The sequence below is a fragment of the Sebastes umbrosus genome, chromosome 11, assembly GCF_015220745.1.
Source record: "Sebastes umbrosus isolate fSebUmb1 chromosome 11, fSebUmb1.pri, whole genome shotgun sequence".
Taxonomy (NCBI): domain Eukaryota; kingdom Metazoa; phylum Chordata; class Actinopteri; order Perciformes; family Sebastidae; genus Sebastes; species Sebastes umbrosus.
The window spans coordinates 14,553,894-14,821,435 of record NC_051279.1 but is presented as its reverse complement, the minus strand read 5'-3'; the positions used below and the strand labels follow the sequence as shown (position 1 = coordinate 14,821,435).

At 42.0% G+C, this 267,542-nt stretch overlaps 11 protein-coding genes and 1 long non-coding RNA gene across 35 annotated transcripts in view; 7 read left to right on the top strand and 5 right to left on the bottom strand.

The window, feature by feature from the left end:
• Nucleotides 1–5,561: 5,561 nt before the first annotated feature.
• si:dkeyp-69b9.3 (myocardin) lies at nt 5,562–19,581 on the top strand. Of its 2 annotated transcripts, XM_037785128.1 has the most exons (16): nt 5,562–5,867; nt 6,704–6,851; nt 9,598–9,651; nt 10,716–10,771; nt 11,832–11,898; nt 12,613–12,738; nt 12,862–13,058; nt 13,737–13,877; nt 14,492–14,657; nt 14,778–14,946; nt 15,056–15,200; nt 15,307–15,891; nt 16,001–16,099; nt 16,239–16,376; nt 16,464–16,518; nt 16,598–19,581. In XM_037785128.1, exons 2-16 carry the CDS (start codon nt 6,797–6,799, stop codon nt 17,023–17,025), a joined length of 2,481 nt encoding a protein of 826 aa, XP_037641056.1. In that variant the 5' UTR covers nt 5,562–5,867; nt 6,704–6,796; the 3' UTR covers nt 17,026–19,581. The 2 variants fall into 2 exon arrangements, with proteins under 2 accessions (XP_037641056.1, XP_037641057.1); XM_037785129.1 differs by lacking the exon at nt 13,737–13,877.
• A 27,071-nt stretch (nt 19,582–46,652) lies between these two features.
• On the top strand, nt 46,653–136,608 carry LOC119497380 (glutamate receptor ionotropic, NMDA 2D). Of its 3 annotated transcripts, none has more exons than XM_037785468.1 (16): nt 46,653–46,765; nt 100,056–100,396; nt 100,730–100,936; nt 101,931–102,197; nt 107,026–107,354; nt 108,485–108,599; nt 114,144–114,349; nt 114,889–115,057; nt 116,396–116,549; nt 117,009–117,134; nt 117,984–118,213; nt 118,568–118,728; nt 121,666–121,735; nt 121,839–121,956; nt 126,030–126,265; nt 127,880–136,608. In XM_037785468.1, the coding sequence occupies exons 2-16, from the start codon at nt 100,109–100,111 to the stop codon at nt 131,075–131,077; spliced, it is 5,874 nt and encodes a 1,957-aa protein (XP_037641396.1). In that variant the 5' UTR covers nt 46,653–46,765; nt 100,056–100,108; the 3' UTR covers nt 131,078–136,608. The 3 variants fall into 3 exon arrangements, with proteins under 3 accessions (XP_037641396.1, XP_037641395.1, XP_037641397.1); XM_037785467.1 differs by lacking the exon at nt 46,653–46,765 and adding an exon at nt 80,925–81,160; XM_037785469.1 differs by lacking the exon at nt 46,653–46,765 and having other exon boundaries at nt 100,259–100,573.
• Nucleotides 48,374–65,683, bottom strand: pitpnc1b (phosphatidylinositol transfer protein cytoplasmic 1b). The gene is made up of 10 exons (XM_037785531.1): nt 65,049–65,683; nt 59,125–59,273; nt 56,244–56,332; nt 55,987–55,994; nt 55,761–55,832; nt 53,389–53,481; nt 51,831–51,986; nt 50,792–50,855; nt 50,544–50,630; nt 48,374–48,930 (listed from the first exon to the last, which is right to left on the bottom strand). The coding sequence occupies exons 1-10, from the start codon at nt 65,094–65,096 to the stop codon at nt 48,773–48,775; spliced, it is 924 nt and encodes a 307-aa protein (XP_037641459.1). The 5' UTR covers nt 65,097–65,683; the 3' UTR covers nt 48,374–48,772.
• prkcg (protein kinase C, gamma) lies at nt 131,395–167,065 on the top strand. 3 transcript variants are annotated; one of them, XM_037785486.1, is made up of 18 exons: nt 131,395–131,513; nt 147,760–147,850; nt 148,830–149,064; nt 153,534–153,565; nt 153,680–153,762; nt 154,667–154,778; nt 156,275–156,403; nt 156,518–156,674; nt 157,028–157,229; nt 157,703–157,900; nt 160,336–160,509; nt 160,777–160,868; nt 161,315–161,377; nt 161,527–161,665; nt 162,758–162,838; nt 162,989–163,096; nt 164,427–164,567; nt 165,351–165,512. In XM_037785486.1, the coding sequence occupies exons 3-18, from the start codon at nt 148,835–148,837 to the stop codon at nt 165,510–165,512; spliced, it is 2,103 nt and encodes a 700-aa protein (XP_037641414.1). In that variant the 5' UTR covers nt 131,395–131,513; nt 147,760–147,850; nt 148,830–148,834. The 3 variants fall into 3 exon arrangements, with proteins under 3 accessions (XP_037641414.1, XP_037641415.1, XP_037641416.1); XM_037785487.1 differs by lacking the exon at nt 147,760–147,850 and having other exon boundaries at nt 131,406–131,513; XM_037785488.1 differs by lacking the exons at nt 131,395–131,513; nt 147,760–147,850 and having other exon boundaries at nt 148,835–149,064; nt 165,351–167,065.
• Nucleotides 167,066–169,649: 2,584 nt separating this feature from the next.
• On the top strand, nt 169,650–186,798 carry cacng7b (calcium channel, voltage-dependent, gamma subunit 7b). The gene is made up of 6 exons (XM_037785530.1): nt 169,650–169,965; nt 175,084–175,279; nt 175,648–175,734; nt 179,062–179,202; nt 182,549–182,694; nt 183,358–186,798. The coding sequence occupies exons 2-6, from the start codon at nt 175,084–175,086 to the stop codon at nt 183,802–183,804; spliced, it is 1,017 nt and encodes a 338-aa protein (XP_037641458.1). The 5' UTR covers nt 169,650–169,965; the 3' UTR covers nt 183,805–186,798.
• A 2,013-nt stretch (nt 186,799–188,811) lies between these two features.
• cacng8b (calcium channel, voltage-dependent, gamma subunit 8b) lies at nt 188,812–211,358 on the top strand. 4 transcript variants are annotated; one of them, XM_037785517.1, is made up of 7 exons: nt 188,812–189,310; nt 189,572–189,699; nt 199,889–200,183; nt 200,851–201,075; nt 206,386–206,469; nt 208,307–208,447; nt 208,726–211,358. In XM_037785517.1, exons 4-7 carry the CDS (start codon nt 200,853–200,855, stop codon nt 209,520–209,522), a joined length of 1,245 nt encoding a protein of 414 aa, XP_037641445.1. In that variant the 5' UTR covers nt 188,812–189,310; nt 189,572–189,699; nt 199,889–200,183; nt 200,851–200,852; the 3' UTR covers nt 209,523–211,358. The 4 variants fall into 4 exon arrangements, with proteins under 4 accessions (XP_037641445.1, XP_037641446.1, XP_037641447.1 ...); XM_037785518.1 differs by having other exon boundaries at nt 188,812–189,699; nt 199,892–200,183; XM_037785519.1 differs by lacking the exons at nt 188,812–189,310; nt 189,572–189,699; nt 199,889–200,183 and adding an exon at nt 205,870–206,072 and having other exon boundaries at nt 200,929–201,075.
• A 4,096-nt stretch (nt 211,359–215,454) lies between these two features.
• On the bottom strand, nt 215,455–226,856 carry cacng6b (calcium channel, voltage-dependent, gamma subunit 6b). Of its 6 annotated transcripts, none has more exons than XM_037785524.1 (6): nt 226,744–226,856; nt 223,946–224,044; nt 223,285–223,697; nt 220,649–220,723; nt 217,852–217,989; nt 215,455–217,700 (listed from the first exon to the last, which is right to left on the bottom strand). In XM_037785524.1, the coding sequence occupies exons 1-6, from the start codon at nt 226,839–226,841 to the stop codon at nt 217,480–217,482; spliced, it is 1,044 nt and encodes a 347-aa protein (XP_037641452.1). In that variant the 5' UTR covers nt 226,842–226,856; the 3' UTR covers nt 215,455–217,479. The 6 variants fall into 6 exon arrangements, with proteins under 6 accessions (XP_037641452.1, XP_037641457.1, XP_037641454.1 ...); XM_037785529.1 differs by lacking the exon at nt 223,946–224,044 and adding an exon at nt 226,433–226,497 and having other exon boundaries at nt 226,744–226,800; XM_037785526.1 differs by adding an exon at nt 226,433–226,497 and having other exon boundaries at nt 223,285–224,044; nt 226,744–226,796.
• A 4,493-nt stretch (nt 226,857–231,349) lies between these two features.
• LOC119497423 lies at nt 231,350–238,854 on the top strand. 2 transcript variants are annotated; one of them, XR_005208916.1, is made up of 4 exons: nt 231,350–231,765; nt 231,867–231,935; nt 238,326–238,378; nt 238,589–238,854. It is a non-coding gene; the product is annotated as an uncharacterized LOC119497423 (long non-coding RNA). The 2 variants fall into 2 exon arrangements; XR_005208915.1 differs by having other exon boundaries at nt 231,350–231,935.
• On the bottom strand, nt 233,547–247,370 carry u2af2a (U2 small nuclear RNA auxiliary factor 2a). Of its 8 annotated transcripts, none has more exons than XM_037785508.1 (13): nt 246,737–247,369; nt 246,293–246,322; nt 244,708–244,849; nt 241,824–241,859; nt 241,403–241,509; nt 241,040–241,191; nt 239,935–240,051; nt 239,692–239,848; nt 239,488–239,567; nt 238,892–239,014; nt 238,655–238,741; nt 236,708–236,956; nt 233,547–235,643 (listed from the first exon to the last, which is right to left on the bottom strand). In XM_037785508.1, the coding sequence occupies exons 1-13, from the start codon at nt 246,783–246,785 to the stop codon at nt 235,509–235,511; spliced, it is 1,464 nt and encodes a 487-aa protein (XP_037641436.1). In that variant the 5' UTR covers nt 246,786–247,369; the 3' UTR covers nt 233,547–235,508. The 8 variants fall into 8 exon arrangements, with proteins under 8 accessions (XP_037641436.1, XP_037641437.1, XP_037641439.1 ...); XM_037785509.1 differs by having other exon boundaries at nt 239,710–239,848; XM_037785513.1 differs by lacking the exon at nt 233,547–235,643 and adding an exon at nt 236,590–236,652 and having other exon boundaries at nt 236,684–236,956; nt 246,737–247,370.
• Nucleotides 247,371–249,986: 2,616 nt separating this feature from the next.
• ccdc106a (coiled-coil domain containing 106a) lies at nt 249,987–255,853 on the bottom strand. The gene is made up of 8 exons (XM_037785520.1): nt 255,684–255,853; nt 254,816–254,885; nt 254,628–254,726; nt 253,476–253,697; nt 253,278–253,334; nt 252,839–253,111; nt 251,969–252,136; nt 249,987–251,862 (listed from the first exon to the last, which is right to left on the bottom strand). The coding sequence occupies exons 2-8, from the start codon at nt 254,883–254,885 to the stop codon at nt 251,546–251,548; spliced, it is 1,206 nt and encodes a 401-aa protein (XP_037641448.1). The 5' UTR covers nt 255,684–255,853; the 3' UTR covers nt 249,987–251,545.
• Nucleotides 255,854–256,567: 714 nt separating this feature from the next.
• LOC119497419 (transmembrane protein 238-like) lies at nt 256,568–257,693 on the top strand. Its single transcript, XM_037785549.1, has 2 exons — nt 256,568–256,711; nt 257,067–257,693. Exon 2 carries the CDS (start codon nt 257,074–257,076, stop codon nt 257,404–257,406), a length of 333 nt encoding a protein of 110 aa, XP_037641477.1. The 5' UTR covers nt 256,568–256,711; nt 257,067–257,073; the 3' UTR covers nt 257,407–257,693.
• Nucleotides 257,694–257,766: 73 nt separating this feature from the next.
• The window catches only part of si:dkey-17m8.1 (C-Jun-amino-terminal kinase-interacting protein 4), a 16,392-nt gene continuing 6,616 nt past the window's right edge, over nt 257,767–267,542 (bottom strand). For 2 of the 3 annotated variants that reach the window (XM_037785479.1, XM_037785480.1), the window contains 18 exons: nt 266,044–266,196; nt 265,897–265,939; nt 265,604–265,731; nt 265,368–265,421; nt 264,074–264,208; nt 263,811–263,943; nt 263,461–263,547; nt 263,309–263,356; nt 263,016–263,157; nt 262,854–262,896; nt 262,635–262,715; nt 262,419–262,486; nt 261,664–261,812; nt 260,773–260,944; nt 260,070–260,183; nt 259,265–259,363; nt 259,053–259,142; nt 257,767–258,892 (listed from right to left, as the gene is read on the bottom strand). In XM_037785479.1, the coding sequence (XP_037641407.1) occupies nt 258,774–258,892; nt 259,053–259,142; nt 259,265–259,363; nt 260,070–260,183; nt 260,773–260,944; nt 261,664–261,812; nt 262,419–262,486; nt 262,635–262,715; nt 262,854–262,896; nt 263,016–263,157; nt 263,309–263,356; nt 263,461–263,547; nt 263,811–263,943; nt 264,074–264,208; nt 265,368–265,421; nt 265,604–265,731; nt 265,897–265,939; nt 266,044–266,196 (1,858 nt within the window). In that variant the 3' untranslated portion in view covers nt 257,767–258,773. The remainder of the gene's footprint in view (nt 258,893–259,052; nt 259,143–259,264; nt 259,364–260,069; nt 260,184–260,772; nt 260,945–261,663; nt 261,813–262,418; nt 262,487–262,634; nt 262,716–262,853; nt 262,897–263,015; nt 263,158–263,308; nt 263,357–263,460; nt 263,548–263,810; nt 263,944–264,073; nt 264,209–265,367; nt 265,422–265,603; nt 265,732–265,896; nt 265,940–266,043; nt 266,197–267,542) is intronic. The other variant, XM_037785481.1, reaches the window with a different exon arrangement.

Here is a 267,542-nt window from a genome sequence, read left to right as displayed (position 1 = left end):
TTTTTCAAGTCCGTCTTAAAACAACACTTACATGCAATTACACTAATGTATAGTTCTGAGTTACTGGTCAATGTAATTATTCCTCTTATCAACACTGGCTGTAATAGGATCCCTTCCTAATGCAATTTTAATGTACGAGATGAAGGAACAATCATGGTCCAGTTCAGCTGAAGCTAATGTGAATCTTGAGTTTCTCTTTTAAAGTTGCACTCTCTTGCAGCACAAAATCCCCTCGTTGTTTTATATCATTACACCACAACTCAACAAGGAAACACTGTTTGAACAAAAAAAGGGGATTTTGTGCAAAAGGACTGTAACTGTAACAAATTCCCACTTGATTTGGCTTAAATCAGACGGTTGAACCTCATATTAGCTTCAGCTGAATTGTAGACATCATTTTTGCACAAAAAAGGGACTGTGTTTTATGCCCCATCTATCCCACTGGAGATGTGTTAAGAAGGGATCTTTTCATTACTTTTTCAGTGAGTCATATTTTGGATGTACTCGTGGGCAAAGTTGCAAATAAATGAGCAGGTCTGCTTTATGGTGACATTGGATTTACCGGATCGTGGCATCAATTTGATGAAATACCAGAGACCAGGTTCATTTTGGTTATTTTTTTGCTGATTTTCTATGATACATTTTTGTCTTTGTTTAGCACTTTCAAACTGTCCTCACCCCACATCCATGGTATCCTTATTTTCAGCACAAACTCAACTGTCAGTCTAACATATCATATAGTCAATTTAACAACATATAAAGCTGCCAGGAACCCAAAGTACAAGAAAAATAATGCACGGCTATAAAAATTTGCAATTTTTTGTGATAATCACATTAACCTTCATCCTACCAACCTATTTAACATACAAGGACTACCGACTGGGGCCCCTGGGGACCCCATAATAAACTACTGTCAGAAACAACCATTATAACAAAATATTAACTTATTTCTTCTAAAAACGTTATTAGTTAGGCTATGAAAATAGACAGAGTGCCCCTACCCCATACTTTAAATTAGGGCTCATGGAAAACATGTTATCTATTTATTATATTTTAAATATTTTAACTCCATTGACTGCAATTGGGTGCTACTGACTGGGGTCACCCAGGACCCCAATACATTGGTCTTTTTAAAAAGCACTAATTAAAACAGAAAATAATGATATGAAGTCAATAGGAACAAATTGATTGATAAAGTCATGACAAATTGGAATGATACAATAAAGCAACAGTGAGATATAACAAAAAGTAGACCCCAGTTGGTAGGATGAGTTCAAGACTATAAACTAGATTTGCTGCCAACCAGTCAAGTTCCAGTTTACGTCCATGTCTGTCCAAAATGTCATGACCTCATCATTTCATCCTATTAAACATTTGTGCGAAATTGTCATAATTAGCAAATGAATTCTTCAGTTATGGCCAAAAGCATGTTTTGTGAAGTCACAGTGACCTTTGACCACCAAATTGTAATCAGTTCATCCTTGAGTCAAAGTGGATTTTTGTGCCAGATAAAACGAAATTCCCTCCAGGTGTTCCTGAGATATCGCTTTCACGAGAAAGGGATGGATGTACTGTAAGGTCACAGTGACCTTGACCTTTGACCAAGAAAATCTAATCAGTTCATCCTTGATTCCAAGTGGAGGTTTGCGCAGAATTTGAAGAATTTTGCTCAAGTTGTTTTGGAGATATCACGAGAATGAGACGGACGTAAGGTCACATTGACCTTGATCTTTGACCTTTGACTACTAAAATCTAATAAGTTCATCTTTGAGTCCAAGTGGAGGTTTGTACCAAATTTGAAGAAATTCGCTCCAGGTGTTCCTGAGATATCTCATTCACGAAAATTGTACAGACAACCTGAAAACATAATGCCTCCGGCCACGGTTGTCAGCGGCGCGGAGGCATAAAAATATGGTTTCACTATGTATACACACAAATACAGCAGAAAAATGTAAGAAGCAAAACTACATTACAATCTATTTACATGTAAAGTGAGTTTATCCCAACTGCATGCCATCGTAAATCACTGAAAATATGAATAATTCAAAGTTTAAAAATTTTCGTTCTATAAAACATTTATGATCTACAGACATAAATGAGAGCGTGAAAGCCCCACATCGGCACTTTTTCATTGGTTTTCTCAGCTTGTCTCTACACGATGTATAAATAAAGTTATGCAGCTATAATTAAAACACACTCTGTATTTACTGATGAATAGAAATACTCCAGAAGGAGTACATTCACATGTGGTAATTTTGCCAATAAATAAATTACTGTATCACTATATTCTGTATGTTGCTATGTTATAAAATTAGTAGGGCTGTCAGTCGTTTAATTGCATGATTGTGGATCATTAATCGCGACCTTGAAGGGAGATTTTTTCAAGTATTTAATCCTCTTATCAACACGGGAGTGGGCAAATAGGCTTGCTTTATGCAAATGTAGGTATATATTTATTATTGGAAATCAATTAACAACACAAAACAATGACAGATATTGTCCAGAAACCCTCACAGGTACTGCATTTAGCATAAAAAATATGCTCCAAACATAACATGGCAAACTCAAGCCCAACAGGCAACAACAGCTGTCAGTGTGTCAGTGTGCTGACTTGACTATGACTCAACCCCAAACTGCATGTGATTGAAGGGGAGACTCGTGGGTACCCATATGTTGAGGTCAAAGGTCATGGGACCTCTTTGAAAATGGCCATGCCAGATTTTCCTCGCCAGAATTTAGCTTAAGTTTGGAGCGTTATTTAACCTCCTCCTAATCGACGAGCTAGTAGACATGGTTGGTACCAATGGATTCTTTAGGTTTTCTAGTTTCACATGACGCCAGTATCTTCATTCTAGCTTTAAAACTGAGCCTGCTACAACCTCCGAAAGACCGAGTGCGTTAAAGAAATTAGTGGCGTGAAAACGAATTTGCGTTCACGCGTTACTATCACCTTAACTTTGACAGCCCTAAAAATGACATGTACCTCAATAGGAGATTTTATCCATATTTTCGCACCCATTACACTCATTCATTTCTAACTTTCTTACACTTACAGTACTCTCCTCCTCCTCTATTACATCAAAGATGGCGCCCTAACTAACAATCGCTCCTCGCCGTCTTGTTGTGGAAGCTCATTGAAGTGCTGCGTCCATGTTGTTAAGGTCACTCTGAGGCTTCGGTCTTTAAATCAATGCTGCTCTGTCAGTAACGCACAACAGATTCTGGTCCCCTAATTGACACCACTGGGCTGTTGCATCGCTGAGCCCACAAGCTCCTCAGTGCATGATGATGATGAATATTCAACCGGGCCGAGTGTGTGAGATCAGCAGTCCAGCTGCAGACGCGTGTGTACAGTACAGTATAGTGTGTGTGTGTGTGTGTGTGTGTGTTGGTAGCTATCCAAATTGCACACAGCTTCAAAGTGCAGTGACTGACAGACAGATGGATGATGGACAGAGGGCGGACAGATATCTGTGTGGTCTGTGTGTGTTTGAAATCGGCCCGTGTGTGTGTTTGTGTTGCGTGAAGTGGAACGGGCAGCAGGGCTTCAGAGTGGCACGAGGCTCATGGCCAAGTGATTGAAGTGATAAAGGTAGAGGAGGGGAGCAGAGAGGGACGAGAATAGAGCCGGTGATGAACGAGCAGGGAGAGGCAGCAGATGTAATGAAGTGTGTTCGGCTGGTACGTTTTTACTCTCTTTGATACATTCGCCACTTTGATACGTTTGCTGTACATCCGCTCTGGTGCATCACAGACGTCCCATTATTGCCACTGGGAGCCAAAATGATGGAAAGTTAAACTAACCATGGATGGATTTTTTTTTTTGTCATTGCACAGTTTACCCATGTGAGGGCACACTCTCACTTATGATGTGTTGCATGTGCTGGCTCATTCCCTATGCTGCTGTCTCTCAGCTCTCTCAAATGGTGGAGGGATTCTCACGCCAGGGTGAAAGGCAGAAGACAGCCTGGGGGAGAGCTGGATCTACATTGAAACTCTGCAGTTTCAGCAGCGAAGGAGGCAGCTTTGACATAAATATGAAATCGCCCATGAATATACTTGTACTCCTGATGCTTCTTGGCGTGTGTGTTGCACAAAAAGATCCAGAATTAAACAGAGACATATGATATTTCACAAGGGAAAGGGTTACAGCGTGCAAACCTCCTCGCTCACCAGACACAGTGCAGGATTAACACTATGGAGTATATGTGTGTGTGTGAGTGAGAGTGGGAGAGAGGGAGGGTAACAGGTGTTAATCAGAGAGGGAGCCCAGGCTGTAGAGGAGAGGGTGTAGCTGTGGAGGAATAAGCAATTACATCACCTTTCCCTCAATAATGTGCCAGTGTTTGTAGGTGTGTGTTACGTGTGTGTTTGTGTGAAATGCATTTACAGTGCATGAGAGGAAAAGCTGTCAAAGGTGAGCTTCTATAATGACGCAAAAAACACAGGCGCACTGTGCAAATGGCGCCTGAAAGAGCCGCCCGTGGTCCATAACCATGTATTAAGGTTCCCATTCATTTTGTTTTCCATTAGTTGTGCCATGGCAACCGTAATTGGCCCGTGCAGTGCTATCTCTCTGCTCTCCGATTAGAAGTCTTTCTTTCCACATCAGATAAAATGGCAGCAACTCCCTTTCCCCCATCTAGTTTCCCCTGTATCGGCTCTCTTCCTGTCCCCGTAGTAAAGACTTCCCCAAGTGTTGAGCCCTCCCCTTCCTCTCCAACTTTTTCTCCTCTGCCTCCCCCTCTCTACCTCCCCTCTCTGTCTCCCACTCTCTACGACCTGCTGAACCAGCACACGCCAGCCTGTCCGTCAAATCGACTGAACAGGTGCTCCAGCTACAACCTCACTTCCCCCACTTCCCCCCCCCTTCTGCAGCCCTAAAGGCACACACACACACACACACACACACACACACACACACACACACACACACACACACATGTAGAGAGCATGCACACACACTCTCTCTCATGTTCACCCAAGCTGGAAGCTTGAGGTGAAACCCGGGTGAATTAGCCTGGCACCGTCCGGCGCTGATACATACTGTAAAGTATATGCTGACAGACACTGACTTACTGACCTGTGACTCTCAGTGGTGTCACACACACGCGTGCACGCAATACACACACACACGCAAACAGTGCTAAATCACTTTAAGAGGCTGACCCAAAGGTGTCTTGACAGGAGCATATGAGCCTGCAGTTCTGCTGCAGTACATGATTTGATGCCAGTCCAAAACACTCCGGGGCTTTTCCTCGCTGCCGTGTAATAAACTGTCTCTTTATCCTGCCTTCACTTTTCTATATCCATCACATTATGTGGCAATTCAGCTTCCTCACATTAAGGAACTGCACTAGCGTCATCAGTGAGTCGACTTTTTTTCGCCGAAGTCAAACAAGCACAAAAGTGCTTATTGTCTCTGAATCTGTTCTTTAATCAATCAGTCAGCAGATGTCAGGGAGGGTGGGTGGGGGAGTGGATGGCTGCTAAAAGGGAGGGAGGGGGGAGACGAGGCCATGGAGGGGGGAAGGGGTAAAGTTTGACAGTCGCTCACAGTTGGCACCAAGGATCCAGGATGCTTTGGGGCGGATGGGGAGAGAGGGGGGCAGAGAGAGCGAGGCAGAGGTAGAGAGGGTGAGTTTCTATCGCAAGGGGACGAGGGAACCACTGATCCTCTTTCTCTTAGCATTTCACCTTTAGGGGAAGTGTAGAAGGATATGAAAAGAACATGAAAGAAAGAAATCGTCATTAAACGCACCACGAAGTCCTCTCTTTTTCCTCTCTTCCTCCATCTTGCTCCTCTCTCAATTTAATCTTAAATCCACTCCAATTTCCCCCCAAGGGACTCAATTCTCTCTCTTCCTGTAAGTATTCTCTTTCATTCTCTTGCTTTTATTCTCTCGCAGTGCCTTCTTGTGTGAAATAATACCTGTGTCAGCCAGACATCTCAATCAATTGCTTGTTATTTGCTTGCACTAATGAGTGAGTGGCCTTCTTTTTTTGACTGTAAATAAGTGAGGTGTGTGTGCATTTTGGGAATAGGAAGAGCACTGTGGTGATTTAGTATGCATAACCTCAGCTATACAGCATGTGTGTGTGTGTGTTTGTTTGTGTCCCTTCAAACAGGCCTCCTTTGGGTCTTCTGTAGCAGTTCAAATCAATATTGTTAATAGGTTGTATGTGTGTGTGTACCAACGCAGCTTATGTAGATCCCAAGCTCTCTCTTCTTTTAGTGCATGACACATTTGCTGTCACAGAGTAAGTGTGTGTGCTGTACTGTAGGTGTTGCGAGTTCATGTTTGTCCGTCACAATCAGCGTCCTCCAGCCCTGACGTCTAAGAGTATCTGCTGGGGCTCTTGTCTCCGTCGCTCTCCTCCTCTTCCTCCTCGCTCTGTCTCTCTAAAAGCCTCCTTGTCTGTTTAATTCTCTGTGTCGTTAGTTGTGTCTCTGTGGGTGGGCCTCTGTGACTCTCTGTGTGATTATGACAGGCCGTCTATAGGGAGGCCTGCCGATGCCAGAGCAGCTCACCGCAGTGCTCAGTCCGCCTGTAGGTCTGAGAGGCTTTGCGTCTCTATTTCCCCCCTCCATCTATCTCCTCTGTGCTTTGTGTGCCTCTATCAATATCGGTTTGTGTCTATCAGTGGATTAACAAGCATCTGTCTCTCTTGCTCCCCTGCTTCCTCTGCTCCCCTGCACCAGCGAGAGACACAAGGAGAGGGGTCCATTCCTCCTGGTCGAGTGACACCAGGAATTTCCTCTCTCTACTCCCCCCCGCCGCCCTCCTCCTCCACCATGACACTACTGGCCTCCGAGAGGTCGCTTCTCATCCGGAACAAGTTCCGCTCAGGTGAGGAAATCCTGCAGGAGTCTCAGCTCCAATTAAAGGAGAGAAAGATTTACCCTCCCCACAACAATGGCTTTACATCTCGGGGCATAATTGGCAACATTAGCATCGATATGTAGAGGCGAAGTGTTTATGAGGCTTATTGGCTGGTCAGTCACGTTGTCTATCATGTGATCAATAGAGTGAAGGTATTGATCATGGTGAATGGATTTAGTGATTGATACTCAGAGATGTCTTGAATAGAGGCTAAAGATCTATGCATGTTGCCGTGTGACACTTCAACCATGACGTGTTTGTTGATATGCATGGGAAAACAGACAGTGGGCCTTTATCAGGAAGCGCCTTTTTATTGAAACCCTTCTAAATATCATGCCGCCCGAGTGAGTGACAGCCCCCTCATTTGCATAATGAAGCAGAAATGCATAAAGAAATGTGTAAAGGAAATAATACAGAAATAAATAAGTTTGGGGAATAAATAAGGAGTGAAATGCTATGGGAAAATCCTGCAGAAATAAATAAATAAATACATTTAAAAATAAATATAAAATAAATAAAAAACTAATGCAAAAATGAATAAGTAAATATAAATTAAAAAAAATAATTAAAATTGAATAAAAATAAATACATAAATAAAAGGTAAAATTAAACAGAAGAGTAAATAAATAAGGGAATTAATACAAAGATAAATAAATAAAGAAGCAAATTAAAACAGAAATATCAATTTATGTCACATTTTATCAATTAATTAATGGCTACATTTATTTTAAATGTTATTTTGCTGCATTTTAATGTTATATTTATTTATTTATCGAGTCATTTATTTATTCATTTGTTTATGTTTTTTGGTTCCGTCCTCCATAGTGAACATGTTCTAGTACAAACCTAAACTACAAGTATAAACTTGGAAATGAGCATGATATGTCCCCTTTAAATCCCTTCTTAAATGTCTATAGCATTAAATAAGCATGTCTAAAAAAGCAACAATCAAAGTTAAAGTTTGGAAAAAAGATCCTGAGTTATTGATGATGATATCCTCTCACAGTCTTAAGATGTCGAGGGCAAAAATAGACAAAGAATAGCTGAAAATAATTCTAAATGATATCACAGATCTTAATAATCTGCTGTATTATTTGTACTGATTACACCTTTCAGGAGGCAACTGGCATTTTGTGACAAACAGCATTGAACAACCTTCCTATTTAACTGCATAATTCAAGTTTCCCTACAAGTTGTAGCGGCTGCTGTTGTGTTCCCAGGCAGCTGTCGTTAACGGCTGGTAAAATAGAGAGGCGGGGAAATGACACAGACGCAGTCCCCTAGGTGTGCAAACACCTGCTGGAAAACGTGATTCCTCAGGGCAGCTGCTCTGTTTGACATCATGTATGTACATAGCTGAGAGTCTCTGCTCGGCTATAAAGTCTGCCGCTACATCAAACTGATGCTGATCCTTTGTGGAAAAACCAGCAGCCATTGTATGATATGAGTTCTTATTCATTGTTTAATTGTTAACAATTGTATCTGTTTTTGTTGACCATTGACATGAAGTGTTTCCAATGTCACAGAGTAGACACATGCTAGATGTGAAGGGTCAATCTTATAGAAATGTGGTAATCCTTATGTTAAAATAACGTACAGCTGCAACGATTAATCGATTAGTTGTCAACTATTAAGTTAATCGCCAACTATTTTGATAATCGATTAATCGGCTTGAGTCATTTTTTTAAAGAAAAAAGTCAAAACTCTTCCATTTCAGCTTCTTAAATGTGATTTTTTTTCTGGTATCTTTACTCCTCTATGACAGTAAACTGAATATCTTTTTAGTTGTGGACAAAATAAGACATTTGACGACGTCATCTTGGGCTTTGGGAAATACTGATGGACATTTTTCACCATTTTCTGACATTTTATAAACCAAACAACTAATCGATTAATCGAGAAAACAATCATCAGATTAATCAATAATGAAAATAATCGTCAGTTGCAGTCCTTCCCAACCCTAATAGAAAAATCTACTTGCAACACCTCATCACATCTGAGTTTTAAGAAGCCTGAGGAGGTGAAAAATTCATAAAACATGAAATATTAATGACTTGTATCGGGCCTCCGGTTCAAATACAAAACAATCTACACACACTAAAATCAAACTGTGATAATCACTGCTTCCCTAACCTGTTAAGACGACAGAGCACGGAGCGTTAATCTGCTTTAAATCCAGATTTTAACAACGTTGAACTTTTGTTTTGGGTCGTCAGAGAGGGTAGTATAGTAAGCAGCACAAATGAGGATGACGTGAGGAAGACGGGATGTGAGAGGCTTGTGGAGAGAGCGGGACAGCTGAAGGGGGGATGGGACCAACAGAAATAGACATACTGAGAGATAAATAGTTACTGCCCCCCCTCCCACCTCCCTCAGCCCTCCCCTTCCCTCATCAGGTCTCTCAGGTCTCAAAACTCACTGAAATGTATCATGCCCTACCCTGCTTCACCTGTCTGTGTATGTACTGAATGCTAATGTGTGCGGTGTGTAGATGTGTGCAGGCATGCTGGGAGATATATAATCTATAAGCCTTGCAAAGTCATGGGGTGATATGAGTTACACAGCCATATCATTTAACAGTGACCGTGCAATGCTCAACTCTTACCTTTCTGTGTCTGCCACTTCTTTTTCCCGGATCATTTGTCCTTCAAATCAAACATCAGTGTAACTTTAATATTTCATCATTTTTTGAATCTGTACTCTTGTCTTTCAGTCCTGCAGCTGAGGATTCAGAACCGGAGGCAGAGTGAAATCAATGCAGACTCTGGTTAGTCTATGATGTGTATCATTTACAGTGAGATTGATCCATGTACACTATGACTGCAGGGAGGATTTCATATTAATCATCTTCAGGTCACTTCTTTCCACTGGCACATGATTTGTAAAAGGTTTTTCTATATTGATCAGCTTTTACTTTCCCTTGATTTCACTGTTTGGGTGTCTACATTTTGTCTTTAATTACATTTTGACTTATTACTGCATATCTAATTCCATAATTCCAGCAATAACCAAACAACGTTAATAAACTTGAACATTTATGCCACGAACATGATGCAAAATTCTCATTATATTCACATTAATAAGTCTGCACACATACAGCAGGTATCAGAGATGTAAATGTATGCATCCTTTCATTATTATTATTATCGTGAGTTTTGAATTGCAGATAACATGCATTGATTTTGCCAAGATAATTTATGTCCAAAACTTGGAAAGAGAGTATAATGGTTGCTCAACCGTAAAGCAAAAACGTGTTAGGTGCTCTTGGAAAACGGAGGAAAAAACAGGAAAGACAGGAAGGCAATTCAGGCACTCAAAAATATTAAAACAAGTGGCAAACGAAGAAGGAAATATATTAAAAAGCCTTTATTATAGTGACTAAATCATTAAAAAAGCAAACATGTTTTGACCACTGTAGGTCTTCAACAAAACTAACAATATGTTCTGAATATTAAGCAGATAACAAATTGTGCTATACACATAAAATACACATGAATTTATCCAGATCTGTGCTGCAATTGTGATAAAGACTAGTCTAGAGTGTAGACATACAAAAAAAAACTATCTTTGTAGACAGGCTGTGCACCTTGGTTCAGTTCCCTCCTCGCTGTCTGAGGTTGAAGCAGGTTGCACAAGAAGCGCTGCACATTCGGATGCCTGCCAACACAAAAGAGCGCCTCAGATGCTCCATGCTGTAACTTGGAGAGATGAGCTGAAGTCTGAAAGGGCTTTGTTGATGCACTGGTTCACCTGAGTTGTTCCTCTACTATGCTAGCATCCTCTGCTGCATTGTCATTTCATCATCTAACCACTTCTTGTCTGTTTTCGCAGGGTTGAAATCTGCTTGTCCCCCTAAAAAAGCAGAGAAAAACCAGAGTGAAGCTCTGGTGAGTAGCATCCAGTTTCTCAAAGATATACAGCAGCATGACATTTAGATCAAATACTGATTTTGATGCAGTATAGCTGCCATATAAAGACATTTTTCCCGACACAAATGTTTTTTTTAAAATTTATATTCATTTGTATAGTTGATTATATTTGATAGAACAGGATGAGACCACATTTATGAATTGTGAGAAATGACTAAGTATAGGTCAGTGTTTCATCCACCATTAAATGGGTTAATGGTCTTCTGTGTAGACCCATTTGTACTGCCCTTACGAAAAAACTGTATACTTCAAGTTTATTTTATCAAGTAAACTGAAGTAAAGTTCAAGTATATTTCCCAAGTATACTTTATATAATGTATACTAATATCAATGTACTAGTAGTATACTTGTAAGTGTACTACTTCAATACGTCTTGGGGCTAAAGTGGCCCACTTTTGTTTTTCTTTAAGTGTAAGAATATTAAACTTTAAGAAGACAACTAGTTTACATCTAAGTTGTATTTTGTACTGCAACTATACTATGAAGTGAACTATACTACGAGTGAACTTATAGGTATACTGTTAGTTTACTAGTTATATACTTGTAGCCCACTTTTTAGTTTATGAAAGTTCACTTTAAAGTATACTCTCAGTAAACTACTAGTTTAAAAGTTTTTACTGCAAGTATACTTGTAAGTTTTCTTTAACTTATATTATATATATACTTTATCAGTATGAGCCAAGTTTACGTACTTTTCTGTATACTTGTCAGTATAAGCCAAGTATACTTAAGTTTAATTTTGTTAAGTATATCTCAGATAGGTACATAAAAGGTATGTACTCTCTTATTTTAAGTTTAAAAGAGGTATACTAATAGCACACTTGAATAAACTTATTTTTGGTAAGGGTGGTTTCAGTGGTGAATCTTCAAAGACCTTGGAAATGTTCTGGGGGAAACACTGCTGTACATTAGTATTTCATCAGACTATACTGAAGTTTTATGTAGCTTTCCCCTGAATGAACTGCATTGTAATCTGTGGGCCCTGGCTGTTGGTTTGACCTGCTGTTTCCTGTTGCAGCGTCTAACTGTTGACGGTCCCGCTCAGAAGTTGCCCCCTTGTGGTCTGAATACTGAAACTGCACAAGGTGATGCCCTGCCTACAGTAATGTTGCTGTCTCCTTCCTGCTTTACCCTGTTTGCTCCCAGCAAAGTGACACATCTCCCTGCCTCTCTCTCTTTCTTTGTGTCTGTATCTTATCTGCTCTCCGCTCCCTGTACAGTACAGTGCGAGGAAATGAAGTGTGTAAATCTGGCAATGGGCTCGGTGTTTCATCAGCTGTCAGTTAAATATATATTGCCCGCACTCTAACTCTGCATTTTAAGCAGCCTGCAAACATATCAGTGATTGACAGCGCATGATAAACCCGCCCCTCCAGCGATCAGAGTCATCATTTAGCCTACTGACATCTTTCTCTCTTTATCTCTCTCCCTTTAACCTTCCTTTTAATTTGAAAAGATTATTATTATAATATCAGGCCTTTCAAACTATCTGATTTTCCTTTCTGCCCTTTAAAAAATGTTGTGTGAATGTGTTTCTACGTGTGTTCATATCCAAGGGAGCACATCTCCCTGTGGACAGGAGTGTTTAATATTTGTTGTTGCTTCTGCTGGTTTGAATTGGGACTGACTGCCTGTGGCAACACTGTTGTGCATGCTCACATCACATATGTTCTGAAATCCTGTTGCTTCTCTCTCTTTCCAATTTCCTCTCCTCCCTCTCTCTGCTGATCTCCCATCTGTCCCCCCATCTCTCCACTTATCTGCGCCATTCGTCCGTCCTTCTCCTTCTCCCCCTGTAGAGAGGACTGTGTGTGGCGCCCAGAGGCAGAAGAAGGCTCGCCAGACGCAGGACCTCACTGAGAGGATCCAACGTCCGCCCGGGCCCTCGGAGCAACAGCACGAACGCACGCTGCCCCTGGAGAACCGTGAGTCAACACGCATCTGCATGCACCGGCACACACAGAACAAAGTCACACACATTCTATTTCCCATCCAATCTCGCCTCCTCCTCTTTTGACCTTACCTCCTTTCACTTCTCATTTCCTCAGGCCCTGCCTCTTTCCCTCTGTCCGCTGATGTCTTCGAAGATGACATTTCCTCCTGCCCCTCCTCCTCGCCCGCTGAGCAATGTGGCGTTCACCAATCACCAGCCTTTTCTTCATTGACAGGGCTCTCGGGTGACCAACTACTGAGCGACTTCTCAGCTTTGGGCCCGCCCCTTAACCACAGCCCTGGTCATGCTCAGGTGAGGAAACGGCACTGAGATTTAGTTTTGATTAAAGAGGACCTATTATGCTTTTGTGCTTTTTCCCTTTCCTTTTGTGTTTTATATCGTTTTATGTGCATGTAAAAGGTCTGCAAAGTTACAAAGCCCAAAGTCCACGCCAAAGGGAGTTACTCTCCCCTACAGAAACACTGTTCCTGCCTTTTTTTCCGTACTGTGGTGATGTCACCAAGTAACACATTTACATAATACCTGCCTGGCGGCTAGTTTGGCACGCCCTCAAACAAAGCTAGTTAGAGCGGAGCTGGAGTGGAGTCTGAAGAGTTTGGTTTGGTTGACCAACGACAACAGAGTGGGCTAGCTGACCAATCAGAGCAGACTGGGCTTTTCAGGGGGGGTCAAACAGAGCGTTTCAGACAGAGGGTGAAAAGGTGTTGCACCACAGCCGGTATGAGAAAAATGAAGTGTTTTTTTAACATTAAAGCATGTAAACATGTTCTAGTAGAAACCCAAAATACAAGTATGCACCTGAAAATGAGCATAATAGGTCCTCTTTAAGACTCTTGTTTTTTGGGAGCAACAAGGAAATAATTCACACCAATAAGCTCAGATAAAGACATTAAAGTGAATATTAACAAACTCATGAGTTTATAAATAGCCTCATATGTCAACTCTGATAATCTGATATTCTGCCTTCAGTCTGGTTTGGCGTTGCTCCCGGCAACCGAGGGCATCAGGCAACCTATGAGTGTAACACTGAGTGAATCAAACTCCATGGCAACAACTGGGAGACCAAATGGGATGTATCTGACCTCTCAGACCACACCCCTGCTGCCAAAGGTAATGTGGGGTTAGTGCCTACTAATGCTGTCACATACAAATCCCCATTGCTTTGACTTTTCAATTTGTGGCTCATTTAAATTTCAGAAGGGTTTCTATTGTTTGGAATATTTTCATGACTCCTCAAAATAACATTATAATGTCAAAAATGCAAACAAATTACATGTGGCAATACGACATTTTCAGCAAGAAAAGCAACATTTAGATAGTGTATGTGCTTGCTACAGCATAAAAATTAAAGAGCACTGCAGAGGTCTTCAACCTAACAGGGTGGTCACTCGTCTGTTTTGTCAAACACAATGCTCCGCTCTAAGCTGCTCTGCATTCATTACTGTCAATTTGCACTTCTGGGGGAGCTCAGTATTTGCCCTGTAGGTTAACACATTCACACACAGGCAGCATGGCTGTATGTCAGAACCAGCACATGCTGTCATCTGGAGATTTGTGAGGCATTTGTATATTTCATGTTAGAGTTTAACCTTGACACGGGGCAAATACTGTCAAACGGCGTGAAACGACTTGGCATTTTCTCTGCGATATTTTATACGCCACTCTTGGAATTACTCACTCGAACCTGGTTACAGTTAAAATGTGAGTAATGTGTGTCTTTACAGACAGCTCGGCCTCCCAGTCCCACCTGCTCCTCCTCCCTGCCCCCCTCCCTCAACTTCAACCATCTCCCCCGCCCACGGAAACCGCGGGACACCAAACCCAAAATGAGGAAACTCAAATATCACCAGTACATTCCTCCAGACCAGAGAGGAGGGTCTGGGACTGGAGGTACCAATATAATGCTTTTACTTTCCTACATTTATTCAAAAAATTCCTCTCATTTGTCAAATCAAGTTCGCTCTTGTGGAGATGTGTTTGAATTTAGCCTAAACAACTGTTTATTTCCAGGAGGAGCCAAACAGAAGAGCCCTACTCCGACCCAGTCTTTAGACCCAGCCTACTCCCATATCTTGAAGCAGCAGCAGGTCTTCCTCCAGCTGCAAATCCTCCAGAACCAGCAGCAACAGCAACAGCAGCAACAGCTACAGCCACAACAACAGCTCACTGTTGTGCCCAGGTATGCAAACAGATGAGCCAACTAGTAAACTAAGCAGATATCTGCTTTATCAATGAGATATTATTCCTCAGATAGTTTGGGTGAGTTAATATTTCTGTAATTCCTCCAGCGGAGATCACAATGATCTTGTGAAGTCCTCTGGAGCCATGCCCCTGAATCCCCAACCTGTTCCCGCCACAACAAACCACACCCCTACAGACACAAACCCCGCGTCCAAGCCTGAGCCTCTCCCTGCAAATCTTGTTGATCTAACAGTAAGAAAAGCACTGAAAGAATGATAACTATTATTTACAATTCATGGTGAAGACAAACTCTTAAGCGTCCTTTGCCCCTCCACCTTCACCTCTTCCGTTTCTTCAGGTGTCAGAGTTGCGGCAGCAGCTGCGTAAGCGAGGCCTCCCTGTCTCCGGCACCAAGCCTGCTCTGTTGCAGCGTCTCCGCCCGTTCCAGCTTCCCCAGTCTTGCCTCGCCCCTGCTCCCCTCTGCCAGCTGGGTACCAGCCTGGAGCCCCTCGCCTCCTGCCCCCCGCTGCCGCCCAGCCAGAGCCCCGGCTCCAGCTCGAGCTCTGGACGAGACTCGCCCAGCAGCAGCCCGAACCAACAGGTGTACATCCCGGACAGGGGAGTTCCTAACGGGATTCTCAGTGACGCTCAAAACGGAATTCTGAACAACGTGCCGAATGGTTTCTCGAATGCCGCGTCAGTCAGTTTGGCGGGCGAACAGTGTCTTTCCAACGCCGTGTTCCTGGCTCCTGCCAGCACCGCCTCAGGAACTCCAAGTCCCAGTCTACCCATGTCGTCCTCCTCGCCCCTGCAGTGTGGGACTCCCTGGAGAACGGAGAACGAGCAGCAGCAGCAGCAGCAGCAGGAGCTGAGTGTGGAGCTGGAGATGAGGGAGAGGTTACGGAGCAGGCCCAGGGACCGCTCCACCAATGCCGGCAACGAGGTGAGCAAAGACAGGCTTGGATCTTTGGTCTATGATGAGTTGGAGATTAACAGGATGACTGCTTTCCAGAATTACAATCATTCATGTTTTTTTTTAATTATTCCTCCAGTCTTGTGGAGGATCCCTTCATCCGTTCCTGCAACAGGATCCTGGATGCTCCAGAGGGAAGCCAGAAACGGACGCACAGACAGAGGTGTTGTTTACGCAGGTAAACACACAAATCAATACACACGTATCGTGGATAATCGCTTTTCAAGGGCACGCTGCATGGCCTTCAATCTAGAAAACTGGTCAAACATGTGAGCATCACCCGCCTGTCAACTCATTTACCCCTGCTTTCTAATCAGGTGTTTTGCTGCCAGCCGTGTGATATGATTGGCCAGGATTTTGAGCTGCCGGTGCAGATTACAGCAAGTCCAGTTCAGACCTTGCCCGGTGTTCGTAGCTTGGAGGAGGAACTGCAGGAGGCTATCCAGAAAGCACAGGTTAGAGTCAGTAGATGAACAGGAAGAGATGACCAAGAGTTTATTTTTTGCACAGTGGGATCATTTAAGTGTTTCTTTTGGCCACAGATGGACCCTCGGCAGTCCATAGATGACATCCTGGATGAGCCCATGACATGTGTTGGTGAGTAATAGTTAACAACTTAAATGGCACTCATATTTCTCTCAGTGTCCTGTGTCAATCTTTACTATCTCTCTTCCAGGCTCTGTCAGTGTCTGCGATCATAAATCCCCTGCCCACTCAGTCCCCGGCCCTTCGCCGCCGCCTCCTCCTCCTCAAGCCGATCAGCCCCAGGCCTCCCAGCAGCACAAGGACGACAGCTTCCTGCCCTCGCCTCTTTGCTCCTCCCTCTTGCTGGAGCTCCCTCCATCTCCCGCTGTAATAAACCCCAGCCAGGTGATCCCAGCTCCTCCCCCACCCCTCATCTGCACTTCCCCTCCGCCTTCCACCGGGAAGTCACGGAAACGTCGGGCCCCTACGTCGTTCGACGCCGCTGACTGGCTTGAAACGCTGACCTCTGGTCTCCGCCCTCTTACTCCACCGACAGCGCCTTTTGTTGAGTCAGACTTCAGTCTGGATTCAGACCTGAATGTCAGTCGAGTGTTGGATCTAATGATAGAGCAGTGGTGAGGGTTTGTGTGCATATATCTGTTTGTATGTACAGTAGGTGTGTTGATGGTCATGAATGGGGCAAACATGCATCCCACTGAGGGCACAAGATTGTGAATAATGGCCTACATCTGTCCGTCCATCCATCATTGAAAGGCTGTCAGAGTCCTTGGCTCCACGCAATGTCGAGAGCTGGATTCATTGCAGCGAACAGATTAAACATGACTTCAACGAGGCAACGAGAGCACAAACACACACGCACACGTAGACACGGTTTAAAAGCAATTGGGCTCAGCCAGAAACGGCAAACAAGCAACACATCTGTGGATTGACACACTCCGCAGCACAATGTTTGCAGTGCAAAATAAAAGAAAACCTGGTGGCATATTAATTTAAACATGCTTCCTGGCTGCGCTGGGAAAATGTTGTTTCTGACTTATCTCCAAAACCCGTTGTCGGATTGGGTCGAGTGTGGCCCCTGGTGTTGACTCAGTCATTGAGTCCTAGCCATTCATAAAGCCCATTTAGAGAGTGTAAAAGCCAGACAGAGCACGCAGCTTGTGTGTGGCTCCAGACTTTAACCCCGGTGCCAGACACACAGTCGGCATGCAGAGGGAGAAAGCTGGCAGAAGCTGCAAACAAGCGGTGTGTGTGTGTGTGAAAGCTTGTGTGTTAAGTATGTGTGTGTTCAGTATGTCTGACTGTGTGTGACTGAGCACACAAGGCTGCTTCTGTTTTGTATGTGTCAACACCCAACTGCTTCCATGTACATTTATTAGCATTAATGCCAAATGCACTTGTAGTTATTTGCTTATAATTAAGTGTGCGTGTGTGTGGTATGATTGAACTGTGAAGGGATACGAAAGACACAGAGAAAAGAAAAAAAAGCTGTGGATTTCTGTGTCCACATTTCAGACCAGACATTTCATTGTAGGCTCATTGCCAGCGGGCAATAACTCCAGTGTAGTTATCCAAGTGTAATCATCAGAACAGCCACATTACCTTGTTCAAGTCACCGTTCTCCAGGAGAGCAATCAGGCAACTGCCCCAAAAATAGTCCCCTGTACAAATGTGCCAATCAGACAACTGAGAGTTTCCTCATCGCTTTGCAAAAACAGGTGGTCATTTTGTTCCCTGATTAACCCCCAACCGTGTCTGGCCCGCCGCACGGTGCTTACCCTGCTACTAGCAAAGCCAGATTTAGCACAATTTATAACCCAACTCCAAGGCCACACCTGTTCACTTAGTCTGAATTAATTCCACACATGTATTATTTGACATTGTCAAATCTTTGCTGTACATTTTAATACACAAAACGACCATTTATATTAAAAAGAAAATGCACTGTAGAATTAGCACAAAATGTTTGGAGGATATGTAGCATGACCGGAGGTGAGCTCGTCAGTTGAAGCTGATGCAGTAAAAACTGCCCATTTTCTTAATAGTGACTTTTATATTCTACATGATTTACTGGTCCTACAAAAATGAGCACATTATTTGTTTGCATAATATACTTTCAGTGAGTTATGTTCATTCTCAACCCCACTTAACATAATGACATTAATGTAAAAAAATCTGACAGAGGTTAGCTGCCATTAACCTCTGATAAATGTAATTTAGATACAAGATCTCATCTACATGAGGTTATATTCTGCCCTTAATTGGCTGTGTCCCATCAATCATTTTGGAGAGCTCTGATTGGCTCATTCCTATCTGGAACACTTGTAGAATTTGATATCTAACTGGACGTCCTTCTGTAAGACCAGTATATTTTGAAAAAATGTCCTCAGTCTCCAAAGTATTGTGTTAAGATAAAGGTTAAGTGCTGAGTGCAATATGATTCGTGTAAAGGGCACATAAACTGGCAGATCTGAGGTCATCATGTCATGTTTTTTTTTGTACGCTAACGTGTTGCTGCCGGCCAGTTCCTTGTTCTGATGATAAACCGGTGTCTTACTAAGCAAGACAGCCTTGGTAAATTATCGGAAGAAGATATCTGTGCATAGGCAAACCTTCAACACACAGCTTTATGTTGAAGCAATTCTTGTACAGCTTTCAGTACAGAGACTATGAAAAATGCAGCTGAATGTGGACGGATGGCTATGATAATCATAGCGATCAATAAACATTGCCTGCTGCATGAATAAAAAAAAGAAAATTGATTGGCAGGAGAGTAAGATGCTACCTCTTGTGACTTCCAGTGCTTTAGGGCCGACACCAGTGTTATTCTTGTTTCTTATTTAATTTCCAAACACTGGTGCAGAGGTTCCTGGAAAGCCCCTGAGACAGTTTCACAGGTTTGACTAAACCCCAGGTTTACTACTTCTGTTTTAAACTGGGTTTAAAAGTGTCCTGAACTAGATTTGAAGCTGGTTAGGATGGACGTCAACTGGAAACACTCGGAGTTTCAGGTAACCGAGACTCTGTCGGCCACTTCTGCTGCTATAAATGCCTTATTGTGAAAATAACATGTTTGCTTTTATTTATTATGTAACTTATTCATGCAAAAGATATCAACCACTGTCCAAAAATGTATTTAAAAGCATTAAGAAAATTAAAGTCTTAATAGATTTTCTATTTGGTTCCTCTTTGTTGTTTTTCTTCATTGCTGTAATATGGTACATTGAAAGGATTAACAAGTGGATTGCTTCATCAAGAAAATAACTGATACATTTCACAAGAAACTGTCCTAAATGATGTCTTATCAAATATTGATGATCATAAAGTAAAATTAAATATTAATCTGCACCAATATGCTGCTTAAATATCCATGAAGCAGAACTAAAATCCACATGGCTTGATGGTTAATCTTCATAATGACACAGTATTGTAATGTGGAGAGAACGAGGATAATCTACTCCAGTCAATGATCATCATAAGGCAAAGGACCATCAAATGAAACTAAAAAGATATTTTATTTTTCCTTGAAATACTTCATATTAAAACCTACATCCCATCAACAATACCATATTACTATTATATGCACTCAGTAGACAGTGTATTAGGTCGTACAGTATCTCAGAATCAGCTGACCCCCTAGGCTTTTCACACACAACAATATCTGGTGATAACCAGGAAGAGTGCAACGAATGAAAACCATCCAGTGAAGTTGAGGGGAAATGGGAGAATCATGGAAGCTAAAATACAGACCAAAATGTGCAAATAATATGCATAAGCATAAACCAACATCCCTAAGAGACATCTTCAACACCACGTATAATCCTTGCCCTGAAAATGCTGGTTGTTCTGGAGGCCAAGGGCACCTTAGGACACATTATTAGGTGCTGTCAGTCTGCATAATAATGTAAAAAAAACTGGCAAAAAGACCTGAGTACCCCCGAAGCACCTTCTGAAAATTTCTTCTAATTTTTAAAACATTTTTTTTTTTTTTAACTTAGCGCTTATATGTACAATGGAGTGTTAGGGCCACATTGAGGGAAAAAAATCTGAGATTTCGAGAATGAAGTCATAATATTACGAGAATAAAGTCATAACTTTACGAGAAAAAAAAGTCGTAAAATTACGAGAATAAAGTCATAAATTTACAAGAAAAAAGTCTTAATATTACGAGAATAAAGTCGTAATTTTATGAGAAAAGTCGTAATATTCCGAGAATAAAGTTGTAATTTTATGGGAAAAAAGTCATAATGTTACGAGAATAAAGTCATATTTTTACGGGAAAAAAGTTGTAATGTTACAAGAATAAAGTCGTAATTTTACAAGAAAAAAGTCGTAATATTACGAGAATAAAGTCGTAATTTTACAAGAAAAAAGTCGTATAATAAAATCTCAGATTTTTTTTCCCTCAATGTGGCCCTAATACTCCGTCGTATATATGAGAGTGAATCTAAGGAGATTAATTCATATTAAAACCTAAATAATTGTAGTAATTTCTCCCATCGACCTCAGTTGATCCCGTCTTCTGATTGGTTGCTCAGAGGTCACGTGTCAGAGGTTTGTTTTTGACGTGACGTCACTAACGTCAAGTTGGATGAATTAGTTAGCTGTAAAATAAGCTACACGTCAGCCGAGAGGTAATAAAAATAACCTTTTGCGCTTTATTTGCTGGTCAGTTAAAGCGAGCGAGGGTGGAAGTTATCTGTGACGCAGGAAAATGTGATGATATTAATGTGTCTGCTGAACTTCACCTGGTGAAGCGCCATGTTGAAAGAATCAGAAGCCAACCGCCAAAAAACACCAGAGAAGAAGAAGAAGAAGAAGAGCGAAACAGAAGGGGATTTAACGCCATTTGTGTTATTAAGGCCACATCACGACGCTTTCCCAGACTTATTCAAGCTAGTGCGTATCTCTTAGACATCGTAGGCCACCTCAGCTGCGTGCTAACGGGAGGTTTCCTGCCTACATCGGCTACAGATACCTGAGAACCATAAACCTGGCTCTACTGGCAGTTAGCTCCATGACAACTAACGGGCAGTCATTTCCATGACAACTAACGGTAAAGCGCTGGCAGTGTTCTTCTGTGACTGGTGAGTTAACATTAAACTGCATTAATATACTTTTGTCTTATTGTTTTTGGACAGTTTGTGTATTTTGTCATTGTTAAAATTAGTTCCAGCTCATGTCCCATACAGTATTTGTTCTTTTTGACCGTTGGTGATGGACGGTTAGTGCAGTTTGAGTGTTATGTCCAATAGTGTTCCTATATTATATGCTTCTTCTTCTTCATTTTACAATTTATTTTAAATAATTAATTGATCAATTAATTAATGTTTATTTCTGATTTATGAAACAACTTGGCACACAGTGCTGAGCTACATCTCAAATGAATTGGTTCTCAGCTTTCAGATGATGTACACCACTTATATGTGACATCTACTGTTGACCTGCTATCTCCAACGAAAGACCCCCTGTACCCCCTTAAAAAAGACAAACGTGTCTATTGGTGGTCTCAGAGGGTTAATGTTGTGAGCCTAGCGTATTGTTTTATGTTCCGTAACGCATATGAAAATATTTTGTGTGACTTCGGACTATAAAATATGATATCGGCAACTTTGCATGGCTATATAGTGTTGTGTTATTGTAGTTATGTCTGTACAATCATAATGAGGTATTAATACAATCTTCTGCTCACATGTGCATGCATATTTGATCAAACAGACTTCCCCAGATCCTCATTTTATGGCAGTAAAAGGGGCATCATAATAAAAACACACTTGTTATTATTATTTATTGTAATCTTAATCAGTAATTTGTTTTTCAGGGCAAAGTATTTAGCACCTGCTATTACTAATTAAGCTCCCCCACCCACAATTATCTGTTGCTGCTGCTAAGTATCTCTACCAAATGTCATGGCAATCCATTCAATATTTGTTGAGACAGGCAGGAAGGCAATCCAGGCACTCCAAACTACTAAAACAAGATGCAACGAGGGAGGAAATATATTAAAAAGCTTTTATTGTAGTGGCTTAATCATTAAAAAAGCCAACATGTTTCGACCACTGTAGGTCTTCGTCAGGGCATTCAAAAAACAGGCAAAGCGGCTGTGGCCTCACCTATATGGTATTGGCAACCGATGGGAGGCAATCACATGATCACCATAATACTAGAAAATATTACAAAATATCATGAAGAAATATCACAGAAACAAGTAATTTATGTACATCATCAAATAAAAAAATACTCCTTAGTTTTTAACATAGGCTGTAAAACAAACTTCGGAACTTATACAGAGAGAATAAAAAATAAATACACTTTACTTATTTACGGAAAAAATGTAAAATCTATATCCTCCTTAAGACCAGAATACTTTAAGGCATCCAAGCGATGGATCCAAAAAGTCACCCTCTGGTAAAGTTTTTGTAACCCGTCACCTCCCCCTGACCAACGGACCAATTTGTTGAGACATTTTACTCAGAACCATAAAAATCAACCTCATTGTGGCTCTAGAGGAAAAGTTAGATGATTCATCCTCTAGGACGTCTGTACAAAATTCCATAACAATCCATCAAACAGCTGTTGAGATATTTCAGTCTTGAATAACGTGGTGGACTGACCGATGGACGTTCATTGCCATCCACAAAGCCATGGCTAAAAAAATAGTTAATATGTCATTATTAAATGTGATGGTTGTTTTTCTTACTTGTTGTGTTGCCAGTGTATTTTATAATCCATGTTTTTTTTTTACATTTCTCAATATATTCCTGCTGCAAACTGCTCTACTGTAAACTGCATCTCCTAATGAATGGAGAAACTTGGCTTAATAGAGCCACATGCATCTGATGGATGAGTCAGGATGTTTTTCCTCTCTGATGTCTTGCCAAACAACTCCTATTACTCTGCAATGCAAAAAGACGCCTAAAGGAAGTCTCCTTTTTCCTCATCTGGCTTCATAGTCTTCTGTAGTGGGAAAGGCGCTGTTGGTGCAAATGAGCTACCCCTATAAAAGCAGGTGGGTTGATTAATTAATTGATTGATTGATCACAGACCAAGATGTGCTGTGAGGATCCATCTCCATTCCTATCAAAGACAGGAATATAAAGATACAACAGACAATTCTTTGGATTTGCGTACAGCTCAGAGAGATCTAAACCAGCCTGTCTGTTGGTTCTACAGTGAGCCAAAGCTGCACATGTTGACAAGTTTAACCCTACGATACCTGTCTAGAGACCAGGCACAAAGGGAAGAAATAAGATGAGACAATCTACTCTCTTTGACTTATCCACCCAGGGGTGAGAGTGTGTTTTCACAGGGGTAATACTCCAAAGCTGTGACCAGGGTGTAATGAGGGATTCTCTGTAATGGCCCCTCTAGCCGTTCCACATCACTTCCTCCCCCTTTGCAATAACCGCTTCCTGTGCGATTTCATGGGAATTAAAGGGAGAAAGGTGTGTTTCATATGTAAAGCAGGTAGCTCTGGCTGAGACGTGAGATGGTTTGTGTGGATTCCCTCCCTCCCTCCATCTTTCCCTCTCTCTTCCTCACTCTCTCTTGGGTCCGGGTTGGTGGTGGTGGTGGTGGTGGTGGGGGGGGGGGGGGCTGGTTGAGGTAGGCTTTGATCACTGGCAGAAGGTCGCTATGGTTCGATTTCTGTGGCGCTCCTCTGAGAGGTTTGCTCTGCAATTATAAACCATGTGAGAGAAGGCAGAGGGATGTTAATTTCTCAGCAGCTACTGTAGTCCGTGTGTCAGTTAGCCAACAGCGAACATGAATCACGTTTACAGTATGAGGCAGAAAAAAGGCATTTGGTACCACAGCAGCCAGTACATGGGATGTAAAATCCATTTAATAATCTCTTTACTATGTGAGCTGTGTGGTTATAAGAGACTGAATGAAGGACTGCAAAAGTACGATGCCTTGAACTTCTGCTGGCTCCCCATCCACAGCCTCATACATACTGTAGATACCATAAAGTACTTACTTAAACCTGCAATAACGGATTTTTTGGCCACTTGGAGGCAGCGGAAACGAGCTGTGAACACAACATTTATATATTATCACCTATTATCACAGTTGCTATGGCTAACGTCTTAGCAAACCATTTACACATCCAGCAGATACAGAGCAACATAAGTATTGCTTGGTGTTTCTGCAATAGTGTTATAATTCATAGGGGTGTAAGAAAATATTGATTGACACGAGTATCACGATATTATGTTTTGCGATACTGTATTGATCAACTTTAAATAAACCTCTATAACCCGGCCGCTACTCTGTCTTTCAGAGGTTGTAGCGGGCTCAGGTACCAACCTCGTCATATTTGCATGTCGCGAAAGAGAATAAATAATGCTGCAAAGTTACGGTAAATTCTAGCGAAACTCTTAAAACTTGTATGGCCATTTTCAAAAGGTTCCTCACCTCAAGATACAGTATGTGAATGGAAATGGGTTCTATGGGTACCCACAAGTCTCCCCTTTACAGATATGCCCACTTTATGATAATCACCAGCAGTTTTGAGCAAAAACCATGCATTTTTTTTTGCATGCAGTACAAATGTCTTATTTTCACTTATTCTAAATGGTGTAATTGAATATTTCTGCATACTGTGGTCCCTTAACAGTCAGAACAGACAGAATTGCATAAAATGGGTATGACTGTAAAGCTGAGACTCTTGTGGATCCAATTAGTCCAATTGTATACATGTGTAATGATGTTAGTCTCCATTGGTTTGGATTTAGATTTGAAAAAAACACAATATATAGCCTTGCTTACAATATCTCAATATATTGAATTGTTACCCCTGTATCATGATATATATCGTATCGGCAGATTCTTGCCAATACACAGCCCTAATAATTCAGTGTTTGCTATAACTGTGGTTACACAACGTCACAGTTTCATAACTGAAAGAACTGTAGAAGCTACGATATCTGTGGTGTCCTGATTCCTGCATTGTTGCCCTGTGAAATCTCCTCTTGCGCGAGTCACTTAATATGTATGTGTGTGCCGGTTTGTTTTGTGTGTGTGAGTGTTGTGCCACTCACTTGAAGCGTTGAGAAAAGCTGTAAAAACGTCAGAGGGAACTGACTTACTATGCGCGGGGGCCACTGTGACGCGGGAAAGCTGTCAATCTCTAAGACAACTGACAGATTCCCTCACTCAATTTATCAACCATTAAAACAGAAAAAAGAACAAAAGCAGAACAGTCTTGGTTTTAGATGTATCTTTATAATACAGTGTTGTACTGTGATATGGACCCTCAGGCACTGATCAGACAGAGCATGTTTTGCAGTTTGCTGCGTCTTTATTTCTGTATTGTTGCTAGGCAACCACCGAATGAGTGCTGAGGTTAACACAAACCATGAACTGTAATGGTTAATAGTACAGTTTAAATGAATGAAAACAACTTACCTGAAATCTCAAGTACTGCACTAATTTGCCTCCAGGCCTGCTGCTTTCTGTTCATATGATGGTAACTATTGGTGCCTTCAAATGGGGTTGTGTTTACCATCATTACGAGAAGAGTCCATATGAACGTCCCCCTCTTGTGGTATTCATAACCTCGTAGGTGGAAAGTTTCTGAAAGCTCTGAGTTCATGAGTTGTGACGTGTTTGTTGACGTTGTCAGAAATGGCGGAGGCAATGGAAGTTCATTGTTCGGTACATAATAAGTGAATATATTGTAAATTTAGTTGTATATTGTAATTCTTTCTAATTGTATAATATGTCTGAGGAAAATGTTGATATTCCCAACGGCCTCATCTTTTTCCTCTGTCATTATGCCTTTGCATTTCCTGCATTATGTTACCCACTTGCTACCTTGCTAAATTGTCAGCCTCTGTGGCTTCTAGATGCTGACAGTAACGTTAATATTGCCGTTGCTTAGCAGCGGTGTTCTCACGACTTAACCACTTGAACGCCAAGCATATCGCGTACACGACTTCCCATGTTGTAAACACAAGCTCACCAGTTTCATTTGAAGGCACAAATTGTTTGGTAAAGTCATAAAGCTCCAGGTATCCAGCAAAAGTCACCACAATGAGAAGAAACGCTAATGCTGTTCCGAGTTGAATTTTTGTCAACTCGCGGCGTTCAGGGCGCTCCTGCTTCACTCAAAAATTGCAATATGCCACCTTGCTTACAGTATCACAATATAGTGAATCGTAACCGCTGTATCCTGATATGTATCGTATCGCCACATAGCCCTACAATGAAACCACTACAGAAATCTTGTTTTCTGCTGCAGAAACTGGTGAATTATTACTGCTGCTCTGCCTCAAGGAGGACATATTTGAAAAATTCAAATGTTCTCTCTTGTTTTTCTCTCTGCCGTTAGAAGGTAGAGTGATTTGTATAATTTGTGTTTATAAAAGAGAAATAATTGAAAGAAGATGGGGGTTGATTCATGATGATAAACTTCTTTTGTAAAGAGGCTGTTGTTGAGGAATGATTAATTATTCTCCTTATGTTCAGAATAACTAATTTCCTTGTAGTTCTCTGTTCAACTGTATCTAACTGGTTCATTTACACCTCCTCATGAAATCTGTTATCACACAGTGCACGTGGCCAATATGGAACGTGCCCTTCAGCATTGCTAATCATGAAATTACGGCTGTGGGAATTTTACCTCCTCACTGCAGTCTGACTCCTACTGCACAAAACCACGTTTCTGTGCTGAAATCTTGCTAAAGGGACATCCAGAGACTATTTCAAAAGACGTGGAAGGGTGCAGTTTTATCCTGTGAAGGAAGGATGCCCTGAAACTGTTTAAAGTAGCCTTCGTCTGCGTCTGTAACTAGAGGCTCCTGCAGCGTTCCAGCGCTACCACACATCAAACTGAAGGGCTGGTTAAGCTGAGCATAGCCGCTGCTCGTCTTTGTTTAAAACTGTGTGAGATGGGGGGAAGGCTAATTGGACTAATTAGCACCAAAACAAGGCTTGACTGAACACTCTTTCTGTACCACAGATGTTTTGCCTCTTTCTAGTTGGGGAAAAAAACGATGCAGGGAGAAAAGAGACTCATTTTCAATGCTAACCCAGTTAGGCATTATTAGGCTGTGTGCAGTCACAAAGCAGGCGGGTAGACATGTTTCTGATGTGCTGGTGCTTTTATTGACCTTTGCCACAGTAGCGGGAGCCTCAACAACTCCAACCGAGCTTCTTGACAGTCTGTAGTTGAGGCGCACTTCCCTGTGGGATGAAAGCTTAACCAACTTTACACATTTCTTGTCTGAACTGTATTTTTTTCTGGGCTTAGTGCTACCTTAAAAAATGTTTGAAGTTTCCAACAGTAATCCCGAGACCCCAAGACTTCATGAAGACTTCATAAAGACTTCATAAAGACTACAGCGCTCTACCTCAATATAGACACATAAAGTGAAGTTTGAGCAAATACAGCATGCAATGCCTTGAATTCTATGAGCAGTATTTTATTTTCTATGTACAGTATGCATGTGAAGGCTACTCTCTACTCTCTGATACATCGAGTGTTTGCCTGAACTCTGTTCAGGATCTGCTGAGGAACATGAGGAAGATTTTTTTGCCTCATTTTCATCATTTTCTGCTACAGTGCTTCATATTATCAGCCCAAAATGACTCCACTGTGCAGCGCACACATTGCCTTGTACCAACAAAAAAAAAAAGTAACCCAGAGGGTTTTTGGTAAGCATCCCTATCTTGAAAATCTTACTAGCATGCTGTGGGCTTAGCGTGAGATAAATATAGACAGTATTTTCCATTATAGTGGTTTATTATAATATAAAAGCTTTCGTGGATCCTGTGAATATTTTAATATGAAATTTAGCCTGGAAATTGTCTCTTCAGGACATTGCTTCAATGACAACCAATAATAGGCTATAGCATAGTATGTTAATTAGAGTATCAATGTATATGTAGTGGTGTAACATAAAGCTACTATCTGTTTCTGTTTATTTTATAAACATATCGGTATTTGGATTTATTATACCGAAAGTTGTTTAATCTTCTCTTTTCAATCATTTTCTACTGCTATTAAATACTCCTCATATAATATATGTATAATTGTAACTATCCACACAATAGGACGAGGACAGAGCTGCTATTGTTACTCTAACTCTGAAATGTAAACACACAGTTGGTGTGAAAAGGTATTTTTCTAAAGTAAAGTGTAACCCCGAATAATAATATAGTTGGCTAATGACATGCCCTTTTTCTTTTGGAAAGGTTACTACTGTGGCTGGTTATCCGGGCATGTTTACATTTGCAGATTACATTACAGCAGATAATGTAAGTCTCTCTCTCTCGCTCTCTCTTAGCTTCGATTAGCTTGCTGTGGTAACCTACATCGCTGCTTTTTACAACAGCTGAGTGGACGTTTCCATTTGAAAAAAACATAAAAGAAAAACTAAATTAAGTTTTGTGATGAAGTTTGTGCAAATTAAAATTTTGACACAGATTTTAATTTTTTACTGCAAATGTATATCTGTTCCAAACATCGGTTATTGGGCTCCTTGATTATTGGTAATAATTGGTATCTGTATCGGCTCTGAAAAAACATGTAAGTAGACCCCTCCTCATTAGAGCCCTGTGCACACCGTTTTGGCATGTGGAGAAATCCAAAGCATGGCAGGCCTGCTGTGCCTTGTTACAGTTGCTAAGCTACTCTTGAACAACCGCTGTATGGTGGCAGTGTTTAGCGGTGAATTGTGTCAATCAGATGACAGTGTAAGGAGGGGGCACATGATGAATATCACTGCAAGTATTTGCATGCTGTTCTTATCTGTTCATATCCAAATAATGTATTCGTATTTGTTTACATCCCAAGTCTCTGTGATGTGAGACCATATACTCTCACCTAACCAACCGAAATCTTGTCAAATGACCAGCCATCCAACAAGCTGAACCGGTTACAACTTGCACTATCTGTGTTTAAAAGACCCAAATCTCTTTAAACCTGTGAGAAAGAAGGTCCATGAGCAGAGTGACAGAAGGATGAGTGATGTGATTTTTGAATCAAACCATTTATATGAGTCTTGGGTGAAAAAAAAAGACTCACAAATGCACAACTAATTTCAGCTGTGTTGAAATGAATGACCTCGGTCTTCAACAGCCAGATAAAAAGCATGTTTATAAAGAAACAAACAAACAGGTTGGGCCATTTTTTATTTAGTTTTTAGCAGTGCAGACGGGAAGAAAGATGACAGCTGGGATTCGTTCTTACACAATCACTACTTTAGGACTGTCTGTGTATCCTCAAAGGTGATTTTGCCTTCATTTCAGTGTTGAAGTTCTTCTTTTCAAGGTGCTCTGCATAACAATGATGTTAATTTTAGAAACTTGACCGCGAGTGTCAATTTGGTCCAAATTGAAATCCAACTTTAATATTGCAGTTTTTTAATCTTTTATAATAAAATCTTCAGAAATCACATAAAGGAGTGTTCAGACCCAACCTTCCCTTGGAGGTGTGTGTGTGTGTGTGTGTGTGTGTGTGTGTGTGTGTGTGTGTGTGTGTGTGTGTGTGTGTGTGTGTGTGTGTGTGTGTGTGTGTGTGTCTGTGTCTGTGTCTGTGTGTGTCAGTTTTTGTGTGTGAGGAGCTGAGCTGGATGTCAGTGACCCACAGGATGTCTAAAGAATAGGGGTAAGGGAAAAATTTATACAATACAGCATAGTATCGTGATATTTTGCGTGGCAATATCGATACACGGACATCAAGTATCGATCTTTTATTATTAGGGCTGTCCACGTCAATGCGATAATAACGCGTTAACGCCAAATTGTTTTAACGCCACTAATTTCTTTAACGCATTAATGCAATTGATCTTTCGGAGGTTGTAGCGGGCTCTGTTTTTAAGCTAGAGTGAAGATACTGGTATCATATGAAACTAAAAAAACTAAGGAATCCATTAGTATCATACCAGCTTGTCGCAAAGGAGGCTAATTAAAATATACAAAGTAAAGTATTCAAAGTTTCGCTAAATTTTGGTGCGTCAGTTTTATAACTAGAGTGCTATCATATGACTAGAAGACCTAAGGAATCCATTGGTACCATGTCATACTAGTTTGTTAACAATCTGACAGCCGCTATTCTGTTTTCAGAGGTTGTAGTGGGCTCAGTCTAAAAGCTAGAGTGAAGATACTGGTATCATATAAAACTAGAAAACCTCTCACCCCTACTAAAGAAGTGTTATACTTTTCAAATAATGCAACCATGTAAATAATCAGTACTTGCTCCAGTTCTTTATGACACATGGTATATGATGGTATTATTGCCAGAAGTTTATTTTATGTTCCAGAAGTCTGATCTTCCTGTAATTTGACAGCAGATTAGATCATTTTGTGTCCTGTCTTCTCTAATTGACTGTGTTGTCCTGTTTGTTAATGGATGTCTAACATTAATAGGTGCTGTTGTTTTGATAGTCTTGAGATGTCACATCTGTGTGTAAATTTAGCACAAGCAAATCTTTCTAAGCTGTTTTCTACACTTGATATTTTAGACTTTCAGGGCATCCAATATATGTCCTGTTACAGTTAATCAGATACGTTTTCCTTTCTTTTAGTTTATGTACATGACAGAACATAAAGGACATATTACTGCACAATGTCAACAGTCAACTGATAAAACATGGACCTCTTCATACAGGACAAGACTTGAAATTACACAGGACAGGACATTGTGCAGGACGTGAGCTGATCCCAGCTGTGCACTTTGCTAAACTGCCTGCACCTGAACTGTAGATTCATCCTCTTGAGAGTTATTGTCTCGTAGAAGCAAGATTGCATCCAAATACAGAGCCACAAGCCTGTCTTGTGTGTGTTTGAGTGTGTATCGTGTGTGTATTTGTGCCTGTAGAGGACACAGCTGAGTTCCAGCGCAGGATGTGTGTACCAGACTACACTGTTCGCTGCTCCCTTTCTGCTCCCCGCTGGGTCTTTCCTGTACTTTTTAGCACCGACTCATGTTTGAGGCCGAGTGTCAATGACAGCCCACCTCACGCACTCAGCGTCTGTACAGCTGCAGCGCAACATAGCCCAACCTTGCCTCCAGCTGATAGCATTGTAATAATGAAAAATAGATGCTGGGGGGTTGTGCATGCCTGGCTGCTCGCTCAAGTGTGTGTACATGTATGCATGTGCTGGTGTTACCTCCTCAATTAGTTTGCTGGGAACCAGGGTGAGCCGGTAGGTGTGTTCACCCTGTGGCCATCCATGTTAATGAGGATATAAGGGCTCCCATCTCTCCAAGGTCATACACACTGTAGTACTGTAGAGATTAACTACCCCCTGCTTCCTTATTCCGTATGCTCTGAAAACAACCACGGGCACACGCAGATTTGGCTGACCTCGTCACGCGCGGGTTTCTGTCTATGCAAACATGTATACATGTAAATCGTAATCTACGTGTGTGCTCAAGGTGTGCCAATCACTCTCACCCATATCATCAGCAGTGCTGTTTTTACAGGGATTAAACTCAGATTTTACCCCACTGAACATCACATTGAGTTGAGATATCTGTCCTCAGCATGACCTTGCACACTGTCAATAGCAGATATGTTACTGAGATCCTCTTTCTAAACAGCATACCCTTAAAGCTGCTGTCAGTCACTTTGAGCAAATATGATAAAAAGTTATTTTTATAAAACTGTCACTATATCCTGACAGTAGTGCATGAGACAGTGGACAAGGAATCTCTCTCATATTTTAGTGTACCGTTTAGCTGTAAAATGAGAAAGTTTGTGCCGCCATGTTGAGAAAAGTCGAGCCAAAGCCAAGCACCGCTCACCGGCCGCCTCAAACTTTCTCATTTTACAGCTAAACAGTACACTAAAATATGAGAGACTCCTTGTCCACTGCTTTTCGCCTCAACACCAAATCCTCCGCCATCGTCTTATCTGTTAACTCTCTCTCGTCATGTGTGTGAAATCTGACTCCTGCTGCTCTGTGCTCAGAATGTTAATTCATTATGTCCTAAAAGTTGTAACCTGCACTAATAGCCGAATCCAAAGTTATTTCACTTCCTCCGTTCATGTGAATGAGCCCTAGACCGAGGCTGGACCGAGGGCTGGGAGGCGGGGTTAAAGGAAACACTACTGAGCCTGCTCTATGGGCCCAATAGATGCGGAAGATCACCGTAAGATCCGGGTACTTTATGTGGAAGATCGCCGGATGATATGGGTACTTTATCTTTCCTCAGTCAAGCCAGTTTGGCTTCATGCGCCACTGAGCTACTTTCGAAGGAATGAACGGGAGCTCGCCTCCAACGCTGTATCCAGTTCTCTTTATACATCCATGGTGTCCCCCTGTTTCCAGGTTTTATGGTAAGCTAACAGCTGCTGTTTGTATCTTTATATTAACTGTAGATATGACAATGGTATTGATCATCTCATCTAACTCTGAAAGAAGTATTTCCCAAAATGTTGTACTATTCCTTTAAGCACCAGACTATATGGCCATGCAGCAACAATCATACGACATTGTTACTATGCAGCATTGCCAATTCTATGTTTGTGCAAAAAAAAGTCCTGGCATGGCTCTGTCCTTTCCACAGTTGTGTTGCTGCTCTATGGCTGCCTCTTTAAGCCCTCCAGAATGCTTCCAAGGAGAGATTGCCATGCTTGAGCTAATCTCAGGACCCAGAACCAAATCTTGCTCTGTGGCAAGCTACTGGTTGTCTGTCAGGAGAGATTCTGCTCCCTCTACCTTAACAACCAAGCCAACCAAGCATGACCACCTCTCTTTCAATGGAAGACCCATGTATGCCAACACACTCTCCTCGTGTCTGTCTTTGTCATTCAGTCTCTTCGAAAACTCTGTAATCCAAATTGATAGGAGGGATGAGGGATGCAACACGAGTCATAAAATGGGGCTCAAAACCTATTCCAGCTTTTCAATTGTTTTTCCTCTAAGCTCTCTCAGTTTCTTGTGGGTATAGCTGGAGCAGAGGCTGTTCGACGAGGAAAAGTGTCCAGCGGTGCTGCTGTCAAAGCTGTGCGTTTGTTACATGTATATTCTCTGTTCAGTAGCTGTCTCTCTGCAGGTACGACAGACTGCACACCATCTCTGGATGTTTTAGGGATTCATTGCATTGCCCAAGGGCACTTCAGCGGAACAAGCTCTATGTAGTAGCTAGAATCTCTGCGCTTTGCGGTTGAAGGGTGTTTTCCCTCGTCAGTGTGACAACCTGATTAGGAAGTACTGGATACATTTGTTCAGGAGCTGTTCTGCTTCGGTTTATCCTGTTAAGAGGAGGTGAGCAGGATTGATGGAAGGGAGGTAACCAGTGGACAGCCAGTTGCTCTCCCACAGATGGAGCCACTATACCAGGCTTAAGAATCCCGTTGCATGCAGACGGAACAAGAAATGTAGTCCATAAATGGTCCTAATGTGTTCATATTACTGACTTACTGACTTCCAGTTGCATTAATTCATATGTATCCAGAGTCTGCAGGAGAGGGAGGAATGCATGCAGAGACATTATATGGGCAGCATTATTTCTCAACACTGGATAACAGAGTCTATTTCACAGAAGCAGATCTTAGGTGTTGAGTAACGGGCCCTGCAGAGATGCAGATTACGTGAACTGAAGGCTTCGACGCATCCCTTCCCCCTTTGCTCCCCACATGCTCACATGATGCACACGCTGCCCGCTGCCCTCCTCTACCACAGCATTTATTTTTCTGTCCATCCCACGCGACTCGAGCACGGCTCACTTTTTCTCGCCTCCCCCCGTTCGCCCTATCATCAGTGTAAAATACCTCACCCCTGCAGACAGAGACAGATGGAGAGAGCAGCACCAGCCCCCTGCTCAGCTCCAGTGATTTATGCCACGGTAGCACAGACCCACACGCACGCAGACACACACCACGCACACACCTATACATCCATGCATACAGTATGCATGCGATCATACATCAGCGGATGAGATTGCATGCATAAATACGCGAGGACTCGCTGGTGACACAGAGCTGAATGCATGACGGCACCTGTCTTGTGTTAATGTTAAATGCCAGCGCTCCAGGGCTTTTTAAAAGGACATGTGCATCTTTGAAGCAGTGGCAACAGAGTCTGACATCATTTGTCCCTTTCTATGACAGTTAAAGAGGAACAGGCTGCGGGCACATTCTTCCTCCTTATTCCACCTGACTGAGGTGTCAGACCTAAAAAAGCGATGTTATACTCAGCTGCAGCACTTTGCTACAAGAATGGAATATCGGTTGTACTATTTATTAAATGCCAACCAAGCGAACTGAGTGGATTTTTAAGGGTACATAATGAGCATACAACACTGCTGCAGAGAAAAAGACTGTCAGTAGACATGTTGGTGTGTGTGTTTGTTTATGCCGCGTTGTGGTCTGAGGCTGTTGTGGTGTTGCAACAAGGACATGCTTGGTGTACATGAGGCAAAGATTTGCGAGTAAGGTCATTGTACACGCTGTCCTCCACTCATCACCCCCTCCTTCTGACCACACAGACACACACACACACAGCCACCTTTTTAATATTAATTCTGTTGTATAGAGGGGTGTGGAGGATGGATGGGGCACAGAGATGGGGTTGGGATGGGGAGAAGTGTGGGCAGGAAAGGGGAAAGAGGACGGAAAGAAGTAGTCAGATGGCAGATGGGTAGAAGAGAGGAGAGGAGGGCTGTTGGAGGAGTGAATGGAGGGATGAAGGTAGAAGGAAAGAGAGAAAATAAGGGAGGTAGAGCTGCGGTGGAGGGGAAATCGTTTATCCTGCAGCCCAGGTAAGGGTGACCTGTTTGTCTCTGTCGGCCTCTGCTACTCCCCTGATGTCTCTATAATAGGCCTGTGAAGCAGGTAGACACGACAACACAAAGCAGCGGCCCACAGTAACAGAGGCTCACAGGCGCGCTTAAGCTCCATTCCACCTCAGGAACTTCAGGGAATTCACAGAAATTTCAGTTAATGAATTAAATTGCACCATTTGTTATTTCCAATGACTTGATTTTAGCTAATGCAGCTTAAAGACAAAAAAAACAAAACTCTTTAGGGCAGCTTTTGCAGCTGCAACCTGCATTTCTGAGTATTTGTAGTTTAGTGGAGTATTTTGCCATCCCTAGAGCCATGCCGCTAGCATGGCTCTAAGAATGGCAGTGTCGGTCAGTGTCAGTGTCTGGTTGGTTTGTCGACCACTTTGGCGCGGACTGGAATATCTACTGAATGGATTGGCACAAAATTTTGTACAGACATTTGTGACATTCATGGTTTTGAGTGAGATGTCTAAACAACTATTGGATGCATTGTCAATAATTTGGTACACACATTCATGTTCTCCCTCAATATGATTGGTTATAACTTATTATAACCATCACCAGGTCTAAATTTCAGTGAGGGGAGTGACACGAGAGGGTGGAGCTAAGCACAACCGAACGCTGAATAAGACATTTTGAGGCGACCAAAAAGTTAACTTCCATGAACTGAAAACACACTGTGAAAGGGTTAAAGGAGACAAAAACATGGACAACTCCCAGACCGGACAATGCTGTGATAGCTTTCTGTCAATCACAAGGTAGCCACGCCCTAAAGCATACCCTGCTTTATGGTCTATTTGACTCTAAATGGGACCATAATTTGCTAAATGAACATCATGCTGTATTGAAGAAGACTTGAAACTAGTGATTGAGACCATAAACTCATGTTTACAACGTTTACTGAGGTAATAAATCAAGAGAGAAGTAGTCTCATTTTTCCCGTAGACTTCTATACAATCAGACTTCTTTTTGCAACCAGAAGAGTCGCCTCCTGCTGGATATTAGAAAGAATGCAAGTTTAAGACACTTCCTCATTTCAACACATGACATACCAATTTTTATAAATTTGGCAAGAAATGTCAATATTAACACCAGCGTTGATGTGTTTCATCACAGTACAGACATATCATTTAGTTTACAGCTCAAAAAACACATTTAGGTGTGCAGTACCTCTTTAAGTACAGCCTCATAGAGCTGCTAGCGTGACTGTGGAGTCTTGTTAGTTTTGCTTCCCCACAAAGGACTGTCCAAACACAGCTGATGTGACGTCACGTCAAAATATTTCTAGCTACTTCAATAGCAGAGAAAAGTATTTTTTTTTAAACATCAGTGCGTTTTGGCAACAGCAACTCCGAATCAAAGAAAAGCAGCTTCTTTCTAGATGTACGATTTTGCACCACTGTTCAGCAACCACACAGGGAGAAATCCATTGTAGAGTAAAAATGTCAACACTCCATGACAAACGAACTCCTGCAATCCACTGAACGCCACAGACTGATGACTTATAACACTGTAACAGTATTCAAGGGAAGATTTTTCCTTAAGGCAGCAGCTATAGATCTAACTGGCACTTGAAATAAAAGTAAGCCAGGCAGCCGGGTCTCTTTGATTCGTCTCTGCTGCTCACTTCCTCCTCCTGTTTTTCATTTCACTCATCGTCCCATCCGCATGATGCAGTAATGACGGCCCCCTCTTCGCTTGCTACGAAATCACCTCAGCGAAGAAGATCCATTTCATTACTTTGATTTGGAAATAAAACAAGAGTGCGCTGGCAAAGTTGGAAATGAGTGCAGATGAGAGGGAGAGAAAGACAGAGTGAGAAGAAAGAGAGGCGAGAGGAAAGCTTGGCCTAGAGCTATGGAAAGTTGTAATAGATGTTATGTGAGCAGCAGGAGAATAAAAAGCATGTGGGCGTTTATATGGAATTAAGACTTGGCTCGTCATTACCATATTGTCTGAGACTTTTCAGTTTTTCAGAGGATTGCATTGGTTTTTCTCAAATTACACTCCCAAATAATACACAGATCCAGTTCCACACATTTAAAACAGTGTGAGCACTGTATCAAGTAGGCTGATTAAAAAGCTTTACTTTGACTCAACAACAGTTAAAGCACAGAAAGGATGATGTGAGAAATAAAAGTCTTTATATTCTCAATTTAAATTCATAGCGCCAGAAAGAGCCAAAAAGACATCAAACTCTTGACTGGATCTTACTTTATTAACATTTAAAAAGAAACTTCTTTAAAAAAACAAAACATAAGGGAGGAATCATAAAATGATATTATAGAATAAATAATAAACAGTCTAGCCAAAGTGCAAACAGTCTTGAAGAGGAATCCAGCTAGCTTTTTACTGTAAAAGGAAACCAAAAAAGTACCAGTCTGCCCAACAACAGGTCAAAGTGAACAGAAAGACAAGCCAACAAAAGACATAGTCTCTGTTAACAAGCCAGGGTGCTCAATGAGCAAAGACAATGAGCCTACAAAAGTGCAAACTGCAATCGCAGGCTACTCCTAGTAATAATAGAGACAACAGTGACAGGTGAGCCGGGATAAGTGAAAGGATACTTCTGTTCCAATGTGCAACTGGACTGGCACCTCGCTGTCATCCTACTGTCACTGAAGAGCCAATCACCTGTTGACATGTGTCCCACCTTACAGTCCGTCAGCAGCGACCTGTCAACACGGCCTGTGAGTCAGACTCTACAGACGCTCATAGAGAAAAGAGTACAGTACAGACTCTGGTCATAACAACAATATCATAATCATAACAGTCATGGCAACAGTCTCATCAAAAAAAGGCCTTCACCATGTAAATTATGTAAACTGAAGAAGTGCCTTAGTGAGGTCACTATGTAACAAACTGTGGAATGCCTACAGTGTGAACCCTACAGGCACCACCAGGTAAATGATGTGCAATTTGTTGGAACAGTTTTAATCTGATATTTTACAAAAAAAACAAACCTTTACTAAAGGCCCACTTACTGGCTTGGTGCAGAGCTTTTAATTAGAGATGCACCCGGGGAGGAAAAACATTTGGAACAACTTTGGGATTAGTTTGAGTGAGAGTGAGAGAAGGTCCTGTAACTTGGTGCGGTTTTGGAGAAAATGTAAGTTATTATAAACATATAATTGAATTTCAATATCCCATGAAAGAAAAATTACAAAAATGTTTGTCAATAATACTTTTTAGAAAGGAAGAAAATCGGAATCTGAAAAAATCGGAATCGGAAGGTGAGACATTTAAAAAATCTGAACCGGCAAGAAGATCGCAACGGGTGCATCTCTACTTTTAACCAGATCCAATGGTCTTCATCAGTGGATTGAATCAAATGCCTTTGCATCCTAATCCTATCCTAATGCATCTGTCCACTGAACAAAATCAACAAAACAATAATAGCACAGACAATGTGAATAATTGTCAGCATTTTAAGGATCCAAATGCCACATGTGACGGCCTAGTTGCCTTAAGTGTGATTTATGCTTGCCGCATCTGTGAAGGTCACGGGTGTCCGCACGGCCAAAGTGACGTCACGCCATCAGACACGACCCTTCGCAGGGGGTCCGTGCGGTAGTTTTTTTGCCTGTCCGTGCACATTCAAAATTTCTCAGAAGAGCTTGTCGTTTTGCTGCGAGGAGAAAAAGTATAAAAGATCCAAATGTTTCCTCGTCACAATTCCACGTCAGCTCAACGTCTTTGTGGAAAGTATAACCGAGGCTTAACAGTGATCGACCTTGTGACTGCAAGGTCACTAGTTTGTTGTGAAATCTGCTCACACACGGTGACTCTTGTGCTTTAAAAGTTGTTTAATCCATATATGTAAAAACAATGTGCTTGGACGCTGCTTACAGATGTATTTGTTATTTTTGTAAAGAAAGACGTTTTGTAAATTTATTTTTTTACATTATAGATTAACATTTTTTTCAAGGTATTGTCTATTGGGATCAGTTTTGTTGAAGAATTACATAGGCTCCTGGTAAATTTAAAACTCCGTCCTGCTGGAAGCACCAAACACTAAGAGATTGAGCGCTATAAGTGCAAAAATGTAGCCTTCCTTATAGAAATGTTAACAGAAACTTTATCTTATTATAGTTTTTTCTACAATGAAAACAATGATCAATCCCTGGAGAGTTATAGGTTTATAGGGCCCTATGAAATTTCCCCTCAACCCGTGTCTTGCCCTCTCATTGGCAGTAGCTCCCTGACAAGCCCCACATTAAGCCTGCTAGGTGATGCATCGGCGAGCCTCTCAGCTCACATCTTTGAACAGCGAGAACAGAGTTAACGCCAATTTGCGTCTGATCTGGGGGCTTTTTTTTTGGTGCAAATTCCGCAATATTCCACATTTTACAACAGATTTGTTTGCCTTCACTAATGTGCTGTATTAATGTAAGTAGTACAGTAGATGCAAGTACTCCAGGAAGCTTTTCCCAACCCATGTGTGAGATGAAACTGGCTGCCAATCAAATGAGCTACATTATGTAATCTTGTGTTATCCCTATTGTATATGTTGTCCCTTCAGAAAGTTTTAGAACAATACGCAGCATTGTCCCTGCAGCATCTGAAGCATCCTTTGTTTACCGTAAAATGGTACTTTGTCCCTACAGCTCAAGTATCTCTTGTTTTACAGTAATCTTGTCTCACGAAGCTTCTTTACAATAATGCGGCACATTGTTCGTTCAGCTTATGATGCGTCTCCTGCCATTTGTTTAATGTCGTTCTTTGGAGCTTGTGAGGGAATATACGCCGCTGTTTGTATGTATATCCTGGAGGGGAAATGTAATTCCACCTTTGTAGATCAATAAAGAAAACATTGTATTCTAATATATTCCATTCACTATCCTAATCCATCCTCTCCTATTAGCAAACATATGGGCATGCTGGCTGCAATGGCTGTTATGTAATTAATAGTCATGGTGGGGCAATTAAAATGGGGAGGCTTTATGGGCTTGCTGATTAAGATATCTAAAGCATGAAGTACCCACGGCTCTTATTTTTGTGCAAGTTTCTGCGTATCTTCTTGTTTATACTCAATTTCTTTTTGTTTCCTCTAACAAATGTGTGTTTGTGTGAAAAATGAGCACTGCCTTTTGTGTTTGTGTGCGATTTGAGAGTGCGTACACGACGAGGAACAGTTTTAACACTTATCCTTGACTTTTCCTTTACCCGCATGCAATTAATTACTGCCCGGAATAGCAGCCCTGGGATCAGCTGCTAAGGAAATGAAAAACACATCAGTGTAAACGCAAAGCCAGCCAACTCTGAGAGTTTTGTTGTGCAGCACGCTCAGACCCTGCACCGCACCGCCATCCATTTGGAATGACAATCATTATCGCGTGAAAGCAGTGGTCTCCAACTCTATTCCAGAGGGGATGTGTGTGTTCACAGTCCCACAGTAATCCATATTCACTCTCTTAATTGGTTCAATTAGTTCTCTCAGATACTGTATGAATTTTACACTCTGCCTGTCCCCAGATAAAGTCCAGTTAACGTATTACTGGGCAGAGGTTACAAATTGGGTTCCCAGTGGTGAGGCTTAATACACAGAGGATTTGAAGTCATTTATGTGGTTGAGTGGGCTAAAAACTGTATTGCTGACACTGTAATGAGGGAACACAAGCATTCTTGGCCTCATCGTGTAGTCTTATGCAAGACTTACACTCGTGGGAATTCACACACACATGCCATATCAGACACAGATTACTAACTGCACAATGGGAGGTAAATATTCGTACAATCCTATCGCTTTATAAACACTAAGTCGCCCTTTAATGCGCTTAACACTCTGTAAGGGTTGTGTGTCTGTACAACCAGATACCAGGGCAACAGTTGCTCGACATTGTTGCAGTGAAATGTCAAAGTACATTAACTGAGGTCATTGACTTCACCAGTGATGACATCACTGAAAAGGATTTAATTTGTTGCACAAAGGTTTTTTTTTTGTCCAAGGTCACTGACCAGGCAGCGGAAAAAGCAAATCAAATCAACAGGCAGTGTGCTTACTGCTTTATATCGCTTGTGTAATTTCCATCTACATCATGCGTAATGTAACATTCTCCCTGATCAAACACAAGAAGTCTGCAGACACAGAGGGGTGATTTCACAAAAGGACTGTGTAGCCTTTGCGCCCGCTAAGGGTGAAATGCACCGACAACTGCGCTGCCAAGCAAATAGCGTATCGGTGCTCTTGTGCTATTTGCACGTACCGTAAAACTTAAATTAAAAGTCAAGCGCCAGTTACACACTGAATTCTGACCGATGTCCAAATGTGTCCACTCCTCTGTTATTTATATTCCTTTAGTCCATAAGGGCACACCGATCAAATAAATCAAAATGCTTTTTCATAAAAATGTCATGTGTCATGTGAAGTCCATTGCTCGCTGTCTAACTTTTTAGTCAAATGAATACCGCACTTAAACGCACAAACAATATTTTCTCTACTTCTTGCACCCTGTTGTTTGGTAATAATTATATGGAAAGAGACAATCTTCTCACTGATGGTCTCGTTTGCTTATTTAGGTCATAGAGAAGCATCAGTATTAAACTGAGACTGTTTCATAACCAGTTAAAAGTTACTCACAGTAACTTTGAATCTACTTGGTTAATTAAGTAACTTCTAGTCTTTCTAAATTAACCTTTCATCCCAATACTTTGCATTAAATGTTATTTGGTGGTGGTGGTGTGTGTGTGTGTGTGTGTGTGTGTGTGTGTGTGTGTGTGTGTGTTAGGGGCTGGTTGGGATGGCTGGGAGAGTAGGGCCAAGCTTTAATCAGTAAAATGCACAACCCCCCCAACACAATTTACATTTGTATACAGGGGGGCTTCTTGAAGGGCAACACTTTCACCTTCTTCTCCAGAGCCTCACATGTGGAAGAACCTCACCAGCATTTCAACAGAAATCATATAAAACAAACAAAAAACAAGCAGCTTATTGGGAATCTTTATTCATATTTATTTAGATAGTTTAGAGAGAACAACATATACAGAAGTAGCTTTTCCGATTCAAATCGATCTTCATGTGAATGATCCGATATCGATTCATAAAATCCAGAGATCGATCTTTTAATATGCCTTTTAATACAAGCAGCTGTGCAGTTGTCTCAATAGGAAGCACATATTGACAGAACACCGATGTCATTTCAGAAGTCGGGGGGCCAAAAAGTTTGTGTTTGTGTGCGTGTGTGTGTGTGCGTGTGTGTGCGTGTGTGTGCGTGTGAGTCTGTACGTTTAATAACACAAAACAAGTTGTTTTCAAAGTCAATTTTGAGTTGTTTGCATTTGTATAAATGCCCCCCCAAGGGACGGGCATTGCAGATATCTTAGTCTATAAATGCTGTGACATTGGTTCATGCTTTGTTCTTGTCCCTATAAAGAAACACAAAATAAATTCAGAACTTTCCAGAGTTGTAAAATCCTGTCTCATAGTATTTTATCTGTGCAGTGTTCGGGCATTTAATAAGCCTTCAAATTCATTGAAGTATGACTCAGACTGTACCATTAGTCACATGCCCATACCAACACAGCCCCTTGGATTTTTTAATGTATTGCGGATTTTGGTCTGAACGCCTTCTAATTTTACGTAACTTCTAGGGGTGGGAATCACCAGAGAGCCCACGATATGATATCGTCACGATACTTAAGTCACGACCTTATTACGATTTTCTTTTGCAGTTTGACAACATCTGATTTATCTAATAAGATACAGTTTTCAATCTGTTCATCTCAGAGTTTTCATTCACATATCTTGAGGTCAGAGGTCAAGGGACCCCTTTGAAAATGGCCATGCCAGTTTTTCTTCGCCAAAATTTAGCGTAAATTTGGGGCATTATAATAAAAGATCGATACTTGACGCCCGTGTATTGATACAATATTGCCACACAAAATATTGCGATACTATGCTGTATCTCTTTTTTTCCTCCCCCCTAGTAACTTCTATCATCGTGTGTCAAGATGTCACCCATGTCAATCTGAAGATAGAACTAATAACTAATAACATGTAAATATTACAGTAGAACAAATGATGTTGCATGCGTTTTATTCCCCTGCCTTCTTGTTAGACCTTCAGTTTAATACAATGTGAAGCTCGGAATTAGTTCAGATCTACACAAAAATTTAGCCTTTTAAAAGAAAAAAGAATCCCCAAAAAGATAAAAATAAAATCATGTTTAAAGCTGAAATAGGTGAGATTGGAGCAATTATGGTTAAAAAAAGTTATTTTAATAAAACGGTCGCTATATCATGACAGTTGTACATGAAACGGGTAACCGGAAAAAAAATAATGTGCCTCTGTGTCCTTTGGTATCCTTTGGTGTCCTCCGGTGTCCTCCGGTGTCCTCCGGTGTCCTCCGGTGCTCCTAACGGCATCTGCAAGATTTCACAGACTGGAGGAAAAACAAGCAGTAAGAGCTGATCTGAGGTCCGCTGTCCATCTGATGCCTATGAGAGCCGGCTGTCAATCACTCGCGAACTCCGACCAAACGGTCAAACTAGGCCGCGCTGATCAAATATGAATCAATATTCTGTTACTGTAATGCCTATTTCTCGCCTCAAATGTTTTCAGAATCATCTTGTAGTGTACTGTTTAGCTGTAAAATGAGAAAGTTTGTGACACGGCCGCCATTGTAAAATCTGTTGAAAGAACGCCAAGTTCCGGCACAGCCAATAGGAACGCTCTCTCAATGAAATGACCTGTGATTGTTTAAAGCCTGAAAACAGAGCCATGATGAGGTGCAGAAGTCTAGTTATCTCTCAGAACACTTGAATTACAATATGCTGAAAGGTTATTATGGAATTTTTGCCCAATGATGCCAAAAATATACTGCCTACTGCCACTTTAAGGAGACTGGTGCCATCAGCATGTGGCCTGTTAAATAGCCCCATTGTCTGAAAGCCTGCCAGAGGGTAGGAGCCATTCACACTATGGAGGAGTGTGAAAAAATGTGTTTAGTTAGTGAGTCTTTAAAGTCCCTGCTCCAGCCTACAGGGGCAGCACGGCATATGAACTTTAAAGGGGCGGCTGTGGCTCAGAATCCACCAATCGGAAGGTTGGTGGTTTGATCTCCTGCTCCTCCGGTCACAATTGTCCTTGAGCAAGATACTTAACCCAAAATTGCTCCCGAAGCCGTAGCCATCGGTGTGTGAATGTGTATTGAAATTAGATCTGATGGGCAAAGTTGGCACGTTGTATGACAGCCTCTGCCATCAGTGTATGAATGTGCGTGTGAATGGGTGTAAATGTGAATGCTGACATGTAGTGTAAAGCGCTTTAAGTGGTCGGAAGACTAGAAAAGCGCTATATAAATGCAAGTCCATTTGCCATTTACCATAACCCGACATCAAAGAACTAGTAGCGATGAAGGCTGACTGTTGCGTTGCATTACGTTGCCTTTGTCTTGGCCGACAAGTTGCACTTGAACACACCGCAAAGACTACAGCCAAAGGCCAGTTAGCACGGATGTTCTGCGCCTGCATGAGACGAAATAACTCTCCACACCAGCATGTCATTCAAAAGGGGAAACTAGAAGACCAAGGACGGCAGATACACAAGCTGTTGTTACAATACATCCATGAAACAAAGCGCCGTTTGCCGAGCATTTTCACACCACTCTCACTCACCACTTAGCTTCCTTTCAGATGGCCATGTCGTTGTGAAAATATTTGTGTATTGGAACAATCAGATGAGAGAAAGATGAAAAATGAGAAGTGCCTTCTGTGTTTTTCCACTTGACTTTACTCATTGACTTGCTTTCCTCACTTTTGTTTCTTTTCTTGTGCTCTAATTTGTTTAAGCTGAACAGCCAATCAGAGTGATATCTTTCACCACCGAGCTCCGCTGCCGATTCAACATGCTGAATCGGCCAAAAAACCTCCCGAATAGAGCTGACGGTGCCGGATACACCGGAAAAACTAGGTCGACAGACGCTCACCAACGGACCCAAACTGTCCGAAGGCCGACCGTTGGCTTGGTGTGCCAGGGCCTTAACACTCACAAAGCTTGATTTAAAGCATGACCAACAGTGGACCTCCTAAATGTCCCCTTTTAGCTCGCCCGTCCTCTGTTGGTGAATGTGTAACAGTGCCAAGTTCCACTGTTGGATTGGACCGCAAGTACACACCCTAAACCTTTATTACATCAATGTTGGCATGTGAAATAAGCGATCAAGGTAGTGACATGCTAAACTATGTGGCTTAATGGTCACTCTCCTTTAACGACTGAGTTAAAGATGCCGCACAGCCAGGAAATGGGGAACAGTTCGAAAGCCACCAACACACACTCACACATGCACGTGCACACATCGTCAAACAAATGAGGCGGTTGCATTAGTGTCTGCCTAGTGAATGGAGAGCGCATATTGATCTGGAGGAGAAGCTCGTACATCAGTGTGGTTTGGCAAAATGCCATTAAGGTGGAGGAGAAATTATGTACAGACATACACACGCTTTTTTAATCTTTTCTTTCCCAGAATAAATTGGCTCAACTTCCTGCCTGTTAAAACTATCTAAATGTTCTTCTTTATTACTCGCTTCTTTCCTTGATCTCCCGTTTCTCTTTTTTCTTTCTTTTCCCTGTTGCCTTTCCTTCATCCTCTCTCCCTCTGTTGTGCACCCATAGGTGTCCAGCTCAAGGTTTCACATGAAAGGGACTGTACAGTCGAGTATAGTGCCGGCGACGGCGGTGAAGCCGGCTGGTTGCGGCTCTGGAGAGCGTCCCCTCTATCGTGCTATTTGTGGGGTCTGACGGGCGAACTGGGAATAGCAGGATGATTCAGCGCTACAGGGTTAGGATCTATGATAATGTACCACGGGGAACATTTCCATATAATGAACACTACATCTTGTTTAGAGGCCCTCTTGAGGAACGAAGATGAGGGCACACAGATGAAGAGAGAAGGGGAGATCAAGGGAGATTTTAAGAATGAGAGAGGGAGAATGAAGGAGGAGGACAGAAAGAGAAAGGAGAAGCAGTATAGTGGAGACGGCAATAATGAGAGAGAAAATTTAATGGGAGAGACAAAAAAGTAAGAGAGAAAGAGGTAATGTTAATGCAGTGCAGCCAGCAGTTTGTGCTCCCTCTGCAGCACTTGTGAACACTCCTGGCTGCGTTGAGCGCTCGCTCTTTCATATCAACCTCCTGCTGCTACTGTAAAAAGACACATTGAGAGAAAGAGTTTTGCGTGCATTTATTTATGTTTGTGTGTGTGTATGCGAATGCACGTCTTCAAGCCCTTTGTCGGGAAGCTAATAACAAATTGTCATGCTGGCTCTTGATTTGTATGGATAAAAGAAGCCATAATGAGCCCCATAATGCGAGCTATTTAGTTCCCCATTTGAAGCAAGCTGCCATGTCTGTCAGTCACTCCAAGTCTCTCCGTGACAAGCCTGGGCTTTTGTCCTGAAGTCTTGAACAATAACGTGATACAGCGATGACAGACATGCACACACACGCCCATCTCACAAACCCCGCATCTGTTAAACATTCATTATTCTCCTCTGCATTGTTCTTGCAGAGAGAAAACGGCCATGAGCTACAGAGCCAAACCAGGCTGGACCAAGTGGCTGCCTCTTCTCATGTCCACTGCTGCTGGCGCCGGTTCCACATGGCACACAAGTGTGAAATTGGTGAGTAGATTACATGTGAGTGCTATGATGTGAGAGCAGCTGGTCCATCTTTACAGGTCGATACTGATCAAACATGGCTGATAGTGTGTGCAGTGAGTCTATTTTTCGCTTATCTAGGCAGATATCAGGACACCAGTGGATCCTCTCATTGGATAGAAATTGTATTTATTGATAAAAATCCATTACAAAAGACTATACAGTGTGATTTCCACATACATCTTCCACTTGATTCATTTATATACTACATTCAAACTAAATGGTTTTACAAATAAGGACAACAAAGTATTATTTCATCGTTGTTCATTGATATCTGATGATGAAAACCCCATTCTCTTCTAAATGTACATAAAAAGATTAAGCTAATAGTCATATAAATGCTCATATCATCGACTCATAGTTGAAGTTTAGCCCTGGCTTGACCCATTTGCAGCGCTCAGCTAAGTGATCAAGGAACCAATACAACGCCTCACTGCCCTCCGTCAATACACCTGGTCTGACCTATCGGCTGAGGTGGAGAGGGGAGCAGATCTATAGCATTGACAGCCTCCCCCATTCTCCTCTTCTCTCTCATTAGATCCACTCTATTAAACTCCTTATGCATCTGTCTGTAGGCTGCTGGGCGGGGGTTGGGAAATAATCGGAGAGCCCCGCTGGTGGTCGCTGAGCTCCGCCATGGTGGAGGAGCTGACAGAAAGCTAGAAATGCACCACGTTTACAGGTTGTCAAAGACACTGGAAGGATTTTTGATTGCAGTAGAAATGTTCTTCGAGTAGGCACATAGTGTTTGTGTGTTATTGTGCATAAGAATAGAGAAATACTGCTACTATTAAAACTATCACAACCTTCTAAGTGGAAAGTTTCTGAAAGCTTCACGAGTTGTGACATGTTTATTGACGTTGTCAGAAATGGCGGATGCCATGGAAGGTACTTTTTCGTTGCATAATAAGTCATTTTGGTCGTATATTTCTTTTCTTCTTAAATTGTAAAATATGTTTGAGGAAAATGTTGATATTCCCAACGGCCTCCTCTTTCCTCTTTTTCCTCTTTTTCTTGCGACTTAACCACTTGAACGCCAAGCATATTGTGTACATGACTTCCCAAGTTGTAAACACGAGCTCACAAGTTTCATTGCAAGGCACGATATATATCTGCTGGAAAATTAGATTAGAAGATCGATTCAGTTTTCATATCTGTACAGTAAATATGGAGCCAGCTGCCATTTCTCTAGCTTAGCTTAACTTATCTCAGCTTAGCACAAAGACTGGAAACGGGAAACCAGCTTTACCCTGACAAATCGTTCCAAAGTCCGCCTACCAGCGCATCTAAAGATTATTTATTAACGTGTTATATAGGGCTGCAACTAACGATTATTTTCATTGTCGACTAATATGCCGATTATTTTCTCGATTAATCGATTAGTTTGTTTTAGAAAATGTCAGAAAATGTGGAAATTGTCATGAAATCAGTGTTTCCCAAAGCCCAAGGTGACGTCCTCAAATGTCTTGTTTTGTCCGTAACTCAAAGATATCCAGTTTACTGTCATAGAGGAGTAAAGAAACCAGAACATATTCACATTTAGGACCATGGAATCAGAGGATTTGGATTTTCTTTTTTTTTTTAATTACTCAAACTGATTAATTGATTATCCAAATAGTTGCCGAATAATTTAATATTTGAGAACTTATCGATTAATCATTGCAGCTCTAATGTTATATCGTACTTATATCGTACGTATTTAGTGTTTTACAGTTATATACTAACACATGTCATTTTCATACTTTGGTTTTTGTACGGATTAAACAAACAGGATGTTAATAAGTGATCTTTAGAAGTGCTGGTAAGCAGATTTTGTGACCTTTGGACAGGCTAGCAGTTTCCCCCTGTTCCCAGTCTTTATGCTAAGCTAAGCTAACCAGCTGCTCGCTTTAGCATTATATTTTGGAACATTGTTTTCTGTGTGTATGCGCTGTACAGTAAATGTGTGAGCGTGCGTCTGTATGAGAGGCATCATTCAGGGGTTGAGTTGAGGCGAATGGAACTGTGAGGCACAGAGGAGGCAGGGGGGTCAGACATGGCCGCAGTCGTCACTCCCATCTTCTTGAGGGAACGTTCATCTGTCACTGAGATGGAGCGAGAGAACACAGGACGAGAGGCAGCCGGTGGGCCTGAGAGATAAAGATATATATAGAGAGAGAGAGATAGAGAGAGGGACACTTTTTAAAATTGTTCCTTTTTCATTTATCCATGATTATCCTTCTCTGTTTGCTTTGACAACACAAATGCTTGTTATGCCAATAAAGCAGATTGAATTTGAAGTTGGCAGACTACTGAGAGATGGAGCGAGAAGGAGATACACATGACATGAAAGAAAACAACAGTACAGAGCTAAAAGAGGAAGAAAAGCAAAAGAGGCGCTGAGAAGAAGAGAAACAGAGGGACAACTGTTTGAGTTTTCCATTTATTTAAGTATACTTAAGATCTGTGTCGTACATTTAGATTCCCATTAGTTAAATCCCTTATTGGTATTCAACCCACACACCCGGCTTTTTATTAGATTCTCTAGAATAAATGACATCCATTTACTTTTATTACGGCAGATGAATGAAATGAAAACTATCATTCGGTCTGTGCAGAGACAAACGCAGTGGCGGCGTTCGGCCTGTAGGGGGTCATGGCGGTGCAGCAAGCTGCAGCAGGTTGAGCAATGACTGCAGATTTGTTGCAGCTTGATGTCTCTCATCATCACACAGAGAGAGAGAGAGAGAGAGAGAGAGAGAGAGAGAGAGAGCGCAGGCAGCAAGAAGCTACAGGCCATACTGGGAATTCTACCTTTGATATCTCTCACATCCAGCTGAGGTTCACCAGACTAACCAGCAGGGGGCAGGGTGACCACATACACACACACATGCACACACACACACAACACACACGCACACAACACACAACACACACGACACATATGCCCAGACACAGACCCCCACCAGGGCTGACATTTGCAGCTAAGTGCTGCAATGGCTGGTTATTTATGTTGAGAGGGCTGTTGATGGGGAAAGTTCAGCAGGTGGCTGCATTACACTGTTTATCAGACCGACGCAGTGGCATTATCACTTCATGAGCCAGCGTACACTCTTCTCCCCCCCCTTACATCTGTCTTTCTGTCGTGCTTTTCTGGGCATGCACCCTCTGTCTCTCCCTCCTCACTGCTCCTTGTGTAGTGAAATGCCTCCTGACTGCTCTTCCCTCTCCTTTTTCTCTCCCACAGATGTGCACCAGCCATCTGGGTACTTGTAGGGCACAGCTAAGGCACTACTAGTGGTGCAACCAGCCTCTGTTCAAGCCTGTTAGCATTACAGTTATTCATTCATACTATTTTGCAGTCTGTTGACAGCAATGGATAACATGGTGGGCTAAATAAATACAAAATACCTGCTCAGATTTATTGTAGAATCTAAAAATGTGTGTCTCCCTGTACTTCCTCTACATCTCCTGCTGTATGCGCTGCTTATTAGGCTGAAATTAAATGCAGGAATAATTACCGCGGAGCACAAATATACATTTCCACCTTACTGCTCTTTTCATCTAGTCCTCTCTCTCTCTCTCTCTCTCTCTCTCTCTCTCTCTCTCTCTCTCTCTCTCTCTCTCTCTCTCTCTCTCTCTCTTTCTCTCCCTTCACTGGTCTCACATCCAGCTGTATTCTCTCTCCTCTCCCCCCGTTCTGTCCCCCCTCCCATCATCTGTGGTATTTCAGTACAGTGCAGGTCAGGAGCTGCAACCTCACCTGTGTTGTTCTGGCTGGATTTGACTTTGCTGTTGGTCTTCTCTTGCATCGCTAGCTCGTACTCTCTCACCTCCTCCAAACTCAGCCCTGTGGGGAAAGCAAAGTACACACACACACACACACAAAGCGTCAGAAATAGAGTATGAAATATGTATTAAATTTCACGGGGTGCGTATTCAAAAATACAACTCTTTCTGTTGCGTTTTATCTTGTATCTGTAATATGTAAAATTTTGCATCGTGACCCACCGTGCCATTCGTCTATCCACGTTACGGCTTGCCTGTGGCCAACCAGAAGAATGTCTCGGATGTTCTAAAATAACACAAGAAACAAAAACATAGCAGGAAGAAGAAAATGTCAACAAACATGTTTCATAGTGCTTTGAATTTAGACGTGTGACATGTGTGTCTGAAATGCTTCATAGTGCGTCATTAAATACACATATTGTTAGAATAATGGTGACACCTTTGTGTAATCACTTTAAATGAATGAGATCATGGTTGAGATAAGGGGTAACTTATCTGAGATAAGTGGAAACTTACATCTCACTTACATCTTATCTCAGTGGTGTTATTTGCTTAAAACTACTTACTTAAAGCTTAGTCAAAACTGAAACAGCATTCCTGTAAACGTTCTTTCTTTGCAGTAACAATGTTGGAGGAAGGGCGTTGCTAGTTTGTTCTTAGTGCTTTCGGTTTATCCTTCACGCGTAATTGCTTTGCTTCATTGCTTTGATTCATTGTGGGGGATAAATGTGTGGAAAGTTTTTATCAGCTCTTTGACTTGTTCCACCAACTTCCACTGTGAGAAACTTTGAAAACGTTTGCTTTGCTTGTGCCAGAACAACAGAGGCCCTCTTATGGTTCTTGTTGTACAAAACAATACAGCAAGTTTTCCAATAAATCGGATCTAATGTTGGATTACATAAAGCTCAGGTCATCTGAGGCAAAGAGCCTTCTTGGCGATGGTCTTTGTAATTATACTAATGTCTGGAAATTAATGTCGTAATGATTTATTTGTGTCAATATGCAACACATGGCACATTCAAATAACAAATAAGCAATAAGGATGGTAGAGGATCATCATTTTACTGTAGGTGTATAAAGAATCCAACATGCAGAAATCAATGCATGAATGAAGCACAGCTCTTTATTAAATCCAAATAGCTGTAAATTCTAATTTTGGCACTTTGTATTACACCTATATGGGCTTGTAACATTAGTTGCAGATTGTGTCTCTTGATCCAGGGAAAAGGCATGATTGGGGAAAAAAACAAAGCTGTCTCACTCTGTGTACGAAATCCTCCGTCCTGGTCTGGAAGCCGTACACCTCGAAGCTGCACTGCACCCTCTTATAGGAGCACATAATAGGCTTGTGGTCGTCTCTCCAGCCTTCCTCCAGAGGCCCTCGGCCAGTTTTACTTGACTGCCAGCGACTCGGGTCCTGCACAGAGTAAACAGTGGCTCTATATGTTACTTGCTGATTCTGCAGAAACTTTGGCCCTGTGAGGCGTCTTTCAGGGGGGGGAGGGGAGAACTATGGGTGTGTATGTGTGATATGTGTTTGTGGAAGTGCAAGCAGATTGTTGCTCAACACAGCCCATAGGAGGAAAGTGTGATAACACACATTGTGAAGTTTATGTGTTTGCGATTTTACGTTTTCACCCTGTCACTTAATCTATGAGATTGTTGCTTTTTTTTTGTTTGTGTGTGAATGCATGTGTGTATATGCTTCTGTGTTGATGGGTGCTTGTCTGCATGGTTCTGTGTACACAGGGCTGTGAATTGACCCTTGTCTCTAAGGACTTGAAGGGAGTAAAGAAGTGTTAAACCACGGTGGAGAGGGAATGGAGGCGTGTGGGTGTATTACTGATTTATGCTCTTTCAAAAGCAAAAAGGCAAGCCAGTAAAGCAAAGTCGATATGAAAAAAGGTGTGTTTTTTTTGCATTTGTATGTCATCATTTATGTGCCGGTGTCTACATATGTGCATTACGAGCCATTATTTCTAGAGATGCACTAATTGTAATTTTCTTGGCCGATTCCGAGTTTCTTTCTAAGAACTATAATTGACAGCAAGGCTTCAGACTAACTCTTTTCACCACCGTTGTGGAACCGCCCCGAAAAATCATTTCTTGTTGCTGGGAGCATAGGAAAGCACATTGCTATCGCCAGATGAGAGATCACTTTGTTCTGCTCATTTTCTGTAACCACCAGTGTAGCATTAAAGCATGGTGGAATTAGCATTAGCATTAGCATTAGGAACAAAAGGTCAGGGAATCCTGTAATCTTGGTTTCTATATTGCTTGTATTTCTCCCAGATTTTGGAACAGATTCCTGCTGGAGAGTGTACTGTGTGAAGTTATTAGTTTAGAAACTTTGGTTATTTTTTCACGGTAGAAGTACCGCTAAACTCTGTGTAGTTGACACACACAGTGAGTCCCTGGCTCCAGTGACGCTGTCAAGACAGCGACAGTGCAGATGTGGGAGACCCGGAAACGCCGACCAATCAGAGCAGACTGGGCTTTTTCGGGAGAGGGGCTTAAAGAGACGTGTGCTAAAACGGAGTGTTTCAGACAGAGGGTAAATACAGGTATATTCATGCTGACAGTATGAGAAAAGTAAAGTGTTTTTTGAACAATAAAACATGTAAGCATGTTCTAGTAGAAACCCAAAATGCAAGTATGAACCTGAAAAGGAGCATAATAGGTCCCCTTTAATGCGATTATGCAGCTTTTCCTTGGCAAAAACCTCAATAGGTTCATAATAGTTTTTTCTATCATTTGTTTTTGCCTTTATGTGACTGCACATTCACATGTTTGTGTGCATGTATCCGAACAATGCGTACCTCTGACTCTTTGTAGTGCTTTTCAGGGATGGGGTCACTCAGGATATCCAGGAAACTCACATCCTCTGCTGGAGTCGGCGTGTCCCCGAACACCTACATCCAAACAGATGGGGGAGGTCATTCAGTATAATTAGAGCAGACGCACATACACACACACACACACACACACACACTCACCACCCATACTCTCACACACATGCAGTCACTCATTCAGTGGAGAGGGGGGATGAGAGTGGATGAGTAACTGTGTAGAAAACTGAGGTCACACACCATAACACCCCTCACTATATCCCACCCTTAGGCCCTTGGAGCAAATCACACTGGAGCAAACAGAGGAGAGAACAGACAGAGGAGGGGGAGATGGGGGAGAAAAAAAACAAGGACGTGTGAGAGATATTAAAAGAGAGGGGAAAAAGAAGAGTTATGAGAGCAGAATACACTTTTCCTTGAGAGAGAATCGAGGGAATCGAGGGAAGCGAGGGAGAGAGAGGGGGGGGGGACTGCACTTTTATCTGACCTTGTTCAAAATGTGTTCTAATGCCCCGCTGAAGTTGTTCATTTCACAGTTGAAAACTAACAAATAAGAAAAACATGCCGTTAGATAATAGCCCGCCACGCTCTTGTGGTGCTGTTGTTGGTCTGTGTCTACCCAAGGTCTTGCTCCCTCTTATGGAATGAGTTGCATTAGCTGGTTGTATTGTGTTGTTTTTTTTTACAATGTGCTCAGGGCATGAAGCTCTCACGGTTTCCTCGTCATTGTCTCTCCCTTTTCTGTAGATATTCATACAGAGACCTATACAGCCTTGACAGTGCTGGTAGTAATCATATCCATTACTCATCTAAAAGTACTAATACCACACTATAAAAATACTCCATTACAAGTAAAACTCTTGCAGTGAAAATACTTAAGTAAAAGTATATAAGTAAAACCAGGAAAATGTATTTAAAGTATCAAAAGCTTAAATATTCAATATGCAGAAAAACAGCCCCTGTGACTGTTATACTATTATATACTATTTCATTAGATTATTATTACTCATGATTTAATGTATAAGCAGCATTTTACTGTTTTGCTTGGTTGATGTGGAGCACATTTTTTTAAACTTTTCTATATAAGGCTGCAATTGAAGATTAGTTTCATTCAAAGTGAAAAAATAAAATAAAATAATTAAAGTAATGACAAAAGAGGAGTAAATCCTCACATTTGAGAAACTGGAGGAATGAAATGTTTGTTGTTTTTGCAAGAAAAAGAACGTAAAAAATGATCAAATAGAGTAATTGTTTCAGCTCTAATTGTATAAACTGTTGGGTAGTTAAATGTATAACAAATAGGGCTGACCCGAATGCTTCGAAGCTTCGACCGTTGCCATGGTAATCAACCTCCAAATCAGTATTTGAATGCTTTGTTTTTTCTTTTTATGTTTTATAAATATATATATATATACATATATATATATATATATATAAGTATGTAATAATAATCCCATATTATATATCATTCATATTCAACATTAATTATTATTAGTTATTCTTAGATGGATTTCGCTGTTTGTTATGTGTAGAGGTGCGTGAGTGTGTGTGTACAGTAGTGAGGTAGCGGCACTGTCCCAAAGCTTCGAATACCTTCCAATATTTCTCACCGGAGCTTCGAAGCCCAAAAAATGGTATTTGGGACAGCTCTTATAACAAGGAATCATAATTTATAAGTAATTCATAAACTTTTGTATGTGTTACCTAATTTGTAAAGTAACTAGTAACTACAGCTGTCACATACATAAATATAGTGGAGTAGAGATATTAGTAGCATCAAAAGAAAATACTTAAGGAAAGTAAAAATACCTCAGATTTGTTCTTAAATACAATTCTTAGCTTAAATAATGATGTGCGTAGTTCATGCACAACTTTATGAATTTGTGTTTGTTTGGAATAAAACTTATGTAACCTGTAACTTTGTGACATGAAACAAGATTCCACACATTTTTCTCCACAAGCTGAACTGTAGATCTCCATATTTTGACATGTTGGTTCTTGTTACTTGACTGTTTCCTTGATTACAGAGCACAAACACAAGGGCCAGACAGAGCTTCAATTGTCTCTGACTTTCTGTGTGTGTTTATGTGCGTTCGCCTTTGATAAAATGCAGCATGGCAGCGGTGCTCACCGCCGCTGCATGTCTGGTTAATAGATCTGCCAATACTGCATTTTGTGTTTTGCTTGTTTTCCTCGTAATGGGCACATCAATGTGATGAACATTTTCTTTGTGCTGCAGCGAAAATTGCAATTTCTCTCCTTCCCCCCCCCTTGTCTTTCTCCTCCCCCTCTCTTCCCTAATCACTCCATCTTTCTCACCTCTCGCTCCCTCTCATACTCACATTGCTGTTATCGCCGTTGTTGTTCTCGAATCTCGTCTCAATGCGGATGCTGAACTTGGGGAGGAATGATACCTGCGGGGTGACAAGAGGTAAAAATGGAGGAAAAAGGGGGTTGAGGGCAGAGATAGAGAGAGTGGAAGCAAGCTGCAGATTAGATCCACAGATACTGGAAAGAGATGAGCTCTGTTGCATTCACGTACAGTAAATGATGTGTGAGAATACTTACTGAGTACTCTGCAGCACCAGGGACGTTCAATATGGAAAGGGAGAAACAGCATTAGTTACTCATACATGCATGAGCACGCAATTGCTCCCACACACATACACGTTACCATGGGGGAATACATGCATACATAGTGATGAATATTTGATGGCACTTGGAAAACCAGCTGTTAAAAGTAAATAAGTTTTGTATAATGCATTGGGGTGAAAGTAAGCTGATGTTTAACACAAACAAAGGCACTCAAACACAAACACACAAACCTGTGATGGTGTACGGGTAGAAGTTCCAGGCCTTTTCTGTCACATAGAAGAACCGCGGGACGAATGCGCTCACCCAGGACGGCAGTTTGCTGAACGCAAAACAGGAAGAAAGAAGACTCACAGTGAGAGAGTGGAAGAGGGGAATAGCAGGAGGTAGAGATTATGGAGGGAGACAGAGAGATCCTAAGTGGTTTTTGTGCCATTTATAGCCAGATTACCTGTAGGCTACTCTCACCACTGCGTTCATTTTTATGACTCATTCCCAATTACACCTGTGGTGATGAATTGCTACTGTAGCTTCTAGGTCACATGTCAGAACATGATGATTGAGGTAAAATACATTTTGCACTCACTGTACGTGTGACACACTATGTGTGTGTGTGTGTGTGTGTGTGTGTGTTCCAGCATATCTTTACTAATGAAGACCAAACGTCCCACAAGCACAGAAAGATTAGGAAAATCCTCCACAGTGAGAACATTTCTTTACTTCTGTAAGAGTTTATTTTAGGATTAGGCTTTGGGTTTATAGTGGTGATTAGAATAAAGAGTTGAGGTTACATTAGGGTAATGAGTGAGGTTAGCTTAGGGTTAGGGAAGGAATTTTGAGTTAAAAGAGAACTCTGGTTGGGTTTTTTTAGACTGAGCGTTCACTGTAATCACAATTCATCGAGTAATGGACTGTCACCCTGAACACAAAGCAAACAAAACGCTTCCTTTCAGCACGTAAACATAGACACTGCCGTTATGTATAGATCCACATGCCAGCAGTTTGAAAAATAATTGCAGCATGTCAGTCCTGAAATTTCTCACATACTTCCTTGTTTACTTTGACGATTGTAGCTTGAAGCACTTTCTTTTAACACACCCTATTTAAAGCCTATAAGCGCTATGTAAACACATGAATGGTTGATAACACACTCTAACATAGTTGTAATTAGCTATATGGACATTTGTAAGTGTTTATTAATGTATTCACAGACAGCTTTAAAACTGTTTAGCCTCAGCTTTTAGAAATATTTATAAATAAAAAAAATATATATATAATCATGCACCTGGTTAATAAATCACAATAGTTGTTCAAAAACGCATTAAAGCAATGGTTTGATATTTTGGGAAATACACTTTTGATTTTTGATTTTTGGCGAGAGAGTTAGATGAGATTTCATGTCTGTACGGTAGATATGAAGCTACAGCTGGTTAGCCTAGCTTAGCATAAACACTGAAAACAGTAGGAAACAGCTAGCCTGACTGTGTGAAGGTAACAAAATCCACCTATCAGCACCTCTGAAGTTCACTAATAAATACGTCGTAATTGTCACAAAAGAGAAGTGTAAAAACAATCTGCTGTTTTATGGAGGGTTATGTGCTGGACGTTATCTAAGGTCGAAGCAGTAACTTCCTGGAGTGTCCGCTGGTTGCCTGACAACCGCTCCCAGCCAACAAATAACCCCCCATAAAACAACAGATGGTTGTTTTTGTCACTTTTTGTATGGATTAAATCAGAGAGATATAACATGTTATTTAGTGAGCTTTAGCGGTGCTGGTAGGCAGATTTTGTCACCTTTGGACAGCGGTTTCCCCTGTATTCAGTCTTTATGCTAAGCTAAGCTAAGCTGTTGGCTCCAGGTACATATTTAACATACAGATGTAAGTATTCCTGTATCAATCTTCTCATCTAACTCGCCGTCGTAAAGCAAATAAGCATATCTAACTAAAATGGAAGGAGTCTCTGTATGTCCTTCGATTTTCTCGACAGCCGTTCATCCGATCGACTTCACACTTGTATCGCTGAGGACTCAAGGAAGCGCAGTGTCGAATGCAAGCTCTTGAGATCTATAGGACGTATTTATTAGTAGTGCGTTACACTGTGTAGTGTATTGAGAGGGGACCCTTATTAGATGTTAAACCGCCGAACGGCATGCTGGGTACAGCTTGCTCTCTGTTGATCCTAAATGACGCACATACTCTAGCATACGCAGGATGCAACTATATCATTGCAGGAGTATTGCTCAGGACCCGAGGAAGCGCAGGGTCGAGTGTGAGGTTGTTTATATGAGCGGTTCTCCAGAAAGCTGCAAACAATCGGCCCGTTTCGAACGGGCACTGCACTAGTTTAAAAAATGGCGAACTGTTCTTCAGTAATCTTTTCAAACGTCCTTATATGAGCTTACAGCTACATTAGTGTGTTATAAAACATTGATTTAGTGTTTATACACTGTTTGTAAATACCTATTAAATGTGTGTTGAAGAAAAGTGTAACCATTAGAGATGTTCTGATACCATTTTTTCCTTCCCGATACTGATTCCGACAAGCGTGATAAAAAAATATATTATTATTATTATTATTATTATTATTATTATTATTATTATTATTGATTTTTTAATTATTATTATTATTATTATTATTATTATTATTATTATTATTAAATGTGAGCACACATTTTGGCAGTGTGACCAGCCTTGATTTGCCAACAGAGATAGTTTTTATGAATCAGGATGACGTGTTTTTCCCTCAGCTGAGAGCCTGTACTTACACAATCAGAATACTTGTATAATGACCTCATGGTACAATTACAGGTCTACTGTAATTGCACAGTATAGGCCTCAACATGTTTCAGGTAGTAGGTACTTGGACTTTGAATGTGGGCAGGTTACACTGCAGTGAGGGTGTTACTGTGTTGAAATGATGTTTTATTGCTTGTCAGTAGTGATACCTGCAAAGTGGATCTATAGAGCGTAAAGCTTTACAGTAAAGTGAGAGGTCAAAGATTGAACACAATCAGTTATCGTAATAACAGAGCTGACAACTCGAGGATATGGCTCAGCTTGCAAATCACCAGAGTTATACGTGTTGGTGCAACGCAGTCAAGGTGCACTCTACCTGCTAAGGTAGATTCGCTTCTCTGTTAGCTGTCCCGGGCCATGCTGGGGGTGCGTATCTGCCTCATTCCTCACCACCTCCACCCCTTCTCCACCACCACTCTGCTCACAGCTGTGCTTACTGATCATGTACAGCTGACCAATCCTGTACTGGAGCCCGAGGAGAGGTTTAGGATCAGGTGTATGGAGGTGAGGATAGAGAGGGGGTGAAAAGAGAGAGAGAAAAAAAACTGGTGAGAAAACGTGACGCTCAAAGCAAAATCATCAAAAGCCATCCAAATTGACAAAATTTGAGTGCAGTGTTAGTTTCATTCACAAAGTGTTTGTTGATTGTAGCATTAGGGCTGTGTATCGGCAAGAATCTGGCGATATGATACGTATCATGTTACTGGGCTAACGATTCAATATATTGCAATTTCTTTAATTTAATTTTAGGAAAGTTGTCATAGTATAAAGAACATGGTGTCTTTTGTGTTCAGTTCAGCGTTTAATTTGTTCAATAAATGAATGTTGGAATTAATTTCCTTTCACTTCTCTAATTCAACAAGCAATTTGTTGTTTCTTAATAGTATACTGAAAAAGGCAGAAGTGAGTACATTTCAATATCTGTTTATTTATCACAAGTAATATTGTTATCGCGATATTCAGCAATATTATCGCATATCACATATTTTCCTTATATCGTGCAGCCCTAGTTTTTGCCCTAAACTACATGGGATTAGCATAAATTGGGCATATCTTTAAAGGGGAGACTCGTGGATACCCATAGCACCAATTTTCATTCACATATCTTGAGGTCAGAGGTCAAGGGACCCCTATGAAAATGGCCATGACAGTTAAAAGTTTGCATAACTTTGGAGCGTTATTTAGCTTCTTTCACGACAAGCTAGTAGTTGGTAACAATGGATTCCTTAGGTTTTCTAGTTTCATATGTTGCCAATAACTTCACTAGATTTAAAACTGAGCCCGCTACATCCTCCAAAAGATCAAAAAGCCGTGCCCGACGGAGGGCTGTCTGATTTCTAAGAGGATAATTAAAAAATCAATACAGTGTTTTGGAGAGTCGATACAGTATCACACAACATAATGTCGCGATACTCGTGTATTAATATTTTCTTACACCACTGCCTAGCACGCAACAAGGAAAATTTAAATTGAGCAGGTTTTCAGATGTCTTAAAATAATACTATGTAACATTTGAAAGAACTCATATTTTTCATCTTACAAATAAAAAGTTGAATTCATTAGCAAAAAAAGGCACCGTTGCTGATTTCATGTCTCTCAGAGGTTTTGCGGTTACAGCCTCTCTTGGTTTGGCAAGACTATTAGCTTTTGGAGGCCAATGCTAGCTAATGTTATAGCAGACTTTAGGTAGATATTACAGTTCTGACATCACAGTGAGACTCTTCTCCATGTGTGCTACTGTTATACTACATTTTAGCATTCAGCATTATCCCATAGGCTAATGTTGTTGTAGCCACAGTAGTTATACAATCTCAATTTAAATTTTGGAGCTTGTACACAACTTTATTTCATTATTTCTTTCTAGATAATATATTAATAGATACAATATATCTATTGCACATCTGTCAGTCCTCTGTTGCTCCTCCCGAGGTCGTCCCCCCCCAATTAAAAGTTGTTTGGGAGTTTTCTTTATCTAAACAGTGTTGAAAGATTGACTAAACCCCAGAGTTTTGGCTGAAGTGCCTCTACCCTGGAAATTAAAAAAAATGTGCCCAATCGCGTCTATTGTCGGCCCATTTTCCGTAACTAGTGTAGCATTATAATAACAGCACGGCACAAGCCTTTTCTTTGTTTTCTGTGGACTGGAAATTAAGCCTTCAGCACATTACAAAATCTGGTGAATCAGTCTTAATGACTGATGATTATCTGGCGACAGCAATGTGCTTTCCTACACTGTGACAAGAGTGTGTGGACGAAGCATTAAGTTGTTAAATTTGACTTGAAGTTGCTGACTAGTTAGCGAGCTAGCTTGCGAATTCCACCGTGCTTTCATGCTACAGTTATAGAACATAAAAAACACCACATGAACTGCTGGGTTTAGTCTACGTTACTTTAACATTCAGCTGGACTTCACTGTTTTTAAATTACAGTGAAAGCCGTTACCCTTTCAATTGGCTTATTCTTATCGCTAGCACTAATCGCTGATGCTAATCGCTAGTATGCTGACTATTGTTATGATTATGATTGGATAAGAGTGCTGTAAATGGTCTCTTATGGTGACAAAATACAGTATAGGGAACGGGAATGTGATGTCACCGACAGCAAGTCCACCATTTTTGGAGGTTAAAGGGTAAGTGTGGCTGTTTAACGCAAGTGCCACTGCACAGTGAAAAAAATCCAAAAGCCAAAATGTAGTATATATAGTAAAGGCTACAGTCAGACACAAAGGAACGCTAACATTATGGCTTTCATTTTGCAAGATACCGGCAGATTAAATATGCACTATTAGCCGATGTTTTGTTAGTATTCCGTCCGTTAGTATATCCTCTCAAAAATGGCGACGCGCCCCAGAATGCACCGCGGTTGCCGTTCCCTATACACTCATAAATATTTGTGAATTGAGTTTACATGCAAGGCTGGGATATGTGTATGCTAGTGATTAGCATTAGCGCTATCTGTGTGAATGCCAAGGCTTATTGAAAGAGGCTTGAACACGGTCTTGAGCAGCGGGGTATGACGCATGCGTAGTGTAACTGGAGCTGCGGTCGTGCGTTGCTATTGGCTCAATTTTGGTGCGTGCAGACCAGATTTCACTGCGCATGTGTTGTACGTATGTACCCCCAATGATATGACGCTCCTCTTTTTACCCTCCTTGGTGTATGCTAGTGATTAGCATTAACGCTAGCAATTAGCATATGCGATTCACAGGCTAAGTCAAAGGATAACCGTTACTCTTCACTTATACCTTTGCTAATACTCCTTTCTCCATAGTCTGCACTCTGCAGAGTCGGGACACTTTGGTTTTATAGGAGGGGGCAGGGGGTTAACAGAAGTTGCCTCCATACATGTCATCTGCCTCCGGAATTGGCCAATAGCAAAATTCAATTGCAATAGCCAGGTTTCAACCAGTAGAGGGCAGTTGCTATGCATATTTTCAATATGTAGAATTCAATTAATTTGCTCTAAAAAGTCATATATATATTGGTTTTCAGCTGAAAAAGTGTCTTGGGGGTTTAGTTACTCTTGAAGGATAGTGCGTGATGTATGCTGTACATATTTTAAAGCCCCTTGAGGCAAATTTGTGATTTGAGGCTATGTAAATACAATTATTCGACTTGACATTTAAGAAGGATTCAACTGAAATATACCTGAAAGATGTTTCTCACATTGGTGGCCTCAAGGTCATAAGGAATTTTGAGGACTTCAATAACCAGTCAATACAGTAATACCACTACTACTAATCAATGAACTGCACACTCCATTGAGAAAATTATAATAACCATCAGGCACTAAGAGGAAGTAGCTGGTGGGAGTGATGACAGAAAAATGTCCTGGCAGCAGGTTCGGCAATATAGTTGCTGAGTCCGACTTTGTCCCGACAGCCACTTACTCAGTGCTGCTTAGGAGCACGCTTTGTTATTTGCGCTTCATTTTTTAAATAGTCACTTGCTGTGTATGAAGATTTCCCTCAAGTGACCATATCTGACATCAAAATTTAATTTGGCCAGTGAGGGTGAATGCATGGGAGTCTAAATTAAGGGGAAGGGAGTGGTGGGGGGACTTTGTTCTCTGCTGCAGCACCAGTTTGTGCTCGATGCTGATGAGGCGGGAGTATTTTCTGTTAGCGAGTCTAAAGAGGACGAGGCCTTTGGGCATCTCGATGAGCTCAGCCTGACAGATTCAGTGTTTCCTTTTGAACAATTTACACAGTAATACTTCAGTTTCTGCACTGATGCTGCTATCTGTCTTTTCCTCCTTAACATTGTTTCTCTGTGCAGCATTGTGTTCGCTTTAATTGCAAATCACTTTGGTGAACTTTGTTTTTAAAGTTAATATGAAAAAAGCCATAAAATCGTAGCACAAACAACTAAACTGTTCTGCTGTGGCCACCGTAATGTAATTCATTCTGTTGCCCTATATTGGTGTGCCACTAAAGCATTATTTTAATTAAAAGTAGAAACAGAGAACGATGGGGAGGAAGAGAGAAAGAGGAGGGCAGATCTGTTTGCTATCCTTCAGTGTACTCTGCTGACATCAATGTGGCACTCCTCCTTTTTGTTCCAATTACGGTGGAATGTCAACGTTCAATATTTACTTATTAGGTATTCATGGGACTTAATTAATCACGAAAATGGGTGCGTTTACACCGTCTTACGTCTGACAGACTACAGAGCAGTGAGCTCCTCCCATGCAGGTTGTGAATCTCTTTCACCTTCTAAAAAAAATAATCTAAAAAGGAAGTTGCAAAGACTTATCTGTCCTTAAATCAATAATATTATTATGCACTTGAATGGCTGGGATGAATTATGTGTTGAGAGACTCATCCTTTGACGGCTCTTGGCATGTATTTTCCTCCTACTGTCTTTTTAAAAAAAAGGTAAGGATTGTTTACAAGCTGTGCATTTGTCATAAATTCCTGATTGTAAATATAGCTCATCATTGTGGGGCGGAGAGTGAGAGTGTCAGTGTGACGGGAACTAGAAATGAAAGAATTTACGATCAAAGCAAAGCTCATGGCAACTTTTTTTTCCCAGTGATGAAATGCTAAGAGCAAAGACTTTGTTATGTAACTCTGGATCTGTCTGCTGACAATGACAATGAGACAAAAATAAATACAAAAACCTTATCTTAATATTTGTAATTGATTGTGTATTCAGCTCCAGCGTATGGAAAGAGTATGACACAGCTGTAAATCTGTCTTGGGAGAGGTTGGATGATTGGATTAATTTGGCAATTGCTTCTATGCAAAATTACACCCACAGGGAGCCTCAAGGACGCAGTCAGCATGTGATCGAACCGCCAACCGTACTACTAACCCACTCTGCCACCTGAACTGCAGCCACCACCAGTCAGCAGAACACAATAGTGAACATTCCTCAACACACGCTGAGCCGTATTGTGTTACAAAAGTACTAGAGGATATGTCACACCCGCAAATCAACACCATTCCCCTTTAAAAATGAAGCAAGGGTAAGGACGTTGTAAATGGCTTGGACTGAGGAAACTGTCACGATTTGATACTGCCTCAAATAAGCTGCACTTAAACTTACATTACATTCAGGCGAAAGAGGATTTGCTGCCAGCTCAAGTTTCTGTGTGCCCTGAACTGATACTGTAAATCCTATTTTGGACTGCTATTTGTCACTGTCATTGTTGTGGTAACAGGTAGAATTGAAGGGGGAGGGAGGACGGTATAGGAGGTGACGAGGACGTTTCCTTTTGAAGGGCACTTTGACGCATAACTCCCTCGTCCGTCCACGTTTTACTCTCTAGCCGGATCGCCTTTGTTTACAAACCTGCAGGCCTTTTGTTTGAGTTTAGGTCTTGCAAAGCAGTAACCAGTCCAACTAGTTTTGTGTGCTGCTGCTAGGTGTGCTGAAGCAAGCGGAGGAAGTGGAGAAGCCGACAGATGGGGAGATAATTTAGACACAACAGCAGCGCTATGATGCTGCCGGCCAGGTGTTGTGCTTTGGCTCCATCAGATTGGCCCGCCGGTGCTGAACATTCTTCGCTATACCCCCCCCGTGTGCCAGCGAGCCCACAGAGCAGCCGCGGGAGGTCTGTGTGCTCTGTTGGCACTTTTCTTATCAGCACATTAACACTTTCAAGATTACAAGTTGAAACAACACTTTTAGAAACAAAAACCCCTCTCTAGTCTTTTCAATTTCAAGTTGTTGGAGGGTTGTGTGTGTGTGTGTGTGTGTGTGTGTGTGTGAGCGTGGGAAAGACAAACACACTTACCTCATCCACAGTCAGTGGCATACATATGCGGTACTCTTTCATCAACATGGTGCTGTTACAGAGAGGACTGTCTGTGTGAACTGTGTCTGTCTCAGCTGTCTTGCATAGTAGACAGGCTCAGGCAAGCTATACACTGCCGCTGGACCAGAGTGACCTCTTTTCTGACGCTCTTCTTCCTTTGTTTTGCTGATGTCAGTAATCCATTGAGATTAGTCCAGTGCTCTCTGTCAATGAGTATCTGCTGTTTTCTTACTTATTCCCTCCCTTGCTCACTCCTTACAGCCTAATGTTTTGTTTCTCTTCCTCAATTAATCTCCCGGACCCGACTTTATAAACTGCCGTCTCTCTCTCCTTTTCTTGTTACTTCTGCTTTCTCGTCTCCTGCCTTCAACTGCCCTTTTCTGTTTGCTGTTTTCTCACTTTAGTTTCTGTTTGCTTTCCTTGAGTGTGGTAATTAGCCATGAGGCAAGATTGAGAGCCAACCGACTCTACCTGTTCTGTCCCTTCTCTGCCTCTCTGTGCTTTCTTTAATTCCGCCTCGGATTTCTCATGCGTAACCTTGGTGTCTGCTCGGCGCTCCTCCCTTTTCCCCTCAACTGCCCTTCGCTGCTTTCAGTTCCTCAAAAAATTCCTTTGCCTGTTCCCTTCTTATCTGTTTTTTTCTCTCCCTCCCATAGTATCCACTCCCCGCCCACTGTACTATACTACCTCCTCACCTGTGTCACCTCCCCCCCACTTCTCCCTCCCTCTCTCTGATCTTTATCTGTTCTTTCCTCTCTGTCGCCAACACTGTTTTCACTCTATCATCTTTCTATATTTGGCAACATTAAGTAGCACAGCTTGTTGACAGCACATTCCTTAGACAGGACCCCCAACACTCAGGTTATGACAGCACTCAGGGTATATGAATGGCTGACACATGGGGGTAGTCAGGGTGGGCCATTGGATTAAATATTACCAGAGCCATGAGAACTTCCATTAAGCACAGCGCCAGTCTCGCTTACGTTGTATTACCTCACGACCTTCAGCCGGGGTTTAATTGAATCCGTGTTTAGTCAATGAGTAGAGGAATCGAAGCAGTCATAATTTCTCGCCCGTGTCCGTCCTTGAGTCACAGCACCGCTCTCCTTTTGTGTGAGCGAGAGCCGACAGCGGCTGCCAAGCACATATTGTTGCCTGCTCATCAAATAAGAGAAGCAGATGTTTGGCTTCTCCGGGTCACTCTGACGGGGGCCAAAACCAATAACCGGCCCTGGATTCTTACTCTCCGGTGGAATTCACTTGCTTTACTAAAGCCCCTTTTCCCACTGGTGAAAAAAAACGCACTAACATCTGGCTTTTGTCTTTATTGGAAAAGGTTACAATCGGCATTCATTCCCGGGACAAATGACTCAGGCAGTTGTCACGGGTATTTATCGGCTCCAGCTCCGATCGGCAATGATGGAAACATAACACCCGGATGGACACTAGGGCTGTCTCGAATAACACTTTTTGGGTAATATTTGAATGTATTCAAAGCTTCGGTACAGTGCCGCTGCCGCACTAATGTACACACACAAACCTCTACACATAAAAAACATTGATATTCCTCTGAGAATAACTGATAATAATTAATGTTCAATATGAATAGTGTTGTGGAATTATTCCTTATTTCATGGGCTATTTTCAGGGATTTATACATTATTTCTACGTACTACATATATACAAATTTGAATACTGATTTGGAGGTCGATTACCATGGCAACGGTCAAAGCCTCGAAGCATTCGAGTAAGCCCTAGTGGACACGCTAATTTTCGCTTCTATTCTTGAAGTGAATATATAATAGCTAAAATCAACACGGATTTGGACAATTATTCAAATTTATTAATGTACAAAACATACAATAAAGCCACCAGACTCCAGTCAGACAACAGTCATTTTACCTCCCTGATCTTCGAAACACACTTCATTCCATTCCACTGTTCTAACAATCACCAACTCTGGTTTGGTCGAAATAAATCCCTAATTCACAGAGTTAGATGTGAAAAGAAACAGCTGTTATATGCTCTCCTCAAAGCTACCAGACTCCATTGACAGAAGCAGTAATTTTACCTCGCTGATTTTTGTAAAACACACTTCATTCAAACTACACAGAAACAAAATAAAACTAATCAAAACCAACAATCACCAACTCTGGTTTGAGAGTTTATAAGAGAGACTGAATACATAACAGATATAAAAAAAGAAGTAAGCACCGTAACATTTTCACTGTTTACTAATCCTGTTTTCCGGCGTGTTCGTGACGTTGAACATGACACACGAGAAAAAAAACATGAAGGCATACTTGTTCACTGGCAGTGGGAAAGGAGCTGAAAGGAGCAGATATCACCCATTTTTAGTGGGTTTCCCGTGTTTAAAAAACCCTTCATATGCACACGCTAATATTGGTGGAAAAGGGATATTAGTGCAGCTTTGAGACGGGGGCCAAAGTGGCTGTCCTCTCCATGTGTCTTTGCTATCGTCCGTTCCGCAGTGAAAGAGTTGTGAAAACAAATTCCTGGTGGGGTTTGCTCCTATCTTATCAGATCAGTGTTTAGAGAAGGGAAGCCACTTTAGAGAGCTGAGGTGTGCTTTGCTCGTCTCTGCCTCCATTTTCCCTGGACTCGACGCACACAGAGCTCCGACAGCACACGCATCGCCGCAGCGCAAAGGATAGTTGGTGGAGATTTAGATGTGTATCCAACAGTTGATCGGGTCATTGATTGCTTTGATTGATTATTTAATTGTTGTTTGAGGGTTGGTTAACGGTAACCATGGTGAGGAATGGCAGTGCTCTCGGATCACTGATCCTGCAAATTATGGAGCTGATCAAAAGATTGGTTTCTTGATTGATGGATGAAATAGATGTTTACTGTAAGTTTATCCTGTGCCTTCTTTAAAAGATCAAACATTATTTTGAAATGTCTGTAATCTTTTTTATTTATAAAGTATTTGCACAGCTTAATTAGAGATTCGACAGTAGAGAGATGAGAGGAAATTAGGGGAGATAGATGGGGAAAGAGGGGCTGCACGGTGGTGCAGTGGTTAGCACTGGCACCTCACAGCTAGAGGGTCGCAGGTTCAAATCCAGCTTGGGGCCCTTCTGTGTGGAGTTTGCATGTTCTTCCCGTGTTAGCGTGGGTTTTCTCCGGGTACTCCGGTTTCCTCCCACAGTCCAAAGACATGCAGGTTAGGTTAATTGTGGACTCTAAATTGCCCGTAGGTGTGAGTGTGAGCGTGAATGGTTGTCTGTCTCTATGTGTTAGCCCTGCGATGGACTGGCGACCTGTCCAGGGTGTACCCCGCCTTCGCCCAATGTCGGCTGGGATCGGCTCCAGCCCCCCCCCCCGCGACCCCTAACGGGATAAGCGGTTGCAGATGGATGGATGAAGATGGGGAAAGAGAAGGCCCCATTTACACCTGGTACCAACATGTGATCTGTGTCTGCATACATTAGCTGGATAATTACATCTGATCAACAGGACCTGGTATTGATGAGTGTTCTCATTATCTTGATTCTACCAGCTCTAGTACTAATCGGCTGATGGACTTGCTAGATACTGCTACTTGTAGCTTTTTGGCAGGTAGCTCGCTTGTTAGCAGAAAGAGGCAGAGTTGGGTGACCGTTCAACTTGGTGGGTGAATTGTTCTGTTAAGAATGTGGTCAAGCTGCATTTACATCCGGCTGAAAGTTCCTCCAAATGTAGTCTAGCTAATTACATTCAAATATGCTCTTCATGCAGTTACACAACGCATAAACATTTGTTTTTCCTGATCCGGGTAAGATTGCCAGAAGATATCATTGTAAATGCCTGGTGTAAATGGGGTCATTGAGAAAATGAGCCTACTTCTCATTTGATGTATTACCTCAGTAAACATTGTAAACATGAGCTTATGGTCTCAATCACTAGTTTCAAGCCTTCTTCAATACAGCATGATGCTCATTTAGTAAATTATGGTCCCATTTAGAGCCAAATAGACCATAAAGCAGGGTATGCTTTAGGGCGTAGATACCTTGTGATTGACAGGTTGCTACCATGGCGTTGTCCAGTCTGGGAGTTGCCCCTGTTTTTGTCTTAGGTCGCCTAAAAATGTATTATTCAGCGTTCGGTTGTACTTAGCTCCACCCTCTCGTGTCATTTCTGGTTGCAAAAAAACAAGATGAGACCAAAATGCCAAACTCGAGGCTTCAAAACAGCAGTCCACAAACCAATGGGCGTCTTGGTGACTACGTCCACTTCTTATATACAGCCTGTGTTCGCAACTGTAGAAAATCTAATTTAGTCTATGCAGTCATAGACTTTTGTTCAAGATCTAGTTAGTCTTTGACAGAAATGTTACATTTTCAATAAACTTAACGCTGACAATGTACTGGACTTCAGAAATTCAAAAAAATAAAATACAAATATTCTTGCAAGTTAAAAAATGATGATTGCTGTGATTGTGAAATCTTCTTCACCTTCATCTTTTCAATGACTAAAACTCAGCCAAGGAAGCAGTGCAGTGCTTCCACCTGAGTGAAACATTTTGAAACTCTACTTCTGGTCAGAGCTGCACGTCCTTATTTCATGTCCTGCAGGACGGAGGAACAGGCGGTGATGGAATTGGAGGGGACTTCATCACGGTGCTTACACCTATCACATCCCCTCACATCATCAAATGAAAAATGAATGGGTGCACTTAAAAAACTGGTGAGGCGTTCTTTGACCTCTATGTTTCCTGCTCTGATTGTGTTCATACGCGTGTGTGTCTTTGATGGAAAGACAGTGTGTGCGTGTGCATGTGGCTATGTGTCAGTGCTGCGATGGTGGTGAGCAGTACGGGTCTGTAGCTGGAAAAAGGAAGGAACAGATCATTAACTGGTGGGCTGCCTGCCATTGCTGCATTACTGGCTCTCCAATCTCAAGATGTGGTCACAAGCCAAGGTCAAAGGTTCTCTGGTGTCCCCTCCGAGCGTGTGAATGATGGACCCCTCCCGCCCGGGCCTGGATTAGCGGTGGCTTGGTGGAGGGCACACAGTTGATACGCTGCAGCTTTTTCATCTCACGGTAGGGCGAAAGGTAAGGCTTTGAGTAAGATTTAAGATGATGAATTCAGCAGTCTGCGCGGATAAGGTTTGACTGGTTTATGAGCTTCGTGTTGTACAGTTATGAAGTGTGGTAAGTCGCAGCATCTCACTGTGAGTGTGTCCGGATCCTCAGCCTCCCTCCATTCCCTCCACTATCACGACAAGCCCGCTGGACGCCTCTGATCTCTGTTTTGGTCCAATCATCAAAAACCTCAAGTATTTAGGTCAGACTTTAGCCTAGCAAAGGGAGAGACAAGAGGGGAGAAAAATAACAGTGAGAGAAAGAGAAAGTACACATTCCATTATTGTCCTCCGTTCATGGAGTGTCTCAGAGCACAAATGCCGCCAGATACAACTGCAGCAGACAAAAAAGGAGGCTGGTTGTTGTGCTAACATCTCTGTGTGGTGTGTTGTGATGTGTAATATGTTGTGAGTGGGGGGTCTTTGTATGTATGTTTGTGTGGCTGTCTCCTCTGTGTTAAGATGTAAGCTTAGTCTTAATCTTCTTGTAGTGGAGTATCAGGCTTGTGCTAAGACATTGATTGGACCGGCTCCTTAATTGATACCACTGGAGGACCGCCCGCCAGGGGGAATGTGTTTCCTCTGTGGTGTGTATGTGTGCTTTTTGGTGTGTTAGAAGTTAGAAGTGAATCCCCCGGTGACCTGGATGAAACAGAGCGCTCACTTATCCTTATCGAATCCCAATCTCGTGTTGTCAAACTGTGTCCCGTTGGGACGACACACACGCACGACCAGTGAGGAAGTTGAGGTCTTATCCGACATCGTTAGGGGCTCCAGAAAGCGTTCCAAGCCACGCCAATCAGCGCGGCACCCAAACATGACAACTTGACGCAAGAGAAAGTGCAACTGCCTTCATTAATTCCTCCAAACACACACGCATACTTACCCCCCACATGTGCATCACATATTAACACATGCTATTACACCCACACCAGCTTCTTGCTCTAGTAATCAAGTCCTGAGACTCCAATTATAAAAAAGAATAATTCATTTGCAGCTTTTCTCCATATTCATGAGCTCAGCAATATAGACTGAACTCCATACATTGTCGTACGCATGTTCCCAGATGAATTATAGATGTTATTTGAAATTGTTCAGTGTTCTTAAATGTCATCATTAATCTGAACAAGGAACAACAGCGTCAGCTGAGATCCACAGAGAGCGAAAATGTGTTTTTGTCTCTGCAGAGTTTGTGTGTGCAAAGGAAAAGATAAAGGATCCAGATCTATTCTATAGCTTGCATTATTCCTTTGTATATCTGTGAGTCTGAGAGAGAGCGGAGGGTGAGGGAAGGAGAGAGAGTCCTTATGTGCATTGGAGGCAGCCAGAAGCCAGTGTGTATCTAAAGGCGTTCAGAGCAGGGATGATCAGAGGGTGTGAGCCCAACACATTCATCAGGGCTCTCCATAGGGACAGAAGTTAAGGCGCACCACAGAGACGAATAAAAATGCTGCGGACCGAAAAGAAATTAAATAATTTATTCAGGAATGGAGTGGAGGGGATTTGGAGACAAGTATGTGGGAAGGGGAAGGGCAGAGGAATGGATTTGGCCTGCTTTCAGTGTCTGCGTGAGATAGAGGCTAGCACTGTGGCCCTGAACTTTTTCCTATTCCACACACCGCCACTGAAAGGAAATTCAATTGCCACTTTCCCTCACTCTCTGCCCTGTGTGTGAGAGAGCGGGAGTAAAAGGGAAAGAGAGATAGACTCAGTGACTGAATGCAAAGTAAATGCACACATATAGTGTAGTGTGCCAGGTGGAGGAATTTAAAGAAAGTTGAAATCTCTAGCTCTTTTAAAAACATGGCAGTGCTCTGTGGCCTCTTTTTTTTTACCGAACCCCTTCCCTACTTTCTGTCTCCATCTCATCTAACCAGCTCCCCAACATACCGTCAAGCTCCATGTCTTTCATGTTAATACCACATAGTCCATTCAGGCTCAGAAAGTCATCCCAGTAGCTTTAAGGTGAGTACTATTCTCCAAAAGAAACACAATTTGAGTGAGTTGACAAACGGCTCTTTAATGCAGCACCGTGCGGAAATCTCAGGATATTCCCTGCGGCTCGAGGTCTGTTTGTTTAACAACAGCCACGCCAGATGGAGGAACTTAGCAGTCACAGTGAGAGGAAACAACAGACCTGGAAATCCTAAATACAAAAAATACATGACGTGTATCAAAGAAACGGGGTGTATTTCAACAAGTTCAGCAGACCAGCTTTCACACGCTGCAGGGATCAAAACCGCCATTTGACCTGTGTGAACATGCCAAATTCTATTTCAGGTGGAGCAGACTGTCAGTCAGACACCACTCCTCTGAGACACTAGACGTGTTCTCACAACCCTGCAATCTCTCAATCCTTGTGGTCTTTCTATCTGTCTTTTTCTTTTTCAGTGGGACCTAACAAACGTACTGCAGAAACGGCAGGAATCTAGCGACATTAAAATGATCTTTTCTTTGTCTTAATCAGCTTCATTAACTGCACTTTGAATTGTAGTTAAATCAATTTGAATTGCTTGTGTACCAGTGTTAATTTTGTCAACGAACATTTCGATGAAAAGGATTCATTGACATCCTTTTATTTCAAGACTAAATTGCAAGGACAATGTAAATGGAAAAGAACAAAAACAAACACACGCACAGCCTAAGTTAGATCCATAGACTGTATACAAGAAGTAGACTTAGTCACTGTGACATCACCCATTGGTTTATGGACTGCCCTTTTGAAGCCTCGAGGCCGTCGCCATGTTGGCTTTTTGCAACCAGAAAAGACACGAGAGGGTGGAGCTAAGTACAACTGAACGCCGGATAAGACATTTTTAGGCGATCAACATGTTACAATTAACTTTCATTTAATCAACAGAAAACACACTGTGAAAGGGTTAATGTTCTAAGACGAAATCATGGACAACACCCAAACCGGACAACTAAATCACAAGGTGGCCACACCCTAAAGCATCCCCTGCTTTATGGTCTATTTTACTCTAATGGGACCATAATTTACTAAATGAACATCATGCTGTATTGAAGAAGACTTGGAACTAGCGATTGAGACCATAAACTCATGTTTACAATGTTTACTGAGGTAATAAATCAAGTGAGAAGTAGGCTCATTTTCTCATAGACTTCAATACAATCAGACTTCTTTTTGCAACCAGAGGAGTCGCCCCCTGCTGGCTGTTAGAGAGAATGCAAGATTATCATTTGGGTATCTGGAGTGCCTATCAACCCAGTCAGTTATTTTGTGGGCTGTGTAGATCAGAAAACATGTGATTCAACAAGCCATTCAGATGTGGCTCCTCTTCCTATGTCACATGCAAGCTCATTACAATATATCCCATACAACTTGAGAACTACCTTTGCAAAGGTGCACCATATTTTTCTTGCGCTAAAACAGAGCGTTTCAGATAGAGGGTGAATACAGGTACATTCAGACAGACAGTATGAGAACAATTATGTTTTTTTTTTTACATTTAAGTATGTAAATATGTTCTAGTAGAAACCCAAAGTACAAGAATTAACTTGAAAACGAACATGATATGTCCCCTTTAAGGTTAAGTGGTGGTATTGTTTAATATTTGCTAAATATTGTTATAGTGGGAAATATAAATATTCCTTAATTTACTGTAAATATTAATTTGTACTATATTCCTGTTTCTCCTGCTTCTCCCCGCATTCAATTTTCATTTCTTTAGAAAACAAACCAAATCTCCTTCGTGGGAAAATCAACAACAATTAACCGTCTTACCAAGCCAGAAAATCCACATTTAATTTCACTCCAAAGAAAAAAACAACAACTCTTGTATGAACATGCACTGTTATTATGTGTGTGGGTATTGTCAGAGTCTTAAGTAGCATTTGTTTAGTTTATTGTGTCAGCTGTTTCAGCTGCAGGCCATCCGTTTTTCTTAATCATTTGTCTTATGAGTTGGATTTCTCAATAAAATAGAAAGTGAAAACAAAGCTATTACAGTAAGCAGCAAAGTTGCAGATGGTGGGCCTTCTCAGTAGCACATGAATGCAGCGTCAGAGTCTTTAGGTAAGTAAAAGTAGCAATACCCTTCTGTAAAAATACTCTATTGGTAAGTGCTGCTGGACAGTTCCTCTATGATAATGCATCATATTTTATAAGATCATTTGTTTTGTATGAAAAATCTGAATTTCTAAAGTAATTGAGTTGTAATGGAGTAGATGTATGGAGTGTTATCAAATGGAAATGCTCAAATTGTACTCAAATACAGTGTTTGAGTAAATGTAGTTAGTGCAAGGTCTGTCAGTGATCAAATGTGTTCTGCAGAGAAAATGAGAAACACCACATTCTCAGTGAGCTTCATCAACAGGTGTCTTATTGACCAGTGAATTTAGAGCTGTCGATTAGTAGATTGATCAATTAGTTGATGGACAGAAAATTAGCTATCAACTATTTTGATAATAAAGTTATTTTTACTCAACAATTCCAAACTCTCTGCTTCCATCTTCTCCAATGTGAGGATATAGGCTCCTGCTTTACTTTGTTCTGTATTATTGTAAACTGCATCTCTTTGGTTTGACATTTGAAGACGTCACCTCGGGCTCTGGGAAATTGTCATGGGCATTCTTCCCTATTTTTGGAGATTTAGAGAAAATAATCAACAGATTAATCATGGATGGAAATAATCCTTAGTTGCTGCACTGGGTAAATTAGTTTTTTAACACTACAAGAGAAGTTTTCCCATAGAAATTAAGTCAGTAACAAGATTTATCAACCACTGTTATCGTATTACTTGTCATTATTTCAGCATCTGGAACTTAATTGTGCATTGGTGGAATGTAAGTACATTTACTGAAGTATCGTAAGTACAAATTTGTGGTACTTGTACTTTACTCAAGTATTTGACAGCTTACATTAACATTACAATTTTTGCATACAAAACATATGAAGAGTTTATAAAATATGATGCTTTGTTATAGATTTAACTATGATTAATCGACTGCTGCATCGATCGGTTAGTTAGTTTGTGTTATTGTGTGACTATCGGATGCAAACTAACGTAACGTCCACAGCAGTACATTGCTTAGCTTCCATGCCGGTACTCCTGTCTGCTTCTCAAAACTGGGAACATGCCAGCCTCCATCTAAGTAATAGTACTAGGGACCCCTTTGAAAATGGTCATGCCAGTTTTTCCTTGCCAAAATGTATCATAAGTTTGGAGTATTATTTAACCTCCTTCCCGACAAGCTGGTATGACATGGCCAATGGATTCCTTAGGTTTTCTAGTTCCATAGGATACCAGTATCGTCTCTCTAGCTTTAAATTGATTCTGCTACAAGCTAAAGAACACAAATTGCGTTAATGCATTAAAACAATTTGTGCCGTTAAAACAAATTTTCGTCAACGCGTTATTATCGCGTTAACTTTGACAGCCCTAGTATATATACGTATATGTATACATATATATATATATATATATATATATATATATATATATATATATATATATATATATGTGTATATATATATATATATACATATATATATATGTTTTTAGAAGGGTTTGCGGGGAAAATAGCATTTTGACGCTAAAACATACATGCTTCAACCGAAAGTTGAATGTTCGGATTTGAATACATAAGGAACCCCACTGGGAAGCTAGAGAATGATATAAAAACCTCAACAAACAAATAATGGACCCGCCCTTTTAAGTAAAGGATCTGAATACTTTCTCCACAACTGTCTGCAGGATAATTCTTATAAAAACAAGAAATATTAATTTACGAATTTAGATTTACATTTGTTATTTAAAATATTATTTCAACAACATCAAATGTTTCTGTGTACACAGTATATGTGTAATTGTGTATGTGTGTGTTAGAGAGAGAGGAACCCTTATTGTTTGATTGTTAGCTCAGCGCTAAACAGATGCGTAAATAGAGATAGGGGAGCCCAGTCACATCAGATTAGACCAAACAACAAAAATCAAACTGTCTGTCTCACTCACTCCCTCTCCCACACACAAACACACATATGCTCTCACAGACTGGAGGTGGAAACTGGGAAAACAAACAAGACATGAGCAAAGCAATGTGCCTCAATAATACAGCCAACCTTTATTAACCACTACAGGAAAACACATTCCTGCACTGTAACTATCATGTAAATGTACTCAGGTCTTTGTGTGCTACAAAAGCATACTGACACACACTGTGGAGTAAATACAGTGATGACGCATACCATCACATGCCTCATAAACCCTAATGTTACCACTCCAATATCTCCATAGGCCCCAGGCAAAACGGAGAGACCGCCATAGAGACAGGAAGGAAGAGAGAGAGAGGGGAGCACGCAGGCGAGCTGTGATGATGAATTGATTGATGAATGCAAATGAAGATGAATGCATGTGGCAAATACAGATAACAAGAGGAATATGAAGAGTACGGCGGCTGGTTCACCTTTTTCCTGTAGCAGAAAATATGAATAGCTGATGTGTATCTGGCCTATTAATACCCCGGCAGCGACAGTGAACGCACCACTGAACCAGATATGGATCCCTTATCACGAATCGTACGGCCCGGAAACAGCGGCCACCCGTCTTTCTATACCATCTGGAGCCTAATCGCCGGGCCGGGATGCGCAGATCGGCCTAATCGCCCTACATCCTATAACCTTTATTGCCATATGGGCCGAGTCCTAAAACTGACCATAGATCAGTGTGCATGTAGAGTAGCAGCAGTTTGTGTTCTTAATTGTTTGTTGTTTGTTAGTGCAGCATCATGCCATGACAAAAAATCCAGGGGGGAAACCGGTGTGGGTGGTAAAACAAGTGGCTTTTTGTGTGTGTGTGTGTGTGTGTGTGTGTGTGTGTGTGTGTGTGTGTGTTTGTGTTTGTGCAACCATTTTAATAATTCATTAATCGTTTCTGTCAGTTTTCATGCAAAAATTCTAAACATTCTCTCGTTTTCAAATCTTTTCTCCGTCTTGCATCATTGTACTGTAAACTGAATATCTTTGGGTTTTGAACTGTTGGTTGGGCAAAACTAGCGAGACAGCTTCTTGGGATGTAGGGAGCTGTGATGAACACCTTTCCACAATTAGTTGGTTCTTTGAAAAAATAATCAGTAGATTAATCAATAATGAAAGTAATCCTTAGTTGCTGCCCTATCTGTGCACCCAGCCCGTTCTCATTCCCAGGGCGTCAAATACCGAGGCTTTGTCACGGCCATTGGTGTTCGATACCGCCGGACGAGGCACCCTTTAGCGTCGGTATGAGAAGCACCAGGCTTTCCATTAACTACAATGTAAACCCATCCGCAGGAACAGTAAACGCACAGGGAAAGTGCGCCGGGAGTGTGGTGAAGCGAAAGAGACATAAATTGGGGCGGGAGGGGAGGTGGACGGGTCCCGTGCGTTACATTTCACTTTACAATCAGCTGTTCGTTCGTGTTCCATGTTAACAACATGGAACTAAAAACGTAGTAATTTTAAGCCAAACCATGTTGTTTTTTCCTAAACCTAACTAAGTGGTTTTGTTGCCTAAACCTAAGCAAGTGTTTTTGTTTAATTCACAACATTAAGGACGTGTTTACAGAGACCGAAAAAGTGACGCCGAGGGGTCTGACAAAGCGTCAGTATGTGACGAGTTAGGATGAGAACGTGTTGGTGCCCCTGTATGTGCAAAGTGAAGCCTACATGTTAAGACTGGGTGTACGTGTGTGTAACTTTTCCTCAATTTCACATGTAGAATCCCACTTTATGATAGATTAAAGGATCAGTTCACTAAAACTTCTTCCCTAAAAACAATATTTTTCTCTACTGATATTAAGTTATACAGATAGTTTAGTTTTATCTGCCTGGTTTTGAGGTATCCATCTCTGAGATTTCCACCTCGCTGTCAAGAGTTTTTATTGGAACTACTTTCTACCAAGGAAATATGAAAACTATATGACAATTGTTGACAGCTTTTCCTCTGGATTATCCGGAGTAATGAGGACACTGATTTTGGAAAGAGATTGCTGTTGAATTTTTTAGGTCTAATTTTTCAATGCCGTGAGAAGCACATACAAAAGAGCATTCAGCTCTTTTGCTTCCACCCTACAAAAGAGCATTAAGCTCTTTTGTAGGGTGGAAGCAGATGATACTCTATCTCAAAACCAGGGCACATAAAAACCCAAACTATGTGTATCGGCTGTAGTGTCATTATCTAGAGGCAAAGCCTAATAATGACTGTGTTTGGGAGATGGATGTGGTGATGGTTCCACAGGACAGATCTTTCAAAGCCTGGTAACTGGGATATCTGCCTCTAGACATTGATCCCAGTTCACACACACACACACACACACACACACATATATACAGTATATATACACAATACTGCAGCTTGTGTATTGCTTGGAGTCAATCTCCTATTGATGATTGTTCAATTAGATTGAGCTGAGGTGTGCGTCCATCATTTACCAAACCTCCGGGGGCAAAAGACACATTTCTATCAATACAGTGAGACCTTTGCCCTGCTTGTCCTAAAGCAGTTGTTACATTTAAGCACTGGATCTATCTATCTCTCTCTATGTGTGCGTATATGTGTGAAATTTCTCTACGTGTGATCACGAAAGACAACCATGATGAAAAGGTTAAATACCACCACCTTTTACTGAGTCTCCTGGTGAACAGTCTGCTGGTGATCTGAGGTTAACTATTGCTCAATTGATTAGTGATGATCCTAGATTACACACACAGAGGAAAGGAAGATAACAAATTGAATGTACTTTCTGAGCCCGACCCCCAGAGATTCACCTTCCGATAAAAGTAGATAAAGATAAAAAAATATATAATCTAGTACAGCCTACTGTAGCGTTTCTATTAAACAAATGGTTATTTAAAAGTTACTTAATTATTAGGGCTGGGAAAAAAAAAATTGATTCACCTGTGTATCGTGATTTTTTTCATGCCAGAATCGATATATTTGCTTCATTTGATTTGAGTCTATGCATAGGTAAAAGGGAGTTACAATTTGTATTGTTGTAGTCCGAGTAACGTGACGTCATATCCATTCTGTATCTGTCATATCCATTCTGTATCCGTCAACCAAAACAAACTGCAGCCCGCTGCCACAAGCCAAAACGGAAAAGTAGAAAACGTTGGAGGGTCCACGTGGATACGACCTGCATCCTCACATATTAAATCCAATGTGGTAAACACTACACATACAGTAATGGAAACACTTTGTGTTTCACACATTGTCAGGAAAAGCAGAGCAAGACATCACGGTAAAGCTGCATGCTAACTGCGTCATGGACAGGAAACATTATCGTATCGTAACGTGCCGTCAAGCCAGCCGCCACTCGCATCTCCGTGGTCAAATCAGCCGCCGCTACAACTGTAGAGCACCCATATACTGACATTTATGTTAAATGCAAATGATGGATGGAGCTAGATGGAGCTGACCATTGATGTAGAGAACGGAGCTGACGAGGAAAGCCAGCGGCTGACTCGGCGAAGTTAGCGGAAGTATACACGTGTGACTACATCCGATTTTCAAAATAAGGTGTTAACAAAGGGAACTCTATATACTAAATACATATATGGAAATAAGGTTGATTGTATTATATTCACCAGAAGTTTAAAACATTACACGTCACTTATAAATTTAAAAGAAAACACAAAAAAATTGTGATGGAATTGTCTTTATTCTTTGATTTTTGGATTGCTGGAAAAATGTAATAAATTATTCCTGACAATGACTGATACATTTGACTTCAAGACATCTCTGACCAAATCAAACATTTTTACTCTATTAATTTAGATATTTTCCAAAGTAAAAGTCACAAGAAGTGTATATGATTCAACTTTTTCCCATAGTCTAGTGTTAAAAAAGTTAACAAAAATTGCAATAGATCGCAGTATCGAATGGCAACACTTGTAGAATCGCAATACTTAAAAAATCGCAATACGTATCGAATCGGCACCTAAAGTATCTGGAGATAGGTGTATCGTCCCAGCCCTATTAATTATAAATAATACAGTTCAGCCAAAAAGAGTTCACTACAACTGCAGCTGCAGTGTTATGTGATGATAACTGTACTGCATGTTCCTCCACTATCTGCAAGCTGCTCACACACATGGTCACTGACATGCTACTGTAGTTTCTCATCCGCACGCGCGCACCCACACACACACACAAACACACGCACGCTCTCCATGCAAAGACGCACCGGGCAGGGTGACACTCACATGTGGATCCACAGACAGACGCTGGTGGTGTGGCGCCTCCGTTTTGCTTGGAGAAGCAGAAAGAGGTGATAGGAGGCGAGGAGAGAAAAGGCAGGACGGCGAGGGAGGGAGCCGGAGATGGATGGATGGATGGATGGAGGGGGAGGAAGGGGAGGGAGGGAGGGGAGATGCGGATGGACGCAAGGGAGGAGGGGGTGAGGGGGGGGCAATGAGAGGGCTGAGTGGTTCTAGTAAATATTTATATTGCAGTATGATACGCGCAGGAGTGAAAGAGAGAGAGAGAGAGAGGCAGAGAAGAGGGAGATATAGAGCGTCCATCCCTTTTATTAATTTTATTCCGGACCGCTAAGTTTAGCATTCAACACGTGTCGCCAGTGATGGAGAGAGGGAGGGAGGGGGGAGAGAGAGAGAGGAGGAGAGAGAGAGGTTGACGGTTGCTAGGTGACGGGGCGCATATACTGAATTTTAACAAAAGAACAGGGAAAGAGGGAGAGAGAGAGGGAGAGAGAGAGAGAGAGAGAGAGAGAGAGGAGAGGAGAGAGGGAGGGAGAGAGGTAAAGAGAGAGATCGGAGAGAAATTGAATACATGTAGAACATATATATATATTTAGATATATATATTTTCCCAGCGCGTGTGTGTGTGCGTGTGTGTGCGCGTGTGTGTGCGTGTGTGTGTATGTGTGTGTGTGTGGTGGTGGTGTTGGTGGGGGGGGACACCCGCAAAACGGATACCTCAAAAAGGAAGGATGTGAAAAAGGATGGAGGGACGCAGGAAAAGAGGGGGGAAAGGCTGGTGAAAAACAGTAAGTACATTTTTATTCTCACTGATCATTTGCAGTGCGGAGGCATTTTTTTTTTCTTCCACACAGTAGACTCTCTCTCTGTGTGTGATGCTGCTGCTGCTTAGATTAATTGCGGCTCGGGCAGTGAGAGGGGTGCTCAGCGTCATTGAGACGCGGGAATAAGGGGCTCGGGTGTCGGCATCTGGTGATGGAGAGATGGATGGATGGATGGCCGAGGATGGAGAGGTGGAAGGCGGCCGAAGCACCGGGGCTTTGACCCCTCTGTCATTGCTGCAGCTGGGAACTCACCAGCGTCTTTAGCCCCTTAACGCATACCTTCCTCTCACACACACACACACACACACCGGTAGTTCAATTAATCATATAGACTGAACCTTTAGGCTATGATTTTGTCTGCCAGGAATTTTCCATGCATTATTAATAAAGACAGAGTTTGGGTTCCGTTTAAGTCTTTAAACACTGGGCGCAGTTCTCTCCTCCTCACTCTCTCTGCTGCGGATGTATTAATTGAGGTGATCATATCTGTTGATGCTCATTTTCTCAGGCTGCGTGGTCAAATGTTTGGTGCGCGAGTGTGTGTGTGTGTGCGTGTCTTATGTATAGCCACCGCTAAGCCCGCAAGATTGCCGATCAGTTTTTTCCCCTCTTGATCTATTTATATCCCGATACGCTGAATATTTGGGCGTATATATGGCAGCACACAGTTTCTCCCTCTCTGTTGCCACCGAGGAATCTTCCTCCCAACGGGCTGACTTGCCTCAAACACTCTCAGACAGCTGGAACAAGGAGTTTTTTTTTTTTTTTTTTTTCCCCACAAGGAGGAGTGTGTGTGTGAGAGATTTCACTTTGTAGGTAGATTTCTAAATTTGCACCCCCTGTGGGTGCCCAGATAACTTTTTTGTTTTTGCCTTGCAGTACTTTAATACAGAGGAGGAGAAGTGAACAACAGGCGTAAACACAAACCACCACTCCTTTTCTGGGGAAAAAAACAAAATAAGGGCCTTGCTTGGGCCGCCATGGGTCCATGTTGACCTGTAAAATGGAGAGGCACAGTGTTGCTTCTCTTACAGATTTGCTGCAGTGCAAGATCAAATTTATTGGCCTCCACTGCGAGGCCACTGAATGCATTTATCCAGATGGAAATTGGAATTAATGTGTTTGTTTTTTTCCATTTCTGTGGGGTGTTGTTGGCATATCTCTCCTCTCTCAGCTGAATTCTATCCATTTCAATCAGCTCTTTCACCCACAGGTGACATGCTCTGTTCAGTTTTATCAACCCCCCCCCCCCCTTGCAAGCCCTGTGAAATGTATACACAGGCATTACTGCAGCGGCGTGCCGCATGCACTGCTGCTGCTGCTGCCCATAAAGTGTTGCCTTCAGTGTCAGCCCTCTCTGCCGATCTGTCGTACAGTTGCCCAGAGAGATCTGTACTGTACCAGCTGTGAGTAGGGGTAGACAGGAGGGGAGGGGAGAGGTGATGAGAGAGCCAGAAGGTGAGGAGGGAGAGAGAGAAGGTGTGAGGAGGAGGAGGAGGAGGAGGTGGAGAGAAGGCATGAGGGGAGAGCCGGGTGAGAGATTGGAAGAAGCAGCAGAACGAAGGGGAGAGTAAGAGAGGGCTGGTTGGGGTTGGATATCAGAGGGGGGACATGGTTGCAAGGCAGAGGGAGAAGAGATGAGAGGGATAGAGTCAACATTCGTGGGCTTGTTTTCTCCAACCCCCTGCTCTTCATCAATTTCACCTCATTGATTCATTGACTTTTTGCACAGAAAACCTTCAAGCTTAGCTCAATCCCCCCCCTCGCTTGTCTCTTTTCTTCCGCCAATCCCCCTGTCTCTTCTTGCCTCAATCCTTTCCGTCTCTTCTCTCACCCCTCGCAACCTGTGACTTCCTCTGCACAGTTTCCTTTTCCCCCTCTCTTTCTCCCGCCTCCCCTTTCATCATTTGTTTGATGCAACATTAGTGGATAGTTTCCTCAATCCTGCCGCCCACCCGAACCCCCTCTCCCACCCTCTCCACACGTTGCACCCAGTGTTCTTTTTAATACCACTAATTAAGGTAAAGCTCGTTAACATAGAACATCAATTAGTGTTTAACGAGATCAGAGGCTGGTGTTTTGGAGCGATTACAGTACTCCCTCTCCCAGTGTTCCTCTCCGGACTCTACTCCAGGTTGTGTTGATGAACGTGTTGCATATTCACCGTGGCCTGGAGCGGTGGCGAGACATACCTTTGACACATGTGGTGGCAGTGAGGTGTCATGTGACGTGGGATGATCAATTATTGTAATATTATGTTCAAATTCTCGAAGGAAAATCAAAAAGTCAAACTCATGAACTGCAAGTCTATATTTTCCCCAATAACAACTCTGACAAGTGCTCGTTAAATAAATCCATATAATTTCAGGAAAGAATGCCCTCCATTGAAATCAGCAGGGGACACAATTCATCAGATTCTCTAAAATTAAGTACTAGTCTAAATTGCACGCTGTAGTCTTATTTAATGACCAAACTGACTGATTCAGGCTTTTAAACATTAAATTAGCGCTGCAACTAACAATTACTTCCATTGTCGATTAATCTGTTGATTATTTTCTTGATGAATCAGTTAGTTATCTGGTCTATAAAAGGTCAGAAAATGGTGAAAAAGGTCAATCAGTGTTTCCCAAAGCCCAAGACGACGTCCTCAACTGTCTTGTTTTGTCCACAACTAAAATATATTCAGTTTACGGTCATAGAGGAGTAAAGAAACCAGGAAATATTCACATTTAAGAAGCTGGGATCAGAGAATTTAGACTTTTTTTTCTTAAAACAATTACTCAAACCAATTAATCAATTATCAAATTGTTGATTATTTTAATAGTTGACAAATAACGATTAATTGTTGCAGCTCCACATTAAGTGATAGCAGACAGTTATGAGGGCAATAGTTATGCCTTAAACCTAAACTTTTATCAGTTAGTATCACACATCTGCAGTTGAACATACAGTTTGAAATAAATGTTGACAGTATATTCTGTCTGTTTTAAAGACTGAAGAAATAACAATTCAGTTCTCTAAATGTGTAAAAACTCAGAAATGACAAAGGTTGCTGATGTGTGTCAAGCGCATGAGACCTTTTGAAGCCACCTGGGTTGTATTAGTCGATTAATTGATCGTTCGATCAACAGAAAAATAATTAGCGACTATTTTGCTATTCGATTAATCCTTTCGAAACATTTTTCCAGCAAAAACTGTGGGAAAAAAAGCCAAATATTCCCTGGATCCAGATTTTCCAATGTGAGGATTTCACTATAAACTGAATATCTTTGAGTTTTGAACTGTTGGACAGAAAAAAACAAGACATTTGAAAACATCACCTTGGACCCGTGTTGTAGTACTTGAGATCGGTCTTGGTCTCTAGACGGGTCTCAAGACCACTTTTTGAAGGTCTCGTCTCGGAATCGACTTTGTTTTTACTCGGTCTTGTCTCAGACGAAGGATTTTATTTCAGGACCGGTCAAGACCACAACTGCGGTGATATCACTAAATTGCCTCTACATTGTCGGATTTAATTGTTAACATCATTACTGTGTTTGCTGATAGAAAACAAAGGAAAATTCCCACACATAATATTCACCTCTGCAATGCCTTTTGCGTATTTTATCAAGACATTTCTCATGGTACACTTACTGTATACACACACACACACATACAGTATATGGCAATAACAGAGGTGAATGAAGAGGAATCTTCATTTGTTTTCTTTGAGTGTTTTTATGGGGATGTGGATATTTCAGATCAATGTGAGGAGTGCCTATGGTTTGCATGTTCCACATTTTGTCGTAAGTGTGTCATGCAGTGTGGGACTCCCATGGGTCTGGTCTTGGTCTTGAGGTGGTCTCAACCCCTCAAATCTTGTCTTGGTCTCTAAACACGCTGGTCTTGGTCATGACTTGGTCTCGGTTTTGGTGACTACAAGACGGCCTTGGACTCTGGGAAGTTGTGATGCCGTGTCTTTACTATTTTTGACATTTCAGTGACTAAGCGATGAATTACCTGCAGATTGATCGGTAATGAATAAAAGGTCAGTTTCAGCCCTACATATAGGTAAGAGTTTGTAGAGAAGACTTGTTAACTCCTTTATTTACTGCATGTATTTAAATGTCAAGTTCAAATCGTGCAGAATCAAGAAAGTAATGTTTGATTTAGCAATAGTTGTATTTATTAGCTCTAATACATTCTGATTTGAACAGTATCTGCTAGTCAACACAAGCAAAGCACTTTCATGGTAACATTAGTGAAGGTACAGCAAATCTCTGCTGATGGGTTCTGTCACAGCTGCCAAGCTATCAGTGACAACTCAAAGTATCCACCACTAATTAGATGTAATAGTGACATTATGATGTATTTCATGATGACAAGTTGCAGGAAAAACAAAAACCATCTAGTTCCATGATGGGAAACCGGGCGTCATTTGCGAGTGTCTCTCAGCAGGCTGTTCTCATACACCGTTTGTAGCTATACCTATGAAAAGTAATGCACTGTGATTCATATCCAAGAAATCACTTTGTATGTAATCCACATAATTGTGAACCAGGAAGTATAAAGAGCGCCAAACACCGCATTGGGAGGAGGACAGGGTGGACGGGTGGGGCAAAAAATACTTGACTTTCCGCTGTTTGTTCCTTATTGTATGAAAGCAGAAGTCAACGTTGATTTATTTGTCCCATAAATTCCGTACTTCAAGCAGCAGTAGCTAAAAATGGAGCAGATATGATTAGAAAAAGGTATTTTTATAAAACGGTCACTATATCCTGACAGTAGGGCATGAGACAGGCCTCTGTGTCCTCCGGTGCTCCTAATGGCATCTGCAAGATTTCACAGACCGGAGGAAAAAAACCCATCAGAGCCGAGCTGGAGCCTGCCGTCTCTGAGCAGCTGTCAATCACTCGTGAACTCCGATCAAACAGTCAAACTAGGCAGCGCTGATCAAATATGAATCAATATTCTGTTACTGTAATGCCTATTTCTCACCTCAAATGTTTTCAGAAAAGTACACTACAAGATGTTTCTGAAAACAACAGTAACAGAATATTGATTCCTTTTTGATCAGTGCTGCCTAGTTTGACCGTTTGATCGGAGTTCACGAGTGATTGACAGCTGCCTACGTTGAATGAACAGACTACAGGAGTGCTCTCTCTCTGAAATGACCTGTGATTGGCTAAAGTCTCCCCTCATGGGCTGGATTTTTTAAAGCCTGAAAACAGATCCATGAGGAGGTGCAGAAGTCTAGTTTTCTCTCAGAACGCTTGAATTACAATATGCTGAAAGGTTTTGATGTAATTTTTGCCCAATGATGCCAAAAACATTCTGCCTACTGCAGGTTTAAGTCACTTCTGTTGTTATTTTAACCCAAACCACAATCTTTTCCCGAACCTACCTAAGTAGTTGTGTTGCCTAAACCTTACCAAGTTGTTTGCTGTGAAGACGGAGGTTTATTTTGAAAAGACTGGAGCACAAATTGACACATACGTCACGTGTTGCTGGACATTCGTAGGTAAACGCAGTGAAGGTGTAATAACTTTTCGTAAGAAATCATACGAACTGTTGTATGAAGATACGTTGCTCTCAGAGAGAGAGAAGAGCTATATTCACATACTGAATTACAGTAGTAACCAATTGTGGGTGTGATTTAAAATGCAATTTTTCAGAATGAAGTACGGTACAGTACGACAATAATGAATATGGAAACAAACTTATTATGCGGTAGAAAGTTAGAAATAACTTTAATATCATCTGAACTCCCTATGTGAGTTTTTTTTTTCAGTAAGGTGGCAGCTGCTGTAGTTTAGCAGCCCTGAGGTGCCGCCCCCGGCCCAGTTACAGTTACAGCCCAACTCTGGACTGGGACTAGCATAGACAGTCACACACTCATACTGTAGATGGAATGACAGGAAGTCATTTAACAAACAGGTGGAGATGGAAACAGACAGACAGACAGATGGACAGGCTGGCAGAGAGACACACAGCAATCACACAGACAGACAGGTACTCGAACAGTGGGAGAGAATTTAGCGTGCACTGCTTGCACACAAACTGCCACTATCAAACAGGTACACACACACACACACACACATACACACACACACACACACACACACACACACACACACACCAGACACACACACAATCACACACAAACCTGAGCCAAAGCCCTGCAGCTTGTTTTGGGAATACAAGTCTGGAGGCAGCTAGCAGGCACACAGCTTCACATGGCTGCATGCAATACACAGTCACACACACACTCTCAAAAAGTACGTTCAGGCAAGATACCCATGGGTATGCAGTCAGACACACACACACGCAACAACAAGAGCATCCAAAAATACACACACATTGAATAGCATATTGCACACAAACACACACCAGTCGCAGTTTTGGATGAGAGAGAGGACCTTGGGACCTTGCCCATGGGATCCACACACTTACAGACACTGTATATATACATTTAAGTGCATACACACACACACACACACAACAGTGGAAAGGAGGATGAAGAGAAATAATGAAAGCGGATGGAGAAGATGTGCAGGAATGTTTTGCGGCACGCAGCGTTTTTGCAGCAGTGCGGTGCGGTCCTTCATGATGATGGATGGGGCAGGAAATGACAGCATAAGTGGTTATTAAAAAGAGGAAATGGGGGCATTTATAAAAACTATGTTAGCCCGTGTCTGCGGCCCATGTCGCATGTCACCCTGGGCTGCTGTGTCATGCCTCCTGATCTGTGAGACTTCCCTGCGCTGCATGAGGACCAGCTTTGTTAAAACCCTTTGTCATTCTCTTCTCAAAGATCCCAGGCGCTGGCGTTTATAGCGGGCTTTGTACTGGAGTCACTGTGCCGGATTTACCAGGCGCAGGTACCAGGTGCGAAAGTTGAACCCGTTTTATTGCCTTATCACTTCATATAAAAATAGCTTTGCTCCATTTTCTTTCAAGTTTGAATGTGGAATTCCTTCATAAACAGGTGCCGACTATACAGCTGTTACAAATGCAAATATGTGCGTTTTGCACCTGAATGGAATTTGCACAGTGTGTTATCTACAGTACAGCAAGGAGGGGAAGACAAGGGAGGAAGAGCAGAGAACGTCAGCGTCAGAGATGGAAGAAAGCCTCAGATGAAGATAGTTTGATGTTCCTGGGCTTGTTTTAATGTGCTTCATGTCTGCGTGTAAATAGCTCCAGCTTCTAAAACTGGCCTCGCGATTTGAAACAGTCTCGCAGATCCTCTCAGGGTTTTTGACACTGAAAAGAACGAAATGTACAATATATGCTCGGGATGCAGATGTAGTCTGACTCAGGGTCGGGATTAATTTGTCCTCAATGCAGGTTGTGATGTTTCATTATTCAAATTGGACATTTTTTGACACATCAAAGCCTTCTTTAGTCTATCTCCCGAAAGGTGATTAGGAGTGAACGCTCTCTTTTCAATTATGCAAGAGCAATTTCAATCTCATTTTTTTTGAATGAGCCAATAAATGACCCCGACCTTTGTCTGGTGCTGATCGGGCTCATCAAGTTGATTGTTATGTGATATGTTCAGTGTGGCGTATTCTCCGTCAAAGGCTGCAGCTTTGGGAAATAAGAGGCTCTCATTCACACATTTTGCACCGAGCAGTGATGGGAAATAGCAGGCAGATCAATTGTTGGCACTGGATGCTCTGTGTCGTCTATACCCAAATATTAAGACTGCTGATTACCTTTCCCATCACACAACTGTCCAGAGGTAGTGTCTCTTTGTGAAGATGCACTATTTTTTGAGTCTGTATTCATGTATCATGCTCATGTGTGTTGTTTGCCGATATGATGAGTCAGCATTATCAAGTGTCGGAAATCACAGAAAAGGGCAGAGTGGTAAGAACGGGAAAACCTCTCGTTATTGTGACTCGGGAGCGTTCACGCATTATTGCAAGATGGTTAGTTGCACCATGGTTAGTTGCTCTATACGATATGCAGAGCAATAATATAGCAGTAAACAACTATTTGCTATGTAAAGTTATGGAGGAGTAATGTCTACCTGAGCAGATAATGAAGTCACTATCTCTCTGTGTGTGTTGTAATCGGAGCTTCTCTGTGCTTTGTTGACATCGCTGGGCTGGGCTGGTTTGTGCATGTGAGCGCGCCTTACTTGCGAGCTCATGGCCGCTGCTCTGCACTGCTCTTACATAGTGGTTACAGCAGATAACGTCGTCCCGACCAACGGCGTCCTTGCGGAGGCGTAACACCAACCCTCCGGTTCCCTCTCAGGTTGACACTGTTATCTCTGTCAGCAATGTTGTCATTGTTTCCACTGTTGGCGCCGTTAGCACCGTTAGCTGCAAGCCGCCATGGATGTATGAAGAGAACTGGATACAGCGTTGTAGGCGGGCTCCCGTTAATTCCTATGAGAGTTGCTCAGTGGCGCATGAAGCCAAAATAGCTCGACTGCCAAGTGATAAAGTACCTGGATCTTCCGGCGTTCTTACGCATCCATTGGGCCCATAGAGCAGGCGAAGTCGCGTTTCCTTTAACTCCGCCTGCCAGCCTCGGTCTGGGTCTCATTCATATGAACGGAGGCAGGAGAATAACTCTGGATTCGGCTATGAGTGCATTTTACAACTTTTATGACCTAATGATTTAAATAAGGACTATTCAAGTCTTCGTACCGGGGAGTTGATTTACCTAAAAAAATAATTATCTGCTGAGTTACAGATGTGTCTTTCCCAATGTAAGCCTATGGGGAAATAGTCTTTTTGCACCTAATGGCATCACGTGACGGAGAAGGAAGCTGCAGAGGCAATAGAAATGCTCCCAATCTGGCATTTAGCACCTTTAACAAGTAAACCAGAGGTGAACAAACACTATTTAGCTTATTTTTAACAAGCTGTATCGATTGTTTTAGTGTTGGCATACTGTAGGATTTTATTTAGCTGTAACTGTCAGCGATGGTGGCTTTGCAGCCATTTTGGCACTTGTTTTTTTATTTGTTTTTTGTTTTTTTTACACTTGTGTAGTTTTTTCCTCCAAGTAGAAAATCATTGCTGTCAGAAATTTCTGATATCTCATGACATGAACTGTTTTCCCCTCCCGGCTGCTCGTAATTACGTTTGGTACAATATCACGTGAAGCCGTCATAAAGAGCTGTGGCCATCTCAGACTACTGAACACCTCTCTGATGAGATACTGTTTGCTTCATGTGTCAAGACTTGGTGAAAAAAAAAAAAGACGTTTTATATTTGTTGCTGTGCAACAAACAGCACAGGATTAATAGGCTTCTAGATTTGTCTGTGTGAAGACGACACAGTGGGGCTCTGACATCCCGTCACTAACCTCTCACCACCTTTTACTCTTGAGAATCGTCTGAGGCTGCACAAAAACAAACAAAAAAACCTTCGCTGGTCTCAATCCTCAAATTCCTCTCCCTCTGTTGGGCTTCTGCCTGCATGGGAGTGCATTTCCTGAGCCAAACTGATCCACCAATGTTTATAGGATAGGCTGACAGAAGTGTTTCTAACACCTTTGCTTATGAGCGGGGGCAGATCCAGATGTGCTGTGAACGCAGCTGAAACCTGTACACAACATTGTGACATTGCAGTGTCAGATTTTAAGCAGACAGAATCCGGCTTGCACTTCAGCAACATGTGGCACCTGCTACTGAAAGAAACCAGCTTCTCTTCTTCTAAATATAGTTCAATGTTTGGGTGTGCATGTGTAAATGTGACACGTGTACCCGCACGTCTGATTGTGTGATTGTGTGCGTGACCTTGTACAAAGGCATGATAGTTATCAGTGAAGGTTTCCCACACCAGTTTAATCTGTTTATCCTCAGAATGAGATTGTGAAGCATTGCTATGCAGAGCTAGGTGTTTTTTTTTCCTGCTGAGTGTCTCAGGCAGCTTCCTAGTTTCTAGTTGTTACAGAATGTTTCACCTTACAGGTCCTGAAGGGCTGCAGTGTCGGTTGCTTTTCATCTTGCTCTTTTAATTAGTGACTGATTTAGATCGGGCTAGGTGATCCCAGTGTCTGGCCAATCAATGGGGGAATTAATGGAAGCGCTGGTGCAAGCAGAGTAGAGCAACAACTGTGGCGTTGCGACTGCTGGCTCGGGATAGAATGAGAAAATAATCCGTTTAACGTTATTGTTAAAGAACTTGAGCATTTGTTCTGTGCCTTAACATGATTCCACTAAATTCTGGATATTCCCAGAGTTATTTCTACCGTCTCATCCCATCTGCTGAACATCTTTCATCCAATTTGTTCTTGATTTCAATCTCCATGCTTTGTTTAAAAAAAAACAACAATCAGCAGGCATTAGAAGGCATTTTGAAGCTACCCCTCCCCTCCCTCCCCACAACACACAAAGCCCTCAGAGATTCTGGTTGCGTGTAAAAGGTTGAGCAGTGAGAGATTATGCCTTTTAAAACAAACATAATAAGATAATCCCTCAGGTCGTACTTTGTAAGGACATCTTGACAGAGGATTCGGGGAGAAAAGCAACTACAACAGAAGCCAATTTATATGTACATTAAATCCAGAAAATGATGTGGTTATTATAGTCAACCTGGGAGCAGAGGGGGCCGGCCAGGGAGTAGGGCTGGCGTCCTCTGCTCCCAGCTGTATTAGATGTCAGGTGTTGAGGTGGGGGAATTAAATATTCGTGCTCCTTGGCCGACCTCAAAGTAAGCACTTATATTATACAAGCATTGGCAGTGGGCATACCAACTACGAAGTCTCCTTATAAAACCATTTTTATCCATTCAAGTCAAGTTGGCCAGTTAGGCTTATTGAAATAATACCCTGCTCCTCTGTTACGTCAATTCCTGATGCAAGATCCCCAGACAGCGGCCTTTCCACATGAAAGCATATGACCTTACTGATATTTATGTCCAAATACTCATGAGGGTAGTAAACCATTTGTAGCTGATGTTTTCTGAATGGATGTGTGAAGGAGTGTGTGTGTGTGTGTGTGTGTGTGTGTGTGTGTGTAAGGGAGATAAAATAGAGACGGTATTGTATCTCTGTGTGTCATTCATACACAAATTGATGTTCATGCAGTCTGTATAACTGAAAATATAGTGTGTGTGAGCTTGCAATGTCCTGAGGATTAAATTAATGATTGAAAGATAACATATACACACACACACACACACACACACACACACACACAAACAAAGTGAATAACTCAAGATGCCAAGGCTGTATTACAAAGCAAAGTGAAACAACTGACAGGCCTTTTTTTTTTTTATCAGCTGATTTCTTTCTCAGGTTAATTTTCGAGCATTACTGCAATTACTAGACACGGTGCGAGGTTATGTGTGTCGTGGGTTATGTGATATATTAAAGCAGAATTAAACACATTCTCCACTTAGGTAATTATATACCCTGAGCTGAATGCTATACGTTAGAGAGATGTCAAATATTTCAGTAGTAATCATCCGTAGTAATGGATGTGGTTTTGTGTCTGGGGTTTCAAAAAACACAATGGAGTTTAGGACTAAGACATTTTTCTTTTTTTTTGTTAAAAAATTAGGTCAGAGAATTGTTAGTGCTACACAGCGTCCGGGGTCAGCTTCATCTCATTTCCATCAATCCATAGAGGGAAGAGAAACAAGGAGCGTCCTCCCATTCAAGTAATGAAATTTATCCCCTGAATGTACAGAAGTGAAGTCCAATTAATGGACACTGTCTCTTGGCGGAAGTGTTTAATCCTAACCCATGAAAAAAAAAATATTTGAATTAAAAGGCAAGATACTCTGAACTTTGAATGAGATTCGTTTTGTGTGACCACGTGGAAATTAAAGGGACTTGAAATGTCAGAATAAAAGGCTGTTTTTCGGCGAAAAAACAAAGTTGGATGTCAAGGTGACTGTTTCATTTTGCTCTTGTAAAAGGTTACGAAATACAAAAAGGACAAATGGAGAATATTGCTCTGAACGCGTGTCATGCAGAGGCAATGGTGATTTCACTATCCTGTAATGGTAGAGAATGCAAATGTACAACACAGTGTAGTTTCATTTGACACCTTCTACAGCATTGGTTCCCGACCTGGGGGTCCCGACCCCCATTAAGGGTCGCCAAGGCTTCATAAGGGGTCGCGAGGCCTTCTTGATTTTAAAGGGTGTAAGACAACTTATTTTATAAATATGCAGTTGGCTTAAACGTCAGCATTTCATTCATTTCTGTGAAGAAAACTAAATTAAATTGTTATTTTTAAAGTTTGGATTATTATTTAAGATATAAACAGGATAAGGCCACGGTGAAGACCTGAACACAAGCTATATCCACAGAGCAATCCCTCTCTGCTGAACAGCCTGAGCCTGCATTAGAAAAGTACGCAGTTAAAACAACTAAAGAGCGAATAGAACGGTGGCCAAGTGTCAGGGAGAAGAAAACACTACATTTGTCAAAAAAAGAAGCCTATTAAATAGGTCTATGTATGATAGTTAAATATTCAAAAAAAATACATAATACAGACAAAGAATTGTATTAAAAGTTCCTAAAAATAGCAGGAAAACTAATCTCTAATGCAATATTCACAGAAAATAATCTGCTCAATTCATCCAAATTTACACAAACTTCCTGCAATAATTGCGTTCACTATTTGGGTTAATTGTACAGTTTATCAGTTGTTCTGTACTGTGATTGTTATGCATTGAATATAATATGAAATATCCATAAAATAGTCACTTAGTCAGGGGTCATCAGTTTCCTCAATGATAGAAAAGGGGTCCCTTAAGGAAAAAGGTTAGGAATCAATGTTAGATAGTATTTATTTGTTAAACAGAATAATAGAAATAACAGCGCAACAGTCATTTCACTGTCCTCCTTGGACCAAAAAACACACCTTCTGATATGTGTGTGCCTGTGTGTGCCTGTGTGTGTGTGTGTGTGTGTGTGTGTGTGTGTGTGTGTGTGTGTGTGTGCAAGTGTCTTCTATTTGTCTTAAATTTGTAAAGCACTATTTATTTTTCATATTCCATATCAGATAGCCCCTCAAATTTAACTGTTACACATAAAAAAGGGTGTCAGGTTTATGAGAGCGACCAGCTCTGATCTGGTTATCAGCCTGTGGCATGTGTAATTTACAAATATGATGTGTCACATTTCCCTGTGAGGACCTGGTGTCACAAAGGGGTTTGATAGATGGCTCCGTCGTCATGTCACTTGAATGGCTCATGATAGCCGCGGCTATCAAGTCCAAGCGAGGCTGCAGCAGCAGCAGCAGCAGCAGCAGCAGCAGAAGGCTTTACTACTGCTGTTTACAGCCATGCAGTAAAAAACACACAGCATTGACTGTACGCCCTGCCTGCTGCACGCTGCGCTACTCGCTGATCACTCTGCTCGCTATGCACAATAGGAACAAGAAGGCGCTCGCCTGCCTGGTGGCTCTTCTGCTCTACAGGGATCAAAGAGGGAGAAAGAAAGAGAGAGAGAGATGAGAGAGAGGAAGTGAGGGAGGGGAGGAAGTAGAGAGTGAAAGAAGTCCAGGACAAAGACATGCGAGGAAGGGGAAGAATGGGGGAGGGCTGGAGGAGTTGTGGGAGGAGAGGGCAGTTAGTGAAAGTGAGATGGTGCAGAGTGAGGTGACTGAATGAATGAATGAATGAAAAGATGAATGGACAAGTGAAACAGACAGAGTGAGGCAGACTGAGTGAGGGAGTGTGTGTCAAGTGAGAGTGTGTGAGTGAGTGGATGAGTGGGTGCAGGACAGAGAGAGAGAGAGAGAGAGATTGGGGAAGGGAGAAAGAGAGGGAGAGAGGATATGTTCCGTCAGAGAGGACACACTCCAGTGGCTGTGATTGAAGTATGGGCCAATTAACACGAGGAGCATTGAGCTCCAGCTGCACTCTTCTCTTCATTCCTCCGCTCCCCCACACTGCCATATTACCCCGCACGACACACACACAGACATTGATACACTCACATATATGCACACTGTGGGCACCACACTGTGCTGGCACTTTATCTTATCTTTTACTATAGCACAGCTATGGACCCAAAGAAATTATAGAGGCTACATGCAGCACAGTGTTCTCGAGCACACTGCGGTCTTAAATGTGGACGAATGGGAAAAAAAGGAAAAGATGGAGTCTTCATCTTCAGGGGAGGGTTTCTTATTCTAGGCAGTGACTCACAGAGACGCTGCAATTTCTTCTAATGGTGTACAGTGGGCTATATATTAGCCTGCATATATTTCAGATGTTTTTGTGTTGGCTGTGGAGAACTGCCTGGGCTGATTCAGTGCAGCCCTGTGCCATAGGCTGCAGGGAGCAGGTCCATTACTCTGCATGACAGAATGGAATGAAGCAGCAGAGCCCCGACGTGGGGTAAACACAACGCTGAACACTTGCACTTCCACAACTCCACACTCCTCCAGACTCCACAGACTCCTTTCCCCATTCACATTTCCCCCAGCAGATCCGATGCAGCACAGGGTCTGGCACGCTGCCTCCATTGGAGTTCAGCGGGAGAGGGGCCCAGAGAGGCGTGGATGCCAGCAACCGACTTTTACCCCGAGCGGCTCGCTCCCTCTCTGGCGACTCACTCTTCCAGAGTCACCGCAGGCGCTCGCTGCAGCTGTAGCGTGTACAGTTAAGGGGGAAGGAGAGGATCTGGTACTCTAAAACATTGTGATTGTTCTCCAGCATCACACTGACACCAAGAATCAATTTTTCATTTTGTGTTTAGAGGCAATACAACTTTTTTTTTGTGTCTCTTTGGAGATTGCAGGAATAATATAGGCTTCACTGTAATCCTCTATAGAGGGATATAGTTGATTTGCCTTCAGCTACACAAAACTGCAAACCTTTTTTGACATTTTTTCAAACTAGTGAAGAAGTTGTTGCAAAAGCTGCACATGCAGTCGCCGTTAATTCCTATGTGTAATCACACATAATGCAGTGTAAATGGAATGTTTAAGCGCAGATATGATGAGATGTGTTTTGATTGTAGTGGCTGGAAATTTTTGGAATAGAAAGAGGAGGCTGGCTTGCCTGCCTGAATGTTTTCCCTCTCATCTTCTTGATTAGCTGTCTCTGTCAGCCTGCTCTTAAGCACTCTGTAAATATTCCTGAAGGTGTTTTTAGTTTGCTTCTAACAGTCGCTGGCATGATGTGCGCCAGCTCTCTGTGCTGCTGTAAATGCCACTTTCTTTGTTTTAAAAAAGACAAACGGAGCAGGCTCAGCCGAAAAATAATTATACTGTAGATACAGTTAGCTGCTTATTACTGTGATTGACAAATTGAGAGATCAACACTGTACAATACAAATGCTTTAGTGTAAGTGCTGATATAATGATTCAGACAGCGAATGATGATTGAGGGTGCATGCACCGCGATGAATTCAAAGTTTTAAAGTCTAAAAAAATCATCAAAGGAAGTACTCTTATAAAATTTGAAAGGCTTTCAATTCCATCTTTTTTATCTTTTGCAGTCAGTGCAGTCACATTCAAGAAAAAAATACAATATTTATCACACTGACACAATCCTGATATGTCCCAAATAACCAAAATGAACACATTATCATCTATATCAACAATGCTGCTAATAAAGCACACGAATTTAAAGGTGCTCTATACGATATCCAGAGCATTAATATAGGAGCATACAACTATTTGCTATTTAAAGATATAGAGGAGTAATGTCTACCTGAGCGGAGAACTCTCCCACACTCTCATCACTCATCACACATCACCTCACACTCCCTCTCTGTGTGTTGTAATCTGAGCTTCTCTGTGCTTTGTTGACATCGCCGGGCCGACCGTTCGTTCCTTTTAGTGCATGTTAGTGCGTGTGAGGGTACCCCACTGGCTAGCTCATGGCCGCGGCTCTGCACTGCTTTCATACCGCGGTTACAGTTGAACGCCATCCCGACTGACGGCGTCATCACAGAAGCATAGCAACCACCCTCAGGTTCCCTTCCAGGATAACACTGTTAGCTTTGTCAGCAGTTTTTCTGTCGTTTCCACTGTTAGCACCGTTAGCTACGAGCCGCCGGCTCATAGACTGTATATTAGAAGTGGACGTAGTCACCATGACGTCACCCATTGGTTTGTGGACTGCCGTTTTGAAGCCTCGATTTCTGCATTTTTGACCGTCGCCATCTCAAGTACAACTGAACGCTGAATAAGACATTTGAGGCGACCAAAAGGTTAGAATTAACTTTCATGAACCGTGGTAGTGACCTGTCAATCACAAGGTAGCCTCGCTCTAAAGCATCCCCTGCTTTATGGTCTATTTGACTCTAAATGGGACCATAATTTACTGAATATACAATCAGACTTCTTTTGGCAACCAGGAAGAATGCAAGTTTGATGGACCTTCTGGCTTCACTTCTCACACCCGGAGGTAGCCCACTGTGCCGACTCAGCTTTCGCCGCATGTTGAGAGCTGTTCGGAGGCAATAGAAATGCAACCAATCTCACCAATAGCACCTTTAAGAAATGAATATTCATGTCTTGATAACTAACTGATTTCTTACCTTGAATCCCATTCAGGGAAAAAACAGACTTGGACACACCTTTTGACTAATTGATCCCAATTTAAACATTCCCTGTGTTGTATACAGTCCCTTGCGAAATAAATATGCAATATACACTAAATTAGAAGCCGCTCCAAAAACTGGAGAGGATAATTATATAAAGCTAGAAGAGGAAAAAATATACTTAAATTTGAACATTTGCATCTAAACAAAAGATTCATTTATGGTAGCAAATCAAATGAAACCGTAATCTCTCTCTTTCTCTCTCCCACACTCCTTTCCCTTCTCTGTGTGTGTGTGTGTGTGTGTGTGTGTGTTTCCCCCTCATTGCACGCTTTTTATGATTCAGTTAGCAGAATTGCACAGATTTGAACACATAATGAACTATATAGTAAGATATATTTAGGTGAGGATTTGCTTATAATTTACTTGTAATTTGCTTTACTGTGAGACGTTGGCAGTTCGATATCAGGCAGAGTACGCTCTGCAGGAGAAGTGACTATTGTATATAAGAATACACAGTGTTCACACTTCCAGCCGGGCTCACTGTGATGGAATGGCGCACGCTGGTTGAGCAGTGCAACGTAAACACCTCATGAGAGTGAAATACAGTGACAGGCCTAACAGTTAATGGCTCAGAGCTTCTAGCACAGTAGAATACGGCTCCACCAAATGATATGATGTACCGTATTGCTGCAGCTTCGTCTTTTCTCTCTCCTCGTCTCTGTCCTTCCCATTCTCTCCTGCCACATCTTCCTCGCCTTAAAGAAAACAAAAAAACAACAAAGCCCTGTTTTTCTCCCTCTCCTCTTCATTATTACATTCTCCTTTTCCCTCTCTCCTACTAACAGGTCTGTCTCTCCCTATCTCTCCACACCTCCATCTCTTTTTTCTTACCCGAAACTATCCGCCTCCCTTATTCGCCCTCTCATTCCATCTCATTCCACGGCTCTTTCTCTGTAGCCCCCCCACCGCCACACACACAGCCCTGTCACTCAAAACAGGAGGTTTGGCAGCGTATTTGTTTATGCCAAACACGTATACACATCCCGGTAATCAATATTTCTTTTCCTGCTGCTCTCCTCACATATTTTACGCCACCTCCTCCACCATCCCGCCACACTTTGTCCTCCTTTTCTCCTTGTCTCCTCTTCTTCCACGCGGCCTCCTTCCCTCAATCAATCACTCAGTCCTTAAGTCATGTGCACTGTATTTACAGCACATTTCTGTTCTGTTCATTTCACAGCTTTCTCTCGTGCCTCCAGTTACTTTTTCTCCTTCCACCCTCTCTCTTCTCCTTTCTTTGCCGCTTTCTTTTTCTATCCAAAAGACTGATCAGGGTCAGAGAATCGGCAGACTGTGACAAAGGGAGGAGAGTCGGATGAAGACAGAGCGAAAAACATAGAGAGGGGGAATAGAGGCGCGGAGAGGGAGAGTGACTTTAGAGGGAATATTATGTCAGCAGGCCCCTGTTAATCAATGCAATTGTGTTTGGTACCTGAAGCCGTGAAAATAGGGAGAAGAGATGGGGAGTATGAAAGGACAGAGCACGAGAGGGAGCGAGGGAGAAAGTGAGAAGGAAATGGAGAAAAGGGAGGGAGGGCAGTTGGCACAAGAAGTAAATTGAAAATGATGTGCTGTGTTTTCGCGTGTGTGTGCGGCTCACATATTAACCCTGCTATCTCCTAGGTAGTCATTATCTTTCCATGCGGCTGTTTGTGCAAGTGTGTATATGTTTTTGCTCACTGCATTAACCCTCATATCTCTCTATCATTAAGCGGCTCTACGGGCGCAGTGTGGCCGTGCATTTATCTCTCTCGAGCGTGCGTGTGTGTATATTCAAACACTTGCATGCATGTGTCTGTGCGCGCGGATGCAGCTGCGTGAGGGCGAGTGTGTTTACAGTGATCTTAATTGTTGTTATCATTCATGCAGCACAATAACCACCTCCGCCCCCATCTTTGTCTCCGTCTGCTATTAACTCTCTCTCCCTCTCGCCCTCCTTCCCTCTAACGGCCAGTTTCTATTTTTCCTCATATTGTTCCTTCTGCAGCCTAAAGCCTAAATAGCACCCATTTCATCTTCTCTCTGTCTTGCTTTTCTTTCCCTTCCCTCTATTGTTTTTTTTTTCTCCCCTCTGCGTTCCGTTTTCCTCGTCCAGCATTTTCTCCAGCCAAAGCTAACTTTTATTACCCCATGATTGGATTCAGAATTCATTACTCTGTCTTGCCTGTATGCAATCTCTGATCAGTTTCTCTCCTCCTCCGTCTCACTCTCTCTGTCCACACCTCCTTTTCTCTCTTGATTTGATGTCCCCTGTGCTGGACATTATAGAAAACAAAACTTAATCTCTTCTTCTTCACCTTCTTCCTCTACTCTTTGCTGTCTCTCTTTCTTTCAGGCGCCCTCTCTTAGTGCGATATATATCTGCCGCCCCCCCCTCGGCAGGTTGCCATGGTCGCCATACCTACTCTCTCTCTCCTATTGGTCCTGGCAGAGTGGGCAGGTCTGGTGGACGCTTCCCCCCACCTCCTGCTCCGGCCCAGTCCGCGGGAGCGTGATGCGGGGGCCATGATGAACTTCAACATCGCCGTGATCCACGCCGGTGCTACGGTGCAGGCCGAGGCAGCGGTGGCGGGGCCTGGGGGAAGGGTGCTCTACCCTGGCTTCGGCCGGGTTTACGGCTCCCTGGGGGAGAGCGTGGTCACCCAGTGGGGCTCTGCTAACGTCATCTGGCTACAGGTTGGATACTGTCTCCTCTACCTACTGCTCATCCAGCCTCACTTGAAGGAAGGGAATAACAATGACCATCCATTATTCATACTCACTCCCATTATTTGAGCTGAATGAGCAACACAGTGCTGCCGTTGTGTGGGCCCTGCTGAATGAGCGGGCGTCTGGCTCTGCTCTTTGACCACAGTTTGTATTGTTAGCCAGACATGTCATGCATACTACAGACACTTTCCATATGAATAACACAAAGTCAAGACACTATGCCCGAGATAGTCAACTCTATTTCTCTCCCTTTCTTTATCCCCCCTCTATCTTTGTTCCTCTCTTTCTGTCGTCTCCCAGGTGAACGACAGCAGTCCTAAGACGGTGCTGTCCCAGCTGTGTGAGCTGCTGGCGGCGCGGCCCCTGCAGGGACTGGTCTATGAAGAGGAGAGGCCCCCTCGCACGGCCTGGGGTCCTTTGGCCCCCATGCTGGAGTTTGTCTCTGCGCAAACAGGACTGCCCATAGTGGCTGTAGGAGGGGGAGCGGGGCTGGGGAGGATGCCACAGGTAGGAGGAGGGAGGTTGGGATTGGGGTGGGAGAGTGAAGAGGAAGTGTTTGCAGCGTGTGTGTGTGTGTGTGTGTGTGTGTGTGTGACAGAGAGAGGAGAGAATCAGAGGAACACAAGAGGGCAGATGTCCCAGGAGTGTGATTGTGTAGCTCCAAATGTGAGAACAATGTTAATTAGGTGGTGTGCTGTATACTGAAGCAGTATGGATTGACAGCTCTATGAGTGGAGTATAAAGGGAGAGCTGCTTATATTGCCATAACAACTTACAATGTCACAATGTCGCGTGTCCTCTCGGTGAAGAAAAGGTTTGGGCGAGTGCCGGTGGGACGGAGGGGGAAGTTGAAGGTCAGGGTCGCTGATCTGCTGAAACTCTGCAGTGTTTGATCTGTAAATGGCACCAACTGGGGCTGTCGCTCTGCCTCTGATGTTCCTGGGAGGGAGGCAGTGAGCAGACATGGGTGTGTGTATGAGTGAATAAGTGTGTATGTGTGTGTGTATGCACCAGAGAAACTAATGTCACATGATTTTCAACAACGAACGGGGGGGGGGAAAAAGAAACCAAAAGCGTTGCATTTGTGCTTACAAATAACTGTTTTAACCATTTACTCTTGAGGAATTAAATTGTAGCACTTTGATGAACTTCCTTTGAAGATGTACCCTCGCCTAGTCCTCCTCCCCTCCCATCCCCTGAACAGACTTTTTAGAAACACTCCCTTCTGGACGTCATAGGAGAATTCGTGCAACAATCCTAGCTGTTTCAGCCCTGCGGCTGCGCGAGTTCTGCTGCTCCAATAAAAATTCAGGCCCCGTGATGCCTCCATGTTGTGCATAAAGATGGAGCAGTCCAGAGAGTTGTAGTTCTTTGTAGTGAAAATGCTGTCTGTTACTTGCTCACTGTATTGTAGCTGCATTTTAGACACAGTGCAGCTGCAGAGGATGAGTTTTACAGTGAGATTTTTAAACCAAATGTGCTGCTCTCTTTCCCAAATCAGGAATCAGGTTCCATCTTTCTCCAGTTCAGCTCCTCTACTGCCCTCCAATTAGAGGTCATCTTTGAGGTGCTGGAGGAGTACGACTGGACGTCCTTTTCCGTGGTGTGCACGCGTCACCATGGCTACCAGGACTTCCTGTCTGTGGTGGAGGGCCTGACGGACGGCTCGTTCATCGGCTGGGAGAAGAAGAGCGTGGTGATCCTGAACGTGACCGACGACCCCGGGGGGGCACGCACGCGCAGGCTGCTGAAGGAGAACGAGGCGCAGGTGAGACAGGGGGGAGGGAGGGGGGAAAGGGGGGAGGAAAGGGGAGGAAGTGCTGCGAGTGTCATTGGGGGGGGGCCCCCTTTCTGACAGGTGGCTTCCCAGTTTTTCCTTCCTTCTTCATCTCTCCCTCTGTCCCTCCACATCTCTCTCTCCCCTCTCTCCTCTATCCCTCTGTTCTTCTCTTCCCTTCCCGTCTGCCAAGGCATTTCAAGAGTTCAACGGTACATCAAAAACCACGAGTCAGTCTGAATTGCTGGCTGGTTGTCGGGTGGCATTGTGCGAAGACTTATGTGCAAGGTGCTAAAGAAGTTAACCACTTAACATGCACTTTTCCCCTGTTTCCTCTTAAGTGGCTTTAAAGTAGTAGGAAATAACATCTTGTTCCAAACTGTCTGTCAGTCACATACAGTATATATATTTATTCTGCATCAGCTTCTTCCAGCTCTTCATTGTTACTGTAAATGATGTTTACACCAAGTGAAATATTCATGGATGCACCCTTCGAGTAAATGGAAATATTCTTATTTTATACATATTCCCCCCAAATTTAGCTTGACTTAGTTGGTATCTCTGTAAACTCTGAGATCTCCAGTAGTATTTCAGATAAAGGTCTGTGGGTTTGAACAATGTTAATGAGTGAACCACTGGTGGGCCTCTGTTTGTTGAAGGAGATGCACATGGCCTTTACACCCTCACCTCTCGAGGGTTTTTACCTGAACATCACGTTAATCTAATTCACTGTTCCATTTTAATTTATCTTCCCTCCTTCTAATTTCTATCTAATCACTCTTTATCTTTATTTAAAGAGGACCTATTATGCTCATTTTCAGGTGTATATTTGTGCTTTAAATTTAAAAAAAGGCTTTCATTTTCTTATACCGGCTGTGCTGCACTCTGAAAAACGCACTGTTTAACCTTTGTAACTTTGGGCTTTGTAACTTTGCAGACCTTTTACACGCACAAAAAACTATATAACACACTAAAGGAAAGGGAAGAAGCTCAAAAGCATAATAGGTCCTCTTTAACTTAAGTTTAGTTACCTTCTCTCTGTACTGTACTGTATACTGTATATACACTATATCTATATAAAGATGTTCGATCTTTTCTTTAATAAGAAAACTCGTCCTACATTTAAAATTCACGTTGATTCATTAATGACCAGATGACTCGTGGTTTTGGCTTACCTCCAGTGTGTTTCCTGCCTGCTCCCTCTCCTACCCTATCTCCTAGTGCCTTGCTCGTTCTTCCCTTACTTCTTTCAAACTTCCACTCTCACTTCCCGTGCTCATCTTAAATCATTTTTTTTTACTCCACACTTCCTTTATCTTCCTCCCATCCATCCTCCCTTAAACCTCCTCTTTGACCCCATGATCCTCCTGTTCAATTTTTCACTCATCTCCGTGTTACTTACTCCTCTCTCTCCTTCTCGCCCCCCCTACCTCCCCTCCCGCGTTTCTTTGCCTGGAGACAAGCTCACTCTCCTCTGCTGCCTTCCTGTTCACCTCCATCTCTGTGTGGCTATCTTTCATTCCTTCAGTCCGTCCCTCTTGCTGCATGTCTACCCGGCCACAGACTCTGTTTAGTCTGGGTCTCAATGTCATCGCTAATGTCCCAGCATGGCCACTGCAGCTCTGCGTGTGTGTGCGCGTGACTGTGTGTGTTAGTGTCTGTAAGTGTGTGTTCGTTTGTATTGGATTCCTTAGACTCCACTCCGCTAGTGTCACTGTTAATATAACATACTGCCTGCAGCGGGTTGCCTATACGCAGTGCTTGCTTTTTAACCCTCTTACTTTTCACAACAAACCCCTTTCTTTTAGCTTTTTACTACTGCAGGGCTAATAAATGCTTGTGATTGCTTAGTGATGCTGTGTATGTTTGCATTACATGCTCTCTCTCTCTCTGCGCCACATATATGGTAATGTCCTCGACATTGTAGATGGCCTGATGCAGGTCTCTGGGTCAATTTCTACTCAAATCTCTCACTGCCTATCTTTTGTTCCATTCCTCTTCCAGCTTCTGCCTTGTCAGTATTTCTTCTGCTCTCTCTCTCTCTGTATGTTCCTCTCTTTCTCCATTTCCCGTCTTTAGATATCGTGTGTGTCTGTTTATACTGTAACTCTGATTCTCTCCTTCCCTCCTTAATTCAGTCTCCCTTCTCTGTCTGTCGCCCTCTTCCTCTCTCCTTCCTTTTCTCCCCCTCTCTGTCACTCTCATTCCCTGCCTAATTCACTGGAGGTTTATTGGCATACAGGCAGGATTGTTTTGCCAAGCCATTACAGTTCAAAATTCAATGAAGGCGCAATTCTCAAAATGTGCTTTCAGTCTGTTTCCCTGACTTAGCCCCCCCTCCTCCCCCCTCCTCTTCCATGAAAGAGTTGTCTTCCTTTTTTTTTTGTCCTTCGATTCCCCTTTCCCGTGTCATTTCTTTTTATTTTAAATGCTCTCACTCGTTCTTTCTTCTTAGGTATTTGTCAGCATTTAACCTCCTCCCCCCCTTTTCCGCTCAGCTAAAACACCTTAAAACCCTCTCTGGTCAATATCTAACCCCCTCCTTTCCCTCCTCTTCCTCCTTACCTCAGCACTTTCAGCAGAGAGCTCATCCACTGTCACTGCTCTGTCTTCCTATATCCCTTTTCTCACTGGACAGAAAACCCACTAACATCTGGCTTTTGTCTTTAGTGGGAAAGGTTACAATCGGCATTCATTCCGGGGACAAATGACTCTGCAGTAGTCGCAGGTATTTATCGGCTCCAGCTCCGATTGGCAGTGATGGAAACATGACACCCGGGTATACACGCCAATTTTCAACCCTTTCCAGTGTGATGCTATGTGACGCGCGTTGCAGTGAATATATAATAAGTAAAATCAACAGGGATTTGGACGATTATTATTATTATTACAGTTAATATGCTCTCCTCAAAGCCACCAGACTCCAGTCAGACAACAGTCATTTTACCTCGCTGATCGTCATAAAACACATTTCATTCAAACTAGACAGAAACAAAATAAATCTCATCAAAACCGTCTTTGTTAGTCTTTCCACTGTTCCAGCAATCTTGTTTGAGAGTTTGAAAGAGAGACTGAATAAGCAACAGATATAAAAAAGAAGTAACCACCGTAACATTTTGTTAGTGTCTAGAAGGTAACCCGCAAATTGCAAAAACTTGTATATACGCTCTTGCGAGACTGGCTGCCCGATGACCTATCCTAACCTTAACCATCTCACGAGAGTTTCGCAATTTGCGTCCTACCTCCTAGCCACGACCTAACATTAGGCTCGTTCGAGATGAACTGCGCCTCGCCTGGAAAGTAGACTAGATCAGGCAGCAACAGCAGGGGGCGGTGAAAGTTTGCAGCAGCTTTCAAAGAACTTACAGGAAGTCACAGAAGTAGTTACATCCTGTTAGATCCTGGATAGATATCTGGTATTGTATTATATCCTTTATTCTTGTTATGTCTGCCTTGTAAAGCACTTTGTCATTGCTCATTTTGATAAGTGCTTATAAATAAACTTTATTATTAGCCTATTATTATTGTCAACCACATAAGATGTATTTGTTAACAGATGAAACTTTCATTACACAACGTGAGACTAATAACCTACAATCTAGCATTAAATAGCCTATCTCAATTACACGGAAAGTTAGGACCTTCTACAACACGTGGTGTTTGTTGTCAAAACTAAGAGCCAATCAGCTCTTTGATCAGGCGACAGCCAGGCATTTCCCATCATGCCCTGGGTCTTGCAGTCGGTTGAGAGCAGCTGCGGCGCCTGGCTCTAAAAACTGCGGCAGCCTCGACCTCATGAGGTTATCGTCGCCCTCATGTGTATGACATCAGAGCAAGTCGTGATTCTCATCGGCGCGCTGGCAATGGGAAAGGAGTCTATCATCTATTTGTAGCAAGACTTTGTTTAAAAAACCTGCATATACGTGCTAAATTTGGTGGGAAAAGGGTATTTGTTGCCTTTCACTCTTTGTTTTCTTCTCTCTTTCTCCCCAGCCACACTCCATCACCCTTTTGCAAATATCTCTTATCTCTCCAGGCCCTGATTTCACCAAAATATGTCATCCTTTGCTTTCTTCACCATCCCCCCCCCCCCCCCCCCCCCCCCCCCTCCTCCTTCTTTCCGTTCTCCAAGGAGTGACTTTTCTGATTTCTTCCCTCTATCCGCTCATTTTACCCCCCACCATCTCCTGTTGTCTCCAGGTCTTTTCTCCACCCTGCTTTTAATAACACATGTCAGTGTTTAACCTCATCCCCCTTTGTTTTCCCTCAGGTGTGTTTGGTCTTTAACTGCCCCCCACCCCCCCCCACCCCCCCCACCCCCCACCTTCCCTTGCTTCCCTGCCTCTATCTCTCTGCTCTACCACTTACAGTTGTTTCATTTTCCCTTTCTTGTTTTACTCCTGTTTTCATTATTCATAACTGTAACTTCTTTCATCAGGCTCAAGCTCATTAAGCGCTGACCCCCGTTGCCTCCTGCACCTCCTGGTTAGCATGCATCACATGCAGCCCAGCTTCCTCTTTCTGCTTCTCTCTCTGAATCATACGACCGACTCCCATGAGCCTTATCACATCTGCTCACTGCTATCTCTCCTCTTACCTCCCCCGGCACCCTTGTTTTTTCTTGATATGGCCTTTTCTATCCAACCTCCTCCCCTCCCGTTCAGGTGCTCCTCTGCTCCGGCTCTATCTTTCTCCCCTTACTTCTCCCACCCTCTGTCTCTCTCCACGTCTCCCCTGTCCCCTCCTTATCTCACTAGCGTGTATGTGTGTGTGTCTCCCCTCGTCCCTGTTCCCTCCCTGCCTTCCTGTTGTCCTCCAGGTCCGTTTGCTGTACTGCTCCCAGGAGGAGGCCGAGATGGTTTTCAAGGCCGCCTGGGCCGCCGGTCAGGCTGGAGCCTCGCACATGTGGTTCGCCGTGGGGCCCGCTCTCTCAGGTCTGAGCATGGATAGCCTGCCCCGGGCTCTGTTCGCAGTGCGGCCCCAGGGCTGGAGGGACGAGCCTCGCCGGAGGATCGCTCGGGGAGTATCTGTGCTGACTCACGGAGCGGTGGCCATGCGCAAGGATTACGGAACCACGGGCGGGCCCAACTTTGTCACCAACTGCATGACGGACGCCAATCAGACCCAGAGACTGCGGGGCAGGATGAGGTGAGAGGGAGATAAGAGGAAAGCTCTAATGTGAGCAGGGAAGGAAAATAAATGTAAGAATAGGTGGGGGGAGTATGAGGCAGCTGGCAGGCTCCAGACAAAATATATTGAGACAGGATCAGGTGTATTCTACGAAACGAGTTGGTCCGGCGCCAGAATGCGCTGGAAGGTACATGGGTGGAGTCGGTGGATTCAGTGTCAGAGAGCAGGCGCAGAGGGGATATCTGAATTTGGAGCTGGCTATCATCCATGCAAAATAGATGTTGTTGGTGCGTGTAGTTGTGAGTTGGCAAAATTACCCCAGCATCTGTAGCAAGCGGACCATGTCTCATGTATATTAATGAGCAGGCTTTAATATATTCCTCGTAGGCTGTGCAAACAGGCAGCAGCACACTCTAACAGGTAGCCCAAGTGGTTTTGCTTATCGTTTTGGTTCCTTTTTAACGCCAGTCATTCTTGCTCCACATGCATGATATTGTATAGAGAGACTAGTCATTGTGACGAGCCAAACATGTAATTAATTAGTTTATTTACAGTATTTTTTTTTGTAAATGAAGCACAGCACAAACAGTGAGGCAATTAAAGGGAAATGATTAATGGACTCTTCTTTCTTTGTTTATAAAGTATGTCCAACAACAGAGAAGGAAGATGTTTCTTTTTCATTTTATTTTTTTGCAGTGCTACCTGCTGTTCACTGTCTGTAACTACAAGCTGCTCTTCCATATGAAGCTTTCTGTCATGTAAAAAAAGAAAGGGAAAAAAAAGCTTTCAGGATTTGTGTTTTGAAGCCAGCGAGATGACACGAGGAGACACTTAGAACGTCTGTCCCGTGTGATTATCAGACAAACTATAGAGCTCACAGCCGATGCAGAGAGCAGCAGTTGTTTGACTTCAAAGATCCAGACGATTCTGTGTCTGATCATTCGTCTGTAGATTTGATTAACAGACAAGCCCTCACTGTCACCATGGAGGTGCTGTGATTTAGTTTCAAGTGGGAAGGCTCACTCAAAAACAGCCTCAGGATTTCTATTTTTCTCCTCATCTCTCTCAAGAAAACAATTTGTTAATTTACTAATACTATCTGTCATTTACTTACTTCTCTCCTTTCGTCTCCATCCATTTCCATGCAGGTATTTCGGCAACATCACGCTTGGTGGTCGAGACTATTCCTTTAATAGTGACGGTTACCTGGCCAACCCCTTCCTGGATGTAATTTCCTGGACACCTGGACGTGGATGGGAAGATGTAAGGACATGACATCAGTTCTTTATGTCTAATCACTTTAGTAGAGAAAGGGGCATGCTTTCTGTTCAATCACATGACACACTCGATTGAATATTATTTTTGTTGTCTCCATAAGCTGTTTGAATCTTTGGATTCAGTCATTTTGTCCTCTGTGGACCACCGCAAGGACAATTGAAGCCAGAGCAGGGTTTTGTGCTGATTGGTTCTTGGGTCTTAATCTCTCCATGTGAGCTGGAGGAGCAGATCGTGCTGCGTTGACATCTGAAATAAGAATATAAACCTGACAGTGGGAATAGTGAGGTCGCACGGGTCACGTTCATGTAAAGTTCACTGTGGCTATCGGTGCCCGAGGCAGAGGAGAGAAGTTGGCAGCTGACCATTTGACCGTGCTTTGTGTTCCTACTGTGCCGGTTCAGTCTCTGCTGTCTCTCTGTAACGCTGCTATTTCCTGGTTAAAACACTCACAGTATGACACACACATTTATAGTGCAGAAACAATTGACAGAAATCTAATGATCACAAGTTTGATAATTGATTAATTAATAATTAATTTAAGTCTCTTATTAAGCAAAAATGGCGAGCATTCTTTCCAGCTTGTGAAATTTGATGATTTGCTTTTTTGATTTTATATAATTGTAAATTGAATATCTTAGGGGTTTTGGACTGTTGGTCTGACAAAACAAGCATCCCCATGGCCTCAGGGAAATTGTAATGGATCAGTTAATCAATAAAAAAATCCTGACAAGGTTAAAGGATTGGTTCACATGTTTTCAAGTTGGTCTTAATACAATATGTGCATGCCGATATGTAGCTTTAAGCTGGGTGCACACCAGACGAAGGCCACCTGTTGCGTCGCCTCACGTCGCGTTTTTTTTTTCGCCGACAAGTTGCACCCAAACACAACGCAAAGACTACAGTCGACGGACAGTTAGCACAGACGTTCTGCGTCTATGTGAGAGGATATAACTTTCCACACCAGCAGGTCACGGTAGTCTGTATTTGTCATTCAAAAAGGGAAACCTGAAGACCGAGGACGGCGGATATACAAGCCGTTGTTATGATACATACATCAAACAAAGAGCGTTTTCTGACCATTTTCACACCACTCTCATTCACCGCTTCGCTTCATTATACATGGCCATGTTGTTGTGAAAATATCCGTGCATTGGAACAATCAGATGATATGAAGATGCTGAATTGGCCGAAAAAACTCCAACACTGGCATACTAGAGCAGATGGTGCGGGACACAAAGCTAGGCCGACAGACGCTCAACGACGGCCCCAAACTGTTCGATGGCCGACCATCGGCTTGGTGTGTTAGCACCCTTAAAGGTGCTAAATGCGAGATTGGGAGCATTTGTATTGCCTCTGCAAAGCTCTCAGCGCAGCCAACGGTGCTAACGATGTTAACGGTGAAAACAACGGCAATAGTGCTGACAAAGCTAACAGTGTTAACCTGAGGGGAGGGGGGGACCAGATGATGGTTGCTACACTTCCATAATGGCACCGTCTCTTTAGTATGAAAATCCCTCTTTTTGATTCCCTGGACAGTGTTGCTGAGATGCAGCAGAGAAATAGAAACACAAAAAGGGATATAGATATATATAGAAAGAGGACTGTGGGTTTTGTCCCCCATCTCTTACATCATCGAGCCGCACTAGGAAGAGACATTTCATGGCCACTATAGTGAGGAAGAATGATTTAGTCTTTAAATATACATATGGGTATGAGAGAGTATTTAGACAGGCTTTAAAAAATGTGAACCTATCCTTTAATCGATAAAATAACCATTAGTTGCAGCCCTGCAGTCATACACATCTACTCATACATTTCATTCTTCGTCATTCTGCTGAAAGCAATGTTCTGATGTTGCTCTGATCAATAGTTGCTGTTTTGTTCTGCTTTGCCGCCTGCATTTGCAGGTCTTTTCCTGTAAGATTTAAATAGTGCTGAGGATTTCTGGGTGTCATAACCATCTGGTTGTAGACTCACCATTGTTTTGTGTGTTTGAGTGTCTTGTCTACATAACGGTATGCGCGTTTAAAGCACCAGTACCCCTGGCATGTCATGCATATTCTATTAAGCTGTGGTTTGTTCAGAAATCCTTAATACGAAGCCTTGTCACCTGTTGGAGATGTTTTCCCTTTAATACGCCGGGATTTTGCCCTTGTCAGTGTCAGACGAGAGAGCGATGCTCATTTTCTCAACCGCACACCAGCAGCACCTCAAACGCCACACTGTACATGCATACAGACACACACAGTACTCTCAGAACATGCACTCTGCAACCTCACATAATCACAAACAGTGCGCTAATACAAATACCGATGCTCCCACACAAGCTTACACACACGCATAAATACACACATTGGTGGTTCTCAGCCTCCCGCTGGTTTTAACAGCCCACCAGAGTCCAGTCTCAGCGTGTCGTAACATGCTGACTCCTGCCATATCCCTCAAATCCCTTTCAATTAGAAGCTCCTGCGCCGGTCCTTCGACTCTGCGCAAACCCAGGGTACGAAACCCGCCCACATGCACACACACACACACACACACACACACACGCACACACACACACACACACACACACACACACACGCTTAGAACTTACACACAGACATCCACATGTGTGTGCACACAAATGAGGGCACATACTGTATGCTTCCACACATATGCTTTACACCCTTCTTGCATAAACCCTGTTGCACACACACGCACACAGCGAGGATAAGACGCCTGTATCTGCCTATTATGCACATCCACGCTGTTGGCTCTCCCTGAATATTTAATGTTCTCTTTACAATGACTGCACCATTACCTAGAGCCCGGGAGCACCCGGCTTAGCTTAGCGAAACACTGCAGACTCGTACTGAAGGTTGTCCAGCATTAGCATGGCTTGTTTCAGCTACAGACACGGCACACGATGCTGGGCGTTCCAGGATGTTACTGTGATTTAATGAACATTTGTTAACGCCACTCATGGCTGCTAGAGGATACGTTTTAAAGTGGCTCCCAGCCCTCAAACTTTTGCTCCACACCAGAATACTTTCTCTGCCTGAAACTGAAGTGGTATTTTTTTCGGCTGTTCTTTTCCTTGATGTATGCGTGTGTGCATTTTTCTGGGTATTTGTCTGATAGAGAATAGTGTGTTCTCCTGTAAGCTCTATCTGTTTTCTGTCTGTGTTCCCCGAGTGTGTTTTGATTGAATGTCTGTTGCAGAGCTGCGGTCGAAGTGCAGTCGGAATACTGTCATTGTTGCCACCACCTCCTCTTCTCCCTGCCAGCGCTCGTATTACACAGACAGGCCGGCTGATCAAGGCTGCCAACATCACATTACTCTACTGGCCTGCTGCTTAAGCACTCACATTCTTATGTGTATTCTTTTGTAATATATGTGTGCGTGCGTTGACTGTATATCTTCATGTGATTCTGTATGTGTGTACAGTATGCCTGCACACTTTCTTTTGTCACCTCAGTTACACTTGTCATCGCACTTAGACGAGACTTTTATCATGCGATCATGACAAGATGTGTCAAGTGATGCTGCAAGAGAAGAGGTTCACTAAAAAACAAAAACAATAAAAAGACTGTGCACTGAATCTTCTTGGGCGTGGTTCTGCCTCATGCTGCTTTCAAAAGTCTGAGCATCCAACACATCCAGAGAGCATATAAACAAAGCAAAGAGAAGGGGGAAACAATGATACAGCCAAAAGGGATGCTTGACAGACAGTTTCAGGTCAACAGTGGACACAGAACAATGTGGTCTCACAACATCATCCCTTAACAGATTTTAAGAATCATACTGAATGACATCTGTAAGCATGAGACTACTCTCTGAACATGTGCTTTTCCAATGTGTGAAAATGCTTTTTGATCGGAGCTTGTCACATAAAAATGTGGTTCCAGGCTATTAAAAGGCGTAGAGGTCAGAAATGTGGATTTCTGAGTGCCACAGAAACACTTCTGTCACTCTCAGTAAAGCCCATCGTTTGTGCAATCTGAGAGTTACTTGCTTTCACCCTAGTCAAAGCCATTATATTTAATTATATGGCAATGTCTGCTTTGACACTAAAGCAAATGACTAGTACCAACAAATTGGGATATCCACTGTAACCCCATCAATCAGTGTAGCCTTTGCACATGCACAAACGTATCAGGTAATTGCTCCCAACCCACATAACAATGAATATTTAGGGGCTGGTGCTCTAAAAAAAGAGCGAATGGGCACAATTACTGTGCACAAATACCTCCACAATATAATTCAAACCGGTGCCATAGTCCTGTGGTAAATACAGCCTTTGTGAAGCTTATTGTGTTCCGTTTTTATTGAGACTGTCAGGGTGATGTTCGTTCATCATGTAATCATTTTGTGTCCATAGTTTGTGATACAGTATTCTGTCATGCAAGGGAGGACAAAATTAAGCCTGATACAATGTTTATTGCACGGCATTTGTGGATGTATAATGTTGTGTAGGCGTTAACCCTCTCTGTGACTACATAAACGTATAAGGTTATGGTATTGTTATCATTATAAAACCAAGTAGAGGCTTATTTATTCATATTTAAAGGTATACTACGCAGGAATTGTCGCTTACTGTTTGTAAACACAACATTCAAAGTTGGCCCCTCCTCCAGAAGTTCCCTGACCGCTGTTCCAAGAACCACCTAAAGCATCACATACGGCAGCAAAAGTGAAAGTCAACCCCAGATTCACTCTCGTTTTGGAACGAGCTTTGTCCGCTTGGCGTTTCACCTCGCTATGTTTGCGTTTTTTCAGCACCGTGTCAACCGTTTTCATAGCTTCCTCTTGGATGCGTGCTTGCGCAGGCTTGGGGGCTGCACACCCAGTGACCAAAGGCTGTAATAATAATAATATTATTATTATAAGAAGAAGAAGAAAATACAGGCAGACTGCACGGTCCCTGCAAAAACAGACACTGCCACACACTTCTAGTGCGTCATAAGTGATGATTGAGAGGCATTATTTTTGTACCAGTCTGTACTCTGTTTCTTAGGAAAATCGTGCATAGTATGCCTTTTAATGAACAATAAATCACAATATCCCAAAATGTTTCTCAGAAACATATTTAAATGTGTTTAGCTGTAAAATGAGATTGAGAGCTGCCCAGAGACTGCTCATCTCTAATTGGTTGTTTTCCTTTGGGCCCAGTAATTTTGCAAATGCCATGATTTTATCTGTCTCAGGTACTACTGTCAGGATATCCAAAAATAACTATTATATTTGCTCAAATTTACCATCACTGTAAGCTGTAACATGTAGATATAATTATTGCAAGTATTACTCATTATATAAATACTACATTTTTACTTGAGTATTAAGTACATTTACCTTTTCTACTATGTCTTGAGATGAGGCAAACCTACTGTATGACTTTTTGGTATTTTGCTTTGTGTTCAGTAGGGTTGTTGAGATTACCTGGTTTTGTTTCTCTATCCATTAAAATAAATCCTGATTGTGGTAGAAATGTGTGTGTGTTTGTGTGCTCCACCTCTCTCTAATGTTCCTCTTGTCTGTTCCCCCAGGTAGGCTGGTGGGAGAATGGCGTGCTGAGGCTTCGGTACCCAGCCTGGTCTCGCTACGGGCCATTCCTTAAACCACCTGATGATGCCCAGCACCTGCGCGTTGTCACGCTGGAGGAAAGGCCATTTGTCATTGTGGAGCTGGCAGACGCCGCGTCCGGGACCTGCATCCGCGACTCAGTGCCCTGCAGGCGACCCCTTAATGCCAGGTTGTAATCCTGTGGATTTAAGACAATGTTTTATGTAGGATTCAATGTCACTGACCTATTCCATAATGTTACACCCAAAACTACAATTTTCACAAGGTAATGAAAGGAAAGAATAATCAGAGAAATCAAATAGTAGCCTCTCTACTTTATTTACCAGTGTTATGAATGGAGTTCCTAAGCTCTCATGATGCCATCCAATTGAGGTGACATCCATCACCTATCAAAACTGTGGTCTCTTCACTCCCTGACCATAATCAATAGCAGACTGCTCTCCAGAGGATCAGTGGAATGACTCAGGGGTCTGGAATCAGATATGACCACACTGGAGCTTTATGGTTCATCAGCTTCTGAGGGGATGACAGCACCTATCCTACACTGGTCGATCAAACCTGTCAACAAGTGCTGGGCCATAATATTCCTCCTCTGCGACCATTTCCTTCTGTTTCGCACTATTGCACATCAATCAGGATGCAGTTTTTAAGGCTTTTTGTTCGACCACTTTTACTTTTAATTTTTTCCTCTCTGTGACTCTCTCACAGTGCCATCCACGAGGGCGTGGCTCCCATGAAGCAGTGCTGCAAGGGCTTCTGCATCGACATCCTCAAGAGATTGGCCAAGATTGTCGGCTTCACCTATGACCTTTACTTAGTGACCAATGGGAAACACGGGAAGAAAATTGATGGGGTTTGGAACGGCATGATTGGAGAGGCAAGTCTTTGTTTATGTGTGTGTGTGGGTGACGGTGGTTCTGCCTGTCTGCCTTTGTGAGCAATGTGTTCTCAATGTCGGTCCCGTGTCACTTGCGAATGTGTGAAAATTTTGGGTGTGAGTTTATACATATTTTGTGTTGCAACAAGCCGCATAGTATCATTCCCCCGCCTGTGCTCCGGCGTCCTGGGCGACCAGTTAAACGCTATGTGTCACATCAATCGCTGTGAGAGTTATGGCCACTTAACCACTGCCAGCAATCAGACAGCTGTCATTTATTACATGCACACACACACACACACACACACACACACACACACACAAATGCGTAGACTCAAACGCTGTAATGGAGGGTAAAAAAAATGCACAGTTACACAAATTAGACAGACAAGCACGGTGGCTAACATATGCAGTGAACACACTCACACACACTCTCCATCAAACACTTTCCTACAGTGTGTTTATCTGCAGAGACACATAGAGGCACAAACACACACATTGTCAGACACCCCCCTGGATAGTTGCGATTAATCCTTGATATTTTCTCAGCAATGCTCGCTGTGGTTCATGATCCCCCATCAAGAAAGACACAGAGATGCTGGCAGATGCACATTCAAACAAACAAGCTCACACACATGCTGAGATCGATCCGGGGGCCGCTGTGTCATTGAAGCGGCCCGCTGTTTCTATCTTTGTCCCGGAGGGAACTCGCCAAACGCTATCGCGGGTTCCAAAACTCTCTCTCCCTCACCTGCTCCATCATTTATAACCTGAGCCGGGGCCAGAGCTGTCTGTCGAATCTATTTTCACATGCAAAAGGCCAAGCGAATTTTTGTTTTCTAAAACTAATGTCTGTCTTTTGATCAGATGTTCCAAAGCCTGCCATTCTTTGATCAGGTAATCCAGAGACTTGGCAAAGTTGAGGGGAGGGTGCTTTGCTTTTTCCGCTTCGCTTCATTTTTCTGCTGATTTGCTCTGAAGAGCGGATGTGCCATGTCTAATGTAGATTAACATTTCACTTGTACAAATCAGCAGACACAGCGGTTTTCAGGTTTTTCTAGATGGCGGCAGGGAGGAGAAGGGCCCTGTAGCTCATTTTGTATGCTAAAGAGATGCACAAGAGACACGTGTTCAGTATTTGTACCAGATTGAATCCCTGGCCTTTCTCACGCAGGTACATTTGAGGATGTACAAAGGGTCAGGGTGCAGAAATGTCACCATCTCACCTGGAAATAAACCTCTGTGAACTGTAAAAGATTGGCTTTGTCTGTCTGTAACCGCCACAGGAATTACCCATAATTAGATTTCTCTCTCGCCACCGATTCTCGTCCCCTTCAGGTGGTGTACAAGCGAGCCGACATGGCCATCGGCTCGCTGACTATCAATGAGGAGAGGTCAGAGGTCGTGGATTTCTCTGTCCCTTTTGTGGAGACGGGGATCAGTGTCATGGTCTCCCGTAGCAACGGAACAGTATCACCATCCGCTTTCTTAGGTAAGAGGCTGTGTTTGTGTGCGGCATCTAGCTGATGTACAGAATCTAATCTAATCGTAAAGTGTCGAGTTTGCATAAAGAGCCTCGGTCTTTGGCTGCTGGTCCTTACATCTAGATTAGCTGTTACTTTTTCTTCTTAGCCGCTCATGTCTTCCCAACTTGTAGTTTCACTCTGTCAGCAGACTCGGGCTCCAGCGGGAGAACAGTTATGGGCCTATAGACTGCATTGAGATGATTGTTAAAAGAGAAAACAGGGTTTATGGACTTCTGGAGAATATGTTTCCTCCAACGGTTTCTGTTTTCACTGTAGGCTCATCTCTGTGTATATAGTGCATAATGTGCCAGGTTTATGAAGCTTTATCGTCCCCTCTATCGATAATCATAATGATGATTTAATAATGCAGTACGAAGCTGTTTAATGTGCCCTTATGTTGTGTGTTCATTTGTTTCCCTGCGCAGAGCCCTACAGTCCCGCGGTGTGGGTGATGATGTTCGTCATGTGCCTGACCGTAGTGGCTGTGACCGTCTTCATTTTTGAGTTCTTCAGCCCCGTGGGCTACAACCGCAGCCTCGCAAACGGCAAGAGTGAGTGATGGATCTAAGCTGTCTGTCTGATTGATGGGTGTGCATGCACTTCATTGCTGTTGCTGCATGATGCAAACGGACAAACATTGAACACACTCCTTGAATGTGGTTAAAGATTTCAAAGTCCGAATAGTTTTTTTTTTGTTTCTATTGATTCTTGCTGTCCGATTGGTCAGTTCACAATGAACCGACATTTTGAACGTAATGCCCTGAATCCTTAACTGTGAGTGTAGGCGAAGGGAGAAATTATACCTACAGTAATGTTGAACTGCATCCAAGTATTCTCGATATTGAAGCAGCCATTTATTATTCAACAGCATAGTTTGTACCCCTGTGATATTCAGTATGCCTGATGCCTCGGTCCAATACCCAACCCGACTCGCCTCTTTTACTGCATGATTGCTGTGCTCTACATAATTTTACCTCTCTGTCATCCTCCCATATATATCCCTCTCATTCAGTCTCATCCTCTCTCCTTCCTTCCTCCTTTTACTCCTGTTGTATAAAGGAAGGAGCGTTTGAGCCCTTTGAATGGTGATTTGCACCATATGGTTTAATCATTTGTGAGATCACGTAGCAGCTGAATTGAAAGCTGCCGTCCTCGAAACGCACAGTCACCGTCTTATGAGCTTCGGTGTCAAAAAGTCTGCTAGGTATTTTCATATACAGTAAACCCATTTTACAGGTCATTCAGGGAAGTTTAATTTGAATCGGCTGCTTCGTCTGCAGTCAGACGCTGCTGAATACACTATTGTGCTGTGTACTGGCCGGATAGCTGTCTAGAAAAAAAGTTAATATTACAACCACTCATTACGCTTTCTTTTTCTCTCTCTTCATCATTTTGGCCAGAGGCTGGAGGGTCTACTTTTACTATAGGAAAGTCTGTTTGGCTTTTGTGGGCTATTGTCTTCAACAATTCCGTGCCAGTGGAGAACCCCAGAGGAACCACCAGCAAGATCATGGTGCTGATCTGGGCCTTCTTCGCTGTCATCTTCCTGGCCTCCTACACGGCTAACCTGGCCGCCTTCATGATCCAGGAGGAGTACATTGACACGGTGTCAGGCCTCTCGGACAAGAAGGTACCTCATCGCTTGAATACTGATTAAGTGGTGGAAGCAGAAGGAGAATTAAAGTCTTAGACTGAGCCAAATCCCGTGCATTTGAATGTTAAATTGATTAAAGCACAGGAATTTAGAAATGAATAAAATCTCATTTAACATAACTCAATTACCACAGTTCTTGAATACTTAAAAGACAGTACTAAATGCTGCTTTAAGTCCACAGACTGCTCTCTTTTCAAAGATTTGACTGTGCACGGAGTGTTGTAAGTTAGTCTGGAGAGTGGACAGAAATAGGTCAGACAGATTGGTGCACAGCCTGGTGTGTCTCATGCCCCTTCCGTCTCCCTCCCTCGCCTCCCTTTGCTCCGCTAGTTTCAGCATCCCGAGGAGCAGTACCCACCTCTGAAGTTTGGCACGGTGCCCAACGGGAGCACAGAAAAAAACATCCGCTCCAACTACCCAGGCATGCACCAGTACATGGGCAAATACAACCAGAGAGGAGTGGAAGACGCCATACTGAACCTCAAGACCGGGTCTGTCTGCTGAAACATGCAGCTTGTTCATTCCCTTTACATGTACCCAGTAGGTCTTTGTCTTTCTCAACATCCCACTTTTTATTTTCCAGAAGCTGAGTTTCCATTCAATCATGCTTTGCAAATGATTGTGTTTTAGATTAAAGTGCCATGTAGGCAATATATTTTTGGCATAATTTGGCAAAAAATCCATAATAACCTTTCAGCATATTGTAATTCAAGTGCTCTGAGAGATAACTGACTTCTCCACCTCCTCACGGCTCATTTTTCAGGCTTTAAATAATCTAGCCCATGACTTGAGGCTTTGGCCAATCACAGGTCATTTCAGAAAGAGTGTTCCTATTGAGCGTTCCTGTTGGCTGTGCTCCGGCTGGTGGGCGGTGCTTGGTATTTCCTCAAGTGTTCTCAACATGGCTGCCAGGTCACAAACTTTCTCATTTTACAGCCAAACAGTACACTACAAGATGTTTCTGAAAACATTTGAGGCGAGAAACAGGCATTACAGTAACAGAATATTGATTCATATTTGATCAGCGCTGCCTAGTTTGACCGTTTGACCAGATTTCGCGAGTGATTGAAAGCTGCTCAGAGACGTCAGATCAGCTCTGATTGGTTGTTTTCCTCCGGTCTGTGAAAACTTGCAGATGCCATTAGGAGCAACCGAGGACATCAGAGGCACATGATTTTTTTCAGATTACCTGTCTCATGCACTACTGTCAAGATATAGTGACCATTTTATAAAAATAACGTTTTTTAATAATATTTGCTCCATTTCTACCCACTGCAGCTTTAAGTAAGTTGTTAAAATTGTTCACATTTTCCTCAGGCAAATATAAAACTATACTGTTGCTTGTTTGAGACATAAAATCTACAGTGTATGCCTCTTTAAGCTTACAAGACGACAACAACCAAGATGCTCTCATCACAAATTTTTAATTACTTATACATGAGTTTAAAAAGAAAACATTTCAAAATACCCAATTTACATAACCGAATTGCCCAACTATGAAGGATACAAGATTTCTTTTTTCTTTTTTTTTTAAAATGTAACCAAAACAAAAATCTGCTTTTAAAAAAGTCAACTCAATGTATTGCCTTCCAACAACCATAAGATATCAATTCTTAAAATATATATTGTTTTCAAATAGTCATGTCCTTAGGTCACTGTACATATAGACTGTATATAAGAAGTCATTGTCACTGTGACATCGCCAATTGGTTTGTGAACTACTATACTGAAGCCTCAAGATTGGCATTTTGGCTGTTGCCATCTTGGCTTTTTGCAACCGGAAGTGACACTTGAGTGTGGAGCTAAGTACAACCGAACGCTGAATAAGACATTTTTAGGCAACCAAAATGCTGCTTGGTTGTACAAGGTGATGTTGGTGATGAAAATACATTTGTCAAATAAGTTCTGATAAAGGTTTGTCATGATTAGACTTAACACTTTCAATAACAAGTATTTTAAAATGACATAGGCTACTGAAATGTCATATTTCTCCCAGAAAATCCCCATGTACTTCCATTCAGATAAGGTGCAAGTAAATGTAGTGCCACTAAATGGTCAAAAGAAGTTTTTTGCTGTCGTCTGCTGATGAAACATGGCCAACTTAAACTGATACTGACTACTCTCTGAGATTGTACAATACAATGTCACCGCAAAGTCTATTCAGTAGCTGATTTGGAGCGATTGTATCACACAATCTATATCGAGCAGATGTTCAAATTGCCGTTCCTCTTAGCACTTTAAGGATTTCTTGTCTACAGTATGTTTGCTGAAACAGCAGTTGACAATTCAATCTCGCCACAAGGACTATTTTACAAACCCTGCAGTATTTACTGTATTTCCATCATCCCATTTAATGAGAAATCACCCAACATGTTTGGTTATTATAGGATTTTGTTTTTGGTGGAGTCATACTTGCTGCCACTCTTTTCTGTGATTTTTTTTTAATGTCCTCACTCTCACTAGCAGGCCATCATACACAGTGGCGTTCTTTTCAACTCTGACTAACATTTCACATCTTTTGTCACACTTCCTGCTTTGCTGCACAGATTCTCTCACCTTTACTCTCTCTCCACCTTCACCGCTATCTCCACCCACCCACACGGTGCAAGCAGCATTTCCCTCTTCAGTTTCTAGAGGAATCTCTATCACCCGTCATGTGTTGGATAATCCCAGTTTACTTCATCCTAAGCCTCTGTCATCATTTCTCCCTCCCCGTTGCCTTGACACCACAATTATAACTCAGTGTTAACATGCACAAAAAATGAGAAACTTGCTTTTCTCCTGCTGTCTTTTCTCTCCTCTCTTCCTCAGTGCTTATCTTTCTCTTCCTCTCACGCCTCATCTGCCCTTTTATCTTACCATTTCTCTCTTTTCGCCTTCTCTTTTTCGGCCCATTCTTTCCCCTCCCAGTGTGCTTTCTCGGTGTGTCTGTATTTAAACTTTATAATCCTCATCACTCTCCGGCTCTATCCCATGTCTTCCCCCTGAAGTGTGTAAATCTTTCCGCCCGCTCCCTCTCCCTCTCTCTCTCTCTCTCTCTCTTTCCCTGTCACTGCGTTCCCCGCACCGTATAAATCCCCATCCTCCTCCTCCTCCTCCTTCACCACCACCACCTTCCCGCTCCCTCTTACTCACACATCTTTCCCTGATCTCTGCCTTATTTTATTCTCCTTGTGTTTTCACTCTTTCCGCCAAGCCTGCTTTACTATTCCCACCCATCCTCCCTTTTTCTTGTTATGATTTAACTTTTCATGCCCTCTCTATCATTCCGTGCGCCTGTCTGCCGTATATTTTTGCACCCTAAGTCTCTTCCCAGGTACATTGCCGAGATCCACCTTTATACCTCCTCCCCTGCCTCTGTCTCTCCATCCCGCTGCTCCCTCTCTCCCATTAAATGATGAATGAATTCTCCCTTGATCCCTTTACAGGAAACTGGATGCTTTTATTTATGATGCTGCAGTATTGAACTATATGGCCAGGAAGGACGAAGGTTGTAAGGTGAGGACTAACCCACACAGGCACTTTTGCACACATACTAGATTCAACATATATGTTTGGCTCTTTTTTTTTTAAATATCTGCACTTTGTCTTTTTTTCCAAGGTGATGACCATAGGCTCGGGGAAGGTTTTTGCCACCACAGGCTACGGTATCGCCCTGCACAAAAACTCACGCTGGAAACGTCCTCTTGACCTGGCCCTACTGCAGCTGGTGGGAGATGGTGAGCGCTACGGGGAGGGATGGGGAGAGACGAAAATAATTAGAACAATGAAGGGGCAAAGGGAAGGTTAGAGGTAAAATGACAGGATAGAGGAACGAGTGACAGAGTAGCACTAGGGTGGGGGGTGAATGGAGGACGCAGGGGGTCGATGAATGAGAGGATGTTGAGAAGTGGGTGGGGGGAGTATGAGGTGCGGAGAGAGCGATGGTTTGCAAGGTGTTTCGATTGTGAGGGGATAATGGTGTGAAGGAGAGGGCTGATGGGGATGTTTAAGAGGTTTGTAGGTATCTTTATTAGCTGCAAGAGAGAAGGGGAAATAAAAGGGGAGGTGGCAGCAAGAGGAATATTATTTGTTGGTTTCACGCATTGCAGACTTGATTCTGTTGGTGAAAGTGCACATGTTCCCGTCCCCCGTTTCCCTTCATCCTGCTGGGGCTGGTAAAAGGGGGGGAAAAAAAGGATTTAAGTGTGTGAGTCAATGTTGTAAAAAAAGATCATCACGATTTATGCGGTGACAGATTTACACTCATTACAGATTAGCTGATACTGACACAGAGAGTGAGGAAAAAAAGTAACCTAAAAGAAACACCTGAACATGTGATGAGTGCACCGAAGCAAAAAGAGATCAGATAATTGGATAATTGATAGCTATGGGAGCATTATTAGTATGCTGTCTGTCTGCTGCACACACTTGTGTCGAGGATTAATCCATGGGAGGACGGCTGCTTGTTTTTGACAGAGAGAATCTGTTTTTAGCTATAAGTACACTAATGCTTGATTGTCGTTTTACACAGTCCGCCACACACATTTATTGTCTCAATCGGATGCTGCTTGTTTGGCTTTTCCTCGTGTTTTAAATCAGCTTTGCTTACGGCGTGGCGGACAAAGCCCTTTAGCCGTTTCTTCTGGCACGCGGACACTTTAGCTGCTTACACACTGATAATGCCAATTTGATGCCAAGATCTATTAAATAAGACCGCCGTCTGGAGCTGAATACTTGGACCTGGGAAAGGATGTGTGTGTGCAAGAAAAATAGAGAGTCCAGACAGCCTTGACATGCTATGTCTGTTGTTTCTTTTAATTCGTGGTACACCCCCCTTGTCCTTGCTTCTGTTCTGCCCTTAACGTCAGCTGTGTACGCTAGATGGATCTAGTTACAGGGTGGTGTTGAATGCTGAGGGTTGTAGTTGTAGGCAGGCGTTATTGGAGTGGATTACTAAGGAAGAGGATTAGTTTGTGTGGATGTGGAGGGAGGGAGTGGGGGGGGCTCACATTCAGCGTGCCCTCAAAGGCTGCATCTCAACAATCGCCCTGCGGCTCAAGGACTCTGCATCACACCTTCAGCCGGGCTAAATCATGTCACAGTGTTACATCATTATTATTGTACCATGCCAGGTTGAATTATATCATTTTACAACCGCATTAGAGGGGCACTAGAGAAGAGTCCGCCACTGCTTTGTCAACCCCGCGAGTGTATTGTTCTCCTTGTTGCTGCCTCTGGTGATTCATACCACGGCTTTAAGAGAAGGTCCATTGATCTCACTACGACTTGTATCCTCATAAAGGCAAAACTGCTGAGTAGCAAGATTTCCTTTTCCCCCCCGCTTATCAGATCCACTTGTATTTTTTGCATAGTATCAGGATTTTGATTCCAAGAATATATTATTCAGTGAGTAGATATTTAGCTGGGTTTGCAGCTCTTGGCTGGCAGGGTGCTTTTTATTTTATTTAATTTTTTTCCAGAAATCTTGCAATGAATGCCGAGAGGTTTGTCATGTTGTGATAAAAGCAGGGGTCATGGTTTACTGCTCAACAACTGTGGAGCTCAGCATCTCTGGACATGTCTGGCATCGTGCCACATCTGGCAAAATGCAGGCATGCACTCAGGCACTTTCACATTTCCATACTCACGCACACACACAAATACAGTTTCCTTTATTAAATAATGTCTTTGTGGTGCATGCCAGCTCTGTGTTTGCAGCGTGCCAGCTCTACCTGACCTGACCTGCCAGAAACCGACAGAGGTGGAGTGTGGATTTGACACACCTGTCAGATTTGGCAGGCCTGAGCTGGCTGCGACTGAGAGGTAGAGACAACTGCCATCACAAAGGCCTAAGGGAGGGAAAGAAACCGGTGCCGTGAGAAACAGTCGGGATTGTAAAAGAGGGAGACGAAGAAGAAACCCGAGATGAATCACTGGAAGTCAAATGGCAGGAAAGCCAGGAGATGAGACTTAGAGCTTAGAGAAAGGATTCGACTGGGGCTTGTGAAGTGGAGGACAGACATGAGACTACCTGTTTATCTGTAGCCTTCACTAAGACACTTGCTGTTTTCACATCAGGCTCCTGTTTGGACACACAGCTGCTACTGAAGGTCAATGACACCGTTAAATCCTCTTTGCTCCGGAGTTAAAAACAGACCTTTGTGTCTGGGAATGTTATGTGTGTATGAATGAATCTGAGAGGGGAGTTGTTACCTGAGTCTGCCAGTGGGCTGCAGTAGCACTGTGTCCATCTGTTGCTGTAGCTGGAGGCCACGGCTGATTGGCTAATGATGTTCTACAGGAGACACATTAGCCAGATCACACAGATGACTGAGTCGGCTTCATCTGAGCTACGCAAGCACGGCTAATGATGGCACAAATGAAAAGCCAGAGCTTGAGTTTACGCAGAGCGGTGTGGTGTTGCGAGCGGATGCGCGACTTTAGCAGTTTTACTTAGAAGTAGTTCACAGACTGTACAGTAATATGCAGTAAAATGTAACTTTCAGACCTGGTTATTGCTGTGCTGCTCATCCTGCTATTAGTGCAGCAGAAAGCTCTCATTATGAGTTCTGTTGGAGAGTACGGCTCTTTAAATCCATCATGAATCATGCGCTGCATCTTCTGGCTGTCCATCACTATGGTTACACCAGCAACCCGAGCAGCCAATCACAGGTTGAGCAGGGCAGCTCGGATTCGTTAGGCCAGTGAGATCATAAATGAACAGGCAGAGTGGTAGTGGGTAAAGCGGTCTTGCCTGGTTCTCCAGGTAGGTTAACAGATGGGAATCTTGAATCCCCCAGAGCTTACCACCTTGATGGAGATTCTGACCATCCCTCCAGCACAATTAAATGATTATGATCTTCTCCCTCTGCCTCTGTCTCTGTCCCTTACCATCGTCTCTCTCTCTCTCTCTTCACATTTTTGCCTCTTTTTCTCTCCTCTCATCCTCTTCAAGCTGAGGAGTGTTCCTGCTGTTTGTCATAATGACACAATCTCAGCCTCTCGTCCTCCATCTCTGCTTCCCTTGTACCAGCTCCCCCTAACTCTCTCTCTGTCCCTTGTCTGTCTCATTTCCCCTGATGCGTTCGTGGACAGAGAAAGAATGCCACTACCTCTCTCTCTCTTTGTCGCCCCAACTCTCTCATCACCTCTTTCCCCCCTCATCTGTGCTTGTTCAACCTATCCAACCATCTCACGGTGGCTCCTGGTCTCCCCTTCTCCTCCTCTCCTCCTCTCCTCATTTACTCCGGGTTAGAATGTTGAGATTAGGTTGTCTGTGCCATTTTACTTCTCAGTGCTACTTCATTGTTTTGGACTCTCTCTCTCTGTCTCAGGCTCCTTCCTCTTTGTTACTTTGGACACGGTGCTGCTTTTTGTATACTGACCTCTGACCTTGACGAGTCACCTTGGATAATGGGCAAACAGCAAGCAATTCTGTAGACCTGTACTTTAGTGCTTATTATTAGCCTTTCTCTCTCCCTGTGTGTCCCTTGTCACTATCTATTGCCCCCTCTGTCTGTCTGTCTGTGTCTGTCTGTCTGTCTGTCTGTGTCTACAACCTTGAAATAACCCCTAAACCCCACCCACCCTTAATTCTTCACGTATCTAACACGATCCCTTCTCTCATCTCTTAACCCCTTTATGTCTTGTCTGGTCTTGTCCTACTTTATTTGATCTTTTTTATTGTGCATTTCAATCCTCTTCTCCTCCCTCCACTTTCTATTTTTTCTTTCTTCTTCTACTTTTAACCTCTTCCATTTCCCTTTTCTTGCTTCTCTTCCTTATCCCCCCCCCTGCACCCCCTTTCCAGATGAGATTGAGATGCTGGAGCGCCTCTGGCTGTCCGGTATCTGCCATAATGACAAAATTGAGGTGATGAGCAGTAAACTGGATATTGACAACATGGCCGGGGTCTTCTACATGCTGCTGGTGGCCATGGGCCTCAGTCTGCTGGTGTTTGCCTGGGAACACTTGGTCTACTGGAAGCTTCGACACTGCATGGCCACCAGTTCTGGCAAATTGGACTTTCTCCTCGCAATCAGCAGGGTGAGTGTTTTTGTCTCTGCGTGTGTGTAGTGTTTTTCAGGACTAGCACACAAAATGTCTTACTGTTTTGCAGACACTCTGAAAAGGGTTTTAGTGAGGTTGTCCTTGACCAAAGAGATTCTTAGTCGACTGACATTCATACGATTTTGTCGACTAATCGATATGTAAAACTGAGTTTCTCCACAAAGAGTCACACAAAAGCATCACTTTAAATCTGGTGTTTACCAGAGATGTGCTCATGAGTTTCTTTGAAATAAGTCATTCAGCATGAAAAAAAAGGAAAAATTATTAATCATCTAAAGAAATCTTAGTCGTTTAAGATCAAGACGATCGATTAGTTGATTAGTTGAATAATCGGCGAAGAGGTTGCAGCCCTACAGTAGGTTTTAGTCTCTCAAAATAGTATATCCACATTTCCACTGCTAATGTTTTAACTTTCACTAGGGCTGGGCAATATATCGATATTATATTGATATTGTGAGACCAGACATCATCTTAGATTTTGGATATGTTAATATCGTAATATGGCATAAGTGTTGTTTTGTCCTGATTTTAAAGGCTGCATTACAGTAAAGTGATGTAATTTCCTGAACTTACCAGACTGTTCTAGCTCTTCTATTATTTGCCTTTACCCACTTAGTCATTATATCCACATTACTGATGATTACTTATCAAAAAGCACCAATGTTCAACCCTAAAATATCATCGCAATATTGATATTGAGGTATTTGGTCAAAAATATTATTATTATTATTATTATTATTATTATTATTATTATAGACATTTGATTTTCTCCTTATTGCCCAGCCGTGACATTCACCCCATTAAAGCCCTTTTTTGTGGTAACCACTTGATTGTCCTACAATTTAGTGCACTGAAACTACGCTATACTATAACAGGACAACGTGAGCCACAATACTGTGCATGTAACCATGTCCACACACATGTGTAAGAACATGTGTGTGCCTGTCCGTGTGCCCTTATCTGTTACTGGATTCGAGTGTTAGAAAGTGTGAGGTCCAGGGTCAATTCAATTCCACTCAGTCAATTCGGGAGATTAATTGAAATTCAATTCCGCTCACACCCTGGATATCCTGTTCCTATGACAGTGACCTTGACAGAAGCAGCCCACACCATATGCATGTGATTATTGTAGCTACACTGATGATAATTTGTTTTTTTCACCACTTGTAATTTATGCATTTATGTATGCAATTCCATTAACCAAACAATGCACAACTGTACTATAAATAGGAATGGATGTTTATCTGAAAAATAGAAATCTTGCATTTCTTTTGAAAACTGGAACTTATTTGGATTTCTGTTTTATAATTTCCATTCTCATCCACTCCCCTCTTTCTCTGTCCCTCTATCTCTCAAGTGCATACAGTACTACAATGTCTGCTGTACATGTGTGGCATGATATCTGCAGTCTGCTGCATCTATGTTTTATACATGTTTTGCCAATATACAGTGATCCTGCACCATTATCTCAAAAGCAACATTTTTCATAATTTATCTTATTTTTCATTTCAGGAAATGCTGTTTATTCTGTTTTATTTCATGTGAGTAAACTCTGTCTCTGTGTTCTTCATTTGTGCTCTCTTATCTCAGGGCATGTATAGCTGCTGTAGCTTTGAGGATGAAACAAAGCCAGGTGGAGCTAAGACCTTGTCCACTCATCACCACACTGCGATGGTTACGGTCCCGTCACAGCCACATGTTGTCTCGACGTCTATGACCAATCCAGTCATTGCGATGGCGCAACAGCAGCAACCACCGCAACAGCAGCAACCGCAGCCCGTCTACAAAACACCTCTACCGGGCTCTCCTCCCACCGTGGTGCATTCTGGGACAGCACTGGGTCCCTCGAACACCCCCATTGCTGGTGCACCCCTCCCTTGCTCCACCTTCCTGCCCCGGCCAGACCGCAGACTGGCTGTGGTGGATCGCTGGAGGCTGCCCAAAACAGCTACAGCCACCAACCCACTGGCTGTAAGGGGGGCCATCACTGACATGGGACCCTTTGCTCAGAAAGTCCCACCAAACTGGGCTTCAACTGCTGGAGGGGGTGGGGGACTTGATGGCTATAAGAGATACTATGGTCCCATTGACCCTGAGGGACTGGGGCCCTGCATGGAGCAGCAGGCAGGGTCCCAGACCCCCAAGACTATGCCCAGGGGCCACCCCCAGCCCCCTCCAGCCAGTGTGGCCTTCTATTCAGAGAAGGGCATGGACCACGGGGTGGGGAAGAGGGTGGTGGGAGGTGGCAGCGGAGGTCAGGGGAAGGGGGCCGTTAAACCTCTGGGCACTCCCAGATTGCCTTCTAAGAGTCAGGCCCCTCTGCCTCCTACACCCCCGCTGCCACACCCCTCTCCCCCTCTCCCCTCATCCTTCTGGAGGAAGCGTAGGCCTAAGAAGCCCAAAGAGCCTGGAGGGCCACTGTATGAGAACATTCTACCACTGGGGCGGAGGGGAGAGGCACGAGACGGAGTGAGGGAGGGAGGAGGGAGGAGGGCACGCCCCCTCTCTCCCCCGCTCTCACTTCCTGTGCCCGTACCCCTCAGCCCCTCTTACACCCCTCCTTCGCCCTCCGCATCTTTGCACTATACATCCTCCTCGTCTTCGTCAACCACCTCGTCTACATCCACGTCCTCATCTGGCTCATCTTCGCGCTCCACCTCTCCCACCTACTCTTACAGCTCCTCCAGGAGCACACGGGACAGGACTGGAGGAATAGACGGAGAGGATGACGATGACGACGAGGAGCTGACCGAAGAGTCGAGCCTCCTCCTTGGCAGGGGGAGGGAGAGGGAACGCTCAATCATCCGACCTCGTTCCTTCAGCCACGGGCGCCTGCCACCACCCATACCCCCCAGGAAACCACGCACATCCTGGGGTGACAGAGAAAGGGAACGGGAGAGGGAGAGAGGGGGAAGCCAACTGTCTCAGCTCCAAGAGTGGTGGGCAAGCTGGAGTGAGAGAGAGAGGAGTGGAGCGGGTGGAGATCCTGAGAGGCAAAAAAGGGAAAAGAAGAGGAGAAAAGAGAAGGAGAAAGAGAAGAAGAAGAAGAAAAAGAACAAAAAGAGGAAAAAGAGGGAAGAAAGGGAAAGAGAGCGAGAGAGAGAAAGGAAGCGGCGAAAGGTGAAAAAGAAGAAGAAAAAGGAGCTGAAGACAAAGAAAAGGAAGAAATCAATTGGGGGAAGACGCTCCGAGCCAGAGGAGGGAGATGTAGAGCCAGAGAGGGAAGGGGAGGCAGAAGGAGAGAGGGAAGGAGGAATACAAGACTACTCCTCCTTCTCTGCCCAGTATCGGAGCACATTTGGGGAGAAGGGACGGGATTCGTGGGAAGGAGATAGGGAGAGAGGTAGGAGAGAAGGAGGAGATGAGGGCAATGAAAGGGAACAGGAGGACAGCAGCAGAAGCAGGGAGAGGCGTCCCAAATCCTCACGCTCTCATTCCAGACATCGTATCCCCAATAAGCGCTACCCCAACCTCAACAAACTCCCCGCATCAGTCAAATTTTGGGTGAATGGAAGAGGAGATGATTCTAATACTCCTCCAACATCCCTCCATCCACTCCTCCCATCCTCCAAGCGGAGGAGAAGTGGAGGGATGGAAAGAGACGACAGCGGTAGAGTCGGAGAGCGACGTCCCTTGTTAATGCATTATGAGAAAGATAAAGCACAGACGAGAGAAGGGCTTTCCTTCCCCGAGTGGGACTCTGAGGATGACGAGGATGATGAGGATGAGGAAGAGGAGGAGAGAGGGAGGGAGCGGGTGGGGGGGAGGCGAAGGAGAGCAGGTAGGGGGGCAGTGTCTGAGTCAGAGAGGGACAGGGCCAGGGCTGAGGACAGTTATTCAGATGAGGGCTCGTCAGGGGAGTTTGGCCGTTTTGAAAGATACTGGGAAGGGGGGCCAGGGGGAGGCAGCTCGGGAATAGGAGGCATAGGTGGAGGAGGCTGGTTCTTTGGCACCTACCCCTCCAGAGAGAAAGGGGGCAGTGTTAACAGTCGGGATGATTCCTTACTAGGAACTCGAGCAGAGGGATGGATTGGTGCTGATTTCTGGGGTTCAGGGCCAGGAGTAGGTTGGGGCTCAGGGGGAGGGAGTGGAGGGCTCGGCTCACAGTGGCCGCCGCCCCCCGCGGCCTTCCCTCCACCTCGGAGATACTGGTCTATGGACAAGATCCCTGTGAAGGGAGAGAGAAAGTGGAAGAGTGGAGGAGGGAAGAGCAAGGGGCGAGCTAGGGACAGAGGGGATGAAGCAGGACGGGCCACCATGTGTTCCTGTAGCCTTTACCCCCAACCCCATCCTTACCCACACCCCCACAGCCGCTCGCACGCCTCCCACTCCAAGAGAGGAGCCACGGCGCTTTCCCACAGCCAGGAAGAGCTTCTCCCCCACTGCCACAGCTTCAGCGGGGGTTCCCGCCCCAAGCCTCTGCCCCCAAAACCAGATCCCAGTCAGGCCAAATCAGGCAGCCAATCTAACCTCAGCCTCAGCACACAGCCCACAGACCATCCACCTCAGCCGTCACCATCGCCACCCCAGCCGTCCATGTCTCCCACCTCCCTCCCGATGCCCATCCCGCCTCCACCCTCCACATCCTCTGTCTCACCACCAGCAGGGGTAGGGATGGTCGGCCAGGGCCAGGCTCAGGCCTCGGCCAGTGCCAAACTCCAGTATCAGAGACTGCGCTCGGTGCCACAGCCACGGAGGTTCTACTCCCCCCACCTGCCGCTCAAAGCCAAGAGCCTGTGCTCACGCCGAGGGTCGGCCCACTTCTCCAGCCTGGAGAGCGAGGTATGACAGGGGGAGAGGAGAGAGGGAGACGTGGGAGCGAGCACCTCTGCTGTTGAGAACCGTGGTGCCACGGCAGCTGCAGCCAGGGATGACACCAGAGATATGGCTGCCTTGGTGACCATAGGTGATCAATTAGCGACCATCACTGCGGGAACTAATATAGACAGTAGTTCTACTGCTGGCACTACTCTGTGTGAGAGCAACGCCGCCGCCACCCGCTCCATCGTACGCGTTCTCGTGAGGGCGACAGTGAGACGCCACACAAGGGTGAGCTACATCCGTTTGGATGGTTCCCACGACGACGAGAGCGAAGGCGAGACTGCATCACCGGGGACGGCAGCTCCCGAACTTCTCCTCCGCTCAGAATTGAGCTTTGTGATGTCATCCTCGGTTCTCCTCCCCTCCCCGAGTCACAACTACGGATAAGAGTAGTCTCCAACTTGTGAGTAATGATGTCATATTTGTACACACAAACACACACACATGCACGAGCACACACGTACACACAGATATATGCTCAAAACGTCTCCCTCCCTCTGGCTATGAGAACACACCTCGGTGGGATGTGGAGAGACCCACTCTCTCCCAAAAGATGCCAGTGTTTGGTCAATAGACTCTGGCTCCCTGTCCTCATTGGCTGTTTGCTTTTGAACCGGATTGGTGGACTGCTTCTTGGCGTTGGAGAGACTGCCCCCTCTTCTTCCCTTTTGTAAATCAGTTGATATGAAAAGCAATGCAGTCAGCTCTCTCATGCACTCTGTCTGCCTGATCACCTTTCACCGGGCAGTGAGGACAGTGCTATTTGTTTGCCCTTTGACCTCCTTTGACACCATCAGACCCATCTAGCTCTACCCCAGGACCATCCACGTGATGTCATGTTTTACTAGAAAACTCTTTTAACCAATCAGATTGAACAGGAACCTCCTTCTCCTCCTCCCTGTCGGAGCTTGTCATGTCACCTCTGGTCCAGCCAGAGCTCGAACACAGTTGAGCATCAAAAGTATTTGAACAACAAAACTGAACTTTAAAAAGAGAAATAACAATAAGAACAAAAAAGACATGTAGCAGATTTTCTTTTACGTCTGTCTTTTCTTTTCTTTCTTACTCAGACTTTTCTCCCCCATGCCCTCTTTTTTATTCTCTCAATATATTTCTCTCACTGTGTTATTAGTGTTTTAATAAAGAGGAGGCTGGATGTGGCTAGTGTTGGAAGTGGGAATGATTCAATAGCAGTGCCAAATTTCCACTCGACAGCTTTTTAAGCGAGATTGGTTTCCAAGTAATTTGTTTTCATAGAGAAAGCACCATCTTTTCTTTCCACATGTGAACATAATTCACCATCATGTAAGTGGATCAAGGGGATGATTGGTGCAATATCTGTAATTGGCACTAGATGGCTGCATAATATTCAAATAAGCTTTGGAGACAATTGTGCAAGAGGCTGGTGGTTAAGTTTAATAATTGTAGCTACGAGATACTGAGGAAGGGGTGTGCAGCTATGAACTTTATTATTTTTATGAAAGTGGCCGTCAGGATTTATTCAGAGGAAGAATTGAAATCAAGTGCAGCGCGTTGTAAAAGCTCTCTTAGGATATTATTGTATTTCACTACTACAGTATACTGTACCTTGGCTGAGATTGTAGATTAAGGATTATATGAAGCACAACTTTCATTGTATTTTTCAGACACGCGTGCCACAGTTGTAACTGCACAATCTATAGGTACACTTGATGTTAACTAATGTTGCTATTGTGGACAATAAAATTCACTGTTACCAAGGTTCAAATAACAAAGTACCACAGATACTTGTGCTGAGGAAATGTTCTCTTACTTTGACTATTTCCTTTTCAGAAAATAAGACTGAACGATGATACTGTGAATGTTTAGATTTGAGGTGCATATACAATAGCTGAGACTTCACTGAATGCAGTCAGTAATAACTCCACGATTATCAGACGACTGTTTGACTTTGAGCAATATTCCCACCTTCAATGTGACAGCGATGCAATGGCACTTCTGTTTGCATCTGAGACATTGTAATTGTTTTTTTCCTCATTTTGTTTCAGCCAGAGTCAGATGTTCCACACCTTCACTGATTTTCTAATCTAATTTGGTCAGATGTGATCGTAATAAATGAGTTAAAGTCCACAGCACCTGGCTCTGGCTGACCAATATGAATACGAAATGCTATGTGTTCAAAGGGAGAGTAGTGTGAACTGTAGCATTGTACCTTCTGTGAGAAGCCATCTACTGTGTAACCTGTGCCAATGTTGCCAACATTGTAATGCATTCGCTCCATTTTCACGAGGTCAACATGTCCACCTCATTTCTCACACTAAGACCAGCCACAGCCCAGCTCTTCTTCTATTGTAGTTGAATGTAGCTTTGACATGATGTAGCAAAAGAACACCTACTTTTAGACTTCGTAGCTTTTTGGATGCTGTTGATAATGGCTTGAAGGAAGGGGGTTGGGGGAGGGGGGGTGTTGACCTGCTATGCGAGGGACTGTGCGTTGTGTTTGTGCATGTCGTCACAGATCGAAGGGTTAGTTGACCTTCTCAATTCCCCTTTTTGCCTCTCAATGAGGGCAGACTGTACCTTTTTATCTGCACATGGATTGCTTTGTTTTCTAGGTCTGCGTGGGGCAATTTCTTTTTTTTCAATCTTTGTTTTTAGGGAAATGCTTTTGCCGTTCCCCGTCCTTTTGGAAAGCCCCAGAATCATTGCATGTTTAGCTGAATGAAATCAAAGAGATTTGTGGTGGGAGGGTTGTGTCGCTCAATTGTAGCAAATGCTTAGGACCCAGGGCAGCCACCTTTCAGCGAGGTAGCACGCTCGCTCTACTCTGCACCAGAACAGTGGAAACCACGGCAACAGTTTGACTGCTTCCTGTGTAGTAGAACAAAGTCATTTTCACCCAATCAACAGGGCTTAAACCTGGTATGTCATTGAGCATTATTGATTTCTATTGAGGCGCTAATACTTAAGTCTGTGACTGCATGAACAGAAGTGACTCTTAAAAAACCCTCTGGCTTATTTTTGTTTTTATTTATTTTTTATTTTACGCTGATAAAAAAAGAATATATTAAAATATACTATGTTTTTGAGAATGTACCATGTTATACTGTGATTTAACTGAGATATTTTATTGTATTCAATTTATCATTTGAATTCTATCATTTATCTATAAAGAAATATATATGTACAAATAAATATATACATATATATACATACAGGTATATATATATATTAGTTAAGTTTGGTATATTTGGAGGAAGTGTTAGATGAAATAGTTTTAAATGTTTTAGCTTTGTAGCGATTCTAGACACTGAAATCATTTTTGAATTTCGATTCCTCCTATATGACTGTGAAGACATTAGTGCCTGTGACAAAAAAGACAAGTAAAAGTCTAAACTCTCTATTCATCTGTATCTACTATAGCTATCAGTCTGTCACTCCTCTCGTACTACCTAACATTACGTTTTGACACATCAGTATGTTTCTCTCACACAGTCTGCTGTCTCTTTTGCTTTCTCGTCTGCCGTTCGTTCTCCTGGTTTTCATTAACAAGCTATGAGCATCCTCCACCTCTCCTCTTTTTAAAGTTTTATCATACGCCGATCACATCACTTTAATTAACCCACCCATTGACCTTTTGCTTTCCTCCTTTGATCACTTTCTTTTTCAATCAGCTCATCCCTCTGTCCGTCTCTCACTTAGCAAAAAACAGAGACCAGTAGATACTGTGTTCTTGCTCCTTTTGACTGATTGTTGATGATGCTGATCAATTAATTGATTGATGAAATAACTAATGAACAATGTTACTATTACTGATGTGACTGAAGTGTGTATCTGACGACCATGCCACTGTAGCAAGTCTGGGCTGTACCACACCACCAGCGAGCAAATGAGGCCACAGTTGCTATGGCGTTGCCATGGCATTTTCATGGCGTTGCCATGGTGTCCTCTGCACCGCCACCACCTGGTGCCTGCTGGGTAATATAGCATAATGTCCTTCACTTTCCCCCCAAAGCACTGGTCAAAACCTGCTACGTTCCCCCTCTGCTCAGTTCGGACCTTAATCAGTGGAAGGTGAAATATTCAAACGCTCACTTTGGAAGAGAGCTGAGGGGCGGCGTGGTGGCGAAGTGTCTGCTGTCTATGCTGATCTAGACTGGACTGGTTTGGCTTGAAGTGGCTATGATAAAGCGTTGATATCATGTTGATCGCCTAATCTTTAAATCATCAGTTTGTGCTGCCCTGCATGTAATCCCAAAAAGCTCCATATCACTGATAGCCTCAAACCAGTCAGGACACAAGTGTGTTTCTGTGTATTTCTACTATTGAATGTGTGTGTTTTACATTGAGAGGGTACATGCCATTTTCCGTGTGTATTGCATGTGCGCCAATCATTCGTAGAAGCCCACTGCAGCATGATTTTGTAGTACTCTCCTTCCCTCTTCCTCTGTTTTTCCTCTCCTGCTATTTCTGAGAAACACACACACACACACTTTGCTGTGCATGCATATTTAACACACAATGCGTACATCACTCAGCCAATGATCCTCATCTTCCTCTAGCCCTCGCTAAGCTGCAATCTAAAGCATCGCCTCAAGTAGTCCGATCATCCAACACGGGCATGTGTGGCTTCAAAATGCAAGCCACGCACACACCATAGCTCTTCTAATTTCTTCAGTCTTTTGTATAAAATTTGGTTCCCAGATTTGGTTAGCGAGGAAGTTAAGCACATTCACTGTTCTGCCTGTTTTGAGCCGTCTGTCTCTTGAGTTTGCCGTATAGTCCTGCACTCTGCTTTGCACTGTCCTGCCCGTTCTGATCCATCAATTCCCGTTTAGAGTAGTCGGGTTCAATTTGTTTTACTTCGCCGACTTGCTCCTCTTTTGATTTACCTTGTTGTCCTTATCTGCTTTGATTTATCAGATTTACTGTACTGTCTGGGTCAGATTGTATGTGTTGAACAGTCCAGTCCAGCCTAGTGCAGTGTGCTCCAGGCCGGTGTAGTGCCTGAGTTTGTAAGAGATCCTGGTGCAGCCTCAAGCTCGTCCCCTCTCTCTATATTGGCCCGTTACCTGGGAAGCAATACGTGTGGTGCTCCAGAATTCAAACAGGGTCTTCATTGGCTGTATCGGCCGTGAATTATATCAAGGAAACACAGGAGTGCCACACGTTGTACTCACCAGGTCTAGGGTCCGCATGTTGCACCATGAAAAAGCTCATCCCACCACAGTGACAGGGCACATATACCCACAGAAACCAGTGTGTGTGTGTGTGTTTTCAGCATTGTACAAGGCCCAGTTCTGCTCTAGTAACCTCGCCGACACTACAGGCCTACTTATGGGTTGCTAAGGCGGGTTGCTAGTAGGGTGATGTTGCTCCTAGCCCAGACTGGTCTGGTCTATGCCCTAATTTAAATGTGTTAGTTAATTTGACATTGTCTGTCTGGGGTGGGGCTGGAGGGTCAGTGCTGCACTTACTTCCTGAGAATTGCTTCATAAAATATGATTCTCTTTAATTAATGCCAGTGGTGCTGTGTTTCCTTCCAATTCTTTTTGTCACAAATGCGATTATAAATAAGGGGCTTTGAGATTGTGTTTGTGCCGTGCGGGCTTGTGTGTGTGTGTGTGTGCGTGTGTGTGTTTTCTCTCGTGACAGTATTTTCCATACAAGCTATTACCCAGTCAGAACTCCTTCAAAGTAAATTTATGGAGAGCTCAAAGAGTAGTTTCTTTGGCATTCTGACAGGCAGTCCTCTGCCAGAGTGTGTGTGTGCGGTGTGTGTGTGTGTGTGTGTGTGCATGCTTGCATATATTTCTCAGAGGTTTCTCGGTTCTCGTCAGACTTTTTGCTTTGATCTGGCCAGAGCTGACCTAACATAATCCACTTCTTTCACCCTCAAAGAGAGCAACACTCCTAACACTCTGCCTCAACTCTCAACCTCAGTCAGAGCCACCTGACCAGCTCTGTTTCTACTACAGCAAACAGATGTTTCTGCTGATCAGAACAGAATTTTAAACAGGCCTGACCCTGATGCAGCTTTCTGGGAATTCATCCATAGACCTGGGTTGAATGATATTTGCATTTATAGCCTTTAGGCTTTTTTGTGTTTGTTTTGGAGTCAAATAGAGTGGCAAACACAGAAAGATAAGTGAAACTAAATTCGAAATAGTTTTAGCTTTCAGATGATTAGAGTGTTATCAGGCAATTAAATAGGCATTATCAGTCGCTATAAGCACCATAGATATGTCAACAGGGGCCCACTACACCCAATAGTAGGTTTTATCATCTATTCACATGGTAGATCACCGAAAGAAGGTCTAAAAGAAGACGACAGCGACCTTAAGCGACCATAGTAATCATGACAGGAGCAGAAGTGGAAGTCTAGCATAGACAGTGTGAAACTCCATGTGAGGTGGAGGTTGGGGGTGATGGATGGGACAACATGTAGTTGTCTTTGTGTTCACAAGCGTTTAGTTTCGCGTTCACTTTTGAAACGTAGTTATTTTAAAGGTCTGGTGTGTAGGATCTGACGGTATCTAGCGGTGAGGTCGCAGATTACAACCAACTGAAGTCTCTCCTGTGTGTCAAGCATGTAGGAGAGCTACGGTGGCCGACGCGAAGACACAAATGGCCCTCTCTAGAGCCAGTTGTTGTCAGAGTAGCGTAGGTCATTTGGAGCAGAGCCAGCGTATGTGTGTACTAGAGAAGTGAGTGGTGAAGCAAGAGAGAGAGAGGGTGGCGGTGACGGGAGCGAGTAACGTCATGCAAGTAAAGTTAACCGTGTTTGGTTTGTCCGTTCTCGGCTGTAGAAACATGGTGGTGCAACACGGCGGACTCCGTGAGGAGGACCCGCTCCCTATGTAGTTATAAACGGCTCTTTCAAGGTAACAAAAACACAACGATTCTTATTATCAGGTGATTATACACTAAAGGAAATGTAATTATTGATGTTATATTCCTGTTCTGACAATAGATCCCCCTAATTGTTACACACTGTTCCTTTAAGCCAAAACACAATGTTTTCCCTAAACTTAACTTAGTGGTTTTGTTGCCTAAACCTCAAGAAGTCTTAGTTTTGTTGCCTAAACCTAAAGAAGCCTTTTGTTTGTGTTCAAAAGGTAATGTTTCATGCAGTTTTACAACGTGTTGCTTTTAAGTTTCGCTTTCACGTTTAAAACGTATAGGGGTTTAACGATACGTTTTTACAACGATACGATACCTATTTTTGATTACCATGGCTCCGATACGATTCAAGGACAATATTTGGCACATCTAGAGCGATACGATACGATTCAGTGATTTGAAATCGATATAGTATCTTTTTTTGCCAAAAATTCAATCAATGTGACTGTGAAATAAATAGCTGGATACTGGACAGTACAGGTCAGGGATAAATTAATTATGGATATAAACAAGTAAACAACGATTAATGTCAAATACATACACCTACATACACAAATAATAAAAAGTGCAACTGCGGGACCCGCTGATTCAGTTCTCAAGATACAAGGCAGTGAAATATTTAACAAAAATGATAATAAACCAACTTCTGTTCAAGTTAAATGAACAGTGATTTAACCTGCTGCTTCTGTCCTCATTTTCAATATAAACGGTAGAGCAATAATACAGAGATGAACTTATAGTGATCAAACAGCTTGGGACATTAATCATTCCTATACAAACCCTGTTTAAATAATTTGCTTATAGTAATCAAGTAGTCCACCTACAGGGTTCATTTGAGGTTTTTTCATACATGAAAACATACGGGAAAACATTTTAAAACTATGTTAGATTAACGTTAGTTGAATTTCTGTTTTGTTTTTTACTTTACTCCTGTGATAATTTGCCTCGCGGACCGTCTGCTGTCCGGCTAGATACATGAGGCTGATGTTGCGGGCACATTGATATGATGACGGGAAAAGGAAAGTAATTTTGAAAAAAATAGAAAAACGAAGCCGCCCTCATCAAGTGCCGACTCATCAACTCTGCCGACCGGCTCCTCTACCGGGTGAGAGAGCGAGGAGTCTAGTGCGCCGTTCGTTTGCATGCACGCCATGGATGCGCGCTCGTGCTGCAGAGGGCAGAGCTGGCAAGCTGGCGCATGTCTGGAGAGTGAACCGGAGTAACGTTTAACATGTCTTTACTAATAAAAGTACTAAAAAACACTTTCATATAACGTTTGTTATCCTTATATACAGTACAATGTGCAAATCCTTAGTATCGATACAATCGATTTTTGCGTTTCAAATCGATTTTATATCGATATACGTCTCCTGTGAAGGACAACTTGCCGAGTACCTACCGATGTAGTTGGATCGTAGGAATATAAATCGATATATCGATGTAGTAGATGAATCGTTACACCCCTAACAATGTAGTAGGTGTAGTAGGCCCCTACTGACCCACATCTATGGTGCTTATGACGACCGCTGACGCCTAGTTTTGAATTTATTCACAAATACGACTCTTTAAAAAAATGCTGCTCAACCGAGCATGACAAAACGTCTAAACAGTACCTGACACATGATATTCTGATATTCTGTTGATGGGGGATATTAAATATGTTTTGTTCTGCTTCCTGTGCGCCTGCGATCTGCTAATTAGCCATGCTTTGTCAGTGTGATGGGCTAATGGCTAATTGCATTGTGAGGCCTCTGTGTGTACATGCAGTAATGACTTAACGCTCTAATAAGATTGAGTTACAAGCAGTTGGATCATGGTGTCCCCAAACACTGATCTGAGGTCAGTGTTATGCTTTTCTCTCTAATGGCTATGACGGCAGAGTGGTGGGGATAAACTGATCCTTGATCAGCTCCCATGTGGGATTTCCATCACTCGCTTTGTGTGCTGTCATTTATCTTCGAGCCGGGCACAGTGATGTATTTTCTTTTGAGCTTTTTTATGCATATAAAATGCAGGAATACAATTTTTATTTGATTAAATATACATTATATTTAGTGCTTGCTGCTCAACGATGCTTTTATCTTGAAGTTGTAAAATATGCATGGTCTGGATTGGTCAGTTGATAAATCTCTGCACCCAACACAGCTATCTATCTCTGTTCAACTCCATTCTTTCACCCTCCATCTCCCTTCTCCTAAAAGCACCTCCCAGTCCTCAGTCACTTCTTAATGGTCACACACACACACACACACACACACACACACACACACACACACACACACGCACACACACACACATACACACGCACACACACACACACACGCACCCAGTACAGTGACTTATGAACGGTGTGTGGGAAATGAATGGAAGGAGTGTGCCGCGTCCCCGCTGAGGTGCAGCAGATTGATCCTGTACTGATCTGCCACCGGGTCCCTGGGGGATTTGCAACGCATGTCTGTGGTGCAGGGCTTAACTCTTTCTCTCACTCTCTTCCTGTCTTTGTCTCTCTCTCTCGCAACACCGGCGTCGTCTCTTGCTATGCGGTGCAGTGGCCCTTGCGCTCCTGCACCTCTCGCCCTCCATCTCTCTCAGTATTCTGCCAATAACAGGTTCCCCTTCGTCTCTCTGTTTTGATTCTCTTTCAATTCTATTTCCCCTGACTGACTCTGTCATTTCATTTATTCTCTGCTCTACTCTATCTCTGGTTATCCCTTTCTTAAAATCATTCTGTCCTCCCTGTGGATTTGCCTTTCTACTGCATTTTATTGATAAATTCTCTCCTGTTTCTTTCGCTACTCTCTTGCTTCTTACATACAGTATGATACATGTATGTTTTAAGAAATATATCTACTGAAGTCTATATCAATCTGCACACACTGTACTCGCACACGTACAGTACATGTGGAAGGGGAGTGCTGTTTCCCTTTCATCATGTGTGCAGCGCCGCAGGGTTCTACAACCCATCGGCTTGATCTGTGAAGTTGGAAAAAAAAACACCCGAGCACCCTTTCATCTCGTGCTTCCCCCCCCGTCCCAGCCCCACAGCCAATCGCTCCATGCCGCCATTTTCATATGAGCCACACTGACTGGACTACGACGAGGGACAAATGAGCTAACTGACCCACAGCTAATACCGCACTGTTTGCCTCGTCTGTGTGTTTGTGTGTATGTGAGAGAGATTATGTGCACAAACGTGTGTCTTTTGTTTCCGTTGCATGTGCGTCTGCTTGTTTGTATGTTAGCATGTTTGCATGTGTTTTATCATTCCAGGCAGTAGCCGTTGTGACAATCTGTGGCTGTTTGATTTGTTGAAATGGTAATGAACACAGAGTGTGTTTATACAATAATGCAAATACCATTTTTCATGCAAATCCATCCACTTAATGTGGTTCACCGGGATCTCTGTGGATGTTTAAACTCAAGCTATTATACACACTGAAGCAGCTTGTATTTCTTGTTGTCATACTGCACCACGCTCATGCTGAAACTGGTCCATCTTGCCAGTAAATACTTTTTAGATTATCTAAAAAAAGTGGTACTACAGATGTAACTAAGAATTATTGTCATAATGGATTAATTGTATGAATATTTTGTAGATTAAAAGTTCTAAATTTGAGCATTAGTAAAGCACTGTTAGCTCAAAGCCGTGGCTCGCCTTCGCCATGTTGCGAGCCGTTGAGAGGCGATATAAAAGCTCCCAATCTCGTATTCAGCACCTTTAAGTATTTGTTTGTTTCTATTGTCACAGAGTAGAAAGTCGAAAGAATTAATAGCTTTGTGTGCTAACAGTCCTAAAGATAGAACTGTAACATCAACAGAAACACGACTCTGCTGCAGCCAATAACTTTGAAGACATATTACCACCACATCTAGGACACAATAATTATTCATACTACATCCTTGTGTGTGTGTGTGTGTGTGTGTGTGTGTGTGTGTGTGCGTGTGTGCGTGTGTGCGTGTGTGTGCGTTTGCGCGTGCTTGTAATGCCACCTACCCAAAGGGAATTCATCCTAGAAAACTGGGATGAAGATTAAGATATCCTCAGACTTTACCTTGTTCTCCCCTCGCCTCATTATCCAATTGCCCCTCTCACCCTGAGTCTCCTGCCCTCCTGCTTTCATCCTTCCCCCCTGAGCACATTTTGTTCACAACCTTCTCTTCCTCCCTGCAGCAGTAACAACGGTTTTGCAGCCTACAGCTGAGGCTTTGAGTTCTTGTTAGTGTTTTGCACCTACTGTGAATAGTAATACGTTTCGGCTCACATGCCTGTTTTTGCTCATCATATTAGTAGATGATCTATCGGCTTGGCCACGCTCCCAAACTCATTATACTCAAAGCCTCGACCTTGGTAGAGAGGGGATCTGCCAAACACAAATATTTAATTCTTCTAGGTATAAACTAATGAATGGACGGATAAAACCAAATTCTGCTGATATGTAAATAGAAAGAAAAATAAACTAAATCATGAAATATTGATATCGTACTTTAAAGCGAATATAATCAATATTTTTATATTTATAATGGATCACATGAACTTGAACCCACAGAGAGTTATCACCCTCCTGCCGTTTCGTCAGCTCTATGGAGCGTTTTAGTGTCTTTCAGCCAATTTGGGTTTCACGGCCTGCGACTTAACTGTTCTGATTCACTCTCACCACTCTAATAGCATTGTTTACGGTTGCAGCTGGCAGCAGTTTTCTGTGAAAAAGACTCGCTGTACGCTACCTGCTCAGCGCCAAACAAAACACAGAAACAGTTAGCAGCTAGCTGGTGAACATATTGGAGCATTTAAAGAGCCAGATATTTCCCTCAGGAGTTTATGTAGACAAAAGCAGATATAAAAGGAAAGTCAATATTGTACTTGAATTCATCAGGTGGCCAGAAACACAAGTCTAAATGAATGACAATGTTCCTCAGTTACTGTCAGATAGGCAAATAGGCAACTATTATTATGTATTACCTCAGTTAACATTGTAAACATGAGTTTATGGTCTCAATCTCTAGTTTTACATCTTCATTAGGTGTTTAGGTGTTCATTTAGTAAATTATGGCCCCATTTAGAGTCAAATAGACCATTGAGCAGGGTGTGTTTTAGGGCGTGGCTACCTTGTGATTGACAGGCCGCTACCACGGCGTTGTCCGGTCTGAGAGTTGTCCGTATTTTTGTCCTACAACTTTAACCGTTTCACAGTGTGTTTTCAGTTCATGAAATTTAATTGAAACATTTTTGATCGCCTAAAAGTGTCTTATTCAGCGTTCAGATGTACTTAGCTCCACCCTCTTGTGTCACTTCTGGTTGCAAATAGCCAAGATGGCGAAAGCAAAAATGCCGAACTCGAGGCTTCAAAACGGCAGCCCGCAAACCAATGGGTGACGTCACGGTGGCTATGTCCACTTCTTATATACAGTCTGTTGGTGTCTTCAAATGAAACTCTGAGCTTTCAGAAACTTTCCCCTTCGGGGTCGTGAATACCACAAGAGGGGGGCGTTCATATTGACTCTTCTCATGAACACGGTAAACACAACCCCATTTGAAGGCACCACATGCTAATGGGGCAAAATTCTTGACACTAAACTGGCGTAATGTATAATTCAGTCCTCAGACCACTGTCTTAGAGTAGATGTTTGGATATCTCTCCTGAGCCATCCACAAACCAAAATCCGTGACTTTATCCAATAGGTTTGATGTAATGTACACAACTGCCCCTCATTTGTCCGTATGCTTTTCCATTTTAGCAGTATTTGTTGTTGCAATGAGAGACGGGTCAGCAGTAAATATGGAGAGCAGGCTTATTTGCTTCAGCACAGAGAGCTTGTAGGCCATGTTGATAAGCCCTAGTCGCCTGCCAAATGTCTCATCTGACTGGCGTGGAGGTTTGCTGCTCTCTTCCAAAAACACGGCAGACCACTCTTCATTAAAAAAGCAAATAGAAGCGCACCCCAACAGAAAACCAATACAAGCAAACGGAGCCAATTGGTTCTGAAGAGACAAATTTAACAGGCAGATATGATTACCTCAGACACCACTTCTCCCCCGATTCCACAAACAACAGTTAGGCAAGTCAATTTGCCTTAATTTCATTGGAGGAGAAAGAAAGCCAGCCAGGTTGAAGCCGGTGCTTGATGCGAGCGAGCGCTCGTTAGACGATAATGGATGCGTGTAATTGGTGAAGTGCTGATTGCTCCCCCAAAAAAGATTCCATCGGAGGAGGATTTTCTGTTTCATTAAGCCATGGTCAGAAATAATAAGATAGCCATCTGCAGACTGAGAGAGAATAAGAGAGGGGGGCTGGGGTATGTGGAAAGAGCTCATGATCAGAAATGGTGGCTTCCAGTACTAGTAGTGATTATTGTAAAGATGAAGAGACAGATTGTGGTTTTGGGGGGGGGCTGTCTTCTTCATTGATCTATCCTCATTTTTTCTGTTGTCATTTATTTTTTATCTCCACTTCTATCTGTGTTTTATAGCCTTTTTCTGCTCTTAATCATGCAGGCCGAATCTGTGTTTTTCATTCTGTCGTTGTGTGTATGTCTTCTCAGTTTACAGCCTTAATGTATCATTGGCTGGCTGCACACCAGCTTCGCTTTTATGGCCCTGGATCAAACACAGTAAAGCATGCTCCGATAGGCATGCAAACGCACACTGATACGGACACTTTAGAGCCACAAGTGCTTACTCATCACACCGCATGGAGGGGAAGCATTGTGAGCCGTTTATGTGCTTTGTTTTTCAATGCGCTGATTACTGAGGAGTGCATGGTCTACAAGCTCATATTCTCTCTCTCTCTCTCTCTCTCTACGTGAGGACATCTTCCTCATTTATTTGTGACAACAGAACAAGAACATGACTCATCCAAGATAAGAGCGATGAAGAGGGGGAGTCTTATGGGCCAGAAAATGAAGACGTTAATGGCAGTTCTATAGAGAGAAGGTCTGGTGACGGTCTGTGTGAAGGAGAGCCCCCTATCATTTCCAATCAGCTGCTGGTTCTGCATGACTAATGCTGAAATGACATCTATCACTGTCAGATAGGGCATGTTCACACCGTTTTTTTTCAACACATACAGTAATAATGACAGCGTCCAACACACACACTTCTGCACGCTAGCTCACTCTTATCTTGCTGGCTGACACCATTTTGCTCTCTAACAATCTTGCTAATTATAATTGTTAATTAATTCTCTGCCAGTGTCCTCATCAGGAGACTAATAACCTACATTTCCATTAATTAGACCTTCAACCCTGCACTCCCTCTCTCAGTCTCTCCGTCCCTCTCCAATCCAGCCCTTCGTCCCCTGCCTGCCTGCATCCCTGCTCCCGCCTGCTGCTCTCTTCTCCCAAGATTGTCCATATAGACCACGTGCGCACATGGAGTGTGATTAATCATGTGTGTGTGTGTGTGTGTGTGTGTGTGCACTTGTATTGCTCACATTGTGGGGACAAACGTATGTTCACACAGCGACTTTACAGGGACTCAACTACCCAATGGGTACAAAAATATGGCCCCCACAAGGGAAGCCAAGCCATTGAGTTTTAGGGTTGAAGGGACTGAAATACGCTTATTCACTTTCTTGATGTGAGTTAGATGAGATGATTGATATCAATGGGAAGCTGAAGCCAGTAGTTGGTTAGCTTATCTTAGCATAAAGACTACAAATAGCTAGGGCAGCCCCCTCTTAGTAATTTATTTGGCCATTTTGGTCTTAGTCGACTAATGCTGTGTTCACACTACGGGCAACACAACAACATTCTACATGTAATTTTCAATGGAAGCCGGTGACATGAAGCTACAAACTGACACCCGACACGTGACGTGCTACAAATATAGTTGAGCTGAACTCTTTTTCAGCGCTCCAATGGCGCGGCGCTGTTCCGTTCCATCTAAAAAAAAAAAATGCCGTTAGCCAGTCCCCAGTGCTACAAACGACATAACAATGTCAATGAGCGTTTGAGCAACATTTCAACGGCGACTCGCCGGTAATGTAGCAGGCCAATGCTTTTGTCGCTCGTAGTGTGAATGTAGCATAAGATTTCTTTAGTCGATTAGTCGTTTCTCATGCTTTTTTCATACTGAATGACTTATTTTCCAAAAACCTTATGAGCACATCTCTGGTAAACACAAGATTTAAAGCGGTGCTTTTGTGTGTTGATTAAATCAACTAATCAATTAGTCAACAACATTTTATGAGTGTTAGTCGACTAAGATCTTCTTTGGTCGAGGACAGCCGTACAATTAGCAATCCTGGCTCTTTCCAAAGGTAAAAAAAAATCTACCTACTGGCACCCCTAAAGCTCACTAATTAACACGTTATAGTAGTCCAAGTCTCTGGTGGTTGCCTGGCAACTGGTCCCGGCCAAAAAATAGTCTGGCACGTAACCCCCATGAAAAACAGCAAACTGTTGTTGGTACACTTTGATTTTTTGGAAGGATTAAACAAACCAGATATAACATGATAATCTGTGAGCCGGTTGGCATTTTGGTCACATTCTCACAGAGCCAGGCTAGCTGTTTCCCCCCGTTTCCAGTGTTTATGCTAAGCTAAGCTAACCAGCGTGTGCTCTAGCTACAGATGCCGGCTACAGACATGAACGTGGTATCTATTTTCTCATCTAACTACTCTTGGCAAGGAAGCAAATAATTGAATCGGCTAAAATGTTGAACTATTCATTTAAGGCTTGGTTTGTGTTTCTTTATCAATGTAAGTCAATACAAAACAAGTTTCTGTGTGTGTGTGTGTGTGTGTGCGCGCGTGTGTGTGTGTGTGTGTGTGTGTGTGTACGTGTGTGTGTGTGTCCTTGACAGTATGAAGGCAATCAATGGACAAACAGCCCCTCTCTCTTGGAAACTACTCTTCCCATCAGGCTTAGCTGACCTGGTTTCAGTGCACACTGGTGCAGTATTGTTATCATGTCACCACTTGCTCTGATCTCAGAACACATTTCAGATGCGGTGAACATGCTGTTAACCGCGCTGTTGCAGAAAAGATTAACAGGGTTGTTTATTTCACAGGCCTGTTGATCCTTCAGTCATCTGGATCTGCTGCAAACTCCATGACTTTTAACTGTTTCTGTCCTGTTTTAGCTGTGATTAACTAGCCATTTCTCAAGCTCTTCACCTCTGAGGTTCTCTGCTCTTTTCTTCCAGACTCTCTCTCTCTCTCTCTCTCTCTCTCTCTCTCTCTCTCTCTCCTCTTCCTTTCCTCCCTCCGTCTGGCTCTAGAGGAAGTGAGAGACAGTTGGCGCTTGCTTGTCCATACTGTATTGGCGGTGGCAAAATGGCAGCGTCTGTCTCATCCGTCCTCCTTCCTCTACCTCCCTCACCCTCTCCTGAGAGAAGTAACCCAGATTTCAAAATGAAACGCTGCCTGTTCCCCTCAATCTTCCTTCCTCTCTCTCTCTCTCTCTCTCTCTCCCTTCCTCTCTCTCTCTTTTTCTCTCTCTTCATCTCTCGTCCTCTTCTTAGTAAAAACAGAATCAATCTTGGAAAGAGAATACCACCTCTCTATCTCGTCCTCCTCCTCACCCTGCCTCTGGGTTAACGGATATATACCACTTCACTCTTCTATCTTTGGTTCCTAGAAAGCTTGAATCTCTTGAAGCGCTTGTTGCTTTTTGTTGTAATAGGTTTTCTTTCTTTTTTTAATTTTGGCTGATTCCTTTCTACTTGCGGCAGCACTACTTCTCTTGGTCTTTTCTTCTCGTCTTTCTCTTTTTTTTGTTGAGGTAACCAGCTACAGGTGTGACACCTTATAGCCTTTCTTTTGAAGTGAGCCAAACGAGGAGAAGAAAGGGGGAGAGGAAGAGAAGAAAGCTGTCCTTTTAGTCGAGCCTTTTCATCCAAAATCACCACAAATTCAGGTATTGTGTCTTCGTTATCTTCGCCGTATGGGCCTGCACACATTTTCAGAACATATTTTTCTTCTTGTCATTCATTTACTAATTTCTGAGCACTGTGCCATTTTTCTCACCATTCTCCTCTCTCGCCCTTTTGATTGATTTGCTTCTGCTTCTTTGCTGAAACACCATCATTTCATCACATTGTTTTTTCTGGCAGGGTTTTTTTTTTGCTATGGGCTTATTTATTTATTCATTAAATCTCTGTTGGTGTTTCATTTATCATTTAGTAGTCTTACAGCCCGATCTCTCCAGCTAATATTTGCCATTTTGCACTTTTTTCCTGCGCATCTCATTCCCTATAGACGTATTATTACAAACTTTACTTCTAATATGGGACTAATTGCTAATAAGGGCAGGCAGGAAGTGGAGATGGGATACAGGCTTTAATATTGGAGCAGGTGGTGGGGGTGTTGTTGACATGGCAACAGAGGGTACAGTTGACATGACGACTAGGGGATGGGGGTAGTCATAGCTGCCAGGGGGGATGGAGATATAAGGGGTACAGCAAGAGGTAGAGTGGACAGAAAGTATGTGGGACACACCGCGAGTCGCACTAATCGTTTAGCGTCTCAGAGTCTCTTAGGAGAGTTCTGTCTCCGTATGTGAATTAACCTCCATGTCTTCCTCATTACACCTCACTCTTCTCTATCACTCTTGTCGCTTTCCCTGTGCTCCCTCCATCTTCTTCTGCACTTCCTGTCCGTTCTCGATCTTTCTCTCCATCACGTCACTCCTCCCCTGCTCCCTACATCCCATGTGCCATTAATACAACTCCTGTCGCTATCATGACCCATTCCATCCCTCCTCCTCCCCGTCCTCACTCCCTCCCCTCCTCCCTCTCCCATGTTCAAGGTCTTTCGCCTGTACAACTCTGTACCCTCCTTACTGACACTCATCATCCCTCTCCCTCCCTCTCTCCTCCTTTTACTGTATCCTCCAGGCATCATGTCGACCCCGGTCTCCCCTTCCCCCTCCCTCTCCCCGTTGACGCTGGCCTCCCCGACTTCGGCGACCTCCCCTCTGCCCTCGCCCCTCTCCCCTCCAGCCAGGGTGCCTGTCTTCCAGAGGAGGGGAGCGCTCAAACACAAGAGGATTGTCGAGGTGAAAGACCACCAGTTCACGGCGCGCTTCTTCAAACAGCCCACCTTCTGCAGCCACTGCACCGACTTCATCTGGTAACACAGACACAAACACACAGCTGCACATTTACACATAAACCTGGCAGTTCATAAGCCGCCTCCTCAGGCATCCCACTATTCCACCTGACTTTCTTTGCACTTCTTCTCTCTGTAGCCAGATCCAGCTGCCAGCTGGAGGAACAGCCTACACTCTGTAGCCACCACACTGACCTGACATGATCAAATAACCTCAGCTCCACACTACAGCCCACACAATACAGGATTTACTTCAGGATCTTCATCACACACATACAGACACACATATACGCGTTAGCAAGATTTAAATTAGGACAGTTTTTTTTTCCAGTATGAATGCTTGCATACAGAGTAACAGTAAATGCAAGGCAGCGTAGGAGGTGTTATCAGATCTTAAAGGGGCGCATTTTAGTACTCACAAGAGACAGATTAAAACAAGAATGGTCAAAACTGACAGAGATATTCTGACTTTTATTCTGTAGTATCAACCAAGCTTCAAAAATGCTGGATCCTGCAATTCCCATAATGTTACTCAGTGGCCACTTTAATTAGGTCCCACCATCCTGCCATCGTTAGTGTTATTTTCAGACTTTTGAAAGCTCCTCCAGAGCCACAAAAGACGTAATTGAACTGTTTTAAGAGGTCAAGTCCTCATAAAGAGTAAACTGAACTATCATGCATAAAATCAGCGAAGTGTACCCTTAGTGTAAATATCACAACATAAAAAACCCTTCATCAGAAAATATTAGAAAGTCTTGCATTCAAAAATGCTCCAAAGTACTCTAAAAGTGCAGATTTTTAATACGTATACGTACGTTGATACATATTAATACGTAGAACAAATTTGAATATTGAATCTGTTTTGCGGTGTTCGATTTTTAATGTGTTTACATGTAAGTAGTATTTAATTGTTGTAGCTGTTCCAGGTGGCGCTTGATCTACAGTAACTATGTTATAAACTGCTGTTTACTCTCGTCCTCAAACGACATATCTCCAAATTTGGCGATTTTGTATTTTTCAGATAAACTGAAGGATTTAGTGTTCCATTATGGGTTTATGAGTTAATGTCTCTTTCTTCTTAAAGGTGCTAAATACGAGATTGGGAGCGTTTCTCCTGCCTCTGCACGGTTCTCAACATGGCGACAGCTGCAAGCAGCTAACGGTGCTAACAGTGAAAACAAAGGCAACATTGCTGACAGAGCTAACAGTGTTAACCTGGGCGGGAACCAGAGGGTGGGTTGCTGCACTTTCGCGTTATCAGCTGTAAAGATGGATAAACCAAATCCGTTGACGTAGGTGATGTCGACGGATCCTATTCAGTTTCTATGGAAAGCAGGAGATCCGGTCGCCCGTTGCATGATGGATACGGGTCGACGACATGACTGACCATTCGCTGTATCTGAATTTGCATCATCATGACTCAACCTCAACTTTATGCAAATGAGGTTCGTCCATCGCAAGGCTGCAGGCTCTCGAAACTCAGACCAAACGGTCAAACTAGGCAGTGCTGATGAAAAATGAATCAAGATTCTGTTACTGTAATGCCTATCTCTATTCTCAAAGGTTTTCAGAAACAAATTGTTGTGTACTGTTTAGCTGTAAAATGAGAAAGTTTGTGTAACGCCATAGTTGAGCCAAAACCAAGCACCACCCATCGGCCGGAGGAAACCGGACTGTTTTGAGTTCCATTTTGGGTTCCACCACGTCTTTCCGTTTGTTGGCCGAATTTGGTCTATCTCCACCATAACCGCCGCATGAGAGCAGTGCAGAGTGGCGGCTGTGAGCAAGCCAGTGGAGCACGCTCACATGTAATAACATGCACTAAAAGATCTGATTACAACACACACAGAGGGAGAGTGACTTCATTCTCTGCTCAGGTAGACATTAATCCTCTATATCTTTACATAGCAAGTAGTAGTACATAGTTGTTTGCTGCTATTAATGCCCTGGATATCGTATAAAGCACCTTTAAGCTATATAACTATTTGATAATGATGGGATGAATCATGACAAAAATGGAAAATGAGAAAGTTGGAAAAATGCTTTGTCAGGGAGCTGAAAAAAAGGGCTGTTTTGTTCATGGAAAGTGGTTTTTTTTGGAGAAACACGTTTTTTACAGGAAAGGGATGATATGTCTTTTGCAAAACCTAATCTGCAAAGTATTTCAAACAAAGAACCGGTGCCTCAAAACTGTACTGAGGTACAGTACTTGAGTAAATGTATGACCTCTGGCATGCAGGCATATGGGTTGTCATGTAAAAAATGTCCATACAGACAACCATGCAGAGAGCTTCTTCTGTCCAGTGAAGCTCTGGCAGTGTGTGTGAGGCATTGTGTGTGTGTGGACATATGGTGGTGGTGTATGTCGGATGCAGGGCGGTGCATGTGCCAGCAGCCTCTGGGTAGCTTTCAGGACATTTCTCCTACTGTCTTGGCTGCGGTAGCAGCACTTAGTTCAGGGTGAAAACTCTTCTCCTTCACACAGGATGTCAGAGCAGCCGCTCTCAACCTGGGTGTCGAAGCCTCTGGGGGAGATTGATAGATTAATTAAAGACTAAGACAAGATAGTTATAATTTTGAAATGTAAATATATGAGTCAGTCAGGCTCTGAAGGGGAATGGGTTACGCCTTGTATGGCTCCCTTCAATTATCAATTAAGTGAAATGGTGTAAAAAAGAAAAAGTGACACTGGTGTCACAGTTCAATGTTTTTGGAGTCAGTAAAAACACTGAAGTCTAACACTGAAAATATCTTAATGAGACCATACAACGGTATACTTCAAACTGATCTAAGGACAGATCCAACCGGCCTTTTTCACAGCAGACATTTTGACTTGTAATAGTGGGAATAGCACAAGTGTTACAAACATTAAAGAGGACCTATTATGCTTATTTTCAGGTGCATACTTGTATTTTGTGTTTTTACTAGAACATGTTCTAAAAAAATGCTTTATTTTTCTCATACCGGCTGTGCTGCAGCACCTCTTTTCACCCTCTGTCTGAAACGCTCTGTTTGAGCTCCTGTCTGTTCTGATTGGTCAGCTGGTCCACTCTGTTGTGATTGGTCACCAAACCAAACTCTTCGGACTCCGCTCTAATTAGCTTTGTTTGAGGGCGTGCCAAACTAGCCGCTAGGAAGGTATTATGCAAATGTCTTACTTGGTGATATCACCACGTTACCGAAAAAAGGCGGGACTTGAAACAAGGCATTTCAGGCAGTTCAGGAGCAGTGTTTCTGGGGGGGAGAGTAACTTCGGCTTTGATTTTGTAACTTTGACGTGAACTTTGGACTTTGTAACTTTGCTGACCTTTTACATGCACAAAAAACTATATAACACACCAAAGGAAATGGAAAGAATATAATAGGTCCTCTTTAACATTAATGATGGCTCTGTTCTTATCAAGTGTCCTAGTCAACATGACAGTGTGACATTGAGCCAACATTAACAATACCAGGACATTAATTTTATGCTGTGACACGTCAATGTGTCTTCAGTGAAAAAAGCCTATTGCAAAGACAAGTTCCAGGTTTTTCCCTCTTACAAATTATTTTAATTTCTCTTTAATTCATTATTTGTAATTAATACTGAATTAATACTTTACTAGTCCAGAATGTTTTTGAGTATTCTGCTCAGTTTGTAGAGTTTTCCTGATGGTTTCTAAAGGCAACTTTTTATTTAGTTCTATAAGTTTTTTAATGCATCATTAAATTTACAATGCAATGATTTCTTTGTGATATCTGGCGAGCAAGCACCACTGTTGATTCTCGTCAGATCCATCCCTGGTTCTCTGATGCTCTCTGCTGGTCAAAAAGCAGAACTGGCCTCATCTGCTCAGACTGCTGCAGACAGAGACTTCTGTTGAATGCTGATCAAGGATCAGATTACCCTCAGCAACCCCATCTTTAATTATTACTCAGCCAGATGGTGAACTGATTTTAGATCAGTGATTATGGTCAGTTTCCTATGAACCCCTGGGCCTCTCCGGCATGATTGTGGAGGAGCTCTCTGCGGTGTCTCGTTCGCCTGCCTTTCTAATCAAAACTTGATTCACAGCAGGCAAGCCGCTGAGTGGACTCTTTAGTCAATCAATGGCTTTAATTATTCAATTAAAGCTCTAAGGAGACGCTGGAAACTAGCCAACACCGCAGTTCTGGAAACAGGAGAATTGTGTTTGTGTGTGTGTGTGAGACAATGATTGACATCACTTGACCTGGTCAGCAGTGTGTGGCTCAGAGACGAAAGACACTCAAACGTCACACATAATGACTTTGTTTTTCAAGTTGGTAGCCTCTAACACAGCTGGTAGTGTTTGTGCCTGCATGTCTGTTGTTAATACAGGATGGAATAATGCAACAGCACTATCTCTGTCTTGGCAGCGTAATCTATGCTCCTCTGGCTGGGGAACAGTCTCTGAAGCTAAATATTTCACTTTAAAGAAGTGTAGAGAAGATTGTATTTGTGTCTTAATCCATGTGTCCTTTTCACTCAGGGGCATCGGCAAACAGGGATTCCAATGTCAAGGTAAAGATAAACACGGTGTTATGTGTTTTTCCACAGCATATAATCTTCTCAGATGTTTTTCTCAGGGTGACCGATTCATTTTTGAAGGATATTTTTCTCTGTGTTTTCCTGTAGTTTGCAGTTTCGTGGTCCACAAAAGATGTCACGAGTTTGTGACCTTCACTTGTCCCGGCTCTGTGGCGGGCCCGAAACCAGATGTGAGCATATGTGCCATTACTTCCACTTTTATTTTCTTCTTGTTTTCTATTTTAGTCAAGATTAAGCCATCCGCTCAGTGCCAAGGAAGACATGTGCATGACTCACCCATCAATCCATGCATTCTTGGCATTGCGTAGCCTCGTCCCATCTGTGACGTGTGCACTCATGACATGTCATCCTACAGTACAAGGCCTCGGAGATGCAGCGAGTTGGAGATAGAGAGTGGAAGAGATGTTGATAAGAGGGAGATTAGAGGGGCGCGAGAGCAACAGATTGCTCAGTCTTCCTCTCTGTGGCATATCTGAGGATTTCAGGGAGATTTGTCTTCACGTTTTTTCTTTCTGCCGCCAAAGAAACCGCCTCAGAAATTAGGTCATGGGGACCATGTGTGTGACTGTGTGACTGTGTGACTGTGTGACTGTGTGACTGTGTGTGTTTGAGTGGGAAAAAAAGGATGAGCGAGTGAAAGGAACACACACAGAGGAGAAACAGGGTGACGGTGTTTTTAAATAGCGGCTCAGAGGGAAAACAGTTTGGGAGAAGGTGGTGTGTGGAGAGTAGTGGTGGTGGTGGTGGGGAGCTGCAGAGAGATAAAAATGATTCATCCCTCTCTGCACAGTATACACACTCATACACACACACACACACACACACACACACACACACAGTCACGCGCAGCCTTGCCTAGATGCACTCTCATTTATATGTCCTCTCCCAGTGGAGAAATCTAATTGGTTTGTCCATGAATACCCCACTCAACATCTCTCCACTAATCATTCTCACGCATGCATGTGTCTAAATGTGTGTGTGTGTGTGTTCACAGTGTCTTCCATGGTCACGCTGTGTGTGCGTATGTGTGTGTGTTTGTGTGTGTGTGTTCTCAATGTTTCTGTTGTGTTTCAGGACCTGAAGACTCAACACACATTTAAGGTCCAAACATACTCCAGTCCCACCTTCTGCGACCACTGCGGCTCGCTGCTGTACGGCCTCATACACCAGGGCATGAAATGTGGCTGTGAGTTTCCTCCACATATTATTATTAATCGTGTTGTGGGGATAAAAATATCAGTTCACACAGTCATGTTATTGGGACTCACCTCCCAGCTGGGGAAATGAAGCTGGTCCCGACAAAATTAGCCTCCGAAATTTAGAGTTGACTTTGTTAAGTTTGTGTTTGGGGTATTTTGGGAAATACGCTTATTCACTTTTTTTGCAGAGAATTAGATGAGGAGATTGGCAAACAGCGGAGACTCCAGAAAGTAACTATGCCTGGCTAAGAAATAGTTCACTATATAAACCCCCGTACAACCACAACAGGTCAGTTTTTGTCCCCACTAAACCAGGGCTGCCCAAAGTGGGGTCCAGCATAAGGTTCAATTTGGCCCACCAGATGTTTTTAGTGAATTTATTTAAAAAAATAATAATAATGATATAAATCTGTTTTATTTTTTTGTGAGGTAAAAAAAAGTTATTTAATTGTGTGGGATCCTTAATTATTAATTAGTTTTCATAATCTGAGCATGGCAGGCAGAGTGACACTTTGCGCAGGAAGTCAGTTTGGCACAAATTAAGTAAGAAAATACTGGAGAGGCAGAGACAGTGGCACAGGGACAAAAGACATTTCAATTAAGGGAATTTGGAATCATAGTGCCATTTTGCATCTTAACATTACAATACAATATAATAGTGTTTGCTTTTGGCCCGTAGCCCAGCATTAAGTTTCAGTTTTAGCCCATAAACGGAAACGGTTTAGGCACTCCTGCACCAACCAAATGAGATATAACATGTTAATTTGTGAGCTTTAGAGTTACTGATAGACATTACCTTCAGACAGAGCCAGGCTAGCAGTCTCCCCCTCTTTCAAGTCTTTATGCTAAGCTAAGCTAACCAGCTGCTGGCTGTAGACTTATAAATAAGGGATAATGTACTGCGAGCCGGTCAATGTTGTGAAGTAAACCCCGACAGGGCAGGTCATGCATCACCCTGAAGAGGTTTATTTCACAACAATGACCAGCTAGCTGTACATTATCCTTAAAAATCAGAACTGCATCCATTGCAACGGTCTGTTATAAATGCATAACAGACCATAGAGCGCCTGTGCAAAGCCGTGTAATAATTACAGATAAGACATGACAGTTCATCATCAATCAAAAAAACAAAAAAGCAAATTTGTGTATTTCTCAAAATGTGGAACTGTTCCTTTAAGGTTAGGTTTGGAGAGTGATGGATTACTATAGTCAGGGTATTGATTAGGCATGTACGGGTTATGGTTAAGGTTAGGGAAGGTCAAAGGTCATTAAATATAAGTCGATGCAATATCTTAAAGTGGCAAAACAAGATGTGTGTGTGTATAAACATTTTTAAAGATTTTCTTTTTTGCATTTTGCCTTATTTTTTCAGTGTGATAGACAGGAAACATTTTATAATTTTTTTAACTATCTATTTATCTAATTACCGTTTTTGGCACCTATGCATGTGTTTGTTTATACTTGTGCATCTTTGTACTGTGAGGTTGTGACATGAACGTCCATCGACGGTGTGAGACCAGTGTTCCCAGTCTCTGTGGCCAGGACCACACAGAGAAGAGAGGGAGGATCCACCTGACTGTCAGAGGAGAGAGTGAGGACGTCTTCGTCACAGGTGAGAGGACCAGCTGGATCATGGGGAGTGTTTTAAATCGGAAAAAAAGGGATTACACAGGTAATGAAGGCTTTCTCTCTCTTTGCGCTTTCTATTATTCTACTTTGTCTTCAGTGCGGGAGGCTCGTAACCTGATGCCCATGGATCCGAACGGCCTGTCAGACCCGTACGTTAAACTGAAATTGATTCCAGACCCGAAAAGCCACAGCAAACAGAAGACCAAGACCATCCGCTCCACGCTCAATCCCGTCTGGAATGAGAGTTTCACATTGTGAGTCCTTGTGAACTTTAATCCAAGGTGGAAAAAGTACACGGGTCTGGGACAAAATGTGCTTTAGGTAAAATAAATTGGAATTACCGAGTCATAAAAAAGGACCCTGAAAGATAAAGATTAGAGGGTTGATGGTCCCCAAGTATATGCAGTTTATTTTACATCACCAGTGTTAATATTTCACCCTTAACTACCTTTATGTTTGCTGATATCAGTTGAAGTAAGATATTTTAAATCTGGTAAAAATAAGAAAAACCTGAATTTCCTTCTGTGTCTTTGTGCATTGTTGTGTTGCTTACAGCGTGAGCTAACTCTCCCCAGTGATTTTGAATGATTTATGTTTGTCTCTCCAGCTCAGTGCGCGGTCACCAGTGGGACCGGCGTCTGTCGGTGGAGGTGTGGGACTGGGACCGCACGTCTAGGAACGATTTCATGGGAGCGATGTCGTTCGGAGTGAGTGAGATCTTCAGGCGTCCTATCAGCGGCTGGTTCAAACTGCTGGCCCAGGATGAGGGAGAGTACTATAACATCCCAGTACCAGACCCGGACCTGGAGGTAGGAAACGTACTCTGGTACGAACAAAAAAGCCACCAGTTGGTCCTCATGTTGAACAAAAACTAATGACCATTTATCCTAAAGCCTTGGCCTTTATCAGCTTATAATTACCTACTTGTAATAAACAACAGCTGCCACTGCGCACACTGGGTCAGGATCTTGAACTGTCCCTCACTATTCTATCTATGGGGGGAAAAAAAAAACGCAGAAGATTTATGCCTGGTGTTGTCGCTATATAATTAGATGATAAATTATACTCGCTCCCTGTTGCACACTGTCTCCACCAGGGTGCAGGATTGTTCTGCCTGACTGTAATCTAAAACGAGGGGTAGGAAGGACTTTTTGTCAGGTTTTGTGTGTGTGTGTGTGTGTACGTGTGTTTGTGTGTGTGTTTGTTTGTTTGTGTGTGTGTGTGTGTGTGCTGGACTGCATCCAAGCATTCATCTCTCAATCCTCCTACTACGATTCTCCAGGAGCCACAGCCAGACGGCACAACACCCTCTCTGCCTCAGGCGCTACCTGCTTCGCTGTCTGAGTCGTTCCCTGCGGCCCTGTCCCCGACCCCTGTACCGTCCTGCCCGCCGGTGCACATCCCCGGCCCTGCCAAAGTTAAAGTGGGCATCCTCGACTTCAACTTCCTCATGGTTTTGGGCAAAGGCAGCTTTGGCAAGGTAAACACAGCAGCCGCTGAGATAAAATGTCATCTTCTCTAAATACAATCTGCTCCAGCAGCTGTAAGTGATACCAAAGAGGCTGAAAACAACAAAGATTGCTCCTTGCTTTAAACATTTTCTTCTATTGATGGACCTGACCTTCAAGTGGCATTTCATACAGCAGCTCCAAAAAAACTCTTTCTTACTAACATGCTCATTGTCTCTTCCTACTGCTGCCAAATGATTCATTTAACCCCTGGCTTCTTCTGTGCTGTCAGCAGTCGTGAGCTCAGGCTGGCTGGCTTCCTACATGCCACACAGTCCTCCTGGAGGTGTTCATTTCAAGGGAGCCTCTGCTCTCCATTTTCTCTTTAATTCCCCAGTAGATGAGGCATAATGAAGAGAGTGGAGTTTTGAGTCCTGCGTCCTCCTCCTCTGAAATCCCCCCTGTGCTGTTTCATAACTGTCAGAGGAGAGTCTACAGAGGACAGGAGAAATAGACTCGACTTACGTAAGATGTGAGAAAAAAAAAAGACGACCCGAGAAAGGAGAGACAGACCCCGGGGCTGCTGAGTGAGGGGAAGTGAGACAGAGATAGAGAGGATTACTGTGCTGGGAAATGTGACAAAATGACCAAAAGGAAGTGGGATAACAAGAGCGGAAAAGAGGAAAAAGTAGTAAGATTTGTAATATTCTGAAGGGTGATGAGTCCCATTTTTCTGCGGGTTAGTTTGAAACCACGGGGAAGAGCAGGAGACAAGATCACAGAGGACAGCTGGATTTCTCTCAGACTGGCAGTTCATCAATAGCAGTGCACACACACATACATGCACAGCCTTCTTCAGAGGACCCTCTGTGTAGTCGCATTGATTTCTGAAAAGTGACACCATGTAATTTCCTCTACTCTTCTCCACTATTTGAAAGTAAAATGAGATCCTTTATCCCCACTAGGCGCTGCAGGTCGGCCAGACAATTTAAAAACAGTGTTGTTGTCAGCACTTCTCCAGTGCTCTCTCTTGACCATATCTTTCCCATGAACCGCAGTAAAACCCGGGTCATGTGGCTCCCATTGTCGAAAATTATAGCATCATTAGCTTTTCAGAGCAACCCGCTAGCAGCCAATTTCACAGGAGTGAGAAAATAGCCGCTGAATGTGTTTTTAATGTCTGATAAAAACACGAGACTCGCTTCTCCTTTTTCATTATGACGTTAACGTGACTTGAAATCTTCGGGCGCGGAGCAGTTTTAATTAAACATTGCTACAGTTATTTCACCATGTCGGGGTAAATGTGCACAGTGCTGAACTTGCTTAAGCATCTGTTCGTATAATGTGATATCATTTCTATTTTTCTCTTGCACTATTTCTCTTTCTTACCAGTACAGACATTTTTAAATGTGGAAACGTTATACGTCCTGGCTTAGCATGACACTTAAACCTGCAGGGGGGCAGAAAGTTTTTGGCATCATTGGTCAAAAATTCCATAATAAACTCTCAGCATATTGTAATTCAAGTGTTCTGAGAAAACTAGACTTCTGCACCTCCTCATGGATCTGTTTTCAGGCTTTAAAAAAACATCTTGTAGTGTACTGTTTAGCTGTAAAATGAGAAAGTTTGCTCCGGCTGGTGGGCGGTGCTTAGTATTTCCTCAACTGATCTCAACATGGCTGCTGGGTCACAAACTTTCTCATTTTACAGCTAAACAGCACACTACAAGATGATTCTGAAAACATTTGAGGAGAGAAATAAATATTACAGTAACAGAATATTGATTAATATTTGATCAGCGCTGCCTAGTTTGACCATTTGATCAGAGTTTGTGAGTGATTGACAGCTGCTCAGAGACGGCAGACTCCAGCTCGGCTCTGATTAGTTGTCTTCCTCCGGTCTGTGAAATCTTGCAGATGCCATTAGGAGCACCTGAGGACACCGGAATACACAGAGGCACATGATTTTTTTTTCTCAGATTACCTCATTACCTCTCATGCACTACTGTCAGGATATAGTGACTGTTTTATAAAAAGAACAAATCATATTTGCTCTAATTCTACCCACTGCAGCTTTAATGTCATGCACAGCATGTTGCAAATGTGCCTCAAAAGCACATCATTTTTATTAAAACAGCAGAACTAGTTTCCTCCTAACTAGAGCATCATGTTACTCATAACACAATGACCTAAAAAATGTTCAGTGCTGGCAGCATTACAGTACATGCATATTTCTATCTAGAGCTAGAAGTGAAGCCTGAGTGAGAGATGCGTGAAGGACTTTTTTGAAAAAGTGAATTTGGAATTAAAAAATGCTCTTTTAGCAGACAGTGGGTGTAGTGCATAAATAAACACTGTGTTTATTTATGGACCCCAGCAGGTTGAAGATGTGCAGCAGTAGCTGCTTTAAAATTCTTCTTCTTTTGTTCTTACAGTAGCTTTCCACTCCTTTCTCTGTCTCCGTGCAGGTGCTGCTGGCGGAGGAGCGAGGCAGCGAGCGTCTGTTCGCCGTCAAAGTGTTGAAGAAAGACGTTCTCTTCCAGGACGAAGACACGGAGAGCGCCATGGTGGAGAGGAGGGTTCTGGCGCTATCCTCTCGCCCTCACTTCCTCACATCGCTCTACTGCGCCTTCCAGACTGAGGTGTGTGTACAGTAGGTCTGTGTGTAGCGGGGATACGAGATCCTAAATGAACCATATTAAATTGTCCATAAACCTGCCTGACATTTTGGCTCCCAGGAGTTCCTTCAGCAAAGGCTGCCTGAGAATTCTGATTAATAAATTAAATAATTAGTTTGCTTTCTTTAACAAGGTCCTTGGTCCTGAAGGAGGTTTTAACAGATTGCTTTTTAATTTGGACAAGAGGTGATTATGTACGGAGAGTGTGTATATGTGCGTGTGTTTCTGCAGGACCGTCTGTATTATGTGATGGAATACGTCGACGGAGGAGACCTGATGTTTCACATTCAGATAGTCGGCAAGTTCAAAGAGGCTCACGCAGCGTATGTAGTCCAAAAGCTCTTTTCTTTTACCTTTAATCACCTACAGCGTCTCATTTCCTGCCTTTCTTTTATCCTCTGTTCCTTTACATACACACTCGTCTCTTATAGCTTTGTTCATTATTTCTGGTGACTCATAGAAAAGTCATCAACTCAAGTACCAGCCTTCTTCTCTTTCCTCCTCCCACTAATCTCATCTTTTCATCTACATTTTCCCTCCCCCCGGTTGTTCGTCTAATCAATAATCTTTGATCAATCATCTAAAACGAATTCTTACCCTGTTGCTCATTTCCAGCTCTCTTTCTTCATCTTCTTGCCTTTCATCTATTCGGTTTCTCTCCCTTTCATCACCCTCTTGAGCTCCCTTCTCTCTCCTTGCTGGCCAATTTTCTGAAAGATAAAGCAACCAGTAGTTAACCCCCTCCTCCTTCTCTTCTGTCTCCCTCCAGGTTTTACGGAGCGGAGATAGCGGCCGGCCTCTTCTTCCTCCACAGCAAAGGCATCATCTACAGGTAGAGAAGTGGGCTGCTCTTCTAACGTGGCCTGGTTTGGCGCTCTCACTGCACACAGACGTGACACAGATTCATCACGTCTTTTGTAGCCGAAGATGTTATCTATCAAAATGATTCATACCTGTGTGATCCATCTCCTCCTTTCTCAGAGATCTAAAGCTGGATAATGTGCTGCTCGACAGCGAGGGACACATAAAGATAGCCGACTTCGGGATGTGCAGGGAGGGCATGTTGGAAGGCGACACCACGCGCACCTTCTGCGGCACTCCCGACTACATCGCCCCTGAGGTACGCCGACCCCCTGCTCTCACGTCGTGGTCCAGACTAACTCCTGAACTTCCCCCATTTGTTCCCTCATTTCCTCTCTTTTCACTCCTGTCTTCCCCTCTTCGTTTGCTTGACCTGTTTCTGCAGCGCTGCGAGACGGCGAGTTGCTTCGCTGCAGCTCCTCTCGTCTCCTCCGTCCTCTCTGACCTTGTCAGCATTTTTGAATAATTAACTTCACATGATTCAGTTAGCAGTGGTGTGTGCTTGTACTATGAGAAATCCCGATTGTCCTTCAGGGACCTTGTGTTACCAGTTTTCCTTTTTCTTACTGCAACTGACTTAAGGTGATTAACTCTCCTGAGAAAAACGCAAACCCCTGAAAACTAAACTCAAAAGGTTTTTTTCGACAATGATGATGATGCAAATTTCAGCCTGAAAAGGTGGTTTTGCTTGACACCCTTTTGAAATGCTAAATATCATAACTGCATGCTGTATAGTTGTTTGATATATATGTATGTTCATTTCTGTGTTAAGTAATCATAAATAAATACAATTCAGAGAAAGAGTGAAGGAGATATGCAGCTTGCTTGCTTTATGGACTTGTAGCAGAAAGAGAGAGAGAGAGAGAGAGAGAGAAGAAGTGACTGTTGTGAACGTCTTTGATATTGTAAACCTTGCTGCTATGGTACCCCTGGGTATTGACTCTCTTATGTAAACACCCATTGATTCTCCTGCATCTGCCATTTTGGAAGAGATACAATATATTTCCCCAGGGGCTGGGAATTGTTCCCTTGTGCTCCCTCCATCCTGCACACACACACACACACACACACACACACACACACAAACAGGGGAAACAAACAAACACACATGTGCAGACAAACACAAACACACAAATCCAAAGTCATGTGTAGATTATTTCTGAGCTCATTCATACATTGACTATCCCTAATGCCATACATTCCCTTTCGTCTCTGATAGCTGCGTATCATCCGAGCAGCCCACTGCTACTACTGCGCTTTCTCTCACTCTCCCCGTCTTCTTTCTACTGACTTATCTCCACTCTGCAATTATTCCCCTTTATTTCCTCTCCTGTTCTCTCCATCCTTTCAGATTGTGGCGTATCAGCCCTATGACAAAGCAGTGGACTGGTGGTCCTATGGCGTACTGCTGTATGAAATGCTGGCAGGACAGGTAACACTCAGCTTAATCCCAACAATAGAGACACTTAAGCCTCCGGTGCTCGTCCTTTGTAATCACTTCAAAAGACTTTCAAGAGAACTTTAATTTCAATATATTTGGTTGCTCTCTCTTTGTTCTTCTCTCTGTGTCTTGTCCCTCCAGCCACCATTTGACGGTATAGACGAGGATGAGCTGTTTCAGTCCATCATGGAGCAGAGTGTGGTGTACCCGAAAAGTCTCAGTCGTGAAGCTGTCGCTATCTGCAAGGGAGTAAGCCGCCATTCTTCTGACTTATATAACTTTTAGCTCGCAGACAATTAAGATAATTGCACATGAAATTACTTCATATTACATTTATAAAATATATCTAACTATAAAGCGAGGAATCTCTGTCTGTCTGTCTGTCTGTCTGTTTGTCTGCGTGTCCTTTGCATATCTCAAGAACTGATTATCCGATCTACTTTACACTTGCTGCGTGTATTGCTGGGGACCCCACGGAGTGCTTTGTCGAATTTGGTGCAAATTGGACACACGACACGTTTATTATTAATAAACTTTGAATAAACAAGTTCACTGCTGTTCACTTTTTCTGCTGGATTCTGGATATATCATGCTAACGCTACATGAATGCTGGATAAACGAACCGGCACGAGCCCCCGACAATGCTGCATGCAGCAATACCGGGAGGCTACCGGGAGCCAAGTAATCGGCTCGTTCCGAAGGGCCACGCCACGAACTGGCACTGCACTTATCTAAATAAATACAGTAAAGCACATTGTTGACTACTTAAAGGAATAATTCAACATTTTAGGAAATACGCTTATTGCCGAGAGTCAGATGAGAAGATCGATACCACTCTCATATCTGTTTGTTGAATATGAAGCTAGAGTCAGCAGCCATTAGCTTAGCTTAGCATAGAGACTGGAAACAGGGGGAGACTGCTAGCCTGGCTCTGTCTGAAGGTAACAAAATCCTCCTTCCAGCACCTCTAAACCTCACTAATAAACACGTTATATCTTGTTTGTTTAATATGTACAGAACATTTTTGTGGGTTTAAATAAGTGTTTTGTCCCAGCACTACTTCTTGTCCGGGTGCAGTGACTTCCTGGAGTCTTGTTGCCATGAAATACTCCCACACATAAACCTCCTTAAAACCATAAATTGTATTTTTTACACTTTGGTTTCTGTAAGGATTAAACAAACAAGATAACACATGTTAATTAGTGGGCTTTAGATGTGCTAGTTGGTACATTTTGTTACCTTCGGACAGAGCCAGGCTAGCTGTTTCCACCTGTTTCCAGTCTTTATGCTAAGCTAAGCTAACAGGATGCTGGCTGTAGCTTCATATTTAGCTTACAGGCGAGAGTGGTATTGATCTTCTCATCTAACTCTCAGCAAGAAAGTGAATAATATAAATTAATATATAAATAGGAAAAATGTTATGAAATGACATAATATAACGTTTAAAATACATGTGACTAATATTTAAAGCTTACCATGCACATGGTTGACTAAGACAAGCAGAGCAGATATAATTCACCTGTATTTACCACAATATTTGTCTTTTCTTTTTCTTTCCTTTTCTTCACTCTGTCCCAAGCTTCTGACGAAGCACCCGGCCAAGCGTTTGGGTGGAGGAGAGGATGCAGAGAGAGAAATCAAGGAGCATCCGTTCTTCCGCTGGATTGACTGGGACCGTCTGGAGAGACTGGAGATCCAGGCTCCCTTCAAACCCAGAACTGTCAGTTGAACAGATGGACTTCAGACTCTACAGACTCATCTTTCTTTCTTTCTCTCTTTCTTTCATGTCACTCTCTTCCTTCCTCTTCCTCTCTCAGTCTCTCTCTCTCCGAGGACACTTTTAGGGAATTGAAGCTGTCTTTCTTCCATCTGTCTCCTCTCTCAAACTCCCACGCTTTCCCTCATTTCTCTCTCAGCCGTCCTCATTGTGTTTGGCCATTTCATCCCCTCTTCTTCTATCTGTTCAAATGGCGTTATCCCTCCCTCCCTCTTCCCAATCCCCCTCTCTTTTCTCTCTTTCCTCACCTCCACTGGTTCCCAGAGATGGGCTTTGAGCGCTTGGGAACAGACAGTCCAGTCATAACAGACAGAAGCCCCCTGACCTTGGGGTCCTGCCTACTCCTCCCATATGCAAATGTCTGTCATCATTAGCCCGCCACGCGCCGGTTTGCGGCCCCACTGGCCAACGGTGAGGTGTGCCTTGAGTGAGCTGAGTATGCTCAGGGGTTAGAGGCCAAGCCCATTAGCCAAATGATATTCATATCATCCAGCAGAACGGCTGTCAAGGAGCAGGAAAGGAGACGTGAGCAGCTTTCCTCCTACAGTAGGTGTGGTAGAGAGCTCTTTAGAGAGAAAACCAGAGTGTGGGTGAGAAAACGAGATACGTTGGTGGAGCCTTTTTTTATAATTTGGCTTCTCTGATGTCTTTTTTCAGGACAAAGATGATTAGTATTAATCACGAATGTGTGGACATGCATGCTAATCTTCTACTTCTCTTCATCAGGGTGGGAGGAAAGGTGAAAACTTCGACAAGTTCTTCACAGCAGCTCCATCAGCGCTCACTCCCTCTGATCCGGATATAATGGCAGCCATCGACCAGGAAGACTTCCAGGACTTCACCTTCCAAAACTCAGACTTTGCCCCCTCGCCTCTCACCGCCATTTGAAAACGGCTGCTCCAACGACCCCTCCGAGTGCACTCTGTTAATCCCCATAATAGTAGTTTTATAACAAAGAATTTCAACATGAGAACTAGCATCTGATGTTTACATGAAAATGCCAAGACACCTTTCTATTCATGCACTCTCTTTGATGTGTGTATTATATCCTGATAGTCACAGAATATGTTGCAGCAATGCAAACAAAGCCAGTATTATACTGTAGATTTCCATCCCTTAACTTGATATAAGAGTAGTATGAACAGGAGAAATCTTTTGCATGCAGTGTTTTTAGACTGAATCCCTTTGACACGCTAGTTTTCTATAGCTAGTATAGATTATCCAAGAAGATATGATGTAGCTGTGTAACTTTACAACCAATTTATTTATTTCAAACGTTTTTTTCCATTACTATGATTAGAATCATCTTGTGTTGTGAGAAGCTATATTTCACAAAACAATTACAGGTTTTCTCATACAGCACTACAGGGCACATAGCAGGGTAGAACAAGTCACTCTTTTAATCAGTTTGTAGTTCACACACATGAATACAAATGTTTGTTAGCAAATCAAATACTACATTTATACACAGTACAATAATGAGCATCAGAAGCACTATAATGTTATTTATCTCACTCTATTTGTGTGTGAGTGTTGACACTTTGACTCCTCTGGCCTGGCCCGACCTCTCAGTTTAACACCACACCGGTGACCTCAGATGACCTGCTGAGATGCTGAAACCACGCAGCGGTCTCAATGTGACAGTGACTGTAGGCTGCAGTCCTCACCACACACACACTCTGCCCGACTATCATCACTGGGAGGAAGTCCTCTCATCACTGCCTCAGTTTGGGCTGTATAATTTTTTATTCACCTGATTTTTTTCCTCTGTTATTCTTGAGCCAACTGTGAGCCTTTCTGCTCTGCAATACACACTATCTGTGCTCCTTAATGACGTCCAGCAACTGCACTGAAATATGTATTTTCACTCCGAGAAAAGATGCCACTTAATGATGTTTTCAAGAAGTACTTTATTATTTTGGTGGTGTATACTATAAAGCTTATTGCTGTGTAATGACGTCCTCACAGCATTGATTAGGCGTAATTAAAAGCGAGGCTCACTGGGACTGTTCAATACATGGAAAATAATAGCAGCGCTGTCATTAAACACTATCTGAGCAAGGCAGGTGGCTGCACACACACAGTTTAATATTCCCATCTCACAAAGCCGGAATCTGTTTTCTTTAAAGCATCCTTATTGATTTTTTTGTTTCCATTCTATGTCAGCGTAATGATAATTATAACCATCTCTCTTTTGTGTGTGTCCCTTTAAACGTGGCCAACTGTGAAAGGTCGGAGCAGTTCATCTGATCGCCTCGGCTCCGTTTGAGTTGAGGTCAAATGTCACAACACGCAATACTCCAACACAATAGACAATACGATCAATAATATATAATACAATAGATAATTTATGCATCTGTTAGTTGAGTTACCTTCTGTTTTTATCTGCTGGAGAAAAAAAAGAACGTTGAAATAAACTTAATGAAAAAATCATGAAACGAGCTCAAAGTGAAGTGTTTCATTCTGTGATTTTAGTGCAAAGCGGCTGAGAAACAAACATGCACAGCTCTCTCTCTCGCTTTGTCTCCTCCTCACGCCTCTCTCTGTCACGCTCACTCCCTCTGCCTCACTTTCACACATACTCACACTCAAAAGTGCAATCTCAAGCATGTGCACACACACACACACACTCTTACACACTCACACACAGAGAAGATGCTGACCCCTCTATTTACTGTGATACTGTAGTTGTCGAACCAGCAAAACCACCTCTCAGGCATCTCACTTTCGCTCCCTCCTCCTCCTCTTCTGAAGCACTCACACCTCCTCCACCCTTCATCCCCCCCCCCTCCAGCATCATGATGGGACTAATATCCCCATAGAGATCTGAGTTATAACAAGTTGACCTTCACATTAAAATCTCATCAACTTCCCATCTCCCTCTCTGCCTCCCTCTCCTCCTCTCTATCTGCCCTTCATCGCTCTTCTTCTCCAGTTGTCTTTTCTGTCAGTGCTGACTGTAAATGCTGTAATGCATTGTTTTATGTCACTCTGTAAATCATTTTGTCAGAGTTTATTATTGTTGCTGTTATCTTTGATACGAGCGTCGTGTCTTATCTTGTCTTGACCTCTGTATCAGTATTATGATCTGTTTTACACTTATACATTATCTCTTTATGGTGTTCAGGCAGTGGAAGAGTTTCCTCACGTTTTAATTTTACAATTACATCCCATTTTTGAGGATAAAACACAGCTTTTGTGTTGCTATAATTAAAAAAAAAACGTCACTAATCATGTCAAGAAATGTGACTTTTATCTTTTCTTTCCTGCATTGACAAAATGAATGTAGATATCTTCTGTATAGTGGCAGATGAGGCTCTTTTATAGTCTGTGATGTGTTCCTATAACCCACAATACAGCAGTGAAGGAGTTTCACACCTAAATAAGGTATTTCAAAGAAAGTAAAACATGAAATGTCACTTTTCTGAAAAGATAAATCCTCCTCACTTTGTTTGATGTCAACTGGCTGGTTTTAAACTCCTCACCACAACCTTTACTCTAACCTTGACAGGAGCTTCCTTCGTGTAACTGAACCTGCAGCGCTCTCCGGTCCGAGTTGTGTGTGCAGTCCATCATTCACTGTCACTTGACATGATATCATCCCTCTTCTTCACTGCTGCCTCCTCTTCCTCTCTGTTCTCTTTCTATCTCGCCTCCATCTCTCATTCTCACCCCCCACCTCTCTCCCTCTCTCTCTCTCTCTCTCTCTCCCTCTCTCATGCCCTGAGGTCAGAGTGTGCTGTAGACTATTGATATCGTTACTAAAAATATAGGATTCCTCCACCAGCCAGCTAAAAATAGACGAAGGGACATGGACCACAGGAGACAGAGGAGGAGGGGGCAAGAGGAAGAGGAGGAGAGGGACGAAGTGAAAAAGAAAGAGAGGTTACTAGTTGTGCAGTTTAATCATCTGTACTCATAATGTGATGTTAAATGAGATCTTGAATGAACTGCAGCTACTAGAGGGCAGCTGATCTGACTGTTTTCTACTTATATTTGACACTTAATGCTGCAAATCTGTTGAATTTGAATTGAATTTTTTGCTTTATATTGGCAGGATCATAATGAAGCACAGTATTGCCAAAGCACGTCGTATAAGCCAGTAAGGTTCACAATGCAAGTAAAATAATAAAAAAGAAATGTAAGAAAATAGGGAAGAAATGGTTTCAGTCAAACTTTATTTGTACAGCACCTTTCCTACGGGTTGACGGATGACTGATGATAAGACAAAAAATGACATAACATAAATATTTTTAATTATTTATTTTTTAAATTATTATTGTATATTATTATTGCTTTCTTATTCCGGGAGCTGAGATTTCATTCCCTTTCATGTATCAACATACAATACAACTTCCTTGATCCTTGATGGACATGATTAATACAAATGTAATAATAATAATAATAAAAATAAAATTAGAACCAATAAAATTGATTAAAAAAAATGTGTTTGCACAGAACTACACTTTGTATAGAGGAAAAGGCACACTACATTATGCAACATTATACAGCCACATTACTGTATATATATATATATATATATATATATATGCCTATAAAGAAAGAAAACATATTTATTTAAAGAAAATTATATATATGATGAGAAATAGTAGTCTAACATGCCCCCCCCACCTCTCTCTCTCTCTCTCTCTCTCTCTCTCTCTCCTCTCTCTCTATCTCTCTCTCTCTCCAACACTTCTCTCTCCCTCTCTCTCTCTCCCTATCTTTCTCTCTCTCCCTCTCTCTCTCTCTCCAACACTCTATCTATCTCTCTCTCTCTCTCCCTCCCTCTCTCTCTCAAACACTCTCTCTCTCTCTCCCTCCCTCTCTCTCCCTCTCTCCCTCTCCCTCTCTCCCTCCCTCTCTCACTCTCCCTCTCTCTCTCTCTCTCTCCCTCCCTCTCTCTCTCTCTCTCTCCCTCCCTCTCTCCCTCCCTCTCTCACTCTCCCTCCCTCTGTCTATCTCTCTCTCCCTCTCTCTAACTCCCTCTCTCTCACTCTCACTCTCTCTCTCTCTCTCTCACTCTCTCTCTCTAACACTTCTCTCTCCCTCCTGCTCCAGCTATGTGTCTCTGCTGTTGTAGCCAAAGTAGCTGGCTGCTGCTGAACCGATCCACCGCAGTGCCTGGGACACATTGAGTGGTGGAAGAGAGAGTGAGTGAGGGATTTAGAGGATGGGTCTTTAAGGGGCTTTAAGGGAAAACACACAGCAGAGAGAGAGAGAGAGAGAGAGAGAGAGAGAGAGAGAGAGAGAGAGAGAGAGACCAGATCCCACCGAGCCTCCCTGGTGGTGTGTGAGGCTTTCTTGGCTACTGACGTGTGCGCACGACTCTCGTGGCAGGGTGAGTATTTTTCTCCACCTTTTTTTTTTTTTTTTTTTTTTTTTTCCTTAAATAACTACACTTGTGTGTTTCTTGGCAGTAATTGTGACGATGATGCATTTCCATTTAAAATGTCCTGCATGTATGTGACAGCTGTGGAAAAAGCGCAGCATCCATAACGTGTCCTCCTCATGTCGCGTAAAGACGCATCTTTCATCAGTTTTAGGATAAATGTTACCTGGAAGCTTTTTTTTTATGCATTTTCATCCCATCATTTTTTTGGTGCGCTCACATGTTCCCTGCTCTGTGTTTATCATCATCTCCAAACTCCGCGTGTGAGTGTGTGTGACAGTACAGGAGGGGGTTTCTAAACAATCCTCTGCGCACATCACCTCCTCAGTCAGCTCTGTACTCCCAGAATACAGACCCTGCTTTTACATACATGCTGTATAGTTTTACAGATAATGTGTTTAACTCTCCTGCTCGGTGCTGTGAAAAATGGTGCGAGTTTCAGCATGCAGGAGTGTGTCTGCGTGTCTGCGCAGCTGAAATGCTGTGAGAGAAAACCCACCCATTGAGTCACGATATCTACGTTCAGTCGTTATGAAGTCATTTATTTTCCTTCCCTCATCTCTGAGACGCTGCACAGTCAAGGTTGGTTAGTTTAGCAGCTCAGGTGTTGGAGGCGCGTGCCCGCCGTGCGCGTCCACGTTGGGTACTCCTTCCATTTTTTGGGCCAAGGTCTTTTCCCTGTGCTAACCTATATATCTGCTACATGTACTCTCTCCAAACATAGTTTCCTCCTCTCCTCTCCTCTCTCTGCTGCTTCCTTCTCCTCTTCATCACCCCCTCTCCTTCTCTTCTTCCTCTCCTGTGTGAGGCTGAGAGGTGATGTCAGTCTGATGATTGTGACAGATAAGAGAGAATTAAACCTTTTGTCCCCCCTTGTGGCTCCTATCTAACCAATTCAATTGGCTCATTACTTTCTGGGTTGAGGGAGCTGAGGGGCCTGTCTTCAGAGCGCTCAAATGGGATTGTTATCACAAATCTAACTGGGATTTTTTCACTCAATCTCAATTTCCAAATCCAAATGGCTATTTCTCCAGGATTTTTGCCATAGAGGTGAATTTGTTCCCCTATGTCTGAGTCCAATCCAGCTGCAGGATGTTTCATGTGTTTTCTGTTTGACTGTGCTGGTCTGTGAGAGGGATGAGGGTGCTGTCCGTGGTGCTGAACCAGTCTGGAAGAGCCACTCGGGCAGATCCACTCGTTTTTGCTGGGTTGCAATTGATTCTCACTCATTCCTGACCACTTTGGCACATCCATCCAGCTGCTGGAAGGTGTGACTGCTCATTCCCACTCCTCTCCTGCTCGTCTTCATATCTCCCCCGTTCTGTGCCTTCACTTATTTCATATGTCGTTTCAGTGAGTTGTTTTAGATTCGAACTCTCTCAATCACACTGGCTCAAACTCTTGTTCACCAGTCAGGTGTCAGCAGCAGCAGTAGTGACCACTTCTGGTCTGCCGTATGATTCACAACCTCTGACTAAAGAAAAATTAAAGAAACTTTGGTGTGAAACTTAGGAATTCATACAAATCTTTAGTTGTGCCCTCAAATGGACGAATCCTGCAATTTCTAAATCTTGTACTTTTGTCAGGGCCGGCTCTAAGCCCTTTTGGTGCCCTAGGCGCAAGGAGCAAATTTGGAGCAAATCGGATTTGGAGTAAACTGCAACACAACAAAGATATCGCAATGGTTTTAAGTCAAACATTAATGTTTTTTTTAATGAATAACTGTATTTATTATAATATAAATAAACATTTGGTCCCTGAAATTGGTGACTTAAAAGTGTTTAGTCCTTTTCACTACAACGAGAGTTACAGGGGTGAAAAGTGTATTTCTCTCTTTATTTATCCATCCATCCATTATCTGTAACCGTTTATCCCATCCGGGGTCACGGGGTGGCTGGAGTCGATCCCAGCTGACATTGGGCGAAGGTGGGATACACCCTGGACAGGTCACCAGCCTATCACAGGGCTCTTTATTTATTTATGAGGAAGGGCGCCCACCAGCATTTTTTTTAATTTCTTATTATATTTTTTTTTAGAGGGCGACCAGCGTCCCCCAGAGTAGGTGACGCCCTACATGACACCCTATATGGCCTGTGCCTTTAGCCGGCCCTGAGATTTTCCATCTTTAATCTGTCCCATTTGTGCGACTGGATTTTTAGTGGTTGGTCATACTTTTCCCCCTCACATCTGTCTGTCCCATTTAGACCTGCAGCGATTAATCGATTAGTTGTCAACTATTAAATTAATCGCCAACTATTTTGATAATCGATTAATCATTTTGACTAATTTTCTGAGGCAAAAAAAGTTAAAATTCTCTGATTCCAGCTTCTTAAATGAGAATATTTTCTGGTTTCTTTACCCCTCTATGACAGTAAACTGAATATCTTTGAGTTGTGAACAAAACAAGACATTTGAGGACGTCATCTTGGGCTTTGAGAAACACTGATGGACATTATTCACCATATTCTGACGTTTTATAGACCAAACAACTAATCGATTAATCGACAAAATAATGGACAATGAAAATAATCTTTAGTTGCGGTCCTAGTCCCATTAATAACTCACTCTGTGCTTCTTGCAGCCTCAACATGCCCAAACTTGTCATTTCTCAGAGAATTTCTCTGATGCGTACCCTTTACCACCAGCCAGCTCTGTTCTTACACAAAAGAAGCTCTATTCATCCCCGGCGCTGCGTAGACACTGAAGCAACTTCTATAGTGTTCACGCCTCGCACAATGGCTGTCCAGATAAGATGAGGCCAGGCTTAATCTTTAAGAGTTTATTCCCCCAGCAGAATGACTGTATCCATTGTAGCTCTGCTCTTCACAGACTCAAAGGTTTGTCATACAAAGAAAGACCAGAAGAAGAATAAAGTGGTTCTCATGTTTAAGTCATTAATTTGGCTTTCATTTTCTGTCGTCAAAGCCCTCTCTTCAGTGCCTGATAAATGGTCAACATTGAATTAATTAGTCGGCCTAAACATGATGTATTTTTACCATACGTTTGTGTGCAAACGGTTCACTCCACAACACAACACGTGAGGATTTACAGAGAATGATACAAGAAAAAGGAATTTGGTCAGCTGCAGCATTGTGTTTATTAATGACAAATGAAGTCAAACAGGCCACAAGTATGCAAATAACAGCTCAGCACAACAGTGCACTGTGGAGGAAAAGATCTTTTCAAACCTTGAAGCAGCAGCTGTGTTACATCAGCACAAGAACATGCCTGATTTCACTCCTGTCAGCTACTGCAAGAACAAGAGGGTGCAGCCGGAGTAGTTACATATACCGGCCAAGAGAGGAGTGAAAAACATTTCCTGTTACAACTAATATCAATTATTTTGTGACAGCGAGGGTCAGACTTTGGTGTAAAAACTCCATTCTGCCTCTTGTCCACAGTTCAGGCTGCAAACAGCACAGTATGTGTAATGATGTCGGGAAAGTTTTCTTGGCACACATTGTTGTACACTGGTGCAGGTTTGAGTGGCTGAGTATTGGGTGTCAGTGTGTGTTTGCACCTTGTTGCAGAGCAGGTGCATTGCTTCGTGCCCATAATTGGGCTCTTCCAGCCAGTTATTACGGTGTCACATTTCATTTAAAGTCACATAAGTGCACTTTAATGGCCTGCACAGTCTATGAGATACAGTCTGATACAGCACACATGCAGCCACTGAGAGATGCTGCCATCCTGGGCCACTCTCCTGCTGAAAGAACTAAAGGTGGTCATGTAGTTTTAGCTAGTAGTGCCTCATTAAATGACCACCAGGTGTATAAACCTGGATATATTGAAAAAAAACAACTAATTAAAACATATTGTATATACCATAAATGGAAAAATGTAACTTGGAACAAAAAAGAAATGCAAACACAATGTCTGAAAACAAGAGTGAAGCTATCCTCCTTAAAGGTACAGTGTGTAGGATTTGGCGGCATCTAGTGGTGTGGTTGCAGATTGCAACCAACTGAGTACCCCTCCGCTCACTCCTCCCTTTCCAAGACTGCGGTAACATGTGTGCAAAACCGTAGTAACACTATTTGCCTCGCTCAGAGACCATCCATACCATAATAACACTACTTTAGGAACAACGGAAGTCAGACGGCGGCTGCCAGCACCACGGTTTCGCACATTTAAAAATGTGAAAGTCTCTCTCTAGAGCCAGAGTTTGGTTTGTCCATTCTGGGCTACTGTAGAAACATAGCGGAGGAACATGGCGGACTCCGTGAAGAAGACCCACTCCCTATGTGGATATGAAGGGCTCATTCTAAGCTAACGAAAACACAATGATTCTTAGTTTCAGGTGATTATACACTAATGAAAACATAGTTATGAATATTATATTCTATTTCTACTAATAGATCCCCCAAAATCCCACACACTGGCCCTTTAAAAAGGAGGATATGAGGTCAGCTGCATTACAGTAATGATCCTCAGTGTAACGCATAATGTGTTGAATAACTCAGCAAAATGAGGGTGATTACAGTAAACAGCAGCCCCGCTCTGTGTTTTGCACATGCATTTGTTCTCCATTACTCGTCAAACTGATGATACTGAACAGCGGTCCAAATTAAGCAGAGGCTAGTGGCTGAACAATCACACGCACACACGCGCGCACGAAAACTCATAAATGCATACAGACAGCATGCTCAAAGGATTTGCAGTGAAGTCTTTTCCCAGTCAACCAGAACTAAGTCACAGAAAGACCATGTGTGAGTCACACAGGACCTCTCCTGATCCGTGTGTGTGTGTGTTTCTACTATCTCTCAGTTGTTTAAGTCCTCGCCTGAGTTCAGTGGTTCACCGTGAAGTCATCATCTGTTGCGTTGGCTCCTCTCTGACCTTTAACAGGATTGGCTGCCACCGGATGTGTCGCTAACTCATCTTTAGCAATAACAGGGCGAGACAGGAAGATAGCCAGTAGCTGTTTGCATGTGTGCACGTCACATCATCTAATGACCTCCCTCCACGACCCCGTCCCAAATTTACCTACACTTGGTGTCTCCGCAGTTTTGACGTGTACTTCCTGCTCTCCTCTAACACCCTTCCCTCCCTCGTTCTGCCCTCCAGATGAGTTCGTGCAGCAGCCGTGCGTTGACCATCCTGTCCACGGTGTTCGGGGCCTGCGGGCTGCTGCTGGTGGGGGTGGCCGTGTCCACAGACTACTGGCTTATCATGGTGGAGGGCATCATCCTGCAGCAGAACCAGAGCATGGAGGTGAAGATGGCGCTACATTCGGGCCTCTGGAGAGTTTGCTTCGTGGCTGGTAGGAAGACGCAACAGCATGTTTGAATATTATTCACATTCAAAAATGAAAGGATGACTGTAAGACAGATTACACACACCATCCAAACAAAGCTGCTACGTGTGTGTGCATATGTCCACATTATCACAGCGACAAACACACAGAAACAGACAGAATAAACCAGCCGAGTGAGAGAGCAGCACGGGGAGAGAAGAGAGAGAGCGAGCTTCTGGCCTCAAGAATCATAGCTGTCACAAAACATGATTGTTACCTGTGAGCAGGGCGGCAGAGACACACATGCTTTTTTTTGGTTTTGTTTTGTTTCCTCATGCATCACTGACTTTGATCCTAAAATCTTTTCCTTTTTATGTGTGTGTGTTTCCTCTCAGGAGCAGAAAACGGAAGATGTGTTGCGTCGGAGTACTTCACTGAACCCGATATAGAGATCACCACTGAGAACACTGCAAACATCCTCAGTGAGTAAAACATACCCAGTGACATTACACATTATCTGCTGTATGAGAGGAACTGCAGAGTCCCCCTGCTGATTGATTGTGGGTACTGAAATTTGAACATTTTAGAGCAGCAACTATTAGTGAATCGACAATCCATTAAAGAAAAACAGCCAAAATTCTCTTGTTGCAGCCTCTCAACTGTGAGGATTTGCTGTTTTTACTGTTTTATATCACAGTAAAATTATAATATTCGGGTATTGGATTGTTGGTCGGACTAAAAAAGATATCTGAAAACTTCACCTTGGACTATGATGGACATCTGAACACTGATTTCTGATTGATCAATAAAATAATCAACAAATTAATCAATGTAAATAATCGTTAGTTGCAGCCTTTGTTCTCTATCAATAATCAGATGAGCTACATTATTAAAGTGATTTAGAAAAGATCATCCTCATAAACAAAGATATGTCTTTAAGTGATTTACATGGTTGAAGTAAACTTAGATTAAATAGAAAATTTAAGTGTTCTTTGATCTAGAAAATAAGAAAAGGTTTTAAGTTCTCAGATAAAATATAGAAAAATTAGATTCTACTGTCAAAAAAGTGAACACTTTAACATCAAGAATTGTCATGAGTTCATCATTGCTGTTTTGAATAGTACTGAATATAATGCTATATAAGATAAGATAAGATAAGATATTCTTTTATTGGTCCCGCAGTGGGGAAATTTGCAGTGTACAGCAGCAAAGGGGATAGTGCAAAAAACAAGAAGCATCAGCTAACACGGTAAAAAAAAGAGCTAAATAAAGTGTAACAAAATATGAACAATTTAAATAGAAGCAAGTATAAAAAGAGGAGCAGTATATAAAATATTGACAATAAACAGACTATTAACAAAATTGCATAAGTGGAAAATGATATTGCACAGTGAGAATTACACCTGGGTAGTACTGATAGACAGTTGGTATACAGTAAAGTGCAGTTCTTGTCAGTTTTTTGGTGTGTATGTGGTCTACTGGGAGCAGTGCTGGTTGTGGAGTCTGACATATACTTGCAATAGAGCATCAATATGCTAATAATCAATATAATAATAACGGAAAAGCTGAAATTCAGTGATGTTTCTATACAATCTTAAAGATTTACAACCTTGTTGCTATGTTTTGTTGTGGATGGATGTATTAGTGTAACCTCCTAGCAGTGTTTTACATCCTCTGTTGCCCCTAGCGACCCCTCGCTAAGCCCCTCCCTCGAACGGCCACTGTCCAATCCTACGTTAGCAACCGTAACTAGGCGCAGGATGGAGCCTGCTAGTCGACAGCAGCTATCCTCAAAGTTTAGAGTGTTTGTTTCGCTTTTCCGAAGCCTTAAACTCAAGAGAAGCGATGTCGGATATTTATTAAACAGTGTGGAAGACCACATTCACAGCTGAATCCATCGAAGATCAACAAAAAGTGTTTTGTTTGCTCTAAAGGTAAGAAGCTAATAACGTTAGCTCAGCGCGTCAGTGTGCTAGTTAGCATTATCCGGGTGTGCTTTAAACAAAATGGAAAAGCGGGATAATTTAGTTTCATAATTGATAATGAAAGCTATAGGGAGTCATAACTAAATACCCAAACAATATATTGACCTACCCTGCTGTGCAGGAACATTGTTGTTCTTTATGTTTGTACTTCATGTGAGGGCTCTTGCATCAGACCGGTGTTATGACGAAATCTGTGACCACCGAAATCTGTGCCCGTAGAGAGCCAGCAACAGGTCACCCTTTCTGACGGCTGTAATAAATGAGGCAAATACGTAACAGAAAACATTTATCTTATTTTTTATTTATTGGTTTATTTGACAGGGACAATACATAGGCATTGTTACTCTTGATTAAAGTGCAACCGATGCAAAGTAAATAGGACTTCTAGCCATAGCTAATTTGCAGACCTAGTCCCTGGTTTATTTTCTCTTTCTTAAAAGCCTATAGGCTTTTAAGAAAGAGAAAATAAATTTAAAAAAATACAGAATAGCACATCTTACATAAAATCACATAATACAACATCGTACATTACAATCAATTTATATGTAAATATATATGATATGTACTGTATTTTCCCAATCAATAATCAGTGATCACAGGTTTGGTTTAGTTTCAGCCAGTGTTTCACCATACAGAACTAAATTGTGGAAAAAAACATAAATGCATTTTAATATTTTTAATTTAAATATATATATATATATATATTCACAAAACTCATAGGTAACATAGGTACAGTGGGGTCACATTATCTGACGACAGCCGTCAGAAATGGTGACCTCATGTGTTGCTGGCTTTCTGCAGTCATAGATTTGGGTGTAACACTGGTCCTGAGCTTTTCCCCTTGATTTTAATGACTTCTTCATTCACAATAAATAACAGATTACTGTGAATGTAGCTCTCAAATGTATATTGCAATCCTTTCCGTCTGCTTCTGTCTGATATTTTAGAATGACTATTCCAGAAATCTGCCATTATTTCCTTTGGATTATCTCTCACTGATATCGTTGAAAACGCCATATTGACAGGTAGTGGAGCGGATAACATCAATTTTTCAGTCAAATCGTGCAAATAGTGATACAAGCACCAAATGAAGATTTTTAACTGCAATATGGCGGCCAGGGAATCAAGCATCAAGACCGAGCTGTTTCATTTTACCGCCGAGAAAGTGTGTGTGAAGCTGAAATATCTTGCACAGTTATTGTGACACAAGGAGACAAAGCCATCAACAACAATAGGAAGTCCCTGGATGCTGTGACCCCATGCTCTCATGAGGAAGCAGACAAAAGATAATTTGACACCGAGATCACTCAAATCGACCAAGTAGATGAATTTTTACGAGAGAAACCATAAGGTCAATTTGGCGGCCATCGTGAAAAATAGCTGCCATCTTGGATTTTCAAGTGACCAATCGTTTATATTTGTTAAGTGTCCCCTCTGGAATCATCAAATTCGGTGCTTGTATCACTATTTGCATGATTTTTCCACTATCTGCTCCACTAATGGCAGGTAAGAAAGCTTTACAGGCCTAGCAACAGCAACCAAGGGGGGAGGGGCTACCAAATACAGTAAATCTTGTTATTAAGTTGTCCGTACCCTGTGAAATGCAGACCATTGTGAGAAAGGAATACTGTCTCCCATCTCCCTATTTTAGTGATGAAAGTCACGGCATCTCCACATAACTGAGCGTACTTTATATTCTAGATTTGACTGCCTCTGATTGTATTAACTAATACTTTTTAGGCTCCAGAGACATTATCATTCACCTTTCGCAGCAGTTTAAGGACACATTACATCAGCTTTGTTTAACCTCTCCTCCCTATACAGAGATGGTGCGGACGGCCACACCCTTCCCGATGGTGTCTCTGCTCTTCGTCTTCACGGCCTTCGTCATCAGTAACATCGGACACATCCGGCCTCAGCGCACCATCCTGGCCTTTGTGTCGGGCATCTTCTTCATCCTCTCAGGTGGGAGCCATTACTCATGTCCCGCTGTCACCGCACCTTCGCTCTGTGATTGATTACAGCAACCTGGTGTGTCCTGTGTGTCACACGTGGAGGCACTCTATCATCATCACGGCTCTATTTTTAGTGTATGATGCAGGTGTGTAGGCTGTCATCGGGAAAGATGACTAGATTAGTTATCAAGTTTCCTGCTCTTCTGACTTTGGAATTAAACAGAAATTATGAATTTGGGACTTCGCCTAGGGATTGTGAAAACTCTGAAAAATACATGCAATATTCCCACAGTGTCATGAGCAGGTCTTTCAGCTTGATTTTCTGCATTAACCTTCTTGAACAGCAGGTGGCTGCAATGCTCCCACTTCTTGTCCTCTGTGTGTGTAGTAAAGACTGTCAGGAGCCAAATTGGAGCTCATGTTTTCTGAAGGCTGTTTCACTCGACATGTTTGAGAAGGAAGCGGCGCTGCGGAGCTCAGAGGAGCTTCAAACGACAGCTCCTGACTTTGCCGTGGCGGGGACTTGCTGATAAAGGGTGTTGCAGAATAATAGGTGTTATGTAACAGGGGGGGGTTATGTAATGTTTGTAGCCTGTGCTGGAAGTGTCGCAGTGTTTTACTTTATGAGGTATTTTGATAATAGGGTGATAATAAGGGGCAAGTGGATCAAATTGCTTCTCAGCGGTTAGATATTCTGCTGCACTAAGCCTCTCTTCCCTACTCACCCCTCCTCCCTCTGCCTCCCCCCTTCTCTTCATCACCCAGCCTCTCAGTTTTCTTTGCCTTTTCCGTTTCTCCCCCTCCTCTCAGTCGCTCTCCTTCCTCTCATTTCCCTACTCATTCAGAGTATATTCCTTCAGTATTCTGTGGATGTGGTGGTGTTTGTGGACTACTGAGTGATGTGAGCCTATATTCTGCTGCTATCACTGACACGGTGGTCTGGTAAATATTGTAGTTTGGGTCGGTCGTGTTCTGGTTAATATTAAAGAATTAATTCAGGGCAAAAAAACAACTCAGCGTGGAGCCACAAGCATGGTTAGAGGTTCACATTGTACCCACAGACATCTTGCATATGCATGTGTACTCGTATAATTCACCTCTTATTTCTTCTTCCTTTTGTCTCACACACACCTTTTCCTCTCCTCCATTTGCTCTTTCCTGGTGTTACTTATTTAGATAAAGATGTACTTCCACTGCAGGATTGACAGCAGCATGGTTTCCGCAGCAGCATGGATTCCGCATCTTCAGTGCTTTTCAATTTTAAATCGCCAACACAGCCTCTTAAACTAGCCGTTTATTGCGAAGGACATAACTGCCTGACAGCCCGGTGGTACATTTGAATTTTGCAGCGAAAGCTAAAAATACTCATGTTTGCTGCTTACAGCATGCAGCTTTCTCTGAATATTGATTCTTCGATGTTGGCCATATGTTGTATCTCATGCATTTAACATTTCCAAGGCAGAGTGGAGAGCACGTGAATGTTCTCGGAGGAATGGGTTTTAATGTTGTATGTGTTGCTTCTGGGTGAAAAAGGTCATTGAAAGCTTATTCTGGTTTTCCATATGAAGAATATAATGGGTCCTGTAACACACTGAAGTTTACAGTGCATGCTGCATGTAGCTTCTAAGTAAATGGTCTTAAAACTTTGTCACGTTTTGACCTCCTTTCAATGTTTATCTCTCTTTTTTGTGAGAGACATATCTTTATTGTGATTTTCAAGAAGAACCAAATTATAAATGTACAAGCTCACTCAGCAATCATAATACAATATGATTAATTAAATAAAAGGCATTTTGCTCTTGGGATAAGTAAAGGAAAGACAATTGCTTTGTTTAGGTTTATTGGAAATCTGCTGGCAACCCTGTCTCCTAGAAATTACATTTATATGGTACTAATTAGAAACCGCTGAGAAAAGTATGCCACCTGAATTATGTTGTTAATAATCACCATAAAGAGAAAATGTTTTTTGACCTGACGAGGATCTTTAAATAAATGGATTTGGGGTTTGATGACACTCTTTTCTTCAAAGACTGTACCTGCCAAGTCACAAAATGTTCATTCAAAACTAGGGCTGTCAAAGCTAACGTGATAGTAACGAGTTAATGCAAATTCGTTTTAACGCCACTAATCTCTCAATGCAACTTGCAATTTTTACCTAGAGTGAAGATCTTTGCATCATATGAAACTAAAAAATCTAAGGAATCCATTTGCACCAAACATGCCCACTTTATGATAATCACATGCAGTTTGGGGCAAGTCATAGTCAAGTCAGCACACTGACACACTGACAGCTGTTGTTGCCTGTTGGGCTTGAGTTTGCCATGTTATGATTTGAGCATATTTTCTATGCTAAATGCAGTACCTGTGAGGGTTTCTGGACAATATTTGTCATTTTTTGTGTTTTTAATTGATTTCCTATAATAAATATATACATACATTTGCGTAAAGCAAGCCTATTTGTCCACTCCCATGTGGATAAGAGTATTAAATACTTTTAATACTATTTTTATACTAGTACATTTGAACAGAAAAAACCTGCGATCAATCACGATTAAATATTTTAATCGATTGACAGCCCTACTTATAGCATATCTGCAATACAACATCTGCTTGTAGCAACTAAAGCGTTATCATACTGTTTTAGGGTTATATTTAGGCACTCATAGCACGTAGTTAAGGCTCAGGAAAGATTGTGGTTAAATATTGATAAAGTCAGCAGTGACTGAAGCACGTTTTAACAGTTTATTAACAACTAACCGTAACCACCGTACTGGAATCTTTCCCTAACCTTAACCAAAGTGCTTACGCTGCCTAAACCACACACTAAAAAAGTACCACTTCACACAGAAATTATGTTTTCATCAAAACGAATTTTGCCTAAACAAATTAGTGTCAAAAAGTAATTTTGCATGAGACAGGGTTGCTGCAGGGGAGGAGGGAAGCCAAGACGCTCACAAAAACGGACATAGGAAACAACAAGAGGAGGAAAAAAGGTCAATCAGAAGGTCAAACTTGTCAAGTTTGTTTTTTGTAAAATAGGTTAACTTTTCTCTGGGAAACTCTTTTTTCCATTAATAAGCTTTACATTGATTTGCTTTTCTGAGTAAAAAATTAAGTCAAGTTTTTTCATCTCTGCAGTTCATTAATCTTTATCTCTTTGTCTCTCATTATGTTACATACACACTCTCTCTGGTCTCTGTGCCATCTCTTTATTAATGTTAGCATTTTGGAAGCTAATTGCTCGGCGTGGTCACTCCACATCCCATCGCTCTCTGTCTCTTAAACCCTCGCCACACTGCTGTCTCAATCGCCATATAATGACCTCCTCGCTGTCATTGTTAATGTGCTGTGTGCAGGCCTCAGTCTGGTGGTGGGCCTGGTGCTCTACATCTCCAGCATTAATGATGAGGTGATGAACCGGCCCAGGGAGCCCGAGCAGTTCTTCAACTACCACTATGGCTGGTCCTTCGCCTTCGCTGCCTCTTCCTTCTTACTCAAAGAGGTCGGTCCTGGCTCTGTGTGTGTAAGAGATAATGTGTGTCTGTTTGCATACATATGTTACAGGCAGATAATATATTTTCATTTCTGTGGTACATGAGTGTTGCATGCTGAGTGTGCAAGAAGATGATTGTGTAGATATGGTGAGGTTTTGATGGTTTGTGTGTGTGTTCATGTGTTCATGTGTGCATCCATGCGTGGTGAGGTTTCATGTGAATCTTCTGCTCATCTTCCTCCCCTCCCCCCTGCTCCTCCTGCCTCTTTCCCATCATCATCATCAGCAGCAGCAGCACTGCTCTTAATGTGGTGCAGTGGACACTAACCTCCTCCCCTCATCTCTCCTCTCCTTCCTCCCCATCTGTTTCCGTCTGTTGCCTTTCTTTCTCTTTCAATCTGATTTATATGAGCTTAAAAGAACTTAAAGCCTCATCTTTCTAAATCAAAAGCGCATACTTTCACCTCTATACTTTGTACCTTCCTTTGAACATTTCTGTCTATCAGTCCCTTTTAATCTAATTTCCCCAGCCATCACTTGTTACTACGTCTTTGAATTGTATTTGTCTCTGAACTCAATTTATTTACGCAGCTAAGTCCCTCTCTCCCTGTCGCATCTCATCACCCCCCTCATCTCTTCCTGCTTCCACCACTCACTCGCCTCTCGTCTCAGGGGGCCGGGGTGATGTCAGTCTATCTGTTTATGAAGCGCTACGCCGAGGAAGAGATGTACCGCCCCCACCCTGCGCTCTACCGCCCCCGCCTGTCGGAGAGCAGTGACTACAGCGGCCAGTTCCTCCACCCGGAGTCCTCCTGGCCTCCGCCGAAGCGGGGCCGCAGCACCTCCGAAGCCTCCAGCGACATCTCCATCCAGCTCAACCAGGCACCCCCGGTGCCACCCAAGGGCAGCCTCCAAGGCCAGGGCAGCCCACCTTCCGGGTCTTCCTCCGCGGGAAGCTACCAAATGCCTCCACAGTCCGTTGGCTACCCCACGCACACCCTCACCAGGTCGCACGCCTCACACCCACAAGGCCAGGCTCTTCCCATGGCCATGCCTCCGTCGCCCGTACCTCCCCCTCACTATCACACACACATGCACATGAGCGCCTCCCCCTGTTAGGAAGAGGAAGCATTAGGGAAGGAAGGAGAGACACTGACTCCTCATAATCACTGTACATTTAGATGTGGATAAATGCTGAGCGTGGAGCGCAGATCATGTGAGATGAAGTGGAGGGAGAGCGGTGATCAAGCATAATAAAATGTAGCTTTGGAACAACAATGAACCAAGGACAAAGGAGGTGTTGGAGATTGAAAAGGAAAGATTTAACATGATTGTGGAGAAACTGTGATGGACAGAGAAAAATAAAAACAGGAGACCAGCGGAAAAGGAAAAGAGGAATCCAGTTTGTCATGATGGAAAGAGGCAAAAACAGCGTTTCCTAGAAAGACTTTAGAGGTTAGGTTGAGTGACGGAGGAGATACAGAGGAGGGAGAGGGAGGCAGGGAGAGCGAGGGGCTGCGGTATAATACCAAGATACTGCAGTGCTGCAGGAAATTTGTATGCACTCGGAAATGTACAATGCAAAACACTGATCACAATGACTGAGGATGCACATAGTTTTATACATACATAATTCATAAAAATACTACGTACCTTCTTACTATAAGGTAAATGTGGTAAAATATATTCTTGTCTTCTCTGAATTTCTTACATCATCAATCCAGTTTCATAACTCACAATGTCAAAGTAGTATAATTAATATTATTAATTAAAAATGAATAGTTAACAATAGAGTAATTCTCAAAAATGAGAACACTGTATGTGAATGTTGGTAATCTTTGTAAAAAAAAAAAAAAAAAACAGACTGAAGTGGATGATGTTCTGAAATATCATGAGGAGAAATCTACTTTATGTTTTACATATTTGTTTAAATTTATAAACTTCTTGTACATAAAATTGCACATGAGGACTTCTATATAGCTGTTGTAAATTATGAATGAAGCTTTGGCACAAGTCACATCAAGAAAATGTCTGACTCATTCTGCTTTGGATGAAGATCTGCAACAGGCGCACTACAACCAACGACGCACCCTCTGGATGCAGCGCACGCTGGTCTGAAGGAGGAACCACCCGGCACTGATACGGCGGTCTGATGCCCTCTACTGGCCACTGCTCTTCACTGACCCTGGATCAGATCTGGGGCCCAGGTCACTTCCTTTTTCATGCACTCTTCCTTCCTCACTGACCTGCACTGTGTGTCAGCTGATGGAGCAGCACAGACGAGCTGGACTGAAGCTGTTGTGGTGAATGTCAGTTGAACTGCACATGGATCAAGATTTATGCTTTAAAGACTGATTAGAAGTATTTTTTAAAAGCTTCAGTGCTGTTTATATATCGAGAGAACTCACATGATGAAAGCATTAGTTACATTTGCACTTACTGCTCAAAGGACAATACCACCCTTTGTGAAACGCAGGTCCTCATTACATACATAGACAAAGTAGAGGCCGCTGTTTATTCAAATGTTTTCAGTGGCCATTTGTGACATCACGCCAAAGGCTTCTAAAGTATCTGAAAATGTATTAATGAAAACATGACACTGAGCTATCTTGTGTTTAGAGCTGCAAGTAATGATTATTCTCATCATTCCCTAATCAGCTGATTATTTTCTAGATTTATCATTTTGTCTATGAAATGTCAGAAAGTAGTGAAAAATTACAATTGTAATGGCCCACAGTGCAAGGTGATTTATTCATATAGCTTATTTTATTCTACCAACAGTACAAAACCAAAAGTTTTCAACCATTTATGAGAAAGAAATGCATCAAATCCTCCAACAAGTGTTTGGCATTTTGCTTTGAAAATTAATAATCTATTATCACAATAGTGTTGATTTTTTTGTTTTGTTTTGATGGACTAATTGATTTATCTAGTATGAGAATTTGTGGATGATCCCACAGGGGTCAGAGTAGCACTCTTTCAACATCCCAATGCTGCGTAGCACATTGTGGGACATTTTAACCTACTTTGCCGTGCACTTGAACCAAATACGGTTATATTGTGTTTTATTTTGTAGTAAGTGATATATTTTCAGATGCTTTAGAACCTTAAGTTGCTCTTAAATACTGTACAGTATCTCAAAGATGCAGAGTAGTAATCTAAAGACCTGTGTATCAAAAAAACAGTGGTATTTAAATTTAGAATAGTTTTGTTTGCTTGTTTTTAAGGCACATCATGCGTAGGCATATGTCGATACGATAAATATCTCTGTAATGAGAATTAAACCACCGTGTCATTGGTGTAATGGCTGGTTTTCATTATCACTGTGATGCTGGAGAGAGGGAAACACACTGATGTCCTACAGAAGATGTGAAATCATACATCAGACTCGAGATCATGGAGATATCATCATATGTTCACCTTAATACAGGGTTTTGTTGAGCAAGCAGCACATGGTTCTTCATCACCACCCTGCTTTTTTTGTTTATGCAGTTGCACAAATTCATATTGAGGTGAAGCCCAGTGTAGCTGCAGCCTTCTGTTGTTGGCTCCGCTGTTACAGTCAGGGGGTTAAGTGCCTTGCTCAAGGGCGCCTCATGTTGAAGAAGATCAAAGTACTTCCCTTTCTAGATTTTTCCCAACCAATAGGCATCTAAACCTTCTGGTTAAAATCCACCTCTCTAACCTTCAGACTACTGCTGACCCCATCATGACCTCTGTGACTGTGGACAGCTGCTCTGTTTCTTCCTTTAGGAACCATTTGATAATTATTCCACTTAAACTGCGGCAGTGCTCTACTTTTTCATCCCTGTACCTCTTTGTTTTTCCCTCTCTACTACCCCCAGCTTCTTTCTTTGCCTCTACATGATTACGTAAAAAGGGTGTAGCTGTGCTTGCTTCCGCATTAAAGCCTGGACTTCTTGCACATGACCATATTTGTAAAGAAAAAATGGGTAAAACAAATGCTTTTCAACGCTTCAATGGAACTGTATAATCTTGAGTTACATAATTCAATAGCAGTTGTGATTAAGATCACTGTTCTTGAAAGTGTTGACGTCTGTCACTCACTTTCACCCTAAACATGAATAAAACTTCCAACATGGGTTCATTTCACCCTGCGTGCCCTCTCTGGTTTTCTGCTTCTGAATTTCTATCTTTATATTTTCTGTTTGTTTCTAATGTTTCAGTTTTGCTGTGAAAGGGTTTGCATAACTGAAAAATAAGGCCTCGTTTTGACATGAATTGTAGTGATATGAGCCCAGCATGCACTTCTAATAACATGAGACATAAAGAGTGTTTTCCTGGCTGGTCTCGGTGATGGAGGGAACTATAAGTGAATGCACACTGCACTGCGGTGAACCACTGGGTGTTAACCAGGCTCCCTCCTCAGTCACGGCAAGCCACCACAGCCTGAGGGCAACAATTGATCAGGCTGTTGTATGTGTGTACGCGTTTGTGCGTGACTCGCTGCGTTTGTTGGCATATGTGGTTGTGTATACATGAAGGTTTGTAATTGTTTATCATAACCGGCCTGGGACTAAAAAAACAGCATTAAAGATATTAGAATGAATTGTAATATATAGTAACTTCACTTAAAGGGACGCAAAATTTAGACAGTTTCTCTGAAATCTGGTCTGTATTACATAAATATACAATTAAAAAAAAGTACTTGTTTTGTCAAAAAGAGAGTAAAGTGAGGGAATGAGCCATGAAGGGGAACTAATAATACATTATTAATAATAATAATTTAAAAAAAATTGTTTCTGATCAACAAGGGGGAAATTAAATAGAGACAAAATACAATCTGAAATCTATCAGAAAACTGTCACTCCTATCTGAAATATAATCCAGAATTACATAGAATTTGAAAGAAAGATGCAAATTGTAAATAATAATGTGTGTTTAAGAGAAATAGAATCAGAGTGAGAGGTTTTACATTAGGAAGTCAGACATCAAACATCCACAGGTCAATAAAACTAAAAAGCGTGAGCACTCTGCTGTCTGACTTCTAGGACTGTGTGTGTGTGTGTGTGTGTGTGTGTGTGTGTGTGTGTGCGCGCATGCATGTGAGTTCATCTCTCCTGATGAATGAAGCCTGACTGCTGGTGTAAACAATTGAGATTAAATTGTGACTTGTGGGTTGTTGTGTGGCCACTTTTTTCTGTAATAATGTGCTTTTCACTGATAGTGTGTTTGAACGCGTGTGTGTATTTGCTTCTTTTGTTTGTCTGTGTATGCGTGTATGCGTGTATGCGTGTGTGTGTGTGTGTGTGTTTGACTCTGTGTGTGTCAGTGTGGGGTTGAGTGGATCTCTCTTTTCACCATCACCATTACTGCATGAAAGACCTGTCACTCTGTATTAGCTCTCTCCAGCTCTCCCTCTACCCTCTCTCTGTGTGTGTGTGTGTGTGTGTGTGTGTGTGTTTGCATGCATGTGTGTGTGTGTGTGTGTGTGTGTGAGAGAGAGAGAGAGAGAGAGAAAAAAAAGAGAGAGAGGGGTGAACTGGGCAGCAAAGCCATTTTAAAGCTATTGAAGGTCATTGTCCGCTCAGTTTTGTGCATCCTAACTGCTGTGTGCAGTGCGACCAGCCACCGGCTCCATGTTTATAGATCTGTGCATGACATAATCCAGTCTATATTATTACAAACAGCCAGATCCTTCATCACTAAAGACTAAATAATTATAGCTAAATGATAGTCAATTATCACAATTATTATTATTATTATTATTATATGGCTCCTGCTGAATTTCTGTCCATCCATATTGATGCACAAATATTGACCTGTAGATATCTGACTCCATGATTTAACACATCTCTCTCTCTTCTCTCTCTCTCTCTCTCTCTCTCTCTCTCTCTCTCTCTCTCTCTCTCTCTCTCATATCTCTCTCTCTCTCTCTCATCTCTCTCTCTCTCTCTCTCTCTCTCTCTCTGCAGGGCTGCGCTCGTGCTGCATTTCCCAGAACTACCAGCGCGGCCCCCATCATCATCATCACCATCATCATCATCACCACCACCACCACAGAGGAAAAGTGTCCCACAGGCGCTCCATCGAGTCGCTCTCCAGCAAAAAGAAAAACATCAATAACACATATATAGCTTATATTATATATATATATATATAAATAACCTGGACATAGTGGGCTACTTACAAACGCATGGCCCTTTGCGCGCGGCACACGCTCCAATAAGCACATGCAGACCTTCAATATGAGAGAGAGAGAGAGAGAGAGAGGGATGAGAGAAAGAGAGATGAGAGAGAGGGATGACATAGAGATGAGAGAGAGAAAGATGAGAGAAAGAAGGAGAGAGAGAGAGATGAGAGTGAGATGAGAGAGATGACAGAGAAAGTGAGAGAGAGGGATGATAGAGAGAGATAGTGAGATGAGAGAGAGAGAGAGAGATGAGAGAGAGAGAGATGAGATGAGATGAAAGGAGGGTGATCTTGCAACATACTGGATTTGATCTCGTGTCGATTCTGACATTATCCGTCATCGTTCACATCACTGAGGAGTTTTGGTGGGATGCGACAAGTTGCTTGCGTCTCGCTCCCAGAGTAGAGATAGAGATAGAGGAGCAGACAGAGAGGCAGTAGAGGAGAGAGCTCGTCCAACCGGAGGGAGGGGGTGAGACGCATTCTCCCCGAGTACACACACAAGCAGCGGCCACATCCACATCCACTGTAGACAAATCCCTGTTCAGTGACGTGTTTTGTATTAGCCTTTTTTTTTTTATTAATGCAACCCTTTTTTCTCTCCATCAGCTGGCTGATTTAAATGTAATCAGGAATTGAGACTCTCTCTAGTCTCCTCGCGTGCTTTTCTTATTCCCATCAGCTCTATAATCATCCCCCTTTTTTCTATTTATTTATTTTTTTTTGCTCTCAGCCCATCATCCACCGTCCAGCCTCCTATCTCTTCCTTTTTTTCCCTCCATCTCCTCTCTCTTTCTCTCTTTGGGAGTGCGACGCGCTGCGAACATCTGAAATAAAAAAACACACAAAAGAAGCCTGCAGGTAAGACCAGCTTCTTTCTCTTTTATTTGAATGATTAATAATTATTGTTTTCACTTTGCAGCTTTAATGCATCACAGTTCATTCAGTGTAATTTTACACGCCACATTGATTTGTTTCACGTTGCCTCCTCTTGCAACTTAACTGACAGTGTAGATGTAGGATTTTTTACAGGACAAAATAATGATAATAATTCTCACTTGTGCCCACTTCTCTCTGATTAAAAAGCTGAATGATAATTTCCCCCACCTATTTCCGCGGGCCTATAATTAGCGACGTCTATTATGCAAATGAAAGCCCCTTATAATAATAGCTCGTTTGAAGCTCTCCCTGCATCCGCACCGCAGGTGTGAGGACTGATATATCTGTTGTATGTGCTGAGATGGAGGTGATTTCTGTGGATGTGGATTTGTGTCCCCAGTCAGTCCCAGTGAGTTTTCTCTGTGTACCGGCCGCTTGATGCTAGGCGTCCATTTTCCACCGTGTATAGCCTCTGCAGGCAGGCAGGCTGATGTGTGTAGCCTGCTCTGCTCTATTAATGAATGCACCGCAGTCTGCAGCACTATACTGGAGCTTTGCACGCTCTCAGCCCTGCAGCTCCGAGCTTCTATGTGTCTCATCAGCTGCTGGACTCCTCTCAGAGCAGGGCCAGCATCTTAGCTTCGTGTTGGACCTGGGCCACATCATGTTATCTGATGAGATTCATTTTCATTTCAGCCTACTGTCTCTCTTTCTCTCTCTCTCTCTCTCCTCTCGACAGTGTGTCTGACCTGACAGATCCAGAGGTAAAGGGCACTAAACATCTGGCACCTTATCAATCATTCATTTTTTTTTTATCACAAGCTCAGATCACATCTGGTTCTAAAGGTGGAGGGAAATAGATGCTATAGGAGTGTGTGCACTGCAGCATTCAGGAGTCAAAAAACAAGGTGGTGAGTTATATACCTGTCCTTACCGGGGCTGCAGCAGGTACAACTCTGAATGATTATCATCATCTGATGGGACATAGCTAAATGTGGTTATTGAAAGGAGCAGTAGGTAGAAATGGAGCACATATGATTAAAAAAAAGTTATTTTTATAAAACGGTCATTATGTCCTGACAGTAGTGCATGAGACAGGTAATCTGATAAAAAAACATGTGCCTTTGTGTCCTCCGGTGTCCTCCAGTGCTCCTAATGGCATCTGCAAGATTTCACAGCGGAGGAACACAACCAATCAGAGCTGAGCTGGAGCCTGCCGTCTCTGAGCAGCTGTCAATCACTCACAAACTGATCAAATGGTCAAACTAGGCAGCGTTGATCAAATATGAATTAATATTCTGTTACTGTAATGCCTATTTCTCACCTCAAATGTTTTCAGAATCATCTTGTAGTGTACTGTTTAGCTGTGAAATGAGAAAGTTTGTGACCCGGCAGCCATGTTGAGATCAGTTGAGGAAATACCAAGCACCGCCCACCAGCCGGAGCAAACTTTCTCATTTTACAGCTAAACAGTACTCTACAAGATGTTTCTGAGAACATTTGAGGTGAGAAATAGGCATTACAGTAACAGAATATTGATTCATATTTGATCAGCGTTGCCTAGTTTGACCGTTTGATCAGAGTTTGCGAGTGATTGACAGCTGCCTCCGTTGAATGAACAGCCAATAGGAACGCTCTCTCTCTGAAATGACCTGTGATTGGCCAAAGTCTTCCGTCACGGGCTAGATTTTTTTAAAGCCTGAAAACAGATCCATGAGGAGGTGCAGAAGTAGTTTTCTCTCAGAACACTTGAATTACAATATGCTGAAAGGTTATTATGGAATTTTTGCCCAATGATGCCAAAAACATTCTACCTGCAGGTTTAAGGCAGTTATAGCACAAGCTTTTCCCCTCTGAGCTGAGCTTTTGATTTAGGTGCTGCATCTCTTCAGCATGAGGACTGACTGGTCTTTCCTTTTTACAGCAGCAGCACCTGCTCCTTTATGGTTAATGCAGATCGAACTTGAGTAGCTCTCACTTGATGTGGCCAGTGTGCCACCGCCAGGAATGAAGTTGAACTTTTGATATTTAGGCTACATCATAGCAGTTACCCGTAAAGTGCTGGTGTCAATATGTGGGTGATTGATAGGTAAAAAGCAGTTTTTGTTTGTTTCATTATAATAAGATGCAATTTGTAGATCGGTAGATATTGTGGATGAGAAACTTAAAGGATCAGTGTGCAATATTTAGGGGGATCTACTGGCAGAAGTGGAATATAATGTTAATAACCAGGTTTTCTTTAGTGTATAATCACCTGATAATAAGAATCGTTATCATTAGCTTAGAATGAGACGTTTATATCTACACAGGGAACGCGTCCTCTTCACGGAGTCCGCCATGTTGCACAACCAACCTAACACTGTTATCTTTTCCTGCTTGGGTCAGAGTCGATAACGTTACTCGCTCCCGTCGTCGCCGCCGCTCTCTCTCTCTCTTGCTTCACCACTCACTTTCCACGTACACACACACTCTACACACTAGCTCTGCTCCAAATGACCTACGCTACTGTGACGAGAAACTGGCTCTAGAGAGGGCCATTCGCGTTTTCACGTCGGCCACCGTATTTCCCCTACATGCTTGGCACACGGGATAGGCTTCAGTTGGTTGCAGTCTGCAACCTCACCGCTACATACTGTCAGATCCTACACACTGCTCCTATAATTGCACAATTGATTAATCGCCATTCTGTACAACTCAGTAGACGCATCGTAAGACATGGTGTTCATATAAATATTAAATCACTACAGGACTTTTTATGACAGTATAAGTCTACACATACTTGCACCTTAAAGGGCATGTTCGGCTAACCTACGTGCAGTGATACATCAAACATGTTCCAAACAGTGACGACATAGTGTACGTTTTTGGGTCATAGTGCTGCCATTAAAGGCCCGCCTCTCCACCAATGATCAGCGAGTCTTTCATTGAGGTGTGGTCTGTCCCGCCGTCTGTTGGACACGCCCCCATCAGCCCCTCCGCCTCCCACGTAGTAAACACCTTCTGTACTGTGTGTGGCCTTGATGATTGTCTCTTGTTGATTTTGGATTGCTTTCAAAACCCCTCAGCCGCCTTTAAGATCTGCTGTTTACGCTGTAAGGTGACTCATTGCAGTCAGTACTGGTGCGTAGCCCACACAGGCTCTAGTTGTTTTTTAGCGCCGGCCAAATCATAATCATCTAATGCACGAGCGGTCCAGAACAATCGGAAACAATGTCTGCAACTTCTAAATGTTTTGCCCCGCCATTTCTCTCTTTATTTCATAGCTGAATGGCCGTTAGCCGTCCTTACTCTCTGTTTCTCTCTCTGAGGAGGAGCAATTCTGCAACGATCATCACATCTGTCATGTAGCTATATTCTTCAGAGGATCAATGCCTTTGCTGCAATTTTCTTGATGGTCTGCAACAAGGCTTCACAATGTTCCTTCCTCTCTTCAGGGAGTACAACAGACTCAGATACCTCAATTTAAATATGATCCTATAACAGGTCTAATTATCAAAATACAACCGTCCAATCACATACATGTGTAGCTTCTGATCGCTGCACCAATGTCAGTAAAACAAACTCCTGCATATTTACTCTACTTTTAAGTAAATTTGAAACTGATTGTACTCAAAGGAGTGCAAACTAAACACAAGCTTCCTGTATTTGCTGATTCAGTACACAACGTTGCTTATGATTCCAGTGAGCGGAGGCTTTTATCCGAAGCTTTCTAATTGACTCCCGTCTCAATGGCTGTGACCCATGCATCAATTAACCTCCAGCTTTGGTGTTTTTAAGTGCTCCGCTCAGGTTAGCGCAGCCTCTGAGAGCAGGGTTGTAACTAAGAGCCTGTGATTGAACCGTATCGTGTCAGTGATATATTGTAGGCAACCTGTCTGTGCAGAGGCATGCAGTGTAAACATACAGCAGACACAGTGTTAGCATGTCTGACAGGCGAGCGTGCTCAATGGACTGGAGATGCACAACATGCGACCAAAGCCTCTGCACTCATTACAACAGGCTGTAGGTGTGTCTGTATACTATACAATATTAAAACGATAAAGATCATCAGCATGTTTACCATTTCAAGGACTTATGCCAAATAGTTCAGAGAAGGTTGTGTGTATCACTTTAATATATAGCTACAAATAAACAAATGAATGACATAGCTGTAAATATCTGGAAAGATTAGTCGATTAATCAGTCAGTTCGCTGACAGAAAATTAATTGACAACAATTTTGATTTCACAAAAAAAAAATCTTAACTCAAGGTCTACTGATTAGCTTTTTTTCTGAAGCTTTTAACCACATTTCCTCAGCAGAACGAGCTTGTTCAGTTGTCATTTGTGATAAACTTTATTCACTAATGAAGACTATGAGATGGGGTTGAAAGCCATTGAAAAGGCTAGTTAGTGGACCTTGAGTTGAAGGAATAGTTTGACATTTTTTTCTGAGGTTTTCTTGCTGAGAGTTGGATGAGAAGATCGATGCTAAAATATTAAACTATAGCCTAAAGTCTCATAGCTTAGCTTAGTTTAGCTTAGCTTAGCTTAGCATAAAGACTGGAAAGGGGGGGAAACAACTAGCCAACCTCTGCATAAAAGACTGAGAGTGGTATTGATCTTCTCATGTTTTCTCCACAAGAAAGCAAGTTCGCATACATCCTCAAAATGTCAAAATATATATATTTCTTTTGTTTCACACAAACATTCATTCATTCATATTATTAAATAATTTGTTAAGCAAAACAGAGAAACGTTTGCCTTATCAATTATGAGAATTTGCTGTTTTTCTCAGTTTTATATCATTGTAAATTAAATATGTTTGGGTTTTGTTTTTTTGTCGTACACTTCAAGTGATTTGAGGACATCACCGTGGACTCGGTTAAATTGTGATGGGTATATATCTGAGTTTTAGGACATCTTACAAATTTAATTATCAATCATTAATTAAAATAATCATTAGTTGCAGCCGTACTGTCTGTGTTAAGGGCTGTTAAGGTCTTTTTGTGTAGCTGTGACATCTGCAAATATTCAGTTCTTTTTCTAATTAATTTGCCGCTCTTATATGGCGGTGTAATAAATTAACACACTTCTTTCTGTATAAAAAACACAAATTTAAAGAGCCATCTTGAGTTAGATCTGCTGTTACTTTACTAGGAGCGTCTTTATGCATGTGCATGGTTGCACGTGCCCATGTGTTTAAGCATATGTTCATGGGTTCATGAGCGTCAGGTCATCCAGAGACACTTTATTTTGGGAGCCTCTTAGACCAAGGTGTTACTGTCACTGCCTCCTCGGGCTGTTCTGCTCAGACAGGCAGAGAGTTGGTCACATGCAGTCGGAGGATCTTGGTGGACTCTTCACATGGGCTTAATGGCAATACTGCTACGCTTTGAAGTGCCTTTTAAAGATGACCTATTTTATGATTTTATTGTCATCATTTTGACAGTTGTGGGGGTTTGCGGCTGCATATGTGCTTCCATGCCAAGGGTTTGTTTGCGTGTTGATCTTTTTTTTTCTGTGCACCTGCTTGTGTGTGAGTGTGTGGAGATGTAAATGTGTGTGTGTTAGCCAGCTGTGGGATCTCAATGAGCAATGAGCTCAGGTGTGTAGCTTTTTCTCATGATTAAGGAGAGAAATCGTCTCAGCTACCAAGAGTCAGACTCTGAATATTTAGGCATGTTTGCATCAAGCACTTAGAATAGAATACGCTGCTTGTATTTTTAGAGCTGTCATCATAAGTAGGCCTAGCGCATTTTTTTCTCTTGGTCAAGCAATCAGTATTATGTCATTTTCACTAACTACATCCCGGATTTCGCTTCCTCTCCTGGACAAGCAACAGCCAATGTAGTGTGACTGTGCTGCTGAATCGGAGTTGTGTATCTACACACGCCCGCACAGGATCATTGCCTTTCACATGTGTGGAAAAACTTATTACAGATGTCATCATTTATTCAACAAGCAGTTTGGTAGTTGATTTATGCAATGAATAGCTAATGGAGCAGCTGCTACAAAATTCAAATCTCCTGTGTGATTTATGGCGGCATTATTGGAGCCACAACTCATTGGGTGTGCTTATATTTTATACAAGGTATTCTGCCATGCTGGGAATGAGTCACGCAGGTAGATCTGATTACATCTGAAGTTTTCTGACAAGTGAGGGCCTGGTCCCGTAATGGTCCCTGTAGCAGCTAGCTCCCAAAGCGAAGCCCTTGGCCTTTGTTGCTGCAGTAGATCCTGCTGCAGCTAATTGGCCTCTGGCTGGCCCAGAGTCCTCCGAGTGTTGCAAACATACTATAGAAGCATCACTGTAACAGTATGTTAGCTCTGGGAGGCTCAGAGTTAAGGAAAAGGCAAACATGTCCTTATATTCTTTAAATCAGCCAATATTCTAAATCTACAAGTAACCCAAAATATTCATCGGCCCTGCCAAATCTGTTGCCGTTAGGGACTGTATGAAAATTATTGAGGTGGCGAGGCTGGATGTTGGCTTATGTTTCACTTTGTAAAAAAGACCAACACGTTCTCTTGTCAACTCGTCACATACTGACGCTCTGTCAGAGCCCTCAGCATAATTTTTCGGTCGCAGTAAACACGTGCTAAATGCCCTGCGTTTGTTGGACAAATCCACCACCTCTCCCGTCCGCCCTGTGTGTCTTTTCGCTCTATAAACTACGTCACCACAGCACTTCTTAGAGCGTCTACTGTGTCATGTATGGGTTTACATTGTAGTTAATGGAAAGCCTGGTGCATCGCATACCGGCGCTAAAGGGTACCTTGTGCGGCGGGATCGAAGGCCGACGGCTGTGACAATGCGTCGGTATTTGATGCCTTGAGAATGAGAACGGGCTGAAAATGATGGACGGTTTTAACCTAGTGCTTAAATTACTCACAAAGCAACTTGACTGCCGACTGTTTGGTCGGAGATTCAGGTGTGTTAAGCTAGTGGCTAATGTAGCCATGAGCCACTAGCTTCAAGTAGAGATGAGGAGCACTGTGGACCCTGATGTAAACTTTAATATCTTTAAGCAATGTTTATTGTGTGCCACTAATGTTCACGTTAACAAAACCCTGATACAGAGACAGAACAGTTATCATCTGCATATAGCAAATTGCACCTATAAGGTCTCTTTGATGTAACCATTTACTATAACGCAAAGAAAGGCAGAAATAAAGTATGAATTTAGCTCCCCCAAAAACCAAACTACCTTACCTTGAGCCAAAAGAAAAATTGCAATACCCTTCACCCCTTTCTGACCCCCTCTCCCCACTTAGTAATTTTTGTACAGTCCCTTAGACTAAACCATTTAGTTAAACTCTCACACGTTCTTTCTTTTTTCTTGCCCTCTTGTTCTTTCACGCTCCCTTGCTCTCATTCCCCTCGTTCCCCTCTTTCTTAATTATTAGTGGAAAATAGAAATTACAGATAATTAAATGACAATTATGATCTCCTACACAGGGGAGTTGTTGCTAGGGGGAATGACTTAGTAGGTTATTGTTAAGGTCATTCATTAAATACTGGAGTCAAAGACCACACACACACACACACACACACACACACACACACACACACACACACACACGCACACACACTAGATACTGCATTTTTTAGGCCTTGGAGATAGTGTAATCCCTTCTGGACATGCATTTTCCTCAGGGAGAGGCAGTATGTTGATAGGGTTGGAAGGTCATACTACACAAACACACACATGCACAATCGCATTGCTTTCACATATGAACCCACAATGTATAAATAAGCCACACTGTGGTGGTGTCATTTGACAGTTTACATAATAAGGAGCCTGAACGCAGAGATACGAGGCTAACTGTCTAACTGAGGGGAACATTAGGCCTACTGGGATTCAATAAGATTGGACTAGACCCATCCTCAGATGCACTGGAGAGGAAATGTGCACACACACATAGAAAACACACACACACACACCACACCGTCTCCCCTTCCATCTCTCCTTCTGTCTCTGAGGCAGCTCTGTTTTGGGTCTCACAATGCAAACAGGATGTAACCTATTTTGATCACGGTGCCATATTGCATCATCAAATATTAACAGACTTGACTGCACTGCATTATGTCTGCTAAATAATGTTTGTTGAATAATGCGCGCTGCTTTATCGTATCCTCATATTTTCCCCTTAATAGAGCGGCTACTTCTCATTCTCTCTTTAGTAATGATGGCGTGTTGTCTTTATTCATGTGTGTTTGTGAATGCACGTGCATGTGTGTGTGTGTGTGTGTGTATCTGGCAGCATCTGTGTCACCAACCCGTGGTCACACACAAATCTATTGATAGAGCATTAGCGCACTGGTCTGTCTGTGTGTCTGTCTGGGTTTCACAGTCAACACTCACGCTAGTGATTTGAAATATCCCCCCTCATTTCTGCCTCTTTCTTTCCCATCTCTCTCCTCTCTGCCCTCTCTCTGCTTTGCTCTCTCTCTGCCTCTTTCTCCCTCTATCTCTTGCCTGCCCCTCTCCCTTTCCCCCCCTTCGCTCTATGCTGATCCAGACTTTGGAATTCAATGTTGCTATGGTAACAATGTCGGGTTGGTCCTCTCTGCCTCCCCCTCTTGCTCCTCTTATTCAGGCTAGATGCAGTACAACTCGCTCTGGAGTCATTCTGTCTTTAGCCTGTAATACTGTCACTTATAATTACTCTAATCTGTATTAACACCGTTGCAATATGGTTCTGCAACGTTTAAATAAAGCATCTGCAGTGTAGAATGTAGAGCTGATGGGTTGATAAGTCAATCGACAGAAAATTAATCTGCAACAAGAGTCTGCAGCCCCGCTAGCAGCTCTGTGAGGCTTAGGTGCAGTGGCTAAATGCTAATAAAAGCATGCTAACGTGCTCACAATGAAAATGCCAACATTCTGATTTTAAGCAGGTATGAAGTCTACCATGTTCACTATTTTAGTTGAGCGTGTTAGCATGCTAGCATTTGCTATTTAGCACAAAACACAACTGGGGCTGATGGGAATGTCATTAGTTTTGCAGATATTAAATCAAAGTATTGGACAAATTATGATTTTTACCTGATGATGGCGCTAATTAAAAAATTGGGATCACCAAAATGATTACAATTCATAAAAGCAAAACATGTCAAGGTAACGGTTGCTCTAGAAAAAAAAGTTAGAGGATCACCAAAGTCACACCTCTGAAGATCATAAATGTCTGCACAAAATGTCTTGGCAATCTATCCAGGAAAAAATGAGAATAAAAACTCTAAAATTCCCATGTTTCCAGATTCTTAATTGTGGGGATTCACTGCTTTATTTTGTCTTTCGGGATTTTAAATTAAAGATCTTTAGGTTTTTGGACTGTTAGTTGAACAAACAAAGACATTTGAAGACATCACCATGGGTGTCAGTGAAGTGAAACAAGGAATTATTCACTGTTTTTTGACGTTTAAATAGACCAAACGATTAGTTGATTATTAGTGAACATTTCTTCTCATTCATGAAACCTTTATTTATAGTGTGGCCCAATGAGAGCAGTCCACTCTCTTTTGCATGGGCACCCTGTGTACAGAGGACAACAAAAGCATATGCAAAAATACATTTAGACCAACATGTACATTTACTAGCGCTGAAACTAACAATTATTTTCATTATCAATTAATCTTCAGATTATTAATTTGTTCTATAAAATTGTGAAAATTGTGAAAATTTCAATTACACTTTCCTCAAGACTGAGGTGACGTCTTCAAAGTGCTTGTTTTTTTCAAGTGACAGGTAAAAATTCAAAGATTTCCAATTTACTATCACGTAAGACAAAGAACAAAATTCTAAAAACTGATGTGCTGGAACTATGTTGTAATATTTGGTAATTTTGCTTAACAAATTACTTAAATAATTGATTGGTCATTTTCTGTTGAATTGTTTCAGCTCTAAAAATTACAAAGCGGCAAATAAAGGATGAGGATTAAATTGAGAAAGGCGGGCATCAAATCAGCATTAAATAAAATCTGAACACAAAAATATAAAAAAGTCATCAGATTAATCGAATAGTTGCAGCTCTGATTGAATGATTATTCTTCTAATTATATTCTTATTTAAACTCTTTGCAATACAAATATTGAATATGCCTCTTTTCTTTTCATCTGTAACTTCATGGCGTAATACTGCTACATAAACTAATAAAAATCCCCGTCTTTTGCTTTATTTTTTGTGCAGCAGCAGCAGAGCCGTGACCATGGTGCAAGTTTTCTGCTAACAGAGGACGGACGGAGAGCGGTACAACCGTCCAAGCCACAACCTCCACCAGAAGCAGCTTTCCAGCGAGAAAGACAGAAAGAGAGAGAGAGCAAGAGAAAGAGGCAAAAGAGAGAGAACGAGTGCAAGAAGGAGAGAGGGGAGCGGGTGAAAACAGTCGATGGATGCTGTCCGGATTGAGGGGACAGCACGTTCTTCACTGACGAGGAAAAGAAAGATTTCAAAATTGAGTCGAAGGATAGAAACACGCCGTCAGGTAAGTCTTGAATGGTTGAGACTTTGCTTCAGTGTCCGTCAGAATCAGTATTAACAGAAGGGAAACTTTTGATGCTGAACATGGTAGAGAATATCTACAATTATAGGCCACTGAAGCAACTTCAATGCATCTCACACATGCATGGGTCAATGTGACGAGCTGTATAATGCTATTTGTGTGAGAGCATACATGCATGTTAGTATGTAAAAGGTGTACAAGGTGATCTTGTGTGTGTTTGTGTGTGTTTGTGTATTCATCTCCAGCCCTCCTGATTCTGAGGGGGGAAATGGTGTCAGGGTCATGAATATGGAGTACACCGAGATTGGGAGGGTGTGATCTGTTGTGTTTCACATCAATTCTGTCTTGTTAAGCGGAGTCAGCAGAGTCATCCAACTCTCCTCCAAGGACACATCATAGAGCCACTTATGCACCTCCCACATCCGCCTCCTCCTCGCTCTCGCCTTCTCTCATCGCCTCCCTCTTTGCCACCCACCGGTGCCCCTCACCTCCTCTTGCCCCTCATCATCTCACCTGAACGTTTGCCGCGTTTTTCAATAAATGGCACTTTGTGTATGATTGTCAACACACTTCTGCTTAGTTATTCCACTCTTTCTTTCTCTAGCTAACTTGGCCAACCTCTTCTCTCTCCCTTCCTCCTTCTGTGAAGGCATGGTGTGTGAGAAGGGGATCCAGATCCTTCTCACCACCGTGGGGGCATTCGCTGCCTTCGGCCTGATGACGGTGGCAATAGGGACGGACTACTGGCTGTACTCCCGTGCCATGATCTGCAACAGCACAGCCAACGTTACCCAGGATGACCCCCATAACAAGGACAAGAAGGATCCCGGGGCACTCACCCACTCTGGACTGTGGAGGATATGCTGCCTGGAAGGTAAAGAAGAAGTTGCGGTGGGATTTAGACTGAAGGGGATGCATTCGGAAACAAGTTTGCTTTGGTTGAGGCTGTTGATTTCAGTGAAAAGGCTGCAGAGAAATCTAATATATGGAAGCACAGCTCTTTCTAGCCATTTAGCATTTAATGTAGATCCAAATGTAGTCAGACTAGACATTCTTGCTTTCAGGACTTGTAGACAGTAGGTGAGGAGGGACGAGGGGGGATGCCATCCCCCTTGTTAGAAAAATAACCAAAGTGCATCCCCCTTGTTAGCCTGCCATCCCCCCTTTCCATCCCCTAGTAGCAAAGAGAGTGCTGGGGCAGACGGGTTGTTTAGTTGAATATGTTAGTGTAGTCTGCCTGACTCATTGATCCTTTATCTGTTTGTACAAGTTAGAATCTATGGCCCGACCGTGACTCTGAAATATAAGCAGCCTAACTGTGCTGTGCATTATATTGTATATATCCATGACGCTGTCCGTGGTGCTGAAGTAGCAGACGGGTTTGTAATTCAGATTTTTCCTCGGAGTCCCGTCCATCTGTCAGTTTTGTCTTGGATCTATAATATTCACTAAACTAATAGCTAAAATACAGAACCAAAAGTCTCATTCGCGGTTCGCTAGTCGTGGATGAACAAAACGATCCAGGTTCGTCCCCCCATTGCAAATTAACAAATGGCTTACTGCTTGTAGGGACCTGAGGGTGAGCAGGGACAACTGAAGATCAAAAACATATTTTGGGAAATGCACTTATTTGCTTTCTTGCTGAGAGTTAAATGAGAAGATTGATACCGCAGCAGCCAGTTAGCTTAGCTTAGCATATAGATTAGAAACAGGAGGAAACAGCTAGCCTGACTCTGTCTAAAGGTAAACAAATCCACCCACCAGCCCCTCTCAAGCTCACTAATCAACACGTTATATCTTGTTTGTTTAATCCGTACAAAAACTGAAGCTTAAAAACGACAAATCGTAACATCCCAAATTGTCAGACAATGTTTCCAGTTTTTGTGCTAAGCTAAGCTAACCGGCTGCTAGATGTAGCTGTAGATGTGTCCGTCGTCCTAGTTTTTTTGGTGTGTCCTGCACTGTTGGCTCTAGTCTGCCCGTGTTTGAGTTTTTTCTGGCGATTCAGCATGTTGAATTGGCGACGGAGCCCGTCGGTGAGAGAAATCACTCTGATTGGCTGTTCAGCTTAAACGAATCAGTGCACGAGAAGAGAAACGAATGTGAGGAAAGCAAGCCAACGAGTAAAGTCATGAGGAAAAACACAAAAGGCTCTTCTAATTTTTCATCTTCATCTCATCTGATCATTCCAACACACGGATATTTTCACAGCAACATGGCCATCTGGAATGAAGCTAAGTGGTGAGTGAGAGTGGTGTGAAAATGGTCGACAAACGGCGCTTTGTTTCATGTACGTATCATAACAACGGTTTGTATATATGCCGTCCTCGGTCTTCCTGTTTCCCTTTTTGAATGACGAATACAGACTACCGCCGCCTGCTGGTGTGGAGAGTTATTTCATCTCACGCAGGTGCAGAACGTCCGTGCTAACTGGCCGTCGGCTGTAGTCTTTGCGGTGTGTTCAGGTGCAACTTGTCAGCCAAAACAAAGGCGACGACAAGCGACGCAACAGCCGGTTTTCATCGCCGCTAGTTCTCTGATGTCGGGTTGGTGTGTCCCCAGCTTAACTCTCTGCAACAAAGTGAATAAGCGTATTTCCCAAAATGTCAAACTATTCCTTTAAGTGTTCTTTCTAGTCTTAATTTCTCTATATCATGTTGGTTGATATTTGCCCATTTTCCTGCAGAATAATTCAGATTGAGCACACAACAATGTGGAGATTATTGTATTTAGTCTTTGTTATAATCACAAACTCTTGTCTTTCTGCCTCCGCTGTGATTTGACTATTTAACACTCGCCAAAATGGAGTGGGTGGCACTGGACACTGGAGGTAGTGATGGATCCAACTGAACTGAGCTCATTACTGTGGAATGAAAATCTCTTGGCTATGTCAAAGCTTTTAAGTGGAAACATATTTTCCGTCAGTCACCATGTGTTGTTGGTTTTATTTTCTTATTTCCTGTAATGTTGCAAAGCGGGATCAGTGCAAACATCTTCAGCAGTGTCCGCCTTTCACTTGACCTTAGGACGCTTTGTTTAGGAAGCTGTAATCATTATTAGCATCAACATATACACATTCTAGTCGGACTTGTTAGACCGTACCATGGTGACAAGAAAACAATTTTGCATAATTGCAGCATAATTACACGATACTGAAGCGTAACCCTCACTCACAATAATCCATTAATCATTGTGTTTGATTCAGGCTGCAGTAATTTAATTCAAGCGCTGAAACAAAAGGCGCCATGTTCACCCTGACGCCCATCGACTTCTCACTCCAAGTGGCGGAAGCTACAGAAACTGGCAGTGGCCATCCCTCAATCTTCAGCTTGTCACTGCAACACAAGCTGCTAATTCATTATGCATTACACTGCCTGGCTGACACTCAACAGTAAAGGCTGGGATGGAGTTAACAGTGAAGCAGCTACAGCCAAAGGGGTGGTGTGAGTTAGCGATCTGTGCCTTTGCTGCAGACTTCTGTCTCCAGGAAAACCTCTTGGCTCTGCTTATAAAGCATCCCCGGCCCATCCTGGGCTTGGTCATTGTACAAAGCTAATTTGTCCTCATCTCTAAGCTTCCTGATAGCAAAGCAGCCAATTAGAGATAAGCTCTAGCCCTTGCAGCACTGCTGCAGTGCACCCCCACCCACTCCCTCCGTTGCCTGACTCTTTCAGTTTCTCCCCTTGCTATCCCTCTGTCTCACTCCCCCAAACATTAAATTTAATCTTTCACTGGTTTCTCCTCCTCTTCCCCTCCTTGTAGCTTCCTCTCTTTCAGTCTTTCCTCTCACATTGTGGTGCAGTAAAGCTGACAGTGTCTTGGCATGGCTTAGAGGTCAAGTATCCTTGATGTCTGTGGAGTATTCAGCCAAGAGAGATGCTCAGTAGTCGTGCAGTGATGCAGTGAGGTGTAGCTGGAGTGGAAATGCAGGACATGCTAGCTCTAAAAGATTTATGCCCGTGGGTGGGTGGCACATTATGCTGTGGATAGAGACGTGTCCTGTCCTCCTCTCCAGCCCCTCTGCAGGTTTACTGAAGGTGGGGTTGCACTGCATTACCTGCCAGTTATTACTTTCTTTTATTTGTCTGAGGTTTTTATACATATAGCGCATATATGTATATAACCTACCCCAAAGCTCAGCTGAACTCAGGTACCCCTTTATTGACACCAAGCGTCAGGTTATAAATGTGTTCATTGAATTGATTATGAACTGTATATTAGTTAATGTTATTCATTATATAAAAGTGGATATTGCAGCCCAGTTTCCAGAAATTCTTTTTGACATTGTACGTTTCTGCAAACCACGGATACGTTGAATGTTGGTGTTTTTGCATTCGGTCAGAGCAAGTGCTGTAGTACAATGAGCGACAAGCAGAGCAAGTGATTGAAAGTAACTTATTGAAAGTTACGTGATATAATAATGAGTATAACAAACAAGAAAGTCCACCAAGGGCAGGCGAAAGGGGTGGTGGATGGGTCAAACAAACACAGGGTCGTGTCTAGAAGGTAACCTGCAAATTGCGAAAACTTGCAAATACTTGCAAAAAACTCACTGCCTGACAACCTATCCTAACCTTAACCATTTGAGGTCAATACCTAACCTTAACCACACAAGGTCAGTGCCTAACCTTAACCATCTTGCGAGAGTTTCGCAATTTGCGTGTTACCTTCTAGCCACGACCCAAACACAGGACTTTCACCCAAAGAGACCACTGTTGACACGGTTGTTACACTTGTTACGTAATGTAAGTTATTATCTTAACACAAACCATGATGTTTTCACAACATTAACCATGTGGCGTTGTTTGTTTCTGCAAGTGTGATACAAGGCTGATATGAAGCGTATTTATGAAATGTATTTTGGTTCAGAAACGTCAACATTCACTGTATCCCGTGGTTTGCAGAAACGTACAATGGTAACATGGGTTGGATATTATTATAATATACTTTTCATACAATATATATATATGTACAATATAAAATCTGAAGTACAGGTAAGGTAACATGGTTCGAAGTGTCCATGATTATGTCGATTACATTGCACATTATGTCCCATAAGAGAGAACAACAGTTGCGTGCACAGCATTGGAACCAGTGTGAAAGATTATTGTCGAAATGGGATTCAAACTCACACCTCCAGAGACCTGAACGCAACGCCTTAGACCACTTAGCCATCCTGACTTATAAAGTTGTGAGGATAACACAGAACAACCCACTGAGTAATAGACGTCTTTTCAACATCGCCTCTTTGCATTAGCTCTGATATAGACCCCTCACCCCACATTTACAGTATAACTGTTAACCTTGAATAACCTTAATCTAAACTGAACATCTACAGACAAATAGACGTATAATATACAGCTATTAAATGTATTTTCAAAGTCAAATTGCTCCGTGGGAAGCTAGTTAATACGGCCACAGAATTATATGTCCTGTAATGAGGTGCTCGTAGAGATTCAATGTTTTAGGTGCAGTAAATCATTCAGGGAATCAGCGTTCAGTCCTCCAGCTTTTAGCAACTGAAGGAAATCTGCCAAAAATGCCAACTTACACTAATGTCTATAAAATAAATGTATGAACGCCACCTGACACAGTCTGTTGAGCCTGTGTCTGAGGATGATAACACTGACCCGTGTGGCTCAACTGATGTACCTCCGTTTCTTTACAGACCCACCTGTGGAAATATAAGAGCTGTGAGAAAGAGACCAGCTCACCCCACATCTGTCCGTCTCTCCCTCCGTCTGTGTCTCTTCATTCCATCACCTCCATCCATCTTTCTCACAATCCATCCATCAGCAACAGTGGTGTGCTGTCATCATCGTGCGTGCATCCCTCCGTTCGTCTGTCTGTCTACATGCAAGACCCCGGCGGGTAGTTATCTGTCTGCCTGTGTGTCGTCATACTTGTATGTATTTACATGTGTGTGCTGTTTATGTATGTGATGTTACTAACTTGCATTCAGAAGAACCTTTGTGGCGTTCTTATTATTATTATGTTGAAGTTTATCATCTGGCACAATATGCTTGGATTCAAAACAGAGATTTTCTAACAAAGATATGTGTTCAGGTGTCAATCAGTTTGTCCCTCAGGAGGATATTTCCTGTTCTCTTTTCTTAAGGTTTCAGTTACGAGTCCCTGTCTTTTGTTGTGTCTGGTCACCCCTGTTTCTCCTCTCATATCTCAGGAGTGAAGAGAGGAGTGTGTTCTCAGATCAACCACTTCCCAGAAGATGCAGACTTTGACCATGATGGGGCAGAGTACGTCCTACGTAAGTCAATGCCAGAACTACTAGGCATGGGTGATGAATGACTGAGAGAGAAGCCTGGTTATAACCAAGAGAAAGAAGGAATATAATGTGTAAAATGACCTTCCATTACCTTTTAAACGTGGTGTTTTTATTGTTCATTCCTCTGAAGATTATCTCTGCAAGACATAAACATGGGACATTGTGTACAGAAAGTCAGGGTGCCCTAGTTGGTACTCAGTGCCCTGCAGTGATATCTTTCTGCTCTATGATATGCTACATGTGAGCCCGTGCATACATAAAGAAAAGCTTGTGTTCTGTTTACAATGTTGCAGAGGCATTTTGCTGGCATTTAGATGGCATTTTCTTTCCCGTGGCCTAGTTGTCCTAGATGAGAGAAGAGTGTTAATGTGTGTGTGAGTGTGTGTGTGTGCATGGTTGGCAGACCTGCTGAAAGCACTGAAGGCCACATGGGAAGGGTTTGATTCAATCGTGTGTCTAGGACTGAGTAATTAATTTCCTCACCAAGTATTATGTGTATATTTTTAATGGGGCAGCTTTAATCTTTTTATTTTCTCTGTGGCTGTTATTCTGCATCCTCCTTGTGTTGTCCAAACCGGAGTTACGTGGTATTAGTTAACATTTTTTGTGTTTGTTGGCTGTTTCACTCTACTTGGAGTTGTAATCCTTAAAATTTAATACCCAGTTGATTTGATGACAGTTGACAAATACGGTTGCCGTGGTAATGGCAAGCGCAGTTTAACACTACAGTTAACACTTGTTGAGCAGCTGCTCTGTCAGAAATACCGCAACACACAACAATGGAGTACAGTGAAAGAAATTGTTGTGGAAAAAGGCTGTTGTCTTGTTTTGTAGATGACGGTCAGCAACAAATACGTTGCATTTCCTGTGACTTCTTCACAATAAAAGCCACCCTGCGTTTTGCCAATTGAATTAACCGTAGGAAAAGTTTGGTTTGCATTAGCAGTAACTTAATACGGCTCTGGTATGACTTCAGACACTGGACCTGCTGGAGACCACCGTTCAGCAACACAAGACGCCATTTCAAGCGGACAAACTCTCAACCCCCCCTTCACAAACAGCGCAGAGCTTCATTTCGGAAACATTTAGCCCGTTTTAAAGAGAATATCTCGGTCGCAGCGTTCCTCTCATAACACTATAGTTTAAATTTTATGGAAAATGAGGACAAACCTGAATGGACAAGTTTTTTGTTTGAGAGACTCGTATCAATGAGATGAAATTAATAACAGTAACAATGGAATTTGCAATGTGATCTCATCCCTACTCGTCATATTTTGCCGCTTGGGCAGAAGCCCCCGACGTTGTTTAGTATCTTGATGCAGAAGATTTGCGTCAAGATACGTCATGAGACATAACGTCTTCAGTAAAAATAACTCAACTTTTGGTCCTGTGTTTGTTTGACCCATCCACCATTCGTCTCCCTTCAAACCTTTGCGGACTTTCTCGCTCGTTGCTCTGACGTGGATGGGTTTACATTGGAGTTAGTTGAAAGCCCAGTGCATCTCATACAGACACAAAAGGTGGTCTTGTGTGTCGGTATTTGACGCCCTAGGAGTGAAACCAGGCTGCAATTTGAATCCAGCATGGGAATGGACTCCGCCACTAACAATGAAAGCTGCCACTACTATTACAGAATGGAAATACATTGAATGGCTTTTGCTGGAAATAATGACAAACACAAATACTATTTAAAACAGGGTTTGATGTTGTAAAAATCTTATTAGAAATGTCCAACAACCAGATATTCAGATATCATTTCACACATATATACACTCCTTTCTAGTTTTTGCTGTTCAGCATTATTCTTTCGTCTGTTTAGGGGTAGTCAGGGCTTCCAACATCTTCCCGATCCTCAGTGCCATCCTGCTGCTGATGGGAGGGCTTTGCATCGCTGCTAGTCGTTTCTATAAGAGCAAAAGGAACATCATCCTGGGAGCGGGAATCCTCTTCGTGGCTGCAGGTAACTAATATGCATATGGTTATATGTGTGTGACTGCTAGTGTGAGTGGTGGTCTGAAGAATATCACTTGCCCTAACAGTTTTTATGCTTTGTTTGGGAGTGTCTAGTTGTGTTTAGACTATCAACACTGTCAGTTTAATAGATGTTCATCATCTTGCCAGTTGTCTTTATTGAAAATGTCACAAATCATCATGTCAAACAAATGTGTTTATTAGTACTGTGAGTTGGTCTGTCTGAGTTTATTTAGCTCGTTTGTAAATATTTCTGTGCTCCCTCAGGTCTGAGTAACATAATTGGTGTGATCGTGTACATCTCGGCCGCACTGGGGGACATCTCTCCGAAGAAGGACGAGGATAAGAAGTGGCAGTACTCATACGGTTGGTCCTTTTACTTCGGGGGTCTGTCCTTCATCATGGCCGAGATGGTGGGGGTGCTGGCTGTCAACATCTACATCGAGAAGAACAAGGAGCTGCGCTGCCGCTCGCGCACCGACATTTTCAAGAGCACCACGCACGCCATGCTCCGCCTGCCCAGCTACCGCTTCCGCCGCCGCTCCCGCTCTTCGTCCCGCTCCACTGACCCCTCCCGCTCCCGAGACCCCTCACCCGTAGGGGGAGGTGGGGGCAAGAACTTCGGCCTGCCCCCCTCTGCGCTGCTCTCCCAGGGCCCCATCTCAGTATCCACTTTACCGAACCCCCACTCTCGCTCGCACACGGCCCTGGCTGGAGGCGACATCTCTCTCTACACGTTGTCCCGCGACCCCAAACTGGGGGGTTTGCCGCCCATGTATGGAACGGTGGACAGGGCCACGCTCTACCAGCTCCACAACTGCTTCCCAAAGGATGGAGGAGGAGGGGGGGTGATGATGAGTGGTACACTTCCCTCGCTTAAGTCCCACAACCCTTCCAATTCTTCCAACTCCAACGCGCCGATGCCCAACTCGGTGGGCTCCGGCCCTCCACCCTTCACCTCGTCCACCGTAGACAGGGAGCGAGGGATGGGGACTCTGGACAGGCTGAAGGGAGACAGGGAGAGCAACTCTAACACCCTCAATAGGAAGACAACGCCTGTGTAGAGGGAGGGTGTGAGAGGGGGAGGCGAGAAGGAAGGGAGAGAAGGATGATGGGTAGTAATGAAAGAGAGCAGATAGAGAGGAGCTCTGTGTTTGTACGGCTCAACAGGAAATAGAAAAACAGACAGAGGTGAAAAGCTAAATCTCTCCCTCCATGTTCACTGTTACTTAGTCTGCTCAACCTCACTGAGAACAAAAAGAAGATGAGTAATAACAGAGTGATAATAACAACAACAATGAACTTTCACAATAAAACTATTTTGATATTTTAACGTGCTAGAAATGATTTATTTTGTTAATGATCAAACGCAATTAACCTTGGGCTATTATGAAAATGTTTCACATATTTTTTTGTGCAATATTACTGCTAATTAACCAGATCATCATTAATGTAAAATTGTTGTTGTGATTATTCTTAGCGTTATTACAGGCTAGCCGTATTCGCAAACACTATAGTTTGGAATGAGAATTTTGATTTTCATGTTACTTTCACTCTAATTTTTAGATCTTGACGACTTTTACTGTGAATTTCTTCCATGCAGAGCCACTGGGACCGTCAGTGAGCTGTGTGTAACTGTGTCAAAGTGTCAAGCATGAGTGTGCACAAATATGTGGGAGAATGTGGGCCTGTGTTACTTTTTTAACCCCCATATTATATAATTTTCATTTATAACATGAAGTCAGATTTGAATACTGTAAATTGTCTTCCAATATTGATACTGAAAGAAATGCAACAATAACGTGAGTGACTGAGACAAATGACCAACTTCATTGTTATTATGAGTCTGAGTTTTCTATGGGCCTCTGTTAGTCTTCTTTCCATTCTAATCAGTGTTAACAGTAGTACTTGTAGCTATAGTCGTGTTGAAGATGTTTGTTCTTGGGCATTAACAGAAACCTCTGACTGGAGGAAGCAGAAAAAAGAGACATAGAATAATACATTTGTACAGATTCAGGTAAAGGTTACTGCCTGAGCAGAAAAACAAAAAAACCTAATCATTTTTTTCTATGAAGAGTCCCAAAGTGAGACATGCAACTCATCATTTTCAGTGGCAAAAAAAGACAATATGTATATGTGGGTTGAGAGGGTTTAAAAAAACACTAGAGAAAAACTTTTGAAAAGATACATGTACATTGTAATTTACGCATACATATATTTGTAAAGTCTATAGATACGTTTTTCGGGACCACTGTTCAAACTGGGTATGCATTTTGGGCTGTTTTGTTCCCGGTGCCCTCCCTGGACTCTTGTTGGGTGGTTTCATCCGCCAACCCTGCACCGCCATACTTGCTCCCCCTACCCCCCCGCCCATATTTGGTCACATGATCCTCAACTTTATCACATGACCAACAACAGATCCACCACAGAGACGACCCCCCTAAACCTCCCCAAAGATATTCTTTTCACTGTGCTTTCCCTGCGACCGCTGACTCCTGAGTCTGAACTCTGATCTGTTTATGTTGATGAGAATGTAAACACATGTAAACAAGCCCCCTCCCCCCCCATCCCCAGTCTCTCTTCTAAACTGTCCTGAGTGACTGCAGATCCGGGTCGAAACCATGGACACACCGCTACATGATATAATGAAGAAGCAAAACAAAACAACCAGACGCTTCCAGATTCTATACGTTTTCATTTCTTTGATTTCATTTCAGAAAAAGAATAATGTGATAAAAAACTGCACACAGATAGCATTTATGTGGGCAATATGAATAGTATGTAGTTGAGAATAGATATATCTAGACAAATGATTATGGTTTATCTAAATGTGTGATAAACTTAAACACTGTATTGCACGAAGTTTATAAAAAAAAACAATAACAGACATATTCACAGACTGCTGTCTTTTGTTTCTTTTGGAGTCTCTTCTGAGGTACAGAGTGAGCATATACCTGTGTTTTGAGTATCCTCAAGAGCATCTGACGTTTAGATATTCTGACCCTTTGCTATATTTTTATAATAACAATGTCTCTAATGAAAAACAATGTGACAATGTGAAAGGAGTTGCTCGTAGTGAAGAAGCTCCAGAGAATTACCAGCCCAGTCGCACAAAAAGGCGTGTGAATGACATCATGATGCGTAAGACAAAAGTGTGAAATAAGAACGCCTTCCTGGCTTTAAGTGTGTCATTTGTACGCCATGTAGTCTGTACTGACTAATGTAAATGCATCCATGTAAATATGCTACGTTAATGACGTTAGGGACGTTAGTGACGTGTTTTCTGTACTCATGTTACGTTGTTATCGTACGTATTGTACTTAGTTTACGTACTTATTTTAAAGCCAACCATGACGTTTTTCCTAAACCTAACTAGGTGGTTTTGTTGCCTAAACCTAAGTGAATGATTTTGTTGCCCCCTGCTTGTACTGCACCTTCATACATGCATGTTACGTGACACTGACACGCTATCCTCTGGTGGACAGGCGGGTTTATTACTTTAGCGTGATATCGAGTTGAATTATCATTGCTTAGCTCTCCGGTCCACAAAGTTACTGTTGTGGTTCACTCTCCTCGCTCTCATGGCGTCGTTTTCAGCCTCAGCAGGCAGCTGTTTTAGGCGAAGAAGCTCTAATAGTCTACCGTACAATAGCTGCTCAGCACCAAACGGTAAACAGACATGAAGCTGGTGAACATGGTAGAGCATTTAGCAGATAAAGAGACAGATATTTCCCTCAGCAGTTGGTGGAGACCAAAAACAGAGTGAATATTGGACATGGTCAGAAACACGACTCCAAATGAATGATAGTGTTGCTTCATAGCTGCTGGATGATACGTAAGTCTTTGCTAACAAGTTTGCTATATCAACTTAAAAGGGGACGATGTGTCAATGTTGCGTTCACAACTTGCTTCAGTTGCCCCAAAGTGGCCAAACAAACAGTTATTTCAGGTTTAAATAAAAGTAGCAATAGCACACTCTAAAAATATTTAATTTTAAGTAAAAGTCCAGCATCAAAAATGTAACTCAAAATCCCCCTTCACTCAAAAAAACATATTTTGCTTATTGTTACTACACTTGGATGTTTGATCTTCACTGCACAGAATGATACAGTTTGACACTAGAAGTCTGTTTTCACATTTATCTGCTGAAAATTCCTCTGTGCTCAACTTAAATCTGAGTTTCAGAGCAAGATTTTGTGACGTCTCTTTGGTAGCCAGTCCGGGTCCAAAATGCAACTTGACCAAGTGTGATGTGGACACTTGAAACCTCCAGTGCGCACTGAGAATAGACTTTACAGCGAAGTAAGAGACATTGTGTCTAGCAGTTAAGTATTTGAAATAAACAATATTTTCAATGATATAGTATGAGTAGATTTAAGTTTAAGAATCTTTTTCATAGCAGAATATTTGTATTTGTCTTAAAACATGTCTGGAGGGGATCTTGGAGGGGAACAGAAGTATAAGCAACAAAATATACTTAAAGTATTAAAAGTAAGTATGGCCCCTGTCAGTGTTATATTATTAAATCATTACATCAGTATTATTGATGCATTAACTAACAGAATTTTAATGTTGGTAAATGTTGGACTGTTGGTAAATTTACCCTATAAAAATGCATCATCTGTTATAAACTGATCATATGTTTTGTATGTAAAATCATAAAAAGAAAAGTACTTTACTTACTTTCCACAACTGTTCATCATTAGCAAGCAAACATTGCTGTTAGTAGTTACTTAAGCTCAAGGTCTTTCAGCTAATCTTTGGTGTGCTGTGATCCTAGAAAAGTCTTCGACCTTCGCTGTCAGACCTGAGGCTCATAATATTTGCAAATATATGGGTAGCGCCAGATGGGCGGTATTTGTCAAATAGGATAATGAAAAAGCAAGTGAAAGTTAATTCACTGTGCTTTTTTTCTGTGACCACCGCCCTACCTGAGCACATCATATTTTTTTTTTCCTGATGGGCCCATCTGGTACCTCATGCATGTTTTTGAATGAACAATTATAAAGTACTGTGAAGGTCTGCTTTGGTCCCACTGGGCAGGGTTTGCTTGACCTCAGAGGGTTGATCACTGGAAGAGAGGAAAGTGGGAATCTTCAGAGACAAGAGATTATACTTGAGATGCATTAGAGCTGAGGGAAGCAGTGTCACATCCTTGACAAGGGGCCGAGATGCCTAGTGCTCCTGGACCCTGAGGATTAGTTATCTGGAGTGCCTTCCCTGCTATTATCATACCTACAGTCTAGATTTAGTCACAGTGATGCAGCTGAGGCTCAAGGAGGAAGGATGAGAGGCTGCCAAAGCAAACTCATGTCATCTACTACACAGGCGTCATTCCTATCACATACAGCTTAATGGTGCTAAATGCGAGGTTGGCAGCCCAGTCACCAGGAAAGAAATGTTGGCATTGGATATATTTCTGCAAACCACGGATACGTCGAATGTTGACATTTTTGCATTTGGTCGGAGCAAGTGACGTAGTTTAAAGAGCGAAAAGAGGCACACCGGGCGGGTGGATGGGTCCAACAAACACAGGGCTTTCATCCAAGAGACCGCTCTTCGTGTCCAATGCGTCACGTTACAATCTGCTGTTTGTTCATGTCCCGTGTTCACAACGTTCAGGGTCATTTTCACTGTACAAATGTAATAGTTTTAAGCCCAACCACGTAGTTCTTTCCTAAACCTAACTAGTGGTTTTGTTGCGTTGTTATGTTGTTACGTTATTATTTGAACAGAAACCATGATATTGTTTCTAACCTTAACCAAGATGTTAACCTTGTGGCATTACGTTTCTGCAAGCGCGATACGAGGCTGATATAAAACGTATTTATGAACGTATTCTTGGTTCAGAAACGTCGCCAATCAACGGATCCCTGGTTTGCAAAAACGTTCAATGCCACCATTTTTTCTAGCGACTGAGAAGAGATTCGGAGCATTTCTATTGCCTCGGCACGGCTCTCGACGGTGTTGACAGCGTTAACAGTGAAAACAACAGTAATAGTGCTGAAAGATCTAACAGTGTTAACCTGGAGGGGAACGGGTGGGTGGGTGCTACGCTTTCACAACGGCGCCGTCGGTAGGGATGGTTATCATCTATAACAGCCGTATGAGAGCAGTGCAGCCATTGGACACGCTAGCATGCACGAACATGCACTAAAAGACATGAACGGCCGGCCCGGCTATGTCAACAAAACACATGGAAACAAGGATTACAGCACACTTAGAGGGAGAGTGACTTCATTCTGCTATATTAATGCTCTGGATATCGTAGAGTACCTTTAAAATAGGCTATATGGACATTCATATTTTGGCAATATATCAGTAATAACAGTTGAGGTTTTTCCCTTCTCTATAAAGGAGTCCAGGAAGCCCATTTCCCTTTACAAACATGCAGCTACTGTAGTGTTTGTGCACCACTGGTCACACAGTCTCAGTAGGACTATTAACAGCTATATATACAACCAGGATAGTGTGTCATGTGGATTCAGTTTCTGCCCACTGAGACTTAAAGGCATGTGTGAGAGTGTGGGCAGGTGCCACTCACTCCCCAGCAGGTCGGTTGTTAGAGTAGTTATTGGGACATCTCTGATCTGATCGTCCCGTTGTCCTTGTGTGAGCGTGGGGCAGAAGGGTTGGTGGAGGTGAGGTGGAGGAGTACTGACCGGCGGGCTCGCCTGGGGACAGCAGGGAAAGGGACGCACTGAGGTCAGGAGTGGAGACGGAGAGGAGAGGGCACAGGGGTATGAGGATAGGCTGGTGGAGCGGGGGATGGGGGGATGGGGGGTACATAGTTGAAATTCAAGGATAAGGTTTCCCAACCACTGCAGTGAAATGCATTGCGATGAGCTCTGGCCTAATTATAGACGAGCCAGTTTGGGGGAGGTGGATGTTTGGCAGAGAGGTTAGGAGTCACACTGTGAAGGGGTGAAAATGGGTGAATGTCAAGTTCGAGAGCAGACAGGGTGTCATGTCAGCAAACAAAACGGAGGCAATCACTTTATGTCAAATCCCTTTAATGATAAGCAAAACTGGCGCCACATACTGTACACATATGAGTAGAAATGAGCATTTATTTTGAAAAATAACATTTCTTGGTAGAGAGACAAGGTGAGCATCCTATGACAAAAATAAAGTGTATTTACTGCATACATTTCAAAGTGACATTTCATACAATATAAACACATTCATTCAGTTTATGTACAAAGTTGAGCTTATAAAGTGAGTCCATACAATTCTCTGATATACAAAAGGGTGTTTTTTAATCACTTCTCACAGTTGGTTTCATTCAACATTCATACTGACGCAGCATTCACCCAATAGTTGTAAAACACACATAAGTAATAAATAATGACATGAAGCCTTTTGTTAATCAAGTATTAAGTGTTAAAAAGCTTCATTGCTAAAATATTAAGGATACTCAATTACTGTTCGTAAGGCAGTATGTAGCAGATATGACTCCTCTGTAACTTCTCTGAAAGTAATCAGGACCTCTTCCATACTGATTGTTATCAAAAACATAGTATACGTTGATGGTGATACATTCTGATGGTGCAATAGGGATTTTAATCTATGGAGGCCCATTTCCGCCTGAAAAAGGACATGAAAAGTTAAGCATGTTAAAAAAAATACTAAATTTTCAGATGGTCAGTCAAAATTTCCAACTTGGTATCCATCATTTTGACTTAGTAAGTCAAACTTTTGATTTAAAATCTTATAATTTTGTATTATGTCTAACTGTGAGACTGTCCTCCCAAGAAGAATGACACCATCAGTGTCCCAGAATGACATATGCTTACATTCATGGGAAAGCGCCCCGTAAAAATATTTTGTAAAACAACCAATCCTACAATATCGTTGCAATATCGATGTCGAGATATTTGGTCATAAATATTGTGATATTTGAGTTTCTCCATCGCCCAGCCCTAATTTGTTAGGTCAACAAAACATCGGACATGGGTGACAGCTGTTCATTTCCCTTTTTTTTTAAAGCACGACGTCATTCCCTCACCTTAACTACAAGTTTATTATTGTAACCATTATCATGAAGGTCGCCTAACCTTAACGAAGGAGTCATTTTAATCCAAACCATGATCTTTCTCTAACCCTACTAAGTCATTTTTGTGCCTAAACCTAACCAAACCTTAACCATAGTGTTGTCACATCATAAAACAGATTAATTCTTAAGCAGTGATTTGCAGTTTTAAAAAAACAGCTTAAGTCTTGGTTATACTCCCAAACGGATGCATACACGGACAGCTGCGGACACCATGGATGTATAGTAATGCTATTTATACTGACTGCTTAGAGGACATATTCCACACAGTAGATCGCTAAGCTATCACTTGTAGCATTGTGGCCTCGTTGTCACAACAAATTGGTACGCAAATATCCGTAGAGAGCCTACGTGTACACCCTCTGATGACGAAATTTACGTCACCTTCTTGCATGCTCGTAAAGTATAACTTTGCTTAAGTCAGATGAGAAAACGCTTCCAAGTGTCGTTCTAAAGGGATTGGAGGACTTTAATTTGGAGGACTTGTTGCTAACTTTTCATGTTTTTTTTTAATTTGCTTGGCAGAAATGGGCTTCCGTATTAAACAGACTTCTAAAAGTTTTAAAATTGAAATGTGTCTGACCGTTTAAAACATTTTTATTTACTCTCCTTATGCTAACATAAGGACTAGGTTTATGTGTGGATGCACAGCTATAGGCAGGCTAACAAGCCTATTGTGACAATTTAAGTAAACACAACATAGAGCTAAAAACTAGAGTCAGCAGTAGCCCCGTTCCTTCCATCTATTCTCTACTAAAAAAACACTAAAACAATTCTTTGCACATTCTGCAGGCCTCACTTACGGGTTGCTGCCTTCTCTTCATACATTTGATTAAGACCTTGATTGACTTCACTGACAAATTAAATGCCAAGAACAAGCAAAGTCCTAGCCCTCAGGTGGGCTAATGGACGTTTCCACTTGCTCTCAAACAAGAATACTGAATTCACATTTTATTATCATTCATCTGCTAAGTGGCGCTATTCTTGTGTGACATGCATTTCTGCCAGGGGCTGAAAGGAAGGGAGAGGATGACGAAGAGGAATCCTCCAAATATAAGAATGACTCCCGCTGAGCCCACACAGGCCACAGACCAGGACAGCTCATGGTGTAAAGGTACGGTGTGGTCACTGGACAGCAAGGCCAGCACGGACTGGTGGAACATCAAGACAGAGAAAAGGACCAGTACACCTGCACATAAAGAGGAATTGGTGGGATAAGAGACGTCAAAATAAAATCACATTAGAAGATAACTTGGTAATGTCATCAAATAACCAACTGTCGGTTAGGGATATTGTCACGCTTGAATGTAAATAGGTAAAATAGCATAGTGAGGTCCCACCTGATAGGATGAAACAGAAGGAGGCTGGCTTGAGAAAGAAGGGCACTCCTTTGCTGAGGGACATGCCAATACAGATGGAGCCCATTACCATCATGGTCAGACTGAGAAGGGCCAAGATAGCTGCTGCTAGATTCAGCTCTGTGAAGGGAGGGCAGAAGGAATAAAGAGTATAAAAGCAAAGAAAGAAAATAAGTGTGGTTAAAGTTGGAATCTGTTATTTTATGCAGCGAGAAATATTCAGGAAAGATGGCAGAGGTATTGTAAAATCAGATATTAAACCACCTCACAAAGTTTGATTCTACTGGGTTTATAGATTATATTTGATTATGAGAATACAAACATGGTGTGAATTGTGCCACTTCTATTACTGGCTCTGTTTAAAACAGATTTTATTGGCATTGCAAATCTGAACAGGTGCAACCCAAAAAAGCTGATCAACATTTCACAATAGCCAGTGCCAGTTTTATGTTTTCAGACACTCGACCACACAGATATTATTATTATTTTATTAATTAAAACACAGCAGATACAAGCTTCAGAAATGGGTGAATTTTGGCTAGAAGAAGCTAAAAGGAGGTGAGATAGATAACAATGAAATCAACACATAAAAAATGCTGTTTGGTTTTTCCCCCAATTGCATTTTACAGTTTTTGATTGATACATGTATTTTTGGTATCGTCCACTGCAGCCATTGATTGGTGCAAGTGTGTGTCCATAAGGTTTTTAAATTAACCTGCAGAGACTTAAAACTTGCTTCACAAGAATCAATCATCACAGAACACATTTTTTTTAATGCAGTTGGCACCATAGAGTATTATGAGAGTCTTTCTGGCATCTACGAGCTGGCTGCCAAACAGAGTCTAACGTCATACTATAGCGGGTCTGTGAGGCTGTATTTAGACACACACACATGCTAACATGCTCCCAATGACAAAGATAACATGCTGATGCTCAGCAGGTATAATGTTTCTCATGTACACCATCTTAGTTTAGCATGTCGGCATGAAAACATAAGCTGATAATTAGCACTAAATACAAAATGCAGATGGGGATGTCATTAATTTTGCAAGTATTTGGTCGTACACCAAAGTATTGATTTCTGATTATTGATGATGGTGCTATACGAAATACTAAGGCATCACCGAAGTGATCACTATTCTTCCTGAGGGGGACACGAATGTCGAAATTTCATGGCAATCGTTCCAATAGTTAAAAGATATTTCACTCAAAACCCAACTCATCATCCCAACTTGACGCTTTGTCAGACCCCTCGGCGTCACTTTTCAGTCACAGTAAACTACGGTGACCAGACGTCACGGTTTTTCCGGGACAGTCACGGTTTTCAAGCTGGGTGTCCTGAGTCCCGACAAATATCTGTAAAACACTCAAATGTCCCGGTTTTCAACAGTCACTGATAAATTGTCCCAGTTTTCACTACAATTAAAATAACAATATTATACTTCCATAGACGTTTATCATGTTACACTCATTAATTCATTTGTGCGCATGAGATAAGTACAAAGAGAGCCAGCACAGCGCACCACTGCAATGGAGAGTGATATTGTGCGCTGTCAAGCCATAATTACGCATGGACACGGAAGATCCACTGGTTACATGTGGCGAGCAACATGATGTGATAAAGATTGTTCGGGTTCAAAACTAAAGTTGAAAAATGATTTCCATAGTCCCAGACAACAATACGTTTCCTCTGAGGAAAACTCTCTGCAGGACTGCCAAACTGTCATGAGGGGAATAGTCCTGTGATTAAAGGGGGTGAAGGCAGTGAATGTGATAAGTCCTGATTGTCAAAGCCTCTAATGCACCCACCTATAATAATACCTTCTTTCTAATCCCACTCCGTGCTCAAATGCGCCACAGGTTTGCCAAGTTAGCCATCCTGATGAAAATGCCTATGGTGCGTGCATAGTAGCGTGTGCATGTGCGCGCACGAACGCGAGGGTGCATGAACGTGCGGTACACTCAATGGTCCCGGTTTGGGGGTTTGAAAATATGGTCACCCTACAGTAAACACGTGCTTAATGTTTTGAATTAAACAAAATCACTTAGTTAGGATTAGGAAAAAACAACATGGTTGGGTTTACAATTACTACATTTTACAGTAAAAATGTGACTTGACGTTGTGAACACGGGACACAAACGAATAGCTGATTGTAAAGTGAAAGTGAAACTTAATGTACGGGACACGAACCGCGGTCTCCAGATCAGCTCTGACTGGTTGTTTGGTTGTGAAATCTTGCAGATGCCATTAGGAGCACTGGAGGACACTGTAGGACACCGGAGGACACCGGAGGACACAGAGGCACATGATATTTTTTTCAGATTATCTGTCTCATTCACTACTGTCAGGATATAGTGACCGTTTTATAAAAATAACTTTTTTTAATCATATTTGCTCCAATCTTGCCTACTTCAACTTTAAATGTCTGAGCGTCCTTGAATACATCAAAACAGTCCTTGCTCAAAACTTTTGACCAACAGCTAAAGTTGACTTTATGCTCACTGTAATGTAAGTATCAAGTCTCAGCCAGCTGATCTTCAAACTGCACTGAAACCAGCGGCTGCTGTAATGTAAACACATTAATCAGTCTGATAGCTTATGGTTTGCTTTGGAAAATGGGTGGCAGCAGAAGTTAATGGGCTGAAACATGCAAAAACCACCAGCATGGTCCTCTGAGCATCCCAGCGGACGTCTTTATTGATAGTAGCAGCAATGTAACTGTTAGTGTGCAACTGCATGTGTAGCAGAAATTGCAGGGAGGGAAGTGTAACGTCTCACTCTTGTCAGTTGTCTTCTTGAATATGACTGCATTCTCCCCAGAGGTGAAGAATTTGAAGTAGGTGCAGTTGGTTTCTGTGGGTAAATGAAAAGATCATACAAAGAGATCAGACACACGTACACGTACACGTACACACACACACATACACGCACACACACACACGCACACTCCTATGGATAGCTGCTGGTCTTCTTTATGCGCCTCCTATGCATCCATGCACTCTGTCCTTCCAGGCATCATTCCTATTTATATCCAAGTGTCGAGCATTAGCTGGAATACCCAGAGACACACACACACACACACACACACACACACTGCCCAGCACTGCACATATGGTGCCGCCAGAGAGGGTGAGAGACAGCAAAATACTGAGGGTGGATGGCAGAGGGGAGAAGAAGAGGTAGACAGAGAGAAGGGACAGATGGAGGATAGAAATGGAGAGGCGTGGCTGCAGAAGAAGAAGAAGAAGGGTTGAGGGGAAGGGGATATGAGGGGTGAGCGAATGATGAAGGGGGATGCAGCAGGAAATGTGGATAGAGGCTCAGAGGATGAGATAGCGGGGGGAAAGGAGGAGTGAGTTGGGGGCAGATGGAAGGGGTGGTGAGTGAAGGGGAAAAGAGAGGGGAGCCACAGATGGAGAAGGAGGTGAGGGGAGCAGGAGATGTCAAGAGGGGGAGGAAACACAGAGGGGTTGGTTAATACTGCATTAGACATACACTCTCCCTCAGTCCCTGTCTGTCCCTCTTCCTCGTTTCCCCCCTCTCTATATTTAGACAAAAACTGTGAAGTAGTCAGATTCCACTTGGCTTCACAAGCGCATAGTGATGACTTTCACCCACTGAATATAATGTGGTCCAAGATGACCACATGCTTGTTGTGCACACATTTCTTTCACACACAAATATGTTTGTGCCCGAGCACATTTGCAAACATTTTTTACAGAAGCAAACACACCATTTATCAGCTTACTGATTTCCTAACACGTTATGCTATCACAGTCAACTGGTTATGCTCTCGCTCCTCCTGCTGAGGCTATAATTATTGAGCTGTCATGTCCCTCTCCAGCAGGCAGCGAAAGATGGATAGCTGGTCTTGAGATGACAGCCACGGCATCAGCGGGGCCGCACTCTGCTCGGGACGGGAGCCAAAGGCGTGTAAACAGCGATGTGAAACAGAGAAGCAAGAGATGGCCAAAAACAGTTGTTTTCCTCCAAACATGACAGGCCCACGGCCATCTGCGACAGGCGGCGTGGGCCAACGTGTGAGAAAGATTGTCAGAAGCATACTGGCTGCTCTCACACACAACAACAGACCATCTCGGAGGCACACATATCTAGCAGCCAGAGATGCAGGACATTTTGACAGGTAAGATGAATTATCCCTTGACGACTGAATACCAAAACAATGTTGTGACACATCATTCAAGGTGATGCATGTGAATAGTATTTATGTATATGTGTGATCCACTCTGCTGGATGAGGAGATTTTTCTGGTTTCTTCAGAGCTCTGCTGTGTCTCAGCAGATTCCCTGAGATAGGCCGTGATTCCAAGAGCAGCACCTTCGAAAGCCCGCTTCGCCTATCTCTATCTCACTTCTCCCGATACCTGCCTCTCTCGCTTTTCAGACAGAAGTAGGTCATTGTGGAGATAATCTGGAGAACCTAACCACGGTCAAGTTGAATAAAGTGCTTTTAGAGAGGAGCTGTCACAACTCTAAACGTGGACGTTCGTCATCGCAATAAACCTGTGGCCCGGCCCTTATCACCTGTCTGTACTGTGTGTACAACACGAGATGATTAGGTACCCAGTCAGGGGAAAAACTTGAAATCGATGCTTCATTACACTGACAATGTTGTGAATCACAAAGGTTACATTGTGTGATGCTACATGTAGCTGCATGCTGCTTTGTGTTGTTACAATAGCACAAGAATTGGAAACAGCTTTTCTGTGGTCCTGCTCGCGCTCTTGTTTTTCGAGCATCGTATTTCTTTAATGATTCAATTTGCACATTATCTGTAGGATGACCTAGATACATATGTATGCAGGCAGCTTCACATATCCTCTCTCTATCCCTTTGCAAGGTTACAGTGGATGTGCATATGTATATATACGGGGAGAAATTATCAAAAATCATAAATATGTTGCTCAGAAATCTGGAGATTGTTAGTGGGATGAAAATTATTCTCATGTTGGCTTTCCTCAGTCCCTTATGGGCTCTCAGATAAAAGACCTACAGATGTAAGCGTATTCCCAGAGGGCATACGTTGTATTAGTTCTGCCTGCTCCCTCTGTTTTCACATCAGTGGTGATGGCAAAGAAAAATCGTGGCGATTAAGTCTACACGTTTTTCCCTCAGTGATGTCAACAACTTGCTATCTCTCAGAAACATCCTTTGACCCTTTCCTATTAATTCACTTTCATACCGAGGCGCGTATTGTAACGTGGAGGCGGCCTCGAGGTAGACTTGCATGGCCGGGCAATTCAGTTTGCGGAAAAGCAGACATGAGCAGACAGTCGGGGAAACAAAACAGACACACGCCCTCCAGAAACCTCACCTGCTCACCTCCTAGACAGCACAGACACACAGAGCGATGAACACAAACTCACACAGACACACTGCAGCCAGAGGTCTCACCTCCAGGTAGTTCAGCGGGGCCACAGCTCGTCCTCTCTGGGTCTATGTCAGCCACCCATAGGGTGCGGATGCAGCCCTTCCACAAGCCATAATGGGCCATCTGGCAGGTCGAGTTGCCGCTGAAATTCTTTGGTTGGGCCAGCTCCACCCAAAACTCTGTCCCCATGCCCAACACGGTGAAGGTCACGCCGATGATAGACACAAAGAAGGCCAGTTTGATCTTCCCCTCCTGGCTGTCACTCATCTTGGGGATCCTCCTCTGTCCCCTTCCACCTTTCATTCCACCTTGTCCTTGTCCAGCCCCCGCCACCCCGATGCGACCGTCATCATCCGGTTGCACGAAGAAGTTGGACCACATACTGATCTCAAGGCCAGGCCCGACGAAGACCAGGCGAAAGAACGGGGCACTTGTGCTAAATATTAGGGGAGCAAATAATAGATGGGTGGTTTAGTAGGAAAGAAATGGAGAGAGGTTAAGTGTGAAGAAGGTGCAGGTTTTGGAAGTTTTGTTTTAAAAAACAGTATATTAAAGAAGAGGAGACACAGCTATCAACTATCCTGTGATGGATGGATAAATTGAGCAAAGAGTGAACAAAGGATCAAGTGACAATAGGTGGGCAGAACAATGAAATTAGACAGAAAGAGATATGAACAGAGTTACAGTGAAGTGGGGGGGGGCGGATGAAGTAAGGAAATGATAAAATGGGAGGAGACGGAGGCATGGACCAGGAGAGCCAGTGTGTGTTTTCCGTCCAGTCCCCTGAAATAGAGAGATGAAACAGAAAGATGAAAGAGCAGCCAGCATATGCTTCACGAGAGCAAAATCCTTTCATCACCAGCGTAATATTTAATTTCCAAGAGCTTTATCAGCATCTACAGTATCCCCCCTCCTCCCTAAAAGCCATATGACATGCTCTCAGCCAACAATAGATAAGCCATATGGCATTTCCCTGAAAGGCAGATTTTGCTTCAGATGAAGAAACAATTGGGCTGGGTGAGCCGGTGGAGTCGGATGGTTCCGGGTTCAAGGTGAGAGATAACACCACAGCGCCAGACTGGACCGCCCATCTTCTATTTTCCCAGAGGACTTGACAACAGAGCTCTTCCCCGAACAGGTACACTATCTCTGGCCCAGACACAGATCCCCTTTGATCTGAGGGGATAATGGGTTGCCACAAATACCTCCCATCCTGCATTACGTGTACCAGCAAACACTTGGAATCTGCAGCCATGACTGAGCATGCATACGAGTGTGTGATTCAGTGTGTGTGTGGCATATTCACTGTAAGGTCCCAGGCTTATGGAGTTGTTTCTGTTACTCCAAACTGTGAGCGAGGGGCCTTTGGGGCAGTCTTAACAACGTGAGTGACGGGGCACAACGGTGTCGCCGCTCTGCGCAGGGTGCATGAGAGGTGATAATTCATGCCTGAACCCTCTGACAGAGAGGGGGCCGCAGTAATTAACTGTGCTGTGCAGACCAACAGGTCACATAGTGGAGGCATGAGGCCTGGCCAGTTAGATGGGAGGCACCAACAGGTCACACACAGTTGGCGGATCACTTAATTCAGAGTTTTGCGCTGACAGCATCAGAGGTTTTATATAGGCAACGCACCAACACGAAGCCCCTGAGTGCAAGTCCTTTGTGAAAAATATTTTGCAGGATATAAATATAAAGAGCAGTATCCAGGATGTAAGTTTAAATTTAGAGTTTTGCAGGATGTTCATTCTGAGTACTATGATCAAAATAGTAACATCTATCTATAAACAACCAGACAAAAACTATGGTCCGTGTAGGGATATGGTTGAAATGATCATTTAGAGCTGAAATGATTAGTTTATTAGTTAATTGGACAGAAAATTAGTCTGTAACTATTTTGATACTCGATTATTCATTGAAGTAATTTATCAATTAAAAATTTGAGGATTTTTGTTTCTTTTCTCAGTTTTATATCGTAAACTAAAAATATTTGGCTTCTTGTACTTTTGGTCTGACACATGACATATGAAGACGTTGACATCTTATAGATTATACGATTGATCTACTAATTGAGAAAATTACCTGCAGGTTGATCCATAATAATTAGCTGCAGCCTTAAAGCCATTATCACAATATTTGTAAGGATGATTTCTGGCATAGATTATACATTATGATATAGCAAATGTGTGCAAAGTCACACATAAAATAATCAAACTAATGTTGAAAGCAATAAACTGTTTCACTGTTATACATGTAACCAAACTCTTCATATGTGGAAAACAAACACAAATAACTGATAATGTCAGTCGTGTTTGAAAAAGAGTAAATTTTCTGGGGAAGATCATGTGATACGATTGAAAGCTTCAGAGCAGCTATAAAATGGACTTTGTGATGATGTTGTTTTGATGACTAATTGAGTTAGATTTTAAACCCAACCTGCTTGGAGACATTACTCTCGGAACTCATCGTCTATCGGGCTGACGACAGATAAGCCTCTGCGGGCAAGGGGTCGTATTTCTGGGGTTCCGGTGTAGCCAGTGGATATCCGGGCCAGGACTTCCTTTTCCGTGGACATTGTTTCCAGTCCGATTAGCAACTTGAGATGCGAGACTGGAGTTGCGAAACGATGTATACGGCCAGATCGTTTGACAAGTAGCCAGTTTACAATCTAATTTTAAACCAATAAAAAGCTAAATCATCATCAGACGATAGTCGGCTCTCCACACGGACTGTTTACCTGCGTTCAACCAAAGCCTGCTCGAACTTGATTGACCAATACAACTCAACAAATGGAAACCAGAACGCTTCCAGTACCAACATCTTATCCTGTTGCCTACAGATTCTTCATATGAATGCAGAATCTATTTATAGAGATTAGACATTCATTTGGACAACAGAAATGTGCAGAACAATAATATGATAAGATCACATCATCATGATATTATTCTGCCAAAAGTCGATGAATGATAATCCTAATTTACAGCAAGTATATTGTAAAGGGATATAATCTTCTAATATTAAGAGTTAATCTTACAAAAGTAAAAGTCTCTAATGATCCAAGAATTTTGAATAGCAGCCATGCATTTGAATACTCCTCGGGCATTAACTGTAATAAAGAATATCAAGACTGTAGCCGCTGACAGCCAAGTTAGTAGTCATAGAGTTACACACCTTGATCACATTACATCCATATTAACCACAGGATGATCGGAGGGGTCAGAGCATGCCAGGCTACTCTGTTGGAGGGACAATACAGACAAATGCTCATTTTGTACTAAAACATTATCCTAAACAACTGATTTAAGTTGTGTAGCAGCTGAGCAGATGATAAACTTGTACACACAGGGGCATTTCACATGAGGAAAATGAGGAACTCTCTCTACCGTTTCACCAAAGACAGCCACAGCCACCTGTGTGACATGTGGGCATAAGAAAGCAACAACTAGCTAATGCACTTGAGTGAAAAGAAAAATAAGTCTGACCTGTTTTGGTGTGTGTTGTTCAGTTCAGGAGGAAGAGGCGCTTGAAACTTAATAGAGGGCGAGATGGGAGAGTTAGTGAGAGAGAGAGGGAGGTACATAAGGGTTATGGAAAGTGAGTGTAACAGGGGAGGGGGCTGCAGCCTGGTTGGTTAACACTGTTGATGATTAAATGTGTGTGCTTGCACTGCTGTGTGCTGTGTGCCCCTCAAACTGCACCTGCAATCTCAACAGCACCCTGTTCACACGCCACACATGTTGGAATGTTAAATCAATGAGCAGAGGTGCTGCAGGGTGGTCCGGTCACACAACGACAGCCATGCCAGCATGATTAAAAAACATGTCTGCATCTGTGACAGCCTTGCTGTTTGTGTGTGTGTGTGTGTGTGTGTGTGTGTGTGCGCGTGTGTGTGTGTGTGTGTGTGTGTGTGTTTGTGTGTGTCTATTTTAGACAGCCACCTGTTAATGACATTAAGTAAGGGTGAAGGAGGAGCCTGTGTTTATACGAGAGGGGATTGATGACGCTTTACAGCAACACAATATACTGTGAGGTAAGTGCAAATCTGACACAGAGACGGAGAGTGAAAGTGAAACGGGGGGACGGAAAGAGCAGCAGAGAGGGACACATATGGAGAAGGAAAAAAAATAAGTGCAAGAAAGGACAGAAAGATGGGAAAAGGAGGTTAAAGATGGATAAAAACAGGTAAAGAAAACACTAATGTCTGAGGTAGATGCAGACTACACTGGCTGAAAATGAAATGGTCTAGAGAAGAAAATGAGAATGTGCAGCCCCATTTCATTCCTCACTGAACAAGGTCCAGAGAGATTTCAGAGACTCAGCCTGGTCTTGTGGAAAGCTTTACTCGTGGCCCAGCCCTGCTTGGCTCCTGCACAGTTTAGGTTACATACGTGGCACAGCGAGAGGGAGGCCAACCCCAGCGGCCAGCCACGCTCAGGGAGGGCAGGAAGGGGAGAGAGAGAGAGGGGGGTGATGCAAACTGAGAGTGAGTCGGGGACAGAGAGACAGAGCAGGAGAGAATCTGAGAAAAAGGGACGAAACAGGCTGTAGGCTGTGACAGGAAAATAAACACCTACGATGTCCAAAACAGTCAATTTCCTGCTCCTTTTTGGGAGAGAGTGTTGTTGAAGCCACAGCGCAGTTTGCAGACTTTCTCAGAGAGAAAGAAACATGTTGGGCTCATGACAGCCATGATGAATTGATTCATCTGGAGTATAGCTATCTGTTTTAACGCACATATGTGCGTCTATTCTTTAAAATGACTTTGCTTCTAATTATGCAGCATATCTCTGCTCCTCCATCATATGAGATTGATAGGAAGTGTCCGCAGGCGGTCTGAGGCCATCAATAATCTACAGTATGCTGATGTGAACAATCTTGTCTCCACATCACTCAAGTGGCCCTGTCAGCAGTACTGGTTTATGCTCGAACACACTGAACTGCACACATGTGTGCTCATGTATGCAGCCATGCGCACACTGACCACACGTGTGCACATTACAGCTGCAACCATTTCTTACTCTGATGTCGCAAAGTAATGTTGACTGAGAATATTTGCCCCGATTAAAGCATAAGTCTGGTGCTATATTGCAGTTTTCTTATTGTCAACAAATCAATGAACCCATGAAAAGACCAAAACCACGAATTGATCCGTTCTGTATTGTTGTCCAAAAGAAATACATCAATAAGCCACACTGGACAACATGGGCACTGTAGTTTATTTTCAGTCAATCCAACATGTAATATTCGTGTGGTGTAAATACATCCAGCGCTGAAAATAGTCCCCAATAAACATGCTATTTATTCCATTTTAAGTAATGTTTGCTAAAAAAAACTACAGTGGCCAGCTATTTAAGTTTTTTTTCTATTTCTTTTTTAATAATTACAGTATTCAGTAGAAACAAACGGGCTTAGGGCAGACAACCACAGACAGTCTGCGGAAGTCAGAAAATATAAAGAGATGGACTAACACGCTGTTGTTTTTGGTCTTTGTTGACAATAACAAACACAGAAAATGTGATGTTACTTATAACATTAACAGAGGCTCTGTTCTGTTCAAGTGTCCCAGTAAGTGTGACAGTGTGAGCCAGCATTCACAATACCACAACCCTGTAACTGATGCAGCTAAATGGTTTTCAGCCATCAATCATTTTATCATCTACACCTGTGCTTTTCCTGCTGCTTCATGTCAAAATGTCCTCTGTGAATAGTCGTATTCAACCTGACATCTCTGTGTACCAGTGTTTTGAGAGTTATTTACGTGTCAAAGTCTTTTTCTGTGGGATGCCCAAATTGTTTTAATATAATGCAAACTGCCGTATGTACACAGAGTACTGCATCCATCCTACTCCAGGGTTGCACTCTCCCACTGCTGCAGTGTTCTATCTTTCTGAATGAGGATCAATGGGGAGGCACTGCCCAGAATGACAATGACCATAGAGTTTAACATTCACCACTAGAGGGAGATAATGTATTTGCAATCTTCACTGCAGCATCAGGCCTTGGGAGGGCTCCTAATAACATTTAATAGGTCTTGTGTTAGGCAAACCTGAATGTCCCGATCTATACGAGAGGCAGGGTCACGTTTACACGCTTCCTCTGGTGGATATGGCTTCAGCAGGCCGGGAGAGCTGCTGTTTTATCTGTGCCCTCCGGGAACAGCAGCGTAGAGAGAGTGTTGCATCAGTGGCCCTGCTGCTGGGTTTTGTGCAGTGGGGTGCAGCGATGCAGATGGAGATGGGCAGTATAGAGCTGACACAGGACATTATTTCATGTCAGAGATTTGTTGCTGTTTTACAGCTACAGTCCCAGGTGGACACAGCTTATGGCATTTATTGCTGCTGACCAAGACTGTGTACTCATGTGGACTGACTTAAATATAAAGGGAAAGACCAGATAAAAAACAACTTCACCTGATTTCTGGGTGGATTTTTGACACAGCAAGCAGGTCCAACTCAAGGAAGAGCAATATACTATTCCTAAACAATTCATAATTATATAAATTTGCCTGCTAAGGGGGGTAAAGATGAGTTTGAATTTCATTTATTGGCACAGGTTAAAATCAAACAAATGACATACAAATAACAAGGGGAATTAATGTGCAGGGAGAGCAGAAAAAGCCCTAAGGAACATATTGATTAGCTCAACCTAAATGATGTAAAAACAAATTCACTGTTAAAATATTTATGCAAGACATGGGTAATAGAATATATGAAACAGAGATTAATGTCTCTTTTAAATATGTTTTGTGAGAAAATGAGTTCCATAAGTTAGGCCCTTTATACCTGATTAAAATTTGACCTCTTGATGTTTGGGAAGATGATTAAATAGCTGTCTAATTGAGAGAGATAATTGAGATTTAAAAAATGATTATTGAATGATGAATGTCATAGGTATTACAAGCACACATTTACTTGATTTTACCAAATTAAACATATATTAACCTTTAATCATAACAAATTAATGGAATCAACATGAGTTTTTTTAATTTAAAAATTGATTAGGTTAAAACATATTAAAAAAAAAATGAGATAAGAGTTCAAAGTCCACCAGCTCAAACCAGTCAGCAGTACGCATGCGCATGACGTAATTACTTAAGGGCAACAGGAATAATGGAGAGAATTTAATTATTATTTTTATTATTATTATTATATTTTAGTTAGTTATTATTATTATTATTATTATTATTATTATATTTTAGTTAGTTATTATTATTATTATTATTATTATTATTTAATAATAATAATAATAATAATAATAATTATTATTATTATTAAATAATAATAATAATAATTAATAATAATAATAATAATAATAATAATAATAATAATAATCATCATCATCATCATAATTTTTATTTTATTTTATTTATTTATTTATTTTTTCTGCCAGTCTCCTGCTCCACACTCCAGTCCAGTAGGTGGCAGTAATGCACCTATAAGCTGGTTTGCCAACCGCCAATAAACACCACAGAAGAAGAAGAAGAAAAATAATGCGCATGACGTCACACCTGACTCAGGTGAGCTGTTGACAGTCTGTTGATTATAAAGTTCATCAATGAATGTATATTCTAAGGCATCATAATATCTGTTTGAGTCCTCGTTTTAACTCTGCCAGATCTAATGTTAGCTCAACATTGAGGCTAAGTTATTAATATTATGAAGTAGGCTCCATGCTGTCTGCAGCTCCATGTCTGGATAAAACCTCTTGTCATTTTTATTTCTCAATGATGCACACAAATGCTGGCAAAGTATGATGTGTACAGCAGCAAAGGGGATAGTGCAAAAAACAAGATGCATCAGCTAACAGTAAAAAAAAAGAGCTTGTGAGCTGAGAGGAGCTGAAAATATTGATATTTTTAAATGGAAACTAAAAATCCATCTATTTAGTCTGGCTTTTTTGCAGTGTTTTATAATTTTATGGTTTTATTGTTTCTACTTATTTTATTTATTATCATCATTATAGTATTTACTTTACTATATTTTGTTTAATCAACATTTTATTATTGCTCATTATCTCTTTTATTCTATTTCATAAAAATCTCATTATTTTAATACAATCTGCTTATTTTGTGTATTTTTTTTTTTTTATTGTTATTTTATTTATCTTTTATTATTTTAAATACCAATTTTGTATTGCTTTCTTATACAATGAACTTTTATATTGGTTGTTTTGGTGTGCATTAGTCTCTAAATCCATTTTTAACATTCTACATTTTTGTCAATCGTCTGTACAGCACTTTGAATTGCATTTGACTTGTTTGAAAGGTGCTATATAAATAAAGCTTGATTGATTGATTGATTGTGCTTATTTGCATCTTGGTCATGCCAGTGTTGTTAACATGAATTCCTCTGGACTGTATTGGTTGGAGAGGAGTTTGTGAAAGCTTAAGTAACATTAATAATACATATTTAAATGTCTCATTGTCAGTTCAGTTTGATATTGAAGGTTAAATAATGGTTTCCTTTTACTTTCTGCGAGGATGTCAGCTCATTATATTGAGAGGGGTAGGTGGAAATTACAGGCTTTGCAGTATTATTGTCTAAATAGATTTTAGGTTAATGAGTTGGTTGCTAACCATCAACATTCCTTTTTCTCTTGCTGACAGCCAACGTCCCTGAACAATAATCAGCTGTATTGGTCCTATTGTTGGAAGAGCTGTAACCTCTTTATGGTAGTAAGTATTATGTAGAAGCATAATATTTTCACTGTAAAATTTCCATTCCCCTACACTTTATAACAGTGAAGTTATTGAATATTTTTTCCAATATAAATTCACCAAAGTTATACAAAATCACATTTTTACAAAATAAGTGTTGTGGTGCAACCGTCATGAGGAGGCTAGTGATGTGTAAAGTTTTTTCGACATGCTATGCTATAACTTTTTTTTCAACATACTATACTATGACATTTTACTGAAATACTATACTGACTTTTTTTTTGTTCATACTAGTTTGCCTTTTTTTTCGACAGACTATAGTATGACTTTTTAATAACTTTTTTCCCGACATACAATACTTTGACTTTTTATAATTTTTTCAACGTACTATACTATACATTTTTTTCGGAATAGAATACTTTGACTTATTATTAACTTTTGGACATACTACACCATGACTTTTTTTTTTTCAAGTTTTTGACATACTATAATATGATTTTTTTTCATGATATTTTTTGACATGCTATACAATGACTTTTTCATGAAATTTTTCGAAATACTAAACTATGACTTTTTAATTTTTTCGACATACTATAGAATGACTTTTTTTGGACATACAATAATCTGACTTTTTAAATATTTTTTTGGACATATATACTATGAATTTTTTCGACATACTATAATATGTCTAATTATTATATTTTCAACATGCTATACTATGACTTTTTTTTTTTCAACATATACTATGATTTTTTTTCGACAGACTATAGTATGACTTTTTATTAATTTTTGGACCTACTACACCATGACTTTTTTTTTTTTTAGTTTTTGATATATGAATTTTTTTCATGATATTTTCCAGCATGCTATACTATGACTTTTTTTCATGAAATTTTTCGACATGCTATACTATGACTTTATATAATGAAATTTTTCGAAATACTACACTATGACTTTTCATGAAATTTTTCGACATATATAAAATAGAAAAAATAACTTCAACTGGAATTTAAAATCGAATTTTGCTGCTCTCTGGCACAAAAGAGAGGAACAGCAGTTATTTCATGATGGTTATGGCTGTCAGTTGTGCCAACAACACATTAGACTTAAAAATAAAACATACTTAAAAATGTTAAAATAACATATTATACTATAACGTTTTTGAAAAAATAAAGTGATATCATAGTATGTCAAAAGAAAAGTCGAAGAAAAGTCAAAATATTGTATGTAAAAAAAAAAAAATATAAAAAGTCATAGTATATGTTTAAAATATAAAAAGTCATAGTTTAGTATGTTGAAAAAAATAATAGTCATAGTATTGTATGTTAAAAAAATAGTATAAGTAGTAATATAAAGATGACGTATTACTAAAGAAATTTGAAAAAAAAAACCGAATGGAGTACCTTTTTGTTACTGTGGTGTACCTCCATTGTTTGGACATTATCATTAACTACAGGACTTGATGAATTAAGCTATCAACTGAATGAAACTACGTGGACATGGCTCCAGTCAGCTGCATCTACATAATTGACTGTGAATGTCATCACTCGCTGGTTGAATTAAAGTGTGCTGCAGCCGGGTGGGTGGATCTGGGCGCGCATAAGAGAGGACGCATAAAGAAGAAAGACATCATGTAAATTCAGTTTTTAATTCAACATTTGAAAACAAGTTGGACAAATGAAAGACTGTTTTGCTTTTTAGAAACTAAATGTGGTTTTAGGTTTTTAAATCATCTAAGAAATCACATTTTTTTTCCAGTGAGAAAAAAGAAAAATTAAATGACACAGTGACACTGAGAAAGCAGATTTCAGAAAGTAAGGAGTAACATCTCATAAGTGTTATCACTGACACAATCTCTCTTCAGCGCTGTTTTAAGCAACCCAAATGAAAGCATAGCCTCAGGCCCGTACAGTGTGAACATGTGGTCCTCAGAGAATCAAGGGCAGAAGATGAGGGAGATGAGAGAAAAGCAGACTTTGTCTGAGTACATACAGATTGTTTTTAATTTCCAAACTACCTCACGAAAATGTGAAATGATTTTGTTCGTTGAAATTTAGCTAGGTGTATGATAGCATGTCTTCGTTTGCAGACTTTCATTTATTAGTACATCTCCAGAGAGCCCAAATGTCTAAAACGAGCCATTACAGTATTAGTTTTAATTATTTAGTGAGGACAAGCCAACGCCGACCAATTTATCTAGTTTGTCTCTTAAATAAATCAAGCTGGAAGTTGACAGAACAGAGAAATTGTGTGGTTTTGGTTTCACTCTGCGGTACAACATGAGTCGTGGGTATTAGTGAAGTGTTTATTTGGTCTTGTCAAAGAGGTGAGACGTTGCACAAAAAAACCCCGGGTCCTACAAATCGGCTGGGGAAATGGGAAAAAAAACTAGAACTAGTGATGCAAGGCTAAAGGACAAGATGGTGACATCTATTAACAAACAGACATAATTTATAGAGGTGCAAGCCAAATTTATTTCCTTAACGAATTGACATGTAATTACATTAAGGCTTTTTGGTAATGAAGAGATAAATCCCCTATTAAAACACCAATCTTTTTGCCTCTCCCCATCTTCCTTTGTTTATTTACTCTTGAATTAAATTAGGACCTAACTGCTGAGACGAAAGAACCTCACCTGTTAAAAGCTGTGCACAAAAGATGGACGTGAAAAAGTTACAGAAAAAAAAAAGAAACTCAAACTGGCATAATTGAAAATGTTCTTTCCTGCAGCTCGTGTTATTCTGCGGCCTGAATATAAGGTGATACTACAGCTCAAATCAGTGAAGCTACACACAGTATTGGAACAATTACAGTTGACATTCAGATAGAGTCCAATTAGACAACATATTCTCTTACAATCGTCCTGAGGGGGGCAGTAGTCTGATAAAAAATGAAGGAACATGAAGAAATGAAAAAACAGAAAGAAAAAAAAATTAAAAATGAGGAGTCTCCTCTCGCCTTTCTAAAGATGGTGGCCAAACGAAAGTGGATGTTACAGCTACTGTATATATAGATTAGATGGTCAGACAAAAATGCCCTCATCTTCCTCTCCATCTCCCCCACATCTCCCTCTCACAAATAAACACTCCTGTTTTCTCCATCAGAACAGTCCAGTTAGTTCCCTGCAACTCCTTCCTAATGTACTTAAAACAGGCTGTCTCCATTTAAATACAAACCTTAAAGTGTGGCACCCCCCTCCCACCCAAAACGACATCCCTTTCTCACAAAGTATAAAAATTGTTGACCCCACCCTGAACCTATTATTACACACATTTCTCAAAAAACTTTGCCTCCCCCACCCACCCAGCTACACCCTCCCCACCCAAACCTCGCCCCCTCTGTTATGGCCTGAATATAAACCCTCCCCATTCTTCTCCTTTTCCAATTCCAAATATCTATTTTAACTACTGGACATTTCAGGTAGATCTCAAATGATTAATTGGATGTGCCCAAAGCCATTTGTCAAATGATTAATACTCTCAGATCTACCTGAAATGTTGCTCTGCCAAATCAATCAGGGGGCTGATTTGGAAATGGGCAATACGTGTTCCCTCCCTCCCTCCCCTCACCCCTCACATCTTCATGCCTCCTCTACCAGAAGTCCCGGCGGTGATAAGCGTCTGGATCGCAGTATTTGGTCACCACCACCCTGTTGGCAAACTTCCTTCCTGTCAGCCCTTGCATGGCCTTCTGGGAGTCAAAAACGGACATGAACTCCACAAAGATCTACAAAAAAAAGAGTGAAAGAAATTACAATTACAATCTCGATTGAGGGTATAACATGACATCATTTTTCATGAATCTAACTCACGACAAATCAAATACAACTAGGGGTGTCACGATTTCAATTCTAAATCAAAAATCAATCAAAATGAGCTTTCGATTTCGACCACTGAAGTCAAAAGCAGGATTGGCGATTCTCCCAGTATTTTTTTTTCTCTCCACCCTCACCTAGTTGCATGCGTCCGAAGGAAAAAAAACAACACTTCAAAAACCACACAGCATATCCTACCGGTAGTCCGCAGCTAAAGACAACACAGCGTATCTTACCGGTAGTCCGCAGCTACACTTTGAGACACCATGGCCATTGCCAGAGTCTGAGATGAAAGAGAAAAACAAGAACTGGAAAATCCTCCTGCTACCCTGAGGTCACCAGTGTGGCAACACTTTGTCTTCCCCGTGAGTTATGTAAACAACGAATGTGTCGTTGACAGAGAAAAACTACAGTTTGTAGGCTGCAGAAGATTTAGAGACTGCAGCAACCAAATAAAACAGCGTTCATCACTCTGTTCGGTGATGTCAGTTGCGGTTGTGCTATCTCCGCTTAAATCGATTGGGTGTCTGCATCACTTTGTATGGTAAAGCATGTGGGTGCCGACAGGGACTTTGTGGTGCATTCAGGTGTACCTCGAACTCTGAGAAACTCAAGCTGTAAAGTACCCTCCTGCCATCTAGTGGATCTTCTTTTTGTTGTTTGACAGTTTGTTCCCAATTGACTGGTGAAATATGTTATTCTTATTACATATTAAATTAATTATTTAAATTTGACCATATGGCCTTAGTGTGGTACATTCCAAAGAAAATATCCCGCTTGATACCATGTAGCCTCTCTTTTTAAAGAACAATTTTAAAATGTAAATGACAGTTGTGAGGGCATAAAACCAAATGATCTGTTGATCTTTACGAATCAAAACTCCACAGTCTCACAACGGCGAATGGAAAATTGAATCGTGACCTTAAAATTGAAAGCCAAATTGAATCGTGACACCCCTAAACACAACATTTCCTACCTTGCCGGTGCCAGGAACCTCCAGGCCGTCCACAGGTCGAGGTATCTCAATGCTCTTAACCTGGCCGTACTTGCTGCACTCGTCCCTGACGTCCTCCACAATCTCCTCATATTCTTCATCATCCAGCAGCTCCTCTGGGGCCACCATGTTCATCAGACAGAGCACCTCAGTGGGCAGGCCACCCATTTGAGTCACTGAGCTGTTCATACCCGGCACCTGCAGCGTCACTGGGGTCTGATTTATACTTGTCTGCAAGGACAGACAGCACAGTTACAACAGGGTCAATGGCGTGCTTTACATAACAACAGGCTCTGAGTATTATGACTAGTTGCAAGAGATCTACAATGTCATTCAATATAAACCTAACTGAGAAACAGAGGTGAAAAGAAGATATGTCAGATTTATCATCTTCATATAATGAAGACTCCTGCCAAAGTATTTATTCACATAAACTACAAAACACTTTCTCACTTAACCTTTAGACAGTTTACAGATTTAAGTTAACCAACTATTTAAACGGCTTTTAATATCTGATTTTGTATCCAGCTTCATGCTGCTTTGCTTATTTGACTAATTTGAAATTTACTGATGTTATACTTTCTTGCTGGTTCAGAATATGGATATAGTACACCATATCTCTCTTCATATGAAAATACACACATGAGTATTTTCACTAGCATTAATCTTACACACAGGACAGGACAAATAACAGTGAAAGTGCCTCATCATCACATTTTTAGTTTGCTTTCTGTGATATCATAATACACATCATTTATCATGAATGTTAGAGAAAGTGGGTGCACTGTAGCTGCCTACAGTAAAGCTAATGGCTATATGTTTAAAAGTCAGGAACTGCGGGTTAAAATTCATTATGCAACACACTGGAGCAGACTGAGTTTCATAGTATTCAATAGCTGATGCGTATGCAAAATATGTTCTCGGACTGCTTTGCAAACATAAATTACTGAACAGGAAAAGTTTACATGTGGGGCATTCCGTCAGAAATCACTTTCTGACTTCACCCCTTTCGATTTGAAAACATTTTCCTACATGTAAACATACGTTAGTATGTTGAAAAGTGGCTTGATTCATATTTATTGGACCCCCACTCCACCTAAAGACACATGTCTTCAAAAATAAACATATCAGTAGAGTTCTCCGATTATCAGAAAGCTTATAAACTAGGTTATCCACTTTCATTACGTTTGGTCCAAAATAAATAAATATTCAAATGAGGTATTTTTTTTCCTTAAACATTAATTTGAAAAGAAAATAACTCAGATTTTTCTTAATTTCTTAATATGTTATAGGATAGACACTTCTTTACATCTTGTGAAGTTTTCATTTTGTGCCCACTATCGGTTGAGCAACGGCAGACTTTTGAGTAATATGGTGGGTAGGTCAGTCTAACACATGAATCCTTAATGTTGCCTATGATATTCTGTTGAAAAATCATGCACCAATAAAGATTTAAGGACAAAAAAAAAAATGCCTAAATTGGGTATTTATTTATTTAGGACCAAAAGTATTGAAATTGTGGATAACTTTCTTTGTTAGCTTTCCGATAATAAAAGAACCGTACTTGCTTATTTTTGAAAGAAAATATCTGTATCTTTAGGTGAGGTGGTCGTCCAATATGGGTCAACTTCGAGGGCCCCCCTCTATTGAATGGTTGGTCATTCTGGTTAATCAAGCCACATTCTAACACACTCTCACATTAGGTTTACATGTAGTAAAATAATGTGTTCGATTCGAAAGGGGTGAGGTCAGAAAGTAATTGATTTCTGACGGAGCACCCTCTGTGCACTTGTTAGCAGTGTGAGAGTGTCAGATACATCTGTACAGTAGATTTAAACAGCAATGTGTCTTTTTCCATTTTAGCCACTCTAAGAGAGAATCCAGCCTCCCACCACCCTGCTGTCATCTGTCCAGCCTTTGGACACTCACCAGAGTGGCGTTCTTGGATCCCACGCTGGCCCTCTGCACCAGGAGCTTCTTGTCTCCCAGCTGCATGCCATTCAGCCCAGCAATAGCCTGTAACGATATCAAGGGTTTAAATTATACTTTCGAAAACCCAAACTATGAACATTTAAAATGACTATGTGGTATTTGAACAGTGTTCATTAAAAATTGTCTGACCATCAAAATACATTTTAACAGCTTTTTTTCCGTAGCATTGGTTACCTGGTCATTAAGGTTGACGTCAACATATTCACAAAAGGCATATCCTTTAGATAGGCCTGTAGCGCTGTCCTTCACCAGGTTGAAGGCCTTCAGAGGGCCAAATGACGTCAAAAGCTCCTTCACCTGAGACACAAAAGAGTGGAGGAAGAGTTAAAACATTTCCACTGATTCCACACATTCCCATCACGTGAACAAAACAGCTCAAAGTTTAGTATTGCTATTAATAGCACTGCTATACCACTGCAAGCATAAAAGCACATCATCATCTTCTTCTCTTATCATTTCTCCATCAATGTTTTATCTGTCACTTTGTTTTCATGTTTCAATAATGGTGAAAATAAAAAGACAACAACTATTATTTCATGTGTTGATAAAGCAGGGCATGATTCGCAAGATAATCCTGGGCACTTCATTTCCTGACCAAAGTATGATATGGTGGACTTTTCTACTAATATAGTCTACCAAAACTAATAACTATGGTTAGGGTAGTTAATACTGTTTTTGGAATGGAATATAAATGTGTTGTGCAGTACAAGTGTGGTACATTAGCTGGAGCCCAGTTTGGAGGCAAAGTCTTTTCGTGCAGAAATACTGACCTGGTCATCGTTCAGGTAGTTGGGCAAGCCGCCAATGAAGAGCTTGTGAGCAGAGTCCGGCACCACTGTGGAGACCACACCTGCAGGAGACCCGAAGACAACAGTAAGATACATAAAACAGAAAATCACAGAGAGCAAACCTCCTGTGATGTATGTATTACTGCTTACTCATGAATTATGCCACAAGTACTTAGGGTTAAAAACCATTAATTGGCTGTGTACCAGGCACATAGACACTGGGGTTCTCGCTCATGCCGGGCAGAGGCTGGTAATCGTGGGGACGACGAATCTTGAGACTCTGGCCTTGAAAGATGATGCCATCAAAGGCCATTGCCTGTGTAGTTTCGTCCACTGAACGGAACTACACAGAAACAAAATTAGAGGTGGTTAAATTGCTAGATACACCCAGGCAGAAAAAATGACATGTTTATGGGAATATTATCTCACCTCAAGGAAGGCAAAATTCTTATCCTGGTTGATCTGTACCGCAAGGACAGGGTTTCCAGGGGCCTGAGTAAGACCACCCAAACGCATCTGGGCATTGAAGAAGTCCATCATGGACTCCTACACAGAAGAGAGAGCAAGAGGGGGAACCAGGTTATTTCAAGTCGTGGTAAATTAGGGCTGTTAAAGTTAACGCAAATTTGTTTTAACGCCACTAATTTCTTTAATGCAATTAATCTTTCGGAGGTTGTATCGGGCTCAGTTTTAAAGCTAGAGTGAAGATACTGGTATCATATTGAACTAGAAAAACCGAAGGAATCCATTGGTACCAACCATACCATAGCTCGCCACGAAGGAGGTTGAATAACACTCCAAACTTGCAATACATTTTGGCAAGGAAAAATGGTCATGGCCATTTTAAAAGGGGTCCCTTGACCTCTGACCTCAAAATATGCCAGACCCACGAGTTTCCCCTTAACAGACATGCCCACTTTATGATAATCACATGCAGTTTGGGGCAAGTCATAGTCAAGTCAGCACACTGACAGCTGTTGTTGCCTGTTGGGCTTGAGTGTGAATGTTATGATTTGAGCATATTTTTATGCTAAATGCAGTACCTGTTGGTTTCTGGATAATATTTATCATTGTTTTGTAAATTGATTTCCAAAAATAAATTTATAAATTTATATATATATATATATATATATATATATATATATATATATATATATATATAAAAATAAATTTATATATATATATATATATATATATATATATATATATATATATATATATATATATATATATATAAAATAAATTTATATATATATATATATATATATATATATATATATATATATATAAATATATATATATTTAGCATAAAGCAAGCATTTGTCCACTCCCATGTTGATAAGCGTATCAAATACTTGACAAATCTCCCTTTAAGGTACATTTTAAACAGATAAAAATTGTGCAATTAGTCGCAATTAAATATTTTAATCGATTGACAGCCCTAGTAAAAATACAAGGATGAAATGGTCACATTAAGAAATCTAACAGGCTTATAATCTTCGACTTAAAAGCCAAATGCCGTCCTTTTCCTCACCTCTGTGATGCCAAAGGGTATGTTGCCCACGTAGAGCCGACGGGCCTGCCGGGTCATCTGACTGCCCACTACAGGTACCGGGGTGGGAGTAACAGCCAGGCCATCTGGAGTCATGGTCGGTAGGAGGGCTGTGGCTGGGATCTGGCCTGCAGCTAGAGAGCAAAGACAGGAAACATTCAACAACCTAATTTTATTTTTTACTCCAACCATACCATAAGCTTGATGTACATATTACTGATGTGCAGCAGTAAGGTAAGGTTGCAATAACTACTGTAATGTGGGTAACAAAACATTTGTTCAACTCTGAAACTAGAAAGCCTTTTAAAAACCCGTCAAATACAAAAAGAAAACTCGGATGGTTACCTTGCATGGCTTTGTACTGCATGGGAGTGATGTGTTCGAATCCAGGTGGAGGGACATCCCAGTACTTCTTCACCTTGTTCTTCTTCTTCTCACGGTGTGGAGAACGGCTGTTGGAGGAAAAGAAGGTGAAATAAAAGTAGAACAATCAACATGCAACAGATATCTCTCATTAAAGTACTACATCAGATGATGTCATGTCATGTCTTCAAAAAATATACAAAAACATCTAGTAACTTTTGGGGGGGGGATTGCATCAATCAAAACTTTGTACACATGAATCATGATGGTGGAGACCCAGAAAACCCCATCCAGGCAGATATTTACACAATGAGTCAATACTACAAAGAATCAGAGGCAGGTCATTAAATTGCAGTTGTTGCAATAATGCACAAACTGGCTTTGTGTTAGTTTGCTGTATTACCTTCCAGCATTGTCCTGGGGGTAGCTGGTTGGTGAGCTGAAATGACATTGGAAGGGTTTCATATTTCTCTCAAATCAATCATGACATTCACCAACATTTCCACTACACAAAATTAGAACCTGCATATCTATGACCATCACCAGGTACAAAAAGCTGCCACGAGCCTTTGCCAATCTGTGTATTTCTAAAAGCGCAAAATCCTTTGAGGTTCAGATGACAAACCTGAGCATTCAGTGAGCCTCACAGCTGACATGCAGTATCATTTGTGAGCAACTAATGATGCAATGAAAGCAGAAACTATATCCTTAAAAATACACAGCAGCAGCAAAGGGGAGGGGTCAAATTTTGCATCTGCTGCTCACACCGAGTGAACACCAGTAGCTTGTTATAAATTAGCACAGAGGCCAGGAGCAACAGTCAGGCCAAAGGTCACATTGACGGCCAACAAGAAGTAGAGCATTGACAAGCTTTTCAAAAGTCCACATTAGAAAGCATTAGGGTTGGGCGACCTTGCAATATCGCAAACCCAGCTGCCTTGCAAGCAGGGTTGGAAATTAGCACCAATCACCAGCCAAATGCTGGTAATATATATGCAAGTGGCTGCTAGATTTACTTCACTCACCAACCCAAAAAATAATGGTGATTTAGTGAGGGGCTGGTAAGATTTGGAATCCACCAGCCACAGTAGCAGGTTGACGAAAAAGTTAATTTTCAACCCTGCTTGCAAAGTAACGTGATTTGGGCAGACATGGAGGAGAGTGAAGTTGTAAACACAGAGCAGGAAGAGACATCCCAACCAACCCAAAATCAAGGCCTTAGGAAGGAGGCTGGGACACAGGAGAACATGGGTCTTGGGGTATGGGGTATAACACATGCACAGTGTAACTGAAGCCGCGGCTGTGCGTTGTGATTGGCTCAATTTTGGCGAGGGCAGACCAGATTTTAGTTGTACCCCAAAGGTATGACACATTGATGATGCGTGACCCAGCCTCCTTCAATAGGCCTTGCCCAAGATGAGGAAGAACTCTGGTTACATGATTACCAGACATTTGCACACTGTAGTTTATTTTGTTTTGTCTGCTATTTGAAATTAAAGATGAGCAAATCCTGCAGGAGAAGTCAAGTCTTTTTTTCTTTTGGTATACTCTAAAATACAAAATTGTGTGATTTTTATATTGCACTGACTGAAGTCAGGCTGCTATTTATTTGCACATATTAACCTTAAAACCTGTAACACTTGGAATTATTGTTTTCAGAAACCTTAAAGCTTACATTTTGAATTTTTTTAGTTTTACTGTTTAGAGTCTTGATTTTAACTCAAGTGTCTCATGTGAAGCAGTTGTTTTGTTTGTATGGAATTTTCAAATAAAAGAAAATAACAAATGTGATGAAGTATGGTATTGTTATTTTAAACCATTTAATTGAATTTACAGAACAATTACAGTATTGTGATATATACCGTTACTGTGATATAAAATTACAGATACCATGACAGAAGATTTTGCCATTTCGCCCACCCCTTGAAAGAATGCATTCAAGCAGTCACTCAGGAGATGTATGGCTTCAAACTATTAAAAATCTTCCTTATACAAACTCATTAACTTATCTATTAGACTAATACCAGATTTACTGAAAAGCATATTTTCAAAAGATATCACTCAACACTTGTAATTATCTGCAAAAAAGATGTGGTGTTATGTGTCCAAAAGCAGGCATGTTTCCCTGACAACAGACAGGACTGTCACATTGGTAGGTGCTCATCACCGGTTTTGGCAGTGTTCTGGGAAGAACTTACACCCGTATGAAAATGTTCCCACACAGCCACAGGCCTAAACAGAGTCTATCAAACAAAGGCTCATCATAAGACAATCACACACGTACTGTGTGGCTGCATGTGTCAAAGACATCTGATATAATCTGACACCAGAGTGAATATGCAAATAATCCAAAATTACAAAGCAACTCTTCTCACAGGAGTTCTATTAATACCAGTCTGTGTGATTTATGATTCTGGGATGGATTTGAAATTCTTCATAAAACCATTTATAACTTGATATTCTGTGTTAAATCATTGTGAATATTGAAGAGGTTGCAGCAGCTGTTGCTTTGTGGATTCAAGAGATGGTCCCATAAGCTTGAGGCAGAATTACTACAATGTCATTAGCACCTGTGACAAAGGGCTTAGGGACAGAGAACATAAAAATAACAGCATCCAAAATAGACTGCATGAAAGTCAATATGTTGGTGAAATAATAAGAATATTTCACAAGCGTAAGCGCAGTCAATTTTCAGTGGAGGCCGAAAAGCTCATCTAAAGTCAGTCTAAATAAATTGCTGTGATCTACAGCTACACTTTACAATCACAACTTGCTGCAGACACCCGTCAAGCTTTGTGAATTTGCTCTGTTGCCCAGAATGGTATCTGCCAATGTTACCGAGACGAGATCAACCCCCAAAATTATTAATGGGCGACGGGGGCGGGCTTGGAAGGACAGGCGTTTGTTTGCATTTGCGGCCTCCTACAATACAGTAGGCGACTGGTTAGATGCCAAGACCAAGTCGAGGGTGTGGAGAACACATGCTGGTGCGGCAATAATGCATGTAGGTGCGCACACTCAGAGAGATGCCGAACTCCAAAAAGAGTGTGCATGCTCATGTACATCTGTACAACTCACTGTGAAACAGCCGTGGAACCAAAAAATAGCTTATTTAAAGAATATGGTCAAAACCATTCTTAGCAGTGGCATATGCTTGACTGAAAGACTTGATTTTTACCTAGTGGTAATTATATGAACTGCAAGGCCAGTAGGGAGGAATATATGATGAGGTGACCTTAGTTTTCACAGCTTTTTGGCCCAGGTGTGGTTGTATAAAAGATACTCACCTGCGTCTGTGTCTGCGCTCCTTACTGTCCCCACGGCGGTCCCTGCTGCGTCTATCCCTGTCTCTGCTCCTCCTTTTCCTCTCTCTGGAACGGCTGCGGGAGGAAGACCGACGGTGGTGGCGGTTCTCTTTGTCCCTTTCAGCTGCAGGAATAGAGTGCTTATTAACTTACAGAACATACTAATAATTATCATAGTATACATGTCAAAGACGTTGGTAATACTTGATCACGGATGGAAATTAAACAGGCAATGAGCAACCCCGCTGAATATGAATTTGTCCAACTTAGTTCATATGGTGATACTAAAGTTGGTATATGGTAGGAATCAGGGTCTGAAATTAACCTTTTTCCTCACCTGCCACTGTGGCAGGTCACTGAACATTTCTACCGGCCACTCAATTTTTGTATGCCACCTCTGAAATCTAGGTAGAACGCTTTAAAATTGTAAATACTGAGTCAGTTGTACCAGACCGTAGAATTTTGGAATATATCATGGAACCTTAATCCATGACTATATTTAATTTAGGCTTTAGAGCTGCTTTTTAAAAATAATATTTCTTAATATAAGGAAAACCTGTCTGCCATGGTGGCAGGTGACCTGAAATTTTCACCTGCCACAGTCAACATTTACCCTGTTATTTGGCAGCTGGCAGGTGCTAATTTCACTCCCTGGTAGGAATTTTATAACAAGAACACCGCTTTCATGGTTGTGATATGATAAATAGTTACCAATCAATGCAATGCATCCATTCTGTTTGAAATAGAAATGTAAAAAAAGATATATGTAGTTTGAACTTTTGGTTTTCCAATTGTCACTATGTGGCCAGCTCATAGACTAACTAGCTAGGGAGCAGTGTATTGAGTTTAAATGTAAATCTGGGTTAAAGAGAGCTTAAAGTGGGATAAGGGTAACTAAAATAAGATAAGATAGAACTTTATTAATCCCGAAGGAAAATCTTGTGCCAAAGATTGCTCAAAAATACAACAAAATTACAACAAGTTCAAGTGTATAAAATAAAAAAGTACTATTTCTAGCACCAGTGCCTAATAGAATAACAATTAAGTAAGATGCATTTAGTAAAATGAGTGAATAAGATAAGATAAGTAAAATAAAAAAGGTAAAGTAAGCTAACAATCAGAAAAATAAGTAATATTGCACATGTTGGACATTAATATTGCACACAATGAACAGTGCTATTGCACATGAGAATGTAAAAAGTAGTAACTAGTTGGGTATGGTTGGTGGCGTTACTGGCTGGGTGTTTGAAAGGAAATAATAGGTAAATAGCACTGGAAATGTTCACTGAAAAGCTGCAAAGAATTAATGCTAACCCAGTCATTCAGTCAGCTGGTGCAGGCAGACCATGATATAGACTGCCCCCTACCTTAAAGAAACAAGTTACCATTATGTAGCTAAGCCAGCTATCGATTTACAGATACTACAGAAGCCTAACGTTATATGTAATTAGCCAGACATGATTGTGTGCAGAGCAAACAGAAAAATAAGTAATATTGCACATGTTAGACATTAATATTGCACACAATGAACAGTGATATTGCAAATGAGAATGTAAAAAAATGGTACCTAGTTGGGTATGGTTGTTGGCGTTACCAGCTGGGTGTTTAGAAAGGAAATTATAGGTAAATAGCACTGGAAATGTTCACTGGACTCAACAGCTGCAAAGAATTAAAGCTAACCCAGTCATTCAGTCAGCTGGTGCAGGCAGACCATGATATAGACTGCCCCCTACCTTAAAGAAACAAGTTACCATTATGTAGATCGGCCAGCTATCGATTTACAGATACTACAGAAGCCTAACGTTATTAGACATCATCCAGACAGGATTAAAGTAAAACTACATCACATCTGAAAAGGTTAAAGAGCGTGTGTGCCAATGATTTAGCTCACCATGCTCCAGCAAATAGACACATCCATGTTGAGCTAAAAAAATGATGGCGGCTATTTACAAATCAACCGTGTTAACTAGCCATTTGTTTTCACTTGAATGTGCACTACTGGTTCATTTACCTTGTTTGTTTTCAGAGAGCTGTCTCTCGAATTCGTCGAAGTCCGACATCTAAAGGCTGCTGAGCGTTCACAGACTGCGTTGTTGTTCAGGTGGCGGTGGTAGCTAGCTCACAGCTAGCTCAGAGCTAGCAGCAAAGTGAACAACACTTTAAAACAAGAAGCTTCAACGATGTAGCTCAGAGTTAGCTTCAATTAGAAGCCTACTTTAACAACAGGACTACCTTACAGATCAACCAGCACACACATCAATCAGTGTGGTTGTATATTCACAAGGTAACAGAGAGAATCATTGAGAAAGAAAACGTGGGTTAGCTAATGCTAATGCTAATGTTAGCTTAGCTTGTAGCAAAGTCCAGATAAAGGCCTGCTGCTAGCCGTTAGCTTGTTAGCTAGCTAGCACCAAAGACGAATGAATGAGACTCTTTTCTAAGGCAGATCTAAATCCCAGGCGGTCGCTGGTCCACACGGCGCCGTTTGTTTGACCGTATGAGTCAAATGTAAAGGGTTTTAAATGTCTGAAGGCTTCTGGAAACAAGACAGCTCTCTGTTTCTGTATGCCCGCTTTTTCTCTCCCGTCGCCCAGCTACCACCGTGACACCGGAAGTTGATGAATAGCTGGTTTCCGGTGAATGAATGCGCCTCAGAGCATCATCTTACACTTTATCCTTCAGGGTCACGCTCACACACTGAAGTTTACACCTTTTGCCTTATTGTTTTCACAGCTAAGTTAAGTTTCATTATCGTTTGCTAAAGCTATATTGTTTATATATTGTATTATTGTATATGCTAAAGCTATATTGTATATATATACTTATATATACTTATATATAAGTATATATATTGTTTATATATATATATATACTTATATATAAGTATATATATATATATATACTTATATATATATATATAAGTTAAGTTTCATTATCGTTTGCTGAAGCTATAGTGTTTATATGTTGTATTATTGTATATGCTAAAGCTATACTGTATATATATACTTATATATACTTATATATAAGTATATATATTGTTTATATATATATATACTTATATATAAGTATATATATATACTTATATATATATATAAGTTAAGTTTCATTATCGTTTGCTAAAGCTGTATTGTTTAATAATAATAATAATAATTTTATTTGTAGAGCACTTTTCGAGGGCCCAAAGCACATAGTGCTTTTCAAGGAAATTCACATCATATACAACAGAATACAATGAAACATAAATAATTAAATAAAAAACAATAGAATGGGAAAATAAAGAAACAAGCATATACATATTCATACAATTACATATGCACATATATACACATCAGCACACAAGCATAAAAAAGACTATAATTCAGCTGATTGGAAAAGCCATTCTATAAAAGTGGGTTTTAAGACGGGATTTAAAAGTCTTGAGAGAGTCTGTTGATCTAAATGCTCAGTGGAAGACTGTTCCAGAGTCGGGGAGCCAGTACTGCAAAAGCTCAATCACTTTTTGTTTTTAACCTGGTCTTAGTTATATATACTCCGGTGCCAGGTCATTCAGAGCTTTATATGTGATTAAAAGCACTTTAAAATTAATTCTAAAAGAGACTGGGAGCCAATGAAGTGAAGTCAGAATTGGTGTGATGTGAGAGCATCGTTTGGTTTTGGTCAGTAGTCTAGCTGCAGAGTTCTGAACTATTTGGAGCTGCTCTGTTGCTCGATTGTTTAAAGTGGGATCAGTGTTTTATTTTGCAGGTCACCAACTTCAAAGTCTTGACAAGTCAAGGCAAAGTCAAGACAGGCAAGTTTCAAACCCCTGACTTTGGATTTGGAAGTCTTGAACAAATCTTATTTTTTATGTAAAAAAAAATTATTATTGTTTGTCAGATTTATTGAAATTAAAAAGGTTAATGCAAGCTGGGTTTATCAAACTGACAAAAGATATACACAAACTATTTATGTCATAAAGATCATATTCAGTGTTTTCCCCCCAAGGATAGAATTCTGACTACATTGTTTTAACTGGAGGAACTGGAAATTACTAAATAAAGTGCTCAAAGGAAAGTCACATATCCTTTTAGCTGAAAGATCATTTACTGCATAATGTAGTTGCCAAGTTTCTGATGCTTAAAAGAGAGAAAAAAAATCCTTTTAGCACATAATCTTATGTTTATGTAATGGCTGAAAGAGCGCCCCCATCTGCCACACTTCCCCATAGACAGGTTGAAACATACTACAAAAATTGGTTGCACTTTACTCCCCAATCATACGCATTTTTTCAGCAAGTGGTGATGTTAGTTTTTACAGATTAATAAATCTACATTTTTGGAAGAAATCAAATGCCTTATTGACATTAATAACACACCATACTATACATTTGGTGAATGATAGGCATTGTTTCTGATAGATACACATTTCACTCAACATACATAAATATGAGACATACAAATGAGACAAACAGATTATTGTTTTTTTAAAACACTGTACTCTGGTATGATTTTTGCAAAGTCTGCTTAGCAGTAGCACTGCACTGCTTGCTTTTTAGCCACACAAACAATCAGACAGTGAAAATGGCATAACTTCCACAAATTGGAGTACCTATCTGTTTGCTATTAAGAAAAAAAACTTTTAGGAAATGTAAGCCAAGAGTCACTGTATACCACTGTTACCTAATCTGTTTTAATATAAGAGATATTATAATTTCATTGTACCGGTATGAACACCACACATTATTGTACAATATAATCAACATGTCTGCCGCTTTGAAAATGATGAATTTTGACAAGACCTCTATAAACTACGGACCATCAAGGAGCTCTTTTCACATGCATTTATAGTGGGAAGCTAGTTGCTTTTGCTGATTCAGTAACTCACACTGTGAAATTGTTTGTGTGATTAATGCCCACAGTTTTTCATACAGAACCAGAAGTTACACAAAGTTACAAATAGCTAGTATAGTAAATGCTCTGTACCGTTTTACAAAAGGTAATATTCTCACAAAAGCATTACAGCCAGAGCCTCAATACCATAGAAAGTGACACTTTACTGTATTTTAGTGCAGATCATTTACAAAAGGGTTGGTACAACCCTTAGTGGAACAACAGAGTAATGCAGCAGTATTATTGTTAAAACTGGGCCCAAGACCAACCGGTGTTATTATTATTATGAGTCACATACAATATCACCAACATATTTGTGTCTGATTTTTAAATAAAAACAAGTGAATCTTGTTGTCAGAAGTGTGTTACTGTCAAAAATGCATCAACACCACATAATGTTGGACTAGTCTTTACTGTATTCAGTTCATGTTCGCATCTGTGTCCCTCTCTTTAAGAGTTCTCCCCTCCTTTATACCAGAAGAAATGGAAAGGAAAAGAGACAAAATGAGTGGGTGTTCAGGGAGTAAAAGTGGCCCAAAACCTGCGCTAGGAAATCACAAAAATTGCATTAAGGCAAGTGAAAATGGTTGAGGATACAATGACAATGCCAAAAATAATACAACAAAGACACACAGAGCAATATAAACAAAATGAAATGATGATGATGATGATGATGACCTCTTAATTCTACAAAATCTATGGAGTGCAGCATAATTTTAACATATACAGACATTGTGACTGAAAGCTACCATATTTTTAGAATTGTGCACACAGATGAAGTGAAACCAAATTGTTATGCTTAAAAATCATTTAGACCATCAGGAAGTGAAATGATGTTGACAATCAGTTAATGAACTACTAGCCATAAGCTGATCCAGATGTTCAGGAAAGAAAAGGTCTGTGTGTCTCTACAAAAGTTGAGGCTGAAACATGAATGAGCTAAGTTGGTCTCATTCATTTCAGTACTGAAGACAAGCAATTCCAATAATAATAATAATAATAATAATAATAATAATAATAATAGATTAAACTTATAAAGCGCTTTTTTAAAGATCTCAAAGACGCTTTACACATTCGGGGGGAAAACGGTGTGAGACAAACAGGAGACGAACGACAAAAACAGGCGACATACACAGGCACACTTTCATACATACACACGGACAAATGGGTAGGGGGAGGGGGGAGGGGGGGGGGGCTACAAGTAAGCAGAGGAGAAAAGATGGGTCTTGAGGCGGGACTGGAATATGGTGAGGGAATCGGAGTCTCTGATGAGTTTTGGGAGGGAGTTCCACAGCTTGGGCGCTGCACTGGAGAATGCACTGTCCCCAAAGCTGCAGAGTTTGGACTTGGGGGTGGAGAGTAAACCAGCTGAGGTGGATCTGAGGGACCGTTGAGGTTGGTAGGGGGAGAGGAGGTCAGAGAGATGGGGGGGGCAAGTTGGTGGAGGGCTTTGTAGGTGAGGGTCAGGATTTTGTACGAGATCCGGTGGGAGACGGGGAGTCAGTGAAGGTCTTTCAGGACTGGGGTGATGTGATGCCATGATTTGGTGTGGGTGAGGAGTCGGGCAGCTGCATTCTGAACCAGTTGGAGTTTATTGATGGAGGTGTTGCTGATGCCATAGAGGAGAGAGTTTCAATAATCAAGGCGGGAGGAGATAAGTAATTACTGTTACTGTAATATTATTATTATTAAAGAAACTCATCATATTGATAATAAAAGTGAGATGTGAAAAGTTTATTTGTCTGAAAAGCAAAGGATCTCAGTCGCAGTTTCCATGGCCATATCCGGGACGCTGAGATAGCAAAATAATTGCTCATACCTCTGGACATCTCTGTGCTCGGAGGTGAGCTGGCCTGCTGCAGCAGAACCTAACTGCCTTTTCTCTCCACACTTAACCACCACTTCACTGTTTGACAGAGAGACAGACGTCCCATTCCTCTGTCTTTCTCCCCTCAGTGTCTAAACCTGTAGGAGATGGGCAGGAGCAGGTTATTCTTCTTCAGAGCCTGCACCCTGCTAAGTGTCTCCTCATCCAGGACAGTGTAGCAGCGCCGGGCATAGTCCAGCAACTTCTCCTTGGATGGGTCAAACTCGCCCACCTCTGCCACTTTCTCTGGGGCCACTAGTAGCAGCTCAGCAATGGGTGTGGTGGAAGCCACTGTGTTGCGGTCCACACCGTGGATATTGAAGGCTTTAGACATGTTTTTCAGACGCTGGTATGTAAGCAGGATCTTCTTGTAGCGAAACAGCACTCCAGCAGCATCTTTCACTGAAGAACAAGAATGTACAAGAGAGTTAGTTACAGCAGTCCTATGTCAATCTATGTTTAAGTAATGAAACTGAGTTTTGTTGCAGGATTTTCCTCCTTCCCTTACCTCTTTGCCGCTCTCTCGGGACTCGGAAGATCCGCCTTCTCTTAAATTGGTGTCCGTTGCTGTTGATGGTATGTTGCATTACATCTTCCCCTGATATCATTTCCTCTTCTTCAAGGTAGCCTTCCTGTTCCAAGTACTCATCAGATTCTCCCAAGAGTGAAAGTGAATCTGATGAGAGCATAAAAATAATCCTCAGCAATACCCACAAGATAAAAGTCACAGTTAACATTTTTCCCAACCAAGTATTAGATCAATTAAAGGGATAGTTTGGGTGTTCTGAAGTGGGGTTGTATGAGGTACTTATCCATAGTAGACGTATTACCTACAGTAGATGACGGTCGGCACACCCCTAGCATTGAGAAACAAACAGGAATAGCAATACAGTGCTGTGGACAGGGATGGCAGAAAAATGGATTTTAGCCACCTAAAAGAAAGGCTCACCTAAAAAAATGGATATGCGACTGAGTGTCTACATGGTTTTTGTCATCTGAGCCTGTTGGCTTTTGAGAGAGAATAGATACGTTTCACTTTCAGTTTATTTCCTCGTCGTAAAGGAGAAGGAAAGGGCTGTCTGACGGCAAGATGAAGTGGTGAAAATATTCTAGATATAGCGTACACTTAAACGGGTATTGATTTTTTTTAGGTGAGCCTTTCTTTTAGATGGCTAAAATAAGTTTTTTCTGCTGGCCCCATCCACCGCACTGTATTGCTTTTCTCCGGTGTCGGTACTCCTATCTGTTTCTCCAAGCTGAGGGCACACCAACCCTAATCTACTCTAAGTAATATAATGACTATGGAGAAGTACCTCATACAACCCCACTTCAAAACACCCGAACTATCACATTAAGGTGATGGGAAGCTTTGTATTACCTGGACCCATGTGGCTCTGTCCCCTAGATTCATTGATGGATGACCTTGTAGCACTGTTGCTGTTGCCGCTGGCTGTGGTATTGGGACTAGTATGGCTATGGTTTTGCAAGAGGGCCTGGGATTGTGTGGAGTTGAACAAAGCATTTATAGAGGCAAGCTGATTGGTTAGTGGACTGGAGACATGGTTTTTGGAAGGCACCATGGTTGGAGGGCCAGGCCTTCGTTGGATGAACTGACGTGAGGGCAAATGCTGAGACTCTGTCTTCGGTTGCTCTATGAAGAGAGGAAAGCAGTAATAATTGAGAATCTGAAATATAAGATGGAATACACATATGTAAATCATAGTAACCACAGTAAATCATGAACATGCTACACTTATGCACAACTATATCAAACCATTATGAATGTAGCAGTTAAGTGCATAAATCTTTGTTTTTACCAACGGGACGATCTTCTTCTCTTCTTACCCTCCAGTTGAATCGTCTGGATTCATAACCTACAGAGAGACAAATACCAAGAGGGAAGAATTTGTTTTCCATCAGTAGAGACTTGCCTTTCAAAATTTCTGTTTCTAATCAACTTGTACTCATATTCTTGTTGGACAGGTTATCATGTCACACCTGTCCCCTGTCCTCACCGTTACTGTACTGGCTCTGACTCGGCTCCTGTGCCTGGCTCTTTGTGGAAAAGATGAAGCGGTCCAGCTGGCAACGGAGGAAGTCCCTCTCCTCTTCCAAGTCCTCAATTCTTTTCTGCAGCCAAGAGTTTTTCTCCAGAGAGATCTGTAGCTGGGTCCGCAGGTTGGTGATCACCATGTATGAGTTGTTTATTTGAGACGGGCCAGCAGATGGGGGCGACTCTGAGGAGGACAGAGAGGATTGTTTGGGGAAATCACCAATGATTGTGTACCAGAAAACTTTGTGTTAAAGGGACTGTTTGTAACTTCTTACACGTATAAATCACCTGGGTCGGTGTCCCATGCACGCTCGCATATGCGCACTCGCATGTGTGGCTACGCTGTTCAGACAAGACTCCAACACAAACTACACGGAAGCACCAAAACCACAAAGTTATATCTAGTGAAGCCCGTCTGTAAACAGTGTTGGCTGCGGTCGGAGGACGCGGTCGGAGGACGCGGTCGGAGGACGCAGGGGAGACCGTAGCTTTGGTCTCCAGGGCCGGAGTCTCTGCTGTACTCTGCTCCTCTGCTCCTCTGCCTGCCTGCCTTCACTCAGCTCGCTCCACCTCACGTGCATGCGCGCACACTACACACTGCAGGAGACTTCGTAGCTCTGAGAATATCTAATGAATGTACAGTGGACGTTTGTGCAGAAATAAATGCTGCAGCTCCTCCAGACCAACAGAGGTTTCCCGTGTCTTGTGAAGTGACGGGTTCTGCAGTGAGAAACGTTATCGTCTCCGGTGTCAGTGCCGGTGTCTTCCCTGTTCCCTCCGGCTGTTGTCGCAAGGCTAAAGCAGAAAAGTCAACACTAGGATCAGCAGTGATTCATGGAGAGACCTTCGTCTGGTCAGCTAACATTACTGCCAAGCAGGTGAAATATAGAGTGATATTGTGATTTTAGCTGACGTGTGTCGCCTCACTGTTTTGAGCGATGCTCGTTCATGTCTATTTAGAGCGAGCAAAAGCGTGAGCCCGACGCTGACTTTCATTGACTTAACGGTCACAGGTGTCACTGTTAACAAGCATTTCTGATTCTTACAAACAGTCCCTTTAAGAATAAGATTATTGTATGAATAAAAGAATGCATTTTATAGTACTGATTCTGACCATCAAAGTTCTGATCACTCTGGTTGAAAAATCCTTGCTGCACAAAGTTGCTCTCTTCGTAGGGGATGGTAATTTCATAGGCATCCTCATTTTTGAGAGCTGAACAGGAGGAGGGAACATGCACACAGTATTAATTAAAATGCCTGACCGAAAAGTTTGCAAATATTTGTAGTTTTATCAACCCTTACTCTGCAGGTGGAGTGAGCCTGCGTGGCTCTTGGATGTGGAAGCAGCATCACTCCTGTTTCCGTCCTCCATCTCATACACACCAGACAAGAAGAATGGTTGATTAGTTTGTGTGTTAAAAAAGAAATATTACTGCTGAAGAACTCAATGGGATATTTCACATAGATAGAAATAGAATAGAAAGCTTTATTGTCATTGTATTAAATACAACAAGATTCACAGTTTGCCACTTCTGGTAGGTGCTTTAAAACAAATACTTGACAAGACTAAACGAGGCAGATAAAACATATAACAGGTAAAAACACACACACAGTTATAAAGCAAATAAAACAGGTAATGTAGATGTAATAAATAAATATAAACAGAAGTGTTACACTAGAAGTATAAAATATAAAAATAGATGTAATGTAAACAGAGGTAAATGCACTTGTAAAATAGGTTAATTAATGACATTAATGCACAGTAGAAATTGCATCATTACATATATATATAGTGCACATTATTTACAAAAGGTAACAGCTCAACTACAAGCTTTCATTATGTGGAGCCCAGACATCCAGCAAACATAAGCTCATTTAATTATAAACCTCATCATGCATGTATAAAACTGAAACAGTACAACTGGATGTGTTACACAAATACTAGTTTCATGTAGTCATGTAATGTGCATGTACAGTATGGCAGCTGGTTAACATCAGTTAGCTCCGCACTGAGTTAGCCTGCTCTTAACGTTAGCAAGAATTCATTCAGCTGCGAATATAAAATTACAATCTGCACCTTTTCTGTAACAATTTAGTGTTTAATTCAGTCACTCAGACATTTACTACAGTCTCCATGCTACCAGTATATTGTGCAGAAATTGGTACATACCACTTTGTGTTTGTAATAACTGAATCGTGCACATGTAATAAGACGTTATTACTCTGTCATATCTCCATTCACCAGCTGCTCTGCTAGCTAACAAGCTAACAATAACAATTATCGGCCCTTTAACACTCTGCTACGTCACTTCCGGATGTAATGACCGTCTTTAGCAAACGGTTAAAAAAAATAAAATAAAAATAATAATAATAATAATAATTAAACATACCGTTTAAATAATAAATGACGGAAAGTGAATAAAATAAGTAATAAATCAATTAGTAAATAATTGCCGTATTTAATGTGATGTGTATTTTAAAATATGTCTATAAATAATATATATATATATACATATATATGTATATATATGTATATATACATATATATATACATGTATGTATATATGTATATATATACATATATATATTATTTATAGACATTTTAAAATACACATGTGATATATGCGATTTAATGCGATGTGTATTTTAAAATATGTCTATAAATAATATATATATATATACGTATATGTATATATATGAATACTGCAAGTATTTACTTATTCATTTATTACTTATGTTTATTACTTATATTTATTTATTACTTATATTTTATTTCTGAAAATTTAACTTTACATTATATGTATATATATATATATATATATATATATACAAAATATTATTTTATTATAATTGCAGAATAAAATATTATTTTGTGTTGAGTAAAGTTACATTTTCAGAAGCCATTTCCTTATCTACTTGATAAATAACTACTAACTAAATTATGTGACAAAAGGACAAAATGTACTCCAAAGTATCTATTGTCTGTGTCAACACACAGCAGGACAGGTTGACAGTTAGAGCAGGTAAAGGGGTAGACAGTTAGAGCAGGTGGACAGGTAGAGCAGGTAGACAGGTAGAGCAGGTGACAAGGTGTCAGGTTTCATTGTTGACTGGTGGCGTTTTTAGAGTCGATCCGGAAAGATTCGAAGCCTACGATTTCCATTTTGATCACGTTTGGATTTTATATACACGCAAACGGTAAGTTCAAGATTTTATTTTGCCTAACAAATCTATTGGTACTAATGTAGAGTTTGCTGCTGTGTAGCATATAAAAGAAGTCTCTTAAAACCTGTGAGACAGGTGTGGCACCTGTTTTGACTGTAAATGCAAAGCCAGTGTACATCATATAAGTAGGCAGAAGCCAGTATGGTTAATGTTCTTTTTCAATGTTATTTTTATAATAATTATGTGTGTTTTAAGTGTAGAGGAAAAAGATTACTTGCCTTTATAGCTGGTAAATGTCATGAATTAGTTTAGAATACTGTCTGTCCTTTTATTACTGACCTGACATGTCCATCATGACACATGACACATCCTCCCCTCTCTTTTTCAGTGCTGCCATGGCACACAAAAAATATGATGGTTTGTCCCACTGTAAGCTGGCCCTGCTGTTTGCTGTGCTCATGGACCTGCTGGGTGTGATATCCCTGCTGCTGGGGGTCTTCGCTCCACTGGAGATCCAAGGCCGAGACTTTGGGGATCTGCTGGTGTACTCAGGAGCCCTGCTGGTGCTATTTTCCCTGGCAGGCTGGGTCATGTGGTACAGTGGCAATATTGAGGGTCTGACCTCCCAGAAGGAGTTGGGGAAAACTGTTGGTGGAGCTATGGACCGCCTTGCCCGCTCCCTGAGCCGCAGGATACGGATCCCTAGGACTCACAGCAGCCCAACATAGGACGTGGAGCCCAAAAATGCCAACTAAACTGACTGACTGCTACATGAAGGGCTTTCCTTACACAGGCTAAACTGCCTGAGGCAAAGGAGTGGCATAGTTGGGTTGTCCTTCTCTTCACCAACACCTCGTTCACATGGAAACAAACTGTCATTTGGTATGTTTTCATAAGGAAGACAGAGAATTTGTATCCTCTTTGCTTAAGAAGTTGTATATGTACCACACTCAGGGTTGTAATGTAACTACTATAGATTCCAATATATGAAGATTAAAAAGATGAATATACTGTATTATTTTGTTGATTTCCTTGTTCATTTGTTGCACCAGATTACGGCAATACGACTCAGAATGAAAGTTACTACATTCACCATTGAAGACATTTTTAATGACAATAATCATGTTTGCACAAGGTCGAGTCAGAACGAATACTTAAGTCTTAATTTTCTTTCCAAGAAGGATAAGGAGATGCTATGACATCAACATGAGTGCACAAACGTGTAATTGCACATAAATACTGCATAGGACACTTGAAAGAATTTATCTCCCTTATTTTACAAAAGATACTGAAATCAGACAAAACAAATTAAGACATCCAAAGACTTTGGGAAAATAACTGATTGAGAAAATAAATAATTTCTAAGGACAACTGAAATAGTTCATATAGATGATGGGATATCACATTTTTATACAGACACATTTAAAATGTGCAGTTTGTAATTACACCACATGCAATGTGAAAGGGTAGAATTTGAAAAGAAAAGAAAACCCCATCACAATCAAAAGAAGTTATCCCCAATCTCAATGTAGCATCAGGAGATAATAAGTGTTTGATTGTCTGTATGCTGAGAAAAGATCAATACATGTTTCCAGTTCACAGTTTACAACAAAGTATGTACACAGCAGCTTCAAGAGCAGCCACATTATTAAGTTAAACTTTATGATCCAGAGATGTAGGAGAGAAAGACCTGGTGGCCCCCGGGTGGAATGAAGAGCTGTATTTCAGGGAAACGGTATGTATTGTTAGTGCAAAGGTAAAAATTAGATAGTAACAATCATTCGGCTGACCAGTTTTACAGAAATTATATAAAATCAGATGAAGGCACAAAGAAAGGCATCAACATCCATCAGAAATATCCAGTCAAAAGATAGATGTTCAAAATGAATGAGGTAAACAAGGATGTAACAGCACATATCATACACAGTATATATTTAGAGGATACTTTTATTGCTGCTACACTGAGAGGCTGGTTGATTCAGTTCCATGAAAGCACCATTTCCCATGTTGTCTCTAGCTTTGCTGGTGTACAGTGTATGTCCGCTCCTTCTTTATCTCATTCCAAAAGGGCAGAACTAGGAGATGATGTTAAATGTCAGAGGGCCGGGCTGGGCACGGAGGGGGTGGGATTCTGCCAGATGATCATGTGACTGCGTTCGGACCGCTGAGGCGTAGCTTGGGATAACTCAACTGATCCCTCATTTGCATCGTCTCCTGAAAAAGTGGACGGCTCAGTGAGGCATTTCATAAACTAAACACTGACTAAAAAGTAAATACATGCAACATACAATACAATACAGTAGGAAATGCTGATCCAATACATCAGACAGTTTAAAACAATTTGATACTAAAATTATATTTTCCTTCAACTCACCAATTCGGAGGTTGATGTATCCCTCTCCTCCACTGAGGATAACCTGAGAGGTAGTGACGGTGCTGCTGCCAGGAGAGACGATCAAACAACCTGTGGGGTCAAAGATGTCACTACAAGACAAATACTGCATGCAAGCGCACTCTGAAGGATCTCCGTGAATTAACAAGTTGTTGATGTTTATCATGTTCAGTTTGAGACGATCAGATTCTTACCAGGTGCAGCAATGATGAACCTGACAGCTTGTCTGTGTCCATGGTAACACAGCTGGGCTGATGAAATGGAGCAATATGGGATGGAAACAGCCTCTGATGCTGTAAACGATCATTAATATAGTTAATGCTAGATAAGATTTGACAATATAAGATTTAAGTACCTATACTCTCAGTCTAACAACAACCAGAGACAGTTCAGAAAGAAGACAGCGCACTGAGAGTCGGTTTCCTGTATCTGTGTCACGTGACTTTCGCCACTGCCCCGCCCCTTTAGGAGACTATCGGCATGTCTTAGGTCTAGTAACTCCAATAGGAGAAGTGGACGTGAACACAGATTATGACTGATCCTTTCGCCCCATAGTCACCAAAGTAAATTTTGGACCCATTTTTTTCACAGGTCCCATATCTTCCGAACATTCTGATACTAAAATTACATTTTTCACAAATCAGGAGAAAATTAACTTTGTTTGAGACCTTTCTCTGTTTCATCAACACTCTCGCGAGATCTGGCAACTAACATTTGTGAACGCCCTAGCTAACTAATATTCATAATGCTAAACATAGCGGTTAGCTGTAAATATTTAATGTTAGCAAAAGAAAATATAAATACATTATGCAAGTATAGCCCAATCTGCTTTCATCCATCCGCACAACTGTTCACAACACTTCAATACGAGGTGGGGGGGGGAGGCAAACACGCCATGACCATGCCCACTTGGGAGACAGGAAGTGTATACCATTTCAAACCATTGACAGAGCTTGTAATGCGTCATCTTTGTTATAGAGCATCTTTGATAAAACTCACTTATGGATAATGGGATGGAGAAAATGGCACCACCTCCTGTGCCCACCCACAGACAGCCAGAGATGACAGAGAGAGACGAGATCTGGAGAGGTGAGAGTGACAGGAAGGCTTGGCCTACAAAGAGAGACAGAAGAATGTTAGCTGAGCTGCAGGAATGAGTTTAAACTCAACGAAACAAACTAAAAAAATGTTAATTATTTTTTTAACTCAGAAAGATAAACACATAGTAAATTCAATATTTGTAGCCCCCTGGCTCTAACAATACTTGCTCATTTTATCTATAGCAGGTATACTTTTTTCCAGTTTGATTATGAATTGCTGCCACACACCCACAGAGGAATTTGCACGTACTGTTAAAGCCACAAAGGCTGCTAAAATATATAACTCTTTAACATATGAAAAGAAAAATTCACAAATACCACACTCAATGAAAAAATTAAGAACAGGGAGTAGGTACTAACAACGACAAGATTTCAAAGTGTCCAGCTAATTTAACAATGGTGTGAGCCGTACTGCTATGAGCTTAAACTGTGCTTGTTAACATTATAGGACATAACTACACAATGCTGTAACACACTGTAGATTCCAGAGTTACAAGATAGGCATACTGTACATGCCCAACTGTAAATGTATTTTCTTTACATTACAATTACATTTTTACATATTTGATTTGTAATAAATAGAAAAAATAGCATTTCAGTACCTAATGTTTTAGTGACTAAAGCAGTAAAATCGACTTCCTGTAGCGGCCGTCCTGTGGACCAGTCAAATAGTCTGAGGATTGGGTCAAGTCGGCAGGACGTCCAAACACCGCTTCCACCAGCACACAGGAAACGAACCTGCTGCTCACTGCGTTCAGAGACTAAGAATGATTGCTGTAAGGGCAGATAATGAAAGAATAATGATGATGAGTTCAAGGACGGTGCAAATTAGAATAATAACATTATTTATATAGCTCCTTTAAAAAGAGAGTTTACAAAGTGCTTTGACAGACAAAGTAAGCAAAAGCAGGATACAAGGCAATATGACAACAAAAAGCCAAACAGTGAGGCCAAACAAAAGCACGTCACAGATAAAACAATACAATGGATAAAAATAAAAAACATATCAATTAAATAAATAAAAAGAAAAAGAAAAAACTATAAAACAATATAACATTAAAAGACGATAAAAGGCCGACATCACATAAAAGTCTATAAAAATGGGTTTTAAGAAGTGTTTAAAAGAGATTACGGATTCTGCAAGCCTTATCTCCTCAGGCAGGTTGTTCCAAACCCGAGGGGCTCTGATGGAAAAAACACGGTCACCTTTAGATTTAAGCCTCGACTTTGGAACAGCCAGAATGGCCCCACCTGAGGGTCTAAGGCTACGAGTTGGCTCATATGGGGTCAACATTTTCGTAATTCAGCTTGGTGCCAAACCCAGACATGTTTTAAAGGCGATCAGTAAAATCTTAAAATCAATTCTTAAACGACCAGGGAGCCGATGGAGAAATGCCAGGATTGGGGTGACGTAATATCGTTTGTTAGAACTTGTGAGAAGCCTAGCTTCTAAATGAGACACGAACAATGAAGGTACCTCCGCTGCTTCTTACCTCAACCTTCTTGCTGTCAACGTCAACCACATGGACTCTGTTCCAATATCCCACCCACAAACGGCCACCTTTTGCAAGGCAGCAGCGAATGGGCTGCAGAGGAGTTGGTCCAAGAGGCATCACCGAGTGTGACTGTAGATTCCAGCCACCTGTCGATCACAGCACTCATTGCTTCTTTACTTACATCAATGAACACCAAGTAATGAGAAGAATGCTAAATGAAGAGATAGATTAACTGACATACTACTATGGAGTCAGATCAGTGTCAACATTAATGAATGCACACAGAAGGATTCACAAATGTTTTTTGTGATTTATATGTAAATGACTCTCCACAAAAATATTTTTCAATGTTTACAAAAATAGTTATTATGTATGAATGTAAAAAGAAAATTCACATAAAAAAAACAAGGTTCACGAATATATTTCTGATGAACACACACATATATCTTGTTTTAAATAAATGTATTAAAAATCCACAACTATATGTATTAAAAAGTATTTGCAATTTTGCAATATATTTGTGAACCTTATTTCTTTATATGTGGATTTTCTTTACATTCATACGACGATAACTATTTTTGTGTGCACAAAAAATAGTTTTGTTGTGAGAGTCATTTATATCTAAATCACAAAATACATTTGTGAATCCTTCTGTGTGCATTCATTAATACTGAGTCTGATCTGACTCCATATACTACTCTATATATACTTCTTTATACTATAACTATAAAGAGGAAACAGAAAGACGTTACCTGAACTGTGTGAAAAAAATGCTAAAGTCCCGTCAGCTAAGCCAGCTATGACTTGACCCTGGGAGTACCTGTTGGATTGAGTCAACAAAAAGTAGCTTATTTTCAAAGATTTCTCAATGAAGACATGAAGATAACTTCATGTCACATTACAACATAAAATAATGAAATACTCATACTTAAATGTGAATATAAATTTGTTTTGCAGATAGAACTCACATGAGTGAATGAACACCTTCTGTGAGAGAAACAGACTGCAGACAGCGCCTTCTGCCAGCAGAGGCTGAGTGTACCAGTATACTGTGAGACAGTGGGAGAAAGAAGAAGGGTGGGAAAGACAGAGAGAAAGAGTAAGAATGTTTTTCCAACATGCATTTTACTGTAATCATTTACTACAATCAGAGAGAGTTATTTATCTGTTTATTCAGCACACACTACCTTCCTTCCTGAGTTCCAATCCACACAGTTCCTGCAGTGTCCCCTGACATAACAAGACCAGAAAGGAAAGGAAGTAAGTTATCAGTATGGTATGAGGGGATGATACAAGTACAGAATACATCAGATAAGTTTTCTGGTGCAGCCCATTGTACTGGCACTGACCTCGGGGAGGCACAGCACAGATGCAGAGGGCAGGAGCTGTGGGAGGGAGGCTGAACTGATCCAGTACTGTGTTGGACCGTGCTGGATCAATCACTGTAATATCGCTGCAGGAGGCAGGGCCAGAAACTACCCACACAGAACACTGGCAGAGAAGGACGGATGTGGAGTTTGGAAAGATGAGTGGCGTGAAACAACATGTCCATGGGCAGTGTTAGTTATGCTTGGATGGCATTGTACACGGTGATTAGAGTATGACTAGAGTTGTTATTTAACCAAGATAATGACAGACTTACTGTGGCCTCTCCTGAGATGTCAGGCGTGACTGCAACCGCACAGTTCAGCTGAAGGGAAAAATAAGTTAGGACCCACGTTTAAATGCACCAGAGGTATGATGTAAAGGCCGCTAGGTTCTTGTATTGAAGAGGTTCGCAGTGAAAAGATGTACCTTAGCTGTGGAGTCTCTTTGATCCAGCAGTCTGAGCTGCATTAGAACAGGCACATCCTTAGGCTCGGGGACAGGTTCTTGGGATTCCTACAGTGATTACAGTTAATCACCAGGATATTACTAGGATTGTGGAAATAAACACGTCTGAGCATGTTAAACTCTCTGTGGTAAGAAGGTAAGACTTTTTTTTTCATTGGTTTAGTTCAAATAAATGCTGTACGGTAACAAAAATGCACAATTCAGACTCATAAAAACAAGGGCAGCTTTAGGCCCATTTTTAATCATGCACTCTTCTACATTCCCTCTGAGATTGTTGTATTTCCGTGTACCCATGTGTGCGTTTCTACTACCTGTGTGTTCGCCAGCGGTGTGCTCCAGCCGTGAATCTGCCGTTTTCCAAGCGATGCCCAAATGTGGGTGCGAATTTCTCTGTAGAGTTCTCTCCTCCTGACACGAGGGGAGAGAGCAGCAGGAGAAGCAGATCTAGAGAGAACGCTTCTACTGTTAATCAGCTTGATTTGAGTCTTTTAATAATGATTCAGTTTTGATTGCAAATAATGATGTAAACAGAAGAGCATATGCAAGAGTGGCATGGCCAGAAACACTAGCTTACTCAGCATGAGTATGATTGACAACCGGTAGTTGTGGAGACCCCAGAGGAGAGCGACTGAGTGACGGAGAAGTTTGCAGGGCAAATGCAGAAGGTGGGATTAGGGGAACCTTGGTCAGGCCAAACAAGCGGTTGAACCTATAATAAAAAAAACACAATATCAATATTTTATAAAGACTATAAAATGTCTGACTACAGCACATTACCAAACGTGCAATTACATAGAACACTTGTTTAGTTCAGTCGCTCTGTGTTGTGTCCATATAATAAAAAGTTAGTTTTACAGACATATTCAGTATGAATCCAAAAACAGCAAAGAATCTTTCTTCTCTATTTGAGCCAGAGTATACGGATGAAGAGCTCCTACAAATTGAAGAGCGGACGAGGAGAGAGAGAGAGAGAGAAAGGTAACAAGCAGGGTGAACCAGCTGCTGCAAGGCCGCGAAGCTCAGCAGACTGGTGTTGTTCCTGTGGGCGCTGTGATGCCCACAGAAGAAGAAAGCTGTAAAGAGTGGGACCTGTTGTTGCCCGATATTCAGATTTCACAACGAGACTTCTTCTTGAGTGGGACTTGGCAACAATAACAAACAGACCGGATCAAGCGAAAGGTCAACAAAATGTTTAATTTCTCTGTAGGGTCCTTTCCATAATGTTGTCAAACACTTATAATAACAATCTGAGGTCGTCACAGGCAAAAACAAGCACTTTTATTGAACGTAACTTTACATTGAAGCTGCTCACTTGCCCTTGCAGCTCATTTTGCAGCTGCCGGTTACAGCGTTATCCCTCAATACTGGACCAGGTTCAAAATTGTTGTCCCCATTAGACACTTAGACACAAAAACATAGAACAATAGTGTCCAGATTGAAAAATACCAAAGTTACCCTTTAAGGAGCCGTCTTATTGCCTTCATGTAACGCTCCTAAGCTCCAACTTCTGCATATTCAAACACTTCTAACCAAATGAACCCTGAGCTACCTTCCCATGGCTTTTGTAATTGATATTTTAATGTGTTTATTGCCTACAGGTTGTTGTTATCAACAGAAGTTCAGGGCAACCTTGCAAACTTTGTTTTTTTATATGGAATATTGTTTCATATGTTATTGGTTTGTTTTAAGGTAATCCACAATAACAATATTTCAGTATCACTATCCTCTGGCACAAAGATGCAACAGGCACGGTTACCAGGCTACCCTCCGAAGCTGCACAAGTCAACTTTTTTTGTGTTAAGAGGACATTTAATTGACAAGATGATGGGTATGAAGTATATTGTCAAATGATGAAGACAAACACTTACTTTCTCCAAACACTTGATCTTTTGTCCTCTGTTAACCTCTCATCCTTTGTTGCTCTATAAAACAAGAAAGAAAAGCACTAAATCAGTTTGTAGACAAAAACTATAAACACAATTGTTCTTGTTTTAACCAAATTGCAATTTCTCTATTGGAACTGAGTCTGAATCTGTTATGAAATAAAACTTTTAAATCTTTAAAAAACCTATATACCACTATGTTGATTCAGTAGCATAGTTACCTGAGTGTCTGACTGCGTCTTACAGCCTCCTGCAGCTCAAAGAGACGCTGCTTGTATTGGTTCTTCTCCATGACCACGCGAGCCATTTCAGAACGAGAGAAGTGGCGCATGGATGTGGGCAGAGAAGCCTGAATGTAGAGAATTATGCTATTTAATCAGGTATATGCACACGTTTCATACATTATAATTAACACTGAGCAGTTACTGAACTTTAAAAGAGCTTCAAAAATGCAGTGCTACTGTTGCTGCGTAATACAGTAGACAAAGATTTTAAAATAACAATGTTTCCATACATCAGGATCCTCAGATTGGCATGCTTCCAGTTCTTTCCGAAGTCTATGAAAAATATTGGATATAAAGCACAAAGTTATTGTAACTACAGTATATATATATTATACTGTATATATATGCAATATTTTTTCTAAAACAATCTTCTAAACCTCTTAGTTTCCTCTTCCTTCTCCTTCATCCGCGCCTCCAGTCGTGAGACTGTTTCCTGAAGAGAGGTCACCTCCAGTTTAAGAGCTGAACGGTCATCAGTGAGCTCTACTACTCGAGATATCAAAGCCTTACGGGCAGCTTCTACTAATTCACTGAAAAGAGAAGAGCAAAAGATGAATAATTTAAGATTATGAAGACACAAGGCTGACTTCCAGATGAGGAGCTCCTTGTCTCTATCATTGATAAGTAGAATTCATACGATAAAAATGAATGTCCTGCCTAGATTTCTCTTTTTGTTTCAATGCATCCCTTTTGTTTTTGCCCAAACGTCTTTTCAAATCTACAGACCAAATCGTTACCATTTTTTTTTGGTGATGGAAAATCACCCAGAATGAGGAAATTATTATTGCATTTTAATTCAGCAGCTGACTTGCCTTACCTAATTTTCTGTTCTACTAGTGCTCAGCACATATTTACAAACTGACTTATTGGCTTCAATCACCAGGGTCGTTATGGTGTAGGTTGAAGGCTCAAACATGTTCCTCATCTTCCCCAATGGCTCTACTCACTTCCTCCCTACCAATCCCACCAAAAACATCACACTTGTTTCGTTACTTTCAAGTTAGACACTGTGCCTCCTCTCTGTTTCCATGCTATCCTTCCCTACCTGCTAACTAGCAGGATGACCTTCTGACCCATTATCTCTATTAGAAATCACTCATATCCATGATATATGAGCAACTCATGGCTTTTGATGGTCAAAACTAGAGTTGCTTAGGAGCAGAAACTGGGGGTAGATTTTACAGATCAGTGGTGGGATAAAGCTGTGTACACAATACGACCAAGCACACCTTGTGCCAGGCTGGAACTTATACAGTTCAAGGTGTTAATTTTTAAAAAACTCGACTATCTGAAATCTATCCAAATGTTGTAGACTAATGAGACACAAGTCACGCTTCCTCTATTAACCTCAGTCATTTTTTTCTCCTAGACTACATAAATTTGAATCGTTATTAAGATTTGTCCTTTTATAGAGATATTTGGGGTCTCTGTTCATTCTTCACAGTCAGACATATTTGCCTTTACTGCTCTCTTAGCAAGACGGTGTATTTTACTTGAGTGGAAATCTCCTAAGGTGTAATCTATTTCCCTGTGGCTTAGAGATTTTATGTCTTTTCTTAAGTGGGAAAAGATATGATCCTCAGTGAAAGGCAGCTCTGCTAATTTTTTTACATAAATTATTTTATATTTATATATTTATTACTTTAACTCCTTACAAACTTTGTCAACTGACTAATCCCCCTCTCCCCATTTTTTCTCTTTTCTTTAGTTATTCTTTTTTTAATTTTGTATTAAGTATTCTTATTTTTCTTTATTTAATTTTCACTTTTTATCTATTTATTCATAATTATTTGTATGCTTCTATATGATAAATAGTCGACTAGTAGCATTGATATTTTCTCTACATATTTTCTGTATACCCTCTTTGAGGCCCCTG

What these genes read in the sequence shown, in the direction of transcription:
- si:dkeyp-69b9.3 (XM_037785128.1), top strand. Translation starts at nt 6,797, where the DNA reads ATGACACTACTGGCCTCCGAGAGGTCGCTTCTCATCCGGAACAAGTTC. An exon ending in GAATACTGAAACTGCACAAG is followed by an intron (nt 11,899 to 12,612) that starts GTGATGCCCTGC and finishes CTCCCCCTGTAG; the next exon opens with AGAGGACTGTGTGTGGCGCC. An exon ending in AGGAGGGTCTGGGACTGGAG is followed by an intron (nt 14,658 to 14,777) that starts GTACCAATATAA and finishes GTTTATTTCCAG; the next exon opens with GAGGAGCCAAACAGAAGAGC.
- pitpnc1b (XM_037785531.1), bottom strand. Translation starts at nt 65,096, where the DNA reads ATGTTGATGAAAGAGTACCGCATATGTATGCCACTGACTGTGGATGAG. An exon ending in ACAACGGCGATAACAGCAAT is followed by an intron (nt 53,482 to 55,760) that starts GTGAGTATGAGA and finishes GTTTGGATGTAG; the next exon opens with GTGTTCGGGGACACGCCGAC. An exon ending in CGGAGGATTTCGTACACAGA is followed by an intron (nt 50,856 to 51,830) that starts GTGAGACAGCTT and finishes GTGTTATTTTAG; the next exon opens with AACATCCGAGACATTCTTCT.
- LOC119497380 (XM_037785468.1), top strand. Translation starts at nt 100,109, where the DNA reads ATGGTCGCCATACCTACTCTCTCTCTCCTATTGGTCCTGGCAGAGTGG. An exon ending in ATCACCATCCGCTTTCTTAG is followed by an intron (nt 116,550 to 117,008) that starts GTAAGAGGCTGT and finishes TTCCCTGCGCAG; the next exon opens with AGCCCTACAGTCCCGCGGTG. An exon ending in GGAAGGACGAAGGTTGTAAG is followed by an intron (nt 121,736 to 121,838) that starts GTGAGGACTAAC and finishes TTTTTTTCCAAG; the next exon opens with GTGATGACCATAGGCTCGGG.
- prkcg (XM_037785488.1), top strand. Translation starts at nt 148,835, where the DNA reads ATGTCGACCCCGGTCTCCCCTTCCCCCTCCCTCTCCCCGTTGACGCTG. An exon ending in AGCAAAGGCATCATCTACAG is followed by an intron (nt 161,378 to 161,526) that starts GTAGAGAAGTGG and finishes CTCCTTTCTCAG; the next exon opens with AGATCTAAAGCTGGATAATG. An exon ending in CTCCCTTCAAACCCAGAACT is followed by an intron (nt 164,568 to 165,350) that starts GTCAGTTGAACA and finishes TCTCTTCATCAG; the next exon opens with GGTGGGAGGAAAGGTGAAAA.
- cacng7b (XM_037785530.1), top strand. Translation starts at nt 175,084, where the DNA reads ATGAGTTCGTGCAGCAGCCGTGCGTTGACCATCCTGTCCACGGTGTTC. An exon ending in GAACACTGCAAACATCCTCA is followed by an intron (nt 175,735 to 179,061) that starts GTGAGTAAAACA and finishes CTCCCTATACAG; the next exon opens with AGATGGTGCGGACGGCCACA. An exon ending in CATCTTCTTCATCCTCTCAG is followed by an intron (nt 179,203 to 182,548) that starts GTGGGAGCCATT and finishes TGCTGTGTGCAG; the next exon opens with GCCTCAGTCTGGTGGTGGGC.
- cacng8b (XM_037785516.1), top strand. An exon ending in TACATGCAAGACCCCGGCGG is followed by an intron (nt 206,073 to 206,319) that starts GTAGTTATCTGT and finishes TCTTTTCTTAAG; the next exon opens with GTTTCAGTTACGAGTCCCTG. An exon ending in AATCCTCTTCGTGGCTGCAG is followed by an intron (nt 208,448 to 208,725) that starts GTAACTAATATG and finishes GTGCTCCCTCAG; the next exon opens with GTCTGAGTAACATAATTGGT.
- cacng6b (XM_037785524.1), bottom strand. Translation starts at nt 226,841, where the DNA reads ATGTACCTCCCTCTCTCTCTCACTAACTCTCCCATCTCGCCCTCTATT. An exon ending in CCGCCCCCCCCCACTTCACT is followed by an intron (nt 223,698 to 223,945) that starts GTAACTCTGTTC and finishes CCTAATATTTAG; the next exon opens with CACAAGTGCCCCGTTCTTTC. An exon ending in CTTCTGTTTCATCCTATCAG is followed by an intron (nt 217,701 to 217,851) that starts GTGGGACCTCAC and finishes CTTTATGTGCAG; the next exon opens with GTGTACTGGTCCTTTTCTCT.
- u2af2a (XM_037785508.1), bottom strand. Translation starts at nt 246,785, where the DNA reads ATGTCGGACTTCGACGAATTCGAGAGACAGCTCTCTGAAAACAAACAA. An exon ending in GCTCTCTGAAAACAAACAAG is followed by an intron (nt 246,323 to 246,736) that starts GTAAATGAACCA and finishes CTAAACACCCAG; the next exon opens with CTGGTAACGCCAACAACCAT. An exon ending in TACCCTTTGGCATCACAGAG is followed by an intron (nt 240,052 to 241,039) that starts GTGAGGAAAAGG and finishes TCTTCTGTGTAG; the next exon opens with GAGTCCATGATGGACTTCTT.
- ccdc106a (XM_037785520.1), bottom strand. Translation starts at nt 254,885, where the DNA reads ATGGAGGACGGAAACAGGAGTGATGCTGCTTCCACATCCAAGAGCCAC. An exon ending in AGGCTCACTCCACCTGCAGA is followed by an intron (nt 254,727 to 254,815) that starts GTAAGGGTTGAT and finishes CCTCCTGTTCAG; the next exon opens with CTCTCAAAAATGAGGATGCC. An exon ending in AGAAGAAGATCGTCCCGTTG is followed by an intron (nt 253,112 to 253,277) that starts GTAAAAACAAAG and finishes CTCTCTTCATAG; the next exon opens with AGCAACCGAAGACAGAGTCT.
- LOC119497419 (XM_037785549.1), top strand. Translation starts at nt 257,074, where the DNA reads ATGGCACACAAAAAATATGATGGTTTGTCCCACTGTAAGCTGGCCCTG.